This window comes from Typopeltis vanoorti, chromosome 4 (assembly GCF_054136105.1).
Source record: "Typopeltis vanoorti isolate ZY-2024b chromosome 4, IOZ_Tvanoo_1.0, whole genome shotgun sequence".
Taxonomy (NCBI): domain Eukaryota; kingdom Metazoa; phylum Arthropoda; class Arachnida; order Uropygi; family Thelyphonidae; genus Typopeltis; species Typopeltis vanoorti.
Genome location: NC_143552.1, coordinates 30,637,873 through 30,918,665, shown reverse-complemented (window position 1 = coordinate 30,918,665; position 280,793 = coordinate 30,637,873). Strand labels below are relative to the sequence as shown.

At 36.2% G+C, this 280,793-nt stretch overlaps 3 protein-coding genes and 1 pseudogene across 3 annotated transcripts; 3 read left to right on the top strand and 1 right to left on the bottom strand.

The window, feature by feature from the left end:
- Positions 1-40,607: 40,607 nt before the first annotated feature.
- On the top strand, positions 40,608-41,024 carry LOC150107197 (protein ZBED11-like). Its single transcript, XM_090391680.1, has one exon. The coding sequence runs from the start codon at positions 40,608-40,610 to the stop codon at positions 41,022-41,024; it is 417 nt and encodes a 138-aa protein (XP_090247806.1).
- Positions 41,025-61,883: 20,859 nt separating this feature from the next.
- Positions 61,884-217,801, bottom strand: Fnta (farnesyl transferase alpha). Its single transcript, XM_090391738.1, has 8 exons — positions 217,513-217,801; positions 188,381-188,495; positions 170,271-170,375; positions 147,248-147,358; positions 119,909-120,073; positions 101,363-101,425; positions 82,542-82,719; positions 61,884-62,212 (listed from the first exon to the last, which is right to left on the bottom strand). Exons 1-8 carry the CDS (start codon positions 217,652-217,654, stop codon positions 62,057-62,059), a joined length of 1,035 nt encoding a protein of 344 aa, XP_090247864.1. The 5' UTR covers positions 217,655-217,801; the 3' UTR covers positions 61,884-62,056.
- Positions 91,446-91,546, top strand: LOC150107196 (U6 spliceosomal RNA; annotated as a pseudogene).
- A 155-nt stretch (positions 217,802-217,956) lies between the features above and the next one.
- On the top strand, positions 217,957-276,695 carry LOC150107194 (uncharacterized). Its single transcript, XM_090391737.1, has 4 exons — positions 217,957-218,305; positions 242,682-242,976; positions 260,690-261,177; positions 276,182-276,695. The coding sequence occupies exons 1-4, from the start codon at positions 218,223-218,225 to the stop codon at positions 276,381-276,383; spliced, it is 1,068 nt and encodes a 355-aa protein (XP_090247863.1). The 5' UTR covers positions 217,957-218,222; the 3' UTR covers positions 276,384-276,695.
- The last annotated feature ends 4,098 nt before the right edge of the window (positions 276,696-280,793 follow it).

Below are 280,793 nucleotides of genomic sequence, written 5' to 3'. Positions count from 1 at the left end.
TATTCAGAGAATAACACAACGATCCACTCGACAACAAAAGGTTGAACCGATGATGCGTATTTGTATTATAATAACGCTAATAGAGCAAGTGTTAGAAAGCTAATGACATTTTTTTAAGCTTACCGACTAACATATATAGGTTTTGCAAAATACTTTGTAAATCTTGATCTTTAGGATCAAGAAGTACAAATAAATGAAAAAGAATTATTAGTACTGAGAAATAACGTCTGAATGACCAGGCAAAGAGGGAGCAATCTGAATTATCGTTGGGAAGGAAAGAAGAGGGTTTTTTTTTTTTTTTTTTTTTTTTTTTTTTTTTTTTTTTTGAGGAATCATTCTAAATAGAGTATATTATTCACCTGGATAGATCCGAGTATCGATTGAAATTACAGAACTGAAGCAGTTAAGTGTGGTAAGTTTATTTTAGAAAAGCTTGGAGTTTTATTGCGATTCCAAGAAAGAAAATTCGAGGTGAGGAAAGATCAGAATTTAAGGTTTGATTTGAATTAGGAAGAAAGCAATAAGGACGTAAGCACAGAGTACTGTTTGTATTAATTGCATGTTTTTTTTTTCTTCTTCTTCTTGTGGCATGAAAAATCCGAATTTCCAGATGGAAACGCTTAGGTTACAAAATATCAGACCTGCTAACTCACTTCTCAGCTGAAAAAAAAAAAAATACTTGCGAAGGTTTCTAACGTCCTAAGATTCTGAATATCACAGTGCCCTCGAACTGCATTACGGAGGCTCTTCAGGATTTTAAAGAATTATTATTGTAGAATTCTTGAGATCGTTTATATATCACATAATATACAAAATGGAGTAAGGGTGAACAATGCTTTTATCACATATATAAATGTAGGTATACAGTGTAATGCAATGAAATCATTGGTCACATTAAGAAGAGAGAGAACTTGAGAGCATATCCAAATTTAAGATATTCTTTTCACGGAAAGAGAAAAGCAGTCAACGTTTGTCTGAATAGTTCGTATCAAAAGCCATTGTGTGTGTGTTGCCTTTCCCACAAAAAACGTGCAAGTTTAAATCTCATCTGCTATATGCAATAAATTCGATGAAACTTATATGATGGTCGAGTCATTTAGTAGGCATTTTATGCCAAAGTGATATTTAATATCAAGAACGACATGCCGAACTTTTCTTAACCTTTTCATAGCATTTGTCCACAGTCGAGTTGTATTAAGTGTTGAACTAGCTGTGGTTGGATACCTACTGGCGATTATTGACTATGCAGGAAGCTTTCAAGTAGTGCTGAAGATGAGGTAATTACGGGCTAATTTTCAAAGTTAGATGTTATGAAATAGGAGAGAAAAAAAGTGACATGGATTAAGCGATTTCATGAAAAACCTCTATTTTGTCTTCAACACATTCAACCCCTCGGGACGGATATAATCTCCTAATTAGAGCGTCTCTACCCTGCATATTAATACAACGTCACTGCTGCATCCCCTAAAGGGAAGTATTCATGCCTGTAGATTTGTATATTCACAGGGCCGGTTTGCCTATTTTGAGGGACAAAAATCTGAGTTTCCGGGAGAAGGCTTCTCCATCTCTATATAAGTGTGTTTGAAAAGACCTGATAAAGGTTCCTCGCGTTATAATGAGGACCTTTATCAGGCTAAAGTGCTCGACTATACCAGCTGAGCTAAGGAGGCTTCCCTATTTTACATAAAAAAAATTTTGTTTATTTTATAAAAATAAATAAAAGAGACATAAAATAAGAGATTTTGAGAAACTTAAGATTTTCTTTTGCCATATCTTCGAACGGGAAAAGCAGCAGAATCCTAGCTGAAGCAAAAGACGAAAGCAGAATTATCACTTGGTAATAAACTCAAAATATTTTATTTTACCTCAAAAATAAGAATTGCTTGTAATGTTGTATCAAGTATCAATTTCAATATATACCCGGAAAGGGAAAAATAGGGAACTGTTTTGTGACAGTTTATTCTTATTGCAAACTGTTAAAATTTTACCTGGAGAATCGAAGATGGAAAAAAAAAAGTTTTATTTCCACTAAGATTTCTACTATGCATTCAGAGCAAAATGCTGCGATAAAAAGTTTGGGAGCATTGATAAAAATAAGAAAAGGATGAGTAGTTCTTTTAAAAACCATCCTGTTTGGCACTGTTATGATTACAAGATCTTTGACTTATAAACATCACATTAAGATATGAAGGAAAACTCCACTCTTACCTAAGATACAGTGATTTTCTTATACGCAATTTTAAGCCACACACACACACACACACCTGAAAAAGTAGCCGACAGCAATAAAACAGTTTTCTTCAGCTCGCTACGAAAACACGTTCATTTAGTTTGATCTAACTATATACTCGAGGAACTAGTCTATGGAATCATTTTGTTAGTAGATCTTTGAATGAAAAGAGTATTGCTGTCGGCTACTTTTTCATTTACAGGATAATCATTAACATCCTCTATTCCCTATGTAAGAGAACATAAAAGCGTTTCATGTACGATAGGGAGGGGACTGATAAGTCTGCATCATTATCTTTTCTTATGAAATAGCAATATGATATATTAGATGGAAGAAAGACTGGAAATTTGCTTATTCATAGAGGTACGTAGAGTTATTCAATTTCTACAATTTGCTAGCCAATTGAAGATTTTGCTCGGTAGAAGCATACGGAGCAAACATGCTATAAAACTGGTTTAGTACAATGTTTTCGTAATGAAGGTTTTTGAACTACCGCGAATATATTTTGATTTCCATCCGTTGGACCATCGAAAAGGCAATTGGCTGATAAGCGATTTGCAATCGGCGACAAATGTGCAGCAATCTACACATTTCTAGTTTAATTATACTTGACATTTTTCTTGATCTACAATGGGACAAATGCATAAAGCATGAATAAATTCCTTCACATACGAAACATACTTTAATGTTTGTGGAAATACTCTCGTACATTGCATATATGGTATCCCACCCCATTCAAGTGCCATCTTCTATCCAGGAAGTTGCCTACCATGATGCGGCTCATGGTTAACTATGGGCGTAACAACATGTGGTGAGAATCCTATATCTTCCACATATTGCCGTAAATATTCATGACTGTAAATCCGTGGGTATTCACAGGCCGGTTTGCCTGTTCTGAGGGACGAAAAACCCGAGTTTCCGGGTAAAAAAAAATCCCATCTCCGTAGGTGACCGGCTAACTCACCTTTCGTCGAAGGTGAGTTAGCCGTCATGCACAAGAATCGAATCCAGGTCTTTCCTACCCAAGGGCTTCGCTTATACAGACTGAGCCACGGAGGCTCACATATGGTATCCGTAGGGGTAAAATAAAACTAGGAACACTGCTGTAGTGTTCATTCATATACGAGTAGTTTATCCACTTTATATATCGAAATAATCAAGCCATAAAATTACTCTAAATTTACACGTAGGCACAGTTGGAAAAAATTATTTAATTAACATAGATTAACTGCAAATATTTCGATACATGTATCGTGGATCATCATGATCCCTTTATCAAATATCCATGATTGTGTTGCGCACTCAGATTTAGATATAGTTAATTTGTTCTTTCTACAGAGAATGATGAAATATTTTCTTCAAGAAAAAAAAGCACTTTCTTTATACGAAAAAGGATAGGTTTTTCATACATCATTAATATTCAAGTGTCAAGGTGTTCGGTGGGGAAAGGAGACTCAAGTGTAAAAGAAAGTTCATTACTAAATATATACAAAAAAAAACGTTTTGTATATATTTGTGTCAAAAGTACGTGCTGTAAGTATTTCCTGGTTAGTTTTTTCCGCAGAAAACTTTAACATAAGTGCTGCTAACAACTACTGAAATCTGAATATGGATATAAATGGCTTTGTTCCCTTTATGGTTTTACAGGCGTTTGTAAAGAACCAGCCGCATTAACAGAGAGAAAACTCAAATCGTCTACACTGAATACGTGATCACAACCACAACAGAACTCTTAGAATTCTTCAGCTAACTGAAGCATATGGAGTGACAAATGATTTGTCCGACTATATCTGGAGCAAAGACCAGGAACCTTTACTTGGTCAAGAACCGCAACAGCAAAAAATCTGAGAGCTGCAAGTTTAAGTGTAGTAAGAAAAATAGAACCGTAACGTATCTTATAATTTAAAATTAGGTTATATAAGTGTATATAATGATTACATTGGGAAAAAAATAATCCCACAATAGAAATAAGTCTTCCAACACGAACAGCTGTGCCAATAGATATCATTGTGGCGGTGTTGCCTTGCGCTCCCAAGTACACAAGGATGTGGGCCGTTCCGTATGAAATGATCTCCCATGACACCAGGTCAGATGCAACGAGTTCCTACTTTCAGTATTTTGCTTCGTGTTGTATAGCCATATTTTTATTGTTTTAATGTACCTAAACATAACATTAAAATTAATTTTAATATATAAATAAAAAATATACATAAATAAAATAATACATAAATAAAAAAAATCCGTAAGGATTTTTTTTAATTTATGTAATATAATGTTAGAGCAACTATTATGATTTTGGTTTTCCCACCTACAAGAAATCTGTTCCCGAGCTCTCCTCTAAAATGAGGCCACATTTCCTGAAAGGAAAATCCTTCGTTCACCAAAATATCCCCTTACTACATCAAAATACCCCTTCTTTCTCCGGATTAATGGAATCTCCGTCGAAGGACTTGCACTTCATTTCCATTCGATATTGACGTGTGGAAGAAGCGCCAATTGTGTTCAAATTTTTCGAAATCGTCCAACCGTAAAAATAGCTTGAGCGGCTGTCATTCAAGAAAATGTGCTGCGCATAGTCGTGCTGCAATAGTTACGATGACACGAATGCAAATCACGTACATATCTGCATACTCACCGAGGATGTTCTCTCTCTCCTTGTCGGCGTCATTAAATTTAGATCAGAACCAACTATGACTTCTAGATTATTAGGTACATTTGTGGAGAAACTGACAGAGTAGTTCTTGTCTATCGCTTATGAGTCGTGACAATAGCTTTTACTTCCCTCTAACAGTGTTGCCACTTTCTGTTTCATCACGTGTGCCTTGGCAATAATATTCTGGGAGGAATTTTGCCAAAACGTTTTTTTTTGTCTTAAGATTTCTTAGGATTGGATTCGTGGCCCCGAATTTTCGGACATTCCTTACATAACTGCTGTATATTTAGTCGTTAAAGTCGTTTAGTCGATGCGGAGAATGCAATAAAAGTTTAAAATACGAAGTGACAATTCAATATCGGCCGATTTTCTCTCATTCCGCGACTATTTTTCTTATATTAAAAAACTACCTCAAGTAATACGAGAATTTGAGGGCGCTCTCTAAACAGTAAATGCACCTTAGTTATAAGGTTTTCTGAATTAACAAGTGGACAATTTGCAGAATTACAAAACCAGGATGGTACGAAACTCATTTGTTGTATTCTTCCTTGTGTAGTGTTGTATAAATATCGAGACTGTCAGAGGAAAAAAAAGAAATTAATTGACACCGTTCCTTTTGAACTTCTGAAGAATATTTGTCAACAATTAAAGTGACAGAAGCCTTAAAGAATATGTTTATACAAAAATATTGGCTTGTCCTGTTAACATAGGCCTGAATCTAACTGGTTATCTACTGGTCTGTACTTCATACGTTGTCAGGGATGAAGTACAAAATTAAATGACGAACTATGACTGATCTTCTGCAGCTTTTTTTTTTTTTTTTGTGGTAATCTCAAGGATGACAAATTTGTCTTAAGTAGCACAGTGCATATTTTTAAGCAATCGGTTTTGTAAAAGATTATGAAACAAATATAATTTATAGTATCTCAGAGTTTATATGTAGAACAAGCTGCATGATTTTTATCTGCCTGATTCTGTTACGTATTTCCTCCTCATTTCTTTCAAATTTGGTCAGGTGGTGTAGCGTTGCAATTTCATTGGCATCCTGAACTTATGAGAAGAAGGCACTCTGGAAGCTGTTTTACAAAACAATATTAGAAATCCTATTGTTTTGGATTATGGTAATCATGGTCTCTTTTGAAAAGAAAAAAATAACTGGGTAGTTTAATATCTGAACCCAGCTCAGATATCAAACTACCTAACCCGGTCGAAAGGCGGCTCTTGAAAAGATCGGTTACACCCAAATGTCGGCAAAAGAGACAAAGCAAACAGATGACTGCACTCTGAAACATCATATTTAAGATTAAAAAAAGATACAATTCAGTATTAGTCGCTGAAAATTATTCACTAGCAGTAATATTACCCTTCGATTGGGTCTCTCTCATGACTGACACTCTTCGCATTTCGATATTATATGTAACCTTGGCACAATAGTTTAAAAAAATATTGTAGAGGGTTGTTCGCCATGAAGTGTCCTCCGAATCATTTAAAAGATTCTTATTTAAGAGTCCAGATCCCAATTCTCCAGTTCCCCATCTTCCAAAATCACGTTTCCGATATTTCGTCCTAATTCAGATCCCATTGGGCAATTTCATTCGATTATTTAGGTCCCCCCATCTATTCGACGACTTCTAATTAAAACCGGTGCAGCCGTTATTTTCAAGTCAGTCTCTTTGTGGAATCAAAACCCCGTCATTTGGAGGAAACCAGTTCCACCTCCATATCAGATCCAATAACTCAACTTCAATTGTGAAAGTGGTTTTATTCCTTAAAAACTCCTTCTCCAGAAGTCGATATCGTCAATAACAATAATAGAAAAATTCCTATCACATGTAGTTCAAATATATGTGTAATACGTTGCATATTAATTCGAGCTGCTTTAAATGTACCTGAATAACAAAATTGTTGAAATCATTTGAGATCTGTATATGGGTTTTCTATACTGATGTAACTTATGTTGACAGCCTAACAGCTGTTGGACACAAAAAATAAGCGTTAATAATTATCCTACAATACACAACATGTTACACATTCTAAAAATTTAGGAATGGTAGTTATACATATAAACCGATAACTTAAGGAAATAGTTAAAACGAGTACAGATGTTGTATATTTGAAAAACTGGACGGGAAGTTATAGAAATAGTTTTGAGGATCCGCTACCAACAATAGCAGATGATTACTGTGCAGTGGATTTTCTGATAATGCTTTCTCCTGCAACTTGTAGGAGCCTTCTCGAACCCCTATGCAGCATCACACCGTCTGAATGAAAACGAGAAAGAATGAATCTATATAAATAAATCGAACTGATGAGCACATGCAACTAGGATGCCGGCATGTGTTACATTGATTCAAGTTTCATATGTACCAAATAACCAAAACAACTAAGTAAATTAATGTTTTTTTTTTCCAATCTTGCAATTAGACTAAATCGACTTAAGGCATTCCGTACATTGTCTTCCGATTCAGATAAAATCTGTTGTAATTCATTACTTTCACGTTCTTCTTCACAAATCACTTCTCTCAACTATCATAGAAGAAATAGAGAAAGACCAAAAGAGCTCTTTTGGACGTTTTACCTTTCACTTTATCTATCATTGAATGCCAACAAAAATATCTGATTATTTCCTGAAGTGATTCGTTTACATGGTACCCTTAACAGCGCACATTGAATCATTTCGCATGGCATATGGAATTTTGATTCGACTTTAATATTTCTCGATTTCATTTACGCTAATAATCACCTGAATACTAAACGAACAATACATGTTGATGGCAAACCAAACGTTTGCAACAATTTTTTTTTTTTTGCACTGGATGATCCAACATAAATCCTGAAAAAACCACCACATAAATTAACGAAATTTGTCGATTATATGTATTTTGAATGAATGTCTTAAGGATGACTTTTGGTGCGCCGTTGAAAAAGTGAGCAGTAATTTCATGATTGAGTGGACTTGGGATTTATAAATTACGAGTATTAGAAGTACACAAGTAGCGTCTTGAAAGAGAAAGACATTTAGGTTTTTGTAAGCTGAATGTCTTATGCCTGTTCTAGAGAAGAAAATTAGATTTTTTTTAATATTTTATTTTTATTACTGCACCCTCCATGAAGTCGGTAGACTCATCGTGGGAGGTTTATTCAGCTGACAACATTTTCGTTGTGCCGAATCTTAAAATCCTTAACACTCCCTGAATTAACAACATATTCCACTAATGCGTTCCATTCATTCACAATTCTCCATGTAAAAAAAATCTACTACTCACACCCCTCATCACCAAACTATTACACAACTTCAAGGAATAGCCTCCGGTTCTTCTCTTCTCGCCCTCAACTCGCTTTACGATCCCTTCTGAATTAATCCGATAAAATCCTCTGACTAACTTAAATGTCTGTATCACATCACTTCGTTTCCTCCTATCCACCAACTCTGCAATTCACATTCCTTCAACCTCTCTTCATAGCCAGCAGTCCAAAGTCCTGATATTGTCTTAGTCACTCGCCTCTGGACCATCTCCAATGTCTCCACATCACATCGAAAACTACGTGACCAAATCTGAGCACAGTAGCCCAAGTGTGGGGTTACCAGTGCTTTATACAATGACACGACCACCTTCTTTTCCCTTTTATCACAATGGCACTACGATGTGCGGTCTTTGCAATACGCCCTCTAAACTTCAGTATACTGTCAACTATCACTCCCATACAGCTATATATTTCTGCACTTCAAAATGCAACATCTTGCACTCGTTAATATTAAAACTGCAACCCCACTCCTTTCTCCAAGTCAAAAGTCTATTCAAATCTTCATGAAGCAGCAGTACTCCTTATAATTCTCCCCAACTTTGCAAAATTAGCAAACAACTAAAGATGCTCAGTCAGTCCACATGATATATCACTTAGAATCAAGTTGAACAGCAGAGGCACAAGAACAGAAATTTGAGACACGCCACTGGTCAACCGCAGTTTTTGAAACACTGCTCCATCGTACAAAACTTGCTGGTATCGTTCGCTTTTTTGCTCTTTAAAAAAAAAAGTAGGTTTCGCCTTTTTCTAAACTTATTATTGCCTCTCCTAATATTTGTTAGTCACTCCCCTCCCCCCTAAAATTGAAACCTGGATCTACTGGTTAAAGACTAATCGAATCCATTCTTGAGCGTGAGGAAAAATTATAAAATGTAAGTTGATTAAGCATCATCACACAAAGTTGCTGGATGATTTTTCTCCCGGAGAACACGCCCAGTTAATAAATGTATTACGTGTGATTGATGGTTTTGTTTGCTATTACAATGAAGCAAATAACTACTCTCTCCCAAAGAGTTACACAATCACATTTAATATAGCATGTGGAGATGGAGAGTTTCATAAGCAGAAAACTCCCTTGGAGAATATCACTTCAAAATGATACCGTCGCTTCAGTGATAGTAACAAAATGGGTATGAAAATTACCTTCCACCTATAAATATTTTTATTTGATTATTAGTGAGATTAAACAATTATACCTTATGTTATATGCTTGACATGTAATGGACATCATTTGGAGTCAACTACAGATATTTTCATGTGGATGAAATATATTCGCATCCACGGTAACCTTGAAGTGCGTCCACATCAAGGTCGGTTCGGGTTTAAATTTTTTTTTCTATTCATGATAATCAAGATTTTTTTAAGTGAAGATTCCATTGTGAATATTATTATTATTAAGAGAAAGACCTTGAGGGAGTCAGTGTGTAGTATGTGGCCTCCCTCGATGAGTCTCTGTTATCATAATTATTCTTGAATTCATTCACACTGCTTGCACTCACAACATCCAATGGCAATCCATTCCAATCACGCACCACCCTATCAGAGAAAAATCTAGTCTTCACCCCCTTCTTAGCAGTATTCATTCTCAGCTTCCAAGGATGTCATCTTGTCCCCACCCTCCATAGATTAAAAATTTCTATCAATTGAAATCCTCTATGTCCCTTTGAGAAGTTTGTAAGTCTCAACCATATCAAAACCCTTTCTCCTTTTTGCAGTCTACAAATTCTCAATCTGTATTCATAATCAGTATTCCACAATCCTTATATCATTTTAACACTCTTTTGTACTCTCTTTCTCTCTCTCCAATATATCAGAATCACAACGGAAACCAGGAGACTAAACTTGGGCACAATAGTTCAAGTGAGGTCTTATCAAGGCCTTGTAATAACATCCTTATCTTTACATGTGAACGTTTTTCAGCATTGCAATTATCTTTTGAGTTGTATTTGCAATCTTTGCCACATGGGCCCCCGTGAGCTTCAACTTCCTATCTATTAACACTCCAAGATCTCTAGCTCGTCAGTTTCTTCTAGCCTAATTCCACAAATATAATACCACATTAGATATCTAATCATGCCAAAGCGACTGAATTTACATTTACTGACACCCATTTTCCCATGCCCACAATTCCAGTCTATTCAAATCATTCTGCAAAGACTGCATATTATTTTCTGACACCTCCAGAGAGTCCAAAGACTCATCGAGGGAGGGCACCTGTTCTACAGCTCTGTCTTCACCACTCAATCCACCAACTAACCGCAATTACACCAACGCTATCTACGGCCAACCGCCTAGTATTTCCATAGACAACCACAAACATCCATGCCCACGGCGGGATTCGAACCCGCAGCCTTTTGGATGGGGAGCGGATACGCTAACCACTCGGCCAGCCAGGCTGGCGAGTGGTTAGCAGCATTCCTGATTAGCCTACCTATCTTTGCATCATCAGCAAATAACTGTATGTCGCTTGTCAAATCCTTCTCAATATTATTAATGTACAGATTGAATAACAGTGCTCCAAGCACTGATCCTTGTGGTACATCACTTGTTACCTGAAACCTTGCAGACTCAGATCCCCCGTATACGACTTTTTGAAATCTGTCAGTCAGCCATCCTCTTATCTATGCTAATATTGCATAGCCCAAACCCATTTTCTCCCCTTTATGCAACACACTTCCATGCTGTATTCTGTCAAAAGCCTTAGCAAAATTCATGGTGTATCAATTCCTCCTTATCTAGTTCAATGGTAACATTGTTATAGAATGTGAGCAAGTTGCTAAAACGTGACTTTCCCTTAGTAAACTCATGTGGTTCATTGCAAAGTAGAGATTCACTGTCGACCCATTTCTGAATGCAGGCCCTAACCAATTTTTCCAAAATCTTCACTACCGCTCCTGAGATACTAATTGGTCGATAGTTGGATACATCGGTCTTTGCTCCACCCTTGTGCAATGGAATTACCATACATTCCTTCCATTCCTGCGGAATCTTCCCTGTTCTGAGACTCATTAAACATCTTGGTCAAGGGAATGGCTAGTTCATTCTTTCTTTTACTTACAGCATATCGATGGATTCTTGTGGGTTGTCTTTAGCATGCAGGGCCAGTTTCATTTCATACTCAGACTTTGCTTTCCGTGCAACAGTTGTGACTATTCTAGCCTGCTGCTTATACGGTCATAACGGACGTCATCCTTATGCAAACGGTATTCCTTCCGCATCGTACTTTTCTTACGAATATCTTGCATAATAATATTACACATCCATTTAACTCCTATTCTATTTATTCTTCGAAATCTTGGGACATATTCTGATATCGCATCATATAAGTATTGTTTAAATGCCTCCCATGTGCTGTCGATATTCTTTCCATCCAGCAACCGATCCCATTCCAGTGAACTCAGTATACTCCTCAGTTGGTCATAATTTCTTGTTTTGTAGTTCAGCATGTAACCCTTTCTGAATGGAACATCCATAAAGTTAGTCACTTCCCAAGTGACTACCGAATGATCACCGTCACCAACCAGAGGCAGAATAGTTATGTCTTAAACTGAAACGCCCTCTGACACTATAATCAAATCTAACACTCTTTGCCCTCGAGTTCCTTCTGTCACATGCTGCTTGAGGAATTTGTCCCGCAACAGCTCAATAAATGCATTTTCATTCTTCTCATGAGATTCTACTGCTGCCCAATCAACCGATCCGCCAGGTCTGTTACAATCCCCACTATGTAATTTGTCTTGTTAGATTCCACCACACACCAAATGGCTCCAAAGTCATTGCCACGTGAAATATTGTTAATAGTATTAATACAATCATAGGTCTCAACTCGAACTGCATTCAAGTCATCCGATATCATTAGCAGCATATCCCCCTCCTCTCATATCCTCTGCATTCTTCCTAAAAATACTATACCCTTGACGCCAGTTAGTAGTCTGATTCTGACAGCCAAATCTCACTAATATTTACAATCCGAGATAGCAAGATATTGACTAAGGCAGCGAACTCCAAGGCTACCCCTTTGTTTCTGATACTCTTAGCATTCGTGTACAGACATAATGTGTATGTCATTAAAGGCTGCAATATTTTACGTTTCGAATTGGGAGATTTGTAAATCGCTTCCATGTGTAGCTATTGAAAAAGCAATTCATAATTAGTATAATTTTTTTGGAAAACTTCATATTCTTTGAACTTAACTCTTTACATATGCGTTACATAAAATTGTAGTTGCAGACTCTAGATTTTACTAAATAGTAATATGAAATTATGAAATAAAGATTTAGATAAGTTGCGCATTCTGTTGATATTATGGTGAAGTCCTCGCAATAACAAATACCACAATGTTTCGGTCTTAACGTCTAAACACTTCAAGATTGCAGTTTCAATGGACGCGTTGATTCACATCCGCGCGCCCATTGAAATTGCAATATTTTTTTGCATTTCATGCACTTTCCATTCTTAAATTTCGCTCCATTTTATGCATTCCTGAAGAAATTTAAGGTTTCGGGTACGGTCGTTTTCATCTGGTATCTATTCAAAGATGCAGTGAACACATAAAATATAGTCATTACCATTCCGTAATAGAATAAGCAATGTTAAGAAAGGCCATGATTTTAAAAAATAATAATTAATGACTATCACTGTCTTGATTACTTGCTACCTGCAGCGCACATTACTAAATATACAGAGAACCCATAGAACAAGTAAGACAACTCGGCTATTTAGGCACAGTTTCAGGAACCATAGCAAATTTTATATGGACATATAAAGAGCATATGCAAAGCGTATTGTATGGAGCGAATTCAATTAATTTATATGGAATAAGAGGGAAATTAGCCAATACATTAAACCAGCGGTTCTTAAACTATAGTTTGTGAAAAAGATCGCCAATCTATTTCTATACATGACGAACAGAAGTAGAGAGCATGGTTTGGATGAAATTATATACAGAAAAAGGATTCCCCTCGTCAAAAAAAAAAGAAAAAAAAAGAAAAAGAAAAAAAGAATCTGAAGAGAAAATTCAGTCCCAATAAATATAGAATTCGGGTGTTTGATGTTATCTAGAAGAGGACGATGTAGTTAACTGATGATCCCTCATTCTCACATAAGGTTCATTTCTGCATTGTTCTTCTAAAACTGCCACTATTATCCTTTCGGGTTTTTTTTATGACTAAGAACACTAGAAACAATTGATCGACATCTATTTCCTGTTCAGCTCCAAACCTATCAAATTCTCATCTTCTATTCTTTGGAACAGCCTGCTTCATGCTATCTTCATCAAAGACAGCAACTACAAGGCTGTTCAAGAAACACATAGATTACTATTTTACCCTTACTCCTCTTGCTCCATATACGACAATGATTCCATTAGGTTTTACAACCTCTATTGCTATTATATATAAGAAATCTCAATTGTTATTTAGCTGGAAACTTTTAATTCTATTTTTCGCTGATTTCTTGAAGATATCCTCCCCTGGATCTTTTGAAAATTTAGGTCTTCTGTATTGCATTGGAATCGTGAGAGTTGAAGTAAATTACCTGTTTAATCTTAACTATGCCATACTGATTGTATACAATCCATAGTTGTATAAATTTAAAATGTTACAGATGGATGAAGGGTGAAAGAATTTCCTAATATATTAAAGATCAGGCAAATAGATACCAAACAAGTAGCGATATGATTGAAAATCATCGAGTAATTGCTATGCCATAAAAAATTCTACGATAAAAATGCAAAGAATGGCCCTTCTAAAGCTATTGGGATTTTCTGAAAGCGTGCTCAAGGGGACGTGGATGACAAATTTTAATTACAACTGTAGAGCAACATAAAATAAAAAATACGTGTTGCAATATTCTAGATACCATAATAAGGTTAAGCTCGTTTTTGGCACATTTACAGGGTAGTCCATAAGTCACGAAGGGGATTTTTCCCATTTAATGACTATTTACCCTTCATGAGTTATGGGCCATTCTGTACTATGGAATGTAACAAATTTTGTTACATTCCGTAGTAACAAAATTTGTATCTTCATGCACAAAAAATGGTCCTAGTTCAACTAAAACTGAGATTCCAAAAAAATAAGCTTAAATCCCAAATTAAAAAATAAAATAAAAAAAATCGACAGAATGGAGTTATGTGGTTACGAACAAGTAGTAATAGGCTCTTTTTCATTTCTCAAAATATCCTAAAATGAGTCAAACAGTAGCGCAATACATGTCGAGGTTGAAAGCTGAATGCATATGCAATCGCCACTTAAGGAAGAAATGATCTCGCAAAAGATTAATACAAGATATTGAGCCATTTCCTTGCTAAACATATACAGCGATGTGATGAACACTTTCTTTTGCATGGCAATAATCATCGGAGTTTACGCTTAATGATTTCTGTCATGGGATTACTAAATGTTTGAGAAGGGATTATCAAGATATCTGACCTGAAACAAGCAATGGTCCGTGATGTCGTGCAAACACTTCAGGCAATTTTGGTGCTATACGTTTCCTTCAACAGAATTTGTCATAAGGTGTAATAGAAGTGAGTCAGAGTTGAAATTAATCTATTAGTAGGTTATATTATAATGTTCGGGTGACTAAGAACAATGCTGATTAGTTTCCAAGAGGAATGATCTTTATATGAGACAGTAACGTCAAATGCAGTCACCGGAAAGATAAGTAAAATAGTTTCCACTCACGTTGAAACCGAAGAAAGATGGTATAAATAGAAAAATGGTACAGGTTGGAATTTTTAACAGTTGAAAAATGTTTGAAAATCTGTTAAGAAAAAGAGTTGAAAAAACAATCCCAGAAATTATCTCGAGGCAGTATGAAACACATTCTTGAACAGAAATATCTGGAAAATATTACTAGAGTGCAGGGCAGGTTTTATCATTAGGCGAACCTAGGCAATCGCCTAAGGGCGTTAAGACTCTGGCTTATGTGTGAGTATGACAATATATATATATATATATATATATATATATATAGAGAGAGAGAGAGAGAGAGAGAGAGAGAAAATGTATAGGGGCGCCTAAATTTTCTTTGCCTAGGGGCATCCGATACTCTCGAATCGGCCCTGCTCGAGTGCTAGAACTGAAGAAAGCAAAAGTGCAGTAACTTTGGCTAGGCGATTGCATCAAAAGGCAAGCGCCAATCTGAAGTTTGGATAGCTCTCTGTAGTGGAGGCAAATGGATGATACGGCATTACATCCTTTGACCGGAAAAGATCTGGGAAGGTTTCTCGTCGCTGACGTTTTCCACCTAAAGCGAGTTAATTCGTCTCATAAGAAGGAAGACTTTTTTTGAGAATACTTCGGATTTTTCATTCTGCAGGCAAACAGATAGGATAGAATGGCCTTAAAACATATACTAAAGTCAAACAAGTACATTGGGACATATAATGAGCCTGCTACAGATGAGTTGAATCCCATATCTCTTAGAGTAGTCTAAGTGATCTAGATTTATGGATTATCCACCCCATCTCTAGAGACCAAACACAGAACGTTCTCAATTTTAGTAAGACTGATCTAGCACAGGGCGATGAAATTATCTACCATTTAAAGACATTCGAATATGTTTGCTCACCTTGGGACTCGAATATAGCTTGGGCCTGGTTAAAAAGATAATGCGCTATACACTCGACCATCCATGCTAGCTATAAGGAAGAAACCTGAGCAAAAGGAAGAAGAAATCTTGGTTAAATAGGAACCTGCGATGGGAAAGCTTTCAGGTATCAGATTCAGGGGATTGAATTCGTTACTTACTTTCGAACTATTCCTCTCTTCCAGTAAAATAACTCAATAACGAAGTGTATCAACTATTAAAAACATGGGTTCAGAGAAGAATGCTACTATTGTAATAGTAGATACTTTATATACATTTAAATCACAGTAAATATGGAGGTACAGAAATCAGCTAAACCAACGGAAACGTTAGTGTGTCTGGTAAAGAATTACTTCAGAAATCTGAGAAATTTCATAGAATGATGAGGAATGAAAGTGTAGAGGAGTAACGAATAGTCTGCAGTAAATTAGAAGAAAATGTTTGCAGCGACAAAGATTTCAGATTGTACTAGACGATTGAATTCCATGCTACAGAAAATCTCATTGAATGGTCGTCTGTCATACAGAGATAAAATAGAATCGCCATTAACCGATATGAATGATGTAAAGTGGTCACAGTATTTTTTTTCACATCAGTGACCTGCATAAGTCGGTCATTTATTTTTCATGAAAAATTTTCTATTTGATGTACGATTTATACAATCCTGTTATGCTACAAATTATAGCATAACAGGATTGTATAAATATTTGAAGGATTTCTTCCATTTTCTGGATTACTGTTTTTGACATTATCCGCTTTCCTTCTTCCCAGACAGGAAGTGGGTTTTCTTCTCTACTTGTTTGGTTTCTACTTCCTGAATAACATCCAAACCCATCAGAGAATACACACAGTACTGTATACTGATATAATACATGTTCATTTCATAGCCTTAGTTGCTTCGGCACGTGATCGACAAATGATCACTTGTCTCTTCCCTCCTTTAATCGTAACTCTGCTTTAATAAAGTTAAATTTCGATTATAATCATAGTTTTGTGCATGTTTGTAAGTTTTAATGGTTCGCCGTTTACCAGACTGTTTCTTCTAGTACTAAATCTTTATCAGATAAAAACGACCAGTTCAGATGACTGATCGAAAATAATTCTTTCCGCTCATTTCGAATTCAGCTTCTGAGCCTACAGCACTAATGTAACTTTAGCATTAAGAGTTTACCTGCAACTCCATGCAATCCCAGCTTCTGTTCTTCTCCGGTGATTCTTCTGAATTGGAAGTAAGATTGTATTAGGCAACATATGCGAATTCCCGAACAATATACGGCTGATTCATCCCTTTCTCAATCCGGTATAGTGATAGCTTTTCGCCTTTCACATTATGTATGTCTAAATAGGTAACGTGAAATGCTTCAGGTTTCACGGATCACGAAGTATAGCATCCGATCGATCCCTATATATAAGTTTGATTACTCCTAATTCTACTTCTATGACGTTTTAGGTGGAAATGAAGTGCATGGTTAGACATAAAAGTGTACTACTAAAACTCTCATTACTGGATCCTGCTTTGCACAAGTATATCATGCACTTATGCGCATGTGTTCCAAGTTTACTTTTTATCAAAAATAATCTGAAATTGCAAAGCAATTTTTTCCCCTCTAAAATGGCTGTGTAAATAGTTTGCACATCATTATTATCATCTCTTACGAAACAATTAATCCATCTCCATAATCTGTCAGTTTCGCTTGTTCTCCCGCTGGTTTCTCTGTTTAGGAGGGGCGAGGTAATCCCGTCTGCTACATATGATACTAACTCGTCTTCAGTTGAGCCGAAAGGACCTTGCATCCAAGGTGAGGTTCTAACTTGAGCCTTTCTATTCAAAGAGCACATATTCAGAATGCGTTACTTCGAATCTGTAGAAATATTATCGCATGGAAAATTAATAAATTTTGCTAATGCAGTGGATATTGCGTTTATATTCGTGTTTTAATTTTCCTTTCAAAAAATCCTCAAATATATTCTGATATGCCGATTTTCACTATGAACATGTCCCTTTGATTCTCCCCACCATCATTAATACGAGATATTCTCCTCAAATGCCTCATCGTTAAACCCATCACCTGCATATGTGTTTCCGAGGTGGAATCTCTGAAACACATATGCATTTTTGTCCTCTAATTCCATTGCGTTCATTTCTTCGAAACCTTTTCAAGTTATCTACTTAGTCCCAGGTTGCTTTACATTACAAGTGTGCATTTTCCACAGCTGCGACCTTCCCCTTTTGCTTTGGTTGCGGTTTTCTGTTTCTTTTACTGTTGATACATTTTGACCTGCGAGTAGTTCCTTTCAGAGAGCGAGCCTTCAAGCATCAAGTGTAATGGTTTCGGATCAGTTTTTCTACTAATGTATTTGTCTCGTAGGAAAGGAGACTACGCCAGCTTTAAGGAGTTCTTCCGTTCTATATTGACAGTGCCGTCTTTAGGCTACCGTAAGATTTCTGTACATTTGGAAGCACTATTTCCTAAACTGTCACACATCCTGTTAATAGTCGCTGCTGATCCATGACTGATTATTAGTTATTTGCAACTAACCACTATACTCAATGGTGTTCTACTATCCGGAAAACTCACCTCATAGCTGACAGCTCTAATAATCGTGAATTTGACCCGAGTCTCGGACAAAATTTCTCTGACTGGGTCTTTCGAATCAGTTGGCGAAATAAGTATCAGCAAAGCTTTTGATTTTGGTTGATGCAACATAAACACAAAATTGTTTCTTATTCTAAGCAATAAGCAAGCCGGAGCATCAGAACCACATCCCGCTGCATGACTAAGACAAGGTATTATTTCGCAATCTTCACCAAGAATACCGAAAGGTAAGTATAGCTAAAAGTATTGATGATTTCAGTATTAGGGAAGCAAAATTGGGGAGCTACTGAGATACTACGTATGTGTAGCATCTCAATAGTTCAATCTGAAGATATGAGCCCTTTGGTAGATCTGGGTTCAAGTCATCTAGACAGGATAAAAGAAGTGTGTTAAATGAAAGAGTTATTCAGTCTCATACGGCGGTCTCCCCGGAAATTCGGGTTTTTCACTCCTACAAAATAAATAAACCAGACAAAACCATGTCTCTTTGGCCTTCATTGTATTAAGATAGTTTAATAATAAACTCCTTCATATTGTTTAGTAGCTAATTTTGCAGTGTTTAGGTATTACTGCCATGTTTTTCAGTTAAGGACCAGAAAAATGTAATTAGTAAAAAAGTAAACTACTAAGAAAAAATTATTTAAATTGAATACCCCCCCCCCCCCAAAAAAAACACTAAGTTACAGTTGCTGGTTTGGGGGGGGGGGGGTCTTTGTAAGGTATATTTTGTCATCCAATATGATTTTGAATTTTCAGTAATAAAAGTGCGATTTTAAACTATACGATTGCTGTTGTCACTACGTATTTGCAGAGGCATATTACATAAATATACAAACCACTGTTCTCAAATCAGTCCTCATTATCAGGAAGAAAAAATGATATGCGCAAACACCTCTGCATATCGACTATTCATCTAAAAAAGTGATCTTATTATATTAAAGAAATTAAGCCAAATACCAAAAGTATGAGCATTTCTTCCAAGCCTAAATGGAGTCCGAAAACGTATTGCGGATAAAAGGAGGTTAGCTTCAACAAGGTAACAATTACCTGGCTCTTATGATGGTTGATAATTCAGAAAGCAAGATTAAAACAACAATACAACTTATAAAAATATCAATCGGTTTAGTCCGGCTGCGATTTAGCCGCTGGTGACTGCGACCATCCCTTCAAATTTCTCCTTATTTGGCGCACTTTTTGTTTGTTTTTTTACCTAAATAGCATGTTTCGTTGAGTGTCCATAGTGATTTGCAAATCCCAAAGTTATCGAGTCCTTTTTGAAATTATAATATAACCTTATTATAAATAAATATATGGTAATATAATCGCGCAAAATATATTTTTCCTAAACAGTACTAATTACTAAAAACTGAGAAGGCTACTTGGGTTTTAACGAAGCTCATCTAAATTTAAGTTGAATAAAAAATGGAATGCATAATACGACTATCCATTTGTCAATCTCTTTGACTGTAGGTATTTTTAAAATCAATAACTGGTTTATATCCTAATTAACTTCAAAGCAACTGAGAATAAGTGAAAAAAAAAATGGGAAAAAAATACCGATCGAACCCGCTGTGTGTCAAAAAAGTCTAACAAGTCTTACTTCGTTAATATACCCCGATGATGGGAACCTTTCTCTCTATGAAATAGAGAACTTTGATCATCTAGAAATCCTAACATAAGAATTTGAAATTATCAAATTCAGCTTACAGGTGTTTTTAATATATATATATATATATATATTATAATTATCATCTACGCCCGATGATAGTGTTCTCCAATATTTTTTATCATACGATTCTCCCTCCTCAGGAAGTATCGACCACCCTATCTATATCATTCCTCTAATGTCTCCCGAGTTAGCTGTTTCTATATTTTGTCCTTTTTGTAAATAATATCTGAAGATCAATTATCAGATTTGGTGCATTTTGACGGATCTTATTCACTCTTACAATTCCACTTGTAACTATTCACTCATTCTTTTGTTTCATAGGGACCAATGTATAATATTTTGATTCATGATATATAATTCAATATTCCTCATTACGTGTGACTGCTGAAATTTTCTTATTCCTTAATGTCTTACCTGATAAAAAGACACACAAGTAGAGAAGGTGGAACGCTACTGTCATCGTCTTAAAACTTCGGAAATCTCAAGTTACAAATTGCTGCGTACTCTTCGAACAAATAACTTGAAGTGCCAATGTTTAGATGCAGACAAACATGAAAAAGGTTTAGTAAAATAAGTTTTGGGGGGAGGAGGTCCGGCTTCCGTATTACTTAAACACTATCGGTGCGTTCCTTAAGTGCATTGACCGTCACACACTTCAGTAGGCCAGTCAGCTGCAATCTCGCAAAAGCAATGCTCCGTAAAACACATACGTTACCACGACCTCCCCTTCAGCTATTGCGTGAGGAAAGAAAAGTTAAGTGAGCTAGGACGTTGTGGTGGAGCATGCAGTAAATTAGCGACCAGTAGGTAAGATGCTAGAAATCCAGTTATCGTTAAGGGGAAAGAGGTATGGGGAAAAGAAGAGGGGAGGATTCAGGTGTGCATCTATTTATAATAAGAACAGCCAACATCAATGATGGCGGAACGACAAACTTTTTTGAGAGATATTTAATTTTTTTTTCTATTTTCCCGATTAAAATTGTCTTATGAAGTATCAGGAGGAAAGAAGACACGCGATATAGCTTTAAGTACAGTTAATTCGAAATTAGTCCTTCGCTGCTTTCTGCACTTATGTGTCTGTGAGACGAACCTGCAACTCCGGTTAAACGAAATATATCTAAAAGCAGATCAGTAAATGGGCGTTGAATTCCATGGTGTAGAAAAACTACATAAAGATCATTGAAAAGGAAAGGTAAACATAGTCGTAAAGGGGGGGGACTCTGGAATATGCAATGCGAATAAAGATTCAAAGAAATTAGAACACCTGCAACTTTCAGTATCATATGTGAAAAATTGGCTCATAGAATGTTCCAATACTCACTTTAAATATACAACGATAGAAATTTGAAAGTTTATAATAAACTCAAATAAAACTTAAAAAGTGGGAGGGTAGTATCAAATATTATTTAGAAGCGTTACGGAATCTTACCCACACCAAGAGCCTCATTTATGCAAAGCATAAACACTACATATTATATTATACTGTCGCTATTACGTAAATAAATGCTACAGGGATAAATATTCGTTAATTCGTATACCCGAAGAAAAGCAACTGTACTGCACAAATCCAATCTCATGATGAATTTTTATCTTCTTCTCTTCTTTAAGACTATATCCTTCTATCTCTTTTGGCTTTAGGTTCAACTTTTGGAGGTTTTTTAAGTAATATTCAGATAAAATTTGAAAGCATGGTCTCTTGAGGTTGTCGCTTCATTTCTATTTTGTCGTGATGTTATTATTAAACATATGGGGGGGTAGTATCAAATATTATTTAGAAGCGTTAAGGAAACAGTTCTATTATGCCTTACATCGAGGATGACTACAGATACAGAACGTTTAAAGAATCAGCAGTGGTGCTACTCACAGGCAGCAAATTAAATAGAAATCAAGGTGCTATTCTTAAAGACATGGATCTCATCACTTCTCTCAGCTTAACAGAACTACAATTCGCGAAAAACCACACAACACGTGGTCATGTACTGGATTCTGACTAACGCATGCGCACGTCCAAACGAGAATTATCAAATGTAACTGCCTAATAGGTACTAACGCTTCTGTATTCATATAACTTGGTGCATTTACACCTGTACAGCCTTGATAATGCTAGACAGTAGCTAATGAAACTGGTTGGCAATTTGTATTTTATTCATTAAATCGTATGGTCTCTTATTAATAAAGTTTTCAGTTTTTAATGCATTAGACCAATTATGTTCAGTTTTTTTTTTTCGACTTTCATTATTAAAGCGTTAAACTTGACTTGTTTCACGAATTTCAATTTCACAATCTGAACTGCCCATTGTTCGTTTTCCTCAGTACTTGATTTGCTACCATAATCATGTGTCTGTGTTTTGTTATTTAATTTCTTAGAGTTCTTATTGTCCCTTATATACTAGGATTTTATATTTATTGGTCACAGCTCATAATCATATTCTAAGTACAGTAGTTAAAATTTGTTCAATGAGGTTGGTTATACGTCACGATTTGACTTCCAAATATATATTGGCCATAGCTTAAAATTTTATTCAACAAAATTTTAAAGGAAAAACTTCTAGAAACGAAATCCTGATAATAAACATAATATCCTGAGGCTTATTTCAATTCCGTATCTGTTCCAGCTTCCGTTTTTTTTGTGTGTTTTTTTTTGGGGGGGGGAAGAACTTCCAGGTTTTGGATCTGAAGTTTCTTCATATAATACCGCTCTACTCAGGGCAGAAAATCATTTACAGGAAGATTTTTAAGCTAAAACGTTTTAAGCACATGAGTTTGGTGTGAATTGTTTAGAATTTACATCGCGGCTGCACCAAGAAGTTAGGTTATGTCTGCCAATTGTGTTATTCGCGTATGTAGGCTGAATCCCTGTGAGACATAAGTTCTGTCTCCTTAACCAACGGATATACGCCATTCTTTCGAGTTTGACACAGAGATATTGGAAAGGACCACATCACATACCTAACCATTATTAACTTTATTTATTTATTGTTTTGTTTTGTAGATGGTAATGCAACCAAGAAAGATTTAGGACTTACAACACAGTAATGAGTGGATCGGCAAAGAGTTAAGCAGAAAGGAACAGGAGTTTATTATTATTATTTTAACGCACAGAGAAGAAACTGAGTGTCTGTGTAATAATTCGTGTAAAGAATTTGGTGAGAAACAGACCAAAACATGAAAAATGATATTCATATCAGGACGGATTTAACAGTTTGGTGGAGAGGGAAAGACTGGTGCAGAAGAGAAATATCCCCAAACAGCAACTCTTTGGATACTAAGACAGCTGGCGATTCCAACATGATTATTCAAGAAGTTTGAAGTTATTATTTCAAATTTCAAAAAGACAGATTCCTAAACTACCGGCATTTTTGATAGTATCAAGTAAGAACGAGGAAAATGGATGTTTTTTTTTTTTTGTTTTGTTTTGTTTTGTGTATGTAAAAAAAAAGAGAGAGGATAAGTTTTGGAGGGAACGAATTCGATGGAATCATTTCCTTCCGTTACAGAATGCAGCAGAGATGAAGACGATGCAGGAATTCTTGAATCTCGTTTATTTAGACATGGGAGCAGTTAAGAAAAGGGAAGTATGGAGCGCTATAGTCCACAAATTGGGTTATCTATAACTGGACAGTAAAAAAAAAAAAAAAAAAACTGTAGAAAGAATATGGGCGTAAGAGCAGTTTTAAGATACTCCTATACAGATGAAATTAAAATATAAAAAAGCGATTCACCCTCAGATAAAATGAGTAAGTTGAGAGTAGACTGGACATTTAATTATAAAATATAGGACGGGAAGCATAAGATGTTAGCTTGATCAAGTGTTCTTGGACTATATATGATATTAAATGCCCTAGTGAAGCTGGCAGTATTTAAATTGTTCTTTGGCTTCCTAATAGTATCATACTGCTGGTTAAAATGGCTGAAAACATAAATGGTTACGCCTTATCATTACTGCTTTTTTACTTTATGTGGTGGTGGTTCATTTGTTATGTGTTTACGAAACTCAAGTGTTTTGCATTAAATACTTTATGTTCTTGCATAGCTTACACGTATAGTATCAGTTCAAATAATAATTCAAAATAGCTTCTGAGCTTAGCCAACGTAGATTAAGCTTTTGTTGAATCCATAACAGCAATCTCTTATAGTTAGGCTTCCGAATGATGTAGTTACTGACGCATTTCTCCAATAGTTTGGGACATGATAGATGTGGACTCTATTCAAGCGTGTTAAGAGGCAACATAAGGTAGGAAATTATTAGTTATGGCGCCGAGTTATTGGGAGTATCTGGAGAAATACATCTAATCTAGAGGAATTTTGACTGTTTCTCAAGATTCTTCTGATCTATGATTGAGGAAAGCGTATAGAATGCATCATGCATAGCTTATTTGGTTTAGCAGGGAGAAGAGATTTTTTGTAATTATCGACGAAAGAATTCAAAAAGAAATTAGATACCAGGAGTCGTCTTTGTCTTTTGGCAGTGCTACAGAAGAAACATTGGTCACAGAAGTACTGGGTTGAACAAAATTTTTTGCAACAACTTCTGTCAAAAAGTGGAAGTGCCATTTAGATATGAGGCAAGATTTGCACTTTTGGTCTTTTAAACTGAATTCTGATTCGTTGATATTTTTGTCGTAGGCATCTGCTTACATTGGGAGCATGTTTTGAGTCCCATTTTCGTACGTGTTTTTTTTTTCTCTCCTTTTTAAGAACTTTCTTGGCGATTTTGAAGCACCATGACCTAATGCAGAACGAAAATTCAAGGTTGAACATGGTATTATGGATACCACATTTCACATTGAATGTAACTATAATGGTTTGGAAATGAAGAAAACAAATTATGGAGACCTTCCCATTTGGCGCTTCACCAACAATAGGGGTGCTCGGTTATTGTAGGAGAAGTGGTAAAGGGGGAAGGGGACAAAATCAGAATTTCCCATGAGGGTCTTGGTAAAGATGAAGGAATTATTAATAAACAAATAATCAGCAGGGGTTGGGAGAGTAAACAACATCATGAAAAATTCTGATTTTAAAATAGTGCAATTTGAGAGTAAGAAACTGCATAAAAATTATTATTGTACAGGTATCTCTATGTAGTCAGAAGAGCCACCATGGGAGATCCATTATTCAAAGAAGAGAATTTTCTAGAATTCTGGTGAGTAGATCCACTGTTTGTCATTACTTTACCAAAGTACAGCATACCTTTTTTTAAGTACAGCAAACCTATTTTTGTAGAATGAAAATCACTTCGTGATTTTCGTGACGTGATTGGCTGTTGAGATGATGACGTCACGAGTTTGGAATGTTTGGAATTTTTCTGGGAACCATGTGTGTGTGTGTGACGTCACGTTGTTTGTTTTGTTCGCGTATGGAATTATGGGTGATGATTAGAGATAAGATTCGTGTCGTGATTGGTGGGACACTTTGAACATGATCAAGATAAGATAAGGAATCGTGTCGTGAATGTTTATTATTATCAGATGTAGATAAGTGACATCATTTGTTAGTTGTAAATAAGTGACATCATTTGTTAGTTGTAAATAAGTGACATCATTTGTTAGTTGTAAATAAGTGACGTTATTGTTTTGAATGGAAAAGGGAGATTATATTAGTGGATAAGGATTCGTGTCGTGATTGGTGGGACACTTCTGACAAGATCAAGATAAGATAAGGAATCGTGACGTGTATGTGCGTTGTTTTCAGATGAAGATAAGTGACGTAATTTGTTAGTTGTAAATAAGTGACGCGATTGTTATTTGTAAATAAGTGGAGTTATTATTCTGAATGGAAAAGAAAGATATTATTAGTGGATAAGGATTCGTGTCGTGATTGGTGGGATACTATGAACAAAATAGGGGTAGGTTGAATGAGGGGAAGTGATGTCAGTGTCTTTGATGTGTATTGTTATGAGTTGTAGATAAGTAAATGGTTTGTGTATGGCATTATGGGTGATGGATAGAGATAAGATAAATTTTGGAATTTCTCTGGGCCCCCCCTTCTGTCAGGGACATCACGTGGTGTGTTTGGTTCGCGTATTGCATTGTGGGTGTATTTAGAAATAAGAAATCATGACGTTATGTTTAGAAATTTCTGGGGAACATGTCTCTGTGACATCATGTGTTGTTTTGGTTTGCCTATGGAATTGTGGTCAATGTTTTTGAGATAAGATATCTTGGAATTTTCCCAGGGTGACAAACATCCATCATTGTCATCATGTTTTGTCGTTGGTTGTCTATAGATGGCTGTATACTAATTCCAATACATTTTGGGGTATTTCTTTCCTGCTAAAGGTGGGAATTCTTAGAGTATAGTAGGGTCTAGTGGCGGCAGCGTTTAGGCTTTTCTGAATAATTTAATTATATGCTGGTTTCCCTCAAAAACACAATTTTTTCCACATAGCTCATCCGTATTTTATTCTATATTCATATTCTAATTCAAATTCATATTTTTTTCATAATTCATCCGAATATTTTGATTTGTCTAAAATTAAGATATTATAGTTCAATAAATAAATAAATAAACAAATCGTGTGTGAATTCACTGTGATTTCAAAAGTGATCTTACTTAAACATGCATAACACATCAACAATGCTGTTTGTTCTTTTAAGTTTACACATTTATTTCACAGATATTATTTACAATGCGATATGCAGAAATAGGAATTTACAGACATCACCAATGCATATGGTGGTTTTTTGTCGTAACGTTTCTTTGATGAGGCATGTGTGATTGCCTGATTTTGATACTGCTTCCCAGATGAGTATGCCAATTTCAACGTACACTAATATTAGCATCACTGCTATAAAAACAAGTGTCTGCCACTTTTGCGATGGTTCTTGATTTTCACCTGCAAAGGAAAAAAAACTTATTGTTTGTGATGGAAAAGTTAGTAGATTACTATAATCTTAATACAGTAGTTAGTTTTGGAAGTATCAAAGCTTTACAGAAACATACAAATTTGCCACATGAAACCGTGAAAAGTTGGTTAGCAACACAGCCTACTTATGTGAGACATAAACCCATTAGAAGAAAGTTTAAACGCAATCAAATCAAAGTCCCGACACTTTTACACACTTTTCAATGTGATTGGGCTGATACGTCATCCCATGCAAAAGAGAATGGGGGGGGGGGGTCCTCCTTATATGCATTGATCGTTTTTTCCGATTTGCGTGGGTTCGAACACTGAAGAAGAAATCAGCAGACGCTGTTGTTAATGCTTTCGAGTCTATTTTTAAAGAAGTTGCATGTTATATAAAAAACACTGATCAAGGAAAAGAGTTTTGCAACAAGAAAGTTCGTGCATTGTTTAAGAACCATAATATTCATTTCCACACGACCAGGAGGGAAATGAAAGCACCCATTCCAGAAAGATTTATCAGAACATTGAAAACAAAGATCTACAAATGGATGACGTATACTAAAAGTAAAGTTATACGAATGTTTTGCCGACCCTTGTACATACGTATAACCTCGCACCACACCGCACTATCGGTATGGCTCCTTCGGAAGTTAACCTTCACAACGGGGCTCGTGTTTGGAAATATTTGTATGCAACCCAAGAGGAGACTACCAAACCAAAATTTCAAGTAGGTGATAGTGTGGTTTTAAGTGATGATACCCACAAATTTAGAAAAGGGTTTTGGGTATCTGGACACGAGAATTGTTCACTATTGTTCAGGTTATTAATAGAAACCCTGTAGAATATAGAGTTTGCAGTCGGGACGGAGAGATAGTGGAGGGAACTTTCTATGAACCTCAACTGCAAAGGCTGATATACCCAATGAACTTCCGGAAGACGTGTATCTAATCGAACAAGTACTTAAACAACGCAAACAGAAAGGAAAGCTAAAGTATTTTGTTAAGTGGCTCTGTTATCCCTCATCGTATAATTCTTGGGTTCGTAGCGAAGATGTTTTACTTAACCCTTCCCAGAATGAAACTTTTCTTACTAACACGCAAACGAAATTTCGAGTGGAATTACCACATGAGATCAGACTTAAAGGTAAATGGGAAGTTGCTCTTACCGAAATTCATCTTCCGGGAGAATTTAGTAACATCGATTCCGGTTACGATGACTTTCATATGACACGTGGAGTTGGAGGAGGAGTCAACACTATTCACAACAACAACATCACAGGAAATAAAGTTTTCGAAAAGTCTAAAGAAGGATTTTACAAAGTGTACAAGTATCCCCATGGCAGTTACAATTCACCCTCTGAACTTCTTCAAGCAGTGTTTGATGTGAGTTCTGTGATTACTGGAAAAAGAACCCAAACAACACCATTTCTCTGACAGTCCCAAAAGATTACAACCTGTTGTTTCCCAAGGAGGCCTCGGGTTTAGGCCTTCTACTGGGTTTTAATCAGATTGGTGTTATTTTACGGGCCCCCCAATACAGCGTCGGTACAGATTAGGTAGCATTTTCAGAAGTGCCTTCTCCTTTTTAATTCCACTTTTAAAACCTGCAGCTCAATTGAAACTGAAAGGTACAATCACTGGGAAATATCCAGTTGATATAAAGAGGGGTGTAGCCGCATATTTTGTTTATTCTGATTTAATCTAAGAACAGATAGTTGGTGATACATGTGCACTATTGTTACGAGTTGTTCAGTGCAGCACGAAGTGTTCCTTCATTTTTGCTCACCCTGATTATTGTCCGTTACGAAAACAAGCATTTCAGTCAATTAGCATTGAAATCCGTTCGTTCTGACAGCGGCGAGTTGTTCCTCTTTCGTGGCGGCAAGACAATAGTTAAATTACAGTTCCAACAAGTGAAGGATGACTGATTAGCTCAGATATTACACAATGCAGGCAGGTGGGGCTCAAATGTTTACGGGCCCCCCAATACAGCGTCGGTACGGATTAAGTAGCATTTTCAGAAGTGCCTTCTCTTTTTAAGTCCACTTTTAAAACCTGCAGCTCAATTTATCGGTCGTCAAGCCTTAAAAGCCGGTCAGCATTTGATAGAAGATGTATTGGAAGAGGTACCTGTACGTCGAGCCTTTATAAACAGAGCATCAGAAGCTGGGAAAACCATTGCTGAAAAGGCTCAGAGTCGATTACTTCAGAGAGATCAAGGAAGCAAGAAGAAAAAAACGAATACTAAAAAGCGCAAGCGAGATGACATCTTTTGCTGAGGATATGATGTCAGAGTTAGATCTTTTTTCCCACCCTCGTGTCAATATGTGAGTGGAAAGAAGTTCTTATGTCACCTACCAACCAATATCCAGTACTGACAATGGAGGTCCTGTGGAGTTTTGTATACCAGGTACATCTGAAGAATACTTGGATTTGGTAAATTCATACCTACGCGTTCGTGTGCGCATCACTGACAATGATGGTAAACCTATCGAAGATTCTTCAGTTCATGTTGTGAATAATTTTTTCCATTCCCTGTTCAGTCAAATTGACTTTTTTCTCCAAGACAAACTAGTGAAATTGGCATGAAAACCTACTAAATTATGACAGAGATGCTAAAAATAGTCAACTGACAAATGAACTATTTGTTAAAGATGATGTGGCTAATGTTAGTGATATGTTTACCAAAAGTGAATGTGGGATGTGTAGACGACAAGATCGAATTAACCAATCGAAAAGTGTCGAGATGCTTGGGCGAATACACGCTGACATCATGCATCAAGACCGGTACTTGATCGACAACGTTTCTGTTCGTGTTCGTATGGTTCGCAGTTCTCCCGAATTTTGTTTACTGACTGCAAATGCTGATGCTAAGGTTAAAGTGCAAATTGAAGAGGCTACACTTTTTGTCCGCAACCCAAAGATTCAACTGGCTAACCTGTCTGTGTTAGACAAGTCAAACATGGTATATCCCATCAATCGTGTGCAAGTGTCTTATTTTTCGATTCCTAAAGGTATGTCAGATGCTACACGAGACAATCTGTATCTAGGTGAAATACCATCTAGATTAATTATTGGACTGGTCGCTAGTGATGGATTTAATGGCACTTTCAACAGAAATCCATTTAATTTTGATCACTTCAATCTGAATTTTCTTGTGGTGACAGCTGACGGTATTCAGTATCCCTCACAACCTTTGTTTCCGAAATTCAAAGAAAGGCATTACAGCAGATGTTATATGTCACTGTTCACATCGCTAGGCAAATGGAACAGAGACTGTGGTGATGACATTTCTTATGAGGAATACGTAAAGGGATACGTTCTCTGTGGATTTGACTTATAGCCAGATCAAAATACCGTTGCCCCCCCCCCCCCATGTCAGCCTGTTAAGAAGAGGAAGTGTGCGACTCGAAGTTAAATTTGCTCAACCTCTTGCTGAAAACATCACAGTGATTCTTTATGCAGAATTTGAGTGTACGTTATCCGTAACAAAGGATCGTTCTGTGTTACTGGACAATGAACAATTAGTAAGCATACAAGAGTTAGAACCCACCACAAGAAAAGTGAGTTTAGGAGTTTGTGCTCGTTATGAATTGCCACAACATCCGATCAGACAACAACGGTCAATGTTCGTCGTGAACACAGATCCGACGTGGTTGCCAGGACAACATTGGCAAGCTATCTATATTAAAGACAACCACGGCGATTTTTTCGATAGCTTCGGTCGTCCACCCGAAAGCGATATTGTTAACTTTCTGAATATCAACACTAATAAATGGCATTATAATACTGTAGCTGTACAAGCTAAGGAATCTGTCGCCTGCGGTTTGCACTGTGTATATTTTTTAATATTGAGATGTCGTGGTCTTTCTATGCAAAATATTATTAGCAAATGTTATTCTAAGGCTTTGTGGTTAAATGATATTGTAGTAACTTATGCTGTACAGATCATTTACTGAAAATAAAAAATAATTTTAAAAAAATTGTTTTTTCATGCTTAGTGCTCTTGTAATATTTTTTTCCTTCGTAGGCGTGACTTCTGGTTATGTTTTAGTGGAATATTTCCAGATAAAACATTTTTGCAGATTTCACAAAGTGTGGTGATTTGACTGGAAGTGCAGTGTTTTAAAGCAGCATTTGCTTGTTTGGGAGAGGAATGAGATAAGTTTGATGAGATATTCATAGCATTTGAGTCTATCAGCCATTCAGGGATAAACACTGTATTGGGTTCTTCTCCTGGCAAAATCCGTGACCTTAAGCGTAAAATATCAGGTGTTTCCTGTCTAAAGGCTAAAACTATATATGAGTGGGGCTCCCGTGTTGCATCTTTATAAATCTGAACAAATACGTTCGTTTGTCCTGGAAATACTTGGGAAGCTAAATGAGAAAACTGTAAAGAGTCTGGGGAATTTTTAAAAGCAATAACATAATGGCTGAGAGAAATTGTCCGAAAATGTGTGCCTTTTATGAAAACATCAGCTATTTCCGTACTGTCCTTAGCCTGGTGAATCAAATCATTGATTATGAGTAAATTTCTCACATTAGAATCAAATTCAGGTAACTTCAAACCATTCACGAATTCTATGTTGGTCAATTTTTTAAATTTATCCTGATTTTCACTGTAACAGTAAACGATTCGCTCCGGTGGTGGTTTGATTAGTTGATTACAATGTTCTATGAGAGACAACACGAATGTTGTTTTTACTGACTGTGTCCCGAAATAATGCATGTAAATGGATGCATGAACATATCGAAAATGATAACATAATTAGATTGTGATTATTTTTATATAATCAGAGATCATGTAAAAACAAATAGATACTTGAAGGGGATAATACAAATCCTTTGATGTTTATCTGCCAGTAAGCGAAACTCTAAGAACTAGGACTAAGATCTATGAGTTTCATACCGAAAAACTATCGGCAAATCCAAGTGTAAGTAACCACTTGGTAGTACAACACCAAGGCAACTCGTATCAAAGGTGGAGCAATCTCCCTCACTATCCTTGATATTTTCTCATAATGTAAAAACAGCCCCTAGGGGATGTAATACTGTAATTACATTATGAGGAGAGGTCACTACCCAGACCGGTTTCAACCTTTTTTGAGGTCTCATCAGTGAGTAGGTAGACCTGGAAGATAACAAGGTTTAAGTGAAAAGAACTTACATACCTTCACTATACGAATGTCATAAAGGATTTTGCCTTTTATTCTATGTTATAATATACAGGTACACCTTTATGGCATTCGTATAGTGAAGGTATGTAAGTTCTTTTCACTTAAACCTTGTTATCTTCCAGGTCTACCTACTCATTGCCGAGAGGTGTCCTAATAGATGGGATGTAACATCCCTTAACTTAACAAGTCATATGTCGCCGAATTGAAGCCTTTGGCTCTTCATATATCTAATAATTTATTAGGACACCTCTGGGCAATACTCATAGAAGGGTTGTAAGTTCTGTTCGCTACAAACTTGGTATTAACTAGGTCTACCTACTCACTGATGAGACCTCAATAGAGGTTGAAACCGGTCTGGGTAGTGACCTTCTCTCATAATGTAGAACAGTAATACAGCTCATAGGAACTAAGTTCACATTATGGGTAAATATCAAGAATAGTGATCGGAACTTGCTCCACCTTTGACATGAGTTGCCTCAGCTTGCACTACCTTAAGGGTCAGTTGCTGCAGTATCCAGGTATTTGCTTACGCTTGGAATCGCCGAACTTTATATAGTTTCTACTATATTCGGCATGAAACTCTTTGAGTTTCTTATTCGGCTAAGAAACGATATGGGATGTAATATCCCTTAACTTAAACAAGTCTAATGAAAATTAACAATGTAGGAAAATAATTCACACAGTTTATTTATTTATTTTACTCAGTTATTCTGGTTATAATATGTAGTTAACTAAATTTTAAAAGTAAAAGAGAAAATAACCAATCATTTGAAAAAAAAAAAAGAACCATATAAAAAAAAAAATCCTCATTGAGATGGGAAATTACCGATTGCTGGCAGATATATAGTTTTCCTGCCAACCTAGCAGAGTTGGCAAGAAAAAGACCCAGAGGAATACAGTAAAAAGTGCCTTAGAAGACAGAAATATAAGACCTGATAATATTGGAGTCATGATATTTAGCAAACTGAATTGGAGGAAAATTGTAGATAGGAAGTTAGTAATGATGTAAATTTTTCATGTAGTACTATCATATCCTGTACACCCCTTGAGGGTACATGTCAGGAATTTGATAATGATGATGAATAATCGCCAGTAACATTATGAGGCTCTTCTGCTGACCTTTGAAGGAAGGTCTTTTCCAAGATATGTTTGGCATACGCTTAAAAGGTATCAGTTACCCTGTATGAAAGGGGAAGAGGAAAGTAAATCAACTACCTAGTTTGCTAGTTGACATTTTTCTCACCTAGAAATGCTTTTCAACTGCTATACTGGTCACAGAAATTATTAGGTTCCCTTTGGTTCAAATAAGCCATATCAGCAGGAATGTTGTGTTAACAATGGGTTGGTAGAGTTTGTAAGTTGCATTTCACCTTCCGATCACCGGTTGCTTTATGATTAGTTAAAAAATGTCTGATTTGATCAAGAATGAGAATCGAGTAGGTTGTTAGTTGTATTATACCAAAGCAACTATGGCTATGACATGAATGTATTATTTTTGTGCATTGCATGTTTTAAGGATGAATAATAAGGAATTTTGGAGGGGGAAAACTTGTCACCACTGTATGAAATAAACTCACTTTTTTGACTGATAAGGTAAATATGCACCACCACATTTACAAATTTTATATTTCAATATTGATCGACTGGTAGAGCCTCTGCTACTAATAGCTAGCAAAAAGTTAAGCAAGTTCGAGCGCGGTTAGTAGTTGGAAGGGATCAATCGTTCGATGCTGTTGGCACACTCTCTCTCTCTCAATGTCTTTGGACTCCCTGGAGGTGTCACATAATAATAATATATACTACACTGTGCTTTCAACGGGTGTTCATCCGAGTGCTAAATAGGTCTGAATTCAAGAAACTTTTATAAGGACTTTTCACGTGAAGGTGAGCTGGGTGGTCTCGTCCAGGTAGACGTTATGTGCTTTATTCCATGAATCAGGTTTTTATCATAACACTAATCGGTAAACTTGCCAGAAGAACACTCAGCGATGTGAAACTTAGGGGTAAATGGTGGACTGTAAGCAGTGGCAGCTCATGGCTTGAAATCGTGGGGTGCTGCAACTTTCGAAGTACATACACACTGTAAGTACAGTATACATGTGTGGATAAAATATCAAAATTACGGTAAAAATTAAAAAAAAAAAAAATTAAACATGAAAAAATATTGTTTATTATCGATAAAATTATAATTTGGTATAATTCAAAATTACTTAAATATAAAATATATTCTTCTTGTTTTGTTTCGAGCGAAAAGGTCAATAACTTTTTCCTTGATGTTCATGTGACTGTTGAAGATTGTAACAAGTCAATTAATTTACAAAAATCATGCATGTCAGGTCTACTGTAGAATACTCGAAGTTCAGTTTCAAGTTTTTCTTTGTTGATCATGGGAGATATTGTGTTTACTCCATAAACACGATAAGTACTACGAACACTCTACTACTGGTGCAAACTGCATATAAACAACAGTGGAACTGCGCAACGGACAGTGCCGCATTACACTAATAGCTCGCATCTCACTATGACGTGAATATGCTTGAGCGTGTAGCAATATGACACTGTGGTAAACACAGTGCTGCTAGCATCCTTCGCCCTCCAAAGTGCTACAAGATGGATTTTTATTATTTTTTATACAAAATAAGAGGAGTGTTGAGTCTCCGTAGCTCAGTCAGTATAGACGAAACCCTTTGGTCGGAAAGACCTGGGTTCGATTTCCGTCCATGACGTGAGGAACTTTATCTAGTCTCTTTCGACTAAAGGTGAGCTATCCAGTCTCATACGGAGGATTTCATCCCTTAAAACAGGAAAACCGGCTCCGTGAACACACATCTCCCGATCTACAGACATAAATACATTCTTGTCCCTTGCCCCCTTCCCCCAACGTCAGGATCTACGACAAACCGTTTGGGATCGCTTAAAGTCACTAGTTTATTTTGACGTTTAGCAGCGACGGATGCTCTCTTAGGCTTCTTCCAGAGTTGTGCTGTAGTTGAGGATTGAGGAGATTGCCATAAATTTTACAGAGGGACTTTACTTAAAAAAATTAGTAGTATAGTGGATTCTGACCAGAGCAGACGTGTTTAGTGGAGCTCCGCGTTTTGAGTGTTTAGTGCTTTCTATAGTAAGTGGGTGCGGCGAAAGCCGATTATATATGCTAACGCCTCGCGATCGCTAATCGCTTCCTTCCCCTAATGTCGCGGGTACATCCAGTATTTCATATACTCTGTCATTACTGCCTAAATTCTCTTGATTTGAATCCAATTGATGCCATGTTCCACACGATTTCACATTTGTTGGGTCTCGTGGAACACAGTCAAAGCCAGTGCCTCCTTCTGTTGCTGGCCTCTGGGATGTTGTAATCAGAATAATGTTTACAATGAACTAGTTCAAGAAGTGAATTAAAAAAACAAAACATAATATTAAAATAACTCAATACTGTACACTAAGGATTTCTTCTCATTTCTGTTTTCAAAAGAGCATACAATAAAGTGACAAGTTAAAAACCATACCGATTTTCCCCCCAACATACTTCTAAAGTACTGATTCCTTCTTGGCAGTTAGGAAAGTATGTGTAAAAATTTTGTCAATATTGGATTTGTAATGATCCAGCTATTACTGATGCACACATACAAAATTAAAACTAGTCTCAATGGATAACCCTCACTCTTGTTTTGTAATTATCCTTTAGTGTCATTAAATCCTGTCATAGCAAACAAAATCTCTAAAAACAGATGTTTGAGTATGCATGTAACAAATACCTCTCAAATTCTATTACTGCAAACTTTTCAGTGTAATTTCTTTCATATGGGTTTGCATTAAGGTCTACCTAAGTGTTTGACTGTAGCTTATGAGTATAGCTCAGCATTAAGAGGCTGAGCTATACTCATGCAAAACAGAAAGCATATGTGTTGCATAATTTTTCTTTTGCTACCTCTTAGATGGCCAAAGAAAACAGTGAGAGAGTTAGGATAGTGAGCCTGTTGGCGCAGTATGACAGTGAAGAGTATAGAAGGAGAGCCATAATTGCCAATGACTATATGCGTGAATTATGTTTGATGAGTGGTGTGGAATTTGTGGATGTGTGGAATGAGTTCGATGGGCGAAAGGAGTTATATAAAATGGATGGTTTACATCTGAATGGATTTGGTGTACGGAGACTTGAAAAGGTGTTGTTGAATGTAGTGGAAGTGAATGTACAGAACCAGGGAAACTACAGTTATTAAGGAGGGGGGGGAGTAGATATACAGATTTTAGGGAGACAATTGAGTGTGTGAATGTGTGTAATATGCCAAACGAGTAGGGAAGACCACGAATCAGAAAGGGATAGTTAGCATAAGGCATCAAAATAGGGATGGGACAAATCGGCTTCTGTAATTCATGTATGCAAATGCCAGAAGTATTAGGAACAAGAGGGAAGAGTTTTTGGCCTTGGTTGGCCCTTCCAGACCACAGGTTATTGGCATTAGTGAAACATGGATGACAGAAGATGACACAGCTAGTGGGATTGAATGTGAGGGGTATGGTGTGTTCAGGAGAGACAGGGAGAATAAAATGGGGGAGGAGTATTGTTCACGATAGCTGATGAGCTGCAGCCAAGGAGAATAGAAGTGGAACTGTGGGATAGAGAAAAGAGCACATTTGAGGCTACTTGGTGTGAGATTGAACCTAGCAGAACTAAATATACAGTTGGATGCTGCTATAGACCAGGTGATGGAATAGATGGTGGAGATAGTATGCATAAGCAAATAGAAGAAATGAGTGGAAGGAGGGTAATTATTATGGAAGATTTCAACTATGGTAATATTGATTGGAAGGAGGAGAAGACGCAGAGGAGGGGAGGAAGGAATTGGATTTTCTGCGGTTAAGGGACAGCATGTAATGAAATACTATCTGTGACAGCATGTAATGAAAAAATACTAGGGGTCAGAGAGTGCTTGATCTGGTAATTGCATCTGAGAATTTGCCTGTAACGAGTATAACCACGTTCCCACCAATTGGTGAGAGTGATCATGGGGTCTTGACTTGGGAGGTGGCTAAAGGTGTGGAATTTACAATTAAGACAGGATACATGTGGATTTATCGGGCTGATAAGTATGCCAAGCTTAGGAGATTGATTGGTACAGTGCCATGGCATGTAAAACTGCAAGGGTTAGAAGTTGACAGTGCATGGGAGGGGGTTAAAAAGTGTTTGCATGAAGCAATGGTTGACTGTATACCTAGAGTCCGAATAATAAATCAAGTAGGAGTTAAATGGATGAATAACACCATTAAGCTTGAGCAGCAAAAAAATAAACAACTATGGAGGGAATTTAAGGAGAAAGGTGACCGGCAGGCACATGAACAGTATAAAGCCCAGGCCAGAAGAATAATGAGTGCAGTAAGAAAAGCAAAAAAGGATTATGAAAGAAAAACTGTAAATGTCAGAATGATTTTAAAGAATGCCGATGGTAGGGAGGTAACTGAATCAGTTGATATAGTTGAATTACTGAGCGAGCACTTTGCAAGAGTATATCATCCAGGTGGTGACATTGCAGAAATGAATGAACTAATAGATTATACGGGAATTGTGGTGAATGAGGTGGAGGTGAGTAGTCTATTGCAAAACTTCAATGTCAATACATCTGTGGGATTGGATGGTATACCAGTTCATGTCGTACGTGAAGCGGCTAAAGAATTGTCAGAACCTTTGACCATTTTATTTAATCTGAGTCTTGGGTCTGGGTTAGTCCCAAGGGGGTGGAAAGAGAGGGAAATAGTTCCACTGCATAAAGGAGGTTCCAAGACTACTGTTGTAAATTACTGACCGATTAGCATATCAGGAATCATTGTGAATGTTTTGGAGAAACTAGTCAAGAGAAGAATACAGGATTGGATAGATGAAAATGGGATACTATATGGGGGGGGCAACATGGTTTTGTGAAGGGTAGATCATGCCTCAGTAACTTGCTCACGTTTTATAACACAGTGACAGCTGAACTTGTTAAGGGTAATGGGTTTACAGTGATTCTACTGGACCTTGCCAAGGCCTTTGACAGGATACCACATGAAACTCTAATCAGTAAACTGGAGCAGATGGGGATGGATATAGGGTTGGTGAGATGGATAGGAGGGTGGTTAATGGAGAGATACCAGAGAGTGGTTTATTCAGGAGTGGAGTTCAAAAGACGGCTTCTGACTAGTGGTGTGCTGCAGGGTTCTGTTCTTGGACCACTACTGTTTAATTTGTTCATTAACAATATAGGGAAGGATCTAAGAGGAAATGTGCATTTGTTTGTGGATGATGCAAAGTTGGGTAGAGCAATAGTGAATGCTCAGGATGTCAAAATTTTGCATGATGATTTGGATAGTTTGGAGGACTGGGCTAAGGAGAATGGATGTCAATTTAATGTGGAAAAATGTAAGGTTTTGCATTTTGGGGTGAAGAGATTAGCAGCAGTATATCACATTAGTGGAACCTTACTCCAAGAGATTGACGAGGCCAGGGATTTGGGAGTGTTGGCGGATAGGGAGTTGAAGTTTATTGGGCACACTGCAAAAGTGGCTAAATCAGCTCATCAAATCACTTGGTTACTGAAAAATACTTTAACAAGCAGAGACAAACGAGTTATTGTTCCTCTATATCAAACTCTGATAAGACCCTATCTGGACTACTGTGCCCAGATATGGATGCCAGGGTTTCTTCTTGAAGGGGAGGAGGTGGAGAGGATCCAAAGACGAGTGACCAAGATAGTGGCAGGTCTGTGGAATGCAAAAATTGGTTGATAGGTGGAAAAGGGGTGATATGATTGAGACATTCAAATTACTGAAGGGTTTCTATAAGATCAATCCAGAAGATATTTTTGAGAATAGGACTGGTGGTGGCAGGACTACAGGCCACATGGAAGCTGGGCGAGAATGTGGTTAACATGGGTGTTAGAGCTAGGTTTTTTACTTGGAGAGTGGTGAATGAGTGGAATAAGTTACCAGAGTCTGTTTTCGGTACTATGACTGTGAATGAGTTCAAGCCAAGGTATGATAGATACTGTGTGAATGTCGAATAGTTGTTCTTGACATGATGTTAGAGCCTCCCTCAATGAGTCTGTCGACTCGTTGGAGTTGCCCGAAATAATAATAATTGTAATGGACAGTTAAAATGCTCAGAGCAGAAATAATTCTTTTGCTAAAAAGAATTATTTCAAGTTTCCAAGTTTAAATTTCACTTAGGATGCTTATATGGGCTTTTAATTGAAGAAGTTAAGTCAGCAAAGCTTATAGAGAAAACAATTTTTCATTCCACAAGACAGAAAACATACAAGAGAAATGGGGCCTTTGCATGCAACATACAGCAAAAATGTTAAGAAATTGCAAAAATGTTAAGAAATTCAAGCATCCTCTTCTGACTCTAACAGCTTCTTACACAGAGAATTATTTTTGATTCTTAGGATTTTATTGCTTAGAATATACTTGATATTGTTGTAAGAATTTTAGTATCATTTGCAGACAAAAGCCTTTAGATCTAGTTCTAATCACTGACCAGAAAAACTTTTTCTTTTTTTTTTTTTCTTTTTTTTTTTTAAGCTAATTCCAAAGTTAGTGTCTTTGGTGGAAGTAAGTAGAGTTTTTCTTCCAGAAAAACTTATTAACAACCCTTAAACTAAACAAAATCAACCCCAGAATATGTGTCTAGCATGCTAAAGAAATGCACAGAATAGCAGCAATAATGAAAGATAGAAACTGGTTGCTTACATTTCCAAAAAATGTCTGGACTGAAAGAGTACTACCTCTTCTCTTTGAGAAACAGGCAGCATGTTTAGCCTTAACTTTATATAAATTTTTGGGAAATCAAGACATTAGAGAATTTATTTATATTCATTATATCCTCTGTTATCAGAGGATATTCTGCAAAACAATCAGGTTACAGCCAAGCCAACGCTTTGATAACAAGAGCGTTTGTAAAAAAATATCACCCCTCCCCACTGAAACGATAGCAACTGTTTCTGAAATGTTTCCATAGCTATACAAAAATTTTACTGCAGTTTTTTAAAATAACACAGATGTTCTCAAACTAATAATATTCTTTTATCCTTTTACAACAGAAGTGATGTAGTGTACAGATTTAAAATAGGCATAAAAATTTCATTTTCTGAGATCATACCTTTAAGGCAGTGTTTCCCAACCTGAGTAATTCAAAGGGGGTCAGCGGGATAGTTTATTTTCATTAAACTTTATCTTGTCATGTTGCTCACACCTGGGATATTTGCAATGTATATCTCTGGCTCTTGAGACCCATAGTTTAAGTAAAATTTAAGACGAATGTTGGTACTGTTATTTCTTCATTTTAAAAAGCAGAGATGAATAACAAACCCTTTGTAATTTAATTTAATAAATTATTATGGGTTTGAGATTTATAATATTATAATTTATATTATAAATAAATTTTATAATATTATATAAGTGTGTTTTTCTCGGTTTAATATCAGTTTTTCTGCTTTTGGTCAAATAATTGAGTTCACAATGAAACTTCTGATTTTCAGTTTGTTCACGATCTTATTTAGATATGGATCGGTGGTTAAAGTGTGGATCATTGAAATGCAAGACAGACGATAATCTGAGTGGATCTAGTGTTGTCGAAAATAGTACTAGTGCAGATAAAGTTTGTTCCCCCCAAAAATCACACAAATATTGTCCATACTATTTGCAAATGGGATTTCCCATTCTGAATAAAGATGGCGAAGACAGACCACAGTGTGTTCTTTGTTGCAAAGTGTTATCGAATGAATCTATGAAACCGTCAAAGTTGAGACACTACCTTCAAAGAAAACATGCCGAATCAGTTAATAAGCCAATAGAATATTTTCAAAATAAAAAATTGCAACTTCGTGGTTCACAGAATTTAGTTAAGGACATTGTGTGTGGAACAAAAAATGAAAAAGACTGTTCTAGCCTCTTACGAAGTCGCCCTTCTGATCGCTAGAAATGGACAACCCCATACAATTGGGAAAGATTTAATTTTGCCTGCGACAAAAGCGATAACAAAGAACTTGTTTAGTGAAAAACATGTCAACGATGTCTCTAACATCGTTATCTGACAATACTGTGAAAAGAAGAATCGATGAGATGGCTCAAAATTATTATTATTACAGGCAACTCCAAGGAGTCCTTAGACTCATCGAAGGAGGCCCAACATCATGTCAAGAACAACTATTCAACATTCACACAGTATCTATCATACTTCACCTTAAACTCATTCACAGTCATGGCACCCACAACAGACTCTGGCAGCTTATTCCACTCATTTACCACTCTCCAAGTAAAAAACCTAGCTCTAACACCCTTGATAACCACACTCTTACCAAGCTTCCAAGGATGGCCCCTAGTCCTCCCACTACCAGTCCTATTCTCAAAAATATCTTCTGAATAGGTTGAAGATTTGTGCAGCCCACAAATCTTCAACCTGTTCTCATAAGGTTCATTCCATAGTCCTGCTATCATCTTGGTCACTCGTCTCTGGATCCTCTCCACCTCCTCCCCATCAAGAAGAAACCTTGCCGCCCATATCTGGGCACAGTAGTCTAGCTCGATACAGAGGAACAATAACTCGTTTGTCTCTGCTCGTTAAAGTGTTTTTCAGCAAAAGTGATTTGATGAGCTGATTTTGCCACTTTTGCATGATGTGTCCCCTAAACTTCAACTCCCTATCCACCAACACTCCCAAATCCCTGGCCTCGTCAATCTCCTGGAGTACAGTTCCACCAATGTGATATACTGCTGCTAATCTTTTCATCCCAAAATGCAAAACCTTACATTTTTCCACATTAAATTGACATCCAATCTCCTTAGCCCAGTCCTCCAAACTATCCAAATCATCCTGCAAAATTTTGACATCCTGAGCATTCACTATTGCTCTACCCAACTTTGCATCATCCACAAACAAATGCACAGTTCCTCTCAGATCCTTCCCTATATCTTTAATGAACAAATTAAACAGTAGTGGTCCAAGAACAGAACCCTGCAGCACACCACTAGTCACAGGCCGTCTTTTGGACTCTACTCCAAAATAAACCACTCTCTGATATCTCTCCATCAACCACCCTCCTATCCATCTCACCAACCCTATATCCATTCTCATATTCTGCAGTTTACTGATTAGAATTCCATGTGGTATCCTATCAAAGGCTTTAGCAAGGTCCAGTAGAATCACTGTAAACCCATTACCCTCATCCAGTTCAGCCTGTGAAATGTGAAAGATATTTTGCTAGAACGGTTACATCATGGTGAATATTTTGCGTTACAGTTGGATGAAAGCCACGATATTTCAAATAATGCTAATTTGCTAGCTTTTGTGCGATATGAACACAAAAATAAAGTTTGTGAAAACCTTTTGTTCTGTGAATCGTTACCTCTTCATACAACTGCTGAAGCCCTTTTCAAAATTGTCAATGATTTCATAACTACAAATAAACTTCAATGGGAAAAATGTGTAGGTATCAGCACAGATGGTGTTCAGGCAATGTCAGGAATACATAAATATTTGGTCACACGTATCCAGAAAAGTCACACCTCTTGTGAAATGGACACATTGTTGTATACACCGCGAAGTACTAGTTACACGCCGTATGCCCTCCAAAATGAAAACCATTCTAAACGAGGCAGTAAATATTGTCAATTTTATTAAAGCCCATCCTCTTAACAGCTGATTATTTTCTGCACTTTTAATGAAATGGGAAGTGATCGAACACTTATTATTGCACTCAGAAATCCGATGGCTGTCCCATGGTAAGGTTCTGAAGCGGTTGTTTGAGCTTCGTGACGAAGTAAGGTTGTTCCTCATAAACTCCAAATTTAAGTTAACACACTATTCAAATGATTTCACATGGCTCTCATCTCTTGCTTACTTGGCAGACATTTTTAACATCTTGAATACTCTTAACTTGAGCCATCAAGGTATATCTGTCACTGTGTTTTCTGTGCAACACAAAATAGAGGCAATAATCAAAAAGTTAAATTTGTGGTGCAACCGTATTGAGAAAGGAAAATAGGATTCCTTTCACACGTTGAGTGATTTCAGTGAACAACCCCTTTCTAGGGATGTTGCTGAAAGTATGATTGAACATGAGGTCATTGGCATCTCAACTACGTCTGTATTTTCTGCTTTGTCCTGAAAAAAACGACTGGGTGAAAACTCTCTTTCTAGACTCGGAATATGAACTTCCTTCTGTTGAAGCAGAACAACTTATCGAGCTGTCTTGTGATTAAACATTAAAAATGCTATTTACTTTGTTACTGGAGTTTTGGTTCCAAGCTAAGTCTGTTTACCCTGAAATTTCCAAAAGGGCTGTAAGACATTTGTTGCCATTTGCCACTACATATCTGTGTGAGACAACATTTTTTCATCTTGTATATATGAAAAACAAATACAGGAACAGAGTTAACGTGGAGCCAGATCTATGTCTGAAATTATCCAGTTTTGATCCTGACATGCGAAACTTGATGTCTGAAAAACAGCATGAGCCATCATATTAGGTGAGTGTTAAATTCATAATATTAGGCCTAATTGATATGCTCATATTCTTCCGAATATCTCCATTTATAACAGTATTGCATTGTCATAAATGACACATTTAGTGTTGTAAAATTTCAATTTATTACTTCATCTTTATGATATGTAAAATATAAAAAATTTCCATTTTGGATTTTATGGGGACCGCGGTGAATTGACGTTCGCTACAAGGGATCCGTGACATCAAAAAGGTTGGGAAACACTCCTTTAAGGGATGTATGAGATATTGGGACAGTCCAAGGTGATTAATATTTCTTAAATATTTTCCTAGCAACAATTTTATTCTAAAATTTATTTGTCTGCTTTCACAGCTCTTATATTTTGATATTTTAAAGAACTCCTAACTGCATCAAACAACTACATTTTGATTATCCACCTGATCTTTTTCTACCATTTTTTTCTTCAAATACTTATTCTGGTAATCTTTCATTTGCCATTCTGATTAAGTGACCACACAATTTTAGATAAGTTCTACTTTTAAAATATTAAAATATTTTATATGTTCATTTTTGGATTTCTATGTTGCTATATGTTCAAGCTTGTTTCCGGCCTTCAATCAAATGCTTTATTATATTTCGAACCCAGTTTCTGTAATCTACACATTAATAATGGTTTAAACACACTATCATGTATATTGCTAGCATGGCCTTTTGGCTGCTTTCACTCTAGTTACACATATATAATATACCCATATATAAATTTACTTAACTGCTTACTGCTATACCATAATACTGTTTGATTATCCATTTCCATATTTAATCTGCATTCTTCACTAAAACTTGTTTCCTAAACATCTAAAATCTGTAATCTAAAAAAAAAAAAAAAAAAAAAAAAAAAAAAAAAAAAAAAAAAAAAAAAAAAAATCCATACTTTCATCACTACTGAGAGTGCAGTTAGTGTTTTCTGTTTGTCTGTTATTTTCAGAGGTTTTATTGCTGATTTTCATAACAAATTTGTCACAGCAATTCTATGCGTTGGCTAATTCTTGAAGACTTATAGCAGATTTATTTAAGAGAATAATATCATCTGCTTAAAGTAAATAATTAAGTTAATATAATTTTTAATACCGTTTTCTTTAATAATATGATCCATATTTGTATATTTATATTTATTTATACAGAGAACTGCCTTACACTTGATTTAACATCAAACTACCTTCCAATATATATCCTTCAATTCTAAGTGCCAATTTTCAACTTAAAGTTCAAGTGGACAGAAAAAGCAGAACTCCATGGTGGATGCAGGAAGTTAAAGAGGCAGTGAAGGAAATAAATAAAGCATATTGAAAGTTCCTGGTGAATAAGTTAGCTTGTGCTCTTAGAGAATACAGAGACAAATGTAAGAAAGCTAAACACTGTATAAAACTAGCTATATAAAAGGCATGGGTAGACTTGGGTAAGAACATAGAAAGTAAATATCAGGAAGGTGACAAAATATTCTACAGGTTGTTGAAAAAAGCTCAAGGAAAGAGCTGTAAAAGGAATTAGAGATGATAAAGGTGACATGAAAACTGGAGGAAAAAAAAAAGATATCCTTTATGTATGGAGTAAAAATTGCTTCGAAAAAGTGCTAAATGAAACAATCAGTGATAGCACAGTGGTAAAAAAACCCTCAACAGCATGTAATCAGGAATACATATCCATACTTAAAGTAGAAAAAGCCATCAAATGCCTGAAATGTGGAAAGGCAGCAAGAGTAAATGATATTTGACCAGAAATACTCAAGTATGGAGTATAAAAGTCTTGCAGTGGCTGCACTGCATAGTTTAGAAGACCTGGAAAGAGGAACGAATTCCAGATGATTGGAGTAGAGCTCTCATAGTACCCATATATAAAAAGGAAAATAAAACTAAATGTGAGAATTGCAGAGGTATTTCCCTACTGAGTGTTCCTGGTAAGATTTATGCAAGTATACTTGAGAAATGGTTGAGGATTGTGGAAGAAAAGCTTGGTGAAGAACAAGCTGGATTCAGATCTAAATAGAGGCTGTCAGGATCAGATATTTACTTTACAAAAAATAGTTGAGAAATCATGGGAATATAACAAAGATCTGTAGTTAAGTTTTGTAGATCTGGAAAAGGCATATAACAAGGTGCCAAGAGAGAGAGAGAAGCTATTCAAAATGCTACAGTTATACGGTGTCAATGGGCATTATATCAAGTGGTCTTTATTTGAGTTGTAAGTCAGCAGTTAGAATATTGAAAATATCAACTTCATCGTGAATGGAGAACCTATAGAACAAGTAAAACATTTTAGCTACTTAGGCGCAATTTTTAGTGAAGATGGTAAATTAAATATGGAAATAGACAACAGAATCAACAAAGCTGGAATAGTAGGAAGTTAACTGAATAAATTTATATAGAATAAGAGAGAAATTAGTCAAAACACTAAATTAGCTGTATACAAGACAGTGTTCAAACCAATTTGAACTTAAGAGCTGGGTTAGAAATAAAACACTTGACCAAAGACTAGAGACTACAGATATGAGAGTCCTGAGAAAGATTAGGGACATGAACAGATGGCATAAATGGCAATATCATATTAAAAATGATGATATTAGGAAATAACTTGCCATTGTTAGCATTCAGGAATGTGGTTATGGTCACTACACTCAAACAGAATGGGAGAGGAAAGATTAGCAAAACAAGTGTTCTCTACCAGATCGGCAGGAAAAAAGACCCAGATATAGGTGGATTGATACAGTAAAAAGTGCCTTAGAAGACAGAAATATAATATCTGATGTAAGAATCTTGATGGGTAACATTGATTTGGAGAAAATTGTTGATAGGAAGCTAGAACCTTGAGGGTACATGTCAGGAATTTGATGATGATGATGAAGTATAAAGCTGTGTATATGGCTATGTAAAGTTTCATTTACACAGAGATTTAGTATTTTTAACATTTTTTCCCCCTTGATATCTTCTCATTTTCAAGATCAAAAAACTTAAACAGAGATCCTTATGGCACTCCCATGGTTTTTTGACTATTTGCTATAAAGGTAAAAATCTGGAGTTGGCAATTATTATTTGGCCTAAACCTAGCTTCTTTTCCATAATATATGAAAAAAAAACAAAATGCAAATTTAAAATATGCAAAAATCTGAAATGTCACTTCATGTGAACATTTTTAAACAGAATCCAATCCACCCCACAGCATAAACTTTGATAACAGCTTTGTATTTTTTTAGTAGACTGATATTCTAGATGGAGGGGGGGGGGGGGGATTTATTTGCAATATAGATGCAAGTACATTTTTTGCAACAATGATTTTTGTATGCAGTTCAGCTATTTGATGTTTTCAAGAAAGCTTTGATGGTATTGGCAATTATTAATTGACCTAAACATTACTTCTTTTCTATTAATATATGAAAAAAAAAAAATCTATATATATATATATATAAATATATAACCACGCTAACCACTCGGCCAGTCAGGCTGGCCAAGTAGTTAGCGTATCCACTCTCCAGCCAAAAAGCTGCGGGTTTGAATCCCGCTGTGGACATGGATGTTTGTATTTTCTGTGGAAGTGGTGGTGGTGGGCAGTAGATGGCGTTGGTAGAGTCAGCTGGTGGATTGAGTGGTGTAGACAGAGTTGTAGAGCAGGTGTCCTCCCTCGATGAGTGTTTGGACTCCCTGTAGTTGTCAAATAATAATAATAATAATACATATATATATATATATATATATGTAATAAATTTTTTAACTTGGGGATATTGTATATTAGGATAACCAAGTTATTTTATAAACTTGGTTATTTTAACTCCTAATCCCAAGTATCCAAACAATTAAGTTTGCGCCTGGTGTTGTAACATCTTTAGACTTGAACTTTGTTTCAGGTGCAAACTTAATTGTTTGCATACTTGGGATTAGGAGTTAAAATAACCAAGTTTATAAAATAACTTGGTTATCCTAATATATATATATATATATATATATAAATTTAGAATATGCTTAGCAATCTCCACATAAAAATGTTAAAAAAACCGAAAATGCCACTTCGTGTGAACTTTTTGAAACAGAATCCAATCCACCCACAGCATAATGGCAATGATAACGGCTTTGTATCCTTTTTAGTTGACTAATATTCTAGATGGGTGAGGAGAATCATATTTGCTGATGGTGAAATAAATAGAATATCCATTCATTTATGATGACCTTTCACTGAATTGATGACTAACATATTCCAATTAATTTTTTGTGGTATTACAGCTCCAGTGCTTCATTTAAGAAAATTTCTCAGCCTATCATCTTTAAAGAATGTGATAATGTTATTTGCTCATATAGGTACCTCAGCAGAAGTCAAGACCATAGTATATAATATGTGGATACACCAATTATATTTCAGAATTTTTTTTTCTTTTAATGACAATCCTGTCCACAAAAGGTTGTAAAACTATGACACATTACTTAACCTGTTGTCTACCAGTACTAATCACAGACCCTTGCTATTTAGGTCTTGGCTGCAACAATTGTTTAAATCCTGTTGATTGGACCAGTGTAAATGATGTGTGCCTCTAGTAACTAGAATATTGCATGTTTTCCTGTTTGCAACATCAGCATAAAAATGAGGAGGAAGTTTACTTTATGTATCCTCCTCAATTTTCTTTTCTGTCATTTCAAAATTTTTACATCCATAATAATTCAGAGCAGAGTAATTCACACTTACAAATAACAAAAGGAAGATAATAAAATCAAAACATGAATTATATAATGATTTGCTTTAAATATCAATTCTTTTATTACAAGTAAAAAAAAAAAAATCAAACTGGAATGGATCAAATTAAGTTTACTGATTAAATAGAAAAGAATTTTACTCTGATGAGCTTATCTAAAAAAGCCCCAATGCTCTTTTTAAAGAATAATTATTTTAAAAGGCTTAAAACTTTAAATGACAAAGTGGAATAATCATCTTCATTTTCTTTCTTTTATCTCCATTAAAAGAAAAAAATCAAAACCTTTTAGCATTTTTCATTCGACATGAAAGACTACAAGAAAAAGTAATAATAATTAAAAACCAAACTCTGGGCAGTCTCTCTAACTGTTCTCATAGTTATCATTTCCTTCTCACTTGTGCATGTGCTCCAGCATGTCATTAAAAATTGAAAAACAGGAATTCGCATAACTATAACACTTTTTTTGAATGTTAATCAAGTGAGTTTTAATTTATCATCCTATATGTTTCACCAATTTTTGCTATCAGCATCTTCAGGGAATACAATTGGTAAGCTATATGAAGGTAAAAGACTAGGTTTTAACTGACAGTTCTAATTCATACAAAATTAGTACTGCGAGACAATGCGCGTGTCTCGGAACGTGATTTATTTGTTACGAGACATAATGTAATTGGCGTGAAAGTTCATTTCTTTGACGTTTGGTGATCTAATTAAAGCTTTCCAAATTTCAGGATTAGACCTTGATTCTTATTTAGGTTTCCTGTTGAACAGGCTACCGTAGCAGCCTCCTTGAAGGTTCTGGAATGGTAGTTCTCTTCTATATAGGGCATATGACTCTTATCCCACTCAATGAGATGGTTGGTAGAGGCAAAGTGGCAAGAAAGGCCTGAAGTATCTTGTCTGTTGTTTCTGACATATCCTATGTGCTCCTTCTATCTGGTTTCGAAGCTTCTAGAGGTCTGACCAACGTAACTAACACTACAGGAGCAAGGTATATTATATACTCCAGAGTACTTGTAGAATGGATGAGTGTCTTTCGGTGATCTTAAAAATTTCCGAATAGTATTGACTGGCTTGAATGCTAGTCTAATATTGTGTGGTTTTAGAAGGATAGCCAATTTTTTGGAAATGCTGCTGACAAATGGAATAGTTAAGATATGAAGTATTGGGTGTCATCACGTTACGTTGTCTTAATGGTATATCCAAAAAGAGGACCTTGTTGCAGTCTTTTTGGATAACCATTTAAGGATAGCTCTCTGGATATTGTAGTTAATTCTTTTTGTAAGTCATCTTGATCTGTTGTGTAATGTATACCTCTTTTCTTAAGCATATGGATAATGCTAAGTTTCTGGGATATATGATGTGACGAGTTGAAATGGAGGTAATGTCCAGTATTCGTAGGTTTTCTATACACAGACATGTTGATACTGTTATTGGTTATTAACTACAATATCCAGAGAGCTATCCTTAAATGGTTATCCAAAAAGACTCTGCAACAAGATTCTCTTTTCGGATATACCACAAAGACAACGTGATGACACCCAATACATCAGTACTATAACTATTCCATTTGTCAGCAGCATTTCCAAAAAATTGGCTATCCTTCTAAAACCACACAATATTAGAGTAGCATTCAAGCCGGTCAATACTATTCGGAAATATTTAGGATCACCGAAAGCCCCTCACCCATTCTACAAGTACTCTGAAGTATATAATATACCTTGCTCCTGTAGTGTTAGTTACGTTGGTCAGACCTCTAGAAGCTTCGAAATGAGACAGAAGGAGCACATAGGATATGTCAGAAACAACAGACAAGATATTTCAGGCCTTTCTTGCCACTTTGCCTCTACCAACCATCACACTGAGTGGGATAAGAGTCATATACCCTATATAGAAGAGAACTACCATTCCAGAACCTTCAAGGAGGCTGCTACGGTCACCCGTTCAACGGGAAACCTAAATAGGAATCAAGGTCTAATCCTACCGGAAATTTGGAAAGCTTTAATTAGATCACTAAACATCAAAGAAATGAACTTTCATGCCAATTACATTATGTCTCGTAACAAATAAATCATGTTCCCGAGACACATGCATTGTCTCGCACAATACTAATTTTGTATGAATTAGAACTGTCAGTTAAAACCACCTTATAGCTTACCAATTGTATTCCATGAAGATGCCGATAGCAAAAATCAGTGAAACATGTAGGACGATAAATTAAAACTCACTTGACTAACATTCAAAAAAAGTGTTACAGTTATTATACAAGTAGTCAAGAAAGAAAATCACACAGGAATTCACATATTTTGAGTAAAATAAGTAATTATTTTGTCATATGTGCTAATAAATAACATCTCTCTTTAACTTAAATACTTTCCTTTTATCAATTATTTTGAAAGATTGGCTATGCAGAGTATTTTGAATACACTATGCAAATTACTATAGTTCTCTTTAAACTAAAATGTGGTTATTTAGGTAGAACAGATCCTCACTCTTAAATATTATTATTATTATTCAGGCCTCCATGGAGTCAGAAGACTCATCATGGGAGGTCGTTCCTAAGAACATAAAGTCTGTCAAGACTCATCGAGGGGAGGTCCCCCCCCCTAAGAAACACAAAGTCTATCATACCACTCCTTAAACTCATTGACCGTTCTCACTCTCACCACTCCATCAGGCAATGCATTCCATGGTTCAACCACCCTCCATGCAAAGAAACCACTCTTCACCCTCTTGCTCACAGTTTCCTTTCGTAACTCCCAGGGATGGCCTCTTGTCATCACTCCTTCCCGCTGTTCAACCAAGCGAAAGAACTTCCCAGTGTCAACCCTGTAACCACCTCTCAACAGTTTAAAAGTCTCAATCATATCACCTCTCCTTCTTCTATCCACCAAACTCTGCAGTCCACATTCCCTCAGCCGATCATCATAACTAACATGGTACAGTCCTGAAACCATCTTTGTTATCTGCCTTTGTACCCATTTCCACAGTTAATTTATCCCCTTCAAATCCTGGGGACCAAATCTGAGACCAATTGTCCAAGTGTGGTCTGATCAGAGACTTATACAACGGAATGATAACCCTCTTATCTCTGCAGGTCATTGTCTTTCTCATAATTGCAGCAATCCTCTGTGTTACCTTCACCACCTTTGCAATATGTCCCCTAAAAAAAAAGTCCAATAATTTCAACCCATTCGCATTAAGGTCAGGGGCACCATTCCTCCCAACCACACCCCTCCGTGTCTGGTCATCTGTTCCAACATGTGCATTGAAGTCACCCATTAGCAGGACTGATTCCATGTCTGCCACCCTGTCAAAAGCAGCATCCACTTCCTCTAGGAAGGCAGAGTATTCTGACTCCAGATTAGGGTACATAGGCTTGCACCACAGCCAAATCATGGTTTTTCATCTGAAGCCTTCATACACATACCCGTCCCCCAAATGGGATCCACTCAGCAACACAGTCTGACAGCTGGGGGCTTGTGAGTATCCCCACACCCGCCTGAGCAGACACTGTCGGGCTCACACCAGAGTAGTAGAGCTTCCACCCCTTATCCAGGTCGACAGATCCAGAGCCTCTCCTCTTGGTTGAAGAAAGCCCGACTAAGTCTAGCCGGTAGCGCTTGGCTTCCTCAACCAGTTCCAACTCCTTCTCTGTCAGAGAGAAGATGTTCCAGTTGCCTAAAGCCATAGTCTGGTGCCGTTGCCATTTCTGTCCTTTTGCAGAACCATTTCTTTGCGCTGCCCCTAAACACTTCCCCAAATGGGTAGCGGGCCCATTGATGAAGTTTCCTCTAGCAGAGTGCTGAGGAGTGGTGTCTAAGGGAGACTGTAACATATTTTTCGAATGGGTCCCTCTGCCTAAAACCCGAACGCGTCCCTTGGTAACCCGCGCGACGGACGATGCGGTATGAACATTTTTTGATGGCCTGATCATGTTACAGTGTTTGATAATGTCCTGTTAGCACAAGACAGAATGACATAGAAAAATAGGAAAGATTCCCCTCGAATACTCTAATAGCATTCGGGGGAAGGAGCAAGAAGAGAAGAAAGAAAGAATCAAGGGAGGAAGAGGAGGGACCAGTCTACAGATAATATAACAGATGTATATTACATGAAGTAAGGCATATTTAGTGTTATATTCCAAATATAACACTAAAAAATTATTCATTTTATTTATCAATAAAATGAATAATTTTTTTATTCATTTTATTGATAAATAAATTTTTCTTGCTTTAAAATGCATATTTTCCTTTGTTAATTCTTTCTTTTATTTCCATGTCACACTTTCCATTTTCTTGTATTATACTACCAAGGTATTTGTATTGCCTCACTTGGTCTACACTTATTCCATTCATCATCACCTTGACACTTACTGGAGACTCTCATCACTTTTGTTTTCTTTGTGTTAATTTTCATACCATATTTCTTGCATATACTTTCAAATTTTTGCATTAGGTGCTGTAGTTCATCTTCAGTATTAGCTACTATTGCTTGATCATCTGTGAATCTAATATTTTGTATTGTTCTTCCTCCAATAGCGATTCCTCTTTTCTCCTCATCAAAAATCTTCTTTTATCATTTCTCCTGCAAATATATTGAAGAGCATCGGTGACAAGCAGCATCCCTGTCTTACACCTTTGCCAATCACACATATTTTCAGTTTTTCCTACTTTGTCTTTATTATGGCAGTCTAGTTCATATATAATTCAGCTATTAACCTTCGGTTTCCCAATCTAAACCTATTTTGTATAACAAAATAGGTTTAGATTGGGAAACCTTCAATCAGATTTTCCCATTTCACCATGTCAAGCGCTTTTTCAAGTCGACAAAACATATATAAATTTCTTTATTTACTTCTATATTCCTTTTGTATATGGTTCTCATTACTCCAATTGCATCTGTTGTTCCTCTGTCTTTTCTAAATCCAAACTGATCATCCCTAAGAAAATACTCCACTCTATTATCCAATTGTCGATTTAATATTCTTAGCAGTACTTTAGAGGCATGTGACAGTATATACTTATAATTCTGTAGTCACTGCACTTAGTAGAATTGCTTTTCTTTTCAATTGGTATAAGAATACTCTCTGTGAAATCTTTAGGCCATTTCTCCTGTTTTGTAAATGAGGTTGCATAGTTTCCATGTTTCTGTTATACCTTTGTCCTCCAGTTGTTTTAGGATTTCACTAGGTATTCCATCCACTCCTTCCATCTTTCCACTTTTTAATTCCTTAATTGCTGTTTCTACTTCTCTCTATAGTATTTCAGGCTCTTTCTTCTGTTGAGATTTCATTTTGCTCTTCTAATTCAATTTTCGTGGGTCTTTCATTTTTTGCATAAAGTTCTTCGATGTATTCCTTCCATCTTTCACCTTGTATTTCAATATCATAAATTAATTTTCCTTGCTTATCTTCTAATGGCAGATTTCTTATGCTTTTTTTTTTAAATATTTGTAGGTTCTTTTGCTTTTTTAAACATTTTATCGTATTGCCCCCCTTTTATCCATTTCTTCAATTACTTTACATTCTGCTTTTAACCATTCCTCTCTAGCTTTTATCAGTTTCTCTTCACAGTTCATTATTTAATACTTTGTATTTTCCTCTTCCCTCTTCAGTGTTTACATTTTTCCATCTTCTTCTTTCCTCCATTTTTCTTATCATTTAATTTGTAATCCATGGTTTCTTAATTCTTTTCCCTTCCACAAAACCTATCTTTGTTTCTAGGTGTACTGTGAAGGGATGTTGAGCAGCAGCTGCACGTGTTCTAACTAGCTTAGTGCTGAGTGGAGAAATTATTGATGTTATTTCAGATGAGCATTTCCCATGGAAATATTTTTAGAATATACATACTGCAGAAACCAAACGTCTGTGTGAAAGTGGGGGGGGGGGGGAGAGAGAGAGTGGGTAAGAGATGGGTCATTAATAAGTCTAATTGCTCTCCTTTGTATTGAGTCAAGCATTTTGAGAGAGCTTTTAGGGGCCCACCCCCATATGTGGGAGCAGTATTCGATAGCTGGGAAGATTTGTTATTTGTATAATGTTAACAGCTGTTCAGCGGTAAAGTAATGTCTTGAGCAAAAGAGAAATGCTAGTTTTTTTGAAGCTGAGGATGCAATGGTTGTGATGTGTTTATGCCAGGAGAGGTTTGATGTGAGGGTAATTCCAAGAAGAGAAAGAGATCTCTCAAACTGTCTGGAAATTTGGGTATCGTCAAAAAGGATACTGGGTTTTTTTTATGGGAAATGGAGAGAACTGGGTTTTATTAGCATTGAAATTGATGAGGTTATCCAAACCCCATTGTAGAATGGCTTGGAGATTGGAATTGAGGGTGGTGGTGGTGGTGGTTGATGTTCTGTAGGTTGAGGTGAGTTGTGAAGGATAAGGTTTATCAAATGAAAGCGAGGAGTGTAGTGTGATGTCATCTGCAAAACTGTGAATTGGGTTGGAGGTCAACTGAAGTAGATCATTGATATATATAGCAGGAAGAGGGTTGGTGAGAGGACAGAACCTTGTGGAACCCCAACATTAATTGAATGATGAGAAGATAGGGAGCCATCCACCATCACACACACACACACAGTGTGCATCCAGACAGAAAGCTGGAAATCCAACTACAGAAGTCCCAGGTCAGACCAAATGATGGTAGTTTGCTTAGTAACGTTTGTGCCAGACCCAGTCAAAGGCTTTGAAGATATCAAGTGCAACCACTTGAGATTCATCAAACTTCTCCATGGCATTTGTCCAAAGATGGATGACAAATGTGAGCAAATATCCTGTTGATCGGCAGCGACGGAATCCATACTGGTGGTCGTTTATTAGGTGGGTGTCTTCAAGATAGTGTAGGAGTTGGGAATTGATGATTTTTTCCATTACTTTTGACAGGACTGAGGTAAGCGAGATAGAGCAGTAGTTGCACAGCAGTGACTTGTTGCCCTTCTTGGGAATGGGCTGAATATTAGCCAATTTACAGTTTATGGAATAGATTCCAGTGGAGTAAGAGAGTATATATAGGTGACATAGGATAGGAAACAGTTCTGGTGTGCAAACTTTCAGGACAAATGCCATCAGGGCCAGGAGACTTTTTTTGTGTCTAATTTGGACAGTATTTTTCTAATCTCATCCTGGCAAAAGGATATAGTGGGGCATTGTATGTTGGGTGTCTGGAATGGTTGGGGGGGGACATTTATGATCATCAGTTATGCATGCATTGGACAAAATGTTGAAGCCAGAAGATTGGCTTTTTCTGTGGGTGATGATGCAACAGAGCCATCCGGGTATGATAAGGGCAGTAATAGTGTTAGGCAGAAGTTATGGCCAATTGCTTTGGCGAGAGACCAAAAGGCTCAGCTGCCGTTTGGACAGGCTGCTAGTTTCCTGCTTTTTTTTGCTCTTTAGAACTCTCTTTTGGAAGCACTGATTGTTTTATTGCATCTATTTCGGACTTCAGTATAAGCTCTAAAGGAGGATGAGGTTCTTGATTTCAGCCAGTTATGGTATGCCTGGTGTTTCATCTGTACAGAACCAGGATTTAGTTAGGGAATGACAGTTCAGTGTACTGTCTGGAATGTATGTTTCCATGCCAGTGAGGATTACTTTGGTAATAAGTTCGGTACATATGTTTGCATTGGAAGGCTGGAAGCAATAGTCCAACCATGGGAATGTGGCACGGAAGTTGTGGAGGCTGTCCTACTTGGCACTGTTATAATGCCAAACTACTCTACTCTTGTATGGGAGTGTTTGTGTGAGCATTGTTGCATGGGGAGGAAATGAGCACTAGACTGTGGTCAAAATTACCCAGGGGGGGTTTCACTACTTTCACTGCGTATTTGGAGGGGTCATTGGTGAAGAAGAGATTGAGGGTGTTTGGGGAATGGTTTTGGTTATCTGGTATTCTGGTTGGCATTTGAACAAGTTGTGTAAGGTCATCAGTGATGGCAAATATTTCAGCATCTGTCTGCCTGAAAGATCTGTACAGCTGGAGGAGGAAAGCCAGATAGTGTTGTGGACATTAAAATCTCCTAGGAGGATAATTTCACTGTTGGGAAAGTGGGATTGGAGAAAGTCAATTTTTAAGGAGAGGAAATTAAAGAGCTCAGAGTGGTTGATTGTGTTGGGGAGGGGGGGGGGGGGAGTAATAGAGACAGCAAATGAATTTGGCTGAGTGAGGAAGACCTGCATCTCCTTTGAGTTTTTCTAGGTTCCACCTTTTCTTGCTTTTACCTTGCTTGTTTACCCAAGATCATGAGCATAAATCAGGTAGGAGTTAGATGGATGAGTAATATCATTAAGCAGGAACTGTAAAAAAGAAAATGTTGTGGAGGATATACAAGGAGAAAGGTGACCAGTATGGTAAGGAAGGCAAAATCAGAATATGAAAAGAAATGAGCAGACCGAAGGAATCCACTAGGCATTCTTTCATTACATGGTAAATAAGAGGAAGGATAACTTTACCAACTGCTGATGGTAGTGAGGTGATAAAAGCAAACAAAATAGTTGTTACCATATGACTACTTTGTAAGGGTCTATTGTAAAAATTTCACATTATGATTTTATGTTTGTTTTTTTACAGTATTACACATACTAAGTGCAAATTTCATAAATGGGATTTAAGTTTCCTGATATATGATAAGATAATCTAAAGGAATTGCATGCTTAGTATTACCAAAAGCACCATGTGGTTACCTGGTCATGAAACCAAGGGAACTTAGTTTTATCTGAACAAGTAATTTGTTTACTGCAATGGTGTTACATAACCTTGTGTGTATATTATTTTATGTTTGTTTATAGTAGTGTTCTTATGCAATATAAATGTAATGTGCATTGCTGTACTAATGGCACCATGTTGTCACTTAAGTTTCACTTTGAATCTCGACATGCATTACATTAGTTGCGAGTTTTTAGAACAGCTGTTGCCAGTTAAGAGGAATGCAAGCCAGAAAGGAAGTAAGCAAGTGAGAAGAAGAAGAGCTGGAAAAGAAGAAAAAACTACTGAGTTAAATTTTGTAATCTTGGAAAGGTTTTTATATGCATCTCTATCTACTCTCTGATGGAGAAACTATGGAGTTAATACCAAAGAGAATATAATGTATCAAACCTTCATATATTAGTAAGAATGTTTTGTGCTTAATGGGAAGCAAGTGGTATATATCCATAACATAAGATATAATTAGCAGTAAAGTTATTTTTCTTGGAAGCACTTTAGGAATGCCTCAATTAAATGCTGAACTGTTATTATCAAAGGGTTTATATTATTATTATTATTATTTGACACCTCCAGGGAGTCCAAGGACTCATTGAGGGAGAGCACCTGCACTACACTCTGTCTCCACCAACTGACTGCAACCACACCAATGCCATCCACCACTGACCACCACCACATTTTTCCACAGACCATCACAAACATCCAAACCCATGGCAGGATTCAAACCAGGTCTTTTGGCTGAAGAGCAGATACACTAACCACTCGGCCAGCCAGGCCGGCATATCATGTCTACATCAGCAAATGAAGGATAGATGTTTTTCATGAAACATGATTGTTAGAAGACATAAGCAAGTATAATAATCAAGTGAGATCTTTACCCTTTATTGATTCTAAGGAATTTTAGAAGCAAGACAGACTGAATGATTGTATGAATAAAAACTAATAAAAAGCAAAAATAAATAAAATAGAAGATAAAGAGTACTTCCACCCTATTTGTGAAATATATAACATGCAGGCCAGAAAAGTTACGAGTATTCTACAGAGAGATGAATTAGAGTACAGAAAAAAATTTGCTGTGCAGGCTAAAGGCAACCAACAGAATTTTAAGATTATGCCAGAAATAAAATAAAAGAATGAATATGAAAGAATAACTTTACTGAATGCAGATGAAACCTGTATGATGCTGATGAGATTGTTCAAATAATAAATGCTTACTTTCCTAAGCTCTATCAACTAGGTGTATGTAACATGACACACAGTGTTGCCACTATATTACATTGGATGATTATATAAAAGTGCCTGAGAATGAGATTCAAGAGCTATTGCATAACCTGGATAAGAATGTGGCAATAGAGACACATGAGACATCATCATGTACATTAAAGGAATGTTCAAGCTGAATTGGCTAGGTACTTGAGATGTTTGTATAACATGAGTCTCAGTTCAGGACAGATATCATAGGAGTGAATAGAAAGAAAGTATGATAGTTCCATTGTACAAGGGGGGGGGTGCAAAACAGGTGTGTCTAACCACCGATCTATCAGTATCTATAGTGGTGGTGATATTTTAGAAAAGTTTGTAAGGACTTCTATAGAGTTCTATAGAAGTTCTTAGAAGTCTATAGGTTGACAGACAAGTATACTTTGCAAGGAACAGCATGAGTTTATTAAGGAAAGTCAGGTTTTAGCAATAATTACATTATGGGTGAGTTTGATAAATAGAATGGATACAGTATGATATTGTTGGACTTCTGCTAAGGCATTTGATAGAAAAACAACATGAAAGGCAGTTAAATAAATTGGAGAATACTATTAACTTGAATAACTGAAAGGTTGACAGTATCAGAAAGTGGATGGTGAGTGTGAATCTGCCAGATTTAAGGTGACCAGTGGTGTAGCTAAGGAGTCAGTCCTTGGACCTCTTGTTATTCAATCTATACATTAATGATACCGGGAAGGACTGACAGGCTGATGAAGCAAAGATAAGCAGGGCAATGCTATTGACAGCCAGCACTTACAAAGTGATTTGAATAGACTGGAAATGTGGGAAAATAATAATGGCTGTCAATTCAATGTTAGTAAGGGTAAAGTTACATACTCTGGTGTAATAAGATTTCCAATGGAATATTATAATGGCAGAATTATACTACAAAAACTGATGGGCTAGGGATCTTGGAGTTATGGTGAATAGGAAATTGAAGTTCAAAGGTCACATTCCAGAAATTGCAAATACAACCCAGAGGATAATTGTGATGTTGAAGTGAACACTGATATAAAGATAAGGAAGTCATCTTGCCTCTTTACAAGGGCTTGATACAACTACATCAGGGTTATGGAATGTAGATTATGAGGGCAGATTAAGAGTATGAACTGTAGTCACTGATAAAAATGAAAAGAGAGATGATATTATAGAGGACCAAACTTCTGAATGAGTGTTACAGGATACTGTCTGATGAAATTTTTTTATTATATGGAAGGTGGAGAGAAAACAAGAGGGATCCATGGATGTTAAGTTTATGCACAATTAAGAAAAGGGAAAGAGCTAGGTTTTTCTCTCACAGAGCAGTGAGTGAGTGAATAGAACAGTTTGTCTGTTGAAGTGGTGAGTACAACTAGTACGAATGAGTTTAAGAGAAGATATGAGAGCTGGTGTGAGTGATGCATGGTGCCCCTCAATGAGTCCTTGCCTCTCCATAGCTATCAGATGATGATGATGATAAGATGGGATCAGATGGGATATCAGCTTGCATTTTATGAGAAGATGCAAGGGAAATGGCAATGCCTCTAACTAGGCTGTTTAAGTCAAGTCTCATCTCTAGCCAAGTCCCAAGGAAGGGGAGAAAAATAATTCCTTGGTACAAAGCAGCAAATTACGGATCAATCAGTATCTCAGGAGTGGTGGTAAAAGTTGGTCAAAGAGAGAATTCAGGAATGGGTGGATATGAATATGATACTCTATGGTGGACAGATGGCTTTATGAAGGGTTCATCATGCCTTAGTAATTTATCCAACTTTTTATAATAGAGTGACAGCTGAGTTAGATAAAGAGAATGGCTACATGATGATACTGCTAGATTTTGCAGAGGCATTTGACAGGATACCACATTGAACATTTATGCAAATTAGAACAAATGGGGATAGATATGAAACTGGTGATATGGATATGAGGGTAACTGATGGACAGATACCATCAAGTAGTATATGGAGGAGGAGGAATAATCTAGGAGGGAGCAGATGACTAGTGGTGTGCTGCAAGGCTTGGAAGTCTACTTAATCTCTACATAGATGAAATAGGAGATGTGGAGAGCGATGTAGAGAGCTTGCAGGATGATTTAAATTGGCTGACAATAAAGAAAAAAGATAACGAGTATCAGTCTGATATGGAAAAGTGCGAAGTTATGCTTTTGGGATAAATAGATTACAGGCTGTGTACCACGTTGATGAACCTGTACTACTACTGCTACAGAAAACGGATGCTGCTAGCAATTTGAGGGTGGCAGTAGACAGAAAGTTGAAGTTTAGAGGGCATATTTCTAAAGTAGCCAGGGAAGCTCATAGGATCACTCAGTTATTAAAGAACACACTAACAAACAGAGATAAGGAAGTTATCATTCCTCTTTATAAGGGCCCTGTTACAACAACATTTAGATTACTTTGTTCATGTTAGGTTGCTAGAGAGAACACACTAACAAACAGATATAACTTCCTTATCCCTGTTTGTTAGTGTGTTCTTTAATAACCAAGTGACCTATAAGCTACCCTGACTACTTTAGAAATATGCTCTCTAAACTTTAACTTTCTATCTACTACCACCCCCTAAATCCCTAGCAGCATCCGTTTTCTGCAGCAGCAGCAGTAGTAGTAGTACAGGTCCATCAGCATGATACACAGCCTCTAATGTACATGGATGAGTGACCAAGATGGTGAGTATGGAATGCTCCCTATGAGAACAGACTGAGGATTTGTGGGTTGCAAAAGTTGGTTGAGAAGAGAAAAGAGGGGATATAATAAACACATTGATGATGTTTAAAGAGTTTTACAGGATTGATGCAGAGGAAATAATTCAACACTTGGCTAGAGTGAGCAGAAGAAGAAGTCATCCCTGGAAATTAAGAGTGTGGTTAGCAAGGATGTAAAACTCGATTTTTTGCTTGGAGTGTGCTGAGCAAATAGAATGGATCCAGAGTCAGTTGTGAGTGCTTTGTCTGTTAATGGATTTAAAGAGGTATGATAGATACTGTGTGCATAGTTTGGGTCTCCTATGATGAGTCTTCAGATTCCATGGAGGCAACCAAATAATAATAATAAATAAATACTAGTAACAGCAACCTCTTTTTTATTTAGGGCAACTCCCATCCTGTAGTACATTAAATTAAGTTCAGAAGAAACATTAGAGAATGAACTTCTGGAACCAGAAGGCAGATAATTGATAATAGATTCATTGATTCTAGTTGCCGAGTGGAAGCAGTTAGAATCAATGAATATATAAAATAGACACACACACACACACACACACACATATATATATATATATATATATATAAAACTTAATCTTTTTTATAATTCATAACTAAAAGCAATTATGCTTGAAGATAAGCCTTTTCAAAAACTAAAGTACAGCAATACTATATGAACTAGCAAAATAGAGAATTAAAATTAACGCACTTGCAAATTAATAAGCGTCCTTGAGATCTGAAAAACTACTATCATTAATGCAAAATAACTTACTCCAAACATAGCATAACAATTATACAGACACAAAACATTTTCCACACAGTCTTACTGTATCAAGGAGAATAATTTCTTTTAAGAATAGATAAATAGGAAAAAAATTATTACTTATTCATAATACTGTAATGAGGTTATGCATCCAAAAATCATGTTGAATAAACAGCAAAAAATCATGCAAAAAGAAAATCAAAGAGATTTTCTTCAATTTTAAAATATTTTATTCCACAAAAATTTAAACAAAAAAAATTTATAAATAAACAGGATAACAAATGTACCTCTTTAACTGGTCATGATTTTCATTATAATGAAGTAAAATAATAAAAAGCAATGTATCTGACAATTTCTAGCACTGAGGATCAGAATCTCCAAAAGTGACATTTATGTCTTTGGAATGAGAAGCAGCTTCTGTTGGTCCATATTTCTGGCTCAATGATCGTGAAATGAAGTTCCAGTACTCTTTCCTGACTGTATCATGTTCATTTGCAAGAGAGTCGCACAGCTAATCATAAAAATGAAGAAATATGATAGTCATGTTATAAGAACTAAAACTGGAAAGCAAAATAAATACAATATGATGAAAAAAAAAAGTACTGAATAACTACAATGATATATGTTATGGAGTAAACAGGTTTACAAACAAAGAAATATATGTTTACACATGATGATATGTACATCCACAACTATAGATGGAATCTTGGTCAAATAAAGCATTAACGACAGTAGATTATGTGCTCAAAATGGGTACCTTGTCTTTGAAGACAGGTTTTGTAGCACGTCCGAATGTTTTCTGTCATCTTGGAGAACAAGATGATGTTGGTCATGATGTCATGATGGAATACCCATCCATTCCTTCAACAAATGCAATGCATTTGCTCTACCAACTCCATATAAACTAAAATAATGCTCAACAATAATAAATGTCTTTTCTTCCAATGCCAACACTATTGCTACAGCTAAATGTAATGGCATAGACTCTACACATGCTCTTCTAGAATTTGCATGTAGTCGAATGACTCTTGTAGTGCATGTGCTGAAGGGGAGGGGGGGGGAGTGAACTTTAGTACCTTTTTTTTTTTCTCCATACTGTACATCAACAATCAGTTTTAGAGGTTATATATATATATATATAACCTCTATATTATATATATACTATCAATATACTATTACATTGACATAATGAAATATAACCACTCTCATTCAGAGTGAAACATGTCCAATGTACTGCAAAAAAAAATGTATGAAGCACTGCACAAAAGCATAGTGACAAGCCTTGTGGGTTACACAAGGCCTAAAATGATTAAAGTGTCTACAGAATGGCAACAAACATTTGCAATCACCAACCGCTGATGAAATTGATGGGGTGTGGAAAGTGACTGTTTCTAGATAGCAAAGGGTGTGTGCAATGTCTCAATTCACTCTCTACAAACATGAATAATATCCCAGATGACAATGTATTGAATACTCTCACATGTATGGAGTTTCACAGCCATAGGTCCAAACAACACCCTTTTGTTACTAAAGATCATCATTGAAAGTAGTTGCTGTAGCATGAGCAGCTTGTCAGTTAGACACAAAAGTAAGAGAAAAAGTGTGTTGGCCCACCAAATCATAGTTCCTGCTTCACCATGAAGGCAGATAACAACTCAGACGATGCAAATCATATGAACTGATGGACCTAATGCATGGTTTACACTGTCTAGGTCTGAAGGGTTATATAGCATACAGCAGATTTCTCAGATGGGGGTTCCATGTGAGATTGTGGTGAGAAAAAAAAAAATCACAAAATATATATATATATGTAGAAAGTTTTTTACCTTGGGTGTGATATACGTTAAAGATACCAAGAAATTTTATACTTGGTTTTAATCCTATTCCCAAGTAAGCAAAACAAAGTTTTGCACATGAAATATATTCACGTCTGAGTTACTTGTATACAGAGGCTAATGACTTCATATCACTTGCCTTAGTATGTATACCATAATGCAAAGCACACCCCTTTCAGGCATATACAATGCAATGCATAATGGGAAGGGCCACTACCCAGACCAGTTTCGACCTTTATTGAGGTCTCTTCAGTGGGCACCAGACCCGGGAAAGATACCAAGGTTGAAGTAATGCAAAACCTTTCGTATCTCTCCCGGATCTGGCTCCCACTGAAGAGACCTCAATAAAGGTCGAAACTGGTCTGGGCAGTGGCCCTTCCCATTATGCATTGCATTATACATGCCTGAAAGGGGATGTGCTTTGCATTATGGGATACATATTAAGGCAAGAGATATGAAGTCATTAACCTTTATATCTCTAAGTAGCTCAGACATGAATATATTTCATGTGCAAAACTTTGTTTTGCTTACTTGGGAAGAGGATTAAAACCAAGTATAAAATTTCTTGGTATCTTTAACATATCTCTATCTCTAAGTAGCTCAGACGTGAATATATTTCACGTGCAAAACTTTGTTTTGCTTACTTGGGAAGAGGATTAAAACCAAGTATAAAATTTCTTGGTATCTTTATATATGTTAAAAATACCAAGCAATTTTAAACCTGGTTTTACTCCATTTCCCAAGTAAGCAAACAGACAAACAAGTCAAGTTTGCACCTGCAAGTGATGCAAGTCTAGCTGATCCTACAGGTAGTGCAAGACCAAGGCAACTTGTGGTAAAGGAGGCATAAGCTCTGATCACTAATCTTAATATTTACCCTTAATGCCAAAACATATCTCCAAGAAGGGGATGTATGATGTTTTGTATTAAAGGTAAGGGGCCACACCCAGACCGGTTTCGACCTTTATTGAGGTCTCATCAGTGGGAGCCAGGCTAGAAATACCAAGATTTAGTAATACAGAGCTTATAAGTATTTTACCAGAACAAGTTACCATAAGGTAACTTGTTCTGGTAAAATACTTTTTTTTAAAATAATAAGGTTAAATCTCTGGTAAAATACCAGAGATTTAACCTTATTAAATAAAAATCTCTGGAGAAGATAAAAATGTAGAAAGTATTTTACCTTGGGTATAATAAATGTTAAAAATACCAAGCAATTTTAAACCTGGTTTTACTCCATTTCACAAGTAAGCAAACAGACAAACAAGTCAAGTTTGCGCCTGCAAGTGATGCAAGTCTAGCTGATCCTACAGGTAGTGCAAGACCAAGGCAACTCGTGGTAAAGGTGGCATAAGCTCTGATCACTAATCTTAATATTTACCCTTAATGCCAAAACACATCTCCAAGAAGGGGATGTATGATGTTTTGTATTAAAGGCAAGGGGCCACTACCCAGACCAGTTTCGACCTTTATTGAGGTCTCATCAGTGGGAGCCAGGCTAGAAATACCAAGATTTTTTGGCATTAAGGGTAAATATTAAGATTAGTGATCAGAGCTTATGCCACCTTTACCACAAGTTGCCTTGGTCTTGCACTACCTGTAGGATCAGCTAGACTTGCATCACTTGCAGGCGCAAACTTGACTTGTTTGTCTGTTTGCTTACTTGGGAAATGGAGTAAAACCAGGTTTAAAATTGCTTGGTATTTTTAACAATTATTATACCCAAGGTAAAATACTTTCTACACACACACACACACACACACACACACACACACACACACACACATATATATATATGTATGTATGTATATATGTAGAAAGTAAAACCAGGTTTAAAATAGCTTGGTATCTTTAACATGTATATATATATATATATATATATATATATATATATATATATATGTATATGTACCGCTAAAGTGCAGAAATCAGTTATTCTGCAGATTATCTAGGTATCGTGCAGATTAACTACGGTGATCCGTTAATGTGCGGAAAATTGTTTCATTTCTCAAATTACCTAGGTAATCTGCACATTACCTACTAGGCACTCGTTAAAGTGAAAATAAGATCTTTGCTGGAACAACAACAACGTTTCTGTATGTTTAAATTAAGATAATGTTATTTATTTATTTTTTGATATCTAAAGAATCAAGTTAATACAATCAAACAATCAACAAATTAGTTGATAGAATCAATCATCAATCAATTAATATTACTATTATTACTATTATTACGGGCAACTCCAGGGAGTCATTGGACTCATCGAGGGAGGCCCCAAATCATATTCATCACAACTATTTGACATTCATACAGTATCTATCATACCTCGCCTTAAACTCATTCACTGTCACAGCATCCACCACAGACTCAGGGAGCGCATTCCACTCATTCACTACTCTAAAAGTAAAGAACCCAGCTCTAACACCTTTACTAACCACACTTTTGCCCAGTTTCCATGGATGTCCCCTAGTCCTCCCACAACCAGCCCTGTTCTCAAAAATATCTTCTGAATTAATTTTATAGAAACCCTTCAGTAATTTGAATGTCTCAATCATATCTCCCCTCCTCCGCCTATCAACCAATTTTTGCAACCCACAAATCCTCAACCTGTTCTCATACGGTTCATTCCACAGACCTGCTATCATCTTGGTCACTCGCCTCTGGATCCTCTCCACCTCCTCCCCATCAAGAAGAAGCCTAGGTGACCAATATAATACAAGGAATCAAACGGTTTAAAATATTATTACAATTAAGAAAAAAAATATATGATAAAATTATGTTTACTTATTAAAAAACCAAACTAAAAGTGGAGGGAGAGGGGGGGGGAAGGAGTAGGGAAAGGAAATGAGAGAAACAAACTTTTGAACTTTAATGATACGGAAGCCGTTAATGTGCACATTACCTAGGTAAAATGCGGAAAACTCTTGATTCCGCACGTTAACGGAGCAAATCAGTTAATCTGCAGATTAGCTAGGTAATGTGCACATTAACGGTTTTCGCACTTTAGCGGTAACATATATATATATATATACAGGGTGTTCGGGATAAATTTGACATATTTATAATTAATTATATTTTTCCGTAAGTTACATGTATTAACACACACTTCTCTTCATTTAAAAGTTTGGACCCTTCTTCATTCATATACAAGATGTCAGAAAGGATGGATAGCTGGAACCCATCCTTTCTGACATCTTGTATATGAATGAAGAAGGGTCCAAACTTTTAAATGAAGAGAAGTGTGTGTTAATACATGTAACTTACGGAAAAATATAATTAATTATAAATATGTCAAATTTATCCCGAACACCCTGTATATATATATATATATATGTTACCGCTAAAGTGCGAAAACCGTATACAAGATGTCAGAAAGGATGGATAGCTGGAACCCACCTGAATCATGGAAGAGAATAACTTGTATCATGATGATTCGTGCCCGCCATCAAAATAAGGATATTTCGACTGCTGCCCAATGCTCCCTGAATACAGTAAAAACAATCAGGCATGAACTAGAGACTTGCAATGGTGACTACGAGGATGTAGCAAGAAGAAAGATCCCTAGCAGACGATCTGATTGCGTTCGTACAGCAGAATTCCTCGCAAATCTGCAGGAACAGGTGTTGAAGAACCCTGGCATTGGAATTCGGGCTTTGTTCGTGGAGTTGCTAACTGTAGTCAAGCCCTGGATAACAAGGGTAGCCAATGTTAGGCCGTATGTATGGCAGCAGGATTCGGCCCCTTGCCACACCTCTGGGAAAAGTCAAAAATGGTTGTCTGAAAATTTCTACGACTTCACCAGTCCAAATGTTTGGCCTCCAAACTCCCCAGACCTTAACCCCATGGATTATTTTGTATGGGGCGCAGTTGAAAAAGACACCAATCGCACTTCCAGTAATACAAAAGCCCAGTTAATGGATAAAATTAAAACAGTTTTTGCGGCCCTTCCCAGGGAGACTGTAGCATCAGCTTGTTCGAGGTTCCGAAGCAGAATTGAAGCTGTGATCGATGCTAATGGTGGTTATTTTGAGTAAATCTTGTTGATAGTATTGTAATTAACTCTGCCTGTAATGTTTTTTTGTCAATTCATTAAATTTAATAGATACAAAGAAGATTTTCTTTTTCCTTACGAAACTGTCAAATTTATCCCGAACACCCTGTATATATACACATATATATTTCGGATTTATTCGAAAAATGTTTTCGGATAAATCCGAAAACATTTTTCACTGCAGTGATGAGTTTGAAAGGAAAATTGTGGAATCTAGGGACATCCTCTTTAATCCTGAACATTTGAACAGCAATTTAAGTTACAACATCCCTGATAGCCATGCTGCAGTTGTTCAATACTAGCGTTCATGAGAACTTACAAGCACGCACGCAATAAACAATGCCACGTTGGATAGAACAACTTAAAAGTACATTTTTTATGTCAATTATGTATTGCATTTTTGCCTGTAATTCTCAGTTTTTTTGTAACTTCAATTTTTATTATTGTGTTCTACCTTTAGTGGATACCTGATGAAGGCTGTAAAAGGCTGAAACTAGTTGTATCATTCTCATTAAAACTTAATATTTTATCTCAGTTTAAAGTCATTAAATATCTATTTTTAAAATATATCTATATACAGTCATACCCCGATTTACGCAGTTTCTTATATGTACATATTCCTGTCCCGCTTCACCACTAGTCGTATCTTTCAGGCACTGGCCGCATTTGCCAGTGAATGCTGTGAACAAGCACTGACATGTTTCACTTGGTCTCCAATCATACACGATTTTTATAGTCTACAAACCTTGCGATTATTTAATGTTATGTTCTTGATAAAAATTTTATCACATAAAAAATAATAATGTCATCCAAAAGAAGCAAGTCCGATTCTTTTACAGCTAGCAAGAAAAGAAAAACATTGACTTTGGAAACAAAACTCAACATTATTAAGGATTTTGAAGGCGGAATGAAAATTTGAGCTAGCAAAGAAGTTCGATCTACAGGAATCCAACAGTAAGAACAATCATAAAAGAAAGGTTTACAGATTTTGGAAGACATAGATTCTAATGAGGAATGAACTGTAGCCACAAGGCAAGGAATAAAAAAATCATTAGCTTGCTATGAAGAAATTTTGCGTGACAAGAAAAAGACATTATGCCGTCAGACGAATCTATTAGATTTTATGAAACCATCGACATTGAAATAACTTTCTTTTTTTTTTTATATACGAAAAACTACAATTATGATTATATTTCTTAAAAAATATAGGTGTTTTGGTAAACCTTTGGTCCCAATTGTATGTTTGTATATACAAATTACATGCAAAATTATACCCCAAGTTACGTGAATTCGACTTGCACACTTTTTGTTGGTCCCACCTACCGTGTAACTTCGGAGTTTTACTGTGTATATATATATATATATATATATATATATATATATATGTAGAAAGTTATTTTACCTAAGGTATACTATATGTTAAAGATACCAAGCAATTTTATAAACTTGGTTTTAATCCTTTTTCCCCAAGTAAGCAAATAAGCAGGTAAGTCATGTTTGCACCTGAAGTATTTTCAAGTCTGAGGCAACTCATGGTAAAGGTGGAGTATGCTCTGATCACTTTCCTTAGTATCTCCCATAATGCAAAGCACATCTCCTTGCAGACATGTATGATGCTATGCATTAAGGGAAAGACCACTACCCAGACAGTTTCGACCTTTACTGAGGTCTCATCAGTGGTAGCCAGACCCTGAGATGCCAAGGTTGAAGTAATGCAGAACTTATAAATTTTACCTATACAAGTTGCCACAAGGTGCTTTGACCTTATTAAATAACAATCTCAGGATGAGAGAAAGATGTAGAAAGTTTTTTACCTTGGGTATACTATACGTTAAAGATACCAAGCAATTTTATAAACTTGGTTTTAATCCTTTTTCCCAAGTAAGCAAACAAGCAGGTAAGTCAAGTTTGCACCTGAAGTATTTTCAGGTCTGAAGCGAATTTGTGCTTTGCATTATGGGAGATACTAAGGAAAGTGATCAGAGCTTACTCTACCTTTACCACATCGCTTACATCGTTAGACACTTAGTGGAATCACCATCATGTGTAGATGCTATTATCCATGTAAAAGTTGACTCATGTTATGCAGATGAATATTATGTTAATGGAACTTGTAACAAATTTTCAATGAAATGATGAAATTTTCAAAAACAACAATAATAATCTCTTTATGCTCTTTTGATAGAAAAAGTTACACACACACACACACACACACACACACATATATATATATATATATATATATATATATCCTTCTTAAGAAATGGAAGAGGTCTAGCTCATTACATGAAACCTGTTCAGCATCATCAGCAAGATTGTTTACACAGAAAACTACATTACAACAAGTGAAAAACTTGAACTTTGCTAAAGCAAATAGCTTTAGCTTAGTTCTGGATTAAAAAAAGAGGAAGAAATAAAAAGAAAAATGGTAGGATTTGTGTTGGTTTTCTATATTGCAAGCCATAAATTAACTTTGTTAATTAATAGCTCATTAAATCGTAGGAATTCAGCATTCATTTAAATGGTAACTTGCCCAACATTTTCTTATAAAGTAAAGCATCCAGAGTCAAGAAAAAGGTTTTGTGTGGACTAAAAGAAAGTAATGTAAAAAATGTTAATTCTAAGTTAACTACAAGCTAGATAACTGGGACCAGACCTAAACATAAACTAAGGAATGTAGAGAACCAACCAGGGCTTCTAACCTGATGTCTAATCCTCACCTCCCCATGGCACACCACATTAAAATAGGTATCATTCATCTGGAGCGGTACAGCGGCACTTGCAAGGATAGAAAAAAAAATCAGAACTCCGTGGTAAGCTTCTTCTTCTTCTTTGAGTGCCATCTCCTATTAGAGATCGGTGACCACCTTGGCAAATTTTTAGCAATCCTCAGCCACTCTGAACAGTCCCTCAGAGCTCATGCCAGTCCACTGTTTGATGTCTGTCAACCAAGATTTTCTTTGTCTTCCTTGTCCTCTTCTTCCATTTATCTTCCCTTTTATAATCAATTGAAGTATCTTATATTTTTCGTTATGAAATAGGTGACCAAGATATGCAGCTTTTCTTCTTTTGATGGTATCTGAAAGTTCAAGCGATTTCCCCATTTGTTCCAGCACTTCGTGATTGGACATTTTTGCTGTCCATGGGATTTTTGACATTCATCTGTATAACCACATCTCAAAGGCTTGAAGGTTTTTTTTTTTTTTTTAAAATCAATGTTGTCTTCAAGGTCTAAGTTTCTACAACATACCCATGCATACTCTAATCTCTAAATTTAAATTGTGGTTACACAGTGTAGATTTCATCAGGAGAAAATTTTTTTCTTGCCATTTCAATTCTATCTTTTATTTCCATCTCTGGAAATAAAATTTCTGGAATTGGTAGGCTTAGTAAGTTAAATAAGCAGTCAAGGAAAAGAAGAACGAATATTAAAAGTTCAAGGCAAGAAAGTCAGCAATGTGCTCTGAGAAAATGGAAGAAAGAGAAGCAACATGTTAAACTAGCTAAATGAGCATGGGAAGATTTGGTAAGAACACAGAAAAATATAAAGAAACTGCAAAAATGTTATGGGAAAAGCTCAGAAATGGAGGAAAGAGTACTGTAGAAGGAATAAACAATAATAAGAGTGACGTGAAAACTGGAAATATTCTAGATACTTGGAGTTATCTTGAAAGATTACTTAATAAAACAAGAAATGACAGAACAGGGGCAGAAAACATTTAAACAGAATGCAACTGGGGGAGGGGGAGAGTGTGTGTGTGTGTGTGTGTGTGTGTGTGTGTGTGTGTGTGTGTGTGTGTGTGTGTGTGTGTGTGTGTGTGTGTGTCGATACTTCAGGTAGAAAAAACCATCAGAAACCTGAAATGTGGAAAAGCAAGTAGAGTATATGATATTCAATCAGAAATGCTCAAATATCAAGGTATAAAAGTTTTTACAGTGGCTGCATTGCATAATTGAGAGATGTAGAGTTCTCAACAGTATCCTTCTATAAAATGAGAAATAAAAATGAATGTGAGAATTACAGAGGAATCTCCACACACTGGGTGTTCCTGGTAAGATTTATCTAAGTATACTTGAGAAAAGTTGACAAAAACTTGTGGAAGGGAATCTTGTAGAATAATCTAGGAACAGGCAAAATAAAGAATGGCAGGAAAAGATTTTCACTTAACATAAATATTTGAAAAAGCATGGGAATATTATAAGGATTCATGTTTACACTTTGTAGATATGAAAAAAAAAAAGTATGTGATATGACAAGGTGCCAAAAGAAAGAGCTTTTCAAAATGCAACAGTTATGTGGGATAAATGGAATATTATACAGAGCAATACATAGTCTCGATTCAAGTTGTAAGTGAGCAGTCAAAGCTAAAGAAAATACAGGAATGTAGTTTAATGTAAAATCAAGTGTAAGAAAAGAGTGCACACTATGTCAACCCAACCTCATCATCATCTATATAGATCACATTATGAAGAAAAGTGACATTAAACCTGATATCAGAATAAGAGATATCAAGCTGAGCTCTCTGTGTTATGCAGATGACGTTGTACTTATAAACAAATCCAGTGCAAGTCTCCCAGGATATTTAGCTAAATTGAACAACTATAACAAGTATGACCTGAAAATCAGCAATGAAAAGACCAAAACTATGGAAATATACAGGAACATTACATCAACCACATCTTGAATCGAGAACCAATAGAATAAGCAAATATTATTATTATTATTATTATTATTATTATTATTATTATTATTATTTGACACCTCCAGGGAGTCCAAAAATATTTCAGTTATAAAATCACAATTTTTAGTGAAGATGGCAAATTAAATATAGAAATAGACAAGAAAATTGCAAAGCTGTTATGGTAGGAAGTCAAATGAATAAATTTATATTGGAATAAGAGGAATGAGTCAGAATGCTAAACTAGCTGTATACAAGACTGTGTTCAAAGCAATTTAATTTATGAATCTGAATGCTGGGCTAGAAATAAAACTACTTGATCAAACTTTGAAGACTACAGATACAAGAGTCCTGAGAAAGATTATAGAAGTGAAGAAATAGTATTAATGGCAGAATCATATTAAAAACAAGGATATCAAAAAGAACTTGAGATTGCTAGCATTTAGGGATGCATAAGTAGAGATAATCTGAAATAGTATGATCACTTAAACAGAATGGGAAAAATGCAAAAATCAAGCATGGTTTTTTTTTTTTTTTTTTTTTTTTTTTTTTGTGGCAGTATGGCAGAAAAAACCTGAGGAAGACCAATATCTACATGGACTGATATGATAAGAAGTACTTTAGAAGATAGATCAAAATATAAGATCAATGTTTGAGAGATACTTGTGTCATAATAGTAAGGCTAAATTACATGTAATGAAACAATTACATTTCATTATATACATCATAAATAATATACATTGTATACAATTAGATTTCATTGTTTCATTGGGAAGAGCATGAACAGATGTCATCAATAATAGCATCATATTAAAATGAAGATATTCGTGAAAAACTTGATGCTGTTAGCATTCAGAAATAAGTGATCAGAAAGCTTAAACAGAATGTGAGAAGAGTTAGCAAAACAGGTGTTTTGTCATAAAATCTAATATCATAAAGACCAAGATTCTAAGATGGATTTATGAGGGAGGTCTGGAAAGTTCTGATCAACACCTAGAACAAACAGGATATTAGAGCAACTGATATAACCACAAGAAAGAACATATCTTAAAACCCTTTAAGATATGTTCTTTAAACTCCATGTTTTATCAAATTGTAATAATTTGTTCTTTTTCTTTCTTGAAGACCAACATATAAGATAGGACAATATAAGTGTCCTGACAGATAACACTAATTTGCAGGAAAATTGTTCGGAAGAAGTTAGTAATAATGTAAACCTTTCATGCAGTACTGTATACTGTCATCATATTTCATGCAGTACTGTATCTTATACCCCTCGAGGGCACATATCAGGAATTTGATTATGATCATTTATGTTCATAATAACAGTAATTTTAAGTCTGTTAGACTTAAATGTTGGATTGAAAAGTCTGATTCCATACCATTTCTCGGTGCAGTTTTCAGGTACTGTTTCAAAACCTTTTCAATCTTGCCTATGTCATCTGGCACCCACAATAAATAAAATAACAGTAAATTTTACATCTGTCTAAAGTCAAATAAACTTAAATAAATCAATCATGTTTTCAATAAACACTATACAAACACATAGGCAACATAAAAAATAATGATAAATTTTCAATTCTAATCGAAAATTTGATAAAGTATTTATAAAATTATATAAAACTGTTTTATAAACAGTGGTGAGATACCACCACTGCTTAACTTGTATACTGATGACATTGGAGATGGTCTAGAGCAGGGGTCGGCAAGCTTTTTAGACCATTGATCCCTCATTGACTCCCATCATGTTAAATAAATGAATAAATGTTATCAATAATAAATTTCTCAATTTAAAAATAATAATTCCTTCACCCTTTTACTTCATTACTGCTTCTCGATAAGAAATATTTAAAGAAATTTAAAGAAAATACTTAAAGAAATTTATAAAGAACGTTAAAAATTACTTACAATTTTATTGATTTACTTGGAATGGTTAATGAGAAGGATGTGTGTTTGTTGGCTCAGCTGATCAGCCAGTTGGCATTGCATGTTTACTAGGTATTACTCAAAATTGTTTCAGGTGTTTATTGAACCCCCCCCCCTCTTGATCCCTAGACATTTATCGCAACCAACTATAAGGCTACATAGTTCTTCAAGGAAGAACATGTCTTCAGTGATCGATATCAACCACTTTGCCAACCCCTGGTCTAGAGGAAACATTCAATTATCTGCTGTATATGCGGTGATATTAAGTTAGATTAAGTGATAAGGGACATTTCTGATACAGAATATTTTCAGGCTGACTTGAACAGACTGATCTATGGATCTAATGATAATGAACCATCAGTTTAATGCCAATAAGTGCAAAGTTATGCACTGGCTGAAAACATTGCAGACTGAGTATTATATTAATGGGAATTTGCTGCAAGTGGTTGATGAAATTATAAACTTGGGGATTAATGGTGGATAGTAAATTAAAGTTTACACGGTGGTCACAGTGCTCAGGTGTTTAAGACATCACAAATCAGATGTATTCTCCCACTTCATAAGGTCTTTTTAGAAGTACATCTGAACTACTATGCTCAGATATCACCACCTGGGTAACACTGAGATGAGGAAAATAGACTGAAGGGCTTTGAAAGTTTGAGAAGCAAGACAAGAGGGGTATATGATAAAAACATACAAGATAGTAAATTCTTACAGTTTAGACACAAGGAAAATTTTGGTAGAGGGGGGGACTTGGGGTCACCCTGAAAGCTAAGGGCCACCTGTACTCATAAGTCTGTAGTGACTGAATGGCATAAGCTGCCGGTGGACATTATGAGCATGTCTTCAGTGAATGTACAAGGAATTACACCTTCAAGAGGCCTCCCTCAATGAGTCCCAGAACTTTCTGAAGGCACTTACATGTAATATTAATAATAATCATTCTTTATTCTAGGCCTAACATTAAGAAGAATGTTAGGCCTAGTCAGTACAACATGTTAACATATCTACTATGGCTGATTACAACTGTCATCACAGGTCTCAGTTTCACAGAGGCTAAACCCCTTTCATTTTAGAACAAGTTTTTCCTCTTCATCTTGTTAATGGTTTGCTCTGAAGGAGTGAGCACCATCCTAATGTTTCACTTCAACTACTACTTCTTTCTGACATATTGCTGAAGTCTATCTGGCATCTTCATGGAATATACAGGTAGGTAGATATGTGCATGAAAGCACCACATGAGTAAGAAAGATGCAAGGGTTCTTACTTTTCAGCAACAAACCTGAAGTCCAAAACCACTCAATGGGAAATGGCATGCTCTTGATCATTATACTGAAAATCTAAGAAGTTCTCCAGATATGTAGCAATTTATGCAACCAATTTATAAGGCTACACATAGTTCTTCAAGGAAGAGCATGTCTTCAGTGAATATACAAGGAATTACACCTTCAAGAGGCCTCCCTTAATGAGTCCCCCCAACTCTCTGAAGGCACTTACATGCAGCTTCATATCATATCACCATATAACTTGCACGGTGATATGATATGAATCATAAGTTGATGTACAAGCTGCAGAGGATGGGAAGGTTAGAAGTTAATATATTGGTTAGATGGATCAGAGATAAGCTCTCTAAACAAACCAGCAAGTTGTGTGTGATGGAGCAGTGTCTCAAAAAAGGAGAATAATCGATGGTGTACCCCAAGGTTCTGTTCTGTTCTTGGGCTGCTGCTGTTTAATTTGTTTGTTAACGATTCATGTGGATGACTGGTACTTGGAGATCTTCAGTTGTTTGCTGATGATGCAAAACTGGGGAGAATTATGAGGAATGATTCTGAGGGAGAATCAACACATGTTAATTCCCTTCAAGAAGATTTGAATAGACTTTTAGGTTGGACAAATGAGTGAGGTTGTAGTTTTAATATATATAAGTTCAAGACCTTGCATTTTGGAGGTACAGAGCTATAAGACTGTGTACTATACTAATGGAACCATACTGCAGGAAGTAGATGAGATTCGATTATCTGGGTGCGATAGTTAACAGTAGACTAAAGTTTAGAGAGTATACTGCAAGTGTTGCAAAGACTGCACATCGTATTGTCACCATGGTAAGAAGTACACTGAAATGTAGAGATTTAGATGTGGTTGTGTCACTGCATAATCATTGGTCAGACCACACTTGGACTACTGTGTTCAGATTTGGTCACCTAGTTTTCATTGTGATGTGGAAACATTGGAAAAGATTCAAAGATGAGTGACTAAAATAATATCAGGACTCTTAAATTTTGGCTATGGAGAGAGGTTAAATGAATGCAAATTACAAAGTTTAGTAGATAGGAGAAAAAGAGGTGTAATGATATAGATTTTTGAATTAGCAAGAGGATATTATCAGATTAATATGGAAGGGGGATATAAGAGTAGAAGGTGAGAGAGGAAGAACCAGAAGCCATCCGTGTGTTGTATAAGAGTGTGGTGAAAAGAGGTGGGAGGAGTAGTTTTTTACATGGAGAATTGTGGGTGAATAGAATACATTACCAGAATATGTCGTTAATGCGTGGAGTATTAAAACATTTTAAGATTCAATATGTTATCAATTGAATTAGGCTCCCAAGTTGAGTCTGCTGACTCAATGAAAGCTGTGATAATAATGCTGGCTATAATAAGCAAGTTTATTATCTTCCTTGCTAATCCTTTGGAGATTAAGCAGTGGAGATGTATTTCAATGAGTGAAAAAGAGGGATGACATTTTTTAATCTAGAACAATGGTTCCCAACCTTTTTCCACTTGTGTACTTGTGTAATTTTATTTATTCATTTTTTTGTAATCCAACTTTCTGATCTACATGCTAAAATTGCTTTAGCTCTTGTCTAAGATAGTTGGTCTGTTGGCTGATTTCTCTTTTGTTCCATATATATTTCTTCCTCCCATCCTACTAGCCTTACCTATTCTATTATCAATTTTTGGATTTGGGATTTATCCAGTGTCATCAGGTGTATGGGTGTATAGTAATGTTCTTGAGCAGAAAAATACACTCAGTGGTTTGGAGGCTGAAGAAGATGTGGATGAGATGTATTTGTGTCAGAAAGTCTTTAAGTATAGGTGAAAGTTAGCCTGAGAGAAATCTTCTGTTAGAAGGAGAGAAATCCTTCCAACAAATAAGACAGGATGTTTTGGTAATAATGAAGTTCACAATGTTATCCTTGTCCCACTGAAGAACAGCAAACAGATAACAGTAATGGAACATCTTGAAAATTCAAATGTTTGTTATCTAAAAGATTTGTCAAATGAAGAAGAATGGAGTGCATTATCATTAGTAAAGCTATGGATAGGATTTGAGGTTGTTGAGAGAAGGTCATTTATGTATAGGCAGAAAAAAAAATGGATAAAACTCCAGAGATTTGGGATACTCCAGCATTTGTAAGGTGAAAGCTGTAGCATCTGCTCATTCCACCCAATTTGAGAGAGAAGTTATATGCCTGCTATTTTTTCAGTTGTTATATTAAATTCTTTTTATGATTACCAACATTAATTAATCATTCTAATCAAGAAACGAAATCTATTTTTATTATTAAACTAAATAAAAACATTTTTCTCTGAGAAGCTATAAATGAATTTAGAAGCCATATTTCATATTTAAATATTTCATAATATCAATTCACACACTGATGCATGATTCATGTTAAAGCACAGTTCACACTTTTTTTAAAACTGTACATGTAAGCAACTGCCATTCTCTAAAAAGTAAAATAACTTTAAAAAGAGAATGCATGTACTGGATGTTTTAAAGTATTTCTATTCAGAGCAATCTGAAGAAAAAAACAGTAGATACCCTCAAACTTGGTGGATATTCTAACCAGATCAAAGGAAAAAGATTCAAAAAATGACCAATAGTGTAAATATGGTGCTGTGAGTGAGAAATGATAGTGAATTTTGTATACCATGTGAACTATAAGGCAGTATAAGCAAAGGAGCAAGACTCACTCTATAATCATTCGACTTGTGTAATGGGTCTCACTTTGACTGAACGTGCATTGCTTATGAACTGTTTCTAAAGGAATGGGAAAAATGCTGCAGGAGTACATCATGAATACAGACACCTAAAGACTTTCCAAAAAAGGCCTAATGACACCAAATGCAGTGTGTCACACAGGTAGTCAATTTGAAGAGAAGGCAGTTTGACAGTTCAACCAGAAAGAGGGTGTAAATATGAAATTCTGCAAATGACTGAAGATGTTGCAACTCTAGTTTGGCAGTCAAATGAGAGTGCTATAGGTTCATGGTGCACATGCTGTAGCAAGACAATTAGATATGCCATACAAATTGGTATAGAGAATTTTGCATAAAATGTTGCAATGTCACCCATATAAACTCAACCACAGCCAAACATTGCAAATGGGAGATGCCAGCATCTGAGAAACGTTTGTGTTGACATTTCTGGTATGTATGGAGGTGGATGAGGATTTGCCTTGGAACATCCTATGAAGTGAAGAAGCACACTTTCATGTTTGTGGAACAGTAAACACTCAAAACTGTTACATCTGGTTACAGAGAATTCCTTTAGAAATACAATTTTATTAATACAGACCAGTTTACAATAAAAACATTTATTAAAACCTACCAGTTTCGCCAGCAAACTGTCTGGCTTTTTCAAGGTGTTACAGAGATATGAAAACTAGTAAATGCAAATTAAAAGGAACATAAAAAACATTGTAAGCCAAACTAGTAGCTATGGTTAGATGTTTCGCATGACAGAGATGACTTATTGTTCTTATTCATTATCACGCATGCGTGTTTGTTGTAGACTTGTAATGTGATTACTGGCTAGCTGTAGTTCAGAATTGCACCCTGATTTCTGTTGAGGTTTCCGCCGGTTATTAATACTATTGTGGCTTCCTTAAATACACGATGCCTGTAGTCGTCATCGAGATATGGCATGGAGCTGTTTTGCCAATCTATCGTGTGGTTAGACGTGCAGAAATGATGTGCTAAGCCGGAAGAGATGCTTCTGTTGTGGTTTACATCACCAACATGTTCTATTTGTCTAATTTCTAGACTTCGTGAAGTTTGTCTGATGTAGGCAAGACCACAGGAGCAGGGAATGTAATATGCTCCTGGATATTTGTAGAATGGAACTTTATCTTTTGGAGATCCTAAAACTTGTCTGATGTTGGTGGTTGGTTTGAAGACCACTCTGATGTTGTGGGCTCTTAGTATTCTTGCTATTTGATAAGAAATTGACTTGATGAAAGGTATCACTACTGTAGAAATGTGCTGACAGTCGGATTCTTCTTGTCTGGGGTTGTCATTGTATAGATATTTTTTGATGATGTTTTGAGGATATCCATTTTGTGATAATGTGTTGGCTATTAGTGAGAGTTCATTCTGTGTATCCTCCTCTTCAGATATAAACTTTTTGGCTCTATGTTTCAACATGTGGATAATATCAGTTTGTGTGTCTTGTGATGGTTTGAAGTATAATGAAGATATCTTCCAGTATCTGTGGGTTTTCTGTAAATGGATAATTTGACACTGTTAGGTTGTTTTCTACTTCCAGAGTGAATTTTATCTTGCTATGTATTGAGTTGATTTTATCCAGAAACGATTTTAGGTTGTCTAAGCTGTGTTGCCATATGATGAATATATCATCCACTATCTCCACCATGTAGATGGTCTCGGAGAGATTGCAGAGAGAATTTCTTTTTCAAGTTTTTCCATGAAAAGGTCTGCACAAGATTGTGATAGTGGGCTTCCCATTGCTAGGCCTACTAATTGTTGGTATATGGTGTTGTTAACCTTGAAGAAATTAGATTGAAGGCAGTGTCTAAACATCTGTGTGATGTCTAGAGGAAAAACTTGAAAAAGAAATTCTCTCTGCAATCTCTCTCTCTGAGATTGCAGAGAGAATGAATCATCTACATGATTCATTCTCTGAGAGAATGAATCATGTAGATGATTCTCAGAGAGAGAATCATCTACATGGTGGAGATAGTGGATGATATATTCATCATATGGCAACACAGCTTAGACAACCTAAAATCGTTTCTGGATAAAATCAACTCAATGCATAGCAAGATAAAATTCACTCTGGAAGTAGAAAACAACCTAACAGTGTCAAATTATCCATTTACAGAAAACCCACAGATACTGGAAGATATCTTCATTATACTTCAAACCATCACAAGACACACAAACTGATATTATCCACATGTTGAAACATAGAGCCAAAAAGTTTATATCAGAAGAGGAGGATACACAGAATGAACTCTCACTAATAGCCAACACATTATCACAAAATGGATATCCTCAAAACATCATCAAAAAATATCTATACAATGACAACCCCAGACAAGAAGAATCCCACTGTCAGCACATTTCTACAGTAGTGATACCTTTCATCAAGTCAATTTCTTATCAAATAGCAGAATACTAAGAGCCCACAACATCAGAGTGGTCTTCAAACCAACCACCAACATCAGACAAGTTTTAGGATCTCCAAAAGATAAAGTTCCATTCTACAAATATCCAGGAGCATATTACATTCCCTGCTCCTGTGGTCTTGCCTACATCGGACAAACTTCACGAAGTTTAGAAATTAGACAAATAGAACATGTTGGTGATGTAAACCACAACAGAAGCATCTCTTCCGGCTTAGCACATCATTTCTGCACGTCTAACCACACGATAGATTGGCAAAACAGCTCCATACCATATCTCGATGACGACTACAGGCATCGTGTATTTAAGGAAGCCACAATAGTATTAATAACCGGCAGAAACCTCAACAGAAATCAGGGTGCAATTCTAAACAGTTCGTGGAAAAACTTGATCCTCTCTCTCAATCAATCTGAACTACAGCTAGCCAGTAATCACATTACAAGTCTACAACAAACATGCATGCGTGATAATGAATAAGAACAATAAGTCATCTCTGTCACGCAAAACATGTAACCATAGCTACTAGTTTGGTTTACAACGTTTTTTATTTTCCTTTTAATTTGCATTTACTAGCTTTCATATCTCTGTAACGCCTTGAAAAAGCCAGACAGTTTGTTGGCGAAACTGGTAGGTTTTAATAAATGTTTTTATTGTAAACTGGTCTGTATTAATAAAATTGTATTTCTATTATAAAACGACCAAAAATGTATAATTTAAAGAGAATTCCTTTGCATGTCAACAAGTTTCCTTACATTAGTTAAAGGTCACAGTATGAATAGGATTTCCAGCCAAGTTCATTTTTGAACCATTTTTTTCAAAGAAATCCATTGAACTGGACCTGTGATCTGCATGGTCATGACTGTGCATTACTGGGACATGTTGAGCAGTTTCATCATCCTGAAACTGCAGCAAAGAAGATGTCTGAACACAGCAGTGTTGATGTAAGTTGGAGCACCTCCCCACCATAGGACATGAAGTTCGATAATTATTACATCAACATTTCACATAGGGCAAAATAATCAGTCATTCATTTCTATGAAATGGCCAATGCATTTACCAGAGCTTAATCCCTGTGACTTCTGGCTTTCAGGTTAACATCAAAAGCATAGTGTAGTGGGGCAAAGTTCTTCACCTGAAAGATTTGAAAGACAAAATCACACATCATGTGTGAAACCTTTTGACAGATCATTTGCATTTCACTGTAGACAATGCTGCATGGCAATATCACCTACTGGTTCTGCACAAAGGTCAATACATTGAGAATCACCTCCATTGATCATCTTGATTTTCTGGACAGCTCCTTATAGCATGTCAGATCTATGTCATATGATTTTTGTATCATATTATTTTATGAGATGAGCAAAATAAACATCACTGAATAACTTCTCTGGTCGTTGACTGTGGATTAATCATTTCACAATCACACACCATCCGGTACACATTAACGTAATTTTTCCCCCCTCACAGTACCATGTTTCCCCTATCAGTCATTTCTGAATCAATTTTGTTTTATAGTTAAAATTTCTTTATCATAATCTGGTTACAGTACTGACCAAGTTGAAGGGCGTTTCATCTGTTGGTTTTCTCTCTACAGATCGTTTCTGCATAGGGATACTTTAGTTTGAAAGACCCAGTATTTATCAATTTCTTTAGCAGCTATCAACAAAAGACAAGTAACTATGATTGATCATCATAACATCTCTGTAATCACAGTGGCAATACATTCAAAATCTTGAATGTAGTGCAAATATGGCAGAACTTAGTGCCAGCTAGATGATCAGAAAACTGGATATCTGGCTGATAGGAATTACATGACATTAAATTACTTGACACCTCAATGATTAATAATTTATTAACTACAGGATCATCCATCTATCTCAACTTTTGCTTGTTTATAAGAATTCAAAAAATCACCACCTGTAATGCTCTGTGAAGACTACAACAGTCTCCTCCTCCTCCTCCTCCTAGCAAATGTTCTTCTACATAATCAATCATAAATGCTAACATATAAGGAGACCTGCATTTCGCACTGTACAATTCTTCTAAAAAATTCCAAATGCTTGGATATGCAGTCAGTTCTTTGTCCTGCAAAATACTGGGGAAAAAAAAAAAAAAAACCATTTTTAGAGTAAGCAATAAACTTTAAATGTGTTAGATATATGTATTTTATTTATTTATTTATTTTTTTTAAATGACAATCCCAAAGTAAAACACTTTGTATTTTAAAATGACAATCATGCAAAGTTATAAAACTATTATTATTATTATTATTATTTAGGCCTCCAAGGAGTCAAAAGACTCATCGCGGGAGGTCATTCCAAGGAAACACAAGTCGATCAACACTCACCATGGGAGGTCCCTCCTAGGAAACACAAAGTCTATCATACCACTCCTTAAACTCGTTGACCGTTCTCACTCTCACCACTCTATCAGGCAATGCATTCCACGGTTCAATAACCCTCCATGTAAAGAAACCACTCCTCATCCTTTTGCTCACAGTTTCCTTTCGTAACTTCCAGGGATGGCCCATTATCATCACTCCTTCCTGCTGTTCAACCAAGCAAAAGAACTGCCCAATGTCAATCCTGTAACCACCTCTCAACAGTTTAAAAGTCTCAATCATATCACCTCTCCCTTCTTCTATCCACCAAACTCTGCAGTCCACATTCCCTCAGCCGATCCTCATAACTAACATTGTACAGTCCTGAAACTGTCTTTGTTATCTGCCTTTCTACCCTTTCCACAGTTAATTTATCTCCTTCAAATCCTGGGGACCAAATCTGAGGTGTGGTCTGATCAGGGTCTTATACAATGGAATGATAACTCTTCTATCTCTGCAGGTCAGCGTACTTCTCATTATTGCAGCAATCCTCTGTGTTACCTTAACCACCTTTGCAATATGTCCCCTGAATTATAGGTTTCTATCAATCATCAATCCCAGACCTCTCGTCTCCTCTATTTTCTCCAGTATAGCTCCTCCAATAGAGTATGCAGTGTCCCATCGATGTGTCCCAAACCTCAAGACCTTACATTTTGCTGCATTAAATCGACACCCCAATCATTTGCTCATATGTGTAGCTTATTCAAATTCTCTTGTAGGGCCACCACATCTGCACTATTACTAATAGCCCTTCCCAGTTTCATATCTTCCGCAAAAAACTGAATATCCCCCTGCAATCCACTGACAATGTCATTGATATAAAGTTTAAACAATATAGATCCCAGTACTGAGCCCTGTGGGACCCCACTTGTAACCCTCTGCCTTCTTGAAACTGCCCCACCATACACAACTCTCTGATACCTATCGGACAGCCAATCCTGAATCCAGTTGACCAACCCGACATCCAAACCTATATGCTGCAACTTAAATACCAGCTTATCATGTGGCACCCTGTCAAATGCCATCACTAAATCTAAGAAAATGGCAGTATATGCCTTTCCCCTCATCTGCTACTCTTGTAACTTTATTATAAAAGGCTAGCATATTACTAAAACAAGAGCATGCCCTCACAAATCCATGTTGACTCTCAAGATAACATTACCCTCATCTGCCCAATATTGTATACAATCATTAACTAATTTCTCCAAGATCTTAACAACTACTGATGACACACAAACTGGTCTATAATTAGACACTTCCAGTCTGCTACCACCCTTATGCAATGGCACTATCTTACCTTCCTTCCATTCCCTGGGCACCTTTCCTGACTTTCATTGAAAAACCAGGTCAAAGGAGCTGTCAGTTCTTTAGCACATTGTCTCAAAACTCATGGTGAAATACCATCCAGTCCCACAGCTTTACAAACATCCAGAGTACTCAGTATTTGAAACACGCTCTCCTCCTGCACCTCTAAACCTCGACCCTGCCCTATCGCTATAGTATTAAAATTTACTCCTCCAGGATGAAATACACCAATAAAGTGTTCATTGAACAATTCCACTATGTTCTCTGCATCAGGCACTCTATTCCAATTTTTATCCCACAATGTCATTCTTCCACAATCATTTCTCCTCCTACTGGCCACATAGCTAAAAAATTCCCTAGGATTTTCTTTGGATCTTAGGGCCAATCTCTTCTCATATTCCAGTTTCGCCTTCCTTACCATACTAGTCAATCTCCTGGCCTGTGTCTTATATTCTTCATGCATTTGCTCTTAACCTGTCTCTTTATATCTCTTCCATAGCCTCTTTTTCACATGCAGTTCCTGTGTAATGTTGTTTGCCATCCACTTTACACCAAATTGTGTCCTCTTCTTCACTTGTGGAATACAGCTTACTATTGCTGCTAACAAATATTCCTTCACAATTTCCCAAGTATTAATGATATCCTGGCCTTCCAATTCCTCCTTCCATGAAACTTACCCAAGTTGATGTCTAAGACTATTATAATCACCTGCCTTATAATTCCACATATGTTCCCATCTCTTTGATACTCCTGCATGTCTATTCATCTTCCAAGTCAAAACCACATGGTCACTCTCTCCAACTGATGGGAAAGATGTCATCTCAGTTATTATCAACTCTTCTGATGCTATGACCAAATCCAAAACTCTTGAACCTCTTGTTCCCTCTATTACATGTTGCATAAGACATTTGTCCCTCAAGAATTCTAGAAATTCCATTCCCTTATTGCTACGTGCATCTTCCTCTCCCCAATTTATACTGCCGTAGTTAAAATCTCCCATAACAATCATTCTTCTTGCACTTGCCAAGCTCAACTGTCTAAACATCTCCTGGTCCCCACCCTCTGTGCTCCTTGGTTTGTCAGGAATACCCCACTAAATATCCCATCTTGCCTATCTCTACATCACACCATATGCTTTCAAAATCATTAGTGTCACTGCCTTCCAAAGCCTCCACTCGTAGAGGACATAAGTCATCACTTATCATAAGCAATACTTCACCACCATGCTTTCCCTTCCTATCCTGCTGAAAAATGCTGTACTCTGCTATTTCTATTCCTGTTATTATATCCTCTTCTGTCAACCACATCTCAGTGATCCCAATAGTCTTTGGCCAGGCTGATGCTATCAGCGCCACCAATTCCTCTCCTTTATTCCGGATGCTCTTGGCATTAGTATAAATCATAAAAATGCCACTATTTCTGTACCCAGCATTATCCCCTCTAGACTCCACTGGGCTGAGCTTCATGCATCCAAATTCATTGCCACAGTGGGATTCAGGCTTGGGATAACATACGCATGTATGCAAATGCACACCTTCAGAAATACAACTTAAATCTAGTAGCCAAAAAAATTTACTCTCCCAAGATATTGTCCACTTTATATAAATATTGGTACAGGTAATGTTAAAAAAAAACGCAAAAAACTAAATGCTATGCGGACCAAATAAAGTAATACATTCTTTAATCCTCATTACACATTAAACATGATTATACAGAAATAGGCTTTCCTTTAAGGTGGGTTTAAAATGTATGCCACAACACAGCTCATCACAACTCAAATATACATGTGATCAAATAACTTCACGGTGAATGCAATGTTTTAAGAAAAGAAAAAAAGTAAATTAGAAAAGGCAGAAAATTCACTCGCCACTTGTCTTTGTTTACTCGTTTGTTGAGAGTGGATTTCTGGAGCCTTCTATGTATATGTGTGTGTGTATATACAAGGGGATACCCAAAAATGACAGGAATTATTATTATTATTTTTTTTTTTTATTAAAGTTTATAATACCATGTTCTAGTCTCCTTCAAAGTGCTCTCAATGCACTTGTACCAATGTTTTTTCCACTGCTGGAAACAGTTCTGGAACTGTTCAACTGGAATACTGTTTATGACTTCCAGTGACTTTTCTTCCACTTTGACCACATCAACAAATCACTGCCCTTTCATGGTTTTCTTTTTCAATTCATGGGAATTGAAAAAAAAAAAAAGTCAAACATTCACACAATTTTTTTTAAAATCTTCTGTAAGCAAATGAGGCATAAACTTAGTAGACAAACCATCTATGATATATATATATATATATATATATATATATATATAAATAACGATCTGTAATATTAACTCGGAATTGGGATATGTTCATATTTATATATACTGACTTAGTACCGAGAACTAGAATAACAATTAAATTTATTCAAAACGCAACATGTTTCATCGGATTGTCCGACTTCTTCACCCTCATCATATAAATAATAAACTTAGTTATAATCTACCGGACTCTTTCAGCTCTGCTATCCGATATTGGCACACTCGTGAAATCAGACACACGCAGATGACAAACAATAGAACTTCAACACGGACTGTAGCTACAGTTCAAAGCTAACTGAATTTTATAATAGTCGTTTTTATAGTGATACGATGTTGCTTATAGTGTTTTTTATTTGCTTTCTATGTTCCCACACCTGAAGAAGTCGAACAATCCGATGAAACATGTTGCGTTTTGAATAAATTTAATTGTTGTTCTAGTTCACGGTTCTAAGTCAATATATATAAACATAAATATATATATATGTGTGTGTGTGTGTGTGTGTGTGTGTGTGTGTGTATTCCAACACAAAAGGCAAAGCCTATAGCAAACAGATGCTGTGTGAGGGATGGATCAGGAATACAGTAATCTGTTAAATTAGAGATGCCAAGAAATTATACTCGTGGTTTAGTACTTTCGACAAGTGTAAGCAAACAACACTTGCATGTGAAGTATCTTCACGACTGGGTTACTGTATACACACCCTTTCAGATGCGTATTATGAGAAGGGCCACTACCCAGATTGGTTTTGACCCTTGGTCTGAAAAGTTATCAGCCTAAGAATGAAAAAACGAATTTATAATTTCAAAATTATTTTTATTTTTCAACATAATCTCCCTGAAGATTAATACATTTATTCCAGCAATGCTCCATCGCCATTATCCCATTCCTGTAGTGGTTCTCAGTAAGATCTTCAAAATACCCCTCTACAGTTGCAATCACCTCTTGATTCGAAGAAAAACGCTCGCCAGTGAGAAGAGACAGAAGTCAGAAGGAGCCAAATCTTGGTGGATGTTCCAACAATTCATAGTGCAGATCCCTTAATTTTTCCATTGCCAAAAACACCTTTGTGGGCAGGTACATTGTCCTGATGAAAGATGATTTTTTTTTTCTTCTGTAAACCAGGTCTTTTTCTCATGAATTTTTTCGTCTAATCTGGTTAGGAATAATAAAAATAAAAATAATAATAATAAAAAGGAATTCCCTGGTTATTGTTTTATTTTACCCTTTTCAAGATAATTAATAAACAAAATGCCTTTAGCATCCCAAAACATCAATGACATGACCTTTCCTGCTGATGGAACTGACTTTATCTTCTTTGGTGCTAAACAACCTGCTTCTGTCCACTGTTTTAACTGCTGTTTGGATTCTGGTGTGTAATGGTGATTTCAGGTCTCATCCATAGTAATAAATCGACACACAAAATCAGTTTTATTCTTGTTAAAAGACTCCAAGCACTGTTCAGAGATTTTCATGCGACTGCGTTTTTGATTTGCTGTAAGCGTGGAACCTATCTTCCACAAAGATGGGTGCCGCGCTTTTTTCATTTGCAATTCTTCATGCAAAATATATCCTACATGTTCTTTTGAAATGCTATAGTCTCAGCAATTTCACACACCCACCAGTCATCCAATACCATATTGTGCACTTCATCAATGATTTCTGGTGTTGTTATGTAAAACTCGATGTAGCTTGGAAATACCAAAGCACTTTACAGCAATTTTTACAGAGGTCAAGTCCCATGAGAATGTTACAAAAATAACTTTGTTTGTCTCTGTATATTTTATGCTAAATATTACTGTAAATAACCCTATGGGAATTAACTGTATTTACTCCTTTAACAAGAATATTTTAGAATGTCAAAAACAAAGGCAATGCTTTGCCACCGGAACTTTGTATAATACCTCTATATGAGGGCATTAGAAAGTTTTTTTACGACTTTAGTGTATGAGAAAGTTGCCTATAAGCTCTGCGCATAAACACCTTCAAAGTCAGTACCTGAGAGATCTGAAAGTTCAGACAAGTTTCTACTGCCCAACAAGATACAATCAAAGGAATGTAAAGAGGAAAAAAAAGAACGGGTCGGTCTTAAAAGAAGATTAAGGAGTCGTGTCGAATTCTTCGGGGGTTACAACCTTTCGTGCAAGGTCCTAGAGAAGGTGTAATAAAAAAAGTCTGAGCCTAACATCGAGAGGAGCCAGTCAGCGACAGTTACAGTCATCGGAGGCGGTAGTTAGAGCTATCAGAGTCAGCAGTCAAGGAGCCAGTCATCAGCAAGTAGAGGCAGAAGTATCGGATTAGGATCCAGAGGACTGGAAGTTACGGCGAGCCCACACCCAAGGAGAAAATTGGGAATGACGAGAGAACAGTGGATGTAAATACCCGAGCCAAGTGTCGGTCAGATGTCCTTTTGCCGCGGGAGATCAACCTCTTTCCGGAGCTATTTGAGTACTGCAGGTGGCAGTCCACAGCCCGCAAATTCCCAATGAGATACTGCTGATGCAAGACACTCCTGAAGGAAGCCAATGACCCAAGATGAAAGAAAAGCCATAGAGACTTTAGTGCAAGACTTTTGATTGAATGTGCGATACAGAGCCTCTGTAAGTTTGTTATATATTTTTTTTGTACTTTTCCTTTTATAATCTAGGAGATATGTTATAGATGGACTGATAAGAATTAGTTTAATAGTAATAAGAAGTGTCCATAAGAGAGTCATTTGGAATGGTAATGATTGGCATAAGATTTGTGAAATAACTTGGCATAGTTAGCTAACCTTTTAATGAGTAAATCAGAGTTTTCAATAATTTGATTTAATAAGCAGAGAAGTAATTGAGTAATTGTATTGTATAGTTGTATTAATTAGTATTGAAAAGGGAAAGTTTGTTTCTTTATACTGAAAGTCTAACGTATAGGTAGAGAGAGTAACCTCCCTATCGTTTAATTAATGTACTTTGATATTAATGTAAATAAATGTGTTTTATTTATATGTCAATAGAGTGCCGCCTGATTCTTTAAATTACAATGCACTGTTCCTAAATAAACTTGGACTTGTTAGCAGGAAACAACTAAGGCATATCAAGCGTAGTTTAAGTACTTGAGAAACCATGACTGTTTACGTAAACTTTATTGAAGGAATTTATGCTAGTGAGAGAGAGATCTACTGGACGCATTACTGAGTCTTATGCTGATATAGAAACACTGGTGGCACAGTCTTAACAAATAAATTTTCCAGTGTTCATAGGCATACGACTAGTAAAAATGAAAGGTGGATAGACATAGTACGCAATAGAATAAGTAAGAGAGGTTATGAAAGTAAAAATGCACAATTAATTAGAATAAAGATATTACAAAAATGCATTAGACATTAATCATTACAAAGGCTCAATAACCAAGAGGCTTATAAATAGCAGCCATTTACAGTTACACTTTTTGGATGTCCTTCACATGGATCATCTTCAAGGCTGGTACGGCCACGTTTAAACTCGGCAGCCCATTTCTTAATTGCCAAAAACGAAGGAGAAGAGTGCCCATAAACTTTTATGAACTTCGAATGAATTTCTTTTGACGTTAAACCTTCTTTTACAAAGAATTTAATAACCACACAATACTCAATTTTTATCCATTTTAAGGGATAGGATATGTCCAGAATATACAGACAAACACTTTTGCTTCAGACAGCTGTATAAAACAAACTACTTGAAAGAATGACTTGCAATTTCACATGGATGCTTATGACAGATGTACCAACTTAGAAAAAAAAAATCTTGTTGATAGTATTGCCATCTATGGTAGAGGCCGAGAACTTTTCAGACCACCCTTGTAAAATACTCTGAATCAGAGATAGATGTTGACAGTCATTAGCCTCTATATTTTGCTGTGATGACTGCAGCAATTGTATCAGGTATTCTTTGCACAAGCATATGATAGCAATCAATTGATGCTTCAATTCATCTCAGAGATCTTCACTAGGGTTGAGATCAGGGCTCTGTGGAGACCAGTCAAGTGTGGTGACTTAGTCCATAAACTATGCAGTTACAAAAGCAGCATTATGCACTGTCTTGCTGAAAGAGACAATGGTCAGTTTAATAGAAATACCACAAAGTAGGAAGCATTGCATTGTCCAGAATATTCAGATGCCTCTCACAGTTCAATGGACATGGCGCCACAAACAGAGGTCCTAGGCCAAACCAGGAAAAACAGGACCATACCATCATGCTGCCACTTCTGAATTTCATAGTTGGGGTTACGCACTCCGGTAAGAGATATTCACAGGGCATCTGCCACATACTCATACCTGTCCATCTTCTCGGTAAAGGATGTAGCATGATTCATTGCTCCATAACACAGCTTTCCAAGCTTCTGCATCCCACTGTACATGCTCTTTGCACCACTGAAGATGCACTGTAAATTGGTTCAGGTAATGTGAGGCTTGCATAATGCAGTCCTACTATGGAAACCCATGTTGTGAACTATGTTCCGGTCAATGCCTGGAACTCCACATATAATGTGAGTAGCACTTGCAGTTGACGCCCTGAGCTTCCATCTCAGTATGATATCAAAGATCACTGACTGTTAACCTGGGATGGCTCAATTTGTCAACAATTTGCTGAACAGATAGACCTACAACATGGCATTCTATCACTATTTCACTTTCGAACTCTGTCAGTTGCTTTCTCAAAGCCATTTCACCTCGACACAATTGCACTGACTTGGGACCATCATATTCTTCCAATTTATACTGGCTACAAACACATGACTTGTTAGATGGCACAATGCACCTTGCCCATGGGGGGGGGGGATCCATTGACTTCTTTCAAAGCAGTGTGTGTGTGTGCGTGCGTGAGTACACACACTAAAATTGGAATACAGAGAGGATTAGCACATCCCCTGCACAAGGATGACATGCAAAATCATGAAGCGTTCCACATTTAAATGCCTCTGTAGTGCAATTAGAAGAAAAATGGGACATTGCATCCTTCGATTAAAAAAGACCCAAGTTTAATTCTTGTCATGATGAGAGGAATCTTTATATAGACTTTTTCAGTTGAAGGTGAGTTAGTCAATCACATAAAGAAGCACTTTCTTTTAAGGTTACACGGTGATCAGCATTCATAGTAAAGAATTTATGGAGACACGACACACGTGTTAGAATAATTATTTTACTTAACATTAAGCAGGTAACAATCGACGTTTCAACCTCTATATTGAGGTCATCATTAGGAAACATACATAGGTACAGCATACAAGCTACATGTGTTGCACTATACAAAAGTAAAATGAATCTAAATGTTTGTTAATCATTTATCCTAGTCTAACCTCTGGTGAGAAAAAAAATAAAAAATGGAACTACATTAAACAGTCCTTTCATATTGAGATTTTTTTTAAGAATATGGAGGCCCATCTTCAACCCATATAGAAACCAGAATAACCTCAGGCAGAAGAAAATCTCAATACGAAAGGACTGCAGGAATTGTTTAATGTAGTTTCATTTTTTTTTCTCACCAGAGGTCAGAATACGATAAATGATTAACAAACATTTAGATTCATTTTGCTTTTGCATAGTACAACGGCACATAGCTTGTATATTGTGCATATGTATGTTTCCTGATGATTACCTCAATACAGAGGTCAAAACATTGATTGTTACTTGCTTAATGTTAAGTAAAATAATTATTCTAACAATTGTGTTGTGTCTCTATAAATTCTTCACTATGAACATAAAGTAGAAAGAACTTGTATGTGGAGGTTTATCACCCCCACATACAAGTTCTGTGAATTTGGAGTAGGAGAATGTGAAGAGATAGGAAGAATTGCTGCATGTGTTTTAATATATTCTAAACAAAATACTATAGATATCACTTACACGATTTTCAGTCTAGTTCAAGACCATTCTCAATGTGAACAATTAAAGAGACAAAATACATAGAACAACCTTTGAAAATTATAGTGTGTAATGTAATTTATATAGCAAGAGTAAAGCTCAGTCTGTAACTATTACAATTCAAGGAAAACACACTGAAATTTTTATCATTTAATAAAATATTTAACACAATATGTGAAGTATTGAGCAAGATAAATTCCCAAAACTGGAAAGTTTCAGTCATTGCTGTTGAGGTTAGGATGATGAATGTGGGCTTCATAGCTTTCTATATACAACCTTTCTAATAAAAACTGGGTACTGTGTAAAATCTTATTCTAACAAATCCTCTGTCTAGTAAATATGGCATTAATGGCAAGATCTGACTGGCTCCAGACTTATGGAGCTGGACGTAATTGTAATGTTCTAGACTTAACTGAGCAGACCAACCTGTCTGTCTATAATAGCATGTTCAGGAGTGACAGGGAGAATAAAAAAAAAAAAGGGGGGGGGAAGTGTTATTGATGAGATAGCTGATGAGTTGCAGCCAAGGAGTATAGAAGTTGAACTGCAGGATAGAGAAAAGAGCACATTTGAGGCTATTTGGTGTGAGATAGAGTCTAGCAGAACAAAATATACAATTGGGTGCTGCTATAGACCAGGTGATGGAATAGATGGTGGGGATAGTATGCATAAGCAAATAGAAGAAATGAGTGGAAGGAGGCTAATTATTATGGGTGATTTCAATTATGGTAACATTGACTGGAAGAAGGAGAGGGCACATCAAAGGAATGAATTGGATTTTATGCGGTTATTAAGGGACAACTATCTGTGACAGCATGTAGTGGAAAATAGTAGGGGGAAAAGAGTGCTTGACCTAGTAAATGCATCTGAGAATGTGGCTGTAACGAACATGACCATGTTGCCACCAATTGGTGAGAGTGATCATAAGGTCATGACATGGGAGGTGGCTAAAGGAGTGGAATTTACAATTAAGACAGGGTACATGTGGAATTACCGGGCTGGTAAGTATGACAAACTTAAGAGTATGCTTGGCTCAGTGCCATGGCATGATAAACTGCAAGGGCTGGATGTTGATAGTGCATGGGAGGTGATTAAGAAGTGTTTGCAGGAGGCAATGGTTGACTGCATACCAAGAGTCCGAATAACAAATCAAGTAGGGGTTAAATGGATGAATAGCACTATTAAGCTTGAGCTGCAAAAAAAGAAACAATTGTGGAGGGAATTTAAGGAGAAAGGTGACCAGCAGTTGCAGGAACAGTATAAAGCTCAGGCCAGGAAGTTAACAAGGGTGGTAAGAAAAGCAAAAGCGGATTACGAAAGAAAATTGGCCATGCAGGCTAAAGAGCATCCCAAACAGTTTTTTCGATATGTTGCAAGTAAAAGGAAAAATGTTCATGGCAAAATGATTTTAAAAAATGCTGAGGGTAGGGAGGTAACCGAATCAGTCGATATAGTGGAATTACTGAGCGAGCACTTTGCAAGAGTATATCATCCAGGTGGTGACATTGTAGGAATGGAAGAACCAACAGCTTATACTGGAATTGTGATGAATGAAGTAGAGGTAAATAGTCTATTACAAAACCTCAATGTCGATACATCTGTGGGATTGGATGGTATACTAGCTCATGTCATACGTGAAGTGGCTAAAGAATTGTCAGTGCCCTTGACTATTTTGTTTAATTTGCGCCTCGGGTCTGGGTCAGTCCCAAGGGGGTGGGGAAAGAGGGGAAAATAGTTTCGCTGTATAAAGGTGGTTCCAATGCTGCTGTTGAAAATTACCAGCCAATCAGCATAACAGGAATCGTTATCAAGGTCTTGGAGAAAATAGTCAAGAGGAAAATACAAGATCGGATAGATGAAAATGGGATACTGTATCAGGGACAGCATGGTCTTGTTAAGGGTAGATCATGCCTCAGTAACTTGCTCACGTATTATAACACAGTGACAGCTGAACTGGATAAGGGTAATGGGTTTACAGTGATTCTACTGGACCTTGCTAAGGCCTTTGACAGGATACCACATGGAATTCTAATCAGTAAAATGCAGCATATGGGGATGGATATAAGGTTGGTGAGATGGATAGGAGGGTGGTTGAAGGAGAGATATCAAAGAGTGGTTTATTCAGGAGTAGAGTCCACAAGACGGCCTGTGACTAGTGATGTGCCACAAGGATCTGTTTTGGACCACTGCGGTTTAATTTGTTCATTAATGATATAGGAAAGGATCTGAGAAGAACAGTTCATTTGTTTGCGGATGATGCAAAGTTGGGTAGGGCAATAGTGAATGCAGATGATGTCAAAATTTTGCAGGATGATTTGAATAGATTGGAGGTCTGGGCTAAGGAGAATGGATGTCAATTTAATGTGGCAAAATTAAGGTTATACATTTTGGGGTGAAAAGATTAGCAGCAGTTTACTACATTGGTGGAACTGTACTCCAGGAAATCAATGAGGCATGAGATTTAGGAGTGTTGATGGATAAGGAGTTGAAGTTTAGGGGGCACATTGCAAAAGTGGCCAAATCAGCTCATCAAATCACTTGGTTGCGGAAGAATACGTTGACAAGCAGGTTATTGTTCCTCTGTATAGTGCCTTAATAAGACCCCATCTTGACTACTGTGCCCCCAGATTTGATCATCTAGATTTCTTCTTGATGGGGAGGAGGTTGAGAGGATCCAGAGGCGAGTGACCAAGATAATAGCAGGTCTGTGGAATGAACCTTATGAGAACAGGTTGAGGATTTGTGGCTTGCAAAAATTGGTTGATAGGCTGAGGAGGGGAGATATGATTGAGACATTCAAATTACTGAAGGGTTTCTATAAAATTAATTCAGAAGATATTTTTGAGAACAGGGCTAGTTGTGGGAGGACTAGGGGACATCCATGGAAGCTGGGCAAAAGTGTGGTTAGTAAGGGTGTTAGAGCTGGGTTTTTTACTTTTAGAGTGGTGAATGAGTGGAATGGGCTGCCAGAGTCTGTGGTGGATGCTGTGACAGTGAATGAGTTTAAGGCGAGGTATGACAGATACTGTATGAATGTCGAATAGTTGTGCTGAACATGATTTGGGGCCTCCCACGATGAGTCTAAGGACTCCCTGGAGTTGCCCATAATAATAATAATAATAATAACAGAGGCTGCATAAGCAAAGAATTCCATAAATTCCTGGATAGGAGAGAGGAGAATATTTATCCTTAGGAGAGTGTATGAATGAATTTAGTTTTTGAATCGAATGGAAGGATACTTGAAGGTTAATCCAGATAGTTGGTGAGCTTTCTACTTTCAGAATTGAGTCAATGGAGCATAAGGAGTATGTGCAATGCACTAAGTATTTAGATGATGCAGGGCTACTAAGATGGATAACAGTGAGAAACAGCATCAACATATCTTCCCATAATCGTTTTCATCCTGTATGCCGACATTCTTGTCTCCTAATCTGAGAATAAATTTAATCCTGTGATGGGCTGAATTTTCATAAAAAAAATACTTAACTCAGATAGAAAAGTGCTCCAGAATACAAAGATATCATACTGAAGCCATCTGTAAAGTTCTCTTCTCATTTACTGGAAATTTTCTATATTTGTTAAAAACTCTGAAGATTTTAAGAACAAGATTTCTGGACTTATATTACTACTAACTTATCTTTTAATTAGTTTTGATATAGTTTCCCTCTTTACAAATATCCATCTTACAGATATGTTATAGTTACTACATAATGAATTTCTGATATTGTTAAAATTATTTGACTTCACCATAAATGTAGGATAATTTTCTTGACAAAATTTTACAGTGAATTTGCCTATCTCTCCCACCTTAACCAACCACTACCTGGAACAGTATATATTTGCCACCTTTTTTTACCCAAGACTTTCATTCTATGTGGCTTTGATATGTCTAACATTTGTATGGTCTCTAAAAGATGCACTATACAGAACATCATGCATCTAATGCTTACACACTGCTCTTGCATTTCATGCACCAATTCCCAGATGTTCACTTACTTGTCTATTTCCAGAGAAGCAAAAAAACAAAGATTTACTTAGAAAGTTGTAAGTACTCCAGTAAGTTTTAAATACAAGTTTTTACTTTCTATTAAAATATCTTAAAAACAGTAAAAGATAATACTGTACTGCAACAGGGTAATTATTCTGTGCATAAAAACAATCCCCTGCAAACTTTGTTGATTCATGTCCAAGTCATTCTAAAACAAATCATACAAAAAACCCTTTGAATTTTTTAATTTCTTCAAGCATTTAAACATAATTTCAAAGTTCAAAGACAAGTAGAAGAAATTACACACACAGGGGACAAGTGAAAATGCATGCTTGTTGTAGTTTATCTAAACAAGCAACAACAAACACCAAAGAGCTGACACTTGTTATATGCATATTTACCATCAGAAATAAGGATGTTTTTCTGAATGTCACATAAGGCTTCCATCTTGAATGGGCATGTATGCAATTACTTGCAGTACCTGTTTTGTCAAAATATCAAATATCACATGCTACATGCATGTAAGCAATCAAAAACTGCATGAAAAGTTGCATCATCTAGCACCTTCACAGCACCAAATTAACTTGAGGATGAGAATGATTGCGGAGGAAGTCAGTATTGATTGTGATTCACACTTCTTATGTAGAGGTAACATTAACAATCTAACTGAATATAACTGGGATTGTAAGTAATAAAAATATAAAAGATGGTGAGAGAGATGGATTAAGAATGAATATATGTTATTTTATGAAAGATAAACTTTTGTGATTACAGCAATACTTTAACGTCTCTTCTATGAGATCTGAAGAAGTGTAGCAAGTAAGGCAGTCAGGGAAATGCACGTTAAAGTAACCAAGGAGAATGATGAAAGAGAAAGGGTATAGTTGGGAAAGCAAAGTGGTTGGTTGATAAGGAAACTGAAATGAAACCAGCTGTTTCATTTCAGTCAGGAAGCCAGAATACTTACCTGTATATTTATTTATGTAATTTACCTTTAATGTACTGGGAAAATTATTTTCAATTTTAATTTTTTTTTTTTGTTCGTTTATCATTTTGGAAACAGGATCTGAAGTATCTGAAATAGGTAAGACATGAATATGAGGAAATAAACTTTTTTTTGATGGTCACCACAAGCAGAAAAAACTTCAGGTCTTGCACTAAATAAGTAGTGAAGTAGAATATAAAGTTCATTTAGTCTACCCTTGTATCATTCAAGGTACCACTGCCTCAATATTATAGGAATGCTTGGCACTAGAGTCAGAAGGGGAGCCAGTGGCAGAATATTTTATCAATTATCAAAATTGTCATACTAAAAAAGGCACATAGCTATGAATTTTCCAAGGACACCAAAAACAGCTAACCTATGCCACTGCATTGACTAATGAAATCCTAGCAAGGATCAAAAACTATCTATACTGAGGCTTCCCCAGGACAGTTTGCTTTTGTATAAAAGGGAGATTTTGTTCCATTGGATACAAATCACCAAATCTAATGAAACAAAACTTACCTTTTATAAAGAAGCAGATATAAATCAGAACAATTATTTCTAGAATCCACCATTACATTACATCAATTACATCCACCGATAGCATTACATTCACCAAATCTGAACAAATTCAGATGTCTTATGATACCTGAAATATGGAAGACCATCATCTTGAGATCTTCGGCAAGATTCCATCATTGCACTTATTGAGGGAACTAGTTAGGACTAGAGAATCCTGCCTTTCACACTCAGTCTGTGTTTGCTTCCCTACTAGTGTGCCTGCATTTCTCTGTGCCCATGAAGATGAAATATGGGTGAAATATGAAGGCGAAATACTGGCTTAATAATTTATTAGTTAGTAATTATTTCTAGATGTGCATTTTCTGCACTCAAGATCAACTTGAGTCTCCTTACAAAACACTCACTCTTCCTAACAAAAATCAGCTTAGCTTCTTTGATCACTATTCAATTAAAAAAATATATTACTTTGTTTTGTCAACACAGCATTTTTTAACATCACCTATAACAATATTTATATAATGTAGACCAATACCTTAAGCAAGTAAACTGTTTTTCTGGCTAGTAGATATAAGTTGTATTTCCAGAGCCCTGATTCCCTAAATTTTTTGTCATATGTAAGGTACCATTTCTTCATGTGTTCAATCTCATATCCCATGTGCAACTTCTCCTCTTTCATATTTTTTTTCATTTTAAGCTAAAAACCTCTTTTGTTCGTTCCATCAAAATCATTTTTTTTTTTTTTTTTTTGGTTTTTAGCATTCTCTTAATGCAACAATAATTCTCGACTGCTTTATTTGTTTTCATTAAATCTCCAGAAATCCACTCACCACTTGTCTGTGGTGAGTGGATTTCTGGAGATTTAATCTGGTTTTCTGGTTTTCATCACAGAAACAAGTGATGAATGAATTTTCGGTCTCGTTCTAAATGCATTCAAAAAAATCTTTTTGCATAATATACACTATTTTTTCCTTAAAACATCTCATATGCTGTCAAGTTATTTGATCATGGCAGGCTGCCAATGAACTCATTAGAGAAGTTTTATTCCCAGGGAGCCAGAAATAAAACTTCTGGATCTGAAATCCTTAATTTTAACACAACAGCTTTCTCTTTTAAAGAATTGCTGAAACACTTGCAATTTTAGTTGCTGGTTTTTTCTATAAGTCATAACATGAGCCAATCATCTTTAGAATTTTATTTTTCTTTCTGTATGAAAGATTGTTCATTTTTTTTGTAGTAATTAAAAACTCAACTTGCCATCACTTCCATTACTTACCCCCCCACACACAAATAGTTGTTCTGTCATCATTGTGTAACATAACAATTGATAACTTTTAAACGTTTTTCATTCTATATGAAAGACTTCATAAATATCCACTCTCAACTTCTAAAAATCTCCTAATTTCTCTCACAGCAATATCACAAGTTCTTATGCTATACACAACACGACCCACTTCTAGTTTTTGTTTCAGTCATGAAGTGATAAAAACGAGCCACCGTTACATGTTATAGTTACGACTCTTTACCTGAAAGCAGTAAATCTTGCACGCTTGAATTGTGCAAGAAAACATGTAGGTTTTACACATTAGATATGCATTTAAATTAAATTTCAGTTATCATTTACAATAAATATTAATCAAATCAATGCATTCATTTAATTCAATATTAAACTTACATGTATATACAGTACACATGACATATATAATAGACAATCTATTCTTTTTTTTTAAAAAAATAATTGTACTTTTCTTATGATACAATTTCATCAACAAAATAGACTGTTAATTATAAACACAGGGCCTCCGTAGCTCAGTCACTATAGACGTAGCCCTTTGGTCGGAAAAATCAGGGTTTGATTACCATTAGTTATGTGAGGAACCCTTATCTGGTCTCTTTCAACCAAAGGCGAGTTAACAGGTCTCATACAGAGGTAGTGGACTTTTTCACCTGGAAACTAGGATTTTTCCCCAGAACAGGCAAACTGGCCCGTGAACACATGCATCTACAAACATAGGACACACTGGGAGCCATATGGCTAACCACCTTATCCTCGAGATATGGTCGTGGTTAAATGAATTGAAAATCCTCAACACGACAAGGTAAAATAGGAGGAAAAGAATAAGAAGAATTATAAACACAAAAATTAAAACTGGCAGAATCTAATTAAATATTGCAGTACAACCAAAGACTTTATTCTTCAAATGCCTTTATCCTTTAAGTAGATACACAAATGTAATATAGTACTGTCCTAAGTTTCATAGCACCCAACATGAATTAGCTTAGTGTAATTAAATGTGTGAAAATTTTAACTAATGCAGATTCTTTTTAATACTGTTACTTAAAAAATATATATACATATCTTGCAAAGACAAGTCATTCTGATCATGTGACTGAGTGCATTATGAAAAGTGAATCTAGCTCCACATTGAGGCTACCTACTTTCTTCTTTTTCTTGAATTTTATTATTTGTCTTCCCTGTTAAATTATTGTTCATGGATAATTTATGTACATTTACCCTTCATTATGAACAATAAATTAAAGCAAACAGAAACTAAGCTGTGTTGCAGCATATACTTTAAACCAATGTGAAAAAAAAAGCCTATTTCTGTATAATTACATGCAACATATAGTGAGAATTAAAAAATATATTACTTTGTTTTGTCAACACAGCATTTTTTAACATCACCTATAACAATATTTATATAATATAGACCAATACCTTAAGCGAGTAAACTTTTTTTCTGGCTAGTAGATATAAGTTGTATTTCCGGAGCCCTGATTCCCTAAATTTTTTGTCATATGTAAGGTACCATTTCTTCATGTGTTCAATCTGATATCCCATGTGCAACTTCTCCTCTTTCATATTTTTTTTCATTTTAAGCTAAAAACCTCTTTTGTTCGTTCCATCAAAATCTTTTTTTTTTTTTTTTTTTGGTTTTTAGCATTCTCTTAATGCAACAATAATTCTCGACTGCTTTATTTGTTTTCATTAAATCTTCTCTAATCCAGCTAATCCAAGTTTCCTATTAATAAAGTCACTTTCCCTGAAGATTCTCATTCACCTGATCTCTTCCTCAACAATGATCCTTCTAAGTAACTATGGATATTGCTACCTAACAGGATATGGGTTTGAATTCCAACACTAACTAATGCATCTAGTTGGTAGATGGTTTTCATCACTTGATGTGAGACTGCCTCCTTACTTATTGGAGGCCCAAAACAGCTTGATAAAAAGAATTCGTTTAGTCTCTAGAGTAGGGTTATCTAATCTTAGCTTATTCATGGTAATATAATGAATAAGCTAAGATACAGATTTTATCTTTTGTGGGTGAGATTATCATAAAAAATGTAGAATATTAAAATAAAAAACCTTACCCTCTTAAATAATTCCATGCACTCTCGTTATGGGGAACTTTTCTAATACTATCCAGAGTATATCTAGTAAATGAAAAATGAAAACAGGATTTTGAAATTAAATAAGTGAATAATTTGAAATAATCAAATACTTTTTTAAAATCCTTAAGAATTTTAGAATATTTTTTAAAATATACAGGGTCAGTCTAAATTACTGTCAAAGATTCTGTGGCCTATAATTTTCAAACTGCAAACAACAAAATAAAACTGCTTACAGAATATGAAAGTGTTAACTCAAAAAGTTTTATTACCTATTGAATCAATACTGCAGAACTGCAGAATGCTAAACAATTTCAACATGTGTACTTTTCATGCACGTAGGATGTCCTAGCAATGATCAATTTCCCTCCATGTGTACTCCATCATTAATAGTGCAACTGTTTCTATCACAGCAACAATTCTGTTCAACAAAGGAGGTCACAGTGGTCTGGTAAACAATGTCTTTCACATATCCCCACATGAAGAAATCAAGTGGTGTAATATTGGGTGAGCACAGAGGCCATGGAATCAGTCCACTACGCCCAACCCAGTGCCCAAGAAAATGCATGTCAAGAAATTCTTGGACAATAAGAATCCAATGTGTAAGTGCTCAAACTTGATGGAACACCACATTTGGCTGATGATCTTCCAACTGGGGCAACAGATACAGTTGTAACATGTCCAAATAGTTCACTGCTGTCACTTTTCTGCAAAGAAAAAGGGCCCTAAAACTTCAAAACATGACAAAGCATACCAGAGCTTTGTTGACTATCTCTTTTGATTACTTGAATGCCGTGAGGGTTTTCTGATTCTTGTATTTTGCAGTTATGATGATTTACCCTCCCTGATATGCAAAACATTGCTTCATCACTAAATATCCATCTCTGAAGGTAATTTTCATCAGCTTTGACTTTTGACAAAATGTCTTGAGCAAACTGGAAATTGGGTCTGGTTTATCATACAGCTGTAAAGCCTGCACAATCTGCAGTTTGTAGGCACAGAGTTGAAGACAGTTAGTCTTCACACTCCTTTTTGGTGATGAACACTACCATTCTCTTTTGAAACTACTTTAACCAATGTCAGATAGCATTATCTGAAAGTGGATGTTTTCCATACTGAGTTCTGTAATGACATTCATTATGACAACGGACTTAGTTTTGAAAAACAAATTCCATTATTATCTGTACACGAATACTAGGAGTATCAGAAACAAAGGGATAGAGTTTGTTACCTTAGTCAATATGTTGCGACCTCAGATTGTAAGTATTAGTGAGATTTGGCTATCAGAATCAGACTACTAACTGGTATCAAGTGTATAGTATTTTTAGGAAGGATGGAGAGGATATGAGAGGAGGGGGGGGGACATGCTGTTAATGATATCGGATGACTTGAATCCAGTTAGGGTTGAGACCTATGATTGTAGTACTACAACTACTAATAATATTTCATGTCGCAGTGAGTTTGAAGCCATCTGGTGTGAGATGGAATCTATCAAGATCACATAGTGGAGTGTTGTTACAGATCTGGTGGATCAGTTGCTAGTAATGAAGAAATGCATCAGCAAATAGAAAAGATGAGCGTGAAAAGAGTAATCATAATGGGAGATTTCAATTATCCAAATATTGATTGTGTAGCAGTAGAAACTCATGAGAAGAATGAAAATGCATTTATTGAGCTGCTGCGGGACAACTTCCTGAAGCAGCATGTGACAGAAGGAACTCGAGGAGAAAGAGTGTTAGATTTGATTATAGTGTCAGAGGGCGTTTCAGTTAAAGACAACTATTCTGTCTCTGGTTGGTGACAGTGACCAAGTGATCACACTTGGGAAGTGACTAACTTTATGAATGTTCCATTCAGAAAATATTACATGCTGAACTACAAAGCAGGAAATTATGACCAACTGAGGAGTATATATACTGAGTTCAGTGGAATGGGATCGGTTGCTGGATGGAAAGAATATCGACAGTGCATGGGAAGCATTTAAAAAATACTTAAATGATGCGATATCAGAATGTGTCCCAAGATTTTGAAAAATAAATAGAGTAGGAGTCAAATGAATGTGTAATCTTATTAAGCAAGATAGTCGTAAGAAAATCCACGATGTGGAAAAAATACCATGTGCATAAGGATGACATCCATTATGAACGTTATAAACAGCAGGCTAGAATAGTTACAACTGTTGTACAGAAAGCAAAGCCTGAGTATGAAATGAAACTGGCTCTGCATGCTAAAGACAACCCACAAGAATTCCATCGATATGCTGCAAGTAATAGAAAGAATGAATATGAAAGAATAACTCTTCTAAATCCAGATGGCATGAAGGTTACAGATGCAGAAGAGGTTGTTCAGTTAATGAGTGCCCATTTTGTTAAAAGCTATCAACCTGGTGTATGCAACATTGAGCTCACTGTTACCTCTTCACTACATGAAGAAACACAGGTGTATGAGTACGAGGTATTAGAGCTGTTGCACAAATTGAATAAGAATTCAGCAATAGGGACTGATGGAATATCAGCACGTGTGCTAAAAGAGTGTTCAGCTGAAATGGTCATTCCTTTGACCAGACTGTTTAATGAGTCTCAGAACAGAGAAGATTGCGCACGAATGGAAAGACTGTATGGTAATTCCATCGCACAAGGGTAGTGCAAAGACCGATGTATCCAACTATCGACCAATTAGCATTTCAGGAGTGGTGGTGAAGATTTTGGAAAAATTGGTTAGAGCTTCATAAGGGAAGATCATGTTTTAGCAACTTGCTCACATTCTATAACAATGTTACCATTGAACTAGACAAGGGGAATGGATATACCATGACACTTAGATTTTGCTAAGGCTTTTTGACAGAATACAGCATTGTAGACTGTTGCATAAATTGGAGAAAATGGGTTTGGGTTATAGAATATTAGCATTGATAAGAGAATGGCTGACTGACATATCAAAAAGTGGTATACAGGGGATGTAAGTCTGGAAGGTTTAAGGTAACGTGGTGTACCACAAGGATCAGCTGAACACATCTGAATAACAGTGCTTGGTCCACTGTTATTCAATTTGTACATTAATGATATTGGGAAGAATTTGACAAGCAACATACAACTATTTGCTGATGATGCAAAGATAGGTAGGGTAATCAGGAATGCTGCTGATGTGCAGTACTTGCAGAATGATTTGAATAGGCTGGAATTGTGGGCATGAGAAAATGGGTGTCAGTAAATGTAAAGTCATTCACTTCGACGTTATCAGATATGACGGAGTGTTAATAGATAGGAAGTTAAAGTTCAGGGGCCATGTGGCAAAGATTGCAAATACAACTCAAAAGATATTTGCAATGCTGAAACAAACAGTAAAAATATAATGATGTTATTTGGCCTCTTTACAAGGACTTGATAAGACCTCACTTGGACTATTTTGCACATCTGGTCTCCTGGTTTCTGTTGTGATTCTGATATATTGGAGAGAGTAAAACTTTTGTACTCTCTCCATTTTTAAAAATTTTTAAAAATGATATCAGGATTGTGGAATACTAATTATGAAGACAGATTGAGTCATTTGTAGACTGTAGACACTAGCAAATAGGAGAAAGAGGGGCGATATGACTGAGACTTATGAACTTCTGAAAGGGTCATACAGGATTTCAATTGATGGAATTTTTCAATTTATAGAGGGTGGTGAAAGGATGAGAGGGCATCCTTGGAAGCTGAGAATGAATGCCGCTAAGAAGGGGGGGGGCTAGATTTTTCTCTCAGAGGGTGGTGCATGATTGGAATGGACTGCCATTGGATGTTGGGAGTGCACGCAGTGTGAATGAATTCAAGAATAAGTATGATAGCTGGTGTATGTAGCCTCCCTCAATGAGTCTCTGACTCCCTAGAGGTTTCTCTCATCATCATCATCATCATCAAATTCCAGCCATGTACCCTCAAGGGGTGTACAGGATATGATAGTACTACATGAAAAAAAAATTACATCATTACTAACTTCCTATCTACAATTTTCCTCCAATTCAGTCTGTTACTTGTCAAGACTACAACATTATCAGATCTTATATTTCTGTCATCTAAGGCACTTTGTACCGTATCAATCCATCTATATCTTGGTCTTCCTCTGGGTCGTTTTGCTGCCAACCTGGCAAAGAACACTTGTTTTGCTAATCTTTCTTCGCCCATTCTGTTTAAGTGACCATACCACCTGATATTTATTTATGCATAAATAATAAGAGGTTTCTCTTAATAATAATAACAAGGATCTGTAAGTTTTATAGATCTGGAAAAAGCATATGAACAAACTGCCAAGAGAAAAGCTTTTCAAAATGCTACAATTATACAATGTAAATGGAACATTATACAGAGCAATACAGTCTTAAATTTTAAGTTAGCAGTTAGAATTGAAAGAAGAAGATGGAAGATAGTCCATTTTCTTCTTTCACATACACACTCTACTCTTATTCATCATCTTTATGGGTCACGTTATGAAAAAAAGTAACATCAAATCGGATATAAAAATAGGAGATGTCAAATGTAGCTCTACAAATCTTCAGAATTCATTAACTAAATTGAATAACAGCAGTAATAAATTTGGCTTGAAAATCAGCAACGAAAAGAGAAAAACTATGAAAACATTCAAGACATGCACTACCTCAACTGCATTTTTAATGGAGAATCTATAAAACAAGTAAAATATTTCAACTATTTATATATTCATATTCATTAAAATTTATGCATAAATACACAACTTTTAGTAAAGGACACAAATTAAATATAGAAATAGATAAAATAAGTTGGTATGGTGGGAAACAGACTGAATTAATTCAGATGGAATAAGAGAGAAATCAACCACATCAAACTAGCATTATACACAAGACACTGTTGAAACCAATTTTAACTTATTGATCTGAGAGTTGTGTTAAAAATAAAACAGCTTATCAAAGACTAGAAACCAAAGTTATGAGAGTTCTGACAAAAAGGGAAATAAACAAATGGAATCAATGTCAGAATCACATTAAAAATGAAGGTATTAGGAAGGAACTTTATATTGTTAGCATTCAAGAATGCATGAGCAGAGCTAACTAATCTAAGATAGTATAATCACTTAAATAGAATGCTCAATAGCTGGTTAGCAAAACAGGTGTTTGATGTTAGGATGGTAAGAAAAGGTAAAAAAAAAAGATGGTAAGATCCAGAGGAAGACCAAGATCAGGATGGATTGATGCAATCAGAAGTGCTCTATTAGATAGATATGTAAGATTTAATAGAGCACTTCTGATTGCATCAATCCATCCTGATCTTGGTCTTCCTCTGGATCTTTTTCTTACCATCCTAACATCAAACACCTGTTTTGCTAACCAGCTATTGAGCATTCTATTTAGCATATCTGTTCTCCAACCAACAGGCTGTAGGCTAGAATCTCACTGTGGTCATAAATGGGTCATGAATTAGAGGGCACTAGTGCCGTCCTTAGTAGCAGATGGTGTACATGTGTTGCTCAGCTATCAGTATTTTTTAGTAAATATTAACGATATTATTATATATAATTGGTGGTATTTTGTTTATTTTCGACTGTGTTAAGTGATGTTGTTTAGTCAACTATTATTATGCAATATACTTTCAGAAACATGACTAGCAATACAAACCAGGAGCTGCAAAAAAAAAGTAAACATTATGGAAGGAATATAAACAACAAGGTGATCAGCATGCCCATGAGAAGTATAAAGCACAAGGAAGGGTAACTAATATGGTAAAGAAGACAAAAATCAGGGTTCGAGAGAAAATTAGCTAAGCAGGCCAAAGTAAATCCAAAAGAGTTTTTTTTTGCTATGTTGCAAGTAAGAGAAAGAATAATTATGGAAAGATAACTTTACTCAGTGCTGGTGGCAGGAAAATGACTGAGGTAGAAGAAATAGTTCAGTTACTAAGTGATCACTTTGCAAGGGTATATCATCCAGGTGGTGACTTTTCAGTTACTGAGGTGACAGAGACTGATGTGAGCAGAGATAGATGAACTGGAGGTACTCAGTACATTGAAAAATATCAGTGTGAATACAGCAGTGGGCCTAGATGGTATGTCTGCTCCTGTGCTATGAGAATGTGCAAGTGGAACTGGCAGTACCTTTGACAAAGTGTTTAATCTAAGTCTCAGCTCTGGCAAGGTTCCAAGGGAGTGGAAAGAGGATAAGTTAGTTTTAGATAAAGGTGGCACCAAGACAGAGTAGCAAATTACAGATCAATTAGTATCTCTGGAGTGGTGGTTAAAGTATTGGAAAAGTTGGTTAAAAGTAAAATTCAGGAATGGGTGAATAGGAATATGATACTTATAGGAGGCAGCATAGTTTTATAAAAGGGAGGTCTTGTCTCAGTAATTTATTCACATTTTATAAAAAGGTGACAGCAGAACTGGATAAAGGAAATGGCTACACCATGATACTGCTGGATTTTGCAAACCCATTTGACAGAATACCATATGGAAAACTATTACATAAGTTGGAGCAAATGGGAATGGATATGAGGCTGGTGACATGAATGGGGGATGGCTGACAGACAGATAGACATCACAGGGTGATGTATGGTGGAGTGGAATCAAGGCAAATAACAGTGACCAGTGGAGACCCCAAGGCTCTGTACAAAGATCACTACTCTTTAATTTGTATATTAATGATATAGCAGAAGATTTGAAGATGGACATTTAGTAGTGTGCTGATGATGCAAAACTAGGGACGGCAATAGTTGATAAAGGTGATGTAGATATCTTACGAGATGATTCAGAGAAAATATTGCAAGAGTTGGCAAAATAGTTCAGAAGATTACTTGGATACTGAAGAGCACACTGATAAGTAAAGATAGGGAGATTATTATTCCTCATTATAAGGCTATGATTTGGCCACATGCTGACTACTATACACAGATTTGGTGACCTGTGTTTCTTGGGGATCAGGAGGTGGTGGAGAAGATTCACAGACGAGTGACCAAACTGGTGAAAGGTCTGTGGAATGTGGAAAGGATAGATTGAGGGTGTGTGGGTTGCAGAGCTTAGCTGACAGGCAGAGGAGAGGGTATATTAAAGAAACTTATAATTTACTAAAGGGACACTATAAGATTGACACAGAAGAAATTTTTCAATACATGGGGAGTAGGGTGAAAACAAGGGGCCATAACTTGGAAGCCATCTAAGAGTGTGGTTAGCAAGGGTGGCTGACTAGGTTCTTTTCTTGAAAAGTTGTGAATGAGTGTAATGGAATGCCAGAGGTGGTTGTGAGCACCCCCAACAGTGAATAGGTTTAAGGAGACGTATGATAAGTATTGTGTTAATGGATAGAGTGGGTCTCCTGCGATGAGTCTTTTGACTCCATAGAGTGCCCATATAAATAATAATAATGTTTGAGATAAACTTTAGGTAGGATATGAATATCATCACCCCATGTGAAACCACTGCACTGCTTTCTGGAGGTCTTAAGGGGCTTGAAAAAGTTCCGAGAATCTCAAGAGCAGAATCCCAGATTATGTAAAAATAAATAAATTAATAAAGCTACTAAAAAGTATATAAAATTAATGAGATAGAAAAAAATTTTTATTCCACCCATGGTACAAAATGTACTACAGGTTTTCAGCCTTTCATGGGTAGAAGTCACATAAAAAAAGTGACAGATTAAGTTGGAGGGAAACTGTGCAGGATACTGTAAGATTCATCATTGCTGTACTGTCACAGCATCCTGTACATCTCCTGAGGATACGTATCAAGAATTTGATAGTAAAATCTGAAGATAACGATGTTCTGGGTGTCTGAAGTAATTATTCATCATTTCCTCAAGAGACATGCAGGACTCTATGATAGCACTACATAAATAAGTTTACATTGTTATTTTATTTTTATAAAATAAAGACAAGACTTGCATGCTCATCTAGAGCAGGCTTTTACAAACATCCATATCCAAACTGGGAATTGAACCCATAAGTCATAACAGTCAGAGAACAAGTATGCTATAAACCCAGCCAATGAGGCTGGCAGTTTACTCTCTTACTAGCAACAATTTTCTTCTGAATTAATCTGTTACATGACAGGTTTCCAATATTGTCAGGTATCACACTTAGGTCCTCTAAGGCACTATTAGCTGCATCAATCCACCTACATCTTGGTCAACCTCTAAGACTGTGTGTTGAAGCTTAAGTGTTGGTTGAAGCTAATTTTTATTCTATTTTTAATAGAATAAAGACAATACTAGGAATGAATTAAACAAAGGTTTAATAATTTCAATGTTTCATCTTTATCACAGAGACATCAGAGATTTGACAGAAAATTATAACATACATGCATACAAGCAACAAGTCCTAAGAGGGAAATCCTCCATATGTTTCCATCTTTATTCGTGTCCAATAATCAAGGATGCGGGTGAGCATCTTTGGTTATTGTACAAAAGATGTAAGAATTTATTTCCCACATCTTGGGGCATTTCACAAAACCAAATTTATCCGGGTTTGGGTTGATTTTTTGAGATCTGTTGCTGATTCCAGAAATTTTTTCAAAGTACAGCAGCTCGAATCCATATGATTTTCTGCAAGGTGTCTGAAGCATTGTCTGCTAGACCAGGCTGATTATAATTGTGGCAAAGTGTATTTCTTATTATTTTTACGATTATTTCTGCCAGTTTTCGTTTAGGAATGTCCCTTATTTTAAATACATTGGCTTTTTACTCAAGAAATCTTAGGGTATTATAAGTGAATTTTAAAGGTAAATATATGCAGATTAATAGAGGAAAGAAATTTTGCATATACCTTGTTTGGAAGTTAGGATGTCTTCTTTCTCTACTTCTGCTGTTAAGAAAGGGGGGGGGTTCGGAAATGTGGAGGGGGTGTTTGAGGCAAGGTGGGAAGATAAATTAGAAAACCCGTATTTTTTTAAAATAATATATATACATATATATACATTATAATATTTAAGGGCGCTTTTTGGGGAAGGGATATGGGAAACAGGGGCGGAGGAGAGTGTTAACGGGGTGCGAGCCGTTTCGATCCTGTATCATCATCGGAACATTACGAAAAAAGTGTAGGGCTATGTCATGACAGTTTGGTGTGTCTGCTTTTAGCGGCGGGGGGGTTTCGCTTATTGGTCGGAGTTGTGACCTAATTTTCATGTTTTGCAGCTTCCAACATTCAGAAATTAGGTAGGGTCGGTGGACGTTGATCGAGTTTTGATCACATTTTATGGCAATTGTTTCCGATATTCTAAGCATTGTTTCGTTGTCTTGTTTGTCTATTATTATGGCCTTGTCAATTTGCGGGGTATGTTTCTGTTCAAGGGCGTGAACTGCTATTTCTGTCTTACCTGTACTCTGTTTTTCTTTTTGATGTTGCGTTTTTTTGTGTTTAAATATTCTGGAATAGGGATGTTGCAGTCCCGGAAATGTTCTTGTAGTCCAGCCCATAAAGACCTGATGGTAGAACCTGTGTAGGTGATATCACAGTCTTTGCAACGATGTTGCGATGTTGTGTGTGAGAGATTTAGTGGGTTTTAGGAGAGTTGCTAATTTTTGGTTTGTTGCGAATACTAGTTTATAGTCCATGTGTTTGAAAATATATTTGTAGTCTTTGTATGTGTTTTGAATGTAGGGCAGTTTGATAACCTTTCATGTTGGGAAGTCTGTTTTGGTTGTAGGGCTGTTTTGATGGGGTTTTTGCTGTTCTGTTTGCATAATTTATTAGTTGTGTGGTGTTGAGATAATTACAGTTAGTTGAGAATTTGTAAGCATTTATAAATTGTGATAGGATAACCAATTTTTTAACTGAATATGTATGATATGAACTGAAATCAGGTAGTTTCCGATATGCGTGGGTTTGTGATATATTTTCGTGGCTATTTTGTTATTAGTTCTGATTAACATCAGGTTTAAGAAATTGATGGATTTGTTCTGTTCAGTTTCCATGGTGAATGTTAGACTGTTGCTGTAATTGTTAAGGGATGTTTGTACATTGGTGACGTGTGTACGTTCTCCAATGCACAGAATGTCGTCCACATATCTGCCATAAAAGGAGATACAAGAGGGGAGGGAAGGGTTGAGTAGGAGTGATTTTATGTATGCCAAGAATAATTCTGCTAGATGTCCACTGATGTTTTGGCCCATATAGAGATTGACTGAAAATTTGAACATACATGTTGTTTTTGAACTTAAAGAAGTTGGCTGATATTATGAGTTTGATCAAGTTTATGATGTCTCAGGGGAACTCTCAGGGGACCCTGTAACCCCTAGAGAGCGCGTCCCCTGGGTGGCGGATAGGGGAGCCCACCATGTGTGTGTGTGTACATGTGCGTGCGTGTGTGTGTATATATATGGTGGGGTGGTCCAAATATACTGAATAAGGACTCGTGGACCAACAGGGCCATAAGGGGCAATCATCTTGATTGTAAGGGAAGCGGCACTCCCATGGACCCCTAGCTGGATCTATCTTCTCCTTCTTCTACTTTGAGGAAGACCCACTTACTTTAATCTTTCCTATAAGGCCTTATCAGCCAACTCTTCTTACTTTATGACCGTTGTGCTATTAGAGTACTCGAGGGCCATGGGGTCTTTTCATTTCTGGCCTTACAACTATGTCCTCTCTATAAACCTTACTATATTTCTTCTATAATCTACCCTTTCCCCTTCAATATACCCTATTCCTCCTATGGGTTTAAATTCGGAAGAAGGCGAGTTCAGAAGCCTTAAGGTAGCAGCCTTACCACTGAACTATTCCATCGTCAGGCTAGTCCCCTGACATGGAGAACATAACCATACTTGTAAGCTGACAGAAAAAGATAATCGGATTGAATCTATGGGAAATGACCCTGGAATGGAAAAGGGAAAACGAAAATGGAAACGACAAAATATAATACACATAGCAAACTGGAATGTAAGAGGAATAGCATATAAAGAAATAGAATTAGACCAGTTATTAAATGAAAGAAATTTTAAAATAGCAGTAATCACTGAAACAAAAATGAAATTAAAAGGAATTATGAGAACTGAAAATTTTAATGTGATATACAGTGGAGTCGACAGAGACCAAAGAGCACAAGCAGGAGTCATGATTTGGATTCATAACTCCCTTTCAAAACAGTTAAAACATTATAAATTATGGAATGAAAGAATAATAGAAGCTAGAATAAAAATAGATAGAGGCTATTTAACAATAATTGGTTTATATGCCCCAGAAGAAGGAAGAGAACAGGATAATATTGATTTTTATAATCAGCTACAAAACATATATAATAAAATAAATAAAAATGATTACATAATTTTAGCAGGAGACTTAAATGCAAGAATTGGAAACACGAAAATTAATAATAATAAAGGAATACATGGAGAACACACTCTAAACAGAAATGGTAAAAAATTGATTGACTTTGTAGTTTATAATAACCTAAAAATAATGAATTCCTTCTATAATCATAAAGACATACATAAATATACTTGGGCAGCAAGAAGATGGAAATCAATATTAGATTACTTCATATTAAATGAAAAGACATCAAAATTTTCACTAGATGTTAGAGTTCATAGAGGATATGAAATAAGCAGCAACCACTTCCTTGTTAAAATAAAATTAAGATTACCACCTAAATGGCTACAAGTAACAAGAACAGAAAGAAAAATTGAAACATTTGTTTATAAAACTAGAGTATTGAATGACACAAATGTACAATGGCTATATGAACAAAGAATTAACCAGTATCTAGATAAAATAAAACAAAATGAAGAAATAGAAATATAATGGCTTAATATAAAAACGATACTAAATGCAGCAGCAAATGAAAGCTTAGGAAAGACCAAAAAATTCAATAAAAGAAAAAAAACTGAAGATCTGGAATGATACAATCAAAGAAATAATCAAAAAGAAAAAAGAAGCCTATCACAAATGGTTAAGCAGTAAAAGATTAGAAGATGAAATAGAATATAAAAGAATAAGAGCCATAGCTAAAAGAGAAGTCAGAAAAAGACATAGAGAATCATGGAATAAATTTGTTTCTAATTTAGAACATAATTTATATAAAATAAGACCCAATGTACATAAGATTTTGAAACACCTAAATGCAGATACCAAAGAAAACATAAAATTAAACACTGAATTGAAATTAGAAGAATTTCTAAATTACTACACAGAAACTGTGGACAGACAAATATTTTAAAAAAGACAACTGGCAAACAATTAATGAAAATGAAAAGGAAATAACTGAAGAAGAATTAGAAATCAGCCTGAAAGAAACAAGAAACGGAAAATCACCTGGAGAAGATAAGCTAGGTTCAGAACTATATAAATACGCAGGAACAAGATTCAAAGGAAGACTCTTATTATTTTTAAATAAAATTTACTCAACTGGTATCCCCCAATAGAATGGAAAAAAGCAATTGTGATTCCTATCTTTAAGAAAGGTAATAGAGATGACCCTAAAAACTATAGAGGTATCAGTATACTAAATTCATGTTACAAAATATACAGCAGAATCTTAAATAACAAACTAATGAAATATTCCGAAAACTTTATTCTAGGGGTACAAAATGGATTTAGAAAAGGACGATCATGTATAGACCCAGCCTTCTGCCTAAAATTAATAATAGAGAAAAGAAGAGAATGTAATTTAGAAACACATATTGCATTTATTGACTTTGAAAAAGCATTTGACAAAGTTAAAAGAAACACATTATTTAACATATTAAAAGAAAGACAAATACCAAATAATATCCTAAAAGCTGTCACAAGCATATATGAAAATAATCAAATACAAATAAGATTAAATCATGAGCTATCATATACAAGAGAGATAAACCAAGGGGTCCGACAGGGATGTCCCCTCTCAGCAACTCTTTTTAATATCTACTTAAATGAAATAATAATAAAATGGAGTAAAAATTTACATCAAGGAATTAAACTTTCACCTACAGTTAACTTAAACACTCTCCTCTTTGCAGACGACCAAATAATAATTACAAATTCTGAAGATAACTTACAGAAAGCTATTTTAAATCTAAATGAGATATCCAAAGATTATGGTATGATAATATCAACGGAAAAATCAAAAACTATGGCCTTTAAAGGACAAGATCTAGCAAGAACTAAAATAGTATTAGATAACAAGATCTTAGAACAGGTGAATTCATTTAACTATCTAGGATGTATGATCACTTATGAAAATGAAAAAGATATAAAAATAAAAATTGCAAAATATTTAAAAATAACAGGAGTAATTAACTCTATATTTAAACCAAACCTAGTTCAAAAACAAACCAGGCTAAAAGTATACAATACATTAGCCCTACCGGTCTTAATGTATGGAAGCGAAATCTGGACAATAAAACAAAGATTAACAACAGCAGAAATGAAGTTTATGAGAAAAACTGCAAAGTATACCCTATTTGATCACAAAAGAAACGAAGATATTATGAAAGAACTAAACCAAGAACCAGTAATTGAAAAAATTAAAAAATATAAACATACATGGATGGAACACGTTCAAAGAATGAAAACAGAAAGATTACCAAAACAAGCCTTAAAGTACAAGCCATTAGGAAAAAGAAAACCAGGACGTCCTCTTAAACGATTCAACGATGACTTCTAAGGCCGGAACAGGCCATACTAGGCCTAAATCCTTGATAATACGTATGATGATGATGATCAAGTTTATGATGTCATTAGGTGTTAATTTTGTGCATGCGTGCAGCGTGTGGTCCTCTGTGAGTAGTGTGTGTATACAATGTCTAATGTTCTGGGGACGTCCACGTTAGTGTATAATGAAGTTGCATCCAATGAGATGAGGACGTCTTCCTGGGATAAAGTGATGTTATTTATTTTCTGTAATAGGTCATCCATATTTTTTATCATGGAGTTTGACGTTGTAAGTACAAATAGATAAAAGTAAATAAAAATAAAAGTAAAATTAAAAGTACAAATAAAAGTCTGAACAGAACAAATCCATCAATTTCTTAAAAAAGACGTTAATCAGAACTAACAACAAAATAGCCACGAAAATATACCACAAACCCAAGCATATCGGAAACTACCTCCATTTCAGTTCATGCCATCCATATTCAGTTAAAAAATTGGTCATCCTATCACAATTTATAAATGCTTACAAATTCTCAAATAACCGTAATTATCTAAACACGGAATTAAAGAATTTAACACAGATTTTTAAAAATCGCAACTATCCTACACAACTAATAAATTATGCATACAGAACAGCAAAAACCCGTCAAAACAATCCTACAACCAAAACAGACTTCTCAACACGAAAGGTTATCAAACTGCCCTACATTCAAAACACATACAAAGCCTACAAATATATTTTCAAACACACGGACTATAAACTAGTATTCACCACGAACCAAAAATTAGCAACTCTCCTAAAACTCACTAAATCTTTCACACATAAAGAAATACTAGAACACCACAATGTAGTCTACAAATTTCCTTGCAAAAAAGACTGTGATATCACCTACACAGGTTCTACCATCAGGTCTTTATGGGCTAGACTACATTTCCGGGACTATAACATCCCTATTCCAGAATATTTATACACAAAAAAAAATGCAACATCAAAAAGAAAAACAGAATACAGAGTACAGGGAAGACAGAAATAGTAGTTCATGCCCTTGAACAGAAACATACCCTGAAAATTGACAAGGCTATAATAATAGACAAACAAGACAACAAAAAATGCTTAGAATATAACGGAAACAATTTCCATAAAATGTGACAAAAACTCAATGTCCACCAACCCTACCTAATTTCTGAATGTTGGAAGCTCCAAAACATGAAAATTAGGACACGACTCTGACCAATAAGCAATAACACAACCTCCCCACCCCCAAAGCAGACACACCAATCCGTCATGACATAGCTCTACACTTTTCCTATAATGTTCCGATGATGATACAGGATCGAAACGGCTCGCACCCCGTTAATGCTCTCCCCTGCCCGTTTCCCATATAACCCTTCCCCAAAATGCACCCTTAAATATTATAATGTATATATATGTATATATATTATTTTAAAAAAACACGGGTTTTCTAATTTATCTTCCCACCATGCCTCAAACACCCCCTTCCATGTTTCCAACCCCCCATTTCTTAACAGCAAACAGCAGAAGTATGGAGAAAGAAGACATCCTAACTTCCAAACAAAGTATGTGCAAAATTTTTTCCTCTATTAATCTGCATATATTTACCTTTTTAAATACACTTATTATACCCTAAGATTTCTTGAGTAAAAAGCCAATGTATTTAAAATAAGGGAGGACACTCCTAAATGAAAACAGGCAAAAATAGCTGTAAAAATAATAGTTTTTTAAAAGGAGTAACATGGGAATTTCCCAGAAATAATATAAGCTATAAACATGAGAAATACCTGTATCTCTTATGTTTTCTTCCGAGCATATCTTCCAGTTTGTTGGAATAAAACAAGATGTAAATACAAAGAACTTTGTATATACCTGCAAATGAGAGGGAAGAGAACTAGTCTTTAGGAGGAAAAGAAGTCAGCTCTTATGGGATTTAAAAGCAATGCAATATTATATTTCTTTAAAGCTCTGGTTCTTTTTTCAGAGGTGTCCCAGTTATCAGGATTAGCATTACTGTAAGCTATATGTAGAGAGCTAAGTGTTTTGTCAATTTTGTTGGAAAGGCCAGACTATTGCTATTTTTTATAAGACTAAGATACATTGCTAATATGTTCTCCATTTGGACAATTCAAAAGCATGAGACTCATTCCTACTCCACCCCAACCTAAGCACTTCAGAATCTAGCTCATTATATAAAAAGAATATAAGAACAGTCTGGCTTTTCTAGACACAGTAATCACATCTCTTCCTAATGATACACTATTTTTCATAGTTTATTCTTTACCTAAGCATAGCCAACAAAAGTTTTTATGCCAAGTAACTTATGCCTAGGCTAAATGACTTCATATCATATTGCCTTAGTATCCCATTATGCACAGTGCACTTCCTCTTGGATGCATATGCTACCATGCATCATGATAAAGATCACTACCCAGACTGGCTTTGACATTTAACAAGGTGATAAAGTGATCAAATGACTGCTGATCTTCACGTATGAATGATAGAAAGGAATGATCTGTTTGCTATTTTTAGTAAAAAAGGAGAATTCTTACTAAAAGTAGCAGACATATAGGAGAAGGGGAATAGGTGAAGAAAGTATATAGCCATATCATCAGCTGCAAGATGGACAGATGACTAAAAACATGATCATATGCAAAGGAGCACAGTATGATCCAATTTCTATACAGTAAGGATACAGAAATTTCCTTAACATATGAAATTATTATTATTTGTCACCTCCAGGGAGTCCAAAGACTCATCGAGGGAGGGCATCTACTCTACAATTTTGCTTCCCCCACTCACAATCCACCAACTGACAGCAACTACACCAACGCCATCTACCGCCGACCACCACCATCTCTAGTATTTCCACAGACAATCACAAACATCCATGCCCACGGCGGGATTCAAACCCGCAGCCTCTTGACTGGAGAGTAGACATGCTAACCACTCAGTCAGCCAGGTTGGCCGAGTGGTTAGCGTGTTCCTAAAAAAGTTGGTAACAATACAAAGAAGAAACATCATATTGCAGGGTTGGGTTGCTGTAATGTCTTTTGCTAACAACAACAGATGCTCAAGACAAGTAGAAACTGTGTTTCTTGATGAGTGCGACTAGGGTGTGAATGCAGAATGCTACTGTACGAGGGTGATCTGAAAGTTCTCGGCCTAACAATAAAAAAACGAATTTATAATTTCAAAATGATTTTTATTTTTCAACATAATCTCCGTTAAGACTAATACATTTATTCCAGCTGGATAATGATGCTCCAGCACCATTATCCCGTCCCTGTAGTGGTTCTCAGTAAGATCTGCAAAATACCCCTCTATAGCTGCAATCACCTCTTGATTCAAAGAAAAATACTGACCAGCAAGGAAGAGTTTTAGTTTTGGGAAGAGATAGAAGTCAGAGGGAGCCAAATCTGGGGAATAGGGTGGATGTTCCAACAATTCATTGTGCAGATCCCTTAATTTTCCCATTGCCAAAACACCTTCCTGGGCAGGTGTCCTGATGAAAGATGATTTTTTTCTTCTGCAAACTGGGTCTTTTCTCACGAATTCTTTTGTCTAGTCTGGTTAAAAGATCGGAATAATATTCCCTGGTTATTGTTTTACCCTTTTCAAGATAATTAATAAACAAAATGCCTTTAGCATCTCAAAACACAGATGCCATGACCTTTCCTGCTGATGGAACCGACTTTGGCACTGAACAACCGGCTTCTGTCCACCGTTTTAACTGCTGTAGATTCTGTGTGTAATGATGAATCTAGGTCTCATCCATAGTAATAAATCAACACACAAAATCAGTTTTATTCTTGTTAAAATGCTCCAAGCACTGTTCAGAGATTTTCATGCAACTGTGTTTTTGTCCTGCTGTGAGCAAGCGGGGCACCCATCTTGCACAAAGCTTTTTCATTTGCAATTCTTCATTCAAAATATATCCTATAAGCTCTTTTGAAATGCCTATAGCCTCAGCAATTTCACACATTTTCACTCACCAGTCATCCAATACCATATCGTGCACTTGATCAATAATTTCTGGTGTTGTTACACTTTTTGGATGTCCTTCACGTGGATCATCTTCAAGGCTGATACAGCCATGTTTAAACTCGGCAGCCCATTTCTTAATTGTCAAAAAACGAAGGAGAAGAGTGCCCATAAACTTTTATGAACTTCGAATGAATTTCTTTTGGCATTAAACCTTCTTTTACAACGAATTTTATAACCACTCGACTCTATTTCATCCATTTCAAGTTGTCATCATCATCAGCCACAGACAAACACTTTTGCTTCAGATAGCTGTATAAAACAAACTACTTGATAGAATGACTTGCAATTTCACATGGATGCTTATGAAAGATGTACCAACTTAAAAAAAAAAAAAATCTTGCTGATAGTGTTGCCATCTATGGTTGGGGATGAGAACAGACCACCCTCATAACATGCTAGATCAATTAAAGTATGTCATTCACTGCAAATGCTCTGGATTGATGATGATATGTAAGTGTGCCATTATGTTGCATAATGCCAACTGTATTATGCAGTATGAGAATAGTTACAGCATTACAATTGGGACCTTCTTAACCACCAAATGCACAATCTGCATAATTTGCATCTCTGGAGACTGAAGGATCACCTAGCTGGTAAATGATGAGGTATGCACAGCACTTCCATTTCTTGGTTGAATAAGACACTTAACACCAATTTCTGTTATGCAAGGATGCTTGGGTACCACAGTGAGACAAATGCATAAACATCTTGACACACCAAAGTGCTTGTCACTTTCTTTTTTTGAACATCCTCACAATCAAAAACTAATAAGAATTCCTTAAAAGAACTAATCCAATTTTGCTATATTTTTAGTGGTTATTACTAGAAAAACAGAAAACAAAACAAAACAAAAAACATACATTGTTTATTTAAAATGTCCTCATAAGAGTTGTTTAAATAGCTTACTTAATTTCACTTTCCAAAATTTCATCTGTAGGTTTTATTGTTGTGTGGAAAATAACAAAGTATCGCTGATTCCAAGCAGAATTATTGCGAATATCTTCATCTAGTAATTTGTTAACAAACTCTAATTCTCCATCCCATAGTCCAAATTCTTTGAGAGCCCACTGTCTAAAAAATCAAATATAATAAAAGAAAAAACTTATTATTTTAATACTTTTATTAAAATAAGTTATTTTCATTCTGGAAAACTGCATATCTAGAAACTTTGAAGACCTGGGCTAAAACAGATGTAAATTCCAAACATAAATTATAAGAAACATGGAAACAATAATAGCATTATGAGAATAATCTAGAATAACAAGAGGAGGAGGACATTACTTATCTCTAATCTTTAGATATTCGTCATTTATCTTTTTTCCCATCATTATATTTCACACCCTCTAACAGTTTTCATATTTTATAAGTCAGTAAGTGTTCACTAATTTTCTGCTGCATTGTTTGCATATTATACATAAATAATGGCATTTAGTATAAAAATATATAAATGATAGAATTTCAATGCAAAAGCAAAACAGAACATAGAGAGAGAAAAAATAAATCTGCTTTCTGCCGAGTATATAATATATAATAATTCTGCAGACTTGGTTGGCTGAGTGGTTAGCATATCCGCTCTCCAGCCAAAAGGCTGCAGCTTCGAATCCTGCCATGGGCATGAATGTTTGTGATTGTCAGTGATAATACCAGTAGTGGTGGTGGGTGGTAGATTGCATTGGTGTAGTTGCGGTTCGTTGTAGTTGGTGGATTGAGTGGTGGTCACCTACTCTATGACAAAGTTGTAGAGTAGGTGACCTCCCTCGATGAGTCTTTGGACTCCCTGGAGGTGTCACATAATAATAATAATAAAATAATAATAATTATCTTATCCTCATAATGTTTTCATTATGAGAATGATACAATCATCATCAAATTCAGGAATTTGATGATGACACTTCTAAGTGCATCAATCCACCTAGATCTTGGTATTCCTGTCATTCTGACATCAATCACTTTTACTCTAACCTTTATTCTCTCTCTCTCTTTCTAAGGGCTCACATTACTTTAGATTATTCACTCTACTCACACAGTCTTGAATGATAACAACATAAAGTTCCTTTTTAATATCTTCATTTTTAAAATGATTCTGTCACTGATATCATCTGAACTTCTGGTGTTTCTCAGAACTCTCATATCTATAGTATCTAATTTTTAAGTAACTGTTTAACTCCGCTTTCAGATCCATAAGTTAAACTTATGGATGTTTAAGTTTAAATAATACTGTCCTATACTGACAGTTTAGCATTTTGGCTAATTTCACTGTCTGTATAAACATATAAATTTTATTCAGTGGACTCAACATTACACTACCTTTTCTTATTCTGTTGTCTATATCCATATTTAATTTGCCATCTTCATTAAAAATTGCGCCTAAATAGCTGCTTGACTTGATCAGTAGATTTCCTATTCAGAATGCAGTCAATATTCTACATGTTCATGCAGATTTTTAAAGTTTTTGTCTTTTTATAAATGATTTTTACACCAAATTTGATAAAGAAGTTATTTAATTTAGTTAAGGAATTCTGAAGACTTGCAGTAGATTTATTTAAGAGTGTAATATCACATGTATAAAATAAACAGGTGAGATTCTTATAAATAACCATTACAAGATGTTATATTCAAGCAATAATGATCAGAGAAAGGAAGGAGTAGCTGTTGTCATCATCATCAGCCATTGTCAATCCACTGCTGGATGAAGGGGCTTCATCCAGCAGTGGATGAAGTTCGAAGATTACTCCAAAACTGTCTATCAATGGCTTTCCTTCCCCATGTCACTCCTTCAAATCTGATGATATCATCAATCCAGTGTGATTTTGGTTGGCATTGTAGTCATTTTTCCTCCAGTAGAATCCAATCCAGTACTTCTTTTGTCCACTGTTGATCATGTCTTTAAGCAATATGCCCAGCCCATTGCCACTTCAGCTATTTCACTCTATGATGTCAGAGACTTCAGTTTAATTTCTTATTCAAGTATTCCTTTTGTGATCAAGTCTTATGATACCAAGCATACTTCTTTCCATACTAAATTGAGTTGTTCTTAATTTTTGCATTTCTTTTACATTTAGTGTCCATGTTTCACTGCCATATGTTAATACAGGAAGAATACACTGTTTAAAAACTTTCCTTTTCAGGCATAATGTGTATCTTTTAATTTTGTTCGTTATATTTTGTTTCACTGATATCTGTTGTCCTAAGCATATTTAATGATCAATTTGTTAAATTTCATCATTATTGATTTTCAACATTTCTGAGACAAATCTGAGATGAGGCTCAGAAATGTTGAAATTCAAAATTATAAGTCGCAGAGCAACGTGACTTATAATTTGCCCACAGTTGAAAAACCCATAGCAGGCAGAGTGCCAAGAAGAGTCAATTCATGTTGAAGGAGAGAAAAGAATAAGGGATGTACGAATTTATCACCAAAATGCAAAATCACGTGCTTTATACATAAAATTTTCCAACTGTTATACAAGCAAAATAGTTACCACTTTAAAAATTAGAATGTTCATAAAAGAAAAGCTAATTTTCCGACATGTAATAATAAATGTTCATCCCACAAAATAGAGTTTACTCTATTATCTGAATGGATTCACCTTCTTCTGCCATGCACAGAAGTGTGGAGGGTTTTCTCTCATCTGTGGTCAAATTATTGCAATTGTGAAAGAAAAGGTGAGCAGCATGAATGAAGAGAATAAGAGAGAAGGAACACAGAGTGGACAGGGAAACAAGGGGAGGGGGGGGGTCAGGGTGGACATTGCCTGAAAATTGTAGATGATGGTTTCAGGAGTAGATGTGTGAGTGTACAAGAAAGTATTAACACAGTCAAGGATGTGGGGGGGTGACATTTAGGTCTGGGGAGGGGTATAATATCAGTGATGAACATATTATACCCCTCCCCAGACCTATATAATATCAGTGATGAACATATATATGAGTATAGAGGAGTCATGTATGAGAAGTGGGGTTAGTGGGAATTGTTATAGAAACAGAAATGAGATAATGTGTATGGTGACAAATGCTAGAAGGAACACAGAGTTTAAAGTATTCATAACAAGGGAATGAAACTAGCATTGATAGAGTTCATTTCCCCAAAAATTGTTGATATAGGTGAGACATGGTTGAATGAGGATGACATTCTGGGAGGAATACAATAAGATATGTAGAATTTTTGTGAAGACAGACAAAGCAAAAAGGAAGAAGTGTTACTGATGATGGCAGAAGAGTTATGCCCATCTAGGATGGAGATGCAAGGAGCAAATACTGGCAGTGGTTTTAAAGCAGTATGGTGTGAAGTGGAGGTGGAAAGATGAAATTTTTAGTAGCGTGTTGCTACAGATGTGGTAATGTGGCAGGCAGTGAGAAGGAAATGTTTAGACAAATTGGTCCGGCTAATAAGAAAAGGGTGATCATTATGAAGAATGTCAATTATGGTAATATAGACTGGAATGAAGAGACAGTGTCTGGAACCAAAGAGAGTGAATTTTTTGAGTTTTTGAGGAATATATCTTAAGCAGTATGTAACAAAGGCTACGTGTGGATCGAAGGTCTTGGATTTGATTACCACATCAGAAGATGTTGTAAATGAAGTGTCACATCTTCCTCCAGCTGGTGAAAAGGACCATGAAGTGATCACTTGGGTGTTAGCCAGCCATATCAGGACTTTTGTGAGAAAGAGTTATATGTGGAACTATAAGGCAGGAGATTATGGCAAACTCAGGGGGTAGCTTGCAGCTATATCATGTAATGAGGAATTGCATGGTAAAGAAATCAATGCTGCTTGGTCTCTACTTGGGAAGTATCTGGCAGAGGCAATGACCGAGTATATTCCAAATGTTAGGAGTAAATGGATGAACTGAAGGAGAGAAGCATGCAATCTGGAAGAAAAAGGCATTGTGGAGGCAGCATGATGAGTAGAGATAATCAGTTACATGAGGGGGGGGACAAAGAGCAAGCAAGGAAGGTGACTCACTTCATAAGGGTAGCAAAAGTGTGGTATGAGCAGCAGTTAGCAAATAATGCTAAAAGAAATCCTAGGGAGTTTTTTCAGTATGTGGCCAGTAGAAGGAAGCATGATTATGGGAGGATGACATTGCTCAGTGATAATGGGAGAATGACAAACACTGAGGAGGATATAGTAGAGGTGTTTAATGAACAGATCATTAAAGTGTTCCATCCTTGTGATTGTAACATGACACAGAACTTGAGAGCAGTGGGAATGGGGGAGGAACAACTGACGGTGAGTGAGCAGGAGGTATATGAGGAATTGAGTAAACTAGATGCCAAAAGGCAATGGAAATTGATGGTATATCACTGTGTGTCTTGAGGAAATGTCTGAGGGAGTTAACAACAGCTTCAATGTACATTTTTAACATGAGTCTTAGATTACCCTAGGTTTCAAAAGAGTGGAAAGATGGCGAAATTATTCTGCTTCATAAAGGGGGTGCTAAAGCTGCAAATTATAGGCCAATCTGTTTGTCTGGAATTGTGGTCAAGGTGTTAGCGACACTAGTGAGGACAAGAATTCAGAACTGGGTGGATAGCAGTAGAATTCTCTTTAATGGACAGCATAGGTTTGCTAAAGGAAGATTGTGTTTTAGCAATCTACTTACTTATTATAACAAGGTGATGACAGGGGGGGGGATGCTTATACAGTAATATATTTAGATTTTACAAAAGCTTTCAATATATTGCCACATGACAAACTAGTAGTTAAATCGAAACAGATGGAGTTGGATAGTAGATTAGTGCACAGGATTGGAGACTGGCTATCTGACAGGTATTAGCAGGTTGTGTAATGGGGGGGGATATCCCAGAAGAGGAAAGTCACTATTGAAATGGCCCTAAAAGAGGGATCTGTTTTAGGGCCATTCTTGTTTAATTTGTAAGTAAATGACATTGGAAAAGACTTAAAATGATGATGTACAGTTGTTTGCAGATGATGCAAAGTTGGGAAGCATTATGAGAAGTAGAGCACATGGTGTAGCTTTGCAAGAGGGCCTAAACAGATTGCTCGAATGGGTGAGTGTGTAGGGATATCAGTTTATTGTTGCAAAATGTAAGGTTTTAAAATTTGGGAAGCAAAGATGGATGCAGAGTAGAGGATTGGTGGGGATATTTTAGAGGAGGGGGGAAAAGTGAAAGATTTGGGGGTTATGGTGGACTGGGACTTGAAATTTCATGGTCATTTTTCTAAAATTGTGAGGATAACACAGTGAATCATGGGAATAATGTGGAGAACGCTGATATATAGAAAAAAGGATGTTTTGATTCCATTGTACAAGGACTTTGATCAGGATGCATATGGATTACTGTGCACAGATTTGGTTGCTAGGTTATCAAAAGGATGATGAGATGTTGGAGAAGGTTCAGAGATGAACCCTCTGAAGAGATGAGGGTTCAGCTGGTTTTGGTCTCTGAAGTAGAATATGAGAACAGATTGAGAAAATGCAAATTACAGAGCCCAGTGGATAGAAGGAAAAGGGGAGACATGATCAAGTCATATAAGTTGATAAGCAATAATTAACAGATTAGAGGGGATAGATTTTTCATAGAATATGAAAAATCTCATCCCTTCTAATTCCTAGACAATGGTCAATTCTGTAAAAATGACACAAAGTAGGAAGAATTGCAGTGTCCAGAATGTCCAGATACCTCTCGGAGCTCAATGTTCATGGCACCACGAATAAAGGTCTATTGCCATACCAGGAAAAACAGGGCCATACCATCACACCACCACCTCTGAATATCATAGTTGTAGTTACACACTCTGGTAAGATGTTCATCAGGCATGCACCACACCTGTCCATCTACTAGGTAGAGGATGTAGCATGATTCTTCACTCCATAACACAGCTTTAGAAGCTTCCGTGTCCCACTATACACTCTTTGCACCACTGAAGACGATGCTGCAAGTGGTTTGGGTAATGTGTGGTTTGCATAATGCAGTCCTACCATGGAAACCCATGTTGTAAGCCTTGGTTCTGAATATTTTTGTGCAGATTCACATTCCAGTTGATACCAGGAACTCTGCATTCAGCATGTTGGCTGACAAATGGCAGTTTTTACATATTATCCTTCATAGCACCCTACAGTCACATTCAATGAGTGTGGTGGATTGTCCCCTGCAGGTAGCATTTGAAGTTGACTCATGGATGGCCCAATTTGTCAACAATTTGCTGAACAGATAGGCCTACAACATTGCATCCTATCACAATGCATCTTTCAAACTCAAACAGTTCCCTTCTTCAGCATTTCACCTGGACACAATTATACTGACTTGGGAGCATCATATTCATATTCCTTCAATTTACCAGCTACAAACATGTGACTCATTACATGGCATGATACACCTTACCCAAAGGGGGGGGAGATATGTCCATAGACTTCTTTCTAAGCAGTGTACCTGGAAGCTGAAAGAGGGTTAATTTTTTTTTTTTTATTTCAGTGGGTACTGTAGCCATTGGCAAAAAAGGTATTGTAAATGTGGTCAAGTTCAGTGGTGAGAGCATTATTATTTGAACAAATCAATTTTTCCCTGTTATATAAGGTTTTTATAACCCCACTCTACTGGGGGGGGGGGAGTAGTGTGTGCAGGTTGATGTATCTACCTGTGTGTGAGGGGGGTTTTTTAAACCAAGAATGCCAAGGATCTGTCAGGCTGGCATGTAATCAAGGTATCTAGAAAAGGGAAGCTGTTTTCTTGCGAAAGTCCTCCCATGACTTTTGTTTAGCTAGTTTTACAGTGTGCTTTCTTACATTTAGCTCTGTATTTTCTAAGAGCACAAGCTGACTTATTTGCCAAGAACTTTTGATATGCTTTCTTCTTTTCCTTCACTGACTCTTTAAGTTCCTATGTCCACCTTCTTCTTCTTTGGTGCATCAATCCAAAAATTGGTAAATATAGCAGCACATCACAACATCCTGTCTCAACCATGGAGTTCTAATTTTTCTATCCTTGCAGACAACTTCACCACATGCCTCTCTAGCTGAATCAATCAGGGTTTTATTCAAGGCTTGCCACTGAATCTCCAAAGTTTGGTTCCTGTTCTCAAACTCTTTAATTTTTTCTTCAATAATCTTTGTGTATTTTAGTCTACAGTTCACATCTGAGAGATGCTCAACTTTCATTCGCTTTAAAACTTTCTTACATGTTATTCTTTTCAATATGAAATTCAATTTTATCCTGCTCAAGACTAAATAGTGATCACTTTCAATTTCAAATCCTCTGTACACTCTGGTGTCCTGCACCAGGGAGAAAACATCTCTATCAACAATAATGTAGTCAATGAGACTTTTCTTATTCCTTGCCTCTTCTCTCCATGTGAATATGTGCATATTTTTATATTGGAACATGGTGTTAGTAATAACCAATCCATGTCCTGAGCAGAAATCCAACAGATATTTGCCATTATTATTAGCTTTGCTCTTTTCTCAAAATTTTCCCAAAATATTTTTGTATGTCTGACAATCATTTCCTACTCTGCTATTTAGATCCCCAACAAGGATCAACTTTTCCTTTTTCATTGTGTCAATTGCTTTTTCTAAAGCCTCAAAAAATTCCTCCACTTCTATCTTAGTAGAATCATCTGTGGGATCATAGGCACAAATAAGTCTCATTGTCCAGTTCCCCATTCTCATATTTTCCCACATTACTCTACTTGAGACTGCCTGCCATTCAAGAAGATTAGCCTCGTATTTTGTGTTTAATACTATGGCAACCCCTTCTTTTCCTTGATTGTCATTGCCTGAATATAACATTTTGTATTTATTGCTCAGAAAGATCTCACCAGTTTTTGGCTTTTTTGTTTCAGTCACCCCTATTATGTCGATCTGGCACTTATCTAATTCCTCAGCTAGCTCCATTTCTTTGCCATTCAGGCTTCTTATGTTGATAGTACCGATCTTTAACTCTGGTGATGTTGAGTTGGGGTGTGTTTTCAGATTTGTTCCAGTAGCTGACTTTTCGCTGTTCGCCCTGGTTCCCTGGCGAAAACAACGGGGGCCTTGTTTAACCGGGCGACGCCCCAGCCGGCATGAAATTTTGTCATGTTGTATTTTGGTTTAACCAATAAAAATACAATTTTGTCGGCTAAATTCCAAATTGCCATCATTGTTACTTATCCAATGTAATGCCTCGTGCACATATCAGTTTGTGAATTATTCTCTGATGATGGTGGTATTTCCCTGTCAAAATACTGATGCCTTTAAAATGTTCGAAGTAATATATATATTTTACATTGTAACATCCTTATACATAATACTAGCATTCGAGGTAGGATTTAGGCAAGCATGCCTGAGAAGAGACTAAGAAAATTGTGGTAGAAGTAATCAGGAGCTAGACGTAGTCAGAAGAATTAGAAGAGAAGTAGTCAGGATCAGATATGCACTTAAGACAAACAGTTGAGAAATCATGGGAATACTACAAGACTGAGTTTTGTAGATCAAAAAGTCATGACAAGATAGAAAGAGAAAGGGCATTCAAATGCTACATTTATGTAGTGTAAATAGTATCTTAATACCAAGCAATAGAATCCAGCTTTTCTTTTTTTCCCCTCTTCTACATTTTTTCTTAGCCTCTTTTCAAATAAGCTTGCATTCAACCTGGAACACTTAGTAAGGAAATTCATTTATTTTACTTTTTCTTTTTTTTTTTTTTGTAGATGGCATCATGAGAGTTTTACTCCAGTTATCTAAAATTCGACCCTCTGACCACATCTTTAGAATTATGCAATGTAGCCATCATATAACTTTAACAGCTCCACATTTGAGCAATTCTTGGTTGGATATCATCAACTCCAGCTGCCTTTCAACATTTCAGGATCCTGATCAACCTTTTAAACCTCTGGCAATGATAAGCCTTAATATATTAATACTGAAGACTTTTTTTAATCAATGTTTCATTTAACAATCTTTCAAAGTGCTGTAATTTCTCCAGACATGCAGAATATATATATATATATATATATATATATATATATATATATCAGGGGTTATTGACACTTGATATAAATATCAGGTGTCAATATCAATAATGTTGATCGTGATCTATGGGTAGATCGCATAATGCTTTGGGGTCGATCGCAAATTTATTTTGTTTCCATTTTCAAAATAATATACAGATGAGTCCGAATACGATAAAGCAAATAAAAACATTAACCTATTTATCAAATAATAATCTATATTATGGGTCTATTTAAAATTTACGTTAATTAAAAACTTAAAATAAATATTTTTTGTACAATAATTCCAATTTATAATTAAATTATATTAAATTGAATTTTATTTCAAAAATTTCAATAGAAAAATTACAAATATTAGTTAAAAATATTTAAATTTCCTGCTATGAGACTTTTGTTGTGGAGTGTACTTGGAAATGTATGCGCCCTCATCGACACGCCCACTTTGGGTTCTTGTTCGCTTTGATGCACTGTACAAACATAACATGTGAAGCTTGATGTATAAACGATAGCAGTATTATAAACTCAGTTGTTTGTTTTGTGCTAGTGCTCTGCTACAAGTTTAAACTTTCAAGTTTAAAGTGTTTTAATATAATTTAAAATTGTACCATCATGACTACTAAAAAAAGCAAAGACATATCACTATCGCCAAGAGTGGGAACATGATTATTTCTTTATTATGATCAAAGACAAATGTTGTTTGATTTGCAATGGAAGTGTTTCTCTGCCAAAAAAAAAAAAGGGAACTTGGAACGACACTTTAAATCGGTGCACAGCAGCTATGAAACAGTGTATCCACATAACAGTGATTTATGAAAAGTCAAAATTCAAGAATTGAAGAAAAGTTTGTCATCACAGCAGTTATGTTTCATTAAAATAATATCGAACTCAGAGACAGCAACAACTGCATCGTTATGAGTGAGCCATATTCTTGCCAAATATACGAAACCCTTTAGTGATGGTGCAATTTTTAAAAAAGCATTTCTTGCAGCAGCTGAATCGTTGTTTTATAATTTTGAAAATAAATCAGAAATAGTTGCTGCTATCAACGAAATACAGTTGCAAAACAAGTAGAAGAAATAAATTCGGATCTAAAAGAGCAACTAATGCAGGATATTAAGGATTGACTCCAATTTTGAAAAAGGTAGATCGTAGGTATATCTGTATGAACAATGTAGATCTTATGCAAACAATAGTAGACACCTTTGACATATATATATATATATATATATATATATAGATAACCCTCGTATAACGCGGATGTTAGGTTCCATAGAAATGCTGCGTTATATAAATCGCGTTATACGAGACATAGATCACATAGAAAAAGTAGGGTTAGGTTCCAAAATCGTTTTTTTTTTTAAATTATATAAACACCAATGACATATCCAACAAACACAATATTTTTATTTAATTCAGATAATTCGTGTAAGTTAAGAAAACATAAACTATTACAAATACGTAATATAAAATTATAAAAATTACAAATTGTACATAAATTTCATTGCACATAATGCATAAATGTTTTAGACACAATAAAATAAAGCGCATATTTTAATCGTCATCACTGTCTTCAGAAATAACATTTCGTAGATGTTCTTTAAGTGGCCAGAGGTCGTCACCACTTGAAATCTCTTGGACATCATTTGTATAATTCTCATTGCATATTCGGCTGGTTTAGTCATCAAGAAGTCAGTAATAAGTGCTTTGCTTTCCACTATGTTGCAATTTTTTTATTAAGTTCATAATATGGCACTAAACAAATATCCAATTGTCTCATGAATTTTCCCAAGCACTCCATTGAGGAATCATTATCCGTAAAATAACTTCCTAACTTTCTTGCCAAGTCCAATCCTTTTGCTAATTTCTTTAAACTGAATTCTTTAACGGATTAATCACAATCAGAATCTTCAGCAGAACTTTCCCCACCATTTGGTTCGACCCAATCTATTAATTGTACCAGTTCCTCCTCATTTAAATCTGTTTCTCCATCAATTAATTCACCAATTTCGTTTTCAACCATATCGCAAAAGCCCTCTCCACCAAAAACGTGTGCGACGTTTATTATACGACGTAGCTCGGCATTCACTGGAGGTACGAAATTTTGTTCCATTACGGCTTCAGGCCATATTTTTTTCCAGCAAGCATTCAGCATAGAGGGTTGTAATTCCTTAATGGACAGAGAAATAATTTTTACACAATTCAACATTGAAAACTCTTTCCAAGGTTGAGGCAGTGTCGTGTTTGGATTAGATTCCATTTTTTCCAAAATTAATTGAAATGTTCGCCGAATATAACATGACTTAAATGTTGATATCATTCCTTGGTCGAGTGGTTGAATAAGTGAAGTAGTATTATGCGGCAAAAAAGTTATTTTAATATTCGGATGGCTTAAATTTGTTGGGTGGCCTGGTGCGATATCTAAAATTAGTAGAATTTTGAAGTCCATATTCTTTTTCTTCGTGTAGCTTTCTACATCGGGTACAAAACGCTTGAAAAAACAATTTTCAAACATGCTAGCTGTAACTCATGCCTTTTTGTTGGCCCGCCAATAAACAGGTAGGATGGACTTGTCGAGCCCTTTCATTGCACGAGGATTTGCAGATCGGTTAATAAACATTGATTTTGTCATGTAATCACCTGATGCATTATTACAAAACAGTAGAGTGTTTCTATCTTTGGAAACTTTGAATCCAGGAGCTGATCTTTCATTTTTCAAAATATAGGTGCGTTTTGGCATTTTTTCCCAATATAACCCGGATTCATCTGCATCGAACACATGGTCTGCAGTGTAACCACCTTCTTTAATGATTTTTAAAAGTTCTGCTGGATATTTCCGGGCAGCTTCAACATCTGCTAATGCTGATTCTCCCTGGATTTTAAGATTATACAAAGAAAACTGCTTTTTAAAGTTTTCGAAGCAACCCTTACTGGCAGAAAATCCATGCTGAGATTTCTTCTGAAGAATCTTGATCAAGTTCTTTTAAATGTTTATAAACTTTGAGAGTTTTTTGCTTAATAAGGTGTCCATCCAAAGGAATTTTCTTTTGAGTGCAATCTTCTATCCAAATCATTAGAGATTTCTCCATTTTTTTTATTAGAATATCGCGAACACGAGCAATGCGTTTTGCACTTACTGTTGACCCAGCAATAACACTTTCTCGGATTTTATGTTCATTTTGTTTGATTGTTCGAATTGTTGATTCATTTAAATTCAGAGGCCTTGTAACAACACCTGGTTTTTCTCCAATTTTCAACTGATCCAAGATTTTAATTTTTTCTTCGAGAGAAATGAATTTCCTCTTCAATGTTGGTTTGTTTCCTTTCATTACAGTTTTAGTGACCATTATAATAAAAATAAACTTTTACATTAAAAAAAAAAAGCATCGCATATGTATGTAACTCACCAGAAAATAAACTGCTCTGCTTGAGAATAACACACAATTTTAAATGGCTTTCCTGGCAGAAAACGAACAAATTTTCAACAATAAACACTGTATACAGTAAACCCTAAATGGCGAACCTATGGCACTCGTGCCAGAGGTGGCACATCTGAGAATTTTGCTGGCACGTCAACGATTTACAGGTGATATCCTTTTATATGCTTATAAATTATTTCGTTCGTTATTAGTTCGTTCAGTATCTACTTGGATACTGAACGAACGAGGATGGGCTGTCAATTTGGGATTTAGCTGACCAAATTGAATTCTTATTGGTTAAACCAAAATAAAAAATGTTGGTACGACATGACAACACTTCATGCCGGCTGGGACGTCGCCCGGTTAAACAAGGCCCCCGTTGTTTTTGCCAGGGAACCAGGGTGAACAGCGAAAAGTCAGCTACTGGAACAAATCTGAAAACAAAGCCCAACTCAACATCACTAGATTTAAAGATCGGTACTATCAACGTAAGAAGCCTGAATAGCAAAGAAATGGAGATAGCTGAGGAATTAGATAAGTACCAGATCGACATACAGGGTGTTCGGGATAAATTTGACAGTTTCGTAAGGAAAAAGAAAATCTTCTTTGTATCTATTAAATTTAATGAATTGACAAAAAAACATTACAGGCAGAGTTAATTACAATACTATCAACAAGATTTACTCAAAATAACCACCATTAGCATCGATCACAGCTTCAATTCTGCTTCGGAACCTCGAACAAGGTGATGCTACAGTCTCCCTGGGAAGGGCCGCAAAAACTGTTTTAATTTTATCCATTAACTGGGCTTTTGTATTACTGGAAGTGCGATTGGTGTCTTTTTCAACTGCGCCCCATACAAAATAATCCATGGGGTTAAGGTCTGGGGAATTTGGAGGCCAAACATTTGGACTGGTGAAGTCGTAGAAATTTTCAGACAACCATTTTTGACTTTTCCCAGAGGTGTGGCAAGGGGCCGAATCCTGCTGCCATACATACGGCCTACCATTGGCTACCCTTGTTATCCAGGGCTTGACTACAATTAGCAACTCCACGAACAAAGCCCGAATTCCAATGCCAGGGTTCTTCAACACCTGTTCCTGCAGATTTGCGAGGAATTCTGCTGTACGAACGCAATCAGATCGTCTGCTAGGGATCATTCTTCTTGCTACATCCTCGTAGTCACCATTGCAAGTCTCTAGTTCATGCCTGATTGTTTTTACTGTATTCAGGGAGCATTGGGCAGCAGTCGTAATATCCTTATTTTGATGGCGGGCACGAATCATCATGATACAAGTTATTCTCTTCCATGATTCAGGTGGGTTCCAGCTATCCATCCTTTCTGACATCTTGTATATGAATGAAGAAGGGTCCAAACTTTTAAATGAAGAGAAGTGTGTGTTAATACATGTAACTTACGGAAAAATATAATTAATTATAAATATGTCAAATTTATCCCGAACACCCTGTAATAGGGGTGACTGAAACAAAAAAGCCAAAAACTGGTGAGATCTTTCTGAGCAATAAATACAAAATGTTATATTCAGGCAATAACAATCAAGGGAAAGAAGGAGTGGCCATAGTATTAAACACAAAATATGAGGCTAATCTTCTTGAATGGCAGGCAGTCTCAAGTAGAGTAATGTGGGCAAATATGAGAATGGGGAACTGGACAACGAGACTTATTTGTGCCTATGGTCCCACAGAAGGTTCTACTAAGGTAGAAGTGGACGAATTTTTTGAGGCTTTAGAAAAAACAACTGACACAATGAAAAAGGAAAAATTGGTCCTTGTTGGGGATCTAAATAGCAGAGTAGGAAATGATTGTCAGACATACAAAAATATTTTCGGAAAATTTTGAGAAAAGAGCAAAGCTAATAATAATGGCAAATATCTGTTGGATTTCTGCTCAGCACATGGACTGGTTATTACTAACACCATGTTCCAACATAAAAATGTGCACAAATTCACATGGAGAGAAGAGGCAAGGAATAAGAAAGTCTCAATGACTAAGTTATTGTTAATAGTGATGTTTTCTCCCTGGTGCAGGACACCAGAGTGTACAGAGGATTTGAAATTGGAAGTGATCACTATTTAGTCTTGAGCAGGATAAAATTGAATTTCATATTGAAAAGAATAACATGTAAGAAAGTTTTAAAGCGAATAAAAGTTGAGTAGCTCTCAGATGTGAACTGTAGACAAAAATACACAAAGATTATTGAAGAAAAAATGAAAGAGTTTGAGAACAGGAATCAAACCTTGGAGATTCAGTGGCAAACTCTGAAGAAAACATTGATTGATTCTGCCAGAGAGGCATGTGGTGAGGTTGTCTGCAAGGATAAAAAAATCAGAACTCCCTGGTGGACACAGGAAGTTAAAGAGGCAGTGAAGGAAAAGAAGAAAGCATATCAGAAGAAAGCTTGTGCCCTTAGAGAATACAGAGACAAATGCAAGAATGCTAAATACTGTGTAAAACTAGATAAACAAAAGTGGACTTTCGCAAGAATATAGAAAATAAATATCAAGAAGGTGGCAAAATATTCTGGAGGTTGTTGAAGAAGCTTAGGAATGGAGGAAAGAGTGCTGTAAAAGGAGTTAGAGATGATAAAGGTGACATGAAAATGGGAGAAAAAGATATCCTTGAAGTATGGAGTAATTACTTTGAAAAACCATTAAATGAAACAAGCAGTGATGACAGCACAGTGGTAAAAAACACTGACCAGGCATGCAGGCAGGAATACATATCCATACTTGAAGTAGAAAAAGCCATCAAAGGCTTGAAATGTGGAAAGGCAGCTGGAGTAGATGATATTCGACCAGAAATGCTGAAGTATGGTGGTATAAAAATCTTACAGTAGCTGCACTGCATAGTTCAGAAAGCCTGGACAGAGGGACGAATTCCCGATGATTGGAGTAGAGCTCTCATAGTACCCATATATAAAAAGGGAAATAAAACTGAATGTGAGAATTACAGAGGTATTTCACTACTGTGTTCCTGGCAAGATCTATGCAAGTATACTTGAGAAACAGTTGAGAAGAATTGTGGAAGAAAAGCTTGGTGAAGAACAAGCTGGATTCAAGCTAAACAGAGGCTGTTAGGATCAGATCTTTACTTTACGACAAATAGTCGAGAAAGCATGGGGATATAACAAAGATCTGTATTTAAGTTTTGTCGATTTGGAAAAGGCATATGATATGGTGCCAAGAAAGACACTATTCAATACGCTGCAGTTATATGGTGTCAATGGGGCATTATATCAAGCAATACCTAGTCTTTATTTGAGTTGTAAGTCAGCAGTTAGAATTGAAGGAAGTACAGGAAGATGGTTTAATGTTAAATCTGGTGTGAGACAAGGATGTACATTATCCCCTCTGTTATTCATTATCTATATGGATCACTTTATGAAGGAAAGTGGTATTAAACATGATATCAAAATTGGAGATGTTAATGTCAGCTCTCTTTATGCAGATGATGTTATACTTCTAAATAAATCCACTACAAGTCTGCAAGATTCCCTGACTAAATTGAATAGCTGTTGTAATAGATATGGTATGAAGATCCGCAATAAAAAGACAAAGACAATGAAAATAGGCAGAATCATTGAAAATGTCAACTGTGTTGTGAATGGAGAACCTGTGGAACAAGTAAAACATTTCAGCTACTTAGGCACGATTTTTACTGAAGATGATAAATTAAATATAGAAATAGACAACAGAATCAGCAAAGCTGGTATGGTGGGAAGTCAACTGAATAAATTCATATGGAATAAGAGAGAAATTAGTCGGAACACTAAATTAGCTGTATACAAGACAGTGTTCAAACCAGTTTTAACTAATGGATCTGAGAGCTGGGTCAGAAGTAAAACACTTGACCAAAGACTAGAGACCACAGATATGAGAGTCCTGAGGAAGATTAGAGGCGTGAACAGATGGCATCAATGGCAATATCATATTAAAAATGAGGATATTAGGAAAGAACTTGACATTGTCAGTATCCAGGAATGTGTTAGCAGAGCTAATCTTAGGTGGTATAGTCACTTAAACAGAATGGGTGAAGAAAGATTAGCAAAACAAGTGTTCTCTGTCAGGTTGGCAGGAAAACGACCCAGAGGAAGACCAAGATATAGGTGGATTGATACGGTAAAAAGTGCCTTAGAAGATAGAAATATAAGATCTAATAATGTTGGAGTCTCGACAAGTAACAGAGTGATTTGAAGGAAAATTGTAGATAGGCAGTTAGTAATGATGTAATTTTTTTCATGTAGTACTGTCATATCCTGTACACCCCCTTGAGGGTACATGACAGGAATTTGATGATGATGATGATGATGATAAATTATTCAAGTTTTTTTTTTAATTTTTACAATACATACAAGCTGAATTTTGTTTTACACAAAACAGCCGCTATAAAGACGTGCATATGATTGGTGCGGTATTAACAAAAGATCGCGCAACCCAAAGACAAAAGCAACTGACAAATGTTGAGTTGAAATGCTAATTCTCTTCAATCGAATTCCATAACATAAGGGTTGAAACGTTTGTGTGAGTTGAGTCATTCACTATTAGTTTTATCACATTCACAACAGGGTGTCATTTATCGTTCCAATGGAACTTCTCATTACTGACTGGCTCAACTCACACAAACGTTTCAACCATTGGTTGAATTTTATGGCTTTTTGCTTGTGTTTTAGGTGGCAGGAGAACTCACACATTCATTATATGGTGTATTTCAATTCTTGGCAGTCTTATTTTAAGTTAGCCTTTGTGATCTGTCATAATGACATCGAGAATTTCAAATGTAATAAAAAAACACTTATTTCATAATTGAAAAATAGTTTTTAGTTAGATACTGTGTTTCGGTGCAACATATGATTTTGCTTAAGTCTATACAGCATAGTTTCTGTGAGAAGGGACATGTGATTTATTAGTTAGTGCTATTTTTATTCCATCTGTCTCTAATTACACTATTTGTTGAAAATGACACAGACTGCAAAGGCCTCTGTACAGTACCTTATTCAGTGATGCAATAAAACTATATGTTTTATTGCATCACTGAATCCATATGTTTCGGTGCAACATATGATTTTGCTTAAGTTTATACAGCATAGTTTCTGTGAGAGGGGACATGTGATTTATTAGTTAGCACCATTTTTATTCCATCTGTCTCTAATTGCACTATTTGTTGAGAATGACACAGACTGCAAAGGCCTCTGTACAGTACCTTAATCAGTGATGCAATAAAACTAAATTCGATACTTATAACTACTTGCGCGATACAAGCAGACACAAATTTAACGAAGATAAAATTTGATTTTTAAGTCCTGTGGTGAAAAATATGAAAAATAAAATTTTAAAAAATAAAGAGTTACTAGAAATTGTAGACCGCATTATATCGAAACTGCGTTGTATAAGTACCGCGTTATACGAGAGGGGTTACCTGTGTGTGTGTGTGTGTGTGTGTGTGTGTGTGTGTGTGTGTGTGTGTGTGTGTGTGTGTGTGTGTGTGTATCTTTGTCTTCAGTTTTATGTTACCTTTATTGTGATTCCTTTTACAGTACTCTTTCCTCCACTTATAAGCTTTTTCAGTAGTTTTCAGAACATTTTGCCACCTTCCTGATATTTATCTTACATATTTTTACAAAAGTTTATTGATAAAAAGTCTGTATTTTTTCCATGATTTGTTAATTTTCTTTTGCATATAGCTTAGCTTCTCACATTTTTTTCTATATTGTCTCAAGGAACAAGCTGATTTATTTGACAGGAACTTTTAAACTTGCTTTTCCTGACTGCTTCTTTAACTTCTTGAGTCCACTATGAAGTTTGATTCTTTCTATTCTTGCAAATAACTTCACACCATATGTCTCCCTGGCTGAATGAATTCATATTTTCTTCAGAGTTTATCACTTAGTCTCCAAAGTTTTGTTTTAAAACTGTGTCATTTATTTCTTGAATATCTCTGCAATAGTGACTTGAAGTAGCACTAGCTCACTAATTAAGAAGTAGATAGTCAATGTAAGGTGTTATAAAAAAAAAAGATGCGCTTAATCATTAAGAGACTATGTTTTTGTGTGTGTATTTTCACTAATAGTGGTTTTGAAGTTTGTGCTAGTGATTTTGACTTTTTTTTTTTTTTTTTGAATGATTTTGTGTGGTTGTTTCGAATGCATTTACTATCTCTGTCTTGTGTCTAACTGTGTTATATCTACGATGGTAGCTACCAGAGCTAATGCATCATTCCACAGCCAGCCACCATTCAAGGACTACCTTATCTGTAGAATAGTGAAGGATTTTACAGTGTGTGATGCATGTGGCACGTACACATCCCATTGATTAAAAAAATGGAGGTGAGGAACAAGAATGTGTGATTGAATGTAAACAGTGGGAAGCACTGGGTAACCTGAGTGTTACTAGCTTGAGTTCTAGCAGCAGCAGCAAAGATAGTGCAGTGCATTGGAAATAGATGAGGGCCACCTTATAAATATGAGTAACGTGCTGAGGGGAAGAGAACATGAAAGAAGTGTCTATGGATTTGACTTTGGCAGCTGTTGCAGGAGATGTTTTGATAATGATGATGACTGTGTGACTGAATGTTCAGTGAAAAGATGTGTGGAGAAACAGAAATAGAACTGTTGACAAAGAAAATGGAAAGCATGAAGACTGATTTAAGGATAGTGAATGAAGAGATTAAGAGAATAGAAGGTTAAATAGTGCAATGAGAATGAGAGTAAGTGTGAGACAAGGGCATGAGAGAGAGAGAGCATGCAAGGGAGACAAAAAGGCAAGAGAATGGAAGACAAGGAAAAAGAGGAAACTGGAGAAAGTCAAGAGAGAGTGAGAGCAAGGAACAGAGAGATGAGAAGAAGGAAAGTGGATGAGAAAACGAGAAAGAAAGAAGAAACAGAAAGGATCAGAGATGTCAGTGAGAGAAGAACAAACAAATCTGTAAGGAGTGATGTGAGATTTGATGATTCGAGGTATACAGAGTACAGTGTTAGAGAAATGCTTGCTGGGAGAATGAAAGAGAGTGTGGCAATGGTAATAAAGTGAGGTGAAAATGTGGACAAGATGACTGTGATGGTTGGTATGAACGATCTGAGAGACAGTGAAAATTGGGCAACAAGAGATATAAGATTGATGTTAGGGATTGTGCAGAAGAAATGTATGAAAAGGAAGACAGTGAGTGTGTTGCCTCAATATGATAATACAGAGTAGAGGAGAACAGCAGGGATAATGAAGGAGATTATAGTAAAAACATGTAGGAAGAGAGCTCTGAAATACGTGGATGCTTGAAGCACATTTGAGGACAGGATGAAGCTGAATGCAAGAGATGGATTACATCTGAATGCACATAGCCACAAACATTTGGAGAGAATGTTGTTTTATGGGCAAATGAGCATGTTAAAGGGCACTGAAACTAGAGTGTTGCAAGGGTGGAAGGCAGCAGCCATGGAAAAAGAGGAAAGCCATGGCCTTATGTGGTGATACTGGATGAGAAATGAGAGAATGTATACTATATTGCAGAGCTAAGTGAAAAGTTCATGGAGAGTAATAATAGCTATGTGAATACTGACAGTTCACTAGTTTTTCTGTATACAAATGACAGGAACATTAGAAATAAAGGGAATGAGTTTTGTGATATTGATCAACTCAGTCTCTCTAAAGAATACTGGTATTGGTGAAACCTGGTTGACTTAGGAGGCTGTCCTGACAGGAATAGAAACTCAAGGGCTTAGCTTATTTCACCAGGATACTGAAGATAAACAAGGTGATAGAGTGTCACTTAGGATAAAAGATAAACTGTGTCCTCTCAGGTTAGAAAATCTCAGGGAAAATGACACAGATGGTTTTGAGAGTTGATGTGAAGTAGTAGTGGATAGGAAAAGATAATTAGTGGAATGTTGCTATGGCCCAAGAAATATGGATGGTGATAAGCAGGCAAATTAGTTGAGCAAGTACAAAGCAGACGATAATTATCGCGACTTCAACTATAGCAACATAAACTGGGCAGAGGAAGCAGAATAGAATAATAAGAAAACTGAATTTTTTGGACTTTTTGAGGGACAACTGTCTTAGACAGCATGTGATGGAGGAAACACAGGAATCAGGAGTTTTGGACTTGGTCATAGCATGAAGGATCCGGCTATGACTGAGATGTCATACGTTCTCCCAGTGGTGAAAGTGACATGTAGTCCTGAATTGGAGGATGAATAGGCATGCAGAAGTATCAAAGCAGAAGAAATGGAACTAAAAAGCAGACAATTATATCAGGAACAAAAAGTTGGAACACTAAAGTGGATGAAGAATTTGAAAGAAGAAAATCAGAAGTATGTGGAAGATAAATCGTTGAGAGCAATAACAGATTGCATACCTAGAGTGATGAAGATAAGGTGATTTGGAGACAGTTGAAAGAAGGAATATAAGACTCAGGATGGGAAGATGACTAATATAGTAAGGAGAGCAAAATTAGAATACAAGAAGAAACTGGTCCTGCAATCCAAAGAAGTTTTTTGACTATGTGGCCAGCAAGAGGAAAAATGACTGTGGACGGGTTATCTTGCTAGATGGCAATATGAGTAATTGAGCTATTTTATAATCAATTCATTAGGATTGGAAGAGTAGACCTTATTCCTACAGGAATAAGGAGGGCTGAATGAAGAGGATACACTGCTTAAAAAGAAGTCAATGGATACCATAGTGTGAGAAATAAACAGCCATGGCATCCACCTTAATAAGATGTAGGACCTCCTTTGGCTATGATGACCACATCAATTTTATGGAGGAGTCTTTCCACAAGCGTACGATAGCAATCAATAAGAATTTTGGATCATTCTTCCTGTAGGCATGTAATGAGGTCCTGGACTGCTGTGGGGGCAGATGTCCCTTAACCTCACCTCCAGTTCATCCAACAGATGTTCAGTAGGATTGAGAACAGGGCTCTGTGGAGGCCAGTCAAGTGTGGTGACTGGCCTCCACAGAGCACAGTTACAAACTACACAGTTACAGCAGCAGGCTTGACATGGTGCATCGTCTTGCTGAAAGAGACAATGGTCAGTTACATAGAAATGCCACAAAGTCTGAGGCCAAATCAGGAAAAACAGGACCATACCATCACATTGCCACCTCCAAATTTTACAGTTGGGGTTACATGCTCTGATAAGAGACAGTCACCAGGAATCTGCCACACCAATCCATCTGCTCAGTAGAGGGTGTAGCATTATTCACCACTCCATAACACAGCTTTCCAAGCTTCCATTTTCCACTGTACATACTCTTTGTGCCACTGAAGATGATGCTTCATGTTAGTCTGGGTAATGTGGATCATGCATACCGTGGTCCTACCATTGAAACCCATGTTGAGAGATTCAGTTCTGAATATTTTTGTACAGATTCATGTTCCAGCCAATGCCTTGGAACTCTGCCTTCAACATGTTGGCCGAAGAATGATGGTTTTTACACATTATCCTTCATAGTGCCCTACAGTACAGTCACATTCAGTGAGTGTGGTGGGTTGTCCACTGCAGGTAACACTTGCAGTGTTACCTGCAGTGGACAACCCTGCACTTCCATCTCAGTATGGTATCAGTGATTGTGGAACTGGGATGGCCCTGGGATTTGTCAACAATTTGTTGAACAGACAGGCCTGCAACATAGCATTCTATCACAACACCTCTTTCAAACTCCATCAATTCCCTTCTTGCCAAGAGAATTTGAAAAAAGGAATATCAGTTTAATGCAGCTAAATATAGGGTTTTTAAATCAGGGATCAATAACGAGGGATGCTTCATACTAACTTGGTGGAGTTATACTAGAAGAAGTAACAGAAGGGAGGGATCTTGGGGTGACTGTAGATAGTAATTTGAAATTCAGAGGATATATTGCAAATGTTGTGGAGATAACCTAGAGAATTGCTGCAATATTGAGGAGGATGTTGACGAGCATAAAAAAAGGGATAGTGGTTCCATTGTATTAAGCTATGATCAGACTACATCTACATTAATGTGTTCAGATCGGGTCACCAGGATTTGAAGGAGATGAAATAACCTTGAATAGGGTGCAGAGGCAGATAAAATAATATCAGGCCTGTACAATGCTGGTTATAAGGACAGACTGACAGCATGCAAACTACAAAGTTTGGTGAATAGAAGTTGAAGAGAGATATAATCGAAGCATTACACTGTTGAAAATTATTTACCAGATTGACACTGGGGAGATTTTACATATGGTAGAAAGAAGGGAAAGAAACAAGAACAACAGGCCATTTTGGTGGCTGAAAGGAAGTAATAAGAGAGTAAGAAATAAATTTTTCGCATGAAGATAAGTTGATGCATTGAATGAACTGCCTGAGAAGGTGGTGAGAGTATACAAACAATGGATGAGTTTAAGGAGTGGAACATTAACTTTTTTGTCAAAGGTGGACCTCCCAAAATGAGTCTTATGACTTCATAGAGGTCAGGAATAATAATAACATTTATATATTTGAGTCACTGTGCTTAAGGGTCAAAGCTGTATAATTGAGAGGAGACCTCCATATAGCCTTTAAAGGAATGCTTCTGACCTAATGTCCAATCCTCACCTTCTTGTCGTGCACCTCGTTAGGTATTTACCTGGATACGGAATGAATGAGGATGGGCTGGTAATCTGTGATTTAGCTGACCAAAAACAAGTAAAATGATGATACAACATGACAGAATTTCATGCCAGAGAGACCCCCCCCCCCCTTCCATTGTTTTCAGAACCAGGGCGAACAGCGAAAAATCAACTACTGGAACAAATCCTGAAACACGCCTCAATTCAACATCACCAGAGTTCAAGATTAGTACCATCAATATAAGAAGATTGAATAGCAAAGAAATGGAACTAGCAGAAGAATTGGATAAGTACCAGATCGACATAATAGGGGTGATTGAAACAAAAAATACAAAAACTGGCAAGATCTTTCTAAGCAATAAATACAAAATGCTATATTCAGACAATAACAATCAGGGAAAAGGAGTAGCTATAGTATTCACCACTAAATACGAGGTTAATCTTTTTGAATGGCGGGCAATTTCAAGTAGAGTGATGTGAACAAATATCAGAATGGGGATCAAGACAATGAGACTTATTTGTGCCTATGGTCAGTCCCACAGAAGGTTGAGACCATGGAGGCTGTTGATAAAACTCAGAAATGGAGGAAAGAGTGTTGTAAAAGGAATTAGAGATGATAGCGACATGAAAACTGGAGAAAAGGATATCCTTGATGTATGGAGCAATTACTTCAAAAAATTGCTAAATGAAACAGAAAGTGACAGCACAGGTAAAAAACACTCAACAGGTATGCAATCAGGAATACATATCCATACTTGAAGTAGAAAAAGCCATCAAAAGCCTGAAATGTGGAAATGTCATCTACTGCAGGAGTAGATGATATTCGACCAGAAATGCTCAAGTATGGAGGTATAAAAGTCTTGCAGTGGCGGCACTGCATACTGCATAGTTCAGAAGGCCTGGACAGAGAGAGACGAATCCAGATTATTGGAGTAGAGCTCTCACAGTATTCATATACAAAAAGGAAAATAAAACTGAATATGAGAATTACAAAGATATTTCTTCCTACTGAGTATTCCTGATAAGATTTATGCAAGTATACTTGAGAAATGGTTGAGAAGGACATGGGAAGGAAATCTTGGTGAAGAACAAGCTGAATTCAGGCCAAATAGAGGCTGTCAGGATCAGATTTTCGCTTTACAACAAATAGTTGAGAAATCGTAGGAATATAACAACGATCTGTATTTAAGTCTGTAGACCTACAAAAGGCATATGACAAGGTGCAAATTGATAAGCTATTCAAAAATGCTACAGTTATATAGTGTCAATGGAGCATTATATCAAGCGATACTTAGTCTTCATTTTAGTCGTAAGTCAGCAGTTAGAATTGAAGGAAGTACAAGAAGATGGTTTGATGTTAAATCTGGTGTGAGACAAGGATGTACATTATCCCCTCTGTTATTCGTTATCTATATGGATTGCATTATGAAGGAAAGCAGTATTAAACCTGATGTCAAAATTGGAGATGCTAATCTCAACTTTTTAATTTAAGCAGATGATGTTATACTTTTAAATAAATCCAGTACAAGTCTGCGAGATTCCCTGACTACATTGAATAACTGTTGTAATAAATCTGGTATGAAAATCAGCAATAGCAAGACAAAGACAATGAAAATAGGAAGAAACATTGAAAATATCAAATGCACAGTGAGTGGAGAACCTATAGAACAAGTAAAACATTTCAGCTACTTAAGCACAATTTTTATTGAAGATGGTAAATTAAATATGGAAACAGACAACAGAATCAACAAAGCCAGTATGGTAGGAAGTGAACTGAATAAATTTATATCGAATAAGAGAGAAATTAGACAAAACACTAAATTAGCTATATACAAGACAATGTTCAAACCAATTTTAACTTATTGATCTGAGAGCTGGGTTAGAAATAAAAGACTAGAGACCACAGATAAGAGAGTCCTGGGAAAGATTAGCGGTGTGAACAGATGGCATCAATGGCAATATCATATTAAAAATGAGGATATTAGGAAAGAACTTAACATTGTTAGCATCCCAGGAATGTGTTAGCAGAGCTAATCTCAGGAGGTATGGTCATTTAAACAGAATGGGAGAGGAAAGATTAGCAAAACAGGTGTTCTCTGCCATTTTGGCAGGAAAAAGACACAGAGGAAGACCAAGATATAGGTGATTGATGCAATAAAAAAGGCCTTAGAAGATAGAAATTTAAGATCTGATAATGTTGGACAGATAACAGATTGATATGTAGGAAAATTGTTGATAGGAAGTTAGTAATGATGTAAGTTCTTCATGTAGTACTATCATAAAATCCTGTCCATCCCTTGAGGATACACGTCAGAATTTGATGATGATGATGATATATTTGAGTCTATGTTTATGTCTAAAAGCTGCTCAACTCTGATTCCTTCCAAAATCTTTTTTTACACATTTTCTTTTAAATATGATTATTCATCTTTATTTTATTCTGCTCAAAACTAAATGAAGACCAATTCCTTTGTCAAATCTCTTATATACGTGCGTCCTGAATGAACATGAAGATATCACTATCAGCAATAACATAGTCAATAAGGCTTGTCTTATTTCTTGTCTTATCTCACTGAATTTATGTATATGGCTCTGCTTATATTGAGTAAATTTTTTTTTTCAGCTTTTTCAATATTCATCCTGGTTTCTTGATGAAAATAGGAGTCTTGTTTAAACTGGTAATGCTCCACCAGCATATTTTCACATTGTGTTATAATTTTTTTTCAGTTTAATAAGCCAATACAGAATACAATTTGGTTGAATACTTCTCAAATGTTGAAACATTATGTTAGTGATTACTAGTCGGTATCCTGACTAGAAATCCAGCAGGTGCTTACCATTATTAGCTTTTCCTTTTTTTTCCCCAAACATTGCAATATGCCTGTGATTCATTTCCTACTCTGCTGTTTAAATCTCCAACAGGAGCCAACTTTTTCTTCTTATGTCCATTGCCTACTCTAATGATATGAAAAATTCCTCTATCACTTCCTTAGTAGAGGTTTCAGTGGGACACAGACATTCCAGTGTTCTGCCATTCTCCATGTTGAAATCTGTCCACATTGATGTACTTGAAACTTCCTGCCAATAAAGAAGTTTATCTTTGTGTTTATTTTTGAAATAGCTACTCCTTACTTTCCCTGATCATTACTGCCTGGATGTAACACATCATATTTATTATTTAGCAGAATCTCACCTGTTTTCGTCTTCGTGTCTTGGTAACATCATTTATGAATGTGAGTGTTCATAATTAATGAACATTATTTAGTTCCAACCCATAAACAACCTCCGATTGTATAAACCTAATTAATGCTATGATAAATTAAGTAATCCTATTTACATAGTATGCTATGTCTATTAACTGCACACATTTTCTGGTTGGTTTGTCTTGCAAGATGACTTTAAAAGGAAAAATCTTGCCAGCTGTGCATGAGACTGGCTAACTTCAAATCCACATCTATCTGCCAACCAAAAGGCATTATCATAATCAACAGCCATGGAGGCTCAAATTTTTACAATGATATAAGAAATTTCTTCGTCGTCATCGTTGTCTGAGCAATTCAGGCATAGGCTTTTTATGTCCTGTTCCTGCTCTGCAGATGAAGTTGATCTTTCCACCTTAATCTTGGACATCTGCAGTCTCTTCTTCCTGTAGGTTTATATTTATGTGCTAATTTGGGGTTCCTATTGTTATTCATCTTTTCTGTGTGGTGTAGCCAATTTTGCTGATATTCTTCTATTTCTTTTTCCTATTTCCTTTACCTGAAGGGCTCACTTTAGTGAGTACAGGAGCAGCAAACCCGAGGCACCTGATGCTGGACTGTGCCTTACTTTGTGTAACATACATCTGTATATTATCTGTAGACTAGTCCCTACTCTTCTTTCTTTCTTGTTGTTCCCTCTTGCTCCTTCCCCCTCCCAACACTAATAGAGCAGTCGAGGTCTAGCGGTGAATCTTTCCTATTATACTATGTTTTTCCATCTCACACAGAGGGAGTCTGCTTTCCCTCCCAAAAGGCAGGTTTGCAGGCCTTGAGGTGGCAGCCCCACCACCGAACTCATCCTGCGAAAGGTTGGTAGCCTATCCAGGGGAAAATTTACAATTACCTGCAAAGCTCTGAAGAAGAAATTTCTTAACTGGAAATATTTTAATATAGTTATATACAATAAACCCAAAGTATGAATGATAAATATGAAGAAAAAAAAGTCACTGTGCTTATCCCTCTTCTCATTCAGTTAAACATGAAATATTTTTATAATCTTAAAAGAGGATGATAATTTTTTTCATACCTATGTTGCCAAGCATGATAATTTTTTGCATCCATACCAAGTACAAATTCAGTAAACTGCTTTTCTCGACTAGCATCCTGCAACCAATTTACTAAAACCTGTCTGTGGTGCCTAGAATGTAATTTAGCATTAGTAATGAATAAACTTATATATATATAATTTTTTTTTAAAATGATATACATATTATCATCAGTTTTTACTTATTCAGCTGTAATAGACAATTGGACCTGTCACATCCAAATAAACTAGATTTTGTATATCAATGTTTCGCTAGAATAAAGTAGTCAATAATTTTTCAGTCTGCTACAACTGTTGAAGAAGAAAACAGCCCCAATGCACATGCTTGTAGGGCAAGTTTGTTTGTTCATTGGTGAAAAAAATTTGATGCTGAGGGAGGGGGGGGAGGAAACTCTGCTTTCTTCATCTAAGATTGGTTAATTTAAACCTACTGAAAAAGGTATCCAGAAAGAAATTTAAAAAAACTGAGCATTTGAAATCAAACACTTAAGGAAAATAAATAAGACAAAACATATAACAAATTAACAAATAAGAAATCACTTAAACTACAGAGATGACATCATGGAGCAGATCAATAAACAACAGCTCAGATGGTTTGGACATCTCCAAAGAATGCCTTCTGCTAGAATACCGAATCTTGTGTTGAATGGATAGGTAAAAGGAAGCAGACCAAGAGGGAGCCCAAGATGAACATGGCTCCAGTTGCTAAGGGATAAATCACAATTACTCAGCTACAGAATAATGACCAAGTTATCAAGAGACAGAGCTAGATGGAGAAGATTCTTATATAGAGGTCTAGACACGTAAAGTTCATAATGCAAGAAGTATTTGAAATAAGGGGAATTAAACTGTTGCATTGGGTGAGTTTATTTGCCCCAAAAGGGAGCCCAAGATGAACATGGCTCCAGTTGCTAAGGGATAAATCACAATTACTCAGCTACAGAATAATGACCAAGTTATCAAGAGACAGAGCTAGATGGAGAAGATTCTTATATAGAGGTCTAGACACGTAAAGTTCATAATGCAAGAAGTATTTGAAATAAGGGGAATTAAACTGTTGCATTGGGTGAGTTTATTTGCCCCAAAATTGTTAGTATAAGCAAGCTATAGTTAGATGAGGATGACATCCTAAAAAGAATAGAAATGGACAGATATGATATTTTTCCTGAAATAGGGAAGAAAGGGAGGAGGAGGAGGAGGAGGAGGAGGAGTGCCATTAATGGTAACAGATGAGTTGTGCCCATCTAAGATGAATTTGCAAGGGGCAAATAGCAGCATTGGTTTTGAGGCTATATGGTGTGAGGTAGAAGTGAACAGGATGAAACATTTAGTTGGGTATTGCCAGGGATGGCTCATGCATAGGCACTGCGGAACTGCAGCACCACCAATTTTTCTCGATATATAAATACATTGATTAATTTATTTATATTTGCTTTTAATATTTAATTTTATCATCAACAATCCTATACAATTCTCTTATTTTATATAAAAAATAATAAAAATCCATCTTGTAGCACTTAGGAGGGCGAAGGAAGGTGGCAGCACTATGTTTACCACAGTGTCATATTGCTATGTGTGCAAGCATATGCACGTCATAGTGAGATGCGAGCTATTAACGTAATGCAGCACTGTCCATCGCACAGTTCCACTGTTGTTTATATGCAGTTTGTACCAGTAGTAGGGTGTTCATAGTGCTTATCGTTTTTACTCCGTCTCATTAAATATTTGGACATTTCAATTAAAGGATTTAAATGCAATGTACAAAAATTATAAATCCATTCCTTTAATTACAATTAAAGGAATGGATTTTATTTTTAAGTAATTTTGAATTATACTAAACTGTATAATTTTATCAATAATAAACAATATTTTTTCATGAAACAAAACAAGAAGAATATATTTTATTTTAAAATATCAAAATTATGGTAAAAAAAAAAAAATTTTTTTTTTCATGTTTAATTTTTTTTTTTTACCATAATTTTGATATTTTATCCAAACATGTATAGACTGTACTTACAGCGTGTATATATATGTCAAAAGTTGCAACACCCCCATGATTTCAAGCCACGCTGCCACTGGGTATTGCTATAGACCTGGTAATGTGAAGAGCAGTGAGAAGGATATGTATAGGCAAATTAACCTGGTTAGCAAGAAATTAGTGATCATTATTGTATTTGATCATTTCATCAGATGATGTCACTATAAATGGGATGTCAAATCTCCCACCAGTTCATGAGAATGACCATGAGTTAATCACTTGGAGGTTGGCCAGCCACATGACTGGAAAGGGGACAAAACTGCTCCACTTCATAAGGAAAATGATAACACTAAGGCTTTGAATTACAAACCAGGCTGTGTGTGTGTCCGAAGTGGTGGTGGTTAAAGTGCTAGAGAGGTTAGTTAGGACCAAGATTCAGAAATGGTTTGATGGTCAGCATGGATTTGTTAAAGGAAGATTGTTTTAGCAATCTGTTTACTTATTATAACAGGGCAACAAATTCCTTGGATAAGGATGATGCATACAAAGTGGTATATTTAGATTTCATAAAGGCTTTTGATAAATTGACACATGACAAGCAGATAATTAAATTGGAATGGATGGGTCTAGATAGTAGATTAGTGCACTGGAGTGGAGATTGGCTGTCTGATAGGTATCAATAAGTTGTCTATGGAAGAGCAATATCCCAAAAGAGAAAAGTCACTGTTGTATACCCCAAGAGTCTGTTTTTGGACTGTTGCTGTTCAGCTTGTATGTTAATGATATTGGGAGAGGTCTGAATGGTGATATGTAATTGTTTGCAGATGATGCAAAGTTGGGGAGAGTTATGAGAAGTAGAGTAAATGCTGTACTTTCCAAGAGAACTTGAATGCACTGGCTGAATGGGCAGGTGAGTGGGGGTATCAGATCAATGTTGCAAAGTGTGCAGTTTAGAAATTTGGAAACCAACAATGGAATATAGAATATACAGTTGGTGGATATATCTTGAGGGGATGAGAAATCTGGGAGTGATTGTGGGAAAGAATCTAAAATTTTCGGGAATATATTGCTAAAATTGTGAGGACAGCACTGTAGATAATGGGAATGATGCAGAGGGCACTGACTTGTAGAAGTAAGGATAGTATGATTCTATTGTATAAGGCTTTGATCAGGCCACATATTGATTACTGTGGACAGATTTGGTCACCTGGCTTTCAAAAAAGATGAAGATGTATTGGAAATGGTCCAGAGATGATTGATTATGGTGGTTTCTGGTGTCTTCATAACAGGAACTACTCTAAGTCTATCACCATTCCTTATATTCAGGGTACTTCTGAAAAGCTAACAAAAATCCTAAAAAAAATATAACTTCACAACTTGAACCATATAGAAAATTGGCATCTCTTATCTCCCCCAAGGACCAGCCACTTTCCCTAGACCTACCTGGAGTATACCAGGTCCCTTGTAGTTGCAAACTGCTTTACTACGGCCAAACAGGCAGGACAACTAATATCAGGATATCTAAACATAAGGATTATATCCGTTTCCACCAACATAGCCACTCAGAATTTGCTGACTGTGCTTTGGGCACCTGCCACAAAATACGCTCGAAGAAAGCCACTTTACTACACCACAGCAAGTATAAATATGAGAGATTATTCCTGGAATCATCCTCAGCTCAAAAAAACTCCCCAACCTCAACAAATTTGGATGCATGAGACTGCCTCAAATATGGGAAGCTTGCATTCTTAGAACATCAGTCCAATAGCCAAGATTACTACCCAATTTAGCCCACTAGGTGGCACCTTTTAGGACCGACTTCAGTTGTTGTCTTCAGCCATATTTGTTCAGTGTTAGTGCCTGCATGCACATATCATTATTTTTATGTTCCCTGAAGATAGTAATGTAACATACCTGAAATATGAGTATAAATATGAGAGATTATTCCTGAATGAGATTTGAACAGTCAAGTATTAATTAAAGTTTTTTTAATTAATATTATAGTATACGTTGTCTTTCCCTAAAAATTGACAGTTATGTATCACCAATGTATAAGTTTATCTACAAGAATTACAATAATCCATGGAGATGCCATCGCATGCAAGGCCCGTCAATACGGCAAGTTAAAACTGAAGATCTCTAGACAACTGAATCGATTACCATTTCTAAAACACTGCCAGGATAATAAGTGATCCCTAATTATGTAAAATTAAAGCATTGATTCACTTCACCTAAAGCTCTCTGCATATATAGACGCACTAGCTTCACTCTGTTATGGGAGCAAATTGCAGCTACCGCGTTCTCTTGGCTGACACCAATAAGGCTATTCGTGTGCTAGAAGAAGAGCTTGCCGCCACGCTGAACGATGACCTTTGGATGATTCTCTCAGACATCTCTAATTGTTCAGCAGAAAAGGAATTCCAAAAAGTAAGATGTTGGCACATCAAAAAATTAAAAAGTTTAAAAAAGAACTCAGCTTGCAAACCTCAACTTCCTCTCAACACAGTAATAAACCTGTCATCCTTTACCTTGAAGCCTGAAGTAATCAGCGCACTCTCGCTAGGCCACAACTTCCCCGTAGCACAGAAAAAAAATCCCTTCTGAAGAAATAATGATTCAGGTAGAACTTGGTATCTGCAACCTTCCCAACCATATTGTCAACAATATCAGACTAGATGTAGCCAGTCTACATCTCTCTTACCCAAGCTAAACCTCCAAAAAGCAACCTATCTAAAGAAGAATTCAAAGCTCTACAGGAAATAAAAAATAACAGTAAAATAATAATTACTAAAGCGGATAAGGGAAATACCACTGCAGTTCTAAACAAAACTGACTACACAGGTAAGCTTTCCTCTTTACTATTAGATCGGTCTACTTACCTCCCTATAGAATATGATCCCACCATCTCCCAAATCAGAACACTCCATAGGCTCCATAAGAAAGTTACTTCTTGACCTGTGGAAGTGACTAACAAACTAAAACCTTTTAATGCCACCCCCCCCCAGAATACATGAACTTCCAAAAATCCATAAAAATGTGCCATTACATCCTATTGTGGATGGCATTGATTCTCCCACATACAAATTATACAGTATACTGGCAACACATCTTCATGCATAAAAAATTCAGCCCACTTTAAAGCCAGTACAGAAAACCTCTCACTCCAACACACTGACATAATGGTCAGTTTTGATGTCTCCTCCTTATTCACCAATGTTCCACTCAAAGATACTTTGAACTTCATCCAAGCCAAATTTCCTCCTGTGATATATCTCAGTTCACCATGAACTCAGGCTATTTCGTTTGGCAGGGAAAATTCTATAAACAAGTGGGGGGGGGGGCAGCCATGTGTTCTCCACTCTCTCCATCTCTGGCCAACTTCTTTATAGAGACCTTTAAAGAAAAAGCCTTAAACTCGGCTCCACTTAACCCTACTGTTTGGCTATGCTATGTAGAATATGTGTTCGCTATTCCCCACACACTTAAATAATCAACACCCCAGGATCCAGTTACCTTGGAAAAGAAAACAATAACAATCTCTCTTTCCTAGACACTCTGATTACACGCCAGCCTGATGGATCCCTGGCTTTCTCTGTTTACAGAAAACCTATACATAGAGGTAGATAAATTCACCAGCAATCACCCCCCCCCAACAATATGGGATTATAAAAACCTTATATAATCCTATATAATCTTATATAATCCTATATTACCTTACTACTGAACTTAACTATATTCTTAATACCTTTGTAACCACCTTTATAGCCAATGGCTACAACACCCATAAAATCCAAAAAATATTAAAACCAATTAACCTCAAACCCTCCCCCCCTCCATAACTAAATCTATCATCATTCCTTATATTCGCGGTACTTCTGAAAAGCTAACAAAAATCCTAAAAAAATATGACTTGACAACTTGTTACAAATCATATAGAAAATTAGCATATATCAGCTAATATTAGGATATCTGAACATAAGGATTATATCCGTTTCTACCAATACAGCCACTCAGGACTTGCTGATCATGCTTTGGAAACCCAACACAAAATACGCTCGAATAAAGCCACTTTACTACAAAGAGCAAGTATAAATATGAAAGATTATTCCTGGAATCAGCCTCAGCTCAAAAACTCCCGAAACCTCAACAAATTTGGATGCATGAGACTGCCCCAAATATGTTAAGCTTGCATTCTTAGAACATCAGCCACAAAGCCAAGATTACTATTGAATTTAGCCCACTAGGTTGCACCTTTTAGAACTCTGGGACTGACTTCAGTTGTTGTCTTCAGCCATATATGTTCAGTGTTAGTGCCTGCATGCACATATCATTATTTTTATGATGAAGATAGTAATGTAACATTACCGAAATATAGGAAGTATTAACTAAAGTTTTTTAATTAATATTATAGTATACATTGTCTTTCCCTAAAAATTCACAGTTATGTCACCAACGTGTAAGTTTATCTACAAGAATTGAGATAATGCAATTTGCAGAAACTGGTGAATAGGAGGGTATATGACATATCGGTTGTTAAGGGGTTATTACCAGATTAATGTGGAGGAGGTTCTGCATAGAATGGGTGAAGACAGGGAGAGAACAATAGGTTGTCCCAGGAAGCTGTATAAGTGTCAGAGCGTGAGCAAGAGGGGGGGGGATGCTAAGGATTAGATATTCCTGAATACCTTGTTCTATAAACAAAACCTGGTGCTTTTTCTGCTTGAGGTCTTCAATAAGCAAGTTGGCAGCCTCAACACTGGGCACTGAAATTCATCTACTATCTAATGATATTCACAAACATCCATTTTCATAATGAGATTTGAACTTTCAGAATGCTGACTTGAGAGCAGAGATGCTATCATGTATATGCTGAGATTCAAGCTGAACAACCAGGTTAGAGACATTACTCTTGCACATCCTTTCAGCATCTGTGCCAATATCCCAACCAGTCTAACTACTGACTTTTGAATAAAGCACCTATAATAGTTTTAATACCTTTAAATCATCTACCATTATTTCATCTACTTCTCTCTTAGCATCCAAAGAGCTAGTGAGTCTGCCTCTGACACTTTTCTACCATTCATATTCACTAAGGTTACGGAATCTGATTTTACATTCCTCACCATGGCTGTCACTCTCTTGGCCTATGATTTATACTACTCTTTAAACTCTTCATCACTCTTCTCACAATATCAGATCTATAGCACTCTCTTTTCATACAGCTCTTGCTTTAAAGGTGTTATTCATCCATTTAATTCTATGACCTTTGGAATGCAGTCAAATATTGCTTCCTTCAAGCAGCCTTTGACTAATTCACATGCACTTTGATTTCTCTACAATGCAGTTTCTCATGGCAAGGCACTCACCTGCCTTACAATTCCACATATACGCCTAGGTAAAAGTTCTTATTTGTACTGTTGCCTTAGTCAAAGCTGAATGTCAACACTGCATGATCACTCTCACCAACTGAAGTCTAATGGTCACCTCATTTACAGACAGATTCTCAGAGAACATTATTGGGTATAACGTTCTTGTACTGCAAGTCCCTTCCATCATCTGCTACATAAGGTGCTACTTATCTCTGATAGTTAATTCTAAAAAATTTTTTCCCCTCACCTAGCTTGTTTTCTCCTCTCTCCAGTCTAAATTGCCACAGTTGAAATTACCCACAATGAGTCCTCCTTGTATCTTTAAGATCTGTCTATGCTGTTCACAGTTGTCTGCAGCATAGACAGACCAAAGAGAACACACTGACAGTATTACTCATACTACTGCTACAATTGGAGATTTCTATTCAAGTTGTATTTAATTATTCTGCAATCATTAGCAATGTTGCTCCATCATTCCTATTTTTTTTTTTATCTCCTTGAATATACTGAACCTGCAATGATATCCTCATCTATCAGCTAAGTCTCAGTAATGCCAATAATTTTGAGTTGCACTACATCTACCAATATTAAGAACTCACCTTTATTCCTGATGCTATTAACATATACATTGCATTAGCTGGAATTGATTCTCAAATGCTTATTTCCACAGATTTTACTTTTCTTTCTTGACAAAACTAGTCCCATCTTTCCTGGGGTCCCCTGTAACTAACTTACTATCATTTTCTCATTCACTCTGTATGTCATCAAAACTCAACATTTGCAGCCTCAATTTAATGTAAGCATCCATGCCTTTATGCAACTAGCCAGACACACCTAGTTTCCCTGTCTAAACACATTCACTCTTTGTGAATGTGTATAGTCAACCTTGGTTTCACAAACCATGATTTCTGCAAACACCTAATACCAAACCCAATCAAATGCAATCCAGTCTGCAAGTATAAATTCTTCTGACCACTAAAATCACCCAACACATCAACAAACCATGTACTATTTATCCTACATAGACTACACAATACATTATTTACAACCGTAGCTCTCGACTTTACCACTCTTGTCATACTGTGACAACACACTCACAATCTTTCAACAACCATTTGATATCCTTCAAATTATCCATTCCAACAAAATCATTCATATCATCCACTCATTCTACTTGCTTACATGTAGCCTTGGTCATGTCACAAACCTCTATCAAAAAAAACACATTTTTCGTTGCTTCATTTGTTCAGCACATCCCATTCATATGGAATCATCATGTACCAACATATTTTATTTCATCCATTTCTGTGTGTTCCTTTATTTCTACATGTGTTTCTCCATTATTACCTTTCCTTTCAAGTCTCTTTAACTCCTTTGATATTGCAAAATGCTCATAGAAAACTTGAAATTCCACATGCAACACTCTTTTTTTATTACTTTTATGTCACTTTTCTCACACTCTCTCATCTCTTTCACACTGTTAGCATGAATTTTGCATCTAACATTCCTGCTACACTATTGCTGTGCCACCTCATTTGAAATTCTATTTACATTCAACACCTCAATCTGCTTTATCAGCACACCTTTCTAGCATATTTTACATATTTGTTTAGCATATAATATATTTAGCTTCATCATCTCCCTTTTTTCATAAATTAATCAATACATATACTCCACATAAACATACACACATAACATCAAATTAAATTTTTCATATCTCAGGTCAATTCATGCAAGGACTCACTGCCTTCATTGTTATATCACTCATATATATCAATATATATAACTTAAAAAAAAAACAATACTCAACTACACACATAACTACAGTAATCCACTGTTTATTCAACCTTTTAATTATCAGAACAATGAGTTCAGATAACTGAAGGACTATTACATGATGCTCTACAGAGAAGCTGGTTGACATGCAAGGGTTAGATAATTGAAGGGTCATTGTTTTGAAGGTTGGATAAATGGTAGATTGCTCATGGTGTTTTAAACACACACTCCGATTAATTAATAACTTAAAAAAAAAACACTCACAGATAGTTAAACATTAAAGCAATTTATCTTCGCAGCGGTAACTAAGAGCAACTCAGTGCATGTCTCTTCTGGTCTTTTGTCACAAAGTCATCAGAAGAACTTGAATTGCCTTTTTCAAAAATTAGAAAAACAGCAGTTTTCTAATTTTAGTGTTATTCCACACAACTGTGTTCAAAATGTAATCCAAACTTAAACCCATCCTATGTTGTCTATGCAGTCTTTTTCACTCATTCAGCATCAAGTCACATGGGATATGGAAGTATCTAATTGTACTGACACTCCAATTAAAACAGGTTACATGCTAAACTACTAAGGTTGGAAATTATGATCAACTTAGGAGAATACTATCTATGCTCCCATGGTATCAGTTACTGAATGGCAAAAATGTCAGCAACGCATGGGAATCTTTGAAAAGGTGCTTGAATGAGGCAGTATCTGAATGTAAACCTAGTGTTCGAAGACACAAAAAGTTAGCAAGTTTGAGCGCGGTTAGTAGTTAAAAGGGTTCAATCGTTCGATGCTGTTGGCACACTCTCTCCCTCGATGAGTCTTTGGACTCCCTGGAGGTGTCACATAATAATAATAATAAATAGGTTGGGAGTGAAATGGATGCAACCTTATTAAGCAAGAGATCCACAAGGAGAAGATTATGTGGAAAAAAAAAAAATAATAATAATAATAAGCCGTCAAAATAGCATTTCACCTCGGTTCTCTCAAAAATAATAAAGAAGGTAATCAATATCCATCTCCTTCACCATAACCTAGAGGTCTACCAATTAATTAGCAATCACCTTAATTTTGATATTCCCATTCCACGGAAGATCTCATAGCCAGTGTTATCTATTATTAGTGAGAAGCCATGGTAGAAAAGTTTTAAAAAACTCATTTGGTCATTCTTGACATTTGCAGAGAATGTGATTAGGTATGGAAGCGAGGCCTACTTAGCAAACTACAGTTGATTCTCACTACCAAATTAATGAAAAATCCTGATAGGCCTCAAGGCAATGTTATGATAAAAGAAATTTGCTATAGCAAACTATCTACTGTAACAAACTATTCCATAGAAATTTGTTACAGTGATCCATGCCATCTTATAGTTAGTTTACCACCCAAAACTAGATTACAATTTTCTCTTTGGTCATTATCTGTATTTTCCAACTTGTCAACTACATAAAATATGATTTCTTATTTTCTAAGGACTACCTCTCTACATTCTTTGGTACAACAATGAAGTTCTTATTATTCTATTCATGCAGACACATCTCTCTCTCTCTCTGCTGAATCAATCAATCAATCAATCTAAAAGAAAGAACAATTCATTTTTTGTTTTAATAATATTGCATATTTGAGTCACACATCACCCCAGAAAGCTGCTCAACTAAATATTCTTTTTTTAAAACTCTCATGCAATTTTTTTTTTAAAATATGATATTCATTTTTATTTCTTCTCAAAACTAAATGGTAATAACTTCCTATTTCAAATCCTCCATATGCTCTTGGATCCTGAACAAATATGATGACATCACTTTCAATAATAAGAAAGTTAATAATATTTCTTGTATGTTTTCTCCAAAAATTTACACACATTTTTATGTTGAAATATGGTATTTACCATTATTACTAGCCTTTGGTTGTTTTATCTCCAAAATTTCCCAACACTTTTCAATATGTTTGGGATTAATTTCATACTCTGCTGTTTAGGTCTCCAACAAGAACTAGATATTCCTCTTCAGGTCTGCTGTACTCTTATTATAACTTGATAAATTCCTCTAATTCTTCCCTACTAGAATCTACTTTTCTGTAGGACCACAAAGAAGACCTTCAATCTTCATGACTTTCCATAACCAATGGCTTAAACTAGCAAAAGATAGCCTTATCTTACATGAAAGATTTCACTTCACCTCCCTCTGATAATACTTAGATGTCCAGATGAAATTGGATTTCTCTTCTTAGGCTGACTTACACTCTAGCTGTTCTTGGAACCAACAACTACAGCCTCTTCACCCTGCAAAAAAAAACTTGGCGTCCTTTTCTCTTCAAGATACTACTCACTTGTGCAATTTCTATTACTATATAAATCCCAAATCTACCCAACCTCAGAATAGTGTTCTTGCATTTGAGGTGGTGTATAATTTTTAGAGAACCTTCTGCTCACCTTCAAGAGAATTACATAATTTATGGATGAACCCTAACTGGAGCAAATTAATGTCATGATGTATAACCATGTCACTCTGATTAACATTTATAGCACAACAACAAATGTTAACCTTTACAAGTAAGTGCAACTGGACAAATCACTGTGGCCTGTCCATTTTATAATGGACAGGTCACAATTATTGATGTTGAAGTTTCTGGAATAAAAAGCCATATGGAACTGGAATTAATATAAATAATTTAATAACTAAATTAATTATTTATATGTTGACATTTTGTCAGCTCAAAGCTAACATTATCAAAGGCACTTTAAATACACATACTCAGTCAAGACTGAGAATGAAATGATCTCAAGAACAAAGTCATGTCTATGAAGGATGATAGTAGCACTCTCTGTGGTGATCTAAAATTACTGCTGATATGCAGTAATTGCAGATCACCACATGGTATGCCAAAATTTGTGTAGGAGTACACCAACAGTTCTATTAGAGTTAAGTGGGTTTTGTAGATCATGAAACAATTCCAAGAACAGTCTCTGTAATTTGAGTTGGCAATGAAAGGAAATGAGCTAGTCTACCTAAGGTTGCCCATACCAAACAAACTTTTTCTTATGTTCTTTTCTTTTTATCATGGTAGGTAGTCCATCTTGTCTGTCCAAATTATTGGATCTCACATTGATAGAGGATATTGCAGACACCTAGGAAGGAGAGAGGATCTTGGCAGTCCTTGATTTGTCTCAGAGGTTTACAGATTGTTCTAATTTTGTGTTGTTTTAGGAGTGAGATCTGTCTGTATCATTGTACCTTTAAGATAGGGTAGAGATATAGTGTATGTGTAGACTGGTTTGGAGAGGGGGAGAGGATTTCTTAAGGAGCAAGGGTTTTTTTGTTGTGACCATTTTGTTCAAATGATATAAGTAGACCCTGTTGTTCCAGATAGAGTGCAGGTCCCGAGAACAAAAACTCTCTCTCTCTGCCCTGGAGGTTAAAGTTTTGAAACTTTCAAACTTGAAAGAATAGTGATGTGAAGCAGCATGTAGGTATCTGCATCTGTGTGTGTGTGTGTGTGTGTGTGTGTGCGTGCGTGCGTGCGCGCGTGTGATTACTCATGACAGACGGAACATGTGAGGGATCCATCCAATTGACCTGTAACTAAGGCATCCAAGAAGGCTAGAGCCCTTCCTTCTTCTCTTCAACAATAAAACTCATTCAGGGATGGATATTGTTGAGAAACTGTAAAAATCTAGTAAGAGCCTGTGAGGGGGGGGGGACTAAATTTAGTGCTAAAGTTTTAAATGATTTTATGTAAGCTAGCAATGGGGGAAGAAGCAGAGAGACCATTGCTACAACTGCAGTTTATTTGCTAAGCTGGTTATTCTAACTAAAATATCCCAATTTAAGACAGTCCTTAAAGAATTTGCAACTGTTGCGGGGGTATTTTGAAAAGAAGTTCTAGTGTATCATCTGTTGGAACATTAGTGAAAAGAAACGTCACATCAAAGCTCGTTAAGCAACTGTTCTCCTCCAACTGAAGGTTCTATATAGTGATTTTAAAAGTGTGTGGATTTATTTTTTATATATATAAGTGAATATTTTACCAATGTGCTTGTTAAGTTCAAATGCCAGATGTTAAAGCAAGGTGGGAAAATTTATGGCATCCATGATGGGGGGGGGGGGGTAAATAATTTTTAATTTGGATAATTTTTCCATTAGCAAGCTTGTAATATTATCTGGCAGACTTACTTTATTTTTTACGAAAGTTGTACAGACTTCCAGGATCTTCTCTTCTTCCCAGGTGTTTATATTATCCCCTGTCAATGTGGAATCCAGTATTTTGAACAGACAGGATAGACCACCTTGGTAAGAAGAAAAAAACAAAAAGTATATTCAGTATGGGCAACCTAAAAGCAGACTAGCATAACATGCTTTGGATGAAGACCATTTCATCATGTGGAAGTAAGCCAGACTAATACACAGATTCCAGTCCAAATCACAAAAGACTGTTCCTGGAAGCCACTTGTGTTCTGCAGAACCTAACTAACTCGATAGAACTGATGGTGCAATCCTACACAAATTTTGACACATACCCTATTCTCCTGTACAGTAATCATCATGGAAAGTGTCACTATCACACTCCATACACATGGCTTCCTTGCTCTCACAGCCATTTTATTCAGTCTTTATTGAGTATGTATCTCATTAAAGTGCCTTTTATAATGCTACATTGAAAGCTGGAAAAACATGAGGAAATTGTCAATTCCAAGATGCTCCCGAGGGACTAGCAGGAAGCTACTGTTTCTCCTAAAAGTCCTGATGGTGCCCCCAAGCGGGCTATGCAAGTATTCTCGGCCGTTAGGCTGAAGGTCTTCTGATGTAAGTCTCCCAAATTTGGGGGCAGTCTCATGCAACCAAATTTGTTCAGGTTTGGCATGTTTCTTAGGGCTTAGGCTGATTACATGAATAGCCTTTCAAATTTGAATTTACTATGGTGTATTACCATGGCGTGTATCCAGAGCATGGTCTGCAAGACCAGAGTGGCTGTACTGGTGAAACCGGATGTAGTCCTTGTGTTCAGAAATTCTAATATTTGCTGTCCTGCCTGTTTGGCCAAAGAAGGACAGCTTACAGCTACAATGGACCTGGTATACACCAGGTAGGTCTAGGGAAAGTGGTTTGTCTTTAGTGGAGCGGATAAGGGACGCCAATTTTCTATATGGTCTATAACACAAAGTCAAGTCACGTTTTTTTAGGATTTTGGTAATTTTTTCCAAGGTGCTTCGGATGTAGGGAATGGTGATGGATTTAGAGTAATCCTTGTTATGAAGGGAAGGAGGGGGGGGGAGTTGTGGGTTACTGGTTTCAATATTTTTTTGATTATTTCTTTTTTTTTGGGGGGGGGGGTAGCAATTGGCTGAGAAAGTGTTCAGAATATGGATAGGGCACTGTCATTTGAACAGATAAGTTTAACCCTGTTGTGTAGTGTCTTAATAACTCCATATTGTTGTGAGGGGGGATGGTGGGATTGTTGGTGAATGTATCTGCCTGTATGGGTGGGCTTTCTATAAACTGAGAAAACCAAGGTTCCATCAGGCTGGCAGGTGACTAGTGTGTCTAAGAAAGGGAGGCTGTTGTTTTTCTCTTTTTCCAGGGTGAATTGATACTGTGGTGTTGGTTGTTTAAGTGTGTTAGGAAGGAGAGGAGTGTATCAGAGCCATATGACCAAATAGCGAACACATCATCAACATAGCGAAGCCATATGGTTGATTTTTGTGGGGCAGAGTTTAAGGCTTTCTCTTCAAAAGTCTCCATAAAGAAGTTGGCCAAGGGTGGAGAGAGTGGTGAACCCATGGCTGTCCCCTCTATTTGTTTGTTGAATTTTCCTTGCCAAACAAAATAGCCTGAGTTCATTGTGAACTGAAATAGGGCTGAGATATCAGGAGGAAATTTAGCTTGGATTAGCTCTAAGGTTTCTTTGAGTGGGACATTTGTGAATAAGGAGGAGACATCAAAACTGATCATTATGTCAGTATGTTCAAGTATAAGGTTTTCTATGCTGGCTTTGAAGTGGGCTGAATTTTTTATGTGTGATGGTGTGTTGCCAGTATAGTGTGTGAGTGCTTTGGCCAAATGTTTAGCTAATTTGCATATGGGGAAATCAATGCCATCCACTATGAGACGTAATGGTACATTTTTTTAATGTATTTTTGGGAGTCCATATATATAGGGGGGGGGGGGTATGGAGTTAAACGGTATTAATTTGTTAGTGACTTCTACAGACCAAGAAGTGACCTTCTTAAGCAGCCTGTGGAGTTTTCTAATTTGTGAGTTGGTGGGATTGTATTCAATAGGGAGGTAAGTAGCACGATCTAATAATAGAGCATTAAGCTTACCTGTGTAATCCGTTTGATTAAGTACTACTGTGGCATTACCTTTATCCGCTTTGGTGATTACTATTTCTTTGTTTTTCTTCAATTCCTGCAAAGATTTATATTCCTTATTGGATTGGTTCACCACTCTCCCCATCCTTGGCCAACTTCTTTATGGAGACTTTTGAAGAGAAAGCCTTAAACTCTGCCCCACAAAAACCAACCATATGGCTTTGCTACATTAATGATGTGTTCGTTATTTGGCCACATGGCTCTGATACACTCCTCTCCTTCCTAACACACTTAAACAACCAATACCCCAGAATCAAGTTCATTCTGGAAAAAGAGAAAAACAACAGCCTCCCTTTCTTAGACACACTAGTCACCCCACCAGCCTGATGGAACTTTGGTTTTCTCAGTTTATAGAAAACCCACCCATACAGGCAGATACATTCACCAACAATTCCCCCCCCACACACCTCACAACAACATGGAGTTATTAAGACACTACACAACATGGCTAAACTTATCTGTTCAAATGACAATGCCCTAACCACAGAACTAAACCACATCCTCAACACTTTTTCAGTCAATGGCTACCCCCCTCCCCAAAAAAAATCCAAAAAATATTGAAACCAGTAAACCACAAACCCCCTATCCCCCTTCACAACAAGGATTACTCTAAATCCATCACCATACCCTACATCTGAGGCACCTCGGAAAAAATTACCAAAATCCTAAAAAACACGACTTGACCTCGTGTTATAGACCATATAGAAAATTGGCGTCCCTTATCCGCTCCACTAAAGACCAACCACTTCCCCTAGACCTACCTAGTGTATACCAGGTCCCTTGCAGCTGTAAGCTGTCCTACTTTGGCCAAACAGGTGCAGGACAGCGAATATCAGAATTTCAGCACATAAGGACTACATCTGGTTTCACCAGTAGAGCCACTCTGGTCTTGCAGACCATGCTCTGGATACACGCCACAGAATACGGTGGAAGAAAGCTATGGTAATACACCGTAGTAAATTCAAATTTGAAAGGCTATTCATGGAATCAGCCTCAGCCCTAAGAAACATGCCAAACCTCGACAAATTTGGTTGCATGAGACTGCCCCAAATTTGGGAGACTTACATCTGAAGACCTTCAGCCCAACGGCCAAGAATACTTGCATAGCCTGCTAGGGGGCACCATCAGGACTTTTATGAGAACAATAACTTCCTGCTTTGTCCTCATTTACTGTGTGAAGTGCCTGCATGCACGTGTGTTTATTTTAAGTTCCTGTGAAGATGGCAACATGATGTTGCAGAAATATTAGAAATATAGATTAAAGTTTAATTTATATCCTTTGCACGTTGTAATTTCCTTAAGTTATTTAATAAGCACTCATTATATCAGTAATGAGTTAAACTACCTTCTATTTTTTTTAATTTTCAATAACTTGATAAAACAGAGATGAAAAAAAAAAGTAGTATTAGAGAGAAAAAATAACATAATTACATATCTAGATATTATTTATATGAATATGCTGATATAAACTACAACACTTAATATTAAGTACAATTTATTTCTCCATAATTAAAAACAATACTAATTAATAACAAACACAATTTCTAAACTATTTTTAAAAACCAACATAACATTGCTATGTTGGTTTTTAAAAAGAATATTTAAATTGATCCAGACAACCGTTGTTACATACAAAATTGTCCCGTCTAAATGTTTTAGCAAATTTTTCCACCTGAGTCTTCAAGATTGAACTGTCTCTTGAGAATCCAGCACTTCTTTGTGTAGTGAACCATTGAAGCAAATGCTTCAGTGCAAAAAATGTTAAACATTTTTTGCATTATATTCTAACTCACAAATAATTTCAACTTTTTTTTGTGAACCGAGAGACACTTTCTTTTTGTAGACATTTCTGACAGAAGAGGCAATTTTTAACTGATTTCACTGCTTTGGTAGTGTTTGGGTAAAGTGAAGGAGGAGGGCTGGAGGCTAGACAATGGACAGGTAATTAGAGAGGGGACGGTCCCCTCTCTAACCAAGTGGTCAAAAAAGCTAAATCACTTCTTTCCTTTTGGTCTATTCCAAGAACTACTGGAACATTTAAGAATGTTTGCATAGTTATCAAAATTTTTGGTATACCCGTGTAGTACACTCACTTTCACAATGAGTGTAGTACACTCATTGTGAAAGTGAGCAATTGTATGGGAATATGCGTAAAATAAAATCATTATGGCTTTTTGCTCATTACAGCAGTGATCTCATTTCTATGCTCATTACAACAAAGTTCAACTGCATATAATAATTATATAATAATACAATTATAGAATTTTATTATAATAATATGTAATTAAGTTTCATGTTTAATTAAAACATGTTGCAGTTTATCATAAAACATGTTAAACTGCAAAGCAAAAATGAACTGTATTATTAAATAACAGTAAAAATTCAATATTTCATAAAATCCATCTAGCATGAATAGTTATTGTGTGTGAATGGTTGGACAAATACTGTTGACACATACCAAACACTGATGCAAAATGAACCTAAGAAAATTTCACAGAGAAACTAAATGGATTGCTGTTATTGGCAATAATAAGAGAAACCATTAAAATAAAGAATTTTATTGTTAAAAGACCAGAAGATAAATGATAAAATATACAAAAAGCCAACAAGTTTTACTAGCCACTGTCTAGCATTTTCAAGGCTGAACTGGTGTGAAAACAAATGCATTAAGTTACATGTAAAACATACACTTTAGTAACTGTTAGGCCGTTACATTTGATGATTCGTGTTTGATGGCGTGCATGTGTTCGAATGCTTCAGTCAGAATCCGGTACATGACCACGTGTTATGTAGTTTTTTGCATATTGTAGTTCTGTTGAACTGAGAGAGAGAGAGAGATGATGAGATTTTTCCATATGTCTTTAAGAATAATACCTTGATTTCTATTTAAATTATTGCCTGTGTGTAGTACCACAGCTGCTTCTTTTAAAGTTCTGTGTCTGTAGTCATTCTCAATGTAAGGCATAGAACTGTTTTTCCAATCTATAAAATTCTTGAGAATTTTAACATTCTCGCCAATTTTGTGGAAACTGAATTAATATATGGAATGACAGCTGTGGACACATATTGGGGCACCGTAACCCAATTTTAATTTGTCATTCCATATATTAATTCGGTTTCCACAAAATTGGTGAGAATGTTAAAAGCTCATAACATCAGAGTGGTTTTTAAACCAACTACCATGATCAGACAAATCTTAAGATCACCCAAAGATGAGGTACCTTTCTTCAAATATATTGGAGTATATGAAATTCCATGCACATGTGGCCTTTCTTACATTAGTCAGATTTCTAGAAGTTTTGAAATAAGACAGAAGGAACATGTGGAGGATGTCAATCATAATAGAATCATCACATCTGGTTTAGCTCATCATTTCTCCACATCAAATCACGTTATAGATTGGAAAAACAGTTCTATGCCTTACATTGAGAATGACTACAGACACAAAACTTTAAAAGAAGCAGCTGTGGTACTATGCACAGGCAATAATTTAAATAGAAATCAAGGTATTATTCTTAAAGACATATGGAAAAATCTCATCATCTCTCTCTCAGTTCAACAGAACTACAATATGCAAAAAACTACACAACACGTGGTCATGTACCGGATTCTGATTGAAACATTCGAACACATGCATGCCATCAAACATGAATGATCAAATGTAACGGCCTAACAGTTACTAAAGTGTATGTTTTACATGTAACTTAATGCATTTGTTTTCACACCAGTTCAGCCTTGAAAATGCTAGACAGTGGCTAGTGAAACTTGTTGGCTTTTTGTATATTTTATCATTTATCTTCTGGTCTTTTAACAATAAAATTTCTTTATTTTAATACTTCAGACCAAATATGTACAATTTTAGAGAAATTATTCTTTTAAAAAATCACAAACATATACTATTCATTATCTCATCATCTCTCTCAGTTCAACAGAACTACAATATGCAAAAAACTACACAACACGTAAGCTACAACATATGGGAATGGATATAGGGTTGGTGAGATGGATAGATGGGTGGTTGATGGAGAGATATCAAAGAATAGTTTATTCAGGAGTGGAGTCCAAAAGATGGATTGTGACCAGTGGTGTGCCGCAGGGTTCTGTTCTTGGCCCACTGGTACGAATGAATTGAAAGGTGATAAATTTTTTATGAGAGAGGACTTGAAAGTATTGTTAAAAGTAGCGAAAGAAAAGAGTGACAAAGTTAAAATGGTGAGTCTGTTGCCGTGGTATGACAGAGAAGAGTTTAGAAGGAGGGCCATAATCGCAAATGACATTATGCGCAGGTTATGCAGACGGTATGGTTGGTGTGGAATGAGTTTGATGGGCGAAAGGACTTATACAAGATGGATGGCCTGCATTTGAATGGACTTGGTGTGCAGAGACTGGAAAAAGTGTTGCTGAATGAAGTGAAAATGGATGTGCAGAACCAGGGAAACTAGAACTACCAAGGAGGGGGGGGGGGAGTGGATATGCAAACTTCAGTGAGACAGTTGAGTGTAAAAATGAATATAATGTAATGTAACCGAGCCAGCACTAAGGACAAAAAAATGGGAAATTTAGAATAACGCATCAAGATAGGGGTGGGACAAAGGGATCACTGCATTTCATGTATACTAATGCCAGGAGTATTAGGAACAAGAAGAAAGAATTTCTGGCCTTGATTGGCTCTTCCTGGCCACAGGTTATTGGCATTAGTGAAACATGGCTGACGGAAGATGATATAGTTAGTGGGATAGAATGTGTAGGTTATAGTGTGTTTAGGAGGAACAGAGAGAATAAAATGGGGGGAGAGGTGTTATTGATGATAGCTGATGAACTGCAGCCAAGGAAAATTGAAGTTGTATTGCAGGATAGTGAAAGGAACTCATTTGAGGCTATTTGGTGTGAGATTGAGACTGGCAGAATAAAATATACAGTTGGGTGCTGCTATAGACCAGGTGATGGAATAGATGGTGGAGATAGTATGCATACTCAAATTGATGAAATGAGTGGGAGGAGGGTAATTATTATGGGGTAACAACTATGGTAACATTGATTGGAAGGAGGAGAGGACACATGTGAGGAAGGAAATGGATTTTATTCAATTATTAAGGGAAACTATCTGAGACAGCAAGTAATTGAAAATACTAGGGGTGTGAGAGTGCTTGACCTGGTAATAGCATCTCACAATTTGACTGTAATGAATATGACCATATTGCCACCTATTGGTGAGAGTGATCATAAGGTCTTGACCTGGGAGGTGGCTAAAGGTGTGGAATTTTTGACTAAGACAGGGTATATGTGGAATTACCGTGTTGGCAAGTTTGACAAGCTTAGGAGATTGCTTGGATCAGTGCCATGGCATGTACAACTGCAAGGGCTGGACGTCGATAGTGCATAGGAAGTGGTCAAGGAGCATTTACAGAGGTTATGGCTGATTGTATAGCTAAGGTCCGAATAGTAAAACAAGTAGGGGTTAAATGGATGAATAACACCATTAAGCTTGAGCTACAAAAAAAGAAACAACTGTGGAGGGAATTTAAAGAAAGGGGTGACCTGCAGGCACACGAACGGTATAGAGTGCAGGCCAGAAGGGTAACGAGTGTGGTAAAAACAGCAAAAGCCGATTATGAAAGGAAACTAGCTATGCAAGCAAAAGAGAATCCCAAACAGTTCTTTCAATATGCTGCAAGCAAGAAAAAACTGTACATGGCAAAATGATTTTAAGGAATGACGATGGTAAGGAGGTCACTGAACCAGTCGATATAGTGGAGTTACTGAGCGCGCACTTGCAAAAGTATATCGTCCAGGTGGTGACATTGAAAAAATGAAGGAACCATTAGTTTATACGGGAATTGTGATAAATGAAGTGGAGGTGAATAGTCTATTACAAAACCTTAATGTGAATACATCTGTGGGATTGGATGGTATACCGGCACGGGGCTTGCGTGAAGCGGCTAAGGAATTATCAGTGCCCTTGACCATGTTGTTTAATCTGAGTCTTGGGTCTGGTTTAGTCCCAAAGGTGTGGAAAGAGGGGAAAATAATTTCACTGCATAAAGGAGGATCCAAGACTATGGTGGCAAATTACCGACCGATCAGCATATCAGGAGTTATTGTCAAGGTCTTGGAGAAAGTAGTCAAGGGAAAAATACAAGAATGGATTGATGAAAATGAGATACTGTACAGGGGACAGCATGGCTTTGTGAAGGGCAGATCATGCCTCAGTAACTTGCTCAAGTTTTATAACAAGATGACAGCAGAATTGGATAAGGGAAATGGGTTTACAGTGATGATACTGCTGGACCTGGCAAAAGTGTTTGACAGGATACCACATGGAATTCTAATCAGTAAGCTACAACATATGGGAATGGATATAGGGTTGGTGAGATGGATGGGTGGGTGGTTGATGGAGAGATATCAAAGAGTAGTTTATTCAGGAGTGGAGTCCAAAAGACGGCCTGTGACCAGTGTTGTGCCGCAGGGTTCTGTTCTTGGACCACTGCTGTTTAATCTGTTCATTAACGATATAGGGAAGGATCTAAGTGGAACAGTTCATTTGTTCGCTGATGATGCAAAGTTGGGTAGGGCGATAGTGAATGCAGAAGATGTCAAAGTCTTGCAGGATGACTTAGATAGATTGGAGTTCTGGGCTAAGGAGAATGGATGTCAATTTAATGTGACAAAATGTAAGGTTATGCATTTTGGGGTGAAAAGATTAGCAGCAGTATACCACATTGGTGGAACTGTACTCCAAGAGATTGATGAGGCCAGGGACTTGGGAGTGTTGGTGGATAGGGAGATGAAGTTTAGGGGGCACATTGCAAAAGTAGCTAAAACAGCTCATCAACTCACTTGGGTGTTGAAAAATACCTTGACGAGCAGAGACAAGCAAGTTATTGTACCTCTGTACCGAGCTCTGATAAGACCTCATCTCGACTACTGTGCCCAGATTTGGTCACCTCGGTTCCTTCTTGATGGGGAGGAGGTGCAGAGGATCCAGAGGCGAGTGACTAAGATGATAGCAGGTCTATGGAATGAACTATATGAGAACAGGTTGAAGATTTGTGGGTTGCAGAAAGTAGTTGATAGGCAGAAAAGGGGAGATATGATTGAGACATTCAAATTGCTAAACGGATTCTATAAGATTAATTCAGAGGATATTTTTGAGATCAGGACTGGTGATGGGAGAACTAGGGGACACCTATGGAAGCTGGGCAAGAGTGTGGTTAGCAGGGGTGTTAGAGCTGGGTTCTTTACTATTAGAGTGGTAAATGAGTGGAATAAGCTGCCAGAGTCTGTTGTGGGTGCTATGACAGTGAGTGAGTTCAAGGCAAGATATGACAGATACTGTGAGAATGTCAAATAGTTGTGTGGACATGGAGTTTAGGGCCTCCCTCGATGAGTCTAAGGACTCCCTGGAGTAGCCCGAAATAATAATAATAATAATTACTTTAAAATTAAACAACTTATCAAAACTTTGCTTTTCAAAAATTTCTTCTTTCGACAAAGTAAAAAGTATACAAAAGGAATTAAAAGGCATACCATACTTGGTAATTTTTTGGATTCTCTTCTATTATCTCCCCAATGTATTTCATTTCTTCATATAAATCTTTATGTAATGCCTTTAGCAAAACTCTCCTGAAATGCCTATAAATCAAATAAACTGTCTTCAACAGACCAACCAAATAAAAAAGTATCACATAGTGATCAATTTTAAGCTTTTTTTTTTTTTAAATGATACAAATATTTTCACATTTTTATCAAATACAAGCCAGAAAGTAATAATGGCCATAGAATATGAAAACTTTTATTAGTAGAACATAATATATATGAAATACACGTGCAGAACATAATATTTAGAAACATAACAAAACAGAGGGTAGTTACAAAAAACAATAATAAATTATAAAATGAAAGCGTAATGATTATTGTTCTGGAAACTGGCCTATTACTTCTGGGCAGCCCTTAATATATATTCAAAAATCCAGTGTTTAATAAATATGATCTCTTAAAACTACCTTTTGTGAAAAGTTAAGATGCTCATCATACTTTACTGTTGATTACATGAGTGAAGTCACAAGGACATCAGAGAATGAAGTGCCATAAGCCCCCAGAAAAGGGTACTGTTACAGAAAGCCATGCCTCTTACTAACATCATTGATATTCACAAGAAAACAGAAAATAATCCTAACAATCATAGATAAAATAATTTATCCATCAAGGAGAATCAAAATTGGGCTTTGATCCTCCTTGATGGAAACCTAATCCTTAATTCTTAATGAGAGAAAAGTCTCATAATTACTCAGAATGGATCAGAATTCATAAAGAATTGAGAGAATATGCATGAAAGATGCTAGATAATGCTAACATACAGGCAGATGAGTGTTAAAATCTGGGAAGAGACTGTTGATGTGTCATATCTGTTCACTCAAACTATTCAAGACTAAATGATATTGTTGAAACATGAGCAATTAGAAGTATAAGGTTGTTGATATCACTATGCAGCCAACCAACCCCTCAAAATAAAGAAAATGTAATTCCATCCATTCCATCCTATTGCTGGTTTTGTAAGCAAACGTATTATATAAATATTATATAAACACTCTAATAAGCTTATTATATTCAGCAATGAGTTAGTTGCTCTTAGACTATAGCTGTACGGTTGTTTCTTTTTTTTCCCTGATTTTCTTCTCACAAATCTAAAACCAATATCATATATGTTTGCTAGTAGTTATGTGTAATATTTATAAATGTAAATTTTGATAATTCATGGATTTCATGCACTTGCCAACTAGGATGGACTTAAGTCCATCTAGTGTATGGTAAGAGACTGACAACAATAAGTTTTCATAATTTTGTAATTTCCCAAAAAATCACAATATTATAAATTAAAGATGCCAAGAAATTATATTCTTGGTTTAATCCTTTATCCAAGTGTAAGCAAACAAAGTTTGCACTTAAGTAACTTCATGACTGGGCAACTCCTACATAGAGGCTCATGACTTCACATCACTTGCCTTAGTATCCCATAATGCAAAGCCCATATCCTTATAGACATGTATGCATTATGGGAAGAGTCACTACCCAGACTGATTTCGACCTTTATTGAGGTCTCATCAGTGGGAGCCAGACCCATGAATGATACCAAGGCTGAAGTATTGCACAAGTCATATTTCCATATCATCATCAGCCATTATCGATCCACTGCTGGATGAAGGCCTTTCCAAGATTACTCTAACACTCTCTGTCCATGGATCTCCTTTTCCAAGTTACTCCTGCAAATCTGATGATATCAATCCACCGTGATTTAGGTCGGCGTCGCGGTCGTTTTTCCTCTCGTGGAATCCAGTCCAGTACTTCTTTTGTCCATCGCTGATCTTGTCTTCGGGCAATATGCCCAGCCCACTGCCACTTCAGATATTTTACTCTTCCTATGATGTCAGAGACTTTGGTTTGATTTCATATCCATGTATTCCTTTTGTGATCCAATCTTGTGATACCAAGTATACTTCTTTCCATGCTAAATTGTGTTGTTCTTAATTTTTTAATTTCCTTTGCATTCAGTGTCCATGTTTCACAACCATATGTCAGTATAGGAAGAATACACTGGTTAAAAACCTTTCTCTTCAGGCATAATGGTAGTTGGCTTTTGAATGTTGAATGTAATTTTCCAAATGCTTTCCACCCAAGTATTGCACACCTTTTAATTTCATCCATGATATTTTGTTCCATTGATATCTGTTGTCCTAAGTAGTAATGATCTACTTGCTTAATTTCCTCATTATCGATTTTTATCATTTCTGGTTGGACATGACTATTGAACATAACTTGGGTCTTCTTTAGGTTTATCTTTAGGCCTGCTGTTCTGCTAGCAATTTGGAGCTCATGGATATGAGTCTGTAATTCATGTGCAGTTGAAGTAAAGATAATTATGTCATCAGCAAAGCATAAATGGCTTAAATATCTTCCATTTATCTTCAGACCTTTCCCTTCCCAATCAAGAAGTTTGAATATTTCTTCTAGGCATTGTGAATAATTTTGGAGATATTGTGTCACTCTGTCTTATACCTTTCTGTATTCCCACAGTAGAGATTTCCATTGAAATGAATTGCTGCTGTGGCATTGGTTATGCTAATTTGATGGTTCTGATGTAGGGGTCCTCCACTTGTTGGTTTCGTAATGCTTTAAGTATTGCACAAGTTTTAAGTGAATCAAAGGCTTTCTCATAGTCATTCATGACTTATTTTTCACGGTATTAACAACGCCACAAACACTTTTAACAACAAAGATGTTTTATTAACGCTTATATTTCGCTGATTTTCAACTCAGCATCATCAGAGCACAACACACACGCGACAGTGAGTGAGTGAAACAATATAATTGCAAAAGACAAAAGATCTAAAGTCCTATTTTTTGGCGCCCTCTAATGAGGGGGAAAAAAAAAAAAAAAAAAAAAAAAAACAGCAGTTATCCAGGAGTTTCTTAGGATAACCATCTCCCAAATTTTTGGCAAATTAATGCAACCATATTTGTTAAGGTTGGGAGAATTCTTCAAAGCCATTGCTGACTCAAAAAATAATCTTTCAGATCTATAATGACTCCTAAATAGCACATTCGTTTTCCTCCATCTAATCCTGTGTGAAGGAGTGTCCAAAGCGTGGTCTGCCAGTCCCGACTTGACACAGTAATAGTAGCGAATGTATCTTGCATGTTCTTCCAGGCGGATGTTCACTGATCTTCCTGTTTGCCCATAATAGGCCAAATCACAGTCACACGGAACCTCATACACTCCTGGGTGTGCTAAAGGGTGAAGTTTATCCTTAGGCGAGCAAATCAGAGTTGCCAGCTTGACATGAGGTTTGAAAGTGGTGCGAAGGCCATGTTTCAACAATATTTTGGCTATCTTTTCCGATGTACCTCTGATATAGGGAATAGAAATGGTCATGTTGTATTCTTGTGTATTAGGGGAGGGCAGAGTAATGGGCCTATGTAGTATTTTGTCTATTTTGCTATTTAGGAGTCGTTATAGATCTGAAAGATTATTTTTTGAGTCAGCAATGGCTTTGAAGAATTCTCCCAACTTTAACAAATATGGCTGCATTAATTTGCCAAAAATTTGGGAGACGGTTATCCTAAGAAAAACTCCTGGATAACTGCTGTGTTTTTTTTTGTTTGTTTTTTTTCCCTTGTTAGAGGGTGCCAAAAAATAGGACTTTAGATCTTTTGTCTTTTGCAATTATATTGTTTCACTCACTCACTGTCGCGTTTACATGTGTGTTGTGCTCTGATGATGCTGAGTTGAAAATCAGCGAAATATAAGCATTAATAAAACATCTTTGTTGTTAAAAGTGTTTGTGGTGTTGTTAATACCGTGAAAAATAAGTCATGAATAACCATCAACACCTAAGCTTATCTGTTAGATTTCTCATAGTCAATAAAACCAAGACATAGTAGTAATTGATATTCATTACACCGTTCAATAATCTGCTGTACAACTTGAATATGGTCCATTGTACAAAAGTCCCTTTGAAAGTCTGCCTGTATATGGAAATACCATCATGGTATTTCCATATACAAGTAGTTAAAAGGTGGTGTCACACTTTATTACTAAAATACACTCTGATACTGGCTCAGTCAAACAATTCTAGAATGCTTCCCATGCATTAATAACATTTATTCCATGTAGCTTCTTATGTCGTGGCACTGTTCCAAGTTGCCTAAGTATGTTATAATCACCAGATTTGTAGTTCCACATAAACCATTTCTTGACTGAAATTTCCACATGTTGAGCAGACTCCAAGAACAAGACTGCATGGTCACTTTTCCCAATCAGAGGTAGAGTTACTACTGTAGTTAGATAGATCTTCTGATGCTATTACTGGATCCAACACTCTCAAACTCCTGGTTCCCTCCATCACATGCTGTTTCATGTAATTATCCCTCAGGAACTGTATAAAGTCAATTTCCATTTTGACATGTGCCTTTTCCTCCTTCCAATATCCCCTTGGTTAAAGTCTCCCATGATAACTGCTCAAGTTAAAATAATTCTTAGAGATCAAGCTATTACCAGTGTCTATATAGATAGTAAATAAATAAGGAGAGGCTGGCATTTGAGACTTAGCTGACCAATATGATGGTAAGTTACAAAATGATAAGTATATACATGATGATAAGTTACAAAAATAATAACAGTATAGGAATACAGACAATGCACTAGTTTTTCTATCTACAAAAGCCAGGAGTTTTTAGGAATAAAGGAATGAGTTTGTGGCACTGACTGGCTAAGCCTGTACAAAGATTATTGATATCAGTGGATTGTTGAAAGGGGGTGGGGGGGGGTTCTGACAGGAACAGAAATTGAGGGGCTATACTTCAGTAGGAGAGGAAAGGTAAACAAAGTAGTGGAGTGGTACTTATGGAAAATGAGTTATGCCTTCCCCCCCCCAAAAGAATCAGAGGGGAAATTAAAGTGGACAGAATAGGATATTCAGTAAAAGGCTGCTATAGGCTATGGCAGCAGTTCTCAAACTCCCCTTTATGTTCTTTGAATTACTGAGGATCCCCATGAGCTTTCGTTTATGTAGGTGTATCATCAATGTTCATCAAATTGAAAATTAAAACTGAGAACTTTGTAAAATGATTCCTAATTTTTTTTTCATCAAGTTAGTGAGATGAATGGCTTTGTTACACATTTTTACATTTTTAAAGTCTGGCTTAATAGATGATAGCTGCATTCGCATATCTGCTTCAGCATTCATTCTCTTGTTATATAATGTTTTGGTTGAAGCACAGGAAGAAAATCCAGCCTCACAAAGATAAGTAGTTGGAAAAGGGAGGAGTATTCTAACAGCCTTTTCAAATGATTGAGGATATTCTTCTTTGATGCTGCACCGAAATTTACAAAGTGGTAGTTTCTGAAAATACTGTTGCAACGTAGAGTCTGAGCAATGAGCTTTTCATAGTTTGCTGCATTAAATATTGGTCTATCTTACACTTTGAATGGATCTTTTACCCATGTATGAGTTTCTAACATCATGTAGTAGTCATTTGGAAAATAGGAGTTCATGGAATAATGCAGATCTTCCAAATGCGGAACATTTCATTATACAAAGAACCATTTTTGTTAATATCACCACTGATCTCATCAGAATAGCCATGAAGTATTAGGAAACTGTCAAGTTCGTGACTATGGATACAAGTTTTCCAAAATTCAATTTATGCATGAAAGCTGGAATTTTATCACTGGCAACAAATACAGTTAGTTGCTTTCCTTGAAGTGACACATATTCGCTTTGTTCAATTTTGAGAAAATGTCTGCCAAATATCCAAGTCTGAATAACTATATTCTGTCTGTCAGTCTCTCCTTCAAGTAAAAATTGTGTTCCATGAAAAAAAAGTAGCTAGTTCGGCATGCAATTCAAAGAACTGAACAAGTGCTTTTCCTAGAGATAACCATCATATTTCAGTATGTATTAAAAGGGCTTTATGCATACTATCCATTTCGTCACACAGAATATTAAAATAGCATGTACTTAAGGGTCGAGTCCTAATAAAATTAATGATTTTCACTACTTCATCCAGGAAATTCTTAAGTGAAACTGACTTTTTTTTTTTTTTTTTTTTTAACTGCGAGTGAGTGATGGTAAAGAATACAATTACTACTAGTAAACCTTGGAGCGACTTCCTTAATTCGTGCAATGGCACCAGACCCATCATAGCTTTTGCACCATCAGTGCAAATGTTTACACAACTGTTCCAGGATAAACTGTAAGATTCAAAAAAATGATTCAGTATACTGAATATTTCAACACCACTTGTATTTGTTGTCAGGTATTCACATAAAAGAAGATCTTCTTTGATTATTAGTTGGTGCAGATACCAGACAAATACAAGTAAAACAGCAATGTCTGTAGACTCATTCATCTGTAAGGCAAACTTGCAATTCTGTAAACAAAATATTAATCATTCTTAATGTTTGCAGATAAATCTTTAATTCGACGAGTTACTGCTGTATCACTGGAAAGTGATACTTTCGTGAATTCCTTTACTGACTTTTCATCCCGCATGCATTGAGCAATGTCAACAATACACGGCTTTATTTGTTTCTCAGCTATTATGTGCACTTCTCCAACCTGCACAATACGATAACTTACCCTATGAGATGCTTCAATGGCTGATTCATTTCTAGTCTGAAAAATAAACGATTTTTGACTTTTTAATAGTTCATCACATTTATGTTTAAAACATTCAATTCCTTTCAGCTCAGAATGATTAGAATTACTGAGAATAACTCAGTTAATCTCTAGAAATACTCATACTTGTATATATGTATGTGTGTGTGTATATATATATAGTAAACTAGAATTGACAATAAACGCCTTCCACTACTCATCAAAGCATCGAAATCACATGCTATGTAACCTTCAGCAAACACTCAAGGATGCCTTGAGGATGTAGGGACCGTGAACCAAACTGAGAAACACTGGGCTATGAAATACAGAAGGTGATGAGCATGAAATGTGTAAGACAATTAGTTTGGCAAGTGCAAAATGAGTAATCATTATAGGGGACTTTAACTATAGCAGTAGAAACTGGACAGAGAAAAGAACAAACGATTTTCTGAAAAATTCTTGAGGGATAGGGAAAGAGTTCTGGATCTGGTCACAGCATCAGAAGATCTGATTGTGAATGAGATGTCCTACTTGCCTCAGCTAGTGAAAATTACCACATAGTCCTGACTTGGAGGATGAATAGGCATGCATAAGTATCAAGGAGGAAGGAATTTATACAGAATTATAAGGCATGTGATTACAACAGACTTAGAAACTAGCTTGGGCCAGTACAATGGATGGAAGAATTTTAACGAAGAGAGATCAGTAGCATATGGAAGCTAGTTAAGGAACATCTGTAAGTGGCAATGGCAAACTGCATACCTTGAGTGAAAAAGAAAGCAATTTGGAGCAAAATGGATGAGCAAGGAAATCAATCAATTGTAGATGCAATTGTTCTCCACTTCTCTCCTTATATGGGAGACATATAAGGGTGGTGCTAGCATCATCTTGAATAGCAGATGCAGTACACATGTTGCTCAGCTAAGTTATTATTTTTTATTAGATATTAGCGAAATTGTTATATACAATTGGTGGTATTTTGTTTATTTTTGACTGCATAGTTAAATCGTGTTGTTTAGTCATCTATTATTATGTGATATTCTTTTCAGAATCGTTTTTCGTTATGGCACCGATATGCACAAGAAAAATGGTGCCAAGACATCGATGTTGACCAATATCAATATGCAGGATTTAGTCCAATGTAGTGTGTGTTTAATGTATTCATTACCGAGAATAAATGGTTTGAGATATACGAGAGCGAGAACAGAGAAAATATTGAAAATATTTGTTGGAAAGGTTTTGAAACTGTAAGAAATGCGAGTCGTGAAAGAATGAAGTGATATAAGGATATAAGGCAGGATTGTCAAGGTGCTGTGGAGAATGTAGCAGAAGCAGTGAGTGATAGTGCACAAAATATGAAAGAGAGTTTGAAGGAAGTGGTTGAAAGTAATGTGGATGATGAGATGCTAGAAAGAAATTGCACACTTACACTAGCTCCAGTGAATGGAGAAATGATTGGTGTATAGTACAGAAGGATGGAGCATGAAAGAGTGAATGAGAAAAGCATAAAAGTATGAGAGATTGCAACAAAAGTGGTAGTACTGTATGGGGGATTTGATAATAAGAGGTATACTTAATGAGAAAGTGATGAAAGCATGTTTTCCAGATGCAAAGATAAAGGATGTTAGTGACATAGGTATGCAGAAGAATGGAGCGAACGCATTGATTGTGTGTGGCTGGAACAAATGATTTGAAAGGTATAATAGGACAGAACTGAGAAGAAAGGACATGATTGCCAATGAAAAGATTGTGCAGGACGAATGATGTGCAGTTTATCGATGTATGGAGTAAATTTGATGCATAACAGGACTTATGACAGTGGTCTGAAAAGTTCTCAGCCTAACAATGAAAAACAACTTTATAATTTCAAAATTATTTTCATTTTTCAACATAATCTCCCTTAAGACGAATACATTTATTATAGCGATGCTCTAGCTGTAGAGGGGTATTTTGCAGTTCTCAGTAAGATCTGCAAAATACCCCTCTACAACTGCAATCACCTCTTGATTCGAAGAAAAACGTGACCGGCAAGGAAGAGTTTTAGTTTTGGGAAGAGATAGAAGTCAGAGGGAGCCAAAGCTGGGGAATAGGGAGGATGTTCCAACAATTCATAGTGCAGACCCCTTAATTTTCCCATTGCCAAAACACCTTTGGCAGGTGCATTGTTCTGATGAAAGATGATTATTTTCTTCTGCAAACCAGATCTTTTCTCACGAATTTTTTTGTCCAGTCTGGTTAAAAGATAGGAATAATATTTCCCAGTTTTACCCTTTTCAAGATAATTAATAAACAGAATGCTTTTAGCATCCCAAAACACCAATGCCATGCCTTTTATGCTGATGGAACCAACTTTGTCTTCTTTGGCACTGAACAACCGGCTTCTGTCCACTGTTTTGACTGCTGTTTGGATTCAGGTGTGTAATGGTGAATCCAAGTCTCGTCCATAGTAATAAATTGACACACAAAATCAGTTTTATTCTTGTTAAAATGCTCCAAGCACCGTTCAGAGATTTTCATGCAAGTGCATTTTAGATCTGTTGTGAGCAAGCAAGGCACTCATCTTGCGCAAAGCTTTTTCATTTGCAATTCTTCATGCAAAATATATCCTACACGTTCTTTTGAAATGCCTATAGTCGCAGCAATTTCACACACTTTAACTCACCAGTCATCCAATACCATATCGTGCACTTGATCAATGATTTCTGGTGTTGTTTACACTTTTTGGATGTCCTTCACATGGATCGTCTTCAAGGCTATGGCTACGTTTACACTCGTCAACCCATTTCTTAATTGCCGAAAACGAAGGAGAAGAGTGCACACAAACTTTTATGAACTTTGAATGAATTTCTTTTGGCATTAATCCTTCTTTTACAAAGAATTTTATAACTGCACAATACTCAATTTTATCCATTTCAAAGGATACAAACAACACTTTCGCTTCAGAGAGCTGTATAAAACAAATTACTTGACAGAATGACTTGCAATTTCACATGGATGCGTATGACAGGTGTACCAACTTGGAAAAAAAAAAATCTTGCCGATAGTGTTGCCATCTATGGTCGAGGCCAAGAACTTTTCAGACCACCCTCGTATATATGTTACAGTTAAAGTGATAAATCCGGTTATTATTAATAATTACCGGTTAAAGTGAATAATTTACGAGAATTAATCACTTTAACCGGTTAAAGGGAATAATTCCTAGAGGAGTCTGGTAAATGTAATAAAAACATGTTTATAGGTTTTATATATAGGTTTCCATCCTCAATAAAAATTATAATAGCTTCGATTAGGTTAGTTTATAATGAAAAAAGTAAGGAAAGTACTTCGTTTGCACTCAATGAAATCAGAAAACATTATAAACTAACCTAACCTTTATTGGTTGGAAATTATTATAAACTAACCTAACCTAAATTAACCTAACCTTTATTGATTAGGTTAGTTTATAATGAAAAAAGTAAGGAAAGTACTTCTTTTGCACTCAATGAAATCAGAAATCATTATAAACTAACCTAACCTAACCTGGATGTCGCATGTTGAACCAGAGTGTAGTCGTAGTTTGTCGTGGGCAGATTAATGGGAATGAAAGATAAATGTTGTTGTGGGTCGAGTTTAACCTTCCAAACAGCCAGGACGTCTATAGGCATCCAACTAAATCTGGATATGATTCAGCCCACCTGTTTAAAGAACCAGGATAAGAAGTGCAATTTGACCATCCTGTCCATTAGAAGGTGTGATAAACCCTCACGTTGAAGAGAACGGTTAATCGGATTATCTCATGTTCGTAGCTACCTCTCAGTTGCCTATAACAAGAAACGCAGATCCTTGTTCTATGCTGGGTAACTGGATTTTAGTTATATAGGTTAGACTAAAAATAGAGAAATTATTTATATTTTTGTTTTCTCTTTTTATTGTACAATACGATTTTAATTTCTGGACAAAATAAAGGTCTTGCATAATTTCTTCATTTAAATATTGCCTTACCTTGGAGAACCAATTTCGTTTTTAATTTTTTGCGATTAATTTTTTTCTAATCGCTTTCTAGACAAAACATTTTGTTTTGTTCTTGAAGAAATTAATTCACAATAATTATTTGAAATATTCTTTTAAAAAAAGAAAAGAAAACCGGCTGCCGACGTTCCAGATTATATTATTTTTATTTTTGTACAAAACAATCGAAATCAAATAATACTTCACAGATTTCCTTTAGGACACGATGCAGCAATTTGCTTTATAGAGAATAACATGAAATTCTTTAATCATATCACTACATTTTTTCTTTATATTATATAGTAATCTACTGTTCTTTGTACTTTCACTTTCTTGGTTTCCCTGTAAAATCGGTCTTTATAGAATGAAATAAACAGTTATTATTTAAATTGATATGTATATATTTTCTGCTAGTTTATATATTTTTCGCCAATTTTAATATAAGTGATACTTTTGCATATATTCTCTAATACAAAATATGTATATGTGCATGCATCAAATGTGAAATTTCATATTTTCACAATAGAAATGAACTTTATTTCGACTTTGATAGCACCCCCCCCCTCCCGTTGCAACATTACCAGACACCCGAAAGCTTTTATGAAACATAGGTACAGTTTTTATTTCATTTGTGATTTTTTTCATAATAATTGTTCCACATAATGTTTATTTTTTTCGACACAGAAACTAAAGTTTTGATTATTATAAATTTGCAAATTATAAATAACAAAATATACATATTATTTCCCTATTATTATAAATCAGAAAGTTACGTGACGTTGTCTAATTGGGGAAATTAATATTTAAAAACACTGTCATCCTACAAATGCAATATCAGAATATGCTTCGAATGTCTGCTAATCAATCAAAAAGATGGAAAAACAGAACAAGGAATTTCTGCCTGTAAAATATTCAGTTATTGCACGAGATACTTTAGTGTGCTGCCTTCTGGGCATGTTCTTTTGATCTAGTTCCCAGTGTGTGTGTGTGTGGTGGTGGGGGGGGGGGGGGGGAGTTAGTAATCTCCATTAGTCTACAACTTGTTACTGGGCAGAAAGGAATATTATAAAGTATTCCCAATATACAATTCATTTGTGAGATGGCAAGCAAGAGCAGCAGCAGCAATAGCAGTAATTTTTTTCAAGATAATTATCAAATAATTTAGAATTTTTCGATAATAAATGTGAAACTGATCTATAAATAAAGAAATCATTTTTGGCATAAATACTTCATCAGCCTGTAAAAGAAATGTCAGTTTTACTGTGTTAGGATATCTGAACAACAGAAAACGAAACATGACATTCTTGCTTGAGGCAAGTGTGACTTCTCGGAAACTTTCTATCTTGCATTTCTCAAAAGAGTAATCTATGACATTTAGCTTTTCCTCTAGGTAAGAGGATTATTGTCCAGCATTTATAAGACGTATTTCAGAAATAGCAATCAGCAGAAATAAAAGTAGTAATATTTAGATTTTTTTTTTAAAAAAAGAAACAGAAATAACATAATTGAAATTTCTTTGTGTGGTATACAGTTTTACATGTTGAAAATACAGCATAGTATTTCGAAATCTTAGAATAATTTCAGCAGACAGCTGATTTCAGATTCAAAGAAAGAGTACAGAATTAGAAGCTTCGATATACAACAATATTATTGCTTTATTTCTTTTGCCAAAACGGTGAACTGAAATAAGAGATTTTGAATACCGTCTGAAAGCTTTTAAAGTTATAGAAATTTAAAGTAGTTATGCAACTCAGTTCCAGCACAGGAGAGGGAGGGGGCGGGTTGCAGTAAAAAATCCTAAAAATGAGCATACATTTTTAATCATTCCATATAGGATATCCTTCCTATTATATTTTCAACATATCTACAGTGGTTAAGCACTGGATATTAGAGTAATGTGCATCCTATAAAAAAAAAAAAAAACCTCTGATGCAATTTTCAGCAAAAGAAGAAGGCGAAGAATCTCTGATAAAATACCATTAGGTATAAATTTTTGATACTAAAAAAGATACAATATCGGAAATCGAGTAATGCAGTTTATAATCATTTGTTGTTCATAAAAAAAAAAATAATAAAAAAAAAATAAAATAAAATAATAAAAATTGTTCCTGAAATTGAAATGTGACAATCCATATAAAGAAATCATATTTATTTGACTAAATGTTATTTAAAAATATAAATATTTGACAAAATGTTTTAAACGTAAGCAGACGTTTGAAAATTCGCGAAAAAGAATATATATTGTCAGTAAAGTGGAGCAAATTAACTATTACTAAAGTATATTCATTGCAAAAGCTGATCTATGGTCATTTCAGGATTGATTAGTTATTTTGGCAGATATGAAACTTCTATATTTGGAAAGATACACAATAAATAAATTGTTTAGCAAAAAAAAAAAAAAAAAAAAAAACGATCAAATATCCAAGTACAGTGAAGAAAATTCGAAGTAACAGAGTACATGTAAAGACAAGTGACACAAAAGTCGCTCGACCACAATTAATCTGCTAATGGCTCTCAAATCGCTGTTAAGGGATTAACAGCGGAGGAGGGTAAATACTTGATAAAAGATAGAATGCCGATGAAGTTTTGATCCACGAAAAAGTCTGGGGTAGTCTTGCTATTTCATCCGCATTAACCGGTAGGAGGGTTAATGATTGCAGGCAGATAAATGGGGATAACAAATAAAAATTGTGGGCAGATGAATTGGGATAACAGATAAATCAGAGAGAAACTGATCAGTGTTTTTCTCCATTGATGAGGAAAGAGATACAGCAACGACATTTATCTATTATCCCCATTTATCTGCCCACAACAACTTTTATTTGTTATGCCCATTTATCCGCCCGCAATCATTAAGCTCGTCCCACAACAACGTTTATCTTTCATCCCCATTAATCTGCTCACGACAAACTACGACTACACTCTGGTTCAACATGCGACATCCAGGTTAGTTTAAGTTAGGTTAGTTTATAATGATTTCTGATTTCATTGAGTGCAAAAGAAATACTTTCTTACTTTTTTCATTATAAATTAACCTAACCTAAGCTGTTATAATTTCTATTGAGAATGAAAACCTATATACAAAACCTATAAACATGTTTTTATTACATTTACCAGACTCCTCTACCAATTATTCACTTTAACCAATTAAAGTGATTAATTCTAATTATTCACTTTAACAGGTATTATTAATAATAACCGGATTTATCACTTTAACTGTAACATATATATATATATATATATATATGCCTGGTGGACAACATTTAAATGGTTTTCGAGTTAATGTTTCAAGAAAGTGTTGTTTAGTGAGCGTGTCGTAGTGCAAAACCAGGGAAACTAGAGATATTAGGGAGGATGAAATCAAGAATGTGTCTGGCCATCCTGTGATAAACGAGCATGGGTACAATAATGATTATGCAATGCCAAACAGGATTTCACAAGTCTCTAATTTAAATGGGTTGGTAATGACATTACACAAGGTAACTGTGGGTACAAAGGGACATTGAAATGCATAAGAGTGAGGAGTTTTTGGCATTCATAAGTTCAACCTGGCCAAAAATTATAGGCATCAGTGAGACCTTGTTGAGTGAAAATGATATAGTTACAGGGATAAAATGTAAAGGGTATTGCATTTCAGGGAGGATAGAAGAAACAAGACAGGATGCAGGGTATTTCTAATGATAGCTGCAGAATTACAACCAACAAAATTAGAAGTTAAAGAGGATATTAGGTCTCAGGAAGATGGTTCGTTTGAGGCTGGTTTGAGATAGAGTCAAACAGGACAAAATACGTTGTTTGGTGCTGCTATAGACCAGGGGATTCAGAGGAAGATGTAGATACCATGCATTGGCAAATCAGCACAATGCATATAAGCTGAACAATTATTATGGGAGACTCTAACTAATGGAACATCAATTGGAGGGAGGAAAGGGGGGTATGGTAAGATGGAAGTGGGATTTATACAGTTGCTAAGGGACAATTACATGAAACAAGTTAAAAAGGGGGACAAAGGATTTGAAGTTGCTGGATCTGATAGGAGCATCAGAAGATGTATCAATAACCAAGGTATATACCCTCTGCTTCCAATTGGAGAGAGTGACTATACGATCTTGTTTTGGGAAGTTGCCAAACATGTGGGGTTTTCTGTCAAGAAGGGGGGGGGTATGTTCGACTACAAGGCTGGTGATTATGAGAGACTGAGGCGTCATCTTGGCTTGAGAAGCTACAAGAAAAGAATGTCAATAGTGCATGGCAAGTGGTCAGAATGCTTGAGAGTAGCAGTATCAGACTGCATATCAAAGGTCAGGAGGATAAAGCAAGTTGGAATTAAGTGGATGAGTAGGGACATAAAGCAAGAGCAGCAAAAAAGAAAACAGTGATCAACATACTCGTGAGCAGTACAAAGTGCAAGCAAGAAGGATGACTAGTATGGTAAGGAAGGCCAAATCAGACTATGAGAGAAAGAATTAGCCAAACAGGCCAAAGTAAACTCAAAAGAGTTTTTTTGTTGTGTAGCAAGTAAGAGGAAAAATGACTATGGTAGATTGACTTTAAACAATGCTCATGGTAGGAAGGTGACTAAACGAAAAGAAATAGTTGAGTTGATGAGTGATCATTTTGCAAATATGTGTATCATCAGGTGATAATGTTGCAGTTGCTGATGTTACAGAAATGCATATCAACATTGAGGTAGATGAACAAGAGGTATTCAGCATATTAAAAAATATGAATGTGAACATAGCAGTGGGACTGAAAGGCATATCATCCCGTATACTACTTGAATGTCAAGAGAATTGGTATTGCCTCTGACAAAAACTATTCAATCTAAGTCTCAGCTCTGACAGTGTTCCAAGGTAGTGGAAAGAGGGTAAGATAGTACCATTGCATAAAGGTGGATCTAAGACAGAGGTAGCAAACTACAGACTGATTAATAAATCAGGAATGGTTGTTAACGTAGGTCCTGTCTTCGTAACTTATTCACATTTTATAATAAAGTGACAGTAGAATTGGATAAAGGTAATGGCTACGCCATGATACTGCTTGACTTTGCCAAGGCATCTGACAGAATACCACATGGTAAACTATTACAAAAACTGGAGAGGATGGGAATGGATATGAGGCTAGTAGTATAGATAGAGAGATTGCTGACAGACACCAGAGAGTAGTATATGGCAGAGTGGAGTCTAGGAAAATGATGGTGACTAGTGGGGGACCTCAGGGTTCGGAACTAGGGCCACTACTCTTTAATTTGTATATCAATACATAGGGAAAGATTTAAGAAGGGCTATTCAGTTGTTTGCTGATAATGCAAAACTGGGGAGAGCAATAGTTGATAAAGGTGATGTAGATATCCTGCAGGATGATTTAAATAAATTGGCAGTGTGGACAAAGGATAATGATTGTCAATTTAATGTTGCAAAATGTAAGGTTGAAAAGGTTGCATATGGTGTATCACTTGATTTTACTGGTTTGCAGGAAATTGATGAGGCTAGGGACTTGGGGATAATGGTGGCCAAAAAGTTAAAGTTCAGAGGACATATTGCAAAAGTAGGTAAAATAGCTCAACAAATTATTTGAATGTTAAAATACACACCAACAAGTAAAGATAAGGAAGTTGTTATTATCCCTTTTTATAAGACTATGATTTGGCCAAATTTTGACTACTGCATACAGATTTGGCCACCTGGATGTCTTGGGGACCAGGAGGTGGTCAAAAAAGATTCAGAGATGAGTGACCAAGATGGTGACAGATCTGTGGAATACTCCCTATGAGGATAGGGTGAAGGTTTGTGGGTTATTATAAAGTTTAGTTGGTAGGTGGAAAAGAGGTTGCATGATAGAAATTATCGAGATATTAAAGGGGTTTTATAATATTGATGCAAGTGAAATTTTTCAATATATAACAAATAATCGGTACTGGACTGTTAGTGTTCAACCGTTATGTCAATGATATCACCACTGAATTCAAGAGAGATATTCAGTTGTTTGCAGATGATTCTGAAACTTAGGAGGATTATTGCCAATAGTTTCTTATGTTACATCTGTTTAGAAGGATTTGAATAAACTAATGGAGGAAGATTTCAAAAATAATGGAAAGGCAGGCACATGAATGGGATCCAGCTAAATGTCTCATTTCATCTTCCTTTTTCTTGTTAGGCTCAATAGCCTGTCATTAACTTGGCTTCTTTGAAACTGGATTACTGCTTATAATAGAGCAGTTAATCCTATCATTGTTGTCTGATATGCCTATAAACTGCATGTGTTCTTCTGGCTGGTTTGCTGTTTGCCAGGATGAAAAACCTTAGTTTCTAAAAGGAAAAACCTCATCTCTGTACAAGACCAGTTAACTTACTTTCAGTTGAAAAGCCCTGATAAAGGTTTTTCATAACTTAGATGGGATTCAAACCCAGGTCTTTCCAGCCAAACATTAATACCAAGTGACTTACAGCTAAATATAAAGTTTTGAAATTTGATATATGGGAGAATGCATGTCTCCTATTTGTGAATATGAGTTTTAAGTTCAGCAGACATAATTGCAAAACATGTGAAGACAACAAAAAAATTGTCTGCAGATAAGAGGGTGACAGTAAAACTGTATAAAGCCTTAATCAGGATAAGTCTGGATTAATTAAATGCACTCAGATTGCAAGAGAGAGAGAGAGAGAGAGTGAGAGAAAGAGTGAGCGAAGAGGCAGATAAGAAAAATGATATCAAGACAGCAGAAAACTAGTTATAAGGAGAGACTGAGGATCTATAATCTCCACAGTCTGGAGGAAAGGAAACAAAATGTGATATAATTAAGATATTTAAGCTGTCGAGAGGTATTTACCATATTGACACCAGGTAGATTTTTCACAGAGCAGAACGAATGGAAGGAACAAGGAAAAAAGGACAAACTAAGTTCTGAAAATATGAGCAAGTGAGTGAGTAGACCAGTAAGTAAAATGATAAGAAGTAAATATTTTGCAGAGAGAGTGAGAGAGAGCGAGAGATAGTATCGAGAGTAGTATTGAATACATTGCCTGAAATGGTGAGAGTGCTCACAGTAAATAAATTTAAGAAGTCGTATGATAAACTCAAAAGCTGACCTCTTTTTCCTAACAGAACCTCAGTCAGCATCCTCCACAACAACAGTCCACCTCAACTATCCCAGCTACAAAGCGGACCACCCACAATAATTTTGACCCCACCATGAACGTCTATAATAATAACAATAATACAGGCTGCTCAAATTTGATTCAGAACACAATTAGTTTAATACATTGCATAAATAGCAACTGTCAAATGTACAGAAAAGCAATTATCCGTTTTAATTATTTAACAGTCCTGATTCATAACTGCATAAGAGTAAATAAATTGTCATCTTTCTTTTGTCTTGTGGTGCTATGAATCAATACCATAAAATAATTAAAATGACAACTCATAACTTCTTTGCACATACATTAATGGTATTACAACTTTATAAGAAAATAACTTTCTTAATAAATCAATTACCATACAGTATAATTGGAAGGATTTAAAGCTACCGCATCCTTAGTAAGACAGAAACTTCTTTCGCTATGCTCATCCTTTGCCAATACAGCACGGAAGTAATCGAAAACATCTTTAACTAAAAGTACAAACAGGTATAATTTATATCTATATATTTAAATATATATATAAAATAATATCTGTAACTATATAATAAAACTTCTATGTTAGATAACACCTGTTATAGGTGTTATTTTTAAAAGGTACAAGACTATCATAATATTTGGTACATCCATGGAAAATAAACACCAGAATATAAATATAATATAATTCAATAATAATAAAAAAATTAACTAAATGGTTTTACACATACATACATACACTCCCAATGAGTCTTAGAACTCTATGGAGGTGCCCATGCAATAATAATAATAATAATAACAATAATAATATAATGAAACAATAAGGGTCAAAGCTGTATAACTGAGAGACCTCCACATAGCCTTTAAAGGAATGCGGAGAACCGACCAGGGCTTCTGACCTAATGTCCAATCCTCAACTTCTCGTGGTGCAACCTGTTTGGTATCCCTGGATACTGAACGAACAAGGATGCGCTGGCAATTTGGGATTTAACTGACCAAATTGTATTCTTATTGGCTTAAACCAATATACAAAACGATGGTATGACATGACAAAATTTCATACCGACTGGGGCGTCACCTGGTTAAACAAGGCCCCTGTTGTTTTTGCCAGGGAATCAGGGCGAACAGCGAAAAGTCAGCTACTGGAACAAATCTGAAAGCACACCACAACTCAACATCACCAGAGTTAAAGACCAGTACTATCAACATAAGAAGCCTGAATGGCAAAGAAATAGAGCTAGCTGAGGAATTAGACAAGTACCATATTGATATAATAGGGGTGACTGAAACAAAAAAGACAAAAACTGGTGAGATGTTTCTGAGTAATAAATACAAAATGTTATATCAGGCAATGACAATCAAGCAAAAGAAGGAATATTTAACACAAAATATGAGTCTAATTACTTTTACAAATGATAAACGTTTTCTATTGTAATGTATGAAATGTTGGACAGACCATAGAAGTGAGGTGAGCGGGATACATATCCTTCTATCCAAAGTGTTGCTGATTGACTGGGATTGCAATATATAACTGAGAATAAAACAATTTAATTAGGATGATTTACTTTTTACTTGTAAATGCAGCTAAACAAAATTCATGGGAAGACTTTGGTAGTAATATATAAAATAAATATCAGGAAGATGGTAAAGTTTTCTGGAGGCTATTAAAAAGTTTAGAAATGGAATAAAGAGTATTGCAAAAGGAATCAAAGACGGTAAAGGTGATGAGAAAACTGAAGATAAGATATTCTAGATGTCTGTAGTAATTACAAACTTTGAACAACTATTAAATAAAACAAGCTATGACAGAATATATCACAGGAGTACATATTAGTACTTGAGCTAGAAAAAAATGCTATCAAAAGTCTGAAATGTGGAAAAGCAGCTGGAATAGATGATATTTGGGCAGAAATGCTCAGGTATAAAAGGGAAGTGGCTACACTGCATAATTTAGAAGACCTAGTCAGAAGGTCGAATTCCAGATGATTCGAGTTGAGCTCTCATGGTTCCCATATATAGAAAGGGAAATAAAACTGAATGTGAGAATTACAGAGGAATATTTCTCTAATAAGTTCTTCCTTTCTATCTAATGGTTATAAGAATTGCTTCATTGAAAGAACTTTGAGTAGTTTTAATATGTCTTCCTCTTCAAACACAGAGGAAATAACGCACATTACTATCCCTTATGTACAAGGCATCAGTGAACGTATAGCAAAAGTTTTAAAACCACTGAATATTTTTGTTGCCTTTAGACCGTTTAGAAAAATCTCCACCTTTCTCACTTCTCCTAAGGACAAGCTTCCACATCTTAATCATCCAGGTGTCTACCAGATTCCGTGCTCTTGTGGATTATCTTATTTCGGACAAACGGGAAGATCTGCCTCTATTCGGCTAGAAGAACATCAATCTTATATTGAATACTTTAAACCTGAAAAGTCTGGACTTTCTGAACATGCCATCTTCACTAGACACAGAGTTCATTGGAGAAAGACAAGAGTTCTTCACAAAAGTCAGTTTCTCATGGAACGTCTTTATAAAGAAACGTGAAACTCTACTTCATTCTCCTAACTTAAACAGATCCGACGGCTTACGTCTGTCCCCTTTATGGGAGCTAGTACTTTACAAATCAGCTAATCTTTCCTAACTTTTTATTATATATATATATATATATATATTTTTTTTTTTTTTTTTTTTTTTTTGTTAGGAAAGTTATTGACCTTTTTAGTTATCTTACACCAGCTACTTAGGTGGTGCTTTTTGGAATTGTCAGTTAGTGTTTAATTTTGAGCTTAAGGTACTGAGGATGCCTGTGACACACAGGCGAAAATTATACTAATAAATAATCTTTCTACGTGAGTTTTTTCCTTTATTTTTCAAAAAATTACAATTATATGGAATAAATAGAACATTATACAGAGCAATACATGATTTACATTTAAGTTGTAAGTTAGTAGTTTGAATTGAAAGAACAGGTATAAATAAAATCAGGTATAATATTCTCTAACTAAAGTGAATAACAGCCATAACAATTGATAATAACCAGGATTTTAACTCATATGCAATTGTTTATTTATAATAGAGATATTTCCTCTACATGTTTTACTGTCTATATGACTAACAGCATCATCAGGAGGTTATTTAACATAAATAAAAAATGGCAAAACATTAAGTGTTTTCCAACAGCAGTTAACATCTATAATTGAAAAGGCTGAAAGGATAGTCTAATCATGAATATCAATAGTATCATTATTCTTTGAGGATGTGCGCTATGAATCTGCTTTTCACTTCCTGTTTGTTTTCAACATCACCCATATGTTCTTTGTTGTGGATTTTAAAACTTCTCCCAGTCTGATCTAAATATATCTTTCCACAAGTACAGAATCTTGTATATACCCAGATGTTTATAAAATGGATTGTCTTTAGGGGAAGCATAGAAAGCTTTGTATGTAAAGTTTGAAGGCCATTCTGATGCTGACTGCCTTAAACATTTTGGCTATTTTTCTTGATACACTGCCAAAGGGTGGTTCATCAGAAAATAAAACTTTCTTATAAAACTGTTTATAAAATGGATTGTCTTTAGGGGAAGCATAGAAAGCTTTGTATGTAAAGTTTGAAGGCCATTCTGATGCTGACTGCCTTAAACATTTTGGCTATTTTTCTTGATACACTGCCAAAGGGTGGTTCATCAGAAAATAAAACTTTCTTTGGTAAAAGTTTGTGAAAAGATTACATAGGTTAGAAGTTAGAAATCTGCAACAAAGACCACATGGGCAACATTGAAAACAAATGGGAAGGGAAAAAAAGGTGGACTCATAGCACGAATCCTCAAAGAACATCCCACTATGAATTGGTCAGTATCCTCCATGCCATACTTAGAAGAGAATTATTGTACTTCAACATGCTGTTCAAGGAGTGCTCTAATTTCATTTGCTCAAAAGGCACACTAAATAGAAATCAAGGAATGATCCTTCATGACATCTGGAAGTCATTAATTGACATGTTTAAAATTAAAGACCTGTCCTATGCGAACAATGACATACAGAGTTTACACAACAATAGAGAGAGACTGCACATAACATGCCTAATGATACTCATGATTAGACTAATCATTCCAGTCTTTTCAACTATAGATATTAACTACTATTGGAAAACACTTAATTTTTTGCCATTTTTTATTTATGTTAAGTAACCTCCCAATGATGCATTTAGTCATATAGATAGCAAAAGATACAGAGGAAAACATCTATTATAAATAAACAATTGCATACATGTTAAAAACCTGGTTATTATCAATCAAGCAAATCTACTTGTAGTGAATTGCAAAAACAGACATAACAAATTTGGTATTAAAAATCAGCAGTGAAAATAACAAAACTATGAAAATAGGCAGGAACACAGAAAACCTCAACTGCATTCTCAATGGCTATAGAAAAAGTACTCATTGTGTAGAATTTATGGTGATAAACCCTGACTGGCCGAGTGGTTATTGTGTCTGCTCTCCAGTCAAGAGGCTGCGGGTTCAAATCCCACTGTGGGCATGGATGTTTGCGATTGTTTGTGGAAATACTAGTGGTGGCGGTCGGCGGTAGATGGTGTTGGTGTAGTTGCAGCCGATTGGTGGATTGTGAATGGTGGAAGCAGTAGAGTAGATGCCCTCCCTCGATGAGTCTTTGGGCTCCCTGGAGGTGACAAATAATAATAATAAAAATTAAAAAAACATACAACAAGTAAAATATTTTGGCTATTTAGGCACATTTTTTAATGAGGATAGCAAATTATGTCTTATTATATTGGTGGGATTAGACTAGAAGAAACTGATGAGACTAGGGATCTTGAAGTGTTAATAGACAGGAAGTTGAAGTTCAGGGGGTCATGTGGCAAAGATTGCAAATACAACTCAAAAGATAATTACAAACCAGAAACGAATGCTCACATGTAAACATAAGATGTTATTTTGCCTCTTTACAAGGCCTTGATAAGACCTCACTTGGACTATTGTGCGCAGGTCTGGTCTCCTGGTTTCTGTTGTGATTCTGTTATATTGGAGAGAGTACAAAGGAGAGTCTTAAAAATGATATCAGGATTGTGGAATACTGATTATGAAGACAGACTGAGAATTTGTAGACTGCAGATACTAGCAAACAGGAGAAAGAGGGATGATATGATTGAGACTTACAAACTTCTGAAAGGGTTATACAGGATTTCAGTTGATGGAATTTTTCAATTTATGGAGGGTTGAGAAAAAGACAAGAGGACATTCTTGGAAGCTGAGAATGAAGGCTGCTAAGAAGGGGTAAGGGCTAGATTTTTCTCAGAGGGTAGTGCATGATTGGAATGGATTTGCCATTGGATGTTGTGAGTGCAAGCAGTGGGAATGAATTCAAGAATAAGTATGATAGCTTGTGTGTGTAGTATGTGGCCTCCCTCGATGAGTCTCTGACTACCTGGAGGTCTCTCTTAATAATAATAATAATAATAAAATTATCTGGTTTGAACACAAGACAGTGTTCAAACCAGTTTTGAGTTACTCGTTTTTTAGAGATACTTATGCCATAAAAGTTGGACAAATTATACCAACTGATATGACAACACAAGGATATGGAGGAATAAAGTAATAAGCTTTAATAGCAAACTATTTCAATCCAAAAATTACAAGTCTTCATTAGGGTATATGTCAGATGAATACAAGGCACAAACAATGAAAATGATACAAAACAGAATTGATGCTTCTTTAAAGATGTGCTGAGACCTGCTCCACCATTCAAATCTGAATCAGAATGACTGGCTTTTCTATCACAGATATGGAAAAGTCTATCAAAATCATATATCACTAATTTTTTTTTAACAAATTAGTGATATCTGATTTGAATGAGATTTTTCCATATCTGTGATAAATCCTCATGTTCTCATGTTAATTTATCCAAGTTATAAGTCATGGATCTGAGAGTTGGGCTAGAAATAAAGCACTTGATCAGTGACCACAGATATGAGAGTTCTGAGAAAAATTAAGAGAGCAATATAGATGCTATCAATAAAACAGAATAATATTAAAAACAATGGCAATAGGAAGGAAGTTGACATTGTTAACATTAATATGTCAGCAGAGCTAATTTCAGGTGGTATGATCTTAAATAGAACAGGAGAGGAAAGGTTAGCAAAACAAATGCTTAATGCTAAAATGCAGGAAAAGACTAGAGGAAGACCAAAATCTAGGTGGACTGATTCAATCAGAAGTGCCGTAGAAGACTGAAATATTAAATATGACAATACTGGAGTGCTGACAAGTAATACACTAATCTGGCAGAAAATTATTACAATACCTCCGAGGAGTCCAAAGACTCATCGCAGGAGAGCACCTACTCTACAACTCCCTGTTTCAACCACTTAATCCACCAACTACAGCGAATCACTGCCTACATCAACACCATCTACTGCACACCACCACCCCCACTAGTGCCTTTTGTCTGTAAATTGCATGTGTTCTCAAGGCCAATTTGTCTGTTTGTGGAATGAAAAACCTAAGTTTCTGGGAGAAAAAACCCTACTACCTCCATATGAGATCAGCTAACTCACTTTCAATTAAAAAAAAAAAAAAAAACATATAAAGATTCCTCTTGTCATGACAAGAATTGAACTTAGGCCTTTTCCAATCAAACGTACCTCATTCTTCCAATTGTGCTATGGAGGTGCTTATTGTTGTTGGTGGAAACTGTTGATAGAAGATTAGTAATAATGTAAACTTAATCGATGTAATGCTGTCATAGTAGAAGTCAGAGGAGAGGGATATACAGTAATATACTTAGATTTTGTGAAGGCTTTTGATAGATTACCGCATGATAAGTTGATAGTCAAACTAGAGTGGATGGGGTTGGATATTAGATTGGTGCATTGGATTGGAGACTGGCTATCTGATAGGTATTAACTAGTTGTGTATGGGGAAGCGATATCCAGGAAAAGAAAAGTTACTAGTGGTATGCCTCAGGGGTCTGTTTTAGGGCCATTGCTGTTTAACTTGTATATTAATGATATTGGTGAAGATTTGGATGGAGATATTCAGTTGTTTGCAGATGATGCAAAGTTGTGATGAACCATGAAGAATAGTGAAGATGTTGTGGCCTTACAAGAAGACTTGAATAAATTGAGTGATTGGGAATGGGGATGTGAGTTCAATGTTGCAAAACGTAAGGTTTTAAAATTTGTAAAACAAAAATGAGATGCAGAATTTATGCTTGGTGAGGATATATTGTCGGAGGTGGAGGAAATAAGAGATCTGGGGGTTATAGTGGATAAGGATCTGAAATTTAGGGGACACACAGCCAAAATTGTAAAGACAACACAAAGGCTTCTGAGAATAATGTGGAGGGATACTGACTTGTAAAAGTAGGGAGATTCTTGTTCCATTGTATAGGGCTTTGATTAGGCCACATATGGACTATTGTGCCCAGATTTGGTCACCTGGTTTTCAGAAGGATGAAGAGATGTTGGAAAGGGTCCAGAGGCGATTGACTAAGGTAGTTTCTAACCTCTGGAATGCGAATATGAGGAAAGATTGAGAAGATGCAACTTGCAGAGTGTGGTGGACAGGAGGAAGAGGGGAGATATGATAGAGACCTAAAAGTTATTAAGGGGTTGTTATAGAATCAATGCTGGAGAGGTTCTACAGAAAATAGTGGGAGATCGGGGAGAACCAGAGGTCATCCCTGGAAACTGTATAAAGAGGGTGTGAGCAGGGGAGTGAGAAGCAGGTTTTTTTCGTGCAGAGTTGTGAATGATTGGAATGCCTTGCCTGTGAGTGTGGTGTCTGCAGAGAATTTGAGTGTGTTTAAAGCATGGTATGATGAGCTGTGTGTATGATAAAAGGACCTCCTAGATGAGTCTTTGACTCAATGGAGGTCTTGGGTAATAATAATAATAATGTATGATAGTTCCATTATACAAGGATGGTGCAAAAACTAGTGTGTCTAACTAGTGACTTATCAGTATCTCTGGAGTGGTGATAAAGATTTTAGAGAAGTTGATAAGAACTCACATGCAGAAATGAATTTACAGACAAGATTACTTTGCAAAGAAGAGCATGGGAATCATAAGAATGAGTCATGAAGCATGTCAAACTACCTTGTGACTCAGTTGTAAAAGTTGCAACTGTGACTCAGTTGGCTGAGTTGGATAAAGAAAATGGATGCACTATGATATTGTTAGACTTTACTAAGGTATGTAATAGGATACCACATGAACAGCTATTGCATATGCACTATTGCACTGGAAAATATATGTGACTGGAATATAAACTACTAACTTGGATAAGTGAATGTCTGATGGATAAGATCAGAAAAGGGTTTTATGGGGTGTGAATCTACCAAATTTAAGGTGACCAGTGGTGTACCCTAACTATATTTTTATAAAAACTTTCACAGCTTACAAATGTAAAAAAAAAAAAAAAAAAAAAAAAAAATAGAATTTTATTAAAAAAACTCCAATATATTTCATCCAACATAACATATATATCATCAGGAAGACAGAGCATATTACTGGTAACTACATTCAAAACATGAATTATAAAAATGAGTCATGATGCATGTCAAACTAACTTCTGACTCAACTGCAGTTGAGATGACATGATTACACTATTAGAGTTCAAAGGAACAACTATAAAAATTAAGTAGATAAAAAATAAATCAGAATAATATTAAAAAAAAATAGTTATGAACAACTAATAGTGATCACTTCCCAAAACTTGGATATGGGCATACAGTCTGATCGATTCAGGTTTGGACGATTTTGTAGCATTTCACGTTTCAAGGAAAAGACGACTGAATTTGAACTTGATGGAATGAAGAAGTTTTGTCTGGTTCCAAAGAACTCTGTGCCTAGTGTCAATAGTGTGAGAAGCAAGACCAGACTTGTCAAATTCCAAAAATGTAATAGTCTTGATGTTCTTCAATTCTAATCAAAACAAAACAGCCAGTCTGTCCAAAATAGGAAAGATGACATGAGAAGAATGCTTGATAGATACATCGTGAGGAAAGAGGTGGTAATGCATCATTGTTGATGGTAGGAAGACAGTTTCCAAACTGGTTTGGAGGAAGTGTATAGATTGAATTTGTGAAGAATTCATGCTGTTTGTTCTGAGGTTCCTTGTAGGTAATTATTGATTCTTTTCACATTGGATTGTAGATGGATGATAATTCTCAATAATTTCTTGAATGGTAGTTTCATTGTATTCATTACACATCAGATCACTTTTAATTTTATTCAGTTCATTTAACAAAAGGGAATTAGAAGAGCAGATTGAATGAAGAAGACTCTTGATAATAATCCCATTTTCTGTGAGGAATGATGGCAGGAGGACAAGTGAATGTATCTGCCAGTAAAGGCTGGTTACCAATAACTGAAATTCAACATGACTGTAGGAAAGGGGTCTTCGACCTTTCAGACAGTATGGGTCCCATTAAAAATTTCAATGAAGCCAGCGGGCCACTAAGCTATACTGCCGTATTTAGAATTGTAAGATGCTTTCCAGATTCACAAGGAACACTGTGCATCTGATACTTTACATAAAATCCTATAAAAATAAATAAAGTCAGCTTTAAGAGCATAGGTAGGAGTCAGGTTCATGATAAGTAAATACCATCAATACTTGAAAAAAGATAATTTTAATGAAGAAAACATTCATTTTATACAATGTCAATGGGAGTGAGGTCGAAATGCTGGAGCATTTTCTTGGCAGCTTCAAGAATATCAGTGTGACGTTCTCTTCATAGGTACGAGTGCTAGCAGTTCTTCTGTCACAGTGAATTGTTGATTAGTGCCACGGACAAAGATAGCCAGTTGTACTGTATCCTTCACATCTGTGCTCTCATCTAAAGCAAGTGAATATGATGTAAATTTGGACGACTGTTTTTTTAAAGTTCCTTCAATGTCATTAGCAAGTTCTTCAATACATCGTGCTACAGTTACCCCAGACAAACTCGATTTTTTAAACCTTTCCTTATTATTTGGGCACAGAACTTCCCCAGCAGTGATGAGACACTCTTTCACAAACTCGCTGTCCAAGAAGGCTTTTGATGTTTTAGCAATTTTTTCAGCTATTACATAACTTACTTTGATGCATGCTTCGCTCTCTTCCCTCTGCCTTTTAAATGTACTCTGCTGGCATTTTAAATCAATTTGGAGGTGGTTCACTTTGTCCACACAAAGCCACCCGTGAAGGTGATCGAAATTAGACTCATGCTTTGTCTCATAGTGTCGTTTTATATTGTATTCTTTTGATACCGACAGTGACTCATGACAAATTAAACACACTGGCTTATCGTTGATCGGCACAAAAAAGTACAAATTGGTCCACTTTTCATTAAAAACCCGACAAGAATCACTTGATTTATGCTTTTTATTCATAGATGCCATAGTGATGGAAGGTGAACCCAAAAAATGATTCAAAATGGCCATGTAACGGTTATTATCCACTGAATATGTCTCACACTAATGTAAAAGGTCTGGCAATATAAAACTACAATAGGCTATGGCTGAGACGACAAACCTGCATGCGCATATACACGAATATCACACTGTTCACAACTGACTGATTGTGGATGAGATCCTCTTGTATTTATATGAAAATAACAACGTATCGAGAACCTTCGAGATGTATCTGGAAGGCAATAGACAGTGCAGTCAAAAGAACTACTGCTTCAGCCATCTATCTGCGATGTTAGTACTAGTACTTAAGTACCGCTTGGTGCTGGAAGATGGTTGAAGAAGCATGTCTATTTAATATTTATTTTTATAGGATTTTATGTAAAGTATCAAATGCACAGCGTTGCTTGTGAATCTGGAAAGCATCTTACAATTCTAAATACTGCAGTATAGCTTAGTGGCCTGCGGGCTTCATTGAAATAATTTTTTTTTTAATCGCGTTTTAATGTTAAGTGGTTATTTTTTCAAAATGGCTGGTGGGCCACGGCAAAGAGCTCCATCGGCCATGCGTTGAAGACCCCTGCTGTAGGATTTCAAATTATTAAGATTTTCAAAAAGGGTAGATGGTTATTGGATTCATGTTCAATAATGAACTTATACGAGAGTACAAGGAGTTTATTTTCTGCAGGAACTGAAGTAATTCTGACTCTGAGTGGGACCAAACTGCAAATATATCATTAACAAAATGTAACCATTTCATATGCTTCACTCTGGAAATCACTTTATATCTTTCCCTTCTAATTTTTCATCCATGAAACCCCAAACTGATTTCTAAAACTATTATAATCACTTGCATTATAATTTCACATAAATTCTTTTCTCCTGGATAATTCTGCATGTCAATTCATCCTCCAAGAGTCAAGAAATTACATCTCAGTTACAATCAAGTCCTCTGATGCTAGGCCTAAATTCAAACTCATGAACCCAATTTCCCTGTATAACATGTTTAAAACATTTGTCCATCAAGAATTCTAGAAGTTCCATTTTCATACTACTACTATATAATGTTTCCTCTTCCTAACTTATGCTACTATAAGTAAAATATCCTATAATGATCACTTATTTTGCACCTACAAAACTAAACTGCCTAAACATCTCCTGCTCTTCATCCTCTGTGTTCCTTAGTTTATAGCAACAGCCCAGTAAAATATCCTATTTTGGTTGCCTCCACCTCACACCATATTCTCTCAAAACCATTACTGCTATTTCCCTCCAAAGTATCCATTGTGAGAGGGTAACTCATAAGTAACATGTCACCATCTTGTTTGCCTTTCCTATCTTTCCAAAATATGCTACACCCTTCATCTTCCATTCCTGTCAGCATCACCTTCTGTTAACCATGTTTCACAAATTCCAATAATCTTTTTTTTTTTACAGAATAAGGCTATTAATGTCACCAATTCATTCCCTTTATTCCTGATACTTCTGGCATTTGTATAGAAAAGCATCAGTGCATTATCCATTTGACTTTATAATATACCAAACATTCCCCCCCCCTCTCTCAAATGGCTATCCATAGGAGGCTAGTCATGCCTACAATCCACTCTGACAACTCTAGTTTACCACTCTCTCACTTGCTCAGATAACAACGATTTTTCCAGACACCTGGATCCTTTCACGTTCAAATACATATAATCTTTCATGCACAACTTCTTCCATCAAATGTATCCACATATTCCATTTCCATGACCAAATTAGATAAGATAAAAAAAGTCATTGTCTAACACATTTTTTTTTATATATTTAAAATAAATATTTTTTACTGGCACACTGTGAATGTTTAATTATCATAACACAGATTGTCCATGTTCCAACCAGAATAATCCTCTATACCAACAATCCTGATCATATCCATTTCTCCTTTTATTCAAAATTCCTGCCCACTATTACAAGTCATCATTTATTGTTGGAAGGTTCCCAACCCACTTGGTTAGACTATAATAAATTAAGTTTAATCTTTTATCCAAGTGTAAGCAAACAAAGTTTGCACCTAAAGTATCTTCAGGACTGAGGCAACTCGTGGTAAAGGTGGACCAAGTTCTCATCAGTCCTTGTCTTAGTATCTCCCATAATGCAAATCACATCTCCTTGCTGACATGTATAATGCTATGCATTATGGAAAGGGCCACTACCCAGACCGGTTTCGACCTTTATTGAGGTCTCATCAGTGGGAGCCTGACCCAGAGGTGGTGATACCAAGGTGGAAGCAATGGAGAAGTCATATTTACCTATATGAGTTGCCAAAAGGTGTCTCACCTTATTATTAAATTACTCTGGATTTAGAGAAAGATGTTAAAAGTTTTTTTCAAACTTGGTTAGACTATAATAAATTTAGCTTAATCATTTATCCAAGTGTAAGCAAACAAAGTTTGCACCTGAAGTATCTTCAGAATTGAGACAACTCGTGGTAAAGTGGAAAAAAAAACTTCCAACATCTTTCTATAAATCCAGAGTAATTTAATAATAAGGTGAGACACCTTTTGGCAACTCATATAGGTAAATATGACTTCTCCATTGCTTCCACCTTGGTATCACCACCTCTGGGCCTGGTTCTCACTGATGAAACCTCAATAAAGGCCGAAACCGGTCTGGGTAGTGGCCCTTCCCTTAATGCATAGCATTATACATGTCCGCAAGGAGCTGTGCTTTGCATTATGGGAAATACTAAGACAAGGAGTGATGAGAGCTTGGTCCACCTTTACTATGAGGTGCCTCAGTCCTGAAGATACTTCAGGCGCAAACTTTGTTTGCTTACACTTGGATAAAGGATTAAACTAAATTTATTAAAGTCATCATTTAACAATAGTATGCCAAAGCAGTCTTAAAAAAAAAAAAAAAATCAGCATATCAAAAGTGGGTTGAGATAAGAATTGCATGCTCAACATAACTGAGGCTTACAACAAATGCAAAACAACAATGAACAAATCAAACATCAAGTTGAAACAGGTCAAATGCAAAAAGCACATCTTTTATACAAATGGCAATCATGCAAATTGTGACTTCTGCAAGGTCATCAGGCACAACTGCTACTCATTTGTGCTTCCACATTTTTCTCATTCAGATAATACCCACTACAACATCTACAGATAATGCTTATCTTGTGGTATCATTCTTCTTCTCCAACTCCTGCATAAATTATAAGACAAATCATCATTTAATATACAACAAATAGTGTACTATGCTTCTTATGGTCTTTCACTAGAAAAACTTCTGAAAAATCTTAAATAGCTTATATACAAAAAAGTCCCCCATTTGTCCTTAAAAGATGCACTTAGGAACTAACACTCATCCTACAATGTCTCTATAATCTTAGCAATGAAAGTAATGAAAAGACAGAAGATTCTTTTTTCTAGCTATAAATCAGTCTGTAGAGTGGTATCTGCATGTTGTGATACTGCTTATGTGATGAAATCCACATTTCTATGATTTTTCTTTTGGAACATATTAAAAAAAAATCTCAGTCACAATTTCCAAGCTCAAACAAATGGCAATTCATGTTGCCTATTAAAGACAAGTATATACATGAGAGCAGTGTACTGAACCCAGAAGATCACACCTCAGAATAGATATTAAATAGAATGTGAAACTCAATGTACTTTTGAAGCCTATCAAATTCTGATCCTTTCTTTTTTGGTCTGTTTATGTGTTAGTCAGATTTGTTTTGTTTCAAAGAGAAAGTACAAATTATCCACTTTTTTTATTTTTTTTTTTTTTTTGCCAGCAGCTAAACAAGCATAGGTCACTGAATTAGAAACCTTTATGCAGATGTACATAAACATCACTTACACAGCATATATGCAAAATAATAGCATCACCACATGTTCTATGCAAATATTTAAGAATGCTGCTGGTCAGTAATTGTCAGTAGTGTTGATCGCAATGGGAAAAACAAAAGATCTTTCGAAGTTCGATAAAGGGCTTATTGTGGGTGCCTATCTGGCCAGAGACACAATTTTGAAAACAGCAGAACAGACTAGTTTCTCAAAAGGTGAGATATCATGGGTGTTTAATCAGTGAAAAAGTAACCCACATTGCTTGTCTAAGAGATTATTATTATTATTATTATTATTATTATTTCGGGCGACTCCAGGAGTCCTTAGACTCATCGAGGGAGACCCTAAACATCATGTCCACACAACTATGCGATTACATTCTCACAGTATCTATCATACCTTGCCTTGAACTCGTTCACCGTCATACCACCCACAACAGACTCTGGCAGCTTATTCCACTCATTTACCACTCTAAAAGTAAAGAACCCAGCTCTAACACCCCTGCTAACCACACTCTTGCCCAGCTTCCATAGGTGTCCCCCAGTTCTCCCACCACCAGTCCTGATCTCGAAAATATCCTCTGGATTAATCCTATAGAATCCCTTTAGCAATTTGAATGTCTCAATCATATCTCCCCTCCTCCACCTATCAACTAGTTTCTGCAACCCACAAATCTTCAACCTTTTCTCATATGGTTCATTCCATAGACCTGTTATCATCTTAGTCACTCGCCTCTGGATCCTCTCCACCTCCTCCCCATCAAGAAGGAACCGAGGTGACGAAATCTGGGCACAGTAATCGAGATGAGGTCTTATCAAGGCTCGGTACAGAGGTACAATAACTTGCTTGTCTCTGCTCGTCAAGGTATTTTTCAACAACCAAGTGAGTTGATGAGCTGTTTTAGCTACTTTTGCAGTGTGCCCCCCTAAACTTCATCTCCTTATCCACCAACACTCCCAAGTCCCTGGCCTCATCAATCTCTTGGAGTACAGTTCCACCAATGTGGTATACTGCTGCTAATCTTTTCACCCCAAAATGCATAACCTTACATTTTGTCACATTAAATTGACATCCATTCTCCTTAGCCCAGAACTCCAATCTATCTAATTCTTCCAGCAAGACTTTGACATCTTCTGCATTCATTATTGCCCTACCCAACTTTGCATCATCAGTGAACAAATGAATTGTTCCACTTAGATCCTTCCCTATATCGTTAATGAACAGATTAAACAGCAGTGGTCCAAGAACAGAACCCTGTGGCACACCACTAGTCACAGGCCGTCTTTTGGACTCTACTCCTGAATAAACTACTCTTTGATATCTCTCCATCAACCAACCACCTATCCATCTCACCAACCCTATATCCATTCCCATATGTTGTAGTTTACGGATTAGTATTCCATGTGGTATCCTGTCAAACACCTTTGCCAGGTCCAGCAGTATCACTGTAAATCCATTTCCCTTATCCAGTTCAGCCATCACATTGTTATAAAACTTGAGCAAGTTACTGAAGCATGATCTACCCTTCACAAAGCCATGCTGTCCCCTGTACAGTATCTCGTTTTCATCAATCCATTCCTGTATTTTTCCCTTGACTACTTTCTCTAAGACCTTGACAATAACTCCTGATATGCTGATCAGTCGGTAATTTGCAACCGTAGTCTTGGATCCGCCTTTATGCAGTGAAACTATTTTCCCCTCTTTCCACACCTTCGGGACTAAGCCAGACCTGAGACTCAGATTAAACAACATGGTCAAGGGCATTGATAATTCTTTAGCCGCTTCACGCAAGACCCGTGCCGGTATACCATCCTATCCCACAGATGTGTTCACATTAAGGTTCTGTAATAAACTAGTCACCTCCACTTCATTCATCACTATTCCCGTATAAACTAATGGTTCCTTCACTTTTTCAATGTCACCACCTGGATGATATGCTTTTGCAAAATGCCCGCTCAGTAACTCCACTATATCGACTGATTTAGTGACCTCCTTACCATCGTCATTCCTTAAAATCATTTTGCCATGTACAGTTTTTTTCTTGCTTGCAGCATATTGAAAGAACTGTTTTGGATTCTCTTTTGCTTGCAAAGCTAGTTTCCTTTCATAATCCGCTTTTGCTTTTTTTACCACACTCGTTACCTTTCTGGCCTGCACTTTATACCGTTCATGTGCCTGCAGGTCACCCCTTTCTTTAAATTCCCTCCACAGTTGTTTCTTTTTTTGCAGCTCAAGATGTAACTATCATCCTAAGACAGTCTATCATGAATGAGATCGCTGCTGTCTGAGAAGGCTGTATGGACAAACAGAACTTCCTGTGTGCAGCAATTGACCAAAGCATTTAATGAAGGCTGTTTCCAACCCAATATCTCACCAAACTATGCACAGGGAATTGAAGAGGATCAGTATTGGCAGTTGCATGCATATACAGAAACCACTGATTTTTGAGAACTAGAAAAAGTTTGTCTACAGTGGTGTCGAGAACACCTTGTTCTGTACCAACAGTAGCAGAGAGTTTGGCAGGAGCCCCATGAAGCAATGAACCCAGCTTGTCTTGTGAACATAACTCAAGGTTCTGGAGGTGGTATCATGGTGTGAGGCATGTTCTGTTGGTACAGAATGGGTCCCCTGATATTGCTGGAAGGTCAGGTGTCCTCCAAGGAATATATGAACATTGTTTCCAATCAAGTCCATCCTGTAATGTTAGATATTTTGTCCAGCAGGTGACAGTTATTTCATGGATGACAATGCTACAGTCCATCGTGCAAGAATTGTTCAGCAGCAGTTCAGCAAGCATGACAGCAACTTCCACCATCTTCCCTGGCCACCACAAAGCCCTGATCTGAACTCCACTGAGAATGGATGGGACATGTTGAAAAAAAAATAGATCCATAAGCTAAGTCCATCAGGTCTGAGCCAATTAAAGGAATGTCTGATGAATGCCTGGTATGTTGTAGACACGAATGCAATCCAACACCTTGTAGAATCTATGCCAAACTGCTTGTGTGCTGAAATTCAGGCTAAAGAAGATCCAACACAGTATTAACCTCCCTACCAGCCAATGTGGATGAAATAGTGACACCAAATTGCACTTCTTATCCATGTTATTCGATGAGTTTTAGAGCTTGCTTCGTATCCAGATTTAGCTCGACGTCTATAGACGTCGTGGCCGGTTGGGGGCGTTAAATAAAAGTTTCTAATTCAGTGGGCAGTATACATATATCATGCAGATAGCATCAAAGAGAAATGAAACAAAGCATTATAGAATCTACAGATGCATGTGCTTGGGACTTTTGAAATATTTCAACAATTTCATCATCACTGATGTACCCTCAAGGGGTACATAAGACACTATGATGATAGTATCACGTGAAAATCTTACATTACCAACTTCCTAATCATTTACCAACTCCCAAATCAATCTGTTACCCATTATGACTGAGATATCATCAGATCCTACATATTGGTCTTCTAAGGCACTTATAACTGCATCTATTCACATATTATTATTATTATTATTATTATTCCTGATACCTCCAATAGATCTCGGTCTTCCTTCGAGTCTTTACAGGAAATAAATTTTAGCAAAATAGGTGTTAATAATTTTCACATTGTGCTTAAGTAATCACACAACTTGAGATTAGCTTTGCACACATGTTCTAGCAAGATCAAGTACATTCCAAATATTATTATTTTTATGTAACACCTCCAGGGAGTCCAAAGACTCATCAAGGGAGGTCATGTTGGAGGCTTAATGGATTTTTTACAACACTCAAAAAGAATTAAAATAGAATTTAATACTTCCTATATTTCGTGCTAGTCACTAGGACATCTACAGGGATTACAAAAACAATTAATGTAACATGCACACACAAATAATAAACAATACTGAGCCCAACCACGTGGGTGACACTAAAGTCCTATCTAGGTGGAGCGCCCTCTAAGGGCGGTAGTAGGTGGCCTGGAATGTAAGGTGGGACCTCTGGTGATGAGTGTTTGCCAAATTTTCGGAAGCTTAATGCAACTGTATTTATTAAGATTTGGTTGGTTTCTGAGAGCTGCTGCTGCTTCTAAGAAAAGTCTCTCTTTCTTGAATTTGCTGTGGTGGAGCATGGTGGTTTTCTTCCATGATACTCTGTGGGTGGTGTCCAAAACATGGTCAGCCAAGCCTGAATGGCCATAGTTATGTTTACATATGTAAGACTTGTGTTCCTCCAGGTGGATGGATGCTGATCTGCCTGTCTGTTCAAAGTATGCCAGCTTACAGAGTATGTAAAAAATCCATTAAGCCTCCAACATGATGTCCTCACAGCACTTAAGCCTCTACACACAAAGTCATCAAGAGAGGGCTCCTACTCTATAGTTCTCCGTCTCCACCACTCAAACTCATCATCTACACCAGCGCCATCTACTGTCCACCACCTCCACCACCACTAGTATTTTTCACAAACAATCACAAACATCCATGCCCCATGGCGGGATTCGAACCCACAGCCTTTTGGCTGGAGAGCAGATGAGTTAACCAATTGGCCAGCCAGGCTGGCAATTATTATTATTATGACATCTCCAAGGACCCATTGTAGGAGGACACTACACACATCTCAACATCTCTTATGGTCTCCACAACAAAAATGGAAAAGTGGATGTTTCAAGCAAAAGCAAAATTAGTCATCTAAATATTTATGAATTTGAATTCATATCACTGAAAAAACTGAAAGTGGTAAATGTGTGCATATCAATTTAACATTTTTCATTTACATTTGTTATCATCTTCATGTTGATTTTTTAAATTAAAATGCAACGGATAGTTGTCTTTGAGAGTTGATTACGTTGCTTTCTGAGTATGATTTAAAAAAAAATCATTAAAATATTTTGCTAAAAGTTTCACATTTTATTTATTAAAAAGTAATTTGCAATTGTGTTTATTTTAATATAAATATTTTCTTGAAAAAAAAAAAAAAGAAAGAAAGAAGAAAAGGTCATTTTTGCAAATACTTTTTTTTAAAGCACATTTTGTGATGAGGGGGGGAGGATGTCCATTTGCATACACACAACAATCTTTTGGCCCATTAATCACAATAAGCAGACACCCATCACATCTGCAGTTGGAATTAAGTTATTGGAGAGGTGGGTTGGCCCAGAACATAAGACTGGAGTGGTTGACATAGGATTTTCTATCATGGTTACTTTTCAATCAAGTGCAAGTTATCCACTTGCAATTTATTTAAATGTGAAAAATGGGATGAATAAGGGAGACCCATATTACACACTGATATTTTTCATCATCATCATGCTTGACAAGGATTCAAGCCTAGAGTGGCCTGTTCTGACCTTAGAAGTCACCATTGAATCTCTTAAGAGGACTTCCCGGTTTTCTTTTTCCTAATGGTTTGTAATTTAAGGCTTGTTTTTGGTAATCTTTCTGTTTTCATTCTTTCAACGTGTTCCATCCATTTATGTTTATATTTTTTTAATTTTTTCTATTACTGATTCCTGGTTTATTTCTTTCATAATTTCTTCATTTGTAAGCCTTCTAGGGTGTCGATTGGCACTTCGTAAGCAGGAACCATCATTAGAGACATAACCAAAGTGCTATAACAAGACAAGAAGCCACACGCCAACAGCCATTCGGGTGCTCATAGAATGAATTACTTTGTCTCTTCCACTTTTCAAAAGGAGTAGTCCAAGCAGGAGCCAGTAAAAATCCCCAATGTGAGGTATGTGATCACCTTTAATCTGTGCTTCCTGTCTCCTAATCACTTGCACACATTTACCAGTGGCGGTGAATTTGAGCTGTGCTGAAGAAAGTGAGTTTTTAATCGGTGAATAGTCCGTTCTTTTTTTTGTTTTTTTTTTACGTTTTTGAGTGCTAAATTGTTTCTCTGGAATACGAGTGTACTATAGTGGTTGTTTTTTTTGAAGTTAGTGCTGTCGCGATATTGTGTATTTTGTTTACCGAGAAGACGGGTCAGATGCATAATGGTGGAAGACAAGACGAAGCTAAGTTTTCATTACTGTATTTAGTTTTATTTCATTTTATTTAGTGTACTTAATGTTTTGTTTTGCTTGTAATTGTTTACTTATTTAGAGTTTATTTATTTTTGATTTTTAATAATTAACGTTTACGCTAGTAATCCTCGGCAGTAACGAATGATGGCGGATTCAGCTGCAGTTGCAAATGGCGTGTTGTCAAGTCCTCCACCATTTGGGCACTCTATTATAAGCAATATAATAAGGGAGTTTGTAGCATGCAGTATTTGCGGCACGTATGCGTCTCGGGAATTAAATGTCTGGCTTGTGAAAGAGGATGGGGTGTGTGTGTGTTTAAAGTGCAGGCAGTGGGAGGAAATAAATGCAGCAGATATCTCAATAACTGACCTTGTTGCTCCAAGAACGGGAAATGAATACAGGAAGACGAGTAGCGTGATAGGAGAGAATGAAGAAAAAAATGTGAATGAGAAAATAATAGTTGATAGTGTACAAGGCTTGAGTGATTATGAAAGTTTAGATGGTTTTGTTTGGGAGAGTAAATTTCGATTTAGAGTGACTGACCTGCAGAGGGAGATAGAGGAGCTGAAAGAGGAGGTGGAATGTCTTGGGAGAAGTATGAGTATGAAAGATGAGATTAGAAGAATGGAAGAGAAAAATGCAAGGCAAATCCGAGTAGGGGAGAGAGAGAAAGTTTTGGGAATGATAGGAGAGGAGAGAAATTCGTGAATGATAAAAGAGGAGAGAATGGAATTGGATATGGAAATGGAGAGAATGGAAACAGGAGAGAGAGATATGGAAGTGCTAGAAAACGAGAGAATGGAAACCGTAGGAGAGAGGGAATGAGAGAGGGGTATGGGAATGCTAGAAGAGGAGAGAATGGAAACAGCAGGAGAGACGGAATGAGAGAGGTATGGGAGTGCTAGAGGAGGAGAGAATGGAAACAGTAGGAGAGACAGAATGAGAGAGAGGTATGGCAGTGCTAGAAGAGGATAGAATGGAATGAGAGAGAGGTATGGGAGTGCTAGAAGAGGAGAAAATGAAAACAGTAGGAAAGAGGGAATGAGAGAGAGGTATGGGAATGAAAGAAGAGAAGAAAATGGAAACAATAGGAGAGAGGGAATGGTAAGAGGTATAATGTATAGGGACTCAATGATCCGTGGTGTTCAAGATAGGAAGCGTGAGAAGTGTTTGCCAGGAGGAACGATAGAAAGGGTGGCTTTGGCAGTTAAGAGAGGTGAAAGGGTGTATGAGATGATTGTGATGGTGGGAACAAATGACTTGAGTGGTGGTGTAAATAGGGCAGCGAGAGATATGAGATTCTTGCTTGAGGTGGTACGAAAGAAGACACAGAGAGGAAAGATAGTGTGTGTGTGTGTTGCCTAGGTATGATAATGACAAACTGAGCAGAAGAGCAGTAATATTGAATGACATAATAGCTAGTGTGACAATGTGTGACAAGAGAGGACTGGAATATGTGGATGCTTGGAGTGCATTTGAGGACAGAGAGAAATTGTATGCAACAGACCACTTACATTTGAATGAGGAAGGACATACGCATCTGGAGAGATTGCTGTTCAGAAAAAGTCAGTGTGTCTCAGGGAGGATGGTAGCAGGGGTGGCCTCTTGTGGGAATGGGTACTTGGGAGAAGAGGGACGACATCAACTAACACTGAGCTCAGTGGAGTCTAGAGGGGATAATGCTGGTATAGTAACAACAGCATTTATATGCTATATACTAATGCCAGGAGTATCCGGAATAAGGGAGAGGAATTGGTGGCACAGATAGCATCAGCCTGGCCAAAAATTATTGGGATCACTGAGACGTGGTTGACAGAAGAGGATATAATAACAGGAATAGAAGTCGCTGGGTACAGCATTTTTCAGCAGGATAGGAAGGAAAAGTGTGGTGGTGGAGTACTGCTTATGATTAGTGACGACCTATGTCCTCTAAGAGTGGAGACTTTGGAAGGCAGTGACACTAATGATTTTGAAAGCATATGGTGTGAGGTAGAGGTGGGCAAGACAGGATATTTAGTGGGGTGTTGCTACACACCCAGGAGTACAGCAGGTGGGGACTAGGAAATGTTCAGACAGTTGAGTTTGGCAAGTGCAAGAAGAATGATTGTTATGGGGGATTTTAACTACAGTAGTATAAACTGGGGAGAGGAAGATGCATGTAGCAATAAGGGAATGGAATTTCTAGAATTCTTGAGGGACAAATGTCTTAGGCAACATGTAATAGAGGGAACAAGAGGTTCAAGAGTTTTGGATTTGGTTATAGCATCAGAAGAGTTTATACTATCTGAGATGACACCTCTCCCAAAAGTTGGAGAGAGTAAACCATATGGTTTTGACTTGGAAAATGAATAGACATGCAGGAGTCTCAAAGAGACGGGAACGTATGTGGAATTATAAGGTAGGTGATTATAATAGTCTAAGACGTCAACTTGGGGAAGTTTCATGGAGGGAGGAATTGGAAGGCCGGGATATCATTAGTGCGTGGGAAATTATGAAAGAATATTTGTTAGCAGCAATGGTAAGTTGTATACCACGAGTGAACAAGAGGACACAATTTGGAGTAAAGTGGATGACAAACAATATTAAACAGGAATTGCATGTGAAAAACAGGCTGTGTAAGAGATATAAGGAGACAGGAGAAGAGAACCATTAAAAGAAACACACGTATAAACCACAGTGAAAATTATTTAATTGTAAATATTTCATCCTAAGTATCTTAGGACATCATCAATACAGTATTTAAACAAAAATTAGGAATAACATACAGTTAGGGAGCATGATTACAATAGAATCTCGTGAAAGCGTGTATAACGTGCTAAAGTATTACAAAAAAAAAAAAAAAAAACGTTAATTATTTAACACAGTTTTGTATGATAATTTCCCATACTTTAGGAATAGTAAGAACGTCGTTGCGGTTTAGGTTTGGTCTGTGTAGTAGGGCTTCAGAACTTTCTTTGTATAAACGTTCATGTTTAAATAAAGATCTATGTAAAAGTTTAGCCTTTTCCCAATGGATCCTATGGTTTGGATTTTCAATTCCATGTTGAGAGAGGCCAGATTTCTGCGGTTTAAGAAGACGAATGTGGTCTTGATGTTCCGAGATGCGTTTCTGAACAGACCTACCTGTCTGTCCAAAGTAAGATAATTTGCATGAGCATGGAATCTCATAAACACCAGGTAACATCAAGGGTGAGAGTTTGTCCTTAGGAGAAGGTAACAAGTTGTAAATTTGGTTGATAGGTTTGTAAGTAGTGGCAAAATTGTATTTCTTCATAATTTTAGAAACCCGTTCTGAGATGCCTTTAACGTAAGGTATGGGAATCCTATGCACTTCTTCATGTCTGGTTTGATGTATGCAGAAGTGACTGATGATTTTTTTGAGTTGTTTTGGGATTATATCCATTTAGGATGGCTGTATTTTTGATAACTTCTAATTCCTGGTTTAAAGATTCTTCAGAGGAGCAGAATTTGTGTGCTCTGGAAACTAGTGATTTAATAATGCCAGATTTCTGAGATGGATGATGAGCAGAAGAATTATGAATGTAGCGACCTGAGAACGTAGGCTTGCGAAAGACGGAAGTGGCGATGGAACCGTCTTCTTTTCTTTTGATGTGTAAATCCAAAAAAGAGATACCCTGTGGAGATTCTTTTTCTAACGTAAAGTTGATGCGATGATGAAGAAGGTTAATTTTATCTAGAAACAGTTGTAATTCAGGTTCGGGATGATTCCATACTGCAAATACGTCATCGACATATCTTAGCCAAATTTTTGGTTTGGGTTCAAAAGTGAATATTTTTTCCTCAAGGTGTTCTAGAAACAAATTTGCTAGGTTTGGTGATAAAGGAGATCCCATTGCTGTTCCTTCCTCTTGCTTGTAAATTTGACCTTTCCAGGTGAAGTAACCTGATGCAATAACAAACTTGAACATTTTCTTCTAAAATTATGAAGAAATACAATTTTGCCACTACTTACAAACCTATCAACCAAATTTACAACTTGTTACCTTCTCCTAAGGACAAACTCTCACCCTTGATGTTACCTGGTGTTTATGAGATTCCATGCTCATGCAAATTATCTTACTTTGGACAGACAGGTAGGTCTGTTCAGAAACGCATCTCGGAACATCAAGACCACATTCGTCTTCTTAAACCGCAGAAATCTGGCCTCTCTCAACACGGAATTGAAAATCCAAACCATAGGATCCATTGGGAAAAGGCTAAACTTTTACATAGATCTTTATTTAAACATGAACGTTTATACAAAGAAAGTTCTGAAGCCCTACTACACAGACCAAACCTAAATCGCAACGACGTTCTTACTATTCCTAAAGTATGGGAAATTATCATACAAAACTGTGTTAAATAATTAACTTTTTTTTTTTTTTTTTTTTTTTTAGTACTTTAGCACGTTATACACGTTTTCATGAGATTCTATTGTAATCATGCGCCCTGACTGTATGTTATTCCTAATTTTTGTTTAAATACTGTACTGATGATGTCCTAAGATACTTAGGATGAAATATTTACAATTAAATAATTTTCACTGTGGTTTATACGTGTGTTTCTTTTAATGATGATTGCCCCACAGGTTTCGTTATTTAAAAAAGGAGAAGAGAAGATGCATCAAGAGTATAAGTCACAGGCAAGAAGAGTGACTAGCATGGTAAGGAAGATGAAACTGGAATATGAGAGGAGATTAGCCCTAAGATCCAAAGAAAATCCTAGGGAAATTTTTAGATACGTGGCCAGTAGGAGGAGAAATGACTGTGGAAGAATGATATTGTGGGATAAAAATAGGAATAGAGTGACTGATGTAGAGGACATAGTAGAATTGTTCAATGACCACTTTATTGGAGTATTTCATCCTGGAGGAGTCAGTTTTAATGCTAGAGGAATAGGGCAGGTTCAAGGTTTAGAGGTACAGGAGGAGAGTGTGTTTCAAATACTGAGTACTCTGGATGTCAGTAAAGCTGTGGGACTGGATGGTATTTCACCACGAGTTTTGAGAGAATGTGCTAGGGAACTGACAGTGCCTTTGACCTGGCTTTTCAATGAAAGTCTGGATACTGGAAAGGTGCCCATGGAATGGAAGGGAGGTAAGATAGTGCCATTGCATAAGGGCAGTGGCAGACTGGAAGTGTCTAATTATAGACCAGTTTGTGTGTCATCAGTAGTTAGTAAGATCTTGGAGAAAGTAGTGAAGGACCATATACAGCATTGGGCAGATGAGGGTAATGTTATCTGTGAGAGTCAACATGGATTTGTGAAGGGGGCACTCTTGTTTTAGCAATATGCTAGCCTTTTATGATAAAGTTACTAGAGCATTAGATGAGGGAAAGGCATATACTGCCATTTTCTTAGACTTAGTGAAGGCATTTGACAGGGTGCCACATGATAAGCTGATATTTAAGTTGCAGCACATGGGTCTGGATGTCAGATTGGTCAACTAGATTCAGGATTGGATGTCTGATAGGTATCAGAGAGTTGTGTATGGTGGGGCAGTTTCAAGGAAACAGAGGGTTACAAGTGGGGTCCCACAGGGCTCAGTGCTGGAACCTATATTGTTTAACCTTTATATCAATAACATTGTCAGTGGATTGCAAGGGGATGTTCAGTTGTTTGCAGATGATGCAAAGCTGGGAAGGATTATTAGTAATAGTGCAGATGCGGCAGCCCTGCAAGAGGATCTGAATAAGCTAGATAGATGGGCAAATGAATGGGGTGTCAGTTTAATGCAGCAAAATGTAAGGTCTTGAGGTTTGGAAAACATCGATGGGACACTGCATGCTCTATGGGACTAGTTATACTGGAGGAAGTAGAGGAGACAAGAGATCTGGGGTTGATGATTGATAGAAACCTGAAATTTAGGGGACATATTGCAAAGGTTGTGAAGGTAACACAGAGGATTACTGCAATAATGAGAAGGACACTGACCTGCAGAGATAAAACAGTTATCATTCTGTTGTATAAGACCCTGATCAGACCACACTTAGACTATTGTTCTCAGATTTGGTCCACAGGATCTGAAGGGGATAAATTAACTGTGGAAAGGGTACAAAGGCAGATAACAAAGATGGTTTCAGGACTGTACAATGATAGTTATGAGGATCGGCTGAGTTAATGTGGACTGCAGAGTTTGGTTGATAGAAGGAGAGGTGGTTACAGGGTTGACACTGGGGTGTTCTTTCGCTTGGTTGAACAGTGGGAAGGAGTGATGACAAGTGGCCATCCCTGGAAGTTACAAAAGGAAACTGTGAGCAAGAGGATGAGGAGTGGTTTCTTTGCATGGAGGGTGGTTGAACCATGGAATGCATTGCCTGATGAAGTGGTGAGAGCGAGAACGATCAATGAGTTCAAGGAGTGGTATGATAGACTTTGTGTTTCTTAGGGGGGGGGGACCTCCCCTCGATGAGTCTTGATAGACTTTGTGTTTCTTAGAGGGGGGGGGCCTTTCCCTCGATGAGTCTTGATAGACCGTGTTTCTTAGGAAGGACCTCCCACGATGAGTCTGTCTTCTGACTCCATGGAGGTCTGAATAATAATAATAATAATAATTACCACTAAGGAAAAAAGTGATAGCAATCGCCAACCAAAGGGTTAGATCTGTGGCTGCAAATGAACCTTTAACGGATTCACATCATAGTTTCTTCCGTTCCAAAGCTTTCTGTGAGCCTTCTTGGGATGATAAACTTTATATTTTCTAAAAACGACCTCCCACGATGAGTCTTTTGACTCCATGGAGGCCTGGATAATAATAATAATAATTTCTTGATTTCTTTTGTGATCGAATAAAACATACTTTGCAGTTTTTCTCATAAACTTCATTTCAGCCGTTATTAATCTTTGTTTGTCTTTTTGTTTTATTGTCCAGATTTCACTTCCATACAATAAAACTGGTAGGGCTAGCATATTGTATACTTTTAGTCTAGTTTGTGATATTTTTCAACTTCAAAAGCATTTGACAGATTTCTATGTGGGAACTTGTAGGAAAAGGGAATGAATAACAGATCAGTGGAGTACATAGTATATTGGTTGTCTGACAGATGTCAACATGTTATCAATGAGGTGGGGAACAAAGTCGCAAAAAAGGAAGGCAACCAACGTCATGCTAAACGATTCTGTTCATGGACAACTGTTGCTGAACTCTTTTGTTACTAATATTCCTGTGTTTTAATAAGAAATATTCCATTGTTTATTATTATATGACACCTCCAGGGAGTCCAAGGACTCATTGCAGGAGGGCACTCTACTCTACTTCGCTCAATACATCTCATCCTCTCCACTACTGCTTAATTTTCTCCCATGACACTACTACCATCAACATCATATACAGCCCATCATCACCATGAAAAATTCACATTTCCAAGAGGAAAAAACCCTGCCACCTCCATATGAGACTGACCAACTCACCTTCAACTGAAAAAGCCCATATAAGGATTCCCCTCATCATGAAGAGAATCGAACCAGGACTTTTCCAATCAAAGGGTGCAATGTTCCATTGTTCTTCCAATTGTGCTATTGAGGCTGATGATGCAAAGCTGGAGAGAATTATAAGGAGGAATGCTGACAATCATGTATTTAGGCTTAAGTGCTGATTGAAGCTCTATTATGGTTCAATGGAATAAAGAAAGCACAAGGAATGAAGTAAACAAAAATTCAATGGTTCGAATATTTTGTCTCTATCACAGAGACACCATTTGAGATATAATTAAGAATTGTAATAACAATCAAAAACCATACAAAAAAAAAAAAAAGATGCCAGATCAAAACTCCTAATTTCACAACCACATTTATTAGAGGTTTGGTTGGGCTTTAAATCTGCTGCTGATTACAAAAATGTCAGTCCAAAAAACTATTTACTGAGTTTTTTTTTTTTTTTTAATTTGTGCAAGGTGTCCAAAAGCATGGTCAGTTACACCTTTTCTTTGTCTTAATCTTTCCCTCTTTCTTCATTATGGTGTTGAGGATTTCTATTCCTTATAACCACAACCGTTATACAAGGATAAGGTGGTTGGCCGATTGCCTCCCGGTGTATCCTATGTCTGTAGAGGTGTTATGTTCTCAAGGCCAGTTTGCCTGCTTGCAGGAGGAAAAACTCCAGATAACTGGGAAGAAAAACCCTGCAGTCCATACCCAAGACTGGCTAACTTGGCTATGTCTAAGAAAGATCCTAAGCTCCTCACGTCAGTGACAGGAATTGAACCCAGGACATGTCCTTTCCCAGGCATATGGTTGCGAAGCGCATAGCCACTCAACTAACTGCATGGACATCAGATAAACCTGACTGGCATTAATTGTAGAGGCAAATATTTGTGTTTTTCGAGATGAATGCCAGCAAATCATCCAGTTTGTTCATAATACGTTAAGTTGCAAGAACAAGGAACCTTGTATGCACATTTACACATCGAATGGAGAAAGGGGGGGGGTAGGTCTTTAGAAGATGAAGGGCAAATGAGAGCAGTCAGCTTCATATGGAATTGGAAAGCAGTGCTCAAATTATTATTATTATTATGTAACACTTCCAGGGAGTCCAAAGACTCATCGAGGGAGAGTGTGCCAACAGCATCGAACGATTGAATCCCTTCCAACTACTAACTGCGCTCAAACTTGCTTAACGTTTTGCGAGCCATTAGCAGCAGAGGCTCTACCCAATCGACCAACCTTTGCTATTTTATTAAAGTTCTAACTATTTTTCTGATGTGCTCTGGAGAGAAGAAAAGCATATTTCTTGGATTACTTTACTAAGAACGGGTCACTGGAATTTGAAAGGGTTGAAGGAAACTTATAGAAGGTACAAAGGCGAATAACAACAATGATATGGACTGAAAAAAGTGGCTAGCTATGAGAATAGACTGTGAGTATGCAATCTTCACACTGTTTAGTAAAGATGAAGAAGATGACATGTAGTTAAGCTATTGCGTGTCATTTACTGAATACGTGGAGAACAATATCTGGAATAGTTTCATCGAATCTTTGAAAAGTTTAAACCTCCTCCAATCCAATACAATACAATACAACACAACACAACACAACACGCGCCGCATTGCGGGATATGCCATCAGCCCTCCAATGAACTACCGACATTCAAACGGTTAAATTATTATTCGCATGTCAATTATCAAAATTATGAGGTATCCGTAATATGAGTATTTAATGACTAAGTACTTGATTCAAAATGATGCAGGCGCAAAAAAAAAAATTTTTAAATACACAAAGCACATTTTCACTCGCAAAAATGTGAGAAATTATCTTTACTCACATTTATCTGAATATGCAATCTGAACAACGGGAAATATTCCATCATCTTGTGAAAGTGGTATAACATCTTTCCATTCAGGACGATCCCTATAAAAAATCCAGTCGTGATCAACATATCCATCTTCAGAACCAGTCTCGATCATCGCAGCAAGTTTAGTGGCGTTGTGAAAAAAAATAAAATAAAAAAATAATATATATATTATATATATATAGTAAAATTGGCTGAATTATAAAAAAAAGGGGGAAAAGAAATCTTCACTTTTCTTATCCATTGGATTACTATAGCTTAACTGTTCCTTAAGACTCAGGACAGATAAACATTACAATCTTAGAATTCAAAATTGTGACACCAGGTGTGTTCGGCTTTAGCTCTTAGTTATATGACTATAGTGTATAGATAATTTCTATGTATAAAGCAAGATATGTTTAACTTCGTATTTTATTTTGTTAATTATTTAAGAGTAAAATATCCAAAATGTAACCCATACTTTAAGAGGGGGGGGACGACAATTTATTATGACTTACAGTAATTATAGCACCAAAGCACGGTGCTACTTTTAGGTTGGCTGCCAGTGTTATGTCACGGTTGAGGTCTATTTACAACTTTCAGCCTTGGATTGCTCTACATGGCGAGCTTTAAATTATATTTACAAGCCCTGTATTTTAACTCAACCGCCCCAGCAAAGATTTGTGATTCGCACGAAGTAAAATATGGTTGCAGTACAGTGTACGTGGAAAGCTACAGATGGAAGACAAATAAGTGATGCGGTTACTTGGTCAACTGAAAAAGATGGGTAAGACAAAATTCAAAATTAGCAGTTCTTCAATGTGCTAATACTGTGTGCTCTACATTTCATTAGATACAAATGGGATTTAGTTAAATATTTCGAACAAATTCCTATTATGTGATATATGTATAAACTCAGTGCATAAGGGAAAATGGTGGGGGGATAGAAATTCATGTGATTAAAAAAAAAAAAAAACGTATTCAAAGGCAAGATCATCATTAGAAAACGAAACAGAATGAAGAAAAACAATCAAAGAAACCGTTACTTCTTTATAAGTAAATGTTGTATCCAAGGGGATTTTTTTTTTGTTTTATTTCCTTTACTAGTTTTGCAATGGAAGTAAAATAACGAAAAATGCCTTTAAAAATTCTTATACACAGCTATTTCTACAAAATTTCAAAAAAGTAAAGTTCGGTTATAACTAAACCAGAAAAAAAAAAAAAAAGTTAATGTGAATATAACATTTATTTTTAAACATGGGAAAACAACCACAACTAGACAAAAATATTTGTATGTAAGAGGTCTCAAGAGTTCACCTTTAGAGAGAGAGAGAGAGATGTACCTGCACTGTTGAAACTCACTGCCTCAAAATGAGAAACAAGCCAACATAACTTGTGGTCTGTGGTTAATAGAAATAATCATTTTATCAAAAAAATCCTGAAAAAGAATTAGTACACTGACAATAATGAAACAGTAATAATCAAAACAAAAGAGGTTAATAAAAATTAAAAGCCATATACTAAAGTTTTGAAAATCTGTTTGTTAGTAAGAAGGTATTTTAAGTAAACCACATAAGTATATGTGCTTTACTTATGCAGTTATACTAAAAATTAATATTAAATTTGAATACTAAAAATAATTGGTAAAGCATCATAGATATTGCTCAGCTCATAAAAAAGAGATGCTCTCAACTGTTGTTGTTATTATCAGGCTTGACAAATTGTGCATAATCCTTCTTATTACTATTACTCTTACTACGTGACACCTCCAGGGAGTCCAAGGACTCATCGCAGAAGAGCAGTCTACTTCGCTAAATACATCTTACCCTTTCCACTACTACTTAATTCTCCTACTAAGACACTACTGCCATCAATACCATCTACTGCCCGTTATCACCAAAACAGTATTTTTTGTCTGTACTTCGATGAAAAACCCGAGTTTCCGGGAGGAAAAAACCTGCTACCTCCATATGAGATTGGCTAACTCACCTACTTGCCAAGCAAATAATGTACTTGCTCAACACCAACATTTTTTAAATGATTTTTCCCAATACATCAATAGGATTTCCATAAACTGATCGTTGGTGCTGTATCTTGTCTTCCGAGTGGTCAGCGTAGCCAGCCAAAAGGCTGCAGGTTGAATGTGGGCATGGATGTTTGTGAAAATACTGGTGGTGATGATGGGTGGTAAATGGCGTTGATGTAGATGATGATGGTGGCAATTGTGTGTTGTAGTTGGTGGATTGAGTGGTGGAGACAGAGAATTGTAGACTAGGTGCCCTCCCCTCGATGAGTCTTTGGACTCCCTGGAGGTGTTACATAATAATAATAATCTGTGTTTTTTAATGTCAAAAAGATTTGTAAAAAAATAATTATACAAAAAAATATTCTGTTTTGTCCAGTCTGTAGCTACTTGCCATGAGTGAGTGAATTTATTGAACCCTGATTGTTGTTATTATGTAACACCTCTAAGGACTCATCACAGGGGGGTTCTCTGCACCGCACAACTCACCGTCTATACAGTACTACCTAATCATCCATCTATATGCTGTACTGTCTACTGCAGGGGGTCTTCAACGCATGGCCTGAGGACCACCTGTGGCCTGCTGGCCATTTTGAAAAAATAACTACTTAACATTAAAAGCGATTAAATAAAAAATAATTTCAATGAATCCTGCAGGTCACTAAGCTTTACTGTGGTATTTAGAATTGTAAGATGCTTTCCAGATTCACAAGGAATGCTGTGCATTTGATACTTTACATAAAATCCTATAAAAATAAATATTAAATAGACGTGCTTCTTCAGCCATCTACCAGCACCAACTGGTACTTTGCAGGCAGATGGCTGAAGCAGTAATTCATTCGAGTGCGCTGTCTAGTGCCTTCCAGATACATCTCGAAGGTTCTTGATGCATTATTTTCATATAAATACAAGAGGATCTCATCCACAGTCAGTCGTGAACAGCATGATATTCGTGTATATGTGCACGCAGGTTCGTCATGTCAGCCATAGCCTATTGTGGTTTTATATTGTCAGACTTTTTTCCCTGAAAAAAGTCTGACAATATAAAATGTCTCACACTAATTTCATTAGTGTGAGACATATTCAGTGGATAATAACCGTCACACAGCCATTTTGGATCATTTTTTGGGTTCACCTTCCATCACTATGGCATCTACGAGTAAAAAAGCACAAATCAAGTGATTCTTGACAGGTTTTTAATGAAAAGTGAACCAATTTGTACTTTTTTTTTTGTGCGAATCAACAATAAGCCAGTGAGTTTAATTGGTTGTGAGTCAGTGTCGGTATCAAAAGAATACAATATAAAACGACACATTGAGACAAAGCATGCATCCAATTTTGATCACCTTCAAGGGCGGCTTCGTGTGGACAAAGTGAACCACCTCCAAATTGATTTAAAATGCCAGCAGGGTACATTTAAAAGGCAGAGGGAAGAGATCGAAGCATGCATCAAAGTAAGTTATATAATAGCTGAAAAAATTGCTAAAACATCAAAAACCTTCTTGGATGGCGAGTTTGTGAAAGAGTGTCTCATTGCTGCTGGGAAAATTTTGTGCCCAAATAATAAGGAAGTGTTTAAAAAATTGAGTTTGTCTGGGGTAACTGTAGCACGAAGTGTCAAAGAACTTGCCAATGACATTGAAGGAACTTTAAAAAAACGGTCGTCCAAATTTACGTCATGTTCACTTGCTTTAGATGAGAGCACAGATGTGAAGGATACAGCACAACTGGCTATCTTTGTCCATGGCACTAATCAACAATTCACTGTGACAGAAGAACTGCTAGCGCTCGTACCTATGAAAGGAACAGCGAATGGCACTGATATTCTTGAAGCTGCCAAGAAAACGCTCCAGCGTTTCGACCTCAGCTTAACCAATCTCAAGGGTGTGGTAACTGATGGTGTCCTTGCTATGATGGAAAAGAGCGAAAGGTTTGTTGCACTGCTACAGAAAGAACCGGAACTAGAATGAAAAGATTTTGTCCATTACCACTGTTTAATACACCAGGAGAATTTGTGCACGAAAACTATTGGATTTAAGAATGTCATGAAAGTTATTGTAACTGTTCGTCAACATTATTAGGGCAAGAGGATTGAATCATCATCAATTCCGAGAGTTTTTGACCCAAGAATGCGAAGTGGATCACGGTGATGTGGTTTATTATAGTGATGTGTGTTGGTTGAGCAGAGGGAAGGTTCTTAAAAGAGTTTTTGACTTAAGGAGTGAAATACAGTAGTCCATGCAAACCAAATGGAGAATTTGCAGAATTTAACAATCCGAAGTGGATGACAGACTTTGCTTTTGTGACTGACATCTCGTTGCATATGAATGACCTAAATAAGCAGTTACAATCCAAAGATCAACTGGTGCACACTCTGTTTGATCACATCAAAGCTTTTGTGGCCAAGCTCACAACCATATATAACAAACCATACATACATACATACTCGCAAAATAAAAGACAACTCTTTTTCAGCTTCTCACTGAGTCCAACTGTTCATCTCTTGATGAATACTGTACAAAATTAGGCAGGTTGCAAAGAGTTCAAAGAGAGATTTAGTGATTTTTGTAACCAACAGTCTTCTTGAGATTTATTTTCAATGCCATTCAGTGTCAATGCTGCTGAAAAGCCAGGCTCAAATGGAACTGCTTGAACCCAAAAACAACTCTTCTTTGAGAGAAAAATTATTCAATGTGCCCTTGCTTACATTTTACAATGATTACATTTCTGAGGACACATTCCCTAATCTTTGCTGGCATGCTTTGAAGATGTGTGCTTTGTTAGGAAGCACATATGTGAGCAGTTCTTCTCCAGAATGAAGCCTGTGAAGTCTAAGACAAGAACTCAGATCACGGACCAACATCTCAAGAATACTCTGCACATAGCGACTTCCAACATCGACAAGCTGGTCAAGGAAAAACATTGCCAAGTTGTTCATTGACATTGTAAAAAATGAATGTTTTCTTCATTAAATTATCTTTTTTCAAGTATTGATTGTATTTACTTATCATGAACCCAACTCCTACCTACACTCTTAAAGCTGAGTTTGTTTATTTTTATAGGATTTTATGTAAAGTATCAAATGCACAGTGTTCCTTGTGAATCTGGACAGCATCTTACAATTCTAAATACCATGGTATAGCTTAGTGGCCCACGGGCTTCATTGAAATTTTTAATGTGGCCCGCACTGTCTGAAAGGTTGAAGACCCCTGATCTACTGCCAATTAATAGTATTTTTATCTGTTGATTGCATATGTTCTATGGCCAAATTGATTGTCTGTGGAATGATAAACCTAAGTTTTCAGGAATAAAAAAACCTTTCTACTGCCACATGAGATTGGTTAACTTGCCTTCTGTTGAAAAACCATATATAGATTTTTCTTGTAATGATAAGAATTGAACTCGGGTCATCTCCATTTGAAGAGTGCAATGTCATGTCATTCTTCCAACTGTACTACAGAGACACCTATGGTCACTTTTTTTTTCATCTCAGTGAAGATTAACATTTAAACCCTTAATCAAAACATAAATAAATTTAGGACTAAGCCAAGAAGTATAAATTTCCTTAATTAACCATTGTAGGCTCCTTCAACACCATCTGGCTTGAAACTTTGATGTTTCACCTCAATAAAGTAAATGAAGGCTAACCTTTTAAAAGGTGATAGCTTATTTGCAAGCTAGTCTATGCCAAAAGCATACTTCTCTAACATGTTAACATTTGTGTTGCTATAGATAAATGTAAATAGCATTTATCTATTATTTATCTATACTCTCAGATACACTGCTCTCAAACCATACATTAAACTCCTTTCCTCATTTTGCATTCTAAGGCAATGCATTCCAATCACTACCACTCTTAAAGAAAAACTAGCTTTTCTCTTCCCTCTGTTTATACAGCTTTTCTTATACAACTTTAGATCATTCGAATTAATAACTTTTGACATCCTGAATATCTTTAGTTTCAGCTCTCATGTTACCTTTATTATTATTATTATTATTATTATTATTATTATTATTACGGGCAACTCCAAGGAGTTGACAGACTCATCGAGGGAGGCCCTAACATCATGTCAAGAACAACCATTCGTCTTTCACACAGTATCTATCATACCTTGCCTTAAACTCATTCACGGTCATAGCACCCACAACAGACTCTGGCAGCTTATTCCACTCATTTACCACTTTCCAAGTAAAGAACCTAGCTCTAACACCCCTGTTAACCACATTTTTGCCCAGCTTCCATGTATGGCCCCTAGTCCTCCCACCACCAGTCCTGATCTCAAAAATATCCTCTGAATTAATCTTATAGAATCCGTTTAGCAATTTGAATGTCTCAATCATATCTCCCCTTTTCTGCCTATCAACTACTTTCTGCAACCCACAAATCTTCAACCTGTTCTCATAAGGTTCATTCCACAGACCTGCCACCATCTTGGTCACTCGTCTCTGGATCCTCTCCACCTCCTCCCCGTCAAGAAGAAACCCTGGCGCCCATATCTGGGCACAGTAGTCCAGATGGGGTCTTATCAGGGCTCGATATACAGTAACAATAACTTGTTTGTCTCTGCTCGTTAAAGTAATTTTTAGTAACCAAGTGATTTGATGAGCTGTTTTAGCCACTTTTGCAATGTGACCCCTAAACTTCAACTCCCTATCCACCAACACTCACAAATCCCTGGCCTCATCAATCTCCTGGAGTAAGGTTCCACCAATGTGATATACTGCTGCTAATCTTTTCACTCCAAAATGCATAACCTTACACTTTGCCACATTAAATTGACATCCATTTTCCTTAGCCCAGTCCTCCAAACTATCCAAATCATCCTGCAAAATTTTGACATCCTGTGCACTCACAATTGCTCTACCCAACTTTGCATCATCAGCAAACAAGTGAACACTTCCTCTCAGATCCTTTCCTATATCGTTAATGAACAAATTGAAAAGTAGTGGTCCATGAACAGAACTCTGCAGCACACCACTAGTCACAAGCCATCTTTTGGACTCTACTCCTGAATAAACCACTCTCTGGTATCTCTCCATCAACCACCCTCCTATCCATCTCACCAACCCTATATCCATCCCCATCTGCTCCAGTTTACTGATTAGAGTTCCATGTGGTATCCTATCAAAGGCCTTGCAAGGTCCAGTAGAATCACTGAAAACCCATTACCCTTTTCCAGTTCAGTCGTTACTGTGCTATAAAATGTGAGCAAATTACTGAGGCATGATCTACCCTTCACAAAACCATGTTGTCCCCCATACAGTATTCCATTTTCATCTATCCAATCCTGTATTCTTCTCTTGAGTAGTTTCTCCAAGACCTTGACAACGATTCCTGATATGCTAATCGGTCGGTAATTTACAACAGCAGTCTTGGAACATCCTTTATGCTGTGGAACTATTTTCCCCTCTTTCCATCCCCTCGGGACTAACCCAGACCCGAGACTCAGATTAAACAGAATGGTCAGGGGTACTGACAATTCTTAAGCCACTTCAAGTATGACACGAGCTGGTATACCATCCAATCCCACAGATGTATTAACATTGAGATTTTGTAATAGACTACTCACCTCCACTTCATTCACCACAATTCCCGTATAAACTTTTGGTTCATTCATTTCTGTAATGTCACCATCTGGATGATATACTCTTGCAAAGTGCTCGCTCAGTAATTCAACTATATCAACTGATTCAGTTACCTCCCTACCATCGGCATGCTTTAAAATCATTCTGCCATATACATTTTTTCTTCTACTTGCAACATATCGAAAAAACTGTTTAGGATTGTTTTTAGCCTGCATGGCCAATGTTCTTTCGTAATCCTTTTTTGCTTTTCTTACCACACTCGTTACCCTTCTGGCCTGGGCTTTATACTGTTTTATACTGCTTTATACCGGTCACCTTTCTCCTTAAATTCCCTCCATAGTTGTTTCTTTTTTTGCAGCTCAAGCTTAATGGTGTTATTCATCCATTTAACTCCTACTTGATTTATTATTCGGACTCTAGGTACACAGTCAGCCATTGCTTCATGCAAACACTTCTTAACCGCCTCCCATGCACTGTCATCTTCTAACCCTTGCAGTTTTACATGCCATGGCACTGTACCAATCAATCTCCTAAGCTTGTCATACTTACCAGCCCGATAATTCCACATGTACCCTGTCTTAATTGTAAATTACACACCTTAATCTCTGATTATCTCTGATTCCTTTTACCGTATTTTTTGCTCCACATTTAAGCTTTTTCATTAGCCTCCAAAACATTTTGCCCCTTCCTGAGATTTATCTTCTATATTCTTATCAGTCATCCCATGAGTTTTGTTTAACTATGTTTATATATAGCTTTCTTACAATTTTTCAGTATTCTCTTAGGCCATCTGCCAACTTAGTCACTATCAACTTTTGATATGTTTTCTTCTTTTCCAGGACTGGCTCCCTAATTTCTTGCATCTACCGTGGAAGACTGATTTTTCTGTACTTGCAGAAAATTTGATCATATGCCTCCCTAACTGAATCATTCAGTGTTTTCTTTAGTATTTGCCACTCTCCAAGATTTGTTTTTTGTTTTTGAAATCTTTTTTCTGAATAATATTTCTATAGTTGAGTTCCAAACATTGTGATATATTGTCTAAGTCCTACTACCTTATTAGTTTGTAAATTCTTTGTATACCTCCTTCTCGCTCACTCGCCATCAGTCTCTCCTCCATCATGCCCTCTACACTCCAGCAACTCATAATTTTGATTGTAATACTGCTGTAATTGTTATGCATAATTAAAATGACTATATACACATAATATTGTTTAATGAAATAAAGAATTGTATTGTGATAATTTCATTTTCTTATATTCCATGATTTCATTTTCTTATATTTGATAATGAGTATCTCATCACATCATCAGAGGAAAAAACACTTGAGAATTACAGCTACATGAAGCAAGAACTGAGCAAAAGTTACGAAATGCTTCTGGTCTACCTCTCTCCAGCTAGTCACATAGTACTATAGGAATCCATGGGAACTGAGAACATAGTCTTCAACGCAAACAAATATAGCGAAAGACAAAGGAGAGCAAAAGATGTAAAAAGTGTATGGCACAGAGAAGTTTTAACAAGAAAATTACTAAAATTTAAATATACTACTAATATTAAATTAAGATATTTGCCATTAGAATTGCATATGCAGAGACATATACAAGAAAAGCGATGATATGCATACATTGAACAGAAGTGCATGTATGACATAGCAAACCAATCAACACAGAAATACTTTGTGTGTGTGTGTGTGTGTGTGTGTGTGTGTGTGTGTGTGTGTGTGTGTGTGTGTGTGTGTGTGTGTGTGTGTGTGTGTAAAAGGTGGAGATTAAATATGTGTGTGTAATCAAATATATATAAAAAAGCAGAATATATTGTATATATATACAACCATATATATAATGATCCCCCCCCACACACACACACAAAAAAAAAAAAAAACATTGTCATCATTACAGATACACATTGCTTTTTTAATATAGGATTGTTGAGTGAGTTCAGAGTCACTATCAGAATATAGAAATTTTTAGACCATCATTCTGATTAAAGTTTTTCAATCACACTCTTAAAAAAAAAATCCCATATGCAGATTTCATAAGCAAATTGTGTCAGCTAACCAATTACCGTTTAATGGGACTCACATTTTATGTAGCACAAAGTTACCTCCTTTAACCACCCAACCGGCCAGGATGTATATATATGTCCACGTTACCATGGATGCGAAGTGCATATTAAAACTGTAATACTGTTGATATTACACTGAAATATATGATGGATACGAAGTGTAGAGGAGTGATGTATTTTATCCATATTGACAGCGACGTGGTTAAACATTCCTAGATCTGAAATAAAAGCCTTACACTCTTAAAAGAATAACCACAATATTATGATTTCTATAATGTACAAGGAAATTGCATTGTTATCTTGGATTCATCAGAATATTGTAAGATCAACATTCTTCTCTGAGATCAGTCTGCTTACAAGCCTATAACTGGAGATCCCACAAAGTCACAAGTAAACAAATGAAATCAGTTGCTAGCCAGCACAAATTCATTGAATGATGATCCATCAAAAAGTCAGATTTTTCATGCCAGAATGACTGGACTAGAATATACGGTATGCCTAAAATAGATAAAACAAGTGTTCCTTTGCATCTAGTGGTCAATTGCATTGGCATTCCTACATATAAAATGCCAAAATTTATCTTTCCTACATAAAGAATACCACATATTTCATTATTAAAATGAAAGATCTCCAATCTCGCTGCTCCAGTACCATTGTAAGCTTTAATATTGTTTCCCTCTTCACCAATATTCCATTAGATATAGCTGTTCAGTGTGTTAAAATATTCTTAAATTATTTGATTTTTCTGTGTATGCTGGATACTTTTCCTGGTAAGAGAATCTATACAGACAGGTAGAAGACTGTGCCATGGATTTCCCCTTGTCACCACTTCTATCAAATTAATTCATGGAACACTTGGAGGAATATCTCTTCACTTCTATCATCAATTGTCTCGCCACATGGTTTTGTTTTGTTGATGATGTGTTTGGCCATACACAAATGGAAAATTAGATAGCTTCTTAGATAAAAATTAACACTAATATCTGGTACCTTTACTAACTAATGAAAATTTTATGTTAGAAAAGGTATGAAAATAATGTAATCTTTCCTTTCTTGGATTCACTAAAAATGAAAGTGGAGGGTATGCTCATCTTTTCAGTTTATAAAAAGCCTACAGTCACTGGAAGATACATTCTTCAGAGCTATGCACCACCCTTCACAAAAATTCGACATTGTCAAGATTTGTCCACACTTATCTGTTCCTCTAAGGCAGTGTTTCTCAAACTTCAGATATCCACAGACCCCTTCTTAAATTTTCATTATTACCAAGTACCCCTAATTAATTAATTAAAAAATAAATTAATGAATTAAAACAAATAAATTAATTAAAATTAATAAATTAATTTAAAATATTAAATAATTAAATATCTATTTTATTTGAATTTATATGTTCATGTAAACAAAAAATATGATTTATTTTTAATAGAACAAACTTTATAAAGATACTATAAAGTTTTACTTACTTGAAATAATTTATCATCAATAAAAGGAGTGAAATTGCTTATGGTGTGATAAAATTTCAGCAAAATTTGTCTCTATAGTTGTTAATTTCATTCTCAGATGCGGTTCGATCTATAATGGGATTCCTCTTCTTCTTCTCCAACTTCGCACAGATATGAACTTGGAAATAGAAAAATGAACATTAGAGCTTTATCTGTTAATTCAGAAAATTCATTCTGTATTTGTAGCCAAAATGATGATAACGTATTCTCGCTGTATTTATTTTTTAGGAAACCATCAGAAGCTAGTTCTAAAAGTTGTTCTTCTTCTATTGATGATAGACCCTTTGGCATAAATTTGTTTTTATTGAAAGGGTATCTTATCCACTCAATATTAATGTCCAATTCAGGGAAATACTTTTCTAGATTCATTTGTAACCTTTCTAAATACTGCATGATAGTAATTTTCACATCATCATCAATTTGTTCATTTGAACTTGCGAGCAATTCATGAAGAGATGGAAACGCGTCAAATTCTCCATTACCCACTTGCTTTTGCCAGAACTTCATTTTTGCCAACATGGCATTCACTTTATCTTGGACATGAAATATAGAATTTTCCTTGCCTTGTAAAGATAAATGAAGACTATTTAATACAGTAAATATATCTGCCAAGTATGCTAATTGACTGAGACATTTCCAATTATGTAAATGCTTTTTCAATTCAAACTTTTCATCAAGAAAAACTTGTAGTTCGTTCCGAAGTTCAAATAAACAAGTAAGGACTTTTCCACGAGAAAGCCAACGAACATCGGTATGGAAAAGAAAGTTGTGTATAGTTGCTTCCCATTTCTTTTTAAAGTTGAGAGAAAAGTCTGGCATTTAGAGGACGGTCTTTAATATTATTTATGATTTTTACAGTTTCATCAAGAACTTTTCTTAGGTCTGTAGACATCATATGTGTAGCCAAGGCCTCCCTGTGTATGCAGCAGTGTGTCGACTTTGCATTTGGTGCAACAGCTTGAATCCTTGAAACAAGCCCTTTTTTTCGATCCGACCATGGATTTTGCTCCGTCCGTGCTTATTCCAACACAACTTTTCCAATCAAGCTTGTTTTGATGCATAAAGTATTTATACTGTTGAATATTTCTTCTCCTGTTGTATATTCTGGCAAGGGTTGGCAACATAAAAGGTCGTCATGAGTTTTTTGATTTTTTTCATACCTAACAAACACTAGAAGATTTGCAAAATTTGTAATGTCGGTGGATTCATCTACCTGCAACGCATAATAACGACTCTTACGTATATCGGATAACAAAGTTTGTTTTATATTTTCAGCCATTTCAGTGATTCTTCGATGAACTGTACTATTTGAAAGGCAAATCCGATCAAAATATCTTTTTGCATTATCTCCGATCATAATTTACGCTATTATTTTTGCTGCAGGCTTGACCAATGTTTCACCAGTTGTTTCCACTGCAACACTTTTTGCTATTAATAGCGACACACAATATGAAGCTTTTAAAGCCTTCATGTTTTCACCTCCTGACACGATCAACATCACTTTTTGAGATTCTTTTAAATTTTTTAGTTTATTTCGAAAAAATTCGACAGGTTTGTCTTTGCATTCATTATGTTTCGATTCAAAATGGCGATTTAAATTACATGGTTTCATGCTTTAATTTTTTTAAAGTTTCACCGCTTATTACACACAATGGAATAGGTTACTCTTCATTTCCCATCCATGAAAATCCACATTTCAAGTAAATTATATCGTACTTATGACGTTTTCTCATCTTCTTCCTAGTTGGTTCTTTAGAGATGTCAGACGACACACATTTATTAATTTCACTTGGTCCAGATGCAATATCAACATTTTCTTGTTGCTGACAGCTACTTGTATCTACTATGTTCTTCTCTTGCGCATTTTAAAAATCCAGTCTTTAACCAGTGATCCATACTTAAGAATTTCGAAGCTAAAAAAAATTACCGTATTTAATGAACAGTCCTTCAACAAATGGCTAATGAAAGCAGAACTCAATACAGACAGCAATGGTAGGCCAGTAGAGATAAAGTAGCTATGAAGACATTCATATGATTGGTGCAGTATTAACAAAAGGTCACGCTACTAATTGACAAAGTCAAGCTGACAGTTCAGTTGAAATGCTAATTCTCTTCAACCGAATTCCTTATATAATATCTGAAACACATTCACTATATATTTCTTAGTTTTAACACGTTCACTCAAACATATCTCACCGGTGCACCATATGGTTTTGATTGTCTGCTATACAGAATTTATGTGGGAGGGGTCATGCGATTCATTAGTTAGTGCCGTTTTTACCCAGTTGTCTCTAATTGCACTGTTTGTTGAGAAACATATTACACAGCCTGCAGATGTCTCAGTACCTTATTCAGTGATATAATCGGAACGTTTTACGATCTCAAACTTAAATTTTATTCCATGCGTTAATGGTGCATAGCCAAAAATTGCCACGGATCCCCTGAAGACCTTTCGCAAACCCCCCGGGGGGTGGGGGGGGTCCGTGTACCACACTTTGAGAAACACTGCTCTAAGGATACACTCAAATCTGGTAATTTGACAATGCAGTCCTTTCTCGTAGAAAGGCTTATACGTTGGTTGCACATGATTACTAAATAACTTAAGGAATTCACAATGTATACTGGAATATAAATTAAAATAAACTTTAATATATACTTCCTATATTTTGGCAACGTCACATTGCCATCTTCATGGGAACATAAGATTAAGACACGTGCATGCAGGCAATAAAACAGCAAATGAGATCAAAGTGAGGAAACTACTGTTTTTCCTAAAGTCCTGATGGTGCCCCCCCTAGCAGGCTATATTAGGTATTCTTTGGCCGTTGGGCTGAAGTTCTCAAGATGTACGTCTCCCAAATTTGGGGCAGTCTCGTGCATCCAAATTTGTTGAGGTTTGGCATGTTTCTTAGAGCTGAGGCTGATTCTATGAATAGTCTTTCAAATTTATACTTGCTGCAGTGTATTACTGTGGCGTGTATCCAGAGCATGGTCTGCCAGCCCAGAGTGGCTGAAACCGGATGTAGTTTTGTGTTCCGAATTCTGATATTCTGAAATTCTGATAAATATAGGAAGTATATATTAAAGTTTATTCTAATCTATATTCCAGTATACGTTATGAATTCCTTAAGTTATTTAGTAATCATGTGCAACCAATGTATAAGCCTTTCTACGAGAATTACTATCCTCCACGGCGATTCTATCACACACAAGGTCTGTCAATATGGTAAACTGAAGCTGAAGTTATCGAGACAACTGAATCAATTGACTTTCCTAAAACGCTGCTGGGATAATCAGGTATTCCCAAATTGTGTGAAATTTAAGTACTGTTTCTTTTCACAGAAGACTCTCCGAATTTATAACCTTGCTAGCCTTGCTTTGCTATGAGAACAAATTGCTGGCACCTCGTGTTCTCCTAGCTGATGCAAACAAAGCTATTCATGCCCTTTTCAGCATATTGGAAATTCAGCTTTCCAATACGCTGAATCACGAACTTTTGTCAGTTTTATATGACGTCTCGTGCACTTCGGCAGATAAAGAATTTGAGAAAATACTGAGTTGACATATCAAGAAATTTGATAATTTAAAAAATAATTCTACCCCCAAACCAAAACTACCACTCAACACAGTAGTCAACCTTCCATTATTTTGAAGCCTGAAGCACTCAAAGCTCTGGCACATGCCCACAATTTCGGCTCCTAGAAAAATACTGACTGAAGAAATTATGATCCAGATTGAGCATGGGATCTGCCACCTTCCAAACCACATCACAACAATATTAGACTGGAGATTAGTTTATGGAATTAACAATGCATATAAAGTATATTAATTATAGGTAACTTTAATGAATAACTTCTATATTTCGGCAACGTCACGTTGCCATCTTCAGGAACATAAAGATATGGTATGTGCACACAGGCACTAACACAAAGCAAATGAGGAAGAAAGCAAGAAACTAATATTGTTCCTAAAGTCCTAATGGTGCCCTCTGGTGGGCTAATTTGGTAGTCTTGGCAGTTGGGCTGAAGTTCTCATAATGTAAGTCTCCCAAATTTGGGGTAGTTTCATGCACCCAAATTTGTTGAGGTTAGGAACGTTTTTTAGAGCTGCTGAAGATTCTTTGAATAATCTTTCGTATTTAAACTTGCTGCGATGAATTATTTTTGTTTTCTTCCAACGAATTTTATGGTGGGTATCTAAGGCATGGTCTGCCAGCCCAGAGCGGCTGTACTGGTGGAACCGGATGTAGTCTTTGTGTTCTGAAATCCTGATATTTGTTGTTCTGCCTGTTTGGCCAAAGTAGGACAATTTGCAGCTGCAAGGGACCTCGTATACACCAGGTAGGTCTAGGGGAAGTGGTTGGTCTTTGGTAGAGTGGATAAGGGATGCCAACTTTTTATATGGTTTGTAACAGGACGTAAGGTCATATTTTTTGAGGATATTGGTTATTTTCTCAGAGGTGCCCTGGATGTAGGGGATGGTGATAGACTTGGTGTAATCTTTATTGTGGAGAGGGGGAGGGGGGGGTTGTGGTTTACTGGTTTTAGTATTTTTTGGATTTTTTGGGGTTATAGCCATTGGCTAAGAAAGTGTTGAGGATGTGGTTTAGTTCAGTAGTTAGGGCCTTGTTATCTGAGCAGATTAATTTTGCCCTGTTATATAGTGTTTTTATAACCCCATATTGTTGTGAGGGGGGGGACTGCTCGTGAATGTATCTGCCAGTGTGGGTGGGTTTTCTGTGAACAGAGAAACCAAAGATCCATCAAGCTGGCAGGTGATTAAAGTGTCTAGGAAGGGGAGGGTGTTGTTTTCCTCTTTTTCTAAGGTAAACTGGACTCTGGGGTGTTGGTTGTTTAAGTGTGTTAGGAAGGAGTGGAGTGTGTCTGAGCCATGTGGCCAAATAGCAAACATATCATCCACATAACGAAGCCAAATAGTGGGTTTTTGTGGGGCAGAGTTTAAGGCTTTCTCTTCAAATGTCTCCATAAAGAAATTGGACAAGGGTGGGGAAAGCGGTGAACCCATGGCTGTCTCCTCTATCTGTTTGTAGAACTTTCCTTGCCAAACGAAATAGCCTGAGTTCATTGTGAACTGAAATAGGGCTGAGATATCGGGTGGAAACTTGGCTGGGATGAGCTCTAGGGTTTCTTTGAGTGGGACATTAGTGAATAGGGAGGAGACGTCAAAACTGACCATTATGTCAGTGTGTTGGAGTGTGAGATTTTCTATACTGGCTTTAAAGTGGGCTGAGTTTTTTATGTGTGATGGTGTGTTGCCAGTGTAGTGTGTGAGCGTTTTGGCTAAATGTTTCGCTAATTTATATGTGGGGGAATCAATGCCATCCACTATGGGACGCAATGGCACATTTTGTTTATGTATTTTTGGGAGTCCATATAATCGGGGGGGGGGGGTCTAGAGTTATAAGGTTTTAGTTTGTTGGTGACTTCCACAGGCCGAGAAGTGACCTTCTTAAGGAGTCTGTGGAGAGTTCTAATCTGAGAGCTGATTGGATTATATTCAATGGGGAGGTAAGTCGTACGGTCTAGTACTAAAGCAGTTAGCTTACCTTTGTAGTCTTTTTGATTGAGCACCACAGTGGCATTTCCCTTATCCGCCTTGGTGATTACTATTTTTTTGTTGTTTTTCAATTCTTGTAGGGCAGCATATTCCATTTTGGATAAGTTGGTTTTTGGAGGTTTGGCTTTAGTGAGAACACTGACTTCCAGTCTAACGTTGTTGGCGATATGGTTAGGCAGGTTGCGAATCCCACGTTCTATCTGGATCATGATTTCTTCTGCAGGTATTCTTTTATATGCGTTGTTAATTCCATAAACTAATCACCAGTTATGTCTGACCAACGTATAAGCCTTGCTACTAGAATATTAGACTGGATGTAATCTGTGTTCTCACCAAAGCAAGACCACCAAAAACCAAGATATCCAATAGTGAATATGTTTGGTTTTTCTTCATTTCCTCATTCCCATTTCTTCATTTCCTGTAAGGCTCTACAGGAAATGAAGAAAGACAAAGAAATAGTAATCACCAAAGCGGATAAGGGGAACGCCAAAGTGGTGCTCAACCATACTGACTACACAGGTAAGCTTAATACTTTACTATTAGATCGGGCTACGTACCTTCCCATTGAATACAATCCCACCAATTCACAAATCAGAAAACTCCATAGGCTCCTTAAGAAGGTCATTTGTTGGCCTGTTGAAGTTACTAACAAATTAAAACCTTTTAACTCTACCCCCCCCCCCCCCCCCGTATATATGGGCTCCCAAAAATACATAAACAAAATGTGCCATTACGTCTCCTAGTGGATGACATTGATTCCCCCATGTACAAATTAGCCAAACATTTAGTCAAAGTGCTCGCACACTATACTGGCAACACACCATCAGACATAAAAAAACTCAGCCCACTTCAAAGCCAGTGTAGAAAACCTTACACTCCAACATACTGATATAATGGTCAGTTTTGATGTCTCCTTCTTATTCACAAATGTCCCACTCAAGGAAACCTTAGAGCTCATCCAAGCCAAATTTCCTCCTGATATCTCAGCCCTATTTCAGTTCACAATGAACTCGGGCTATTTCGTTTGGCAGGGAAAATTCTACAAACAGATAGAGGGGACAGCCATGGGTTCACCACTCTCCCCGCCCTTGGCCAACTTCTTTAGAAAACCTTAAACTCTGCCCCACAAAAACCTACCATACAGCTTCACTACGTTGTTGTGTTCGCTATTTGGCCACATGGCTCTGATACACTCCTCTCCTTCTTAATGCACTTAAACAACCAACATCCCAGAATCAAGTTCATCCTGGAAAAAGAGGAAAACAACAGCCTCCCTTTCCTAGACACACTAGTCACCCCGCCAGCCTGATGGAACCTTGGTTTTCTCAGTTTATAGAAAACCCACCCATACAGGCACGTACATTCACCAACAATTCTCCCCCCCCCCCCCCCAGAACAATATGGAGTGATTAAGACACTATACAACAGGGCTAAATTAATCTGTTCAAATGACAATGCCCTAACCACTGAACTAAATCACATCCTTAACACTTTCTCAGCAAATAACTATAATCCCCAAAAAATATTAAAACCAGTAAACCACAGCCCCCCCCCCCCCCCTTCACAAAAAAGATTACTCTAAATCCATCACCATTCCCTACATCTGGGGCACCTTAGAAAAAATTACCAAAATCCTGAATAAACATGACCTGACTGTTAAATTGTGAATGAAGGATTTTATGATTATTAATACTTTATTCATGATTTAACATGAATTGCATTTCCTGAGCTAAGTTTGCTCCTATGTAAATTCTAATTTAAACACTTACTGTTATTTGTTCATTGAAATAATAATTGTAATCTTTTTTTTATTATTATTCTGTATAAATTCTTTATATAACTTGTAAATGTATCCTAAGTGAACTGTAATATATGCATTTTATTTGTTATATGGAAAGTGAAAGTATTTCTAATGGACTCTGCTAATGTGATTTGATTGGCTGCTGTCAGAAAACTAAGTTATTTTTAGATAGTGCATGCCTTGGCATAGGGAACTGTACAACGATCATGTGGGAATTTGGTTGAGAACTGAACGAGTGGAAAATAAAAACAAGTTTGGGTGGGAAAAGGAAGGAGAATTATGAGATAGTGGAAGAATGAACCAGAAGGAAAATGGAGAGAGCGTAAGAAGGTCGTGAGATGTGATCTAATATGGGATCATACGATGTAACAAAGATTTGAAAACTTGTTCCGATTTTAATGAATCTTACTTTGAACTCATATTTATTTATAGTTTCCTGTCACCTTGTAAAGGAGTGAAAGGATAATAATATGATCGAGATTTATCGTAAGATAAGTTATTACAAGCAAGAAAATACATTTTCCAGTCTTAACAAATAAGTTAGTGAACTCGAGGATACTATAACTTTTGTGTTGTCTATAGTGGAAGATTATCGAGTGCCTAGAAGTAATGTAAGAGTTTTCCATAATGTGCAAGCTATGATGATCATACCGGTAAGAATATCTATTCTATAACTAATGTGTGATAGTGTTGCTTGTGTCAGGAGAACTTGGTCAAATTTCGTGTTGTTGGAGCCAGCTAGTCAAGCTTGAATGAGTGATATTATAAAACATTTTCCTTGTGAAACTAATGTGAGAAACTTCACTGAAGAATTAGTTCATGTTTGAATGTGTTATCTCACAATGTATATGTAAATGCAAGACTGAGCCTTTTAAGAACTATTTTAATCCTCTGATAGATATTGATGATGCCAGCTAAATGTTTGATGAAATTGAAGTTTGTGATTATTCTATGAGACTAAAAAGAATTACTTTTTAAGTGTTTTGCTGAATATTGTTGTTGTTTAAGGTGAAACTAAGTTGAAATCCTAACGGATGAGAATTGTGAAAGCCTTATATATATGTTCTAGCAGTAAATGATGCACACAGCTGAGTAGAATCTAAATACTTTATTGAATGCATAAACTGTTTTCTAATTGTATTGATCTTGATAGAATTCTTGTTTCTTATGTAAGAATAATTTTGTAAGAGAATTAAATATCTTGTGTAACTTGATTCTTGTGCTTGCCTAATTTCAGTTTTATTGCACCGCTCATTAAAATACGAATCTTGCGGGAAATCCTAAAAATAAGCAGAAATTATCGACCTCCAGTGAGTTCACGTTAATGTTGTGCTAATTGATGCTTGATTCCTTCACAATAATTGTGTGATTTCAAACATAGAGTGGCGCAGTGAAATAAAAATTTTCTTTATGTTTGAATGTGGGATCAACCAACAGCTAGCAAATGTAAAGTTGGATGAACGAGAAAACTGAAGATATTTATAAATTAATAATACTTCATTCACAATTTAACAAAGGCTTACTCTTTCTCTGAAAAATTTTTCTTTTCACATAGATCTCTGGGAAGATTCAGACTTTCTACTTCTTTCTTGAGGTCTCAGATAGTGCTTAGTCTGAATAAAATTTAATTTCTCATTACAGTCTGTGTATCTATTTCTCTCCACTTGGATTCTTGCTGTTTTTATCACAGGGAAAAATTCTTGAATAAACATGACCTGACCTCTTGTTACAGACCATATAGAAAATTGGCATCCCTTATCCGCTCCAATAAAGACCAACCACTTCCCCTAGACCTGGTGTATACCAGGTCCCTTGCAGCTGTAAGCTGTCCTACTTTGGCCAAACAGGCAGGACAGTGAATATCAGAATTTCATAACTGGCAGATCATGCTCTGGATACACGCCACAGTAATACACCGCAGCAAGTATAAATTTGAAAGACTATTCATAGAATCAGCCTCAGCCCTAAGAAATATGCCAAACTTCAACAAATTTGGATGCATGAGACTGTCCCAAATTTGGGAGATGTACATCTTGAGAACTTCAGCCCACCTGCCAAGAATACCTAATATAGCCGCTAGGAGGAACCATAGGACTTTAGGAAAAACAGTAGTTTCCTCGCTTCGACCTCATTTGCTGTTTTAGTGCCTGCGTGCATGTGTCTTAATCTTATGTTCCCATGAAGATGGCAACGTGACGTTGCCGAAATATAGGAAGTATATATTAAAGTTTATTTTAATTTATATTCCACTATACATTGTGAATTCCTTAAGTTATTTAATAATCAGGTGCAGTCCTTTATGAAGTGAAACAATGTTGAAACTACTTTGTTGCAAGGTTTATGTTAATCAAGCATATCAAAGCTGCCATTAATTCTCTGGAGCATTCACTTAAAATTACGCTGTGCTGTCTATTGCCTTATTAACATTGTTTGCATAATTTATTATATACTTAATTTGCACTCACTATTTAGCCCTCGCACAAGTTCTGTATATCATACTTAATGAGGATATCATACCTTGATATCTTCACTCATGGTATGTTTCAATTATATCCTCTACAGCCAGTTGCCTGTCTACCCATATCCATTTACTAATATTCTTTCATCTATTGGCATATCTTGTAAGAATTGGATTTTTTTCTTGGCCTAATTGGCTAAACTCTGCTCATGATGTATAACATTCACTTTCCCTACCAGCTGTGGCACTTTTCAAGCCTGCGTTTTATACTCGTGTAACTGATTACTGCATCCATGCCTCCTAGATTGCACTTTGTCACCTTTACACCTACCAGATTTAACCTCCTGACTTTTGAAATGCATTCAGACATTGCTATTGTTAAATATTTCGTAACAAATACCCAAGCAACCTTGATCTACTTCCCACTTAACTCACTTTATGCTGTTTTTCCAAGCTGTCTCTTGAGCTGTTCATAATCACTGGCCTCTATAGTGGCACAGATCCTTTCCTCACAGAAGCCTTCGTGTGGCCAGTCACTACCCAGATGATTACACCTTGGTCATTTCCTGCTGGAGATGAATGCAATGCCTCACAGGAACATCCTTTCATGTAATGATCAAATCCAATACTCAGTTCTTGTTTTTTATGAAGCCTGAAAATTCTGCATGTTTAACCACCTTCCCTGGTCAAGACTGCTTGATAGGCTCTTTATTTAGAAATAATATGGGTTTGCACTGGAAGATATGTTCTTCAGGCCTATGCACCACCCTTCACAAAAATTCGGCATTGTCAAGATTGTCAAGGAGGGGGGAGATATATATATATTCCCCCTCCATCGCTTTTTTTGGGGGGGGGACTAGGGATTTGCAACTGTAACTCAGATGAGGGCATCTGTAATTAAGGTACCCAAACTCATCAAACCAATTTCTCATCCTCCTTCATTCCCTCTCCCTCTACTCTTTGGAATAGTCTTCCCCATACAATTTTTCCTAATGATTACAACTCTGGGCTCTTCAAGAAGCTCGTCATCATCATCATCATCAAATTCCTGCTATATACCCTCAAGAGGTGTACAGGATATGATAGTACAATATGAAAAATTTACATCATTATTAACTTCCTATTCTACGATTTTCCTCCAAATCAGTCTGTTACCTGTTGAGACTCCAACATTATCATCTTATATTTCTGTCTTCTAAGGCACTTTTTACCGTATCAATCCACCTATATCTTGGTCTTCCTCTGGGTCTTTTTCCTGCCAGTCTGGCAGAGAACACTTGATTTGCCAATCTTTCCTCTCCCATTTTGTGTTTAAGTGAACCATACTACCTGAGATTAGCTCTGCTAATGCATTCCTGGATGCTGACAATATCAAGTTCTTTCCTAATATCTTTGTTTTAATATGATATTGCCATTGATACCATCTCTTCATGCCCCTAATCTTTCTCAGGACTCATATTTGCAGTCTCTAGTCTCTTCAAGAAGCTGTATGGGATAAAGTCCAGAAGATGAAAGATGGATAAACCCACCATTTGCCTATCCTGGAATATAATGGATGTATTGTTGCTGATTCCAAAGCTATTGTAGATGTGTTGAGAGAAAACTTTGCCAGAATCTCAGCAACAATTTCATATCCTCCTAAATTATATATATATATATTGAAAGGGCAATAAGAGACACAGTGACTACACTTTTGTACCAAGGAGATAGAGCCAAACAATAAGCCATTTGTCACACCTCAAACGAGCGCTTTTCCTGTCTCACCCTAGTGCAGTAGGCCTTGATAATATCCATTATGAGATGATAAAATGCCTCCCATCATCTTCTGTGGATCTCCTTCTCTTGCTGTTGTACAGCAAGAGAAGGAGAATTATCATACTGAATCTTAAAATCCTTAACACTCCTTGCATTAACAATATATATTCTGGTAATGTGTTACATTCGCATTTCTCTAAGATTAAAAAAAAAGTACTCCTCACATCCCTATTCACACTCTTACTCAACTTCCAGGGATGATCTCAGCTTCTGCTCCTCACACCTTCTACTCTTTTTATAATCCCATCTGTATTAATCCAATAAAATCCCTTCATAAATTTAAATATCTCTATCATATCACCTGCCTGTTGTCCCACCAAACTCTACAGTCCACATTCCTTTTAACCTCTCTCCATAACCAGCATTCCAGAGTGTTGATATTGTCTTAGTCACTCGTCCAGGATGAGTGACTCAGACCAGTGCTTTATACAGTGGCACAACTACCAGATAAAGATAAAGGTAGACCTCATGGCCATGAGGTTTACCTTTATCTTTAGGTACTATAATAGTGACTTTTGATGAGAGAGGGAGTTGGGGGGGGGGGGAAGAGGAGGAAGCACAGGTGACAGAGATGGCATCTAATGGTCTTTGCAAGAGACCTGAAGGCATGAATACTATTTGAATAGGAAGCACATTTTCTTTTGTTACTCCTTTCAGCATACTGGGATTTTACATTGGTTGCATGCTTCACTGTAGGCTGAGTGTGAAACTGAAGTTATTTTCACATGCCACTCATGGTATGCAGATTTTTTTTTCTTGAACTGCCGTATTGTTAAACCATAGTTTGAAAAGTGGGGGTTGCAGTTTCAGACAGTGAGGAATGAAGGCTTTCGTGCCATTGAGAATAGTTTCTCACTACCAAGCATTACTCCCATGAAGCAGGTTTTTGAATTCAAAGAGTGGAAGTAGTAGCCTGATCATGGAGAGAAAGTGCAGAAGTTCTTGTCCCACTTGACACCCTTATAGTGAAAAGGACATGAGGTTTTGGATGGTTTGGGAGAAGACATTCTATTTTTTATGCATTTTTTTATACTGGGTTCTTCATAACAAATCTTCGGTCTCATTTAATATATAATAATATATACTTAAAATATTTCATCATCATCAAATTCTTGTTATGTGCACTTAGGAGGATGGACAGGATATTAAAATAATACTACATGAAAAAGTTATATCATTACTCAGATTTCTCCAAATTAATCTCTCAAGACTTCAATATAATTAGATCGTATATTTCTTTCTAAGATACATCTTACTGTATAAATCCACCTAGACCTTGGTCTGTCTCTGTGTCTTTTTCCTGCCATTCTAGCAAAAAAAAAAACTTGTTTGGTAACTATTCTTCTCCCATCTTGTTTAAATGACCATAAAATTTTTTCAAGTTAAGAAATGTTTGAATGCTATCTTGTATACAACTAGTGTGTTGACTGATTTCTGTCATATTCCATAAAAAATTATTCAGTTGACTTCCTACCATACTAGCTTTGCTAATTCTGTTGTCTATTTTCCATATTTAGTTTTCTATCTTCACTTAAAATTATGCCTAAGAACCTACAGAACAAGTAATGTTTTACTTGTTCTGTAGGTTCTTTGTTCAGAATGCAGGTGATGTTTACGATGCCCATTTTCATTGTTGTTGTCTTTTTATTGCTGATTTTCATATCAAATTTATTATAGCATTTATTCAGTTCAGTTAGGAAATCCTTCAGAATTGTACTGGATTTATTGAGGAATATAACATCATCTGCATCAAGTAAAGAGCTGAGATTAACATCTCCAATTTTGACATGAAGTTTAGTACCACTTTCTGTCATAATGTGATTCATATAGATGAATAATACTGACAATAATGTGCACCCTTGTCTCACATCGATTTAACATCAAAACATTTTCCTGTACCTCCTTCAATTCTAACTGCTGACTTACAACTCAAATATAGACAATGTATTGGCCAATATATGTCCTGCTTACACCATTTGACTAACATTTTGAACACCTTTTTTCTTGGCATTTTGTTATGCTTTTTCCAAATCTACAAAACTAAATACAGATCTTTGTTATATTCTCATGATTTTTTCGACCTCTGTTTGGCCTGAATATGACTTGTTCTTCTCCAAACTTCTGTGCTACAATTTTTCTTAACCTTTTTTCAAATATAGTTGTATAAAATATTTTAAATATATAATTAAAATATAAAAAATATATAATAAAAATTATATAATTAGTCAGGCTAAAGTCTAGTTAAAGCCGTGATAATAGATAATTACTAGTCATAAAATATGCTTCCTTAGAACATATTGTATATTTATTTGTCTTAATTTGATTTGATTTTAGCACTGATGTTGAAGATGCAGTGAAAGCAGAAAATTGTCTATTATTAGAAGCTCCAGATAATGGCTCTACTGGTTATCTTGCTGTTCCTGCTTGCCAGTTGCTATTGTCATCTCAAATTTCCCATCAGATTCAACACATTTCTGTACTGTCAGAGGCTAGAGTGATTGAGATATATGGACATCATGGTGAATATTTGAAGACAGTCAGGAATGAGCTTCTGGAAGTGGTGGATGATATGGCTGTTTTTAGGGGAGATATTGAATTTGAGCGTCCACTTACTGTTTGTTCTTTAAAGGTATGCAATATTCTGTGAATGTTTATAAAAATGATGTACTTTAGTTTTTTTTTTTTTTAGGTTATATATAGCTGAATGAATGTCAGACATTTGTTGTATCAGCTTCTTACAGTATTACAAGAATTCTTAAAAAACAATACTGGCAAAATTTAATATAGATTAACTTTACAACAAAAATATTTATGAACATATCAGTTAAAAAAAAGCTATTTTTCTTTTTTCATTAAAAAAAAAAAATACTGCTACCAGTTATAATTGGAAATGACAGCTTTTCTAATAGCAAAACATAACCATTCGATGTGTGCTCTCACTACTGGTGTACATGTATACCACTCATCAGATTTTAACTTGATAAAAGAAAAAAAAATTATGAGCCTCCATAGCTCCGTCAGTTTCAAACTATGCCCTTTGGTTAGAAAGCCTTAAGGTTTGAATCTCATTTAGGGTGCAAAAAACCTTTATCGGTGCCTTTCATGTGAGGGTGTATTAGCTTATCTCATACAGAGGTGGCAGGATTCTTTTCTCCTGGGAACTAAAATGTTTCATTCCATAAAACAGGCAGACTGGCCAGAAGAGCGCATGCAATAGGACACTACTGGAATAAGGAATAACCACCCTGTTCTGTTGGATTTAGTTTCGAATGCCTGCACGGTATGGTGTGACCTATGTTTAAGCATAAAACAAGAGGAAAAGATATGTAATAATTTTTTAGTATCTTGTCATGAGAATTAAGATATATTGATGTGTTCTCTATTTGGCCACATGGCTTAGACACATTAGATCTCCTCCTCCATCTCAACAGCTATCACCCCAGAATCCAGTTCACTATAGAAATAAAAATAACAATAACCTGCCTTTTTAGATACTCTAATTACATGTCTGCCCAATGGCACCCTTTCTTTCTCAGTTTACAGAAAACCCACCCACACAGATAGATACATACATAAACTTTCCCATCATTTCACTTCTCAACAATATGGTGCTATCAAAATCCTTGTCAATAGAGCCTCCACCCTCTCTTCTGCATTTGTTGTAGTTCTTTGGCATTGGAACCATAAATTATCCATCTCTTCATTCTCCCCACATCCTTCTCGACATATAGGCTACAGTAATGCTATTGCTATTCCCTATATCTGAGCACCTGTAGAAAAAATAGCCAGAACTTTAATGAAATAAAGTTCTAGCTATTCTCTGCACTACTTTTGAACCTCATCTGAAACTGGCTTCCTTTCTCTGAACTTCCTCCCCTCTCTGTTTCATGTGTTTACAAGGTTTCTTGTTCTTGCAACTTTTCATATTATGGTCAAATTGGAAGATCTGCTAGCATTTGCTTAGATGAACACAAAAAGTACATCCACATCCAATACTATGGTCAGTCAGGTCTAGCTGACCATGCCTTGGATACTATGTAGCAGTATCATCAGATGGAATGAAACTATTATGCTCATCACAGCAAATACAAACTTAAAAGACTCTTTTTAGAATCAGCAGCAGATTTAAAAATCCATCCTAATCTTAATAAATGTGTTAAACTTCCCAAGATTTGAGAAACTTTAATTCTTATGCCTCCTGCTCAACAGCTAAGGATGGCTAACAGCACCCATAGAGGGTATACCTCATAGGACTTCAGACTTTAGATAGTCTAATTTCTTCCACTTATTGTTTTTTCATGTTTGTTTTTGTGTATGTGTTGTCATAATTTTAATATTGTATTCCTGATGTTGTTTCTGTTACTGAGACAAAATATTGGAACAATCAAACCTGCAGTTTAATTATTTCTCTTTGTGCTATATTCTTTCCATTAAATTTTAGTATGAGTGTAAACCTGCACTTAAGCCTAAACACGCAATTGCTTCGCATTCAATAATATAATCTTCGTATGCTCTTCAACTAAACAGTAGCAAGGAAAGTGATTTCGTAGTGGTAGTGGTGGTAGTGCATCTTCGATCTTTTATGCATTCTGTGATGCATAGTGCATATGTTAAGGGAGGAAGGTGCATTTATACTGCATCAGATTTCTTCTAGTGAACCAAGTCTTGCCATCCATGCTTTGTACATAAGTCACAAAATGGGGTTGCATGGTGCTGCTCCTGTATTAGCTAGAAATCTGAATCTGTTATTCCTTACATAAAAAAGACTGAAAGCCAGATTTTCTTGATATAGAAAGTAATCTTTGTAAACTGTAATCTAACAGAGAACACTTTTTTTTTGGTCTAGTGCATTTATAGTTTGTCTTTATGATGGCATTCCTTATTTCTCTAATGATGTATGCATTTGCAACAACAACAACCATTAAATCATAAAGCATTCACTAACATTGTCTTGTTTCTACATGTTTTATATGTTCACTCAGAGAATATTGATAATACTATAGGATAGTACAGAATAGTACACTAGAATCCATGGGTAAGGTTGTTTCAGGTCTGCAGTCACTGTGTCCATGCACAGGAGAAACAGAAATGGTGATATGGCAGATCCTTGGTGGATGCCTACCTGAATGTTAAATGGCTTGGTGAACACCAATAGCACAGCAGTTGGAGCCAGTGGTGTTAGAAGAACTGCATCCAGTGTATATAACCTTCAAGGATGTCATGGGTGCATAGAGAGTACCAAATCAGTTCATGTGGGACCCGATCGAATGCCTTCTCCTGGTCCAGGAAGGCCATGTAGACCATCTTACTTTTCTTCCTGTGTCATCTTTTCATTAGTAGGCAGATGGTATGGATTACATCTGTCATCCCACAACCTTTTACAAAGCCACATCAATTTGGTGATATAGTCACAATGTCTCTTAAACAGGCATCGATTATGCATTCAAAAATCTTTATGGTGTGGGAGAGGAGGCGAATGAGGCAGACATTTAATTAGTGCAGACAATGACATCATTTGCCTTTCCAAATGCTTACTGTAGTGCTAGTCTGTCAGTCAGATGGGATCTTGTTTTCCTTGATGCATTTGTTGAACAGTCCTGTCAAAAGCTCCACCCCTGGTCTTAATGTTTTCTGGACTTCTATGGGGATATCATCAGGCCCAGTTGTCTTGTGGTTTTTCATAGCATGGATGGCATTTGCAACCTCTGTGGGTGTGATAAGTAGTACAACTCCAAGAACAGGGTCAGCAGTGGGAATTGGTAAATGTGGGTAATCTTCATTACATCTTCTCCTTCTTCTTTGGCACTACCAAATAGAACCTTGTAGAGCCTTGGCCTCCAATTTTTGGGTTTCATAACTCACTATGAGGTGGGGTCATTAACCCCAAGCTCATGTGTAATTCTGTGAAGTGTTGCATTCTTAAGACCGGTTTGCTTGTTTTGTAGGAGGAAAAATCCCAGATAAACTGGGGAGAAAAACCCTGCAGTCCACGCACAAGACGGGCTAACTTGGCTATGTCTGAGAAAGATCCTTAGCTCCTCATGTCAGCGACGAGAATGGAACGCAGGACACTCCTTTCCGGGGCATATGGGTTGCAGAGCATGCAACCACGCAGACATTCTTCATTACATATTGCATTAAAATAATCATGTCATTGTGTGATTTTCTTTCTTGACTACTATGTATAATAACTACAACACTTTTTTAGAATGTTAGTCAAGTGACTTTTAATTTATCGTACTACATGTTTCGCCGATTCTGCTATCGGCATCTTCAGGAATACAATTGATAAGCATATATGAAGGTAACAGACTAGGTTTTTAACCGACAGTTCTAATTCATACAAAATTAGTATTGTGCGAGACAATGCGTGTGTCTCGGAAACAAGATTTATTTGTTACGAGACATAATGTAATTTGCGTGAAAGTTCATTTCTTTGACGTTTAGTAATCTAATTAAAGCTTTCCAATTTTCGGGTAGGATTAGGCCTTGATTCTTATTTAGGTTTCCTGTTGAACGGGCTACCATAGCAGCTTCCTTGAAGGTTCTGGGTTCTGGAATGGTAGTGCTCTTCTATATAGGGCATATGACTCTTATCCCACTCAATGATATGGTTGGTAGATGCAAAATGGCAAGAAAGGCCTGAAATGTCTTGTCTGTTGTTTCTGATACCCTATGTGTTCCTTCTATCTTGTTTCGAAGCTTCTAGAGGTCTGACCAACGTAACTAACACCACAGGAGCAAGGTATATTATATACTCCAGAGTACTTGTGGAAAGGACGATGGTCTTTTGGTGATCTTAAAAATTTCCGAATAGTATTGACCGGCTTGAATGCTACTCTAATATTGTGTGGTTTTAGAAGGATAGCCAATTTTTTGGAAATGCTGCTGACAAATGGAATAGTTATAGTACTGATGTATTGGGTGTCATCACGTTGTCTTTGTGGTATATCCAAAAGAGAATCTTGTTGCAGAGTCGTTTTGGATAACCATTTAAGGATAGCTCTCTGGATATTGTAGCTAATTCTTTTTGTAAGTCATCTTGGTCTGTTGTGTAATGTATAGCTCTTTTCTTAAGCATATGGATAATGCTAAGTTTCTGGGATATATGATGTGACGAGTTGAAATGGAGGTAACGTCCAGTATTCGTAGGTTTTCTATACACAGAGACAGGTTGATACTGTTATTGGTTTGTTTCTTTATTAGGATGTCTAGGAATGGAATTTTTTCATCTTTTTCTATTTCTAATGTGAATTTGATGGTATGGCGGAAACTATTGATTTGGTTGAGGTAATCCATTAGTTCTTCTTTCGTATGATTCCAAAAGATAAAGATGTCATCAACATATCTGTACCAAGTTTTCGGTTTTGGGGTAATTTGGGATAAGAATTTATCTTCTAGGTCTTCCATGAATAAGTTAGCACAAGAAGGAGAGAGGGGGCTACCCATGGCTAATCCGGTAAGTTGTTTGTATACTGTTTTTTGCCAAATGAAATAGTTCGAAGTTAAACAATGATTGAACAAAGTAGTGATGTTTCTTGGGAACAAGTTGTCTAAGATGTTGATGACTTCTACAACTGAAATGTTTGTAAACAGAGATGTGACTTCAAGGCTTGCTAGTATATCATTTTCAGAAATAGGGATGTTTTTTAATTTTTCAATAAAATGTTGTGAGTTTTTAATAGATTTTTAATATAAGTATCCGAGTTGTGAATGTGTTGTTGTAAGATCTTGGCTAGATGTTTGGACAGTTGGTAAGTAGGAGGATAGATTCCATCAACTATTGGACGTAATGGTATACCTTCTTTATGTATTTTTGGAACACCATACAATCTTGGAGTCAACGAGTGCATGAGTTTTAGCTTTCTTATTAAGTCTATAGGCCAGTTAGTCATTCCACGTAATTGTTCATTGGTGTCGTTATGGTTTTTTTGCGTAGGATCCGTACTGAGAACATCATAGACAGACGTGTCTGATAATAGATTTTTAATTTTTTCTTCATAATCTTTTGTATTTAAGATAACAGTATTGTTGCCTTTGTCCGCTTTAAGTATGATGATGTCTTTATTATTCTTTAATTTGAGTAGTGTTCTTCTTTCCATTTGGTTAGAGTTGGTGTTAGGAGATCTTGACGGTGCGGAAAGGATTATGCTACTTTTTAATCATAAGTCATTAGCTATTGGGTGTGGTAGCAATGAGATGGCTTTTTCTAGGTTGCAGATGAACTCTATTTTAGGAATAGCAGTAGGTTTTAAGGCAAAATTGAATCCTTTTTTGAGAATTGAAATCTCAGGTTTTGTTAAAATTTGTTTACATAGGTTTATTATCACTTGGTTATCTGGTAGAGACAGTTTAGAGTTAATGTAATTTTCATATAGCAAGTTGAATTTATCAATTTGCGTATTTTTGTTGTAACTAAAGGTTTTGGTATAACTGTTGCTAATCATATTATCTAAAAGTTGCCAGGTCTCTACGTCAAGGTTATTAGAGATGTCTGTGAGCAAGTCATAGCATTGTGAGTCTATTTGGCTGAGCAAGATTCTCATATGGCAACTTCTTTCTTGGAGAAAGGTAAATGAAGTTCGGTGGTAAATAATATTAGCTTTTTTTGTTTTAAAATATTCTTTGATACGAAGAAATTTTGGGATAACATTGTCTCGACATCTTTTTAAAAAAGTCAGATGGTTTAAATACCTAGCCTTTTTGCATTTTAAACCTTCAAGATTGCGTACCTTTCGTTTAGTGATCTCGTTGATTCTGTTCATGGCGTCATTTTCTTTCTTGATTACTATGTATAATAACTACAACACTTTTTTTAGAATGTTAGTCAAGTGACTTTTAATTTATCGTCCTACATGTTTTACCGATTCTGCTATCGGCATCATCAGGGAATACAATTGGTAAGCATACATGAAGGTAACAGACTACGTTTTTAACTGACAGTTCTAATTCATACAAAATTAGTATTGTGCGAGACAATGCGTGTGTCTCGGGAACAAGATTTATTTGTTACGAGACATGATGTAATTGGTGTGAAAGTTTATTTCTTTGACATTTAGTAATCTAATTAAAGCTTTCCAAATTTCTGGTAGGATTAGGCCTTGATTCTTATTTAGGTTTCCTGTTGAACGGGCAACCATTTCAGCTTCCTTGAAGGTTCTGGAATGGTAGTTTTCTTCTATATAGGGTATATGACTCTTATTCCACTCAATGATATGGTTGGTAGATGCATAATGGCAAGAAAGGCCTGAAATGTCTTGTCTGTTGTCTCTTGAACACATACCCTATGTGTTCCTTCTGTCTCGTTTCGAAGCTTCTAGAGGTCTGACCAACTTAACTTACACCACAGGAGCAAGGTATATTATATACTCCAGAGTACTTGTGGAAAGGATGATGGTCTTTTGGTGATCTTAAAAATTTCCGAATAGTATTGACCGGCTTGAATGCTACTATAATATTATGTGGTTTTAGAAGAATAGCCAATTTTTTGGAAATGCTGCTGACAAATGGAATAGTTATAGTACAGATGTATTGGGTGTCATCACGTTGTCTTTGTGGTACATCTGAAAAGAGAATCTTGTTGCAGAGTCTTTTTGGATAACAATTTAAGGATAGCTCTCTGGATATTGTAGATAATTCTTTTTGTAAAAGCAGCATAATCCTTTCCGCTCCATCAAGATCTTCTAACACCAACTAACCAAATGGAAAGAACACTACTCAAATTAAAGAATAATAAAGATATCATCATACTTAAATTAATGGACAAAGGCAACAATACTGTTATCTTAAATACAAAAGATTATGAAGAAAAAATTAAAAATCTATTATCAGACACGTCTGTCTATGATGTTCTCAGTACAGATCCTACGCAAAAAAAACCATAACGACACCAATGAACTATTACGTGAAATGACTAGACTCTTGACAAGAAAGCTAAAACCCATGCACCCATTGACTCCAAGATTGTATGGTGTTCCAAAAATACATAAAGAAGGTATACCATTACATCCAATAGTTGATGGAATCTATCCTCCTACTTACCAACTGTCCAAACATCTAGCTAAGATCTTACAACAACACATTCACAACTCGGATACTTATATTAAAAATCTATTAAAAACTCACAACATTTTATTGAAAAATTAAAAAACATCCCTATTTCTGAAGATGATATACTAGTAAGCATTGATGTCACATCTCTGTTTACAAACATTCCAGTTGTGAAAGTCATCAACATCTTAGACAACTTGTTCCCAAGAAACATTACTACTTTGTTCAATCATTGTTTAACTTCGAACTACTTCGTTTGGCAATAAACAGTATACAAACAATTACCGGATTCGCCATGGGTAGCCCCCCCCCCCCCCCCCCCCTCCCCTTCTTGTGCTGACTTATTCATGGAAAACCTAGAAGATAAAATCTTATCCCAAATTACCCCAAAATAGAAAACTTGGTACAGATATGTTGATGACATCTTTATCATTTGGAATCATACGAAAGAAGAACTAATGAATTACCTCAACCAAATCAATAGTTTCTCCACCATACCATCAAATTCACATTAGAAATAGAAAAAGATGAAAAACTTCCATTCCTAGACATCCTAATAAAGAAACAAACCAATAAGTATCAACCTGTCTGTGTATAGAAAACCTACGAATACTGGACGTTACCTCCATTTCAACTCGTCATATCATATATCCCAGAAACTTAGCATTATCCATATGCTTAAGAAAAGAGCTATACATTACACAACAGACCAAGATGACTTACACAAAGAATTAACTACAATATCCAGAGAGCTATCCTTAAATGGTTATCCACAAAGACAACGTGATGACACCCAATACATCAGTACTATAACTATTCCATTTGTCAGCAGCATTTTCAAAAAATTGGCTATCCTTCTAAAACCACACAATATTAGAGTAGCATTCAAGCTGGTCAACACTATTCGGAAATTTTTAAGATCACCAAAAGACCCTCATCCATTTTTACAAGTACTCTGGAGTATATAATATACCTTGCTCCTGTGATGTTAGCTACATTGGTCAGACCTCTAGAAGCTTCCAAACGAAACAGAAGGAACACATAGGGTATGTCAGAAACAATAGATGAGACATTTCAGGCCTTTCTTGCCATTTTGCATCTACCAACCATATCATTGAGTGGGATAAGAGTCATATGCCCTATATAGAAGAGCACTACCATTCCAGAACCCAGAACCTTCAAGGAAGCTGCTACGGTTGCCCATTCAACAGAAAACCTAAGTAAGAATCAAGGCCTAATCCTACCAGAAATTTGGAAAGCTTTAATTAGATTACTAAACGTCAAAGAAATGAACTTTCACGCCAATTACATCATGTCTCGTAACAAATAAATCTTGTTCCCGAGACACGCGCATTGTCTCACACAATACTAATTTTGTATGAATTAGAACTGTCAGTTAAAAACCTAGTCTGTTATCTTTATATAGCTTATCAATTGTATTACCTGAAGATTCTGATAGCAAAAATCGGTGAAACATGTAGGATGATAAATTAAAACTCACTTGACTAACTTTCAAAAAAAGTGTTAGAGTTATTAATCATGTCATTATTGGAGGATGTCTGCTGGTTTTTGCAGTAGCTGTTGTTCTGCATCTGATGACATATATAATATGGCTGATTTAGCTAGTCTGTATATATTATTAGCTTCTTCAGGTTTGTCCTGGTGAGTATACAGGCTGTGGTAGTGCTCAGCTTTTGCTGCCGCTACCTCTCTTTTAACAATTGTTTTGAGTTGGTGGTAGTGAGTGAGGTTGTCATCAGTTCTTGATTGTAGCCAATTCTTGTATTTCTTATGTGCATCTTTCTTGGTTTTCACTATGTGCTGGACATTTTCATTCAATGACAAAACTTGCTTCTCTACAAATTGGCAGCCTGGTTTAGTTGCACCTAGAATTTTCTTGGCACTTGCCCAGATTTTCATGATAGTATCATTCCAGATTTCTCTGGCTGTGTGGCCAGTTTCTATTTTGAGGAGACCAACAGCATCTATAAGTTGTTGCGAATGGTTAGTTGCCTTAATGGTCCAAGCTTGAGACAGAAATCGGTGTTGAATATTGGAGTCTATCACTAATTTCAGGTCTCTTCTCTGTATCATCCAGTAATCAGTGTGTGTTTCATGACCACCACTGTAATAGGTGATTAGGTGGGATGGGTGTTTCCTGAAAAATGTGTTTGCCAGTACCAGATCACATGCTTCAATTCATTCCAAGATGTGTTCTTCTCCATCATTGCATGTACTATATCCACAACCACTATGTACTTTTATACAGTCAAAAAACCATCTTGGGAATGGCCAACATGGCCATTTACACCTCCACCAATAATTAGTGATTAATTGTTATTATATATATATATATATATATACATTATATATATACTGTACAAATATAATTATATTCAACTGTAACTGTAATTACTAATTAATTACTGTAACTGTAATAGTAACTTTAATTACTAATTTCAGTTAGTATTATTAATCTATATATAATCTGTGTGTATGTGTGTGTGTATTTGTTGATTTATAATAATACACATTGTAAATACATAATAGATAAGCAAAACTTAATCATGATTAGCCCAGAAATTGTAAACAGTAGAATTTTATCTAAGTTTCATTATTCATATGTACACAAGATTACAACATAGAATAAAGTGTCAGTGATTTAAAAAAAGAAAAAAAAGTAAGACCTCCAGGGAGGCAAGGACTCATCGAAGGAGGGCATACCTGTTTTGAATTCATTCACTCTACTTGCATTATTTACTAAACTCCCACCAACAATTTTCTTCCAAATTAGTGTATCACTTGTATCACAAATTAATTATATATAGTGTATCTGCACTCCAGTATCATCAGTTCCAATCTTCTAGAACACATCTAACTTCATCATTCTACCTAGATTAGGTCTTCCTCCAGTTCTTTTTCCTGTCCTTTTTCCATCAAATACCTGTTTTGCTAACTTTTTTTATTTTCCCATGGTTTCCAGTGACTATATCAACTTAGATTAGCTCTGCTCATGCATGCATCCTTTCTTTTAATATTGAACAACACAAATGCATTCAATTCACCATTGAAATTGAAAGTCAGAACACATTTCTATTTTTGGATACTTATCATAAATCTTCCCTCATGCATTCTATCATTCACTGTCTACTGTAAGCCTACACATACTAACCATTACATACATGTAAACTCTTATCTGCACCCAACACAAAAACTTCAATCATTAACATGCTCAAAAACAGAGCTTTACATATTTGTTCTGATGAGAGCAAGCCCTTCAGCATGAATTACAAATTACCAGCAATACTTTCCTAAAAAATGTACAGCAAAAATACTATCAACAAAATTCTTCACAAGACTGCATCCAAAAATAAAGTAAGTTACAATAAAACTAAATTAAAAATGCCAAGAAATTACATTCTTATTTAATCCTTTATCCAAGTGTAAGCAAACAAAGTTTACATGTGAAGTTTCTTCACAACTAAGCTACATGTATATAGAAACTAATTACCTCACATTAATTGTCTTAGTATCCCATAATATAAAGTACACATCCTTTTGGGTTTGTATAATGCTATTCATCATGGGAAGGGCTAGTACCCAGAATAGTTTCAATCTTCATTGAGGTCTTATCAATGGGAGCCAGCCCCAGATGAGATACCAAGTTTCAAGCAATGTGGAAGTCATATATATCATATGTACAAATAGCAAAAAGGTGTCAAGCAACCTTATTATTAAAATACTCTGGATTAGAGCAGTCATCATCAAATTCCTGATATATACCCTCAAGGGGTGTACAGGATATGATAGTACTACATGAAAAATTTACATCATTACTAACTTCCTATCTACAATTTTCCTCCAAATCAGTTTGTTAAATATCAAGACTCCAATTTATCAGGTCTTATATTTCTATCTTCTAAGCCACTTTTTACTGTATCAATCCACCTATATCTTGCTATTCCCCTGGGTCTTTTTCCTTCCAACCTAGCAGAGAACACTTGTTTTGCTAATCTTTCCTCTCACATTCTGCTTAAGTGACCATACCACCTGAGATTGGCTCTGCTAATGCATTCCTGGATGCTAACAATATCAAATTCTTTCCTAATATCTCGTTTTTAATATGATATTGCCATTGATGTCATCTGTTGATGCCCCTAATCTTTCTCAGGATTCTCATATCTGCAGTCTCTAGTCTTTGGTCAAATGTTTTACTTCTAACCCAGCTCTCAGATCCATAAATTAAAATTGGTTTAAACACAGTCTTGTATACAGCTAATTTAGTGTTTTGGCTAATTTCTCTCTTATTCCATATAAATTTATTCAGTTGACTTCCAACCGTACCAGCTTTGTTGATTCTGTTGTCTATTTACATATTTAACTTACCATCTTCACTAAAAATTGTGTCCAAGTAGCTGAAATGTTTTACTTGTTCTATAAGTTCTCAATTCACAATGCAGTTGATATTTTCAATGCTTCTGCCCATTTTCATTGTCTTTGTCTTGTTATTGTTGACCTTCATACCATATCTATTACAACAGTTATTCAATTTAGTCAGGGAATCTTGCAGACTTGTAGCAGATTTATTTAGAAGTATAACATCATCTGCATAAAGCAAAGAGCTGAGATTAACATCTACAATTTTGATATCAGGTTTGATACCACTTTATTTCATAATGTGATCCATATAGATAATGTACATCCTTGTTTGACAACAGATTAACATTAAACCATCTTCCTATACTTCCTTCAATTCTAACTGCTGACTTACAACTCAAATAAAGACTAAGTATTGCTTGATGTAATGCTCCATTGACACCATATAACTGTAGTGTTTTTTGAATAGTTTTTCAATTTGCACTTTGTCATATGCCTTTTGCAGGTCTACAGACTTAAATACAGATCTTTGTTATATTGCTACGATTTCTCAACTATTTGTTGTAAAGCGAAAATCTGATCCTGACAGCCTCTATTTGGCCTGAATCCAGCCTGTTCTTCACCGAGATTTCCTTCCCCAGTACTTCTCAACCATTTCTCAAGTATACTTGCATAAATCTTTCCAGGAATACTCAGTAGAAGAAATACCTCTGTAATTCTCACATTCAGTTTTATTTTCCTTTTCCCACTTGATTGGTTGTAAATTAAACTAAAAATGCCAAGAAATTATTTTCTTATAAGTAAGCAAAGTTTGTACATGAACACATTGCTACAATTTCTCAACTATTTGTACGTGACGTTTCTTCACTACTTGGCTGCTTGTATATAGAAGCTAATGACTTCACATTAATTGCATTAGTATCCCATAATTAAAGCACATACCCTTTGGATGTGTATAATGCTATGCATTATGGAAAGGGCCACTACCCTGATCAGTTTCAATGTTCCAAGGTTTTTACACTTGGATAAAGGATTAAGCAAGAATATAATTCCTTGACATTTTTAATTTAATTTACAACCAAGTGTGGAAAATAATAAATTTAGTTTAATCCTTTATCCAAGTGTAAGCATACAAAGTTTGTGCCTGAAGTATCTTCAGGAGTGAAGCAACTCGTGGTAAAGGTGGACCAAGCTCTCATCCCTACTTGTCTTAGTATCTCCCATAATGCAAAGCACATCTCCTTCTCTTAATGCTTTGTATTAAGGGAAAGGCTACCCAGACCGGTTTCGATCTTTATTGAGATCTCATCAGTGGGAGCCAGACCCGGAGGTGGTGACATTAAGGGAAAGGCTACCCAGACCAGTTTCGATCTTTATTGAGATCTCATCAGTGGGAGCCAGACCCGGAGGTGGTGATACTACACTGGAAGCAATGGAGAAGTCACATTTACCTATACGAGTTGCCAAAAGGTGTCTCACCTTATTATTAAATTACTCTAGATTTAGAGAAAGTTGTTGGAAGTTTTTTCCACTTGGTTAGACTATAATAAATTTAGTTTAATCCTTTATCCAAGTGTAAGCAAAGAAAGTTTGCGCCTGAAATATCTTTAGGACTGAGGCAACTCGTGGTAAAGGTGGACCAAGCTCTCATCACTCCTTGTCTTAGTATCCCACATAATGCAAAGCACATCTCCTTGCGGATATGTATAATGCTATGCGTTAAGGGAAGGGACACTACCCAGACCGGTTTCGACTTTTATTGAGGTCTCGTCGGTGGGAATCAGACCCAGAGGTGGTGATGCTACAGTGGAAGCAATGGATAAGTCACATTTACCTACATGGGAGATATTAAAACAAGTAGTGAAGACAAGCAGGTATCCTCCAAGGATCCCTGCTCACTCCAGAGTGTGCCACATTCAATTCACCTATAACAAATTCAGTGCACCTACCAATATCGACCAACCTTTGCCAACAAAGGTTGGTCGATTGGTAGAGCCTCTACTACTAATGTCTCATAAAAAGTTAAGCAGGTTTGAGCGTGGTTAGTAGTTAGAAGTGGGCAATCGTTCGATGGTGTTGGCACATTCTCCCTCGATGAGTCTTTGGACCCCCTGGAAGTGTCACATAATAATAATATATATAGGCAGAATTGAATGAACAATTCCTATCAGGAAAAAAAGAACACAATGCATTAAATTTAATAACTGTGTTATAAATATATGTTTTCTGATATGACTGGAAAGGTACTTCCTTTTCCTAACATCATGGGAAAACCTGACATGAGGGCAAATATAAAGGAGCCTGTGAAATTCTAATCAACCACATTAATCCCAGCAATAATGATAACTTATAAATCTCCAGAATATGAATGGCACATACCTTTTTTGTTCTGACAGGTCATAATTTGCTAATAATAACCTTTAGTCCTTATTTTAAGGGCTGATTAGGCTCCCATTAATAATATTTTTGTTTGGTGTTTTTTGATGAATTTGATGTTTGGCCATGTAAAACAGAACTGTAGTTGGTTTTTTTTTTTTTTCACTAGTAGTTAGGCCATTCGACTAATGGTTAACAAATAGTGATACATTGATATTCTGTTTTAATTATAATACATCTATTTCTCTTTGTGTGTGTGCGGGTGCGTGTGCATGCCTGTTCCAGATAACAGCTTAATATGAAGCTGAAAGTTAATATGAAATGAAATTTATCGTTCTTAACACAATATTAGTCTCCAGAATATCTACTTATGCAGTCTTGAATACTAACGATCAAGTTCCTTCCTAATATCTTCATTTATAATACGATTCTGCCAATCCAAACATATGCACCGAACGTATCACCAAAGTAATTCTCACTGGCATGAAAACATACAATTCCCTACACTTCTTTGAACTGCTGTGTCCCCTATCTAAACCCTGCTTCTCCAAAAGATGTGACAAGGCTGTGCAAATGAAAAATCAGGCATACCACAACTGGCACAAATCAAGAATTCCATCCTCCTTCAATGCCTATACTGAAGCTTGAAACAGATACAAGAAAATTATCGATACTTCCAAAACAGAATTTGAACAGGCAAAAAGTAGGAAACTTGCAGCCTGTCCAAATGGCAACCATCCCTTTTGGTCTCTTGGCAAAACAATTGGTCGTAACTTTTGCATTACACTATTTCCATCTCTATCATACAGATGGCTCAATTGCAACATCACCCACAGAAAAAGCTAATCTCCTAGTTTCACACTTTGCTTCCAATGACACATAACTGACAATGGCAAATGCCCTCCAGTCATTCCAACTGCCCAACATACAATGCTTCCTGTATCCTTTTGCCAGAAAGAGATCATAAATCTGTTGTCTAAATTAGACACAAAAAAAGTCTCCTCGCCCTGATGGCATTCCTCCAAATGTCCTGAAGGTCTGTGCACCAGAACTGACTCCTGTCCTATGCTGCCTGGAAATTGGCCTATATTCAACCCATTCCTAAAAAGGGTGACAAATCACTGCCATCTAACTACCACCCTATCTCACTCACTCACCTTAGTCCTATAGTCCTATCTAAAGTGATGGAGAAAACCATCAATTCTCAACTCCTACCCTTGAAGGTACCCAGCTATTAAGTGACCACCAGAATGGATTCCGTCAATGTCGATCAACAGGAGATCTACTCTCATATATCACCCATCTTTGGACAAATGCCATGGAGAAATTTGGTAAATCCCAAGTGGTTGCACTTGATATCTCTAAAGCCTTTGACCGAGTCTGGCACAAAGGCTTACTAAGCAAACTCCTATCGTTTGGACTGTCTCAGGACTTCTGCAGATGGATTGCCAGCTTTCTTTCTGGACGCACACTATGTGTGATTGTAGACAGCTCCCTATCCTCTCACCATCCAACTAATGCTGGGGTCCCACAAGGTTCAGTTCTCTCACCGACCCACTTCCTTCTGTATATGAATGACCTACTTCAGTTGACCTCCAACCCAATACACAGCTTTGCAGATGACAGCACATTGCACTCCTCCCTTTCATTTGATAAACCCTACTCTACACAACACAACTAACTTCAACCCACAGAACATCAACCACCACTGCCCTTAATTCTGACCTCCAAGCCATCCTCCAATGGGTCTCAGATAACCTCGTCAACTTCATCGCTAATAAAACACAGTTCTGTCTTATTTCTCACCAAAAAGAACCATTTTTCCCCCAGTATTATTTTTGATAACACTCAAATTCCCAGACAAGATGAGATTTCTCTTCTTGGAATTACCCTTACATCAGGCCTCTCCTGGTATAAACACATCACAACCATTGCATCCTCAGCTTCCAAAAAAACTAGGATTTCTCTTTCACTCAAGATGTTACTTAACCTATAAACAGCTGTTAAGCTTATACAAATCGCAAATCTTCCCATCTATCGAATACTGTTCTCACATTTGGAGTGGGGCTCCTAAAAGCTCCCTCAAAATGCTTGACTCAATACAGAGGAGAGCAATTAGACTGATAAATGATCCATCTCTTACCAACTCACTCCCCCTCACTTTCACATAGACATTTTATCTCTGTAATTTGTATATTCTATAAATATTTCCATGGGAAATGTTCATCTGAAACATCATCAATAATTCCCCCCACTCTGTACTAAGCCCATTGGAACATGTACAGCTGCAGCCCAACAACCTTTCACAGTACACCTTGAAAACCACAGAACAAGTTTCTTTTTCTCCTCCTTCATCCCTGCTACTGCTGTACTGTGGAACAGTCTTCTTCCAAGGAATACAATATGCAGGCTTTTAAATCAAATGTAAACAAGTTTCTCCTTTTCCAACCCACTTCCTATATATGGTACTAATGTACTATAGGTTGATCAGCCAACCTCTTGTGTATGGCCCAACATTAAAAAAAAAAAAAAAAAATTTGGAGTCTGTTCACTTTCCTAATTTTTCTCAAAACCCTTTTATCTATGGTCTCTAGTTCTTTGACAACTGTTTTATTTCTAACCCACCTCTGATCCATAAATTAAAGTTGGTTTGAATATGGTCTTGTTATACTACTAGTTTAATATTTTGGCAATTTCTCTCTTCTTCCATATAAATTTATTCAGCTAGTTCCCCATTATACTAACTGTTCTTATTCATTGTCTTTTTCCATATTTAATTTGCTATTTTCACTAAAAAAAATTGCCAAAATAGGCAAAATATTTTATTGGTTCTACAAGTTAATGGGGAAGGGCAACAACCTGAACTTGCAGCATGCTGTTCTTCAAGACTGTTCATCTACAGTTATGTTTTAGATCTTGCTCACAATTACTTTATATTAAATAAAGATTACTCAGATTATCTAAATAAACATGCTGTTTATATTATGTTAGTTAATTTCACCAGTTTTTGTATTCTGTGGCTGATTATTGTTATTTTCTTTCTAAGTTTGCATGCCTCTGTTCAAAGACAGATATGTGGCTCTATGCTCACAAAACCATCTCTTCAAACTTTGTGATAATCTTTTGTTCAATACTGACTCATTTCAGAATGTTGGAAAGCTTAGCACAACATGCATAATTTGTTAGCAAAATAATTCTTCACAATGTAAATTCTTTGTTTATTGGTTTGAACCAACTTTCTTCAAAATCACAGTATGCCAAGACACATCTGTTTTCCATGCAACTAATTTCTCAACTGTTCATTTGCTTCACTATACCAGCAACCAGTAAAATGTCATGCAATCAGTCTACAGAAATTGACAATTATTGGTTAAATTTTAACCCATAATTCTCAATGTGTATTTTTTGTACATCTGGATAATTAGCCACTCCGAGGAAACACAGATGAAATTCTGTGTATTCTAATAATTAGTTGTTCCATAATAACAGATTACAAAGAAAAATTTTTATTCTGTGTTGATTTTTATTTTCTTTTTAAGTTTGCATGCCTCCGTTCGAAGACTGATATGTGGCTCTATGGGGTTAAAGTAACCCTTACTGGACCTGATAACACCCAAAGTGCCTCTGGTATATCCATCTCTGAAATAGAGCAGCGCTTAAATTCCATGGGATTAAAACTAAGTAACAGAGCTGAAACCTACAAGCAACTTGTCGAAAAATATCAGTCTTCTGCTGATTTTAATGTTAGAGATATTAGCTCCTTGATTGCAGCATTTAAAGCAGCAAATTTAGTAACAGTAAAACCTCTTCAGAATTCTAAAGAATCTTCAGATGGATCATCTAATCAGATTGAATATAAGATGGAAAAAGTTGGAAATTCCAGTAATTTCTCTGATCCTTCTAAAATCGAAGATCCAGTAAGAACATTAAAGCAGGAAAATTCATTATCAAAACAAAAAGCTACATCTCTGCAAAGTTTGAATAACATAACCCCTGTTAGTGAGATCCATCCATCTCCTATTAAAAGGTTAGTAATTTGCTTATTTTATGATTGAATTAAGTCATTAAATGACTAAATTATGACCTCTATATAACAATATAACTACATTTTCTTGTACTTAAGTGCATGTGGGAAAGAAAGAGAGAATATGAGCTCAATAATTTTTGATTTCTTACATTATAAAAATTATTCAATATTACTATAAATTATTTGTAGAAAATTATATATTAAAAAGTTGTCTACATCATTGTCCTAAACACGTCAGTTCACACTTCATGCACACAAAACAGATGAACCTCAGAAAACAAAAACAGCAACTCGTGACAAACAACAATGTTCAACTGGATTGGTTGACACAATAACCAATGACATTCACTGATTTCTGGGGCTGTTGTCTCAGCACACATACCCTACCTCACCTTTTTGGTGGTTTAAAACCAGTGGAACACTAATAATTTGACCAGCTGTACTATCTGTACGTCTGTTCAAAGGACTCAACGGTATCCATATTTGTGACTGCACACCTGGGCTGTTAATGTAAATGTGATGCAATGTTGACATGCTGAAAAGTGTCCTCTTCATGAAACTTTGGTATATCGTGTTTAATTTTAGGAATCATGCAGAGCCAGGGAACAATTATTGAAATCTTTAACAGAAATAAATGAAAAAATATGACATCTGTGATATGCTATTCTAGGTGTGCACATCCTGAATATATGCTCCTGATTTAGACATTGCTTCTACTAGATAGTTCTTGAACATCACTCAAGCAGCATTAATCTCCTCTCCATCCAACTCCTTATTCCATGCAATACCTGCAAGCTGTCTCCTGAACTCCTCATAATCACCAGCCTTGTAGTTCCACATGTACCCTCACCTTACAGAGATCCTCACACTGCTGGCAACCACCCAGGTAATCACTTCATGAACACTCTCACCGATGAAGGATGATTTAACAACTAATTTATAATAATATGTGGCCTCAGTACACACTGCCTGAGGTAGTTGTCCTGCAAAAATTTGATAAACTCATTTTCCTTACTTCTAGTTGCTATCTCATCATTCCAGTCTATATTACTATAATTAAAATCGCCCATAATGATCACTCATTTCTTATTTGCTGAGCTAATTTGATTATACATTTCATGGTTTATCATCCACATTAATAGGTTTATAACAACATCTGACTAAATATGTCATTCTCTTCGCCTCTATCTTGTAGGACATAACTCTTTCTCTGTCATCAATAGCACTCCTCATCCCTTTTTACCCTTTCTTTCTTCACAAAACACATCATGCCCTTCCAGCTCTATTCCTGTCAGGGTGTCATCCTATTCCAACAATGCCTTACTTATTCCAACAATTTTTGGGTGAATGGACTCAATCAATGCAACTATTTCATTTACCTTGTTTCTGACACTTATAGCATTTCTATACAAACATAACAGTTCATTTCTGTATCTATAACAAGTTTCACTGATACTAGTTATTAGATATGACTTCTCCATACTTAATGAAATGAATGTGGAGTGAAATGAAGAGAATTCGAGATATGTATGACCAAAGTGAAGAAGATGAAAATGAAATGAAAAACCCTCAAGTGGTGTTGTATGAGGATTCGAAATGGAGGAAAAAGTACTGTAAAAGGAGTCAGAGATGATAAAGGTGACATGAAAACTGAAGATAAAGATATTCTAGATGTCTGGAGTAATTAATTTGAAAGATTGCTAAATGAAACAAGCAATGACAGCACAGTGGTAGAAACACCCAACAGGAATGTGATCAAGAATATATATATATATTCGAGTACTGATATATATATATATATATATCAGTACTTGAAGTAGAAAAAGCCATCAAAAATCTTTAATGTGGAAGAGCAGTTGGAATAGATGTACAACCAAAAATGCTCAAATATGTAGGTATATAAAAATTTTACAGTGGCTAGACTGCCTAATTCAGAAAGCCTGGTCAGAGGGTCAAGATTGCAGATGATTGGAGTAGAACTTTCATGGTACCTATCTGTAAAAAAAAAAATAAAACTGAATGTGAGAATTACAGAGGAATTGCCCTATTGAGTGTTCCTGGTAAGATTTGTATAAGTATACTTGAAAAACATCTAAGAAAAATTGTGAAAGAGAAGATTGGAGAAGAATAGGCTAGGTTCAGGGCAAATAGAAGTTTTTAGAATCAGATTTTCACTTTAAGTACAATAGTTGAGAAATCATGAAAATGTAACAAGAATCCACATTTAAGCTTGTAGATCTAGAAAAGGCATATGACAGAGTACCAAGAGAAGAGCTGTTCAAAATGCTGCAATTGTTGTATAAATGGGGACATTACATCGAGAAATACCTAGTCTATATTTGAGTTGTAAATCAACAGTTAGAATTGAAGGGGATACTGGAAAATGGTGTTAAAGTATGAGACGAGGATGCACATTATCTGCACTGCTATTTGTTATTTATGTGGATCGCATTATGAAGAAAAGTGATATTAAACCTGTTATCAAAATCATCATCGTCATCAAATTCCTGACATGTACCCACAAGAGGTGTACAGTATATGATAGTACTACATGAAAAATTTACATCATTACTGAATTCCTATCGACAATTTTCTCCAAATCAGTCTGTTACTTGCAGGCGTAGACTTCTGTGGCTAATTGGTTCAAAAGATATATTTCGGTGATTACACCACATTTTTTATTATTCAGTTATACAAAATACTGAAATAAAAGTTCCCGACAAGTTTCGTAAATCATAGGATTTACATCTTCAGGGGGTAAATAGTATAACTTAAAGTTTAAACAAGAGAATTAATAAATACAAATCATAACCGTCTGGCTATTCATAAACTCAAATAACAGAATATCTGCAGTCTTTGGTCAAGTGTTTTACTTCTGACCAAGCTCTCAGATCCATAAGATTCTGTTATTTGAGTTTATGAATAGCCAGACGGTTATGATTTGTATTTATTAATTCGCTTGTTTAAACTTTAAGTTATACTATTTACCCCCTGAAGATGTAAATCCTACGATCTACGAAACTTGTCGGGAACTTTTATTTCAGTATTTTGTATAACTGAATAATAAAAAATGTGGTGTAATCACCGAAATATATCTTTTTAGTCTGTTACTTGTCAAGACTCCAACATTAACAGATCTTATATTTCTGTCGTCTAAGGCACTTTATACCATATCAATTCACCTATATCTTGGTCTTCCTATGGGTCTTTTTGCTGCCAACCTGGCAGAGAACACTTGTTTTGCTAATCTTTCCTCGCCCATTCTGTTCAAATGACCATACCACCTGAGATTAGCTCTGCTAACGCATTCCTGGATGCTGACAATGTCAATTTCTTTCCTAATATCCTCGTTTTTAATATGATATTGCCATTGATGCCATCTGTTCATGCCTCTAATCTTTCTCAGGACTCTCATATCTGCAGTCTCTAGTCTTTGCTCAAGTGTTATACTTCTGACCCAGCTCTCAGATCCATAAGTTAAAACTGGTTTGAACACTGTCTTGTATACAACTAATTTAGTGTTTTGGCTAATTTCTCTCTTATTCCATATGAATTTATTCAATTGATTTCCTACCATACCAGCTTTGTTGATTCTATTGTCTATTTCCATATTTAATTTACCATCTTCACTAAAAAATCCTGCCTAAATAGCTGAAATGTTTTACTTGTTCCACAGGTTCCCTCATTCAAAACACAGTTGACATTTTCAACAATTCTACCTATTTTCATTGTCTTTGTCTTTTTATTGCTGACCTTCATATGATATCTATTACAACAGTTATTCAATTTAGTCAGGGAATCTTGCAAACTTGTAGCGGATTTATTTAGAAGTATAACATCGTCTGCATGAAGTAAAGAGCTGACATTAACATCTCCATTCTGATATCATGTTTAATACCACTTTCCTTCATAATGTGATCCATATAGATAATGAATAGCAGGGGAATAATATACATCCTTGTCTCACACCAGATTTAACATTAAACCATCTCCCTGTACTTCTTTCAATTCTAACTACTGACTTACAACTCAAATAAAGACTAAGTATTGCTTTATATAATGCCCCATTGACACCATATAACTGTAGCGTATTGAATAGCTTCTCTCTTGGCACCTTGTCATATGACTTTTCCAGGTCGACAAAACTTAATTACAGATCTTTGTTATATTCCCGTGCTTTCTCAACTAATTGTCGTAAAGTGAACATCTGATCCTGACAGCCTCTGTTTGGCCTGAATCCAGCTTGACCTTCACCAAGCTCTTCTTCCACAATTCTTCTCAACCGTTTCTCAAGTATATTGGCATAAATCTTGCCCGGAACACTCAGTAGGGAAATACCTCTGTAATTCTCACATTCAGTTTTATTTCTTTTTTTATATATAGGCACTATTAGAGCTCTACTCCAATCATCAGGAATTCGTCCCTCTGTCCAGGCCTTCTGAACTATGCAGTGCAGCCACTGTAAGCCTTATACCACCATACTTCAGCATTTCTGGTCGAATATTATCTACTCCTGCTGCGTTTCCACATTTCAAGCCTTTGATGGCTTTTTCTACTTCAAGTATGGATATGTATTCCTGACTGTATGCCTATTGAGTGTTTTTTGCCACTGTGCTATCACTGCTTGTTTCATTTAGCAAATTTTTGAAGTAATTACTCCATACGGAGTAATTACTTCGAAGGATATCTTATTCAGCCGTTTTCATTTCACCTTTATCATCTCTAACTCCTTTTACAGCACTCTTTACTCCATTTCTAAGCTTCTTAAACAACTTCTAGAATATCTTACCACCTTCTTGATATTTATTTTCTATGTTCTTGCCAAAGTCCTCCAATGACTTTTGTTTACCTAGTTTTACACAGTGTTTAGCTTTCTTACATTTGTCTTTGTATTCTCTAAGAGCACGAGCTGACTTATTATTATTATTACTTCACACCTCCAGGGAGTCCAAAGACTCATCGAGGGATGAGTCTTTGGACTCCCTGGACTACCTTTTGATATGCTTTCTTCTTTTCCCTCACTGTCTCTTTAACTTCCTGTGTCCACCATGGAGTTCTGATTTTTCTATCTATGCAGACAGCCTCACCACATGCCTCTCTGGCTAAATCAATCAGGGTTTTCTTCAAGGTTTGCCACTGAATCTCCAAGGTTTGGTTCTTGTTCTCAAACTCTTTCATTTTTTCTTCAATAATCTTTGTGTATTTTAGTCTACAGTTCACGTCTGAGAGCTGCTCAATGTTTATTCCTTATTCTTTTCAATGTGAAATTCAGTTTTATCCTGCTCAAGACTAAATAGTGATCGCTTCCAATTAGAAATCCTCTGTACACTCTGGTGTCCTTCACCAGAGAGAAAACATCACTATCAACAATAACATAGTCAATGAGATTTTTCTTATTCCTTGCCTCTTCTCTCCATGTGAATGTGTGCACATTTTTATGTTGGCACATGGTGTTAGTAATAACCAGTCCATGTCCTGAGCAGAAATGCAACAAGTATTTGCCATTATTATTAGCTTTGCTCTTTTCTCCAAATTTTCCCAAAACATTTTTGTATGTCTCACAATCATTTCCTACTCTGCTATTTAGATCCCCAACAAGGACCAACTTTTCCATTTTCATTGTGGCAGTAGCTTTCTCTAGAGCCTCAAAAAATTCCTCCACTGCTACCTTAGTAGAGCCTTCTGTAGGACCATAGGCACAAATAAGTCTCATTGTCCAGTTTCCCATTCTGATATTTGCCCATATCACTCTACTTGAGACTGCCTGCCATTCAAGAAGATTAGCCTCATATTTAGTGTTGAACACTATGGCAACCCCTTCTTTTCCTTGATTGTCATTGCCTGAATATAACATTTTGTATTTATTGCTCAGAAAGATCTCACCAGTTTTGGTCTTTTTTGTTTCAGTTACCCCTATTATGTCGATCTGGTAGTTATCTAATTTCTCAGCTATCTCCATTTCTTTGCTATTCAGGCTTCTTACATTGATAGTACCGATCTTTAACTCTGGTGATGTTGAGTTGTGGTGTGCTTTCAGATTTGTTCCAGTAGCTGACTTTTCGCTGTTCGCCCTGGTTCCCTGGCGAAAACAACAGGGGCCTTGTTTAACCGGGGGACGCACCAGCCGGCATGAAATTTTGTCATGTTGTATCATCATTTTGTATTTGGTTTAAGCCAGGTAGGAATACAATTTGGTCGGCTAAATCCCAAATTGCCAGCTCATCCTCATTTGTTCAGTATCCAGGTAGATACCCAACAGGGTGCACCACGAGAAGGTGAGGATTGGACATGTTATCAAAATTGGAGATGTTAATCTCTTTACTTTATGCAGGTCATGTTATTATTATTACATGATGCCTCCAAAGGACTCATTGTGGGAAGGCATGCTATATGACAACTCGCCATCGTACTTAATCCTCACACTACAACTGCAATCATCATACAACACCATCTACTGCTCACCACCAATAGTATTTTTTTCATGTAAATTACATGAGCATCCATAGCTCACTCGATATAGACAAAACCCTTTTGTTGTTGAAAGACCTTGGTTCGATTCCCGTCAGTGACGTGAGGAACCTTTATCTGGTCTCTTTTGATAAAAGGAAAATCAGCCAGTCTCATACAGAAGTGGGGGATGAAAAACTTGAGTTTTTCATCCCCCAAAACAGTCAAACCGGCCCTGTGAACACACATGGATTACAATCATGAATATCGCTTTTAGGGGATGCAGCAGAGGAGTGACAAACCAGCTGCATTAATTGGTCATAAGCCCGCTCATTAGGGGGGGGGGGGGAACTCAACCTGCCCTACAGGACAGATGGAAAGGATAGGAAATTATATGTCCTTTTGGCTGATTGGCCTGTATGTGGTAATGAGAAACCCAAGTTTCCAGGTAGAAAAACCCTGCTACCTCCATATGAGATTGGCTAACTCACCTTCAGTTGATAAAGCCCATATAGAGATTCTCCTCATTATCACGAGGAGAATCGAATCAGGTCTTTTCCATTTGAAGGGCTTAACACCCCTTGTACTTCTAAATAAATTCAGTACAAGTCTGCATAATTCTCTGAATAAATGGAATAACTGATATAATAGATTTAGTATGAAAATCAGCAGTAAAAAGACAGAAACAGTGAAAATAAGCAGAAACATTAAAAACATTGACTACCTCCCGAATGAAGAACTTATTGAACTAATAAATGTTTCAGCTATTTAGGCACAAAATTTTTAGTGAGGTTGGAAAATTAAATATAGAAATAGTCAACAGAATTAGCAAAGTTAATATGGTTAAAAGTGAACAACCGATAAATTTATATGGAATAAGAGAAAAATTAGAACACTAAACTAGCTATATACAAGATAGTTGAAACCAATTTAACTTATGGATCTGAGAGCTAGGTTAGAAGTAAAACACTTAAGCAAAGACTGGAGACCATATATATAAGAGTTCTGAAAAAGATTAGGGAAGTGAACAGATGGCATCACTGGTGGCAGTATCATATTAAAAGAAGATATTAGGAATGAACTTGAAATTCTTATCATCCAGGAATGTGTTAGCAGAGCTGATCTCAGATGGTATGTTGACTTAAACAGAATGGGAGAGGAGATATTATCAAAACAAGTGTTCTTTTCCAGAATGGCAAGAAAAAAGACTCAGAGGAAAGATCTTTAGAGTTGTTATTTGGTGGATTAATACAGTAAAAAAAAAAAAAAAAAAAAAAAAGGTCTTAGAAGACAGAAATATAAGATCTAATAATATTGAAGTCTTGACAGATAACTGATTAATTTGAAGGGATGTTGGTAGTAATTATGTATTTTTTTTTCATATAGCATATTGTCATAATATCCTATACATCCCTTCTAGGTACATATCAGGAATTTGATGATTCATGGTTAGTATAATTTAGATTTTTATCTTTGATGGTGCATTGACTTCAAAATCAGTATGATAAGAACTATAAAGGAAGAACTCAAGGCTATTAAAAATTATATAAATTGGTTTATTAAGTTATACTCCTTTGTACCTCCTGTAGTACTAGAAACAAGGCTATATTTACTGCCATTGGTAAATTTTTTTTTCCATATTCCAAATTAATTCCACCAAATGGATATGTTTACACAGCATTCGTTTTTCTTCCCCAAAGAATTATATTAACACAAGAAAATAGCATTCAGCTAAAAGTTCTATAGCTCCATCCAGCTGTTCTGTCAAGATTTTAACCATTGTTTAATAAATTTAGTTTAATCCTTTATCCAAGTGTGAGCAAACAAAATTTGTGCCTGAAAGTATCTTCAGGACTGGGTTAAGGTGGTACAACCTGTGTTGTACCACCTTAACCCAGTCCTGAAGATACTTTCAGGCGCAAACTTTGTTTGCTCACACTTGGATAAAGGATTAAACTAAATTTATTATACTCTAACCAAGTGAAAAATAAACTTTCAACATCTTTCTCTAAATCCAGAGTAAATTATTAAAAAAGGGTGACACACCAATTGGCAATTCCTATAGGTAGAGATGACCTGCTAATGCTTCTGCCTGATATCTCCACTTGGGCCTGGCTCCCACTGAAGAGACCTCAATAAAGGTCGAAACTAGTCTGGGTAGTGGCCCTTCCCTTAATGCATAACATTAGACATATCCGCAAGGAGATGTGTTTTACATTATGGGAGATACTGAGATAGGAGTGATGTTAGCTTGCTCCACCTTTGCAACGAGTTGCCCTGGTGTTGTACCACCTTAACCCAGTCCTGAAGATACTTTCAGGCGCAAACTTTGTTTGCTCACACTTGGATAAAGGATTAAACTAAATTTATTATACTCTAACCAAGTGAAAAATAAACTTTCAACATTTAACCATTGTTAGTTAATGTGTTATCCTTTATATTGGTTTCTCGTCATTTGATTATTCACTCAAAAACTTATTCTTGCATCCTTAGTCCTTCAGATTGTAATATGTAAATTGGAGAAATCAAATAATTAGATAGAACTGTCTTCAGTAGAGCAATTAATTTAGGTTTATCGCTTTTAATGACAGAAGTAAGACAGGAAACATTTTTGTAATCACTATAGAAGTTACTAAGATTAATTGAATAGGTCAACCTTACTTTTTTTTAGACTATATTGCTCCAAAAGTTGGAATTATATTTTCTTATAGAACTTTTTTTTCACACACACACACACATACATCTGATCCTAATATTATTATGTTTACCTGGCTCTCTTACGAGAGTGCACATGAAGAAGATGCCCCATGTACATTCATTGTTATTTTTGAATTTCTTGTTATTTGTTCTAATGCTGATGATGGTTTATGATACTTAAACTGAAATATCTATGTAATTAATTACAGTTTATTAAATATTACTTCATTGCACTTATGTATTTTATGGTTCTTTTGTTTTCAACACAGTTACCTCTTCATTGATGAATACATGCTCACCACTACTATTTAGAATGAACTTGGATAGCATGTCTGACATCGGTATGCAGAGAATGCACATCATGGTGTGTTGTGTGACATAGAAAAACTACTAATATAACACATTTTCGCATATAATTTAAGTAGTACTTTGCCACAATCACTGCCACCATTCTACATTTTTAATTTTTTGCATATAATCTGTGCTCATTCACATGGCAAGTTTAGTAACAGTAAGAGTATTAATGTATTAAGATGCAAACAAAAGTAGACTAGTTTTTGTAAAATTTCTAAATGTTGCTTTGTCATCATAATTTCCTGATATACCCTCAAGAGATGTACAAGATACTATGACAATACTGTAGAGTTAAGTTACCATTATTTGTTTTGCTAACATTTCCTCTCCCATTATGTTTAACTTACCATACCACCTTAGATTAACTCTGCTCACATCTTCTTGAATGCTAATAACGTCATGTTCCTTCCTAATACAGGGTGGCCCATAAGGCATGGAACATTTCATAGAAAGGGAATGTTCTGTCTTTGTGAAGCTGAAAACAGAAGGCATTTATACAATGTGGTTTTCCATGACTAATAAAAAAAAATCTGATGATGTTAAAAAACTTATCCTTTCTATGGCATGTTCCATGATTTATGGGTCACCCTGTATTTTCATTTTTAAGATTTTGCCATTGCAATGGCATTGTGTTCAGGCTCCTAATTTTTCTTAGAATGCTCATATCTGTTATCTCTAATCTTTGATGAAGTGCTTTATTTCTAACCCAACTCTGACATCCATAACTTAAAAGTGGTTAGAACACTGTCTTATATACTGCTAGTTTAGTGTTTTGGCAGTTTCTCTCTTATTCCATATAAATTTATTCAACTGTCTCCCCCAGAATACCAGCTTTACTTATTTTGTTATTTGTTTCCATATTTAATTTGCCATCTTTACCAAAAATTGTGCCTAAATAACTGAAATATTATACTTGTTCTGTAGGTTCTCCATTGAGAATAGTTGGAATTTTCCCATGTTTCTGATTGTTTTGATAAATTTTGGTCTTTTTATTTCTAATTTTGATGCCAAAGTTGTTATTCGGTTTAGTTAAAGAATCTTAGAGACTTGCACTGGATTTATTTAGGTGTATGTTATAATCTGCATAAAGCAAAGAGCCAAGTTTGATATCTTTGATTCTGACATCAGGTTTAATGCCACTTTCATTCATCATTTGGTCCATATAGGTGATGAGTGGAGATAGTGTGTATTCTTGTCTTACACCTGATTTACATCACACTATTTTCCTATATTCCTTCAGTTCTAACTGCTGACTTATAACTTAGATATAGAGTATACTGTGCTTTATAATCTAATATTATATAGAGTATTGTAAAAGGTTTCAGAGATCCCTTTCACAATACTTTGCCAGCTTGTTTGGCTGAATGATTAGTATGTCTGCTCATCTTACCAACAGGCAGTAGGTTTGAATCTTGCCATGGGCTTGAATGTTTTGTGATTGCCTTAAGGTGGGAGATGAATTTCATTGCCAGTATAAAACCACTACCCACTTATTGTAGATTTAATTTTTAATTTTCATTTTATTTATTTTTTATGTTACTTTTCTAACTTCACACTGAAAACAGTGCTACATACTGTGGTTCCACATTTACGACCAGAAGAGGTCTAAGCCCTCAACGATATTCTGTACTATTCAACTCCAGTCCTGGGGATTTGAGAAGTGATTCTCTGGTAGCCACCAGCATGCCCTGCAAGTGTAAAATCTCTCATGATATGTGACTTCGTAACTTATCATGTTCGTTTCTACATGTATTTTGTTTAGGAGAATGTACTTAGAGAAATGTTAATTTTTTTAATAATCTTGTAATGAGCCTTTGTTAAAATATGACATCATCAATTAACGATATTAACTGATGTTAAATCAGTAAGTCTAATTATAAAAATAGTGAAGAATTGCAGGAATTGTCGTAGATGGAAATTTCCAAAGATGTGCAAAGAATGATGTCAGTATGTCCGAAGGGCAATATGTGATCATTTTCGAAAGACGCGTGCATGTGCCCAAGAGAAGTCTGAGTGTATATAAGGCAGGTGGTTGAGGAGGAAATTTGCTTTGGGATTTTCTAAGCCCTCTCTTACCTGGGTCTGCCGTCATGCAAGATTCGTTGTCGGGAATTGAAAGAGAAGAGAAGTTTGTCTTGGTGTTTTCTAAGCCTTCTCTAACCTGGGTCCACTGTCACGCTAAGTTCACTGTCAGAAATCTAAAGAGAAGAATAGCTCCATGTGAGACCAGCTAACTCACCTTCAGATGAAAAGCTCTGTTAAAAGTTCTTCTCGTCTCTCAGGTCTTTCCAACCAAAGGGCATAGCCCAAACCAACTGAGCTGTAGAGGCTCTGAAGTATAAGATAGTGAATGTGTTTTATTAGCCTTATCTGTCTGCATTGTTCAACCTGATATCAGAATCTCACATATTTAGTGCAACTCTTTACTTTATGCTAATGATGTTCTTCTTCCTAACATGGAATTTAGGCCAAGTGGCCTGTTCCGGTCTCATGCCATCTCTTTCTTGGTCTTCCGATTCTTCTCTTTCCACTTATTTTGTATCTGTATAATATTTTTGATAGTCTGCTATTGTCCATTCGATTTAAATGTTCTAGCCATTTTTGTTTATACTGTCTTATGTAGTAATTAATTGGTTTTATTTTCAGGGATTGTAAGATTTCTTCATTTGTTTTGTGATCCCACTTGGTATATCCAGCTGTTTTTCTGAGGAACTTCATTTCTGCTGTTTGAATGATGTTATATTCCACAAATAAATCCAGTATAAGTTTTCCGGACTCATAAACTAAATAATAGCTGTATTAAAGTTAGATTGAAAGTCAATATAAAGACAGTTCTCTGAAATTAGGCAGAAACAAGGAAAAATGCATTCTCAGAATAGTGGACTTGTAGAATTGGCAAAACAGTTCAGGTTATATTCAGGCACAATTGTCAGTGAAGATAATCGAAACTGTTTTGCTGATTATGGATAAATGGAGAAAGATAATAGGTTATCTTTCTCCATTTATAGAAAACCCACCAACACAGGAAGATTTCTTGATGCAGCCTCACACCACCGCCCCAGGCAAAAAATAAGTTTAATAAAAGCCTTGAGGGATAGAGCTTACAATATTTCCAGCACAGAAAAAATGAGAAATGAAGAATTACATTATTTAACAAAGATCCTCAAAAAAAAAATGGTTTTGAACCTGATCAAGATAATCAAGAAAATCCTCAACACACCTCCTACAAGCATCTCACAAAAGCAAGATTTCAAGAACGCAATCATGCTACCATACATCAAGAATGTTACAGACAAATTGGCCAAATTACTAAGCAAACATAACATTAAAGTTGCTTTTCCTCTGCTAGAAAAAATATCAACATCCCCCAAAACCTCCACATCACCCTTTAAAAAAACCAGATCTATATAAAATTAATTGTTCCTGTTGCATCTGCTACATAGGCCAGATGGGAAGATCAGGGAAAATTCTTATGAACGAACACCAAAAAGGAGAGAACACAAATCAGGCCTAGCATCCCACACAACTTCCACCAGCCATAATGTACTCTGGCATAAAACGAAAATGTCTTATATTGAAACTGTTTCACAAGGAAATTTAAAGAAGCTGCAAATATGCTTAGAATTCCAATGCAATGCAACAAAAAACAGGGCCTAATTCTACACCAAGTTTGGTCAGCATTGATAAAAAATATACCTAAGTCAGACCTCGGACAGTGTGAACGTGACAACATCTAGCATTGTTCAAACTTAGCATGTACAGATTCTGCATTCGGATTTTCTAATTTATTGAACAGCTAGATGGCCATATCATCATAGAATGGACTGTTTTGAGTAATTTCTCATTTCTTGTGTTTAAACTTTTAGTTACCTTTAACCCCTGAAGATGCAAGTCAAACGACATATGAAACGTTGGGTTTGTTTATTTTTATTTATCTTAATAAACATGTGGTCGCAATACCGGAATCTTTCTTTTTAAAATGGGTGTCTATTTAATCTGGAGAAATGTCCTTTGGGATAAATAGATTACAAGTTATGTTGGACTTTGATAGAACTGTACTCCAAGAAATTAACAAAGCTACGGATTTTGGGGTAGCAGTAGATGGTGAGTTGAAGTTTAGAGGGCATATTACTAAGGAGGTTCCAATATAGTAAGTAGCTCATAGGATTATATTGTTATTGAAGAACACTCTAACAAGCAGAGATAAGGAAGTTATCATTCCTATTTATAAGACCTTGATACGTCCACATCTGGATTACTCTGCTCAGGTCTGATGATCTGGTGAGTGGTCTGTGGAATGCTCACTATGACGATAAATTAATGGTGTTGTGGATTGCAGAAGTTAATTGATAAGCAAAAAAAAGAGGATATGATAGAAACAAGAAACAAGTTACTTGAAAAGTTTTATAGGATTGATGCAGAGGAAATATTTCAGCACTGTGCTAGAATAAGCAGAGCAAGAGGTCATCGCTGGAAATTGAATAAGAGTGCATTAGGAAGGGCGTGAGAACTGGATTCTTCACTTGGAGAGTGGTGAATGAGAGGAAAAATGCTTTGTCAATAACTTTAAAGAGAGGTACGATGTGGATAGTTCTTCCATGATGAGTCTTCACGTTCTGCGGAGTGACCCATGCAATTACTAATAAGATTTATTTATATAGGATTTATATATAGGAAATATATATAAATAAGATTTATATATAGGAAATATATATAAATAAGATTTATATATAGGAAATAATTATTACATGACATTTCCAAGGACTCATCACAGCAGGGCACTCTACTCCACTTCTACATACAACTACCATCAATGCCACCTCCTGCTCTCACCACCACCACCAACAGTATTTTTTGTCAGTAAATTGCATGCTCTGAAGTTCGATTTGCTTGTATTATACGCATGCTGTTTTTAAACATTTCTTATCTCATTCTTCATTTACTTTTTGTTTTTAATCTAAGGAGCAGAGAGTAAGCATTCAATTCTTGTTCTGCAGTTTTCATTCATTTTTTTTGCTCTTCGTAGATGTTCCATTAACAGTGTCTTTTTTCTTGTTTCTTTCCTGGTGAAATCATTTCACCAGGAAAGAAATAAGTTGATCACTGAAATCAACTGCCACACTGAGGGGGCAGTTGATTTCAGTGACAATAAAACTTCTCCTTAAGTATTGGCTTGTATTTTTCAAAACAGAAGCAAAAGGAATGGTTTATATATATGCTCTGATAATGCAATTAGCATAGCTTCAAAACACTGTTTTGCAGATTAATTAATACTTTTTCTTCTATCTTAAATAGATAATGGTCTGTATGAAACCACTCTCACACACAGGCCAACGTATGGTAGTCGTTACCATTTCTCATTGATTTTATATGGCTTTCTTATATATATATATATATATATATATATATATATTTTTTTTTTTTTTTTTTTTTTTTTTTTTTAAACTTATGAAAAATTGTTGTTTTAAAATTAATAATTCTTAATAAATTTTCTTTACATTTTTAGTGCATCAGTGTTAGTTCAAACAGATGAAGAATTTTTAGGGATAGAGGAACATTTGATGACTTATATAGATGGAAAACTTCAAGAAATGGATCGACAACTGTGGGAAAAAATACAAAATAGATTTCAAGAATTTGAACAAAAACTATTTTGTAAACTGGATGAAATAGAATCTTTTGTTAAGCCCCATGGTATGAGCAGATAGGATTAACATTCAGAAGATAAGAAATTTATACTCTCTACTTGCTTCAACATAGTATGTGTCAATATGGAAGAAAACAGGAAAGTAAAAGAGCAGTTGCACTTTTGTTGCTGTATGGTGTCAGTGCATACGAATTTATAGCTAGTACCATTTACATTTGTTAATGGAGATGATATAAGCCTGTAGTAATTGTTGACTGATGTTGTTCAGTATATTAAAAAATATGACTAGAAACAAGGGACAGGTACATAATTTGTAAAATAGCCATAGGATTTATTTGATGTATATAAAAATGAATAAATTCCATAAAGTTTACTTAAGAGTAACTTGCTTCTTTTCCATCCATTCCAAAACCTGACCTGTAGAGATTTAAAGAAACCAATGCTGTTAATAACAAACTTTGAATGAAAAGTTTAATCTCATTATAACAAATCCTATTTTAGCATATTTGCATGCTATTCCAAACATATGAGAAAACCCTCAGGAGGAACATTGAAATCCCCATATGCACAATGCTATTCTACAGAAATTTGCTGCTGCAGACCACAAACTACAGCTGAGTTGGATAATGGAAATGGCTACATGATGATGATGATGCTGGATTTTGCAAAGGCATTTGACAGGATACAACATGGAACTCTCTTACACAAACTGCAGCAAATGGATGAAGGTGAGACTGATGATATGGATAAAAAGGTGGCTCATGGACAAATACCAGGAAGTAGTATGTGGAGGAGCAGAATTCAGGAGAAGGCAACTAGTAGTATGCCATAGGGCTCTGTGCTCCAACCACTGCTGTTTAATTTGTACATAAATGATATAGGAAATAATTTGAAGGGTGATATTCAGTTGCTGGCTGATGATGCAAAAGGTGGGTAGAGTAATACTTAATCAAGGTGATGTAGAGAGCTTACAGTACCCCATCCTCCTTTAGAGCTTATACTGAAGCCTGAAATAGATGCAAAAAAAAAAAAAAAAAATTGATGCTTCCATACCAAAATTATGGGCAAAACATAATGGATTTAATGCAGGAAAGTGTAAAGTTATGCATTTTAGGATGCAAGGGTTGCAAGCTGTGTACCACATTGAGGGAACTATACTCCAGGAATCAGAGAAAAGACTAAAACAACTCATCTGTAAAGAGTACATTAGCCCATTGTTGTCTTGTCCAATTTTTACAGATACACCACCACTAAAAATGTGCTCTATGATGAGCTGTGGATAAAAGGCTGCAGATTACAGGCCTTTGGGCATATAAGCCTACTTGTTTCAGAGGACTTGCTGCAGTTCGTTAAGATATCTACATAGCTGTGCTTGAATGGGGCCAACTTGCAAGCCGACCTGCCTTGTTGCATCGATTACATTGTGCTCTTATAACCAAAAATCTGTCTTCATGCTCTGTGGTACAACAAGAGCAACCTCTCAGTAAATCAAAAGTAATCCTCACCAGCATGGAAACATACATTACACACTACTCTGAACTGCCATTCCCTAACTAAACCCTGGTTCTCCAAAAGATGCGCCAAGACTGTACAGATGAAACACTACACATACCGTAACTGGCTGAAATCAAGAACCCCCATCCTCCTTTAGAGCTTATACCGAAACCTGAAATAGATGCAAAAAAAAAAAAAAAAATTCAATGCTTCCAAAACAGAGTTCGAAAGAGCAAAAAGGAGGAAACCAGCAGCCTGTCCAAATGGCAGCTGAGCCTTTTGGTCTCTAGTCAAAGCAATTGGCCGTAACTTCTGCCCAACACTATTCCCACCCTTATCATACCCTGATGGCTCTATTGATCATCACCCACAGAAAAAGCCAATTTTCTGGCTTCACACGTTGACTGACGATGGTAAATGTCCCCCAATCATTCCAGATGCCCAACATACAATGCCCCTATATCCTTTTGCCAGAAAGAGATCAGAAAAATACTGTCCAAATTAGACAAAAAAAAGTCTCCTGGCTGAGGATGGTATTCCTCCAATTGTCCTGAAACGTTGTGCAGCAGAACTGACTCCTATCCCATGTTGTCTGTATATACTCTCTTACACCACTGGAATCTATCCCACAAACTGGAAATTGGCCTATATTCAACACATTCTCAAGAAGGGTGACAGTCCTGTCTAAAGTAATGTAAAAAATCAACAATTCCCTCCTACACTATCTTGAAGACACCCACCTAATAAACGACCAGCAGTATGGATTCCGTCGCTGTTGATCAACAGGAGATCTACTCTCATATGTCACCCATCTCTGGACAAATGCCATGGAGAAGTTTGGTGATTCTCAAGTGGCTGCACTTGATATCCCCAAAGCCTTTGACTGGATCTGGCACAAAAGTTACTAAGCAAACTACCATCATTTGGTCTGACCTGGGACTTCTGTAGTTGGATTTCCAGCTTTCTGTCTGGATGCACACTGTGTGTGTGATGGTGGATGGCTCCCTATCTTCTCACCATTCAACTAATGCTGGGGTTTCACAAGGTTCTGTTCTCTCACCAACCCTCTTCCTACTATATATCAACAACCTACTTCACTTGATCTCCAATCCAATACACAGTTTTGCAGATGACAGCACATTACACTCCTTGCTTTCGTTTGATAAACCTTATCCTACACAACTCGTCTCAACTCACAGAACATCAACCACCACCACACTCAATTCTTATCTCCAAGCTATCATACAATGGGGTTCGGTTAATCTCATCAATTTCAATGCTAATAAAACCCAGTTCTGTCCTATTTCCTATAAAAAAAAAAAAAAAACCATTTTTTCTCAGTATTCTTTTTGACAATACCCAAATTTCCAGACAGTTTGAGATGTCTTTTCTTGGAAGTATCCTGGCATCATCACAACCAAAAAACTAGGATTTCTCTTTTGCTCAAGACATTACTTCACCCCTGAGCAGCTGTTAACATTATACAAATCGCAAATCCATCCAGCTATTGAATACTGCTCCCACATATGGGTGGGGACTCTAAAAGCTCCCTCAAAATGCTTGACTTAATACAGAGGAGAGCAATTAGACTTATTAATGACCCATCTTTTACCAAATCCCCCCCCCACACACACACACTTCTACAAATATTTCCATGGGAAATGCTCTTCTGAAATAACATCAATAATTCCACTCAGTACTAAGCTCATTGGAACACTTGCAGCTGCTACTCAACATCCCTTCACAGTACACCTAGAAATAAACAGAACAACTTTCTTTTCCTCCTCCTCCTTCATCTTTTCCTATCTTCATCATCTTCATCCTACAATTGCTGCACTGTGGAACAGTCTTCCCCCCCCTGGTGTGTTTACAGTCTTTCAAATCAAATGTAATCAAGTTCCTCCTTTCCCAACCTACTACTCATACACGGTACTAATGTACTATAGGTTGATCAACCAACCTCTTGTGTATGGGCACAACATAAAAAAACAAAATAATAATAGTAAATATCTGGAACACACAGCATTTTGAAATACCAACCAGAGCATGGATATAATGTTATGTGAGATTCCAATCTCTTTGGCAATATCAGTAATTTTGTGGCCTTCTTCAAACTCACTGATAATTCTTCCCCCCATGTGAAGTCATCTAATGATGTCTTTGAGACATTAAAGGATATCCAAGGTTGCAACTTTATTCCTTACGAATAGAGCTTCCTCCGAAGGAAGCTCTATTCGTAAGGAATAGAACATGACTCCTTTGCATGTGATTCAAAATTTTGAATGTGTGCCCACTTTTTACTCAAAATTGTTAGTTATACAAATTGACACAAGCTGATTTGTCTGAATTTGCAGTTGTAATCTTCAGAAAGAGTGTTCTTCCTTAGGTTTTGGAAACCTGTTTGTGTGTGTGTGCGTGCAGTAGTGAACGAATTAATCCAAACACTCACATTTTGAAGAAAAAGTTTAATTTCACAACAAAATAAGTACAAAATTTAAACTCCACCTTTATCTAATAATTTATATATGCTCCTCTTCCTAATAAGTTCATTAATTTACTTAATGACTCGACCAATGCAGAACACATTTTCCTTATTTCTGCATCTCGAAACCATACTTTTATAATGGATTGTATGAAGTTATCCTTTGTATCACAATTTAATTTTCCAAGTCTCTTTTTCACTATAGTCCACAAATTTTCTATTGGGTTAATGTCAAGAGAGACCTGCCCACTGAAGCAATTGAATGTGGTGATTTTTGGTCACTTTTCATCATACCGGCAACAGGCACAACTGATCCTGGAAAGTCACGTAAAACAACTGCAGAACATCTTTTTAGCTGGGTGTTTGAGGGTGGGCAGGAGTCAGCCACTGATTTGTGAACATAGGCTACTCGCTCTCCTTATGGCTCTCATCTGAGAATATGATCTTCCACTTCTCAGCAATTCAGTCTTTGCCCTCTGGAGCCTCTTTTTCTGC

Excerpts from the sequence above, each read along its gene's own strand:
- LOC150107197 (XM_090391680.1), top strand. The coding sequence starts at position 40,608 with ATGGATCGGTGGTTAAAGTGTGGATCATTGAAATGCAAGACAGACGAT.
- Fnta (XM_090391738.1), bottom strand. The coding sequence starts at position 217,654 with ATGATCGAGACTGGTTCTGAAGATGGATATGTTGATCACGACTGGATT. Across the intron at positions 147,359-170,270 it reads CCAAAAAATTACCAAGTATG|GCACCACAGACAGGTTTTAG; the intron begins GTATGCCTTTTA and ends ATTACATTCTAG. Across the intron at positions 82,720-101,362 it reads GCATGGAATTATTTAAGAGG|TATTTTGCAGGACAAAGAAC; the intron begins GTAAGGTTTTTT and ends TTTTTTCCCCAG.
- LOC150107194 (XM_090391737.1), top strand. The coding sequence starts at position 218,223 with ATGGTTGCAGTACAGTGTACGTGGAAAGCTACAGATGGAAGACAAATA. Across the intron at positions 218,306-242,681 it reads TGGTCAACTGAAAAAGATGG|CACTGATGTTGAAGATGCAG; the intron begins GTAAGACAAAAT and ends ATTTGATTTTAG. Across the intron at positions 261,178-276,181 it reads CATCCATCTCCTATTAAAAG|TGCATCAGTGTTAGTTCAAA; the intron begins GTTAGTAATTTG and ends TTACATTTTTAG.